This window comes from Nyctibius grandis, chromosome 2 (genome assembly GCF_013368605.1).
Source record: "Nyctibius grandis isolate bNycGra1 chromosome 2, bNycGra1.pri, whole genome shotgun sequence".
Taxonomy (NCBI): domain Eukaryota; kingdom Metazoa; phylum Chordata; class Aves; order Nyctibiiformes; family Nyctibiidae; genus Nyctibius; species Nyctibius grandis.
In genome coordinates this window covers 96,558,452-96,846,809 of record NC_090659.1, presented here as the reverse complement: position 1 = coordinate 96,846,809, position 288,358 = coordinate 96,558,452, and the positions used below count along the sequence as shown (strand labels likewise).

The following is a 288,358-nucleotide window of genomic DNA, read 5'->3' as shown; positions in this document are numbered from 1 at the left end:
TGGCGCAACTTCAGGCCATTTCCTCTCATCCTGTCATTTGTTACTTGGGAGAAGAGACCAACACCTGCCTCACTACAAACTCCTTTCAGGTAGTTGTAAAGAGCGATAAGGTCTCCCCCGAGCCTCCTTTTTTCCAAACTAAACAACCCCGGTTCCCTCAGCTGCTCCTCATAAGATTCATTCTCCAGACCCTTGACCAGCTTTGTTGCCCTTCTTTGGGCTTGCTCCAGCACCTCAATATGGATGTATACTGTAGTATGTGTGCTGACTGCAGAGAAGAGCTGTGGGATAAAACCGCTGGATGTTCACTAGTAGAAAGTGCTTGTGATGGGAGCTGAATCACAAATGTATGTGAGAGAGGAGATTCAAGGAGAGCAGCTGATGGGAATATGCATGCAGAGGTGTTGTAGGTACCTCCTTGCCTGCAGTCCTGCAGTCAAATCTGTTTGCCCTTCTAGAAGATAGCATCTGCCTGGAGTAGGCTATAAATCCTGTTCTGTGAGATTCTTGAGTTGGATGCTAATAATAGCAGGTGATCATAAAGACCCATTTCTGGCATGAAAATCTGGGATTGGACCATCCCATCTGTTTATATAGACTCCTGGATAAGGCTCGTTCAGCTTGTGCATGCCAATGTGAGACCCCATGCCAGTGGCAGTGTAGTGCTGCCCACAGATGGGGTCCTCCACCATCCTTGATGAGTGCACCAGGGCTGTGGACCTGTGACTTCCCATGCACGGTGACATGTATTGCACCCAACACTGGTCTTTGTACAGGGCAGATAAGGCTTAATTAATGACGGGATTGGAAGCTGGTGGTTGCATGGAGACTTGTGAACCCAAGATGACTGTACTCAACATGGGAAAATGTAGGACATTTCCAGCCAGTACATAGTTGGGAGCAGATTAATTGCAGGGGCTGAGGTCTTGAAATGACAATTAAGTTCACCTGGAAGAGAACCCAAAAGGTAGGTAGTAAAATCCTCGTATGTTCTGTGAGGCCAGTTAGGTGTGGAGACCTGAGACAAAGCACTAGGAGCTGCTCCCCGCCACCCCAAACACATCCAGCCAAGGATGCACACGAAACCCCATGGTCCTCTCCAGAGCTGGGGCTGCAGAATGAAAGTGTCTTCACTCACTCAGGATCAAAAGAGCCATTCCCTGGAAAGCAGGACTCTCCAGAGGACTCCTTAAGGAAAGCCACCGTCTATGACTCTGGTGCAGCTGAAGTTAGCTGTCACCCTTGGATTGGCAAGAGAAAACTCCAGATGTTGAAAAATTGATTCAGTCTTGTTAAAAAGCTGTATCTTGAATCAGTGGCTAGAAATTGGCCTGTTTAAATGGAAAATGAGGATATGATGTAATTAATGGTGTAAACATGGTACTAAGGAGGTAGATCATATTCACCTGTGATATACCATAAGATCCCAATTGATAAATGTCTGCTAACAGGGTGGGACAAAAGTAAAAAGCACCAGATTTTTATGTATCACAGAGATATATATGCCAGGAGCCATAAGAGACAGTGGTATGGATTAGGATGCCCAGCTGACACCATGCTTTTTGAAAGATATCACCTGTGGGTGTTTTAAGTCCTGCTGGCAGGCTAGTGTCATGGATGGGGTGGAGATCTGGTAGGAGGAAGTTATATTTCCTGGACTTGCCACAAAATCCTTTTTCAGCCTTAATCTCTCAGCCCCTCTTTGTATCCTCTTTTTTAAACTGGGAATAATGTCCTCTGCACAGCTCTTGAGAGAGCTGCAGGGTAAATTGCACTAACAGCATGGCATGCTCTGAGACCTCGGAACGGGAAGTACCATATACCATATAAGTACCATATAAGTGCAAAGTACGCTGCTGCTGCTTTTCAGTAGGCTGGTGCAGGGCTGATGGACCCCTGCCGAGGGATCTCAGCAGACTTTGTTATTTATGCCTTCATTAGAAAGATCAGTTTACACAAGCTCCCATCCTTGGGTGTTTCAAGCGATATCCATCCACCCTGTTAATGAGTTCCCCCTCTATCAGCCCTCGATTGCATCTGCTCTCGGGGAAGTGCCACTCCTCAGGTGATCAGTGCGGAAGGTCAGGTTGTGGATTCATTTCTTCGTATCTCAATTATTTCACAGTATTAATGACTTTCCATCAGGCTGCTATTTGGGCTGGCTTTCTAAATTAAACATTGCTGCTAATGGCAAAGATGCAAACCTGAGTGCCACTGAGAAGAAGAAAATGCTGTATGTCTTGGTATGATGTAAAGCTAATATAGGCCACTTTAAAAATTAAGTGCATATATGACAGGTATGAAGCAACAGAGGGATGTATAGCTCTCTCTTCAGTGGACTTCGTGTGTTTGGGCTACAGCTTGAAATTGTCATGGAGTTTGCAGGGAAAGCTGCTTTTTTTGTGAGTCAGCAGAGAGAGGGCATGCTCACAAAAGTGGCACCCGCTGTGCTCCCAGCGAGACTTTACTTTGGTTCACGCGTCTTTCCTCCCCCGGCCTGCGGAACGACAGTCAGGCTGCAAATACGTGGGGCGATCTCGAACCAAAACACGAGTTGGAAATTTACTGGCAGGGTGAGCAGCCAAATAGCAGCTTTTCAACCCAATTTCTATTTCAGCGTTCTCAGGCTAGCTAAGCAGAGCTCTGGAAATGTGGCATTCACATGAAGAAGAGTAATAATAACAGTAATTCTGCTTGAAAATCTCCCACGCCAAAACGCTCAGAAAGCTGCTCTGCGGGATAACAAAATCATGACGCTATAACTCACATTAAAAATGTGGAGGGTGGACAGTCGTGTTTCCATTCGGACCAAAGAAATACAATCCTTAACTAATTTTTACATACTGTTCTCGAGCAGCGTGGCAAGGCACGGGATGCTAATGAAGGCGATGGCATGAAAGGCACATTGTCACGGTCCCGCGCTGAGGTCACCTGCTTCCACAGCGTTAATGCTGGGATTTGGTAAGTCAGCAGCAGCACATCTCCTGCTGTGAGTAACTGAAGCAACATTTCTAATAGTAATAGCAACAGCAATAGCAATAGTAATAGCAATAGCAATAGCAATAGCAATAGCAATAGTAATAGGCAGTGCAGGGGGATGACTAGGGCGGGGGCACAGTGTTTTGCCTGTGCTGCACACACTGACTGGTTCCCAACCACTTTTTCTCTCTCAGTATGTGTCTATGTGTACACACACACCAGTGCACACCCAAAAATCACAGATAAGAAGAGGACAACTTGCAGCTGAGGGAAGCTGGTTGCTTGCTCGGTGGTTCTGTATCATTTATAACATACTGCCAACCTGAAGGTCCAAGATCCAAGCTGCGTTTACCTTTACAACGCCAGGGCTGCCACCATGGTTTCTGAAGATACCAGGTACAAATCTGAGTTGGTTTTGATTTTGATAAAAGCCCACCTCACCTAATCGTGTGTGCTTGTGCTTAAATCCCCCACCGCCTGTGAGCGCTCCACTTGCTCATTTCTCACACCACCTGAGACCCAGCAATAGCAGAATCCCAATTTTAATTCTGAGTGTGGATTTATATGGGACTTTGGAACATTTCAAGTACTCTGAGGGACCGCACAGGCTGAGTGAATTGCTGGATGAGGACCAAAAGCTTCCCAAAAATCCCCAAACATCAAGAATCTGGAATTCCCTCCATCTCTGCAGATCATGCTCCTAGTTCAATCAATCAATACAAGAAGGGATAGACAAAGAGATGAAGGGAGAAACAGAGAGATTTTCAGCATTATATAATTGTTTTTAAAATACAGTTTCTTCATGGTTCCTCTCTTCTTTAGCCCATATTAGATGTTAAATTCTGGAGGGTGAAAGTGTGGTTATTTTTTTCCCCATCTGATATTTTCAGCCACAGTATTCTATCTCCTCCTTCAATTTCCATGTCACTCTCTGCACTGACTTTTCAACAACTCAGCCAGACTTTCTGGCAGAACGGCAGCAGGATTTATATTTGTGGCTGGGTGCTCTCTATACCTCCAATTTCCCTTGAGTCACAGGCCTGCCTCCCAGCTTTTTTACATTCCTCCTATGCAATGACTGACAGGCAGCGTTGGAAATTATAGCTATAAATACACACACACATATATACCCATACATATACTGAATAAATTTAATCTTCTTCTGTCTTACCACTCTGGTTTATGACACATGTAGACATGTCAGTTGACTTAAATGACTCTTTGCCATTGTCCATGTTCTGCCTCTCCCAGGAGTTAGCTCCACAGATGCGTCAGGAATGCTTTCTGATGACAATGCTGCATTTTAAGTACGTGTAGGTGAGCTCAGGAGACATTTCATTCTCCCATTCAAATATTTATGCTGATTTGGCACTAATGACTCAATCTCTTTATTGCTCTGTGCATGAGTTGTTGTCATCCCTGTGTAAGACACTTCAGGCTTTGAGATGTTCTGCATTTTTGGAGGTACAAAGCTGCAGTCCGTAACTTCCACCTTTGTTGTGGCCCTGAGCAGAAACTAGCCTGCTGTGAATCGCTTGAGCAGAAACTTTGAAAGAAAAAATTCGAGTATAACCTAGAAATACAAATTTCAGGTTTATCAGCATCTTCACTGGCTTGTGGCTGAGGCCAGGGCTGCCTTTCAGTGTGGATAAAGTGGCACCTTTCTGCCTCAGCATATTTTTTCTGTAATATTTTCCATAGTATGTCCACATTTTTGTCTAGCTTACCAAGGAAAGAGAGCAAGAAGTGCATTGCCTGCACCAGAAAGCAGATGAGCTCCAAACATGCAGCCCAGCCAATCTATCAGATTTCTGCATCCCATTGTCAGATCGCTCTGTGCAGGACTTGCTAAGCCTTCAAAACTTTCCTGAGTGCACACAGCTCATTGACTTTAAATTAATTGCACTGCCAACATATAATGCTTGTTTGGGTTCACCATGTTTCTCTGTATTTGGGTTTTATCTCTGTGTTTACTCTGAAATTACATTAATTGTTCTGCTTTTATCTTTAATACCTCTTTATTTGAACAGCAACCCCAGGAAGTTTGATTATGGCCTAAAGTTACATTGGTGCCTGTTCTGCCTGACTCTGTGCCACTAAGTCCCAGATTTGCTCTCCATTCACATGGGGCTGAGACAGCCCGGAGCGCAGGACAGGGCTTGTTGCAGTGCAGAAGGATCCACCAGCACCAGTGCAGCTCAGCAGTGATGTTTGGTGTCTGAAGGGCTCAGCTGCGTCACTCCTCGTTGAATCTCTTCTGCAAAACAAGCACTGTGACCTGGACTATCGTCATCTTCAGGGATTGTATCTGGATGCTGCAAATTATCTTGATTTTTTTCTTCTTTTGGAGGGAGGGCCAGAAGCCTTCCAGATGTCTAAAGCACTTGGTCAGTGAAGGAGGCCAGAAGGAGCTGGGGTGGGTTAGTCTAGGCAGATGTGGGTAGAGAAGACAATACTGGGCTTCAGACAGATAAATACAAGGCAAATGGAAGGGCTGTTCCCCATGTCCACTGTGGGTAGGACTACAGATAAGAAATCAAAGCTGCAATTAGGGAGATTCACCTCAGACACCACAAAAAAATTAAATCAGTAAAGTCCTAGAGGATAGGTGATGGTTGTGCAACACCAGTGCCGGGAATTAAACAAGCAAAACAGCTTAGACAAGTGTTTGCACAGAGCATTACAGTTTTAGATGCTTTTGAGGCACAGATGGACTTGGCAGTTTCTTTAGGTCCTTCCACCCTACTTCAGATGAGTCCATGCTTCACATAACTTCAGTTCCTCAGACACACCCAATTCTCTCCTGATCCCAAGAGCCAACTGGTTGCTAGATCAGCAGACTTGCTGTTCCAAGGGAGGTGTATTTATGTATTTTTTCACTTGGAATTTCACTGCTCAAAAGCCTCTGTGTGCATGTTTTAGGGTGATAAATGCAACTGAGCTTTTCCTTATAGTAGTTATTTCATTTGTTCCCCTCATTACTTTACCACTCCAGAGAGTTAGCAGAGACTGGCTTTGTGACTGAAGTTCATTCTCACTCCAGAGCTGCTGGACACAGAGCAGGTGCCCTCTAATTTCCCACTTCAAACACCCAGCCCCAGTAAGCCTTTTGCATGTGGTCTCTCTCTCCAGCAATGCCACCCAAGGAGGGGCCACTCTGAAACTACCAGGTGGATGGAGTATTTTCAGGGGAGCTACCAGCACTTTAAAACCGTATTGGTACATGCTTTTCTCTGGCTAAACTTCTGGCTCCTCTGTGCTGCATTGTGTAATGCCTTCAATTTCAAAACCATTGTATTATACTGAGAGCACTCTCACCAGAGAAACATTGTTCTGCTCTCCTGTGAAAGAAGCAATGCTTAGGAGCTCTCCTAAGAGCATTTCATGAGCTTCAAGTTCTTTGCAAGAGAAAGCATACCTAATTTTAGTTTAAATGTATGTTAATTTGACGTGTGGATTTGAATAACAGAGATAAATTCTTGGCTTTTTGACATTAAAATATATTAAATGACAAGTGTTTTTTGCATACTGTTATTTTCTGAAAGGTTCTTTCTCTCTATAGCATCTAGTGATAAAGCTCTAATGCATGAGTCCTGAATTTGCACTGACTGGTATAATAGGTCATTTTCATCTCTGGCTTACATGATACTAATAGAATAATAATAGAATAATAATAACAAAAATTGCAAAACATTCCTACCCTGGCTGAATCAGCTGGCTTTTTTTTTATGGGCTTTTTCATTGAGCAATACATATTCATGGATTTTTCAGGAAAGACATAGTGCATGATTTGTCTTGGGCACAATTAAACAGGACAGGCAGCCTTATCCTGCAGCAGATCACAAAGGACTGAACTTGAGTGATGGGCTTGAGTGACAGCCTAAGTATGCCTGACAGTTGCAGAAGTCATCAGATTCTTCAACAGCAATTGTAAAGGCTTCTTACATTGTGTCCTTGAGCCTTTTCAGTGTAAAATCCCCTATCGAAGGGAAATGAATTACTAACGCTACCATACCAGAGAAAAATTCAATGCCTGGTTTGAGTCAGATGAATGCTTTTCAGTGTTGCTCTTGTCCCTGATGTTCCTGGATGTACTGTGGGTCAAACGTACATTTGCCCCTAGATCAGCCTTTACAGCTCAGCCTTCAAAAATGTGAAGCATCTGAGTTCAGCTCCTCAAGAGGCAAGAAAAACTGTAATTCCTGTGCCACGGCTCAGCAGAAGGCACTGGCTCTGTACCCAACATCACATAAAATATTGCTAAATACTGACCACATGTTGCACCGCGGTTATCAAGGATTTTCTGTTAGAGGCTCCTGTACCTGCTGTGGCAACAGGAGGTCACCAGGTGAATAATAATAATCCCAGTCCCTGTGTGCACCCTCTCCTGTTCTGACACACAGACACACATACCCACGCTGCTAAATTTATTTCCCCCTTGCTGAAAGACTCACTGCCAACTTTCCCTCTGGCTTGCATCTTTTCCCACATGCTGCTGACTTCTGTAATCCCTCCAACATCCCTCCCAGTCTTCTGCCCACGTCAGCAAGGCTGATGCCAAAGCTGCTCTCAGCCACACAGTGGATTCAGGGGGCTCACCAGGGTGGATAAATATTCCCATCATGCTCCTGAGAGCAGTGGGAAGTTAAATGGGAAATCAAAGCCCAAACGTGGTGGAACAGCATCAGTTGTCTCATTAAGACTCAGGGGTGTTAACTGTGACTCTTAAATATGGGGGATCTGAAGGTTATTATTTATCGGTGCCTTATTTTGTCACTGACTCAGCTGATACAAACTGCGCTGAGTCAGCTGAGATATTGCAAGCTTCAGAAGATGATCTCAGCCATTAAGCCCTCAGCTTCTGGTGGCTTTACCCACCCACACTCCTCCACCTGGTGACAGGCCAGGAAAACAGAGATTTACCCCATTCCTCAGGCTACAGGACCTCACAAGAATAAATAATGTCCTGAAAACATAAGCGCAATGGCTTTAAAGCAAATCACATTTAAAAAACCCTACTCTGATTTACTCCTAGAACTCGAGATGCTATTTCAGAGAACCAGTTGAAGCACAGCACTGCTCAAATAAAGTATTCACGTCAGTATACATGGCTTTCCACATATTTCTGAGCCTAGCAGAACAATTTATTCTTTTTCCCTGTGGCAGTAGCATCCCTGGAGATAGCCTCTCTCTCAGGACCAAAGGCCTCCTCCCAGCTGAACATTTCATCTCCTTGAGGGTTTTTTTTTGTCTTCCTGGAGAGCATCCTCATCTTCCCAGAGAGCTCTCTCCTCTTCCAGGAAAGCTGTTCCATCTGCCCACAGAGTTTCTTCTTCTGCCCATAGGACCCTGTCCTCATCCAGAAGGACTCTGTCTTTCTCCCAGAGGAGCTGTTCTTCTTTCCAGAAATCCTTATCCTTCTTCCAGAAGGCATTATAGTCCTTCAGAAGTCATAATACACTCTCCAGAAGGCTTCTCCTTCCTCCTGAATAGCCTTTTCTTCCTCATGAAAGGCAGCCCAGATTGACTTTTCCTCCTCCCAGACGGCTTGGATGGTCATCTTGAAATCTCTAATTTTTTTCCTGATAGCCCTTGATCTTCTCCCAAAAGCTTCATTGTCTCCTGAAAACTCTGAATCTCCTCCCGAAAGGCTTTCTCAGCCTGCAGCTTCTTGATGAGCTTCTGCTGGCAGGAGGTGCAGCAGGGAGAGCAGGACACCAGCTGGCAACGGCAGCTCTGGTTCACCTGCTCGTCACTGATGGAGGGGGCAGAGACCCAGCCCGGACCCCCGCCTCTCAGACTGTGGCCCAACAGAGAGGGAAGCGATGGGTGTCAGTGATGATATCACCCAAACCTATGTCATAGCTGGCTTGAAACAACATTATACCGCAAGTGAAGATGTTTATCCTGAGTGAAAAAGAAATCCCTGCCCAGGACTCAGCCAGCACAAACTGCAGTGGGGCACGTGAAAGTCAACCTGTGCCATGCAGGGCAAAGGCCAGGATTTCTCCAAGTCATTTCCCACTGTGACTCCAGGTACTGCTGGTTTGGAGAGGGGTGAGGGGCTGTGCCAGGACCAGCCTTTGGCACTGCACTGCCTGCCCTGGCCCTGATCAGCAGGTCCCAATCTAAAGGAAAGACACATCTGCCCTTTTCCCTCCGGTGCTCGAGGCACTCTCATCAACCTGACCCTTGGCTATGTCTCCTGATCCTTCACAGACTCCTCCCAAAACTGTACAGCTTCCAGAATCATGAGAAACTTGAACAATGAAGAGAAAACAAAGATCTAATTTTCCGTTTGCTAATCTGCCTAATAATTCTACAGCAAGGATTAAAGCTGGTTACTTATTCATGCTGTTTCATTAGATTTATTACAATTTATTGCACAGTGACTCCAGCTCCCTAGCAGGGAGCAGGTTGCCTTATAAATAAAAAACTCTTGCTTATTAATGTATTATAAGCTTGCCTATCCCTTGCTGTACCGTCAGGAAAGGCCCCAGGGGCAGCAGATGCAATGCAGCTAATGGCAATATGCACCTCTTCTGCATGAGGATCGAGAAGATGGGGAGGGCCCCGTGCCTGTGTGATGGCTCCAGGGAACGGTGACAGGACGGACAGACAGCCCAAGCTGCAAGACCTCCCATGCACCCTAGCAAACATGTTGCCCTTTAAGCCCCTGTGCCCACCAGCATGTGACACCCCTGTCACATCTTTGCTGTGCTAGAGACATAGACCCTCCTCATCCCAGGCTTCCACCCCCTCCAAAAGATGAGCTGGGCACTGGCAGGGAGATGCCCCATCCTCTTCCCCAGCATTTTGGGTACGGCCAAGGAATCTTCTAGTGACATCTGCAAGGTCCTGCCTCTCCCCACCTCCACAATCACTGAACAGGCCAGAGGGTCGACGGCTCCTTCACAGCAGCTGGGATGAGCTCTTGTGGGTGGCAAGCTGTGAGGGACCTGCTGGGGCATTTTGGGTGAATACATGAGAATTTAGGTTCTGCTGTTTCCTCCTCATGCTCCTTCCTGGCTCCTGAACCCTCCTCCTATAGCTGGTGCTTCCCTGGGTGGTCGGTGGGGTTAAAAGAGGAAGGCAGGCATCTTCAGCTTCACTCTCATGGAGCTCCTGGGCCCACCCGTCCCTGCTTGGTGAGAGAAGGATCCCAGCAACAAGTGGTGTGCCCACCCAGCTGGGCTGTTGCATCTCGGGGGTTTAGTGGTACCACACCACATGCCTAGAAGGCCAGAAAAAATAGGTGAGTAAATGTGCCAAAAACTAATTGCCAGGATCCTGTTATTACTTGAGTTTCAGAAGAGCTGCTGAAGCCTCCGCTAAAGGGGTTCCTGGCATGGCTTCACTCTCCCTGTGCTTTCTGTGGAGTCCTGGGTTGGCAGTTCCTCTTCATTCACAGCAGAGGTGTCAGTAAATAGGACATGCTGCATTTCTGCTCCCTGGCATTGTGGTTGGCAGCAATTAGGGCAGCAGCAGTTCAGTTCCAGCCATCCCTGTAAGCCCCAGCAGCAGCTGCCAGCCAATTAATAACCTCAAATACACTGTCTCCTCTTTAAAATTAAGGTAGTGTTGCTTCCACTTAGCTAATTTTGCCATGCTCACTAGCCTGCAACATATTACTGATATTTTAGGTGATATCCTCTGTAGCTTAGATAAATTGTGCACATATCCAGTGTCCCACTGCACTGCGTGGGCTCTGACATAGCCCTTGCAGACTGCCCTGCACAGCAATTTCAGACTGGTTTCTTTGCAAAAGCAGAGCAGACTTGCTCCTGAAATCATGGCAGGTGGAGGAGCAGCAACGCAGAGCAGGGAGAAACAAGGAGTCATTTCCTCATATATCATATTTTAGGGACATGGTTTAGTGGGAATTGGCAGTGTTAGGTTTATGGTTGGACTCAATGATCTCAAAGGCCTTTTCCAACCTAAATGATTCTGTCATTCTATGATTCTGTGATTCCTCTTCCCTTCTGCTCTTCCAGGGTTCAGCTGGATAACTCCTTAGGAAAACAATTTCACTGTAATGTGGAGGAAGCAACCCAGGTGCCTAAACACAGGCATCCAGTGCCATTTTAGACACTCGGGAATATATAACCTATCTGCAGATGGACTGGCAGAAGATAACACATAGGAGACCTGTATCCTTTGGGAGCTGCAGGTGGAAGCCAGGGGAGATATCCCAATGCATACCAGGGCATGGGGCACCCATGGGTATGCGTGAGTCCCACCTTTAGGTCTGTCTCTGATTTATGTGGCTAAAGTTTCCTTTGGATCCTGCCCCAAGAGGTTATCAGACCAAATCAGGAAACCATTACTATGAGGCTTCTACCTCTTGAACATGCATCAAGTGACACAAACATAACTTTGAGAGCTTTTTCTCACACGGTACAGTAAAAATATTCCCATTTGTTCTTTTACTGCGCTCTTGAGTCAGGCTTATAAAGATGTAGGATAAAAATATCAGAGTACATTTTTCAATTAGAACATCATTATTATCTCACAGAAAATTGCTAAATTATATCATTTTGTTCCACAAGTCTGCAAACACTCTTTCAATTGTCATCAAAATGATAGTCATTTGGTTTCTGCAGACATCTCTAAGAGCGCAGAACTAATGGCTAACAAGTCTGATGCTAATTTAGATCTGTTCTCTTACTAGAGTAAGGTCTGATGGATAGACATAAAATGAAATTGATAAAATTATCTCTTTACTTGGTATGACTTCTGTTGTTCTTCTCACTCTTGCCATCTCCTACCATCAAAAAAATAAAGTCCCAAAGATATCTAGTAATTGTGGTCATGCTACTGGAAAACTTCGCATCTGTAAAACTCTGTAACAGGGACATGCAATACTTACAGAGTGCAGTCCTTATGGCAGCTGGGTATCTGATGCCCACTTGTAATCTTTTTGGATTTCAGTAAAGCTTTCGATACTGTCTCTCACAGTATCCTCCTGGGCAAATTGTCCAGCATACAGCTGGATAAACACAGAATGCAATGGGTGAACAATTGGCTGATGGGTAGGTCTCAAAGATTTATAGTAAATGGGGTTACATCGGGCTGGTGACTGATCACTAGTGGGGTTCCTCAGGGATCCATCTTGGCACCACTGCTCTTCAATATCTTTATTAAAGATTTGGATGCAGGACTTGATGGACTACTACCCAAGTTCACTGATGACACAAAATTGGGAGGAGCTGTTGACACTTCCGAGGGCAGAGAGGCCCTGCAGAGAGACCTACATAAATTAGAAAGGTGGGCGGTCACCAACTGCATGAAGTTTAACAGGGAAACTGCCGCATTTTGCACCTGAGACATGGCAACCCTAGATGTACATACAGACTGGGGAACGAGAGGATGGAGAGCAACCTCGCAGAAAGGAATCTGGGGGTTCTGGTTGACGGCAAGTTGAACATGAGACAACAGTGTGCCCTGGCAGCCAAGAGGGCCAACCGTGTCTGGGGTGCATCAAGCATAGTATTGCTAGCCAGTCAAGGGAGGCGATTCTGCCACTCTGCTCTGCACTGGTGTGGTCTCACCTTGAGTACTGTGTGCAGTTTTGGGTGCCACAGTATAAAAAGGATATGAAGATACTAGAGAGCGTCCAGAAGAGAGCCACAAAGATGGTGAAGGGTTTAGAGGGGAAGCCGTACAAGAAGCAGCTGAAGTCACTGGGTCTGTTCAGCTTGGAGAAGAGAAGACTGAGGGGAGACTTCATTGCAGTCTACAACTTCCTCACAAGGGGAAGTGGAGGAGTAGGCGTTGACCTCTTCACCCCTGTGACCAGTGACAGAACTCGAGGGAATGGCAGGAAGATATGCCAGGGGAGGTTTAGGTGGGATATTAGGAAAAGGTTCTTCACCCAGAGGGTGGTGGAGCACTGGAACCGGCTCCCCAGGGAAGCAGTCACGGCACCAAGCCTGACAGCATTCAAGACACATTTGGACAATGCCCTCAGACACATGGTGTGAACTCTGGGGTTGTCCTGTGCTGGGACAGGAGTTGGACTTGATGATCCTTGTGGGTCCCTTCCAACTCAGGACATTCTATGATTCTATGACTGGTGACTGTGACCCATTGGTCACCTACAGCGATGTATTTTCATGAAGTTTCAAACCATTGATTCGAAGTCAAGTTATACTGGGTGGAGCCAGAAGAAGTCACTGGGCTCCTGGCACAGTCTGAGCCACAACTGGTGCTTTGCTTCATTTTCAGGCTGGTTGTTTCTGAAGAACACCCATCCGTGGGTTATATTACCCTCGCTGGCTCCCCTCTTGGTTTAGGGAAACTGTCTGGAAGACATGAAGAACACTTACGCTAAATGTTAGACACATTTAAATTATGTCACTACAGTTGTGTGTTTAAATTTGGCACCCAAGGTAAGTGCCACAGTATCTTGTGTAATTTGAACAAAACCAAGTGATGGAGCTAAAGCTGAGCACAGATACAGATGAATCCAAGTGGTTTTCAAGAGTAAATCTGTGATCCTAAATCTACCTGGAAGCTTGCTTTAAAAAAGCGTAGCCTGACTTTTAAATTGGTTGCTCCTACTAAAGTCATTGGGAAGAAGTGGTGGATGAGTGGGTTTGAAAATCAGGCCTGTCTTTATAGTAGGTATACCTGGGTAGTAGGTACCCAGGTATACCTATATAGTAGGTAACCTGGATTTATGTTCCCAGTCCTTGAAATTTTGGTGGGTTGAACTCCTCTGTGAAAGTGTGCAATGTTTTAATTATATGCACTGTAAATGCATTTAATGCAACTCAGCCCCTGATGCTGCAGGATGTGAAAGAGGCGCTTTACTGGCAGAAGAAATTGTCTCTATTTTTCTGTTGAAATGGTATTAAAATTTAGAGAAGGCTGTTTAGTTTCTGTTTGGTTGTAGAGTGATCTCTCTGTTCCTGAGACCTTGAGCCAAATTCATCTCAGTAATCCAGCTTGTTTGATGATAAAAACAGCTATCCAGCTAGCAACTGAGGACAGGCAGAAAGAATGAGATGCATTGAGAGGACTGTAGGACAAACCAAGGTTAAAAAGTGTCATGATTGCTAGGAGATAACCCTTGGAAATCTGTTCCAGTTTTTTAGGTTTCAAGGCCTCTTCAGACCTTCAAAGGTCATGGTACTTTAGCTAGAAACAGCTTCTACCAAAACACTTTTTTCTTGTGTGGTGGCTCTGATTTTCCTTGTCTGAAGTTCAGAAAATTTTTTTTTTTTATATGGGAGTAGTTCAGATACAATCCTGTTCATTAAGAAAGTCTTGCTGTCCTGGCAAGCCTCTTGTTAGTCTTCCCAGATGAGGTATTTCCCTCTGCAAATGGGTTGCCTTGGGTTGTGTTTTCCATCTTTTCTCAGTTTGCTTCATCCCTTCTTCCAGAGGCTGTTTCTTCTTTCCAGAATGTTTTCATGCAGTGTGTGTTTGTTCCTGCTATAGCTCCTCATTTGACACTATAGATGGAAAACACTGATGGTGGAAAGAATACTATTTAGTCAAATACTTTCTGAATTTTAAGGAAAACTTGGTTTTTCTAGACAAGAGGTTTTGGTGACGCAAGTGCTGCAAACAGCACAATAAACACTGTGTGCTGCAGTGATGTGGTGAAACCTTTGGGTATAAATTTTTGACCTTCCAGCTCTTGCCATTAATCCATGGAGTTGCAGCAGCATGACATATTATTTCTTCCTCTTTTGATTTTCTTCAGTAGCCTGTTTCCTCCTCACAAAGTAAATTCTGTTGCCAAAGAGGACAAAGAGTGTCTTTCAGCTTTCAACTCCTCCTGTGTTGCCATTTCAACACAAATTTCCTGGTAAAATGGGGAGATGGATTTCACTCAAAAGTGTTTTCAACATCACTGCTACCAGTAACAACCTTCCTGGGAAGGACTGGATGGATAAAACTTTGGTCTCTGGCTCACCAGTAAAAAACCCTGTGCTTTTCCTTTCAAGGACAAAGAGTGGGAGGCTCTCACTGCCCTTTTTGGGGAGAAAAGCACAAGCTATTCTTGAGACTTGGGACATTTGGCTGGATTCTATGTATGGATGGGGATTTCCAGGACATTTTGCCCTGTGCAGGGATGACAGGTGGCTGCTGCCATAGCAGCAACACCTGAAAAATAAAGAGGTTCTGGGAGACAAAGAGCCACCTAGCAACTTTGGCCAAAGCCCCACGCAGTCCTGGCACCCTCCTGCTCTCTTGGGTCAGTTCAGATTATGGCCCCAGTGTTGCTGGTGGGCAGGCAATGTGTGGGGAGAGGAAGCCTCTGCTCTGAGCATCACCCATGCTTCACAAACAGGAACCCACAGGGGATGCGTTACTGTATGTTGGTGTGACACCCATCCAAAGCCATGAGATGGGGGGAACAGTTCAGATCCAGACTGCATGTAGGTGTCCAAGTACTGGTATCTATGTGCCAGTGGCATCTGGAGAGTGATTCAGCTGGCCAAAGGCATGTGCTGACTCACAGTGACTTGAATCCCACCACAGACCCCACTGGCTGTACTGAGCAGCTCTCCACTTGCCTTAACAAGAGCTGGGACATCTTGACAGCAACATTTTGATGGTTGAAATTTGGAGCTGATTCCCAGCCAAGGAGTCCAGCAGAAGTGGGACTTGAGTCCATGCCCTTTCTGGGTCATCAGATGCCACTGATTAGATGGCAACAGCTAAATTTGCATGTGCGCACATTTGTGTGTGTCTTCACCCATTTGCTGCTGTCCCATCGAGAGCTCTGTGCAGTGAGGAAAGGCTTTGCTCTTTGGTGACACTGTCATTTCCACTATGTACCAATGGGCAGGGTCCTCGAAGTGGGTGGGTGACTGCTTTGCCTTAGTGGTCCTTCATCCATCACTATAATAGAAGCAATCACTTTCTGACCAACTTTTGTAGCTGCCTGGCCAGATTTCCTCACTGTCCAGAGGCTTTAATTTCTGCTCATGTGGAGCCAAAGAATTCAAGGGAGCATCAGTGTTCCTGGAAATGTTACTGTGCACTGGAGGGACCATCTGTTGTTGCTGCAAGTGTTCAGGTATCTTTGGACTTGGGAAGTAGGTGTTTTTAGAGAGAAAATGCGATGGCAGGCGTTATAGAATGACAAAACATCTTAAGCGACTTTAAGCAAAGCCCTGTATATGCCATATATGCCATATGTTTTGTGGAAGGATCTTTGGGAACCTTCCAGTGGTGAATCAAAGCCAAGGTTTGGTTACAACCCCATTTTCTAAGACTCACCTTTAGCAAAAAAAAAAAGCCCTCTGGAGTTCTCAAGTTCAGCGTCCTTCTCTCACAGACGCTCCATCACATCATCATCTTACAAAAGCAGTAATATGACAGAGAGGCCTTTCCATGGCAGACTTATGACCACTGCACACAACCTTGTGTACACTGTACAGTTACGCATCTCCACAAATACTGAGAAATCATCTGAACAAATCTATCCCAAACACATCAATGCCAGTAAAAAGACCCCAAACAACCAACAACCCTCCATTACAGGCTTTCAGTTAGTTAATTTAATGAATTTAAACTCAGAGCAATTGTGCATGGTCTGGAGTTTCAGGTGAGATGAAGAGCTTGTGTGCCTGACAGTCCTCTCATTTACCCTTAAAAGACATTTCCTATAGGCACTAAGAAGCTGTTCCTGACTCTTGCTGCTCTGATGGTTCAAAATCAGGTTCTATTTCGTGGCCCATTTATACTCATTTATTCTAAATCCATTTTTTAAATTTTGTATAAGCAGTTCTTTTCTTTATCCCACACATATTTATAGAGATTAAATATATGCCCTTAGCCTTTGTCTTAGTAGGCTAAGCTAGCTGAACCCTGTAGATTCATCTAAAAAAAAAACCAGATTCCTCACACCTCTGTCTTTTCTAATGGTTATTCTCTGTTTTTCCACTTTCTTCTTCTTTGCTGTTCCTGTATGTCAGGGGGTCTCACAAGTAGGTCAATCTGCTGTAATTTTTAGCAAATATCAATATTTATGTTTTCCTAATACTGAATAAAGTCAACTCAGCAGTGTCGATTAAAAAGACTCACTGTATGTTTTCATTATTAGTCATGACAGTAACCCACAGAGGTCCCACCAGCCTTGGTGCTCAGACTGCACGTTGCTTGTACAAAACAGGACAGTGACTGCCCCGGAGAATTTAGTCAAAACAGGCTAAACAGACATTCAATGGAGGGAAAAAGGTGTGTCATTACCTCTATTTCATAGCTCAAAAATAGAGATCAGATAAGAAGTGCCTTCACAGCTACTAAATGGCCAATATCTCCCCGTGCAAGACTTACCAGCAAAGCCTTATGTGCATTAAGGAAAATCTCAGAGCATATTATAATTCATGTGGATCTGATGTTCTTGAAGAGTAGATTTGCCACATGTATGATGGAAAACTTGGAGCCCGATCAGGTGTTCAGTGAAACAAAGGGAAAAGGCTCTTCACATTCTTCCCCGTCAGCGTAAAGCCCTTGGTTTGTTCCAGTTTGCAAAAGTGGCGAGTGTTTTCAAATGTTATCATCATGTTCTCTTCTGCTGGCAAGTGTTAAATACGTGTGGAAGAGACACTAAGTGGAGAGAGTTGTCTCGTCCCACTCAGCGCACGACTGTTGTGACCTCTGTCTTGAGCTCTTCTGTAGCTGGCAGCAAGTGGCACCTTGCATGGCTTAATGAACCAGGAACACATAAAAGAACAGCATCGGCAATCAGTATCTCCTGTGGAAGAAATTAATGGCCAAAAGGTCAGGTAAAGCATGGGCAAACTTTCCTGGAAATAAAGTATTAAATGTCAGGCTGTCAGTAACCTGAGGTAATAAGTGAACTGAGGGAAGAGATCACTAAAATGACCTCAGGCTGCAGACAGTGACCCACCAGAAGGGACTGTCATTGTGAACATCTTCCAAAGCAGTTGCTCCACTGTAACAACTGAAAGGTGAACACACAGTATGACAAGATTTAAAAAAAAACAAACCTCATTTTTCTATATTTTAGGCTGAGGTCAGACAGGTACCTGTTACACACAGGCAGGATTTGACCCAAGCAGACTCCAAAAAGGACAAAGACCTTTTCTTTCAATTACTGCTTACATCTCCCTACTACACAGAGCTAAGTACAGCCAATAAAGGTGTTATGCTCTGTCTTTGGTGCACCTTTCCTTACCCCCAGAGAAGGTGCAGGACAGGTGATCTCCTGATGGTGCCTACAACAGAGGGGCAAGAACTGTCTCCAGCGCAGAGACCTCTGTCCAGGCCTTTCCATACCCGTTAACTCCATGGGGCATGGCCATGAGCAGTGTTCTGTGACAGGCCCTGCTCTGACAGCACTAAGCCACTGCTCCTCACATGCTAACCTGTGTGAGTTTTACTGCTCATTTCAGCCAAAGAGGACTTCTAGAAGTGCCACCCCAATGAGACAGTATGAAAACACAAGACACCTTGTGAATGGGGTTGCCATCTGGTGTGCTCAATGCACAGGACATGGTGCTTCCTGCAAGGGCTGTGCTGGAAGCACTTGGAGCCCACCCCACGTGCAAGCGAACATGACTTAGTTTCAACATCTTCCCCCACTTTTGAGTGGAGTCTCATTTTGGGGCACGCTACGGTTGTGCACCAGGAGCTGCAGCTTGCCAGCCAGGTACTGGGAACTTGCTTGTGTATCTACACTCCATATGAGCACTTCTACACCTCCTGCTTGGACACCTTGTCCTCCCCTGTGCCATCCAGAGTCAACCTTTGAGCATAGTGCCATCTGGTGAGACTTGAGATACTCGTGCAGCCCAAACAAATAACGTCACATCTCACTCACATACCTCTTGGGACAGTAAAATTTAAAACTGGGCCTAAATGCCAGCACACATCTGAAACAGATTTTCAGCAGGAGAAGCAACGATAGGCCTAGCATTTCACCAAAAATGGATCATTTCCACGAGTGAGTCTGCTTGCTCAGATATCAGCCAGAGGCCAAATTTACTACAGCTCCAAGATGAGTTGGCTTCTAACTCAGCTTTCATCCACTGCAACTAGGTCTAAAATTGTATCTTTTGGCACCCAAAGTCCAGGATACAGAGAATTCTTGAACAGATCCAAAGGGAGCCCAAAATATTGGGTTGTTATGCCATGCCAATACTGCATCAGCTGCCTGGAGAGCTGCTATCACCTCCTCTTTGTAGAGGAAGATCTCAGGTCCCCAGGGAATCCCCTTGGGCTCTTGCTCAAATAGAAACTGGCCTGAAAGGAAACATAGTTGTTGAACAAGGCATTTTCTTTACAAAGGGCTTAGGCCCTGCTCTAGATGCCTTCTTCTCCAGCCATGAGACGATGCTGTGTGCATGGGAACACACGGCTGCAACAGGCCATGGGGCTGGCTGCCATTGAAGCACCTTTCTCACAAACATCCCATGAGCCCAGGCTCCCACCTCGAACCTCTCGGCTGCATGCTGGGACTGAGCCCTGTGGGTGGGTGATGGGGATCAGGAGCTGGTGGGGTGAATCCTAGTTTCTGGGACTTGGAGGGACGGCGTAAGGCAAGATTTCATCTCCCAAAGCAAAGATTTGAATGCGTCACCTAAATACACATATCTACAGATGCGTAGAGGGGAGGGTTATTTCCTGTTGCATTGGGGGTTCCAGCTTCCCTTCCCTGGCCCTACAGAAGAAAGAAACACAAATTTAACCAACTCCTGCCTTTCCTGCTTGGGCAGACTAGAGGGGTGGCACAGGGATCCAGACTGCAGATACCTAAATGAGGCTGTCAGCGATACAGGTGCATACACACAACGTAGATACCCACATCACAGTGCAGACCTAGCCAATGTAAGAGCTGTTCAGACAGATATAGGCTTCTAGAGCTCTTTGAGGTGTTCTCCATTACCCAGGACACCTATCCAGGGCTGGCAGATATGAGACGGGACCTACACGAGACCCACACCCTTCTTGTCTGGTGGGTGCGGGCCAGGCAGGATACCTAGAGCATCCCAGCTGGGACTAAATGCCTGCATTTAGGGAACTAAATCAAGCCATCACTCTCCCCAGACCCTAACGGAAGCTCTTGGGTAGACAAGTCCACTGGAGACTCCTAACTCCACATATCTCAATACTGCACTGAACTCCATCCTAACCCGTTTGCAGTCACTTAACTGTTCTGTGGTATTCTTGCTTTGAAACCCCCTCAGCAACTTTTCTCGTTATTGTTCACCATAATTACTCTACACTAAACATATGGTTCTGTTCCCCGTGAGTTAAGGCTACAAATAGGGATTTTGTCCCTTGCTTCGGAAGCTTAGCGTTTTCAGTTCTGATGAGCATATACCATGTCAACAACTGAGGAGGATAAATGCACTGACAGGTGGCAAAAGGCATATTTTATGAGTGAGAAAATGAAATAAAACAAATGAAAACACCTAATGTTTCCTTCTGTTGTCAGTGGAACAGTATGTTTTATTATGGCTGCATGCAATGGGAACGTTAGGTCTGATCTGCAGAAGTGCAAATTAAACAGCTGATTTAGATTATGGTATTTCATGCACAGCAACTTTACAGGCTTTGGCTTTTTTTTCTTCATTGTATGTAAAACCTTTATGAGTTATGAGCCTTTTTTTGTCAACTATGTTTTAGAAGTGAGAGGTTTACTCCTGCTATTACATTAAAGAAGGCATTTTGCTGCTAGGAGAGTTTAGCATTTTATTCAGCTGTGATAACTTTCCCCTATACTCCATCACGAAGCACAATTAGGACAGAAATGTTCAGCAGTTTTATGATGCCTTTGTGTGAGGAGCTAATCTTTTTTTTCCCCACTTCATTTTTCAGGGATTCCCAAAGGATTTTACAAACTCTACACATTTGTCTAGCACACTCTGTAGTGGCATAAACAAAGAATACATGGACCTCAATGTGGGCTTTGGTTTTTACACTTTTAGTAATTCCAATTTCTCTTATTGCAAGTTTCAAGAGGACTGGAATTTCCTGGTTAATATTCTGGGCTTATGGGTAAATTTTGCAAACATTAATTTGGGCAACTCGTTACTTTGATAGTTAAGCAGGGGAACAGAGGACTGGGGTCTTTAAATCAAGGTATTTATTATTTCAAGGAAAATTTTCTTTACACAGAACAACGCATAGGTTCACCTCCTGAATTATCCCTGGGAGACAATCTCTGACGAATGCCATTCAATACAAATGAAAGAAAGCTTTTTTTTTTTTTTTCCCTATAGCAAACCAGCAAACACTCCTAAGGAAGTAATTTCATTCATAACTTGTCAAACACCAGTCTTTCGTTTTAGCCTGGCTTCTTATGGAAACACACTGAGTGCATTCATAGCCTTGGGTCTTGTCTGCTTGTTCCCTCTAATAACTTTTGAATCCACTTCCTGATTTCGATTGAACTTGATAGAATAATTGAAGACTCAGAGATACAAGCGAGTGATGTCAGGACACCTAGCCCATCACCCTGCCTTGGACAGTGGCTACGGACCCAGGGAATCTCTCCTGTTTCTTTCCCAGGATTATCCCCCCAGCATCCAGGTCTGGAGGCTCGCAGACGTCCTCAGCGACAGCTTGTACCTTTGTGTCTCGTAATCTCCTTTGCTACAGAAACAAGACAAATCTCATCCTACTCTGCTTGTGTGTTGCGTATTTAAAGTAGAAAAAAGAGACCCTCTAAGTAACCCAACTGAGGGAAAGCTGTGGCACAAGCAGTTATCCCTCACTAGACTTCAATAAAATTACTCTCCCCATAGGTTATCTGGCACATTTTGTCCTTTGTATCTCTGTTTCTTAGGCCTAGATTGCATTATGATAATTTGTCCTAAGTAAGGAGAAGCGTGAAGCAGACAGTCTGATATTTCCTCATTTTCTGCCTTGTCTCTTGGGCATTGGCCAAGTAAACTGCTGTGGAGACCAGCTCATAAACCTCGCTCCCCCAAGACAGTCTTGTAGGAAGAAGCTGAGGAACTGAAATATCCACACCGGCGGCTCTGTAATTTATGGTGACAGGCACACAAAAACATCTCCTCGGTGATGCGGGTGAGAAGAATGAGCCTGGTCTGATCTTGTATGTGTTGGCAGGCTAAAGACTTTCACAGCGCCTGTCCTGCGCTGAGTTCTGCACCTTCGAGAGCATCCCAGGAGATGGTCACCTCCTGGCTCTCACAGCCCAGGGGACTTTGGGCTGGGCACGCGGTGACTTTCTGCACCGACAGCACTTCTAGGCCCAGTATCTTCCTAAGGCTGCCTAAAATTTTCCTTTAGAATCACCAGAATCAAGCAGTTTAATGGTATCCCAAAGTGTCACTGTCAGCACCAGCTACACTTGCCACAGGGACCCTTGGTCTCCGTTATTTTTTGCCATGATCTTCTTGTGATGATTGAATGTTATAATTTCTGGGATACCTACAGGCAGTCATTAAAATGCTGGTAAGCTGATATTGATGATTGGTTTCTCCTGCAAAAGCAGAGTATTTCTCAGCAGAAAAGTACACTACTTTTGCCTTGAACAATGGAAGAAATTAAATGTAGACTGAATTTCTTTCCCATGGGCTGTTTCTATTTCAAAATGCAAGGATAATTTATACAAGAAAATGTAACATTCCTGATTACGTGCAGCATTTAAGAAAACAGTCAGACTCTTCCAATTGGAAAAGAACAAAATAACATAGGAGATGGGGGACTATTTTTATGTTGATTTTGACTTCTGAGTCATCAGCTTAGGAGAAAGCCCTGTGGCAAAAGTACTCACCTTATATGGAGGGTGAAAATAAACTGAAAATCAATGCAAACTGAAAAGGAAAGACAGCATCTCTACAGGGCCCTTTCTCTCTCCACACTAAACATTAAGTAGCCAGGAAAATCCATGTTGAGGTGCAAATTCTTCCAAAAAGGCACTTGGTAAAGGAATCCCAAATGCATATTATGGGCGGATGTAAAAGTCCTTCCTTGTCTGAGAGGGGGCGTGTGTTTGAGGAACCTGTGCTCTGGCTTGTGCTTTTAGTGACAGCGTCACAGAGTTGCTTTGCTCAGCTCAGTGACTCCAGCAGCACAAGGAGATCAGCACACAAGCTAGAAAGCCATAGGTTAGAACGTGTGGCCACTGTGGCATGACCTCAGCAGTCACAGGCAACCCAAAACTTGCCTCAGAGCTTTGTGAAGGGCGAGAAAAAGCACCCCAAAGAGGCAGTCACATTGGAAATAACTGAAATCCTTTTTGATGTTTCACACCAGGCACCAGACTGGGAACAACTTTGGGAAAAGCAGCTTTCTCCACGGGAAGAAGGAGCTTTATTAGATTGTAGCAAAGAAGAACTAGGACCACAGAAAGTCAAGGTGTCCGGTTTGGCCACTCAGTCGGCATGTCTTAGTCTCTTCTTGCTCTGTCTCTTCCAGCACCAGTGGAGAGCATCAGAGTCTTCCAGACGTGTCTCCCTGCTCTCTTCATTGCCTATACAGAGGAGCCAGGTTCTCTGTTTAAGTGCTCAAATAAGCCTCTGCTTAAGTGCAATGAATAAAAGCCGTAGTCTCACCCTTTGCTTTGCTACTGAACTTTCTCAACAAAAACTTCCCAGGCTTCCAGCCTTGGATCTGAAGACACACTAGCAAAATTCCTTTCTCTCTGAAATTGTCTTGCTTTATAGCTGCAGAATCAGCTCTGGTTGGGATTTTACCTTGTCCTGCATTTGCTGCCACTCCACGTTCTGTGTCTAACTCCTTCCCTAAGAGTTGCTGCTACCTCTTCACATGGAGCTTATGGCTCATGGAAGTGCTAAACCACTGCTGTGGGAGGCTGGACCTCTCTTTTGATCCATTGCTTTCAGTGCTGGTATTTCTTATCATTTTATCAAAAAGATCTAATAATATTTGGTGGTCTTCCCACAGTGTCATGCCCTGCAGGGGTTCTCCTTGAGACACACAGCCCCCTCTGAGGCCTCACGTTTTATGTGAAAAATGTGACACAAAGAGACAAACCAGAAAAGTAAAGGCTTTGATTACATTGTGTTTTATACATTAAAACCTTCGTTTGAACTGAGCAGGGGCAGGCAGCGCTACAGGCATGGTACAAGCTTCTCTGCTGCCCAGCGTTACCTGTGCTCAGAATAGGAGCATCCAGAGGATGAAGCAGCAGGGAAGAGCTCAGTATTTCACCTCTGTCACTCTGCTAGGCTACGGAAAACAGGCAGTCACATACCCATGTGGTCAGCACTTTTTCCAGCGCCCATGGCCATGCAGCAGGGAAAAGCATGAAGAGTATAAAAACCAGCACATGCTTGTGTTTGTGCACATGCACGTCTATTTTGCTGACCCAGTGGCACGCAAAGTTAGCCGTCAAACACCATCCTTCTCCTTCCCTTGGCTCACCCCAGAGTGGATGCCCTTTTCTTAATGTAAGACCTTTAGCACTGGGAAATATATTGGTGATGAACTGTGCAAACCTGACAGCTGAAGGCAAAACTGTTCCTCCTGAGCTGGAGTGGACACTTCACCAGCTCCCTGCTGACGACTGACGCAGCAGGTAACCTTTTCTTTGTGGGGCCTTTCTGAAAAGATTTGAAATATGTGTCCATCTTTATTAATGCTGTCACTCCTCCCGCAGAGGTGCTCTCCTCAAACGCACATTCTCTCATACAGAAACAAGGGCTTTCCAGAAAATGATGCCACACTTATAATTAGACCTGAGGCACCAGATTGTCACCTGCTGATGGGAAGGTGACCTAGCAAGTAACCACCTAACAAATAGACCTCTGCCAGGGTGACACAAGACATATAAACTAGCCAATGGTTAAGGTTATATATGTGGCACTTTGCACAGAGCTCTATCAACTGCATGGATAGGAAGGGGGGGGAAATTATATGAAGAACGAACCAAGTACTTACCACTCACTACTGATTGCTGAAAAAATTATTTTTTTTTCTGATAAAAGACTTCGCACAAGAAATTTCTTTTTTTATCTCCAGTACAGTCACAGATGTGTGGGGTCCTTTGCTTCCCCCTGCTGACACCCTGAAACGGCGCAGGGTGGGCTGTGGCTCCAGCCAACCGTGGGAGTGGGGAAACTAATGAGGATGGGCTCTGCCGGCAAGCGCTCCTGCATCCCACAGCTCCCACCGTGCGGCCGCCGAGAGGTGTGCGAGCGGGTGGCCAGAAGGAATAAAAGCAACTGAGCCCCCACTGCGCCTCACTGCCCACGGGCAGGGTCCTGGTGAGCTGAGCGCGGCTCTGGGGTCCCACCGGAGAGGAGTCTCCCAGCCGGCTTTCACTGAAGGCTGGATTTTGCGGTACCTCTGCCTGGTCTTCCACGCACGCAAGTGAATATATTCAGCACCCACAGCACTCTCAGGTAAGAGGGATTTGCTGGGAAGTGGACGAAGTACTGGGATAACAGCCAGTGTGGGGCTTTGTGGTTTGTTAGGAAGAAATCAGCTCTGGAAGAGGACTTTGCTCTGAATATTTTAGAAAAATAAAAAGAAACCGTTCCCTCTAGCAGTCTTTAGAGAAGAGACCTTGCTCCGGAGGGGCTTGCTGGCCCATGTGCACCTACTGTGTCCCAGCAGGACCCCCCAGCAGCTGGGAGCCGTTGAGTGGGAACCGGGGTCTTAGGAAGCCCCAGCGGCTCTGCCTGCTATGTTCATCATTGCAGAGTGGGGCACCTGAAGCTGGGAGAGGGCAGAGCTTAGTTTGAGAAGACTGAACACTGTAGGACAAGCGTGGAGGTGGCTCTTGTTTGGGCTGATGTATGGTGGAGCCAGCATGAAGCTGCCTTTCGGCTTTGCCATGGGTCAGGAATGCGCCAGTTGGTCAGTGCGCCTCTTCTTTTGACTCACATTACCCAAACATTAGGGTGAGAATAATGACCAGAAAAGTAGTTCAAAGCTAAAACTGGATGAAATAACAAAGGAACTGGGATGGGGAGGTCGGGGGGTCTGTGCTACAGAGACTTATCACTGCTGCTTGTCAGGGACAAGGAACTGAGTTACAACAGAAGGCAGCAATGTGGGGACACAGCATGAGTGCCAGGTGGGCAGCAGCCAGCGCTCTGGGGCAAACCTGGCCACTGGCCACCGGCAAAGAGGGAACTGAATGGGGAAGTGCTGGGCAGGCTGGGGGAGGCACAGGGATGCTGTGGTTCTGCTGTGGCTGGGTTGCAACCTGCCACCCCGAAAAGGAGAGGCTCCAGCCTCCTGCAAGGGGCTCAGAAACTTGACCCCCCCATACCCACCCTCCCCTTGCTGACCCTTGTAACACAAGAACAGGTCCCTTCACCTCAGGGAAATGACCTCAGGGAAGGACTAATAGGAGGAGGTCCAGAAGTTGGCTTTGGTCTTCAACTTTTTTTTCTAGTTGTGGCTGAGCTTTCTGTTTTGCATGTGACTTTCCCAACTCACCAGCAAACCAGGAGCGGGCACTGTGTGGCAGGACATCTGCCCTGCCTTTGCATGCTACTAGTCTTCATGCTGCACCACTTGCAGTTTCCTGCGAGTTTCACCAATTGTTTCCCCATTTCAGCTGGGGAACAAAACTGTTCCCCAGCTGCCTGGCTGCTGAATTGCACTTTAGCACCCTCATGAATTGGCACACAGGAAAATATTCATCTTTAACACGCACAGCAGTTTCTGCAGAATCACTGAACGGCTGGGGGAAAGGGGCAACACCTATTTATCCAGCAAACATAATGACTTCTCTGAGGGATTTGTCAGTCCTGTAGGAGTCAAAGCCAATGTTTGAGGAAGGACTAAAACCATCGCCTGGTGGTTATGTGTGTTGTGTCCTTGTGTGAACACGTTTTGTATGCAGCCATCATGAATTTGCTTTTTCTCACCTGTTAAAACTGCACACACAGAGCTCTGATTCATAGTCACTTCTGGGCTCCATCACTAGATGGTGACATGCTCCCACATACTGAGCTCTCCTTCAATTTGTCTTTTTTCCTTTAGTGTAAAATAACAGTAAATTTAGACAAAACATGTTTTACCCTCTGCTTATGGAAATACAGCATTCCCAGCCACACGCAATTCTGCTCAAGCTAATTTGGTATTCAACCAATTTTTAATATGGCATTGGTTTTGTTAACATGGTTTCTGTAAGAATTACTGCTATAAAAGTAATTCTAGCCATGAACATTTATATAAAGACTAATATTACTGATCTCTGCATAGTTTTGAACATATGTGTCACCAGCCAACGGCATGTTCAAAACGAATGACTGTGCACTTTCTAGGAATAAATCTGCATTAAAAGTTTTAAAGTTTAAAATTAATGTGTCATTTCATTGTGGAAGCTACCACTTTCCCTTCCTCTTTCCTGTTTTCTCTGAGCATGCAACAGTGCTCATTTTCTTCCTTAAAATATTTGTCAATATGTTGCAGCCCCAAAGCATAGTATTTGCTCTTCTGAAGAAGGTTTGGTGGCTGGGACAAGGAGTATGCACTCCCCCAAGGTCAGGCACTCATATGTAAACTCCATTCCAGTCCACCATTCAGTATTGATGGAGATGTCCACTGGGATTTGCAAGGCTCATTACAGCAATTACACCCATCAGATGAGGCTTGTGGCATAGTATGAAGACGAGGGCTGGAGAAGGAGAGTTTAAATTCATGAGACACCTGACGTGATGATGCACACTAGAAATCTGGATATATATATGTTGATGGTTGGCTGCTACACACAAGTGTCTCAGCATGGGTTACTGACCCGGTGGAATGTCCTCTAAAGCCTCAGTCCCTGCTACTTGCTTGGCTGCTCACCAACAGGTAAAGCCAGACCTGCATCTATTACTGCCGTCACTGCCAGGAAATAGAAACTGCAATGCCAACGTGCAAGGAGCAAACCCCATCTCATTCCCCATGGCAGCACAGGGTCCTGTGCTGCTGCAGCTCATGGGTCTCTGGGCTTGCAGGAGAAAGCAGGCTCCCAGAAGACAGCCAGCTCTGCTCAGCCACGTCTGGTAGGGCTTGGATAGTCTACAGAGGTGGGTATGGCCACATATTGTCTGGGTGGTACAAGTCTGTCTTTATCTTCAACACACGTCTGGGGCCCTGTGGTCCCTAGTAGGCTCTGGGCCAGGTTGAGCTCAGCATTGCATGATGAGAAATCCCACCAGGGTGGATTTCATGTCAGTTTAGAACAGGATGAGGCTAAGCTTAAAATATTGCTCTTTAATCATTAGGAAATTTAAAAAGGCTGATTTGAGGTACATGCAGAAAAGTGGCTTCTCCCAGCCCGGCCTCCTCCACACAGACCTTCATCTATAATGCTGTTGGTGTTGGTGGTAGACCTGTGGTGACCCTGAGCAGAGGCTGAGGCTTGGAGCGTGTGTGACTGTGTGTCAGATTTCCACATTCCCATTGACGCTGGATGCCACTTAACCGTCTGGTGCTGTCTGACACCCAGGCCGTGGATGCCTAGCTGCTTCCTCTTCCCTCACCCCACCTCGTAAAAATTCTTCTTTACAAAGAGCTACTTTCTAATCCAGCTACTTTTTTATCAAAGGCATCTTGTTCTGGGCTCCCTGTGGTTTGCAGTTTTTATTCTATATTCCTTTTCAGAAGCCTCCTCAATCTTAAAACTATTTTCATCTTCTCTCATTTTCTTCATTTCATTTTTGCTCACTAAATAATTTTTGCAGAGGTTTGTGTAGTGAAGCTTACCTTTTTCACTGGGTTTTCTCATAACAGTTAAATACACTTTGTCCTACCCCAACCCCAATCAAAGTCAAGACAGAACCTTTTATAGTTTTCAAGAAGATAGCATTAATACTTCTCCCCCAGTCTTCCTGTGACCCCAAAGCTTGAGCATCGCCAGTGGGCAAGCCCAAAGCTGCTAGAAGGCATACCTGACTCTGGGTATGCCACACCGATGGCTGCTGTCTGGATTTGTGGATGCTTTGAGTTTTTTGAGGGTAGCGAAAGCCTGCCAAAGTGTGAGAGTGACTCTGAGTCAAGATATTTAGTAAGTTAAAGACACTTTTCATAACCATATTCATTTCTGTATCCTCACAGACACCCCAAAAGGCTCTTCACAATGACTGCCGGCCTGGAGAAAGCCTGCCACCGGTGCATATCTAAAATTGCCAGCAATGGTAAGGCAGTTCTGGTAGTAATAATGTTCTGTATTTAAGCAGCCCTGTCTCTAAGCCAGGTATATAAAGGAATTAAAATGATACCAAGTCCCACCTGATTCTTCCACTGAAGTTTCCTTTTCTTCCCTCCTTTTTGAGGTATTTCCTTTCCTAGGCAATTTTGGATGCTGATGGAGCACACAATAGTAACTCTGCCCATAGTAACTATCCCAACAGCACCTGCCTGCCACGGCATTTGGATTATAGCAGACCGGTATAAAATTTCAAATAAATACAAACACCACCAAGTACCTAAATATGGTCTGCAGCAGACAACCTAAGCAGTATAAATTGTTTGTCTCTTGTTCCAAGTGTTACCCTACACGTAGTCCAGCAGAAGTATCTGCAGGGAAAACCACCAGGCAAAGAGCAGCGCAGCCAGCCTGGGAACAAACTCCCCCAGGTGCAATTCCTGCAAGGCAAAACTACTGCCAGCCTGTGTGCTGACACAGGGACATGAGGTCAGGGACAGAGTATGGTCAGGAATAGCCCTCCTTTCACCCAAAGACATGTGGAGCAGGGTCTTCTTCCCTCCACTTGCCTGGCCCCTGGCACAACAGCCACTGCAGGCACAGGTAGACCTCATAAGTGGCCACATGTTGTGGGTAAGAAGCATCAGTTATCTGAATGGAGGTCTTTCACACAACAGCCCAGGCTCACCCAGCAACTGGTCCATCCCACCCAGGGTGGAGGACACAGAGGGATCTAACAAGACGACAGCTCCTGTGCTGGGTGAACAGCTGGTTCTTGCTCTCCGAGGAGCGATGCAGCAGAAAGCTGACCTGGGCTGGGGGCCGTGCAAGCTGCGTGGAGAGGCACAGGAGAAATAAGCTTCAGGGGTGGGTTTTTTTAAGACCAGGGAAGCAGTGTCGTTGGCAGAAGGTTAAAATCCAAGGGTTTTAAAGCAGCTTACTTCTGCTGACTGCATCTCCTTTTCACTCTGAGTTGCAAGTGCCTTTTGCTTTCACTTCTAGGCAGTAGCAACTTCTAATTCCACTTAAATGTGAGAAGAAGAAAACCGCTTGACCACTTACCATAACTGATACTTCACCCACACTAATTGCTGTGTTTACCAGTCTAGGGCTGTTACCTTGGAGTCTTTTATATTCCTGCTTTTGGCTTCACTTGAAAGGCTCTCAAAGTTCAGAATGGATTTTTATTAATGATTAAGCCCCTTAACTCTGTGCTACAACCCTTCAGAGAACACCAAGGCAGGAGGACAGACAGCCCTGGCCTGGGTTCAAACCAGGCCCACCCGGAGGAACCTGGCACAGGCAGGGAAGGAGAGGACATTTTCTGGCCCAATTGTTTGTGCTCATCATTGCCCCAGGGGAAAGGAGGGCTGGCGAGGGTGCAGAGCACGTGGCACTCTCATTACACTCCGAAGAGCCCCTGGGAGCGGGACTGGGCTGGCGTGGGCTCCCTCGCACCCCACAGAAAGGACATGCAGGGGGGATCTGGGCCCGTTGGTGAATATCCCAAAAAAAACCCGCAAAAATGTTATTTTCTCTGATTTTTGTTTCTACCGGTTACAAGCAAAATGTCACTGTTCCCTGTTGGTATTACATTGCCACTGGGACTTTAATGATGACAAAGAAAATAAATGAACTTTCTGACATTTTTTTTGAAAGACTGGGATTAGTTCTGATCTCATCTACGCTCTCTCACACCAGGAGCAGCCTCTCGGGTATCCTCACCCACAAAGTTACCCATGAGTAAGGCAACTCAGAGTTATCATTCCAGGAAACCCATTATCTTTAGGTTTTCATTACATTTAAGTTCAAAATCAGCTCAGCTTTAGCTATGGATCAGCTAGCACATCCAAAATTGATTTTCTGTTCATTAAAATGCAAACCCTCCTGAAGTGCAGTGACACTTAATTTTACTTTTTCTCATCATCCTGTGTATATTTTTCAAAGAGTGTTTCAACACATCCCCACATTTGTACCTATGGTCTCCTGATATTTAAATGACTCTGAAGAGTCAACCTACCTGTGCAGTATCATTTAAATTCTTTTCATTCTTGGTACAGCAATTTAAGTTCAGAATATCAGGGCAGACTTTAATTAACAGAAAAAAAAAAAAAAAGGCTACTATTGCAAAGCAAACTGGTGTCTGTTTATGTAATGCCTAAATCTTGTCTAAGAAGAACATCTGAAAATTAATCATAAGGGGACAAATCCAGAACCTAGACCATGGCATAATTGTAGTCCAGTAGCTAGAGGCATGGCATAATGTTCAGACAAACCACTCTGCAATATTGCCTAACCCCCAAAGTACCTACATCTACATCAACACCTACATCTGCATCTCCATCTACATCTACATCTTCCCGTATCTTGAAGTTCCCAGATTACTGGCACCTCCTTGTTCTACACCATTTCTGATGGGAGCAGCATTGCTGGTGTCAGTGATAGAACCTGGAACTTAAATTTTAGGTGTTGTGATGCTGGCATAGCTTGTTTGGGTACCAAGTGCTATTTCACAGTAACACAACCTTGTCTAAGCAACTAGTGATGGCAGGCAGCAAACAGCTGGTGGCCCTGAGCTTGGATTTGGCCTGCAAGTCAGTTTTATCACACTTTCCCTGCCTCCTACAGTGGCTTTGCCCTGGGACTGGAGACCTCCATGCGAATGGCTGTTCCTTACACTGAGCCTTCTAGCTGTTGAGTATCTATTTTGGTCAAGGGATTAAATCATTAATTAATTAATGAATTAATTCCTGCCATTCATCCCAAGAGACTATGCCATCAATATACCTCCTTGCTACGGCACCTAGCCTCATGGACAGAGCAATCTTTGTTTCTGCTCAAGTTCACCTCATGTGTCTACCTTCACAGCTCTTTGGATCACTCTCAGGTCCTTTTTTGAGTGCTCAAACCTTGTTGTTATTTTCTCCCATTTGGCCATTGGCTATCCAAGCTGAACAGATTTATTTCTTTTCCTTCAAAGTTAGTTCATTCAAGTCTTTTCTGCATATCCCATCTGATGTAGTGACATTTTCCTGTAGTGACATTTTCCTGTCACTCAAAAGCCCAGAAAGATGCACAATATCCACAGCTACCAAAGCCATGGACAGTCCCTGGTCTGGAAAACATATGACATTTTTGGGGCTGGCTCCCTGAGACATCCATTGAGACTTGCTCTGCCACCGCAGCACCCACACACACTGCATTCTTTCTTTTCTCCAAGTCCCTGTCAATACTGCAGGGCATGCCTGAAGATACTGTGAAAGAATAAAACATGGATGAAAATATCCACTACCCGTCTGCCCTCCAGCCTGTTACACCGCCGGTGTCCGTGCTGCTGTACAGCACACCGTGACACTGCTTGCTAAGCTAGTGCACTACAATCTGCATCTGCCTCAGGGCATGATCTGTCCTGGGGCTGGGCCAACTGACCCAAATTTGCTTACATCCAGGCTGCTGAGAGTCAGGTCCCTTCAGATCAGCATTCCCATGGGGCATCCGAAGGGAGTATGGTGAGTTTACAGTCAGGATTTTGCTCCTCAGCTTGTCTGTGCAGATAAATCCATGGGCAGCTGCAGAATTTGTTTGGAAGCGGGTAGCATCTCATTTAAAAAAATATTTTCTTTTTTACCAGGACATAGACTCATGGCAAAAACCTGCCAGGCTATAGAACAAACAGCATTTGGGAATGACGGCTAATGTACACAACACTTCATTTATTACTGTATTTATTATCAGAGAGCTTGTCACACACTCTACTGAGTAGTTTGCACTACAGCCACATTAGCATACTACCTAAGAAGAGTGAGTAGGTTGAGATTTATACTCATAAATCACTTCTGAAAATCCCATGAGGACTGTTCTTACCTGAAAAGAAAGAAACTTTTCTCTATCTTCAAAGTAAATAGGGATGGCCTGAGCTGATTTGAAACTTCCAAGTGCTTGGGAAAAATCATGGCAGCAAAACAAAGTCTGAGGAGCTCATAGGTGAACTGGTGTCATGTGCAATACTGCCTTGTCCTGGTTTGGCCTAAAACAGACCAATTTTCCTTTCAGTGTTTTTTACTTTCAGCTAAGTCTCTTCTAAGTAACTGCACTCTCTGAAACTAACTGCATCTTTTGCAGACAGTGTCTGCTTCCAGAACAGATAACGCTCGAAGTTTATAGTTATCACTGAGGCACCGGTAGGGATGTTATGCAGAAAGGCTCTTGCTGTACTTAGTCTTAGAGAAACCAAGGTCACTGCTGAATTCCTCACTGCTTACGAGTGAAGAGCCGAAGGGGGGTCGCACCTGCAGGGAGGAGCAGACAGGGCAGGTGACCCAAGATTGACCAACGAGGGTATTCCATCCCATACACGTCATTCTCGGTATAAAGCGGGGGGATCTCGAGGGTCCCTTCCCCCTTCTGCTATGGCCAGCATCCGAAGAGGACTCTGTCCGTTTTCCTGCTGCCCCCGATCCCGATCCGAGCATCCCTGAATCCAGTTCCCGTCCGTCGCTAGGCCCAGCCTGGGCCTTCCCGGAGCCTGCCCTGCAGTGCTGGTGGTGACTTGGCCGACATTGGGGGAGCTCGATCTTGGTTTTGCATATATTTGTATATATTTAATTATTTCCATTATTATTATTATACTCTTTTTCATTATTATAGTTCATTAAAACTGTTTTAACTTTGCAACCTGTAAGTCTCTCTCCCTTTTCTCGTTTCCTTCCCCATCTGCCGGCGGGGGGAGGGTTAACAGAGAGCGTCTGCCACAGGTTTAATAGCCGGCCCAGCTTTAAACTGTGACAGATTTATTGGTGCCCAACACGGGGCTCAAGAGAAGATCTGACAGGTTGCTCTGATAAGTCAAATCCCAGCTCCGGCGGGAGGAGACCCGGAGAGCGTAGCCAAGAGAGTATCAGGTTTATTTCTTTGAGATTTTTGAGGGGTTGGAAATTAAAACAGACAGCTCACATCATGTAGTTTTTTAACAGAGCGCTACCTCGTATCTTTATAGAGTTTCTTTCACAGTTGAGTATTGCAATGCTGTCTTACCTGCCATATGTACTGTGTTACTGCTTGCTTCTTATTAATGTTTATGTGCGGTTTAGCAGTGGGCGCTGGTTGAAATGCATCGTTTTGCTATGGGTTTTGATACCGATTTATGCCATGATAAACTGGGCCATTAACTATTCCAGCCTCTTATCTCTACGACACAATGATCCGCAGCTTTAACCGTGAATCAGTAGCAGCGACTTCATCTGCTTACTCTGGGTGTCTTTTAGCTGATTCTGTTAATAATTACACTTTGAATTTTACTTTGGGAAATAGCACTCTTCCCTTTTCTGTCAAGATGATTCCGGTAGCTTTTGAAAATGATTGGGGCTATCTAAATAGCATGTTCCTATTTTTGATTTTTATGAATGTGTTTCAGGTGGGGTGTGGTTAGCAGGTCAAGAGAGGTTCTCCTCCCCCTCTACTCTGCCCTGCTGAGGCCGCATCTGGAATATTGTGTCCAGTTCTGGGCCCCTCAGTTCAAGAAGGACAGGGAACTGCTAGAGAGAGTCCAGCGCACAGCCACGAAGATGATTAAGGGAGTGGAACATCTCCCTTATGAGGAGAGGCTGAGGGAGCTGGGTCTCTTTAGCTTAGAGAAGAGGAGACTGAGGGGTGACCTCATTAATGTTTATAAATATGTAAAGGGCAAGTGTCATGAGGATGGAGCCAGGCTCTTCTCAGTGACATCCCTTGACAGGACAAGGGGCAATGGGTGCAAGCTGGAACACAGGAGGTTCCACATAAATATGAGGAAAAACTTCTTTACGGTGAGGGTGACTGAACACTGGAACAGGCTGCCCAGAGAAGTTGTGGAGTCTCCTTCTCTGGAGACATTCAAAACCCACCTGGACGCGTTCCTGTGTGATATGGTCTAGGCAATCCTGCTCCGGCAGGGGGATTGGACTAGATGATCTTTCGAGGTCTCTTCCAATCCCTAACATTCTGTGATTCTGTGATTCTGTGATATAATTAAATATCGGTGTAGGTGTAGGTGTTCTTTAGGCATCTCCACAACGGCCACTGTACCTACTCAAACCCCGGCAAGGACGAGGGCTAGGCCCTCGTCCCCCTCAGCGAGCCTCAGCACTCCCATGACAACCACCGCACCCCCCACAACAGCCGCTGCATCCACTGGTCTCAGTGCAGATGCAAGTGCTCTACGGCTACTTCAGGACCAGAGGTCCAATCCATGCCGGTATCAATCGCCCCTGTAATCAGGAAGAAATAACAAAAGAAATCAGCTCATGAAGTGACGGATGATGATGCAGAGCCTTCTCAGGCAGAGCCATCACCTGACACAGGTGAGGGTCCTTCCCAGTCAGAGTCAGGGCCTGACGCAGATGAGGGCCACCTTGGTCTTCTTCTTAAAGCAGACCCATCAAAGAAGAAAGGTCCTTCTAAAGCGGAACCATCACAGGAGGAAGACTTGGATGCAGAAGTAACCTACCATTCCCTAACGCTGAAGGACCTGCAAAATATAAGGAAAGACCTCAGCTGCTATGAAGGTGAACCAATTATTACCTGGTTGCTCTGATGCTGGGATAATGGGGCAGATAGGAGAGTTGCAGTGCAGGAGCATTGCTATGGAAGATGTAGCAGCTCAGGCATCAGATAGAAGAAAGAGAGACCATGGCATACAGCCATAATGTTAATGGTGATTTCAAGTTCATTTACTTTTGTGCTGTTGAGACCCTGGCAGGAGTAACTCAGCTAGTTAGCAGTTTTATATCAGCTAACCATCCTGTTGGGCAGGAGACACATCCACACCCGCCAATCTGTTTTTCATGCCCACAGATTTCAAGGAACATGCAAGATATACATCCACTTCCTTCCCTCTTCCTCTGTTGTGATACCAGACATGAGCTCTTCCATTCACCCCTTTCCCAGCATGTTAGGATTTGCTCACTAATGCCTCCCAAAGCAGGACTTCACCAGTACCAAACGCAGAATAGCTGCCCCACTACGCCTGCCCCGGAGGGTACAGAGCAGGAGGCTCTCCTGCCTGATGCCTTGACACCAGCTTCACAGAGCAGAGGTCCTTCTGAGCCATGCCTGGAAACATTTCCCTCCCCCCACTGTGTTTTTAGAGACTACCAGTCCTTTTTTACTACTTTATGTAGGGCTGGGTCCAGGGGATTCTCTGACCAGCCTGTGAGGCGGTATCACTGACTTGAAAATATCACAAGCCGCACATGTGAAACTGCAGAGATAGCAGTGTCCTCTCCGCAGAGCTGTGCAACCCTGCAGCAAATACCATTTTCTTGAGCAATGTATCTTCGGACCAGAGCGGGGCAGCACAATCCAGACAAATCCAGGCAGAGAGTGTGTGTGTCCCCAGCGAGCAGCATTTCTGTGAAAACCCCACACGTTTCACGGAAAACAGTCTTTAGTGCTGCTAGCAGCATTGAGAGTGGCTGCGGAGCCCTGCCAGTTGTGTAGTCAATTGTTGAGAGTCTCACTTTGTTAACCATGGATCTGGAAGCCTTCCCAGACTATGCATCTGCCCCTCCAATTCGAGACCTAAGAGGCTGTAGCTGAATGGGGAGATAATGAGTAAATATATTCCCAGCAACTGCTTTGGGAGGGGAATTAATGAACCATTATCTTTTTCTCTTGAGCTCCAAATGGTCCCTACCTCCCATTTCTCCCCTCCAAAATCAAGCTGTCGGGTAGATGGTAGACACAAGCAAACATGGACACCTGTGTGCCAGATGCGCAGCCCCACATATACATGGGCCCCCTCGAGTTTTTTACAGAGCTTACCACAGCGTCCCTCCCCGGGGGTCAGACAGACCACATGCTGCACGATTAAGAAATGACATGATGCCTCCTCATACCGGGCTCCTGAGTACTTGCCCGTGCAGCAAGGGCAGAAACAGGAGGCGGCTGTGAAACCGGAGGCAGAGGGGTGACGGTGCTTGGAGAGCTGCGCGACGATGACAGGACTTCTGGCAACACCAGGCAGTTGATGCAACTCCTGCACAGCTGAACTGTGCTCATTTGGACACCAGATACATGAGTTGCCCAGGCTGTGGGCACTATTTTCAGGTGATGTTCATGGGTGTGTTGGAAGCCCAACTCAGCTACAATACCATCGCTTCCGAATATGAAAATAATAGTCTAGAAAATGCAACAGCAAGAGTACCTAGCATGAAAATGTGACATGTGGTGAAAAGGGAGGCTCGAGGCTGAGTTGTTCTAATGAGAGGCTGTCAGCGTTTGAAAGAGCTTAGTCAAGTGTAAGACACTATTCAAGCAGAGGAAGAATTTCTGTACTGTGCAGCATTCAAGAGACAGGAGAGCCTGAGCAAAAATGTGTGTGTGAGAGACCAGTCGATGAGGAGCGGAGGAGGGGGTGGCACAAAGGAACAGAAGTGCTTTCTTCAGCTCAAAATATCTTCAGTCTCTACCAATTCATAGAGATAACAAACATGCTACTTCTGAGAAAGAAAGATGTCTCTCAAGCGCTGAAGTGCAAGATCCTCGCTCTCTTGGAGAAAACACGAGCAGTGTGTGGGGGGTGGTATATTCCCATGAAAAGGGTCTGTGAGTCAGAAAGCCTGGTGGATCTGCCCTGAATTTTGATGCTGCTCCTATGTCCTCTGTCTCAGTTTCTCCTTCCATAAAATGGAGGCAATGATGTTTTCCTTTTTCTCTAAGGCACCCTGAGGGTGATGTTTTGGCAGTGCTGCAGAGTTTCCCAGTGGCACTGTACGCAGGGTACTGGCAGTGTCCCCGCTCCTGCGTGGCGAGGAGGACGTCGTTCTTCTTGCAGAGGTTGCAGTTCTCTGGCATGGGGAACCACATGACATAGTTTGCCTGGGGAAGGGCTGGTCCCAAACCAGCCCTGAATGCTTGCTCCAAGATTTTTTTCAGAAGCCTCCAAGGAGACATCCTACTACTTTTCTTATCCATGCCCTTCTCAGCCCCTCTGCAATCTATGCCCACCTCCACTTACCACCCTTTTGCCTCCTTAGGCATCTACTTGCAGACTGAGCCATTTGCAGAAGTGCTCTGCAGGGATGCTCGCCACAGAATGTTCTCATTACGTTTTACTCTCATTTTGCAGGGCAGCTTTTCACTTTAATATTGCCAAGTGTTCATGACTAGGCACAGAGGTGACAGCTCTTGTAAGACAGGCTGCTCACACCGCTCTTGACTCTGTTGTTTCTCACTTTCTGCAAAGGTAAGCATTCATCCTCTGCAGCATCAGGCTGTACTGGGAAAATACCAGGGCTCAGATACACTAGCAGCTCTCTGGGGAGTAACTAAGCACCTCAAATCCACTCACTGTGGGAACAGTCTATGTGCATCCCCAAGAGCATCCTTCCACACAGATTAAGCTGATCAGTGACAAGTCCCACTCCTTGCAGCAGGGCTGCTGCCTTTTTGTTCATGATCTGAGCTGGGTCAGGGAGTTAGAGCAGCCAGAAACTGTTCACATCTGCAGTAAAGACAGTTTGTTTAGCTATCAGTGAAAACTGAGTGGAATGGCATTAAAGCTGCTTTTTCCTTAGCAAACAGATATGGCTCACCAGTTGCCATGGATTAGCTGATGCAAAGTTCCTTGCTACTGCGCAGTCACCTGGCAGTGCCTCTGAAACTGATGCAGGCTATGGCAGCAGTGGCCAAGTCCTTGCCCTTGCAATAAGACAGCTAGAAGTAGTAACAACAAAAGCATTTTGTGTCTCATTGCTTTTCCACTGATACAAGGACTAACAACAAAGTATGAGTTAAAAAACGGAGGCTTGAGCTCTGGGAGAGTGATAAACCACTTGCTGGTCCCATCATCTCAAACGCTGCACCATAAACACAATATTCCCACCCCACCAAGTGCACTACATTTCTTGCTACACAGCTTTATGGATAAAGAGCATCTGTAAAGCATTGGATGGAACTGCAGGTCTCTCAACTTCAACCACCGCCAATAACGCTGTCTTTCTTTTCTCATTCACAGCATGCTTTATATTTGGGCTCCTCGCTTTCCTTGCCTTACCACTGTCCATGACTTTTACAGGTAAGCTGGCTACTAAAGCAATTTAAAAACACAAACTTCCCAGTACTGTGTGGCAGGTTAATGCATCTTGTGGGAGAAAGGAGCTGGAAACCTTACAGTTTCCAACTGTTAAACACGTGTGTTGGTATTTTAGCTTTAGACAGAATCCCAGCCCACACTGCATGGTGGGGAGGAAGCAGTGCTTGAATTCTGACCCTGTTTGTCTTAAATACCCCTCCAGCGTGCCTCACCTCAATACAGGGCAGGAGTCAGGGTACTTGGAGGCCTTACCAATACATTTTTGTGCCTCACAAGGTTTGGGTTTCTTTAAATTTAACCATAACTCTGAATTTTCTGGTTGTGCGTTGCTTATTTTGGGTGCACTTCCCATTATTTTTTTTTACCATGAAGCTGCTGGCATGTTCTGAGCCTCAGACCAATTTTAACTCACTTTTTTACTGGTGTATGTACTTCAGCTCAATTGCTGCTTAGGCTACCAGGACCTGCCAAAAGGCTGTGGGTGTTTTGGCTCTGTCTGTGGGAGGAAGCTCAGAATCTGACACGAGAAGAGTTCATGAATCAGGATCCCTCTGTATTAACTGCACTGCAAAAATCTTAGAAGCGTAGGGATGGAAGGGAAGAAGAGATCATCTAGGCTGCTATTTCTCCACCTTTTTGAAAGTGAGACCTGCTTTTTAGCTGATCTATCTCTGTATAAACCCCAAAGGCTGGATTTGAGAGTAGCATTTCAAGATCAAATATTTAAGAAAGGAAAGGAAAATCCTTTGAGCTGCAGAATTTTATACATTTTTAAACTGCATAAAGCTCTTCTTTTCTTCCTTAAGCATCATCTTTTCCTTACCATTAACATAGATTTTTTTTGTTTTAAAAAACTGAGGATTTTCTAACGCTTCATTTCTCCCTTTGGGCCTTTCACATCCTCCACAAGGGTTGTGACCCCCACTTGAGAAACATCGGTAGAGACACCAGTCCACCTCCGCTTTCAGACAGGCTTGCATGCTCACGGCATCCTTGACAGATGTCTGACTCGCCCTCGCTCAAGGAAATTCCACGGCTTCCCAAGGAGCCTATTTCAGCATTTTATTGCTCTCACAGACAAAATATTTTTCCCCATATCCAACCTAAGTCTTCCCTGTGGCAAATTAAACAGATTACAGCCTGTCCTACACACCATGGTCATAAAGATAGATTGGTCACCGTCCTACTCAACAGAACCTTTGAACTGTTTGAAGGTTGCTACTATAACCCCATTTCATCTTCTTTTTTTCCTGAGATCTCAAAAAGCCTACTTCTTTCATCCTGACCTCACAGGTCACTGTTTCTGTAGCGCTTTTTTTTTCATTTTTTCCTCCCTCCTTTGGCCTCTGGCCAATGAAACCATTTTTTTTCCCCCTCAAAAAAAAAAAGAGAACACAGGACTCCAGCTGAGACCTGAGGAATGAGCAGTGCAGAATAATTAGCTCCTCTGTTTAACATGCAGGATTCCTGTAAACACACCTCAGAATGAAAGTTGCTCTCTCTGCACCAACTCATTGGCTCCAATTTACTTTATGGTGCATTGTAAGCCCAGATGGTTTTTGGCAGTGCTGCTCCCTATCAGACATTTCTCATTTTTTATTTACATTGAAGTTTTCTCTCCTATACGCAGTGTTCAGCTTTATCAGCTGTCATCTTGTAGATTTTGAATGTCTTTTTCCAGTATATCCAGATCACTTTTAATTTTAAGTCTTGTCCTCAAGAGCCCTTGCAATCATTCCAGATGGGTGTCCTTGAGAAGTTGTTCACCTTCTGCCTCATTATTCATGAAAGATGGTGCTAATGAACTCTACATGCAGATGCTGTGGGCAAGATGCATCCCACTGAGATGGGGGACTGTACGCATCTGTAACCAAGCTAAGTCCTGTGTGTTGCCCTGGGAGCCAGTTAAGAGAAATGGGCGTTTCTGACAGTGAAAGTCCCGTGCCCTCCTTTAGGTGTCTGCATTATGATGAGATGACTTTTAAGGGAGCCAGGACACCTAACCTGTTGAAATCTATAGTTGGCCAAACCCACAAAACCCTTGTTGAGCTAAAGGTTGGTGCTGTTTCCTTTATGTGGGCCTTCCAAGTACCAGTGATGACTGTGGTAGGATTCTGATTAGGACACCCTAATTAGGAATTAGGGAGTTCTAATGTGGGATTAAAGAGCCATGAGGCAGTAGGGAGATGGACTGAACTGTTACATCTCAACACTTAGGCTCTTATGCTGATCCATGACTTAAAATTGTTATTTATCCCATAAGAGGATTTTAGCTTTAGCTTTTCCCCAGGCTGAATATGCCCGAGCTGTGGAATAGGGGTGGGAAGGTATAATTCAAAGTGTGCTACAACTTGCATGCATATCGACAGCCAGCCTTCTGGAAATGAATCCAGGACTGGAATGTGACCACTTATAAATATAATTTCCTAGGAATATTTCACAATATCTTTAAGATCAGTGAGAAGGGGAAAGTGCATGGTAAGATATTAGCCTGGAGCTCTGGGTATCATCTCCTGCATCAGATATAGAGCCCTTTTTTTTTTTTTCCACAACTTACCGAAATTAAGCGATAATGTCACCGTAATATAGTGTTGTCAGAGGATATTGGTTTCCTGCAGCTACATATCTGCAAAGGCATTTTTAGGAAAATGAAATGTCAAGGAAAATGCAGATATTTATTATCCAAGCAAAAGCCTCTGATTTTCTCATAACATTCTGCTACCACGATCTTGGAGAGTAACTTGCTGATGTGCCTCCAGTCATTTTGGCTCTTGCTTTCCGCAGAGGAAAACTGTGAAATATTTTCAAATGTTAACCAATAAATTATAATAACACTTGTTAAAACTCAGAGATTAATAACTGGTAGCCCCAGTAATAATTACACACTAACATTATACACTTTTAAAATTTGGTGGTACCGTCAATCACTGTATAAGTCAAGATACATGAAAAAGACTCAGCAAATTTTCCAAGCTCCAGACTTGTGACATCACTTAAGCCACAGACTGTTTAGCAGCTTTTTAACTTTTACTGCTAGCAATGATACTTTTTTTCACGAAACACTCCAAAAATAAAGAGAGCTATGGAAAGACCTCATAGACTTTTTTTTTGAGGACTTTTTTTAGTTTCTGGGACAGTGAAGGATTGCTCCCAATAACACATTCTTGTACGTTGTCCAGAATACCTTTATACACAGTGTTCCCCAGGCGTAGCTAAATCACATTTGAAAGCTGATGACATCGTTTTCTCAACAGGCAGCCTAAATTTTCCCCTGTTCAAATTTAACCCAGTACTACTCCTCGTGCTCATATCTACACCAAACAATTCGTCAACTCTCAAGTGCTCCTAATAGTTGTCTGAAGTCTATTCTCATACTCCTTTACGTGGCAGCCAGTCTTGTTCTTTAACAGTTGTTCTTAACATAATCTTTCCTTGCATTTCAGTCCTTCAGCCACTCACTGTTTCTGTGGGTTTCCTCTGATTTGCTGATATGCTTTCTGATAAAATGGCGCCCAGAAGCGATTACTTTGAGATAAATTCTCTGCAGCACCTAGATCCTAGTGTAAAGCCCACTGTCCAGGGTCCAGCTGAGGTCTGTGCTAAGTGACGGCAGCTGCAGTCATCCACTAGGAACAACTGAAAATGGCCTGGCATGTTGTGTCCTCTGCCTCCCATTAGAAGAGAAGGTAGGGAGCGGGCACCAGACGCCAGATTACCCTTGCAATACAGCAGCCCTCCTTTACTATGGGATGCACTTCAGCCATTTCCAGCTGCCTGAGAAGAGCAAAGAAGCTAAAATGAGGCCAGTGCTGTATTGGCTTTCATTCATCCTGACCCCTCATCTCATGGATAATCATGAGTCACAAGGACACTCAGTTAGCAGTGATCTGTTGTGGGCCATGCCACAACACTGCCCAAACCTGTGTCCTTGGAGAAGCTCATATCCTGATCGCTCACCAGTGCTCTGTCCACTTGGCTGGACTTTGTGTCCTGGACCCCAGTGCAGTGTTGTTCTGTGGTAGCCAAGAGATAAAATGTGCAAGTACCTCTGCTTCCCCAAGCCTCCTGTCTCTTTTTCTCCTTTGGACACTATGCAAGCTGTTGGATGTCCTTGCTGTGTCTGATCTTGCAAAGGTTGCTGGTTTATTCATTTGGACTCACGCGCTGGTCTGTGTAGTGATCAGGTTCAATTGCTCTTCACCCTAAACCACAGATAGCTCTGGCTTGCAGGCAGCATTGGACTAGAAGCAGAGCTTTGATCTCTCATGGTCCATATATCCCATCATTAACAGTCAAAGGAAAACATATCTGGTGCTCATGGGAAAGAAGAGCTAGCACTGATGCTCTCCTACTAGTTTTGGTGTTCCCACATAGATCAGGCGAATGCTGTGTGCGAATTGACTGGCACATGATGTGTGTGCCTAGATTTCACTGTAACAAATATCAGGGCCCATCTGTCAACAGTAGTTCCATATTTCCTATTCACCCATAGTGCTGTATTTTTTAAATTACTACTGTATTACCCCCTTTCACCCCCTCTTCTACTATCATATCTATCTGCCTACAATATTCTCCCCAAAACCACAGAGTACCACTGCCTGTCATTCAAATCCTTCCCAAGGCTGACTGCTGTCATGTTACACATATGACAGGACTCCATAATAGATTTATCAGGGAAATAGAATCATAGCTCCATGAAAAAGAATTGGCATTTTTTCTGATTATTTTTTTTTGGCCTCAAATCAAAATCTCAGTAATACACTGGAAACAGCAATTGCCTAGGTTCCTAAACCGAAATATATTCCCTGAGATCCCTGGCCAGCTGCTTTTGTGGCAGGCTATTACAGGGCCAAGGACTCTGGAAACCCTGTCAGCTGCTTTCTGAAAATGATATAATTCTTGATGATTTCCCTGCTGCCCACCCCTGTAAAGTTGAGACTCTGAGCAGGTCTCAGTGTTACATAGTGGCAAAATGCACAAAAAACTACAGCCTTGCAATAGGGGACAAAAAGGGAGAGAGTCCAAATCCATCTATGTCCAGCCCTTTTAAATTATGAGAAGGCTGGTAATAAACACTTAGTGTAGAAGAGTCCACTGGACTCCATAGCCCTTAGACACAGCAGGTCACAAAACACTGCCCTGTGTTCTATGACTAATATAAGATCAATAGCAAGCATCCACAATCCAGAACACCTGTATTATGCTATGCAGAGTGCAGGAGAGGTTCAGGGGTGCTTCTTTCCTGATCCTTCCTGTTCAGTGTAGTTCTGAACATGGAGGCAAGACATTCCACCTGAGAGATATTTAGCACCAAGACCAGCACATTATTTTCAGTACCCTGCATCTAGATAACCCAAATTATTCAGAGAAAAGTCAAAATTTCTCCTTGAAAACAACTTATACAACAAGAAGAAAACAGAAAATCCTTTCTGTCCTCTGCAACTGATCAGTAGAAGCCCTGAAACATGGGATCAATAACAATAAAATTATAGGATAATGAACAGTTTAAAATTGACTAAAGATGCCACTGGGTAGGAGACTTGGGCAGGGGATTCATCTCAGCTAACTTTAGATACCTACAGCTGGCTGTCTAGATTCCTTGTATAGCAATGGAGAGAAAAAGGTACTTTCAGGGCCCAACTCATCTGACCTATTTTAAATGCCTATCTTAGCATGAGATGAATTGAATTTTACAAGTGTCTATTTCTCCCTATTGACTATAAAGAGAGTCTAGGAAGCCAGTTCAGATATGGATGCCTGCATTGCAGACATCTATATTTGGACGGATGAGTCTCACTGCCACAGACCTGTATCACAAGCTTCAGTGTCTACTGCCAGCAACATCCTTATACTGCCATACAATCCTTTCCCTAAAACTTACCCAGCTTTCTCTTTCTAGCAGTAGATTTGAGGGTTGCCAGGATCCCTGGCTCCATAACAACCAATGCTTTTATCCTCCAGCAACCCAAACAGCCTGGAAACTTCAGCTTCTGTGGTTCCCTGTCAGCTGCTTGGGAAGATAAAATGGTTCCAGGAGCTCCCACGGGCGCTGGCTCCCAAGCCTCGAGGCATCTGACTCGGGAACATGCCACACGCAGGTGCCAATGAGCAGGAAAGGCCTGAGAGAAGCTTATCAGAATTCCTTCTTTTCACAAATGGTTTTCCTTTTCAATGAATTTTGTACTGCTGATGAAAATTTCCTGTCCAGTTCAGTCAATCGTTCATTTAACAAAGATGCAGTGGCTGAAGCTAATGACCTGTGTACGTGGCTCAGTCAGTAACGGCAGAAACAACAGTAACGCTGTTGTTACCTTTGCTCTCCCTTCCTTCTCCTGCCTTTTGCTTGTTCATGGCCCTCACTCCTGGAGTGGGAGATGCAAACCCCATTTAATTTGGCCCCCATCTCAACAGACGCTGGACGCTGGACACAAGTCTTGGGTCTAAGCACTGCATTTCACTTACAGCATCTTTAGTTTTCACTGTACAGCTTGTTGCACTATTTGATCACTATTTGAGATAACAAATGTTGTTAATTTTTGCTGTTCAGGAATGAAGTTTTTGGAAGATTGCCCAGTTCAGCCACTAATTCCATTATATCTGTTGGTGGGTGGTGTGATTGGCAGCTTAAAGGTAATGTGCCTTCTATGTGTGAAAAATATTTTGTGTGACTAGACTTTGACTTGCTAGTTAAGACATAATGATGGCTCCAGACAGCTATGTGCATGCAGGACTGAAGAGAGCTATCTGGATTGAACGGTGCTTGTTCCAGCACCTAAAGCACCTGTCAGTCAAGTGAGACGCTAATGAGTTCAGCATTCAGCATTGTCCCACACACTGTGTTGTGACTTTTTCCTACATCACAGCATCTGTGCTACCATCCCTACTGAGGGAAATGACTACATAACATGGATGCCTGTGGTAAATGGGTTCCTATTTCCACAAGCAGTCCTCCAAGCCTGCCATACCTTTCTCCTTCATTTTCAGACAGACAGGCTGGACAAAAAGTGAAGTTACTCTCCTAGCTTTGTGAACACTATAAAACTACAGGTGTTTGTACATAGTCCTTCACAAGTTCAGTTTAATCCCACTCTGACCTGGCCAGAAGCAATGACTATGCAGCAGCACAGCTTCCTTCCAGAATAAATATATCCTTGCCTCACAGCAGGGCTTATTAATCTAGGCACAGCATTTTCTAACCACAGCTACCTGTCTTCTAGTGGACTCTGCTCACTTATATCTTTGCTGAGCCAGAGCCCGGCTGCTTGACAAGAAGAGACACCCCCCTATATCCATGTTACAGCCTGGTCACTATAAAGCTATAACTCTGCATTGACTCTAGGGTAAAGGATCGCCCCATTCTGACAGTCTCTGTCTGACAGGCTGCTAGAGGGCATGAAGAGGCTTGTCACAACAGACTGCAGAGCTACTTTAAGGCTTCTCAGTAGGATTAAGCAAAACTGTTTTTTGCAGTCCCAACGATGTTCCTGCCAAATGAAGGAAAAGGGGCAGAGTTAAAGGAAAAGCTTTGGAACCGCACCGCTGGGGCATGAACGGCTGAGAACAGCAAGTGCTGCCGCTGGTGGGAACATCTGTACTGGCAGCACTGGCTGCCCGGCATAGCTAACGGGGGCAGCAGCAACCTGGCACCCAGCCTGCCTTCCCAGGAGCACAGCACCAGCAGAGCAGACAGGATAGACCTGACGGGTTGTGGCCTAATGTTTCAGTACAGGCAGCCTGTCCCTTGAAAGGGAACCTGCTAGTCTCCCACTTGACAGCATTGCATATTGCAGCCAGCAGCCACTGCAGACAGGAGCCAGCTACGTTCCTCTCTGATAATGTTTTTAGCCCTTTTTATTTGCCAGGATCAAAAAAAGGGAAAAAGAATATTCCTCTGCAGGTCTCTGCATCCCCTGCACTCTTTCACGGTGGCAAACAAACCACAGTACATCACTGGGATATGAATCATCCCCTCAAGGACCTTTGGTCAGTAGATAAGTAAATGGAGGAAAAAAGAAAGTGCTTAATCTTGTTATAAGGAATTTGCTATGCTATGAGTTCTACTGGCTAATGCTTAGTCATTCGATCACACCAGGGGACTCATCTGTATAATCAAAGGTTCATTTAATAATAGTTTAGAAAAGATTAGAGCAGAATTGAAAGGAAATTTTCGTGCTAATGAATTAAAACATCCAGCAAAAATGTTGACTGTTTCTTAGCTATTTCTGGTTTAAAGTCAGTTTTTCTCACCCTAAACAAGACGGTAAGCGGGTCAGTTAATATTCCTGCTGACTTCAAATACTGGCTTGAATTTGGCTTCAGTTGACAGCAGGACTGCCTATTTTGCAGTCTGGTAATACATTTGGTTAGAATTTGATTGGCCTAACTCATGTGTCATCTCATAGTGCTTGATCTGTAGCTGAATTCCACCTGTCTCAACTCTGCTCTCTGTTATGTTCATCAGACTGCACCTACTTCACCTGACCTCTGAGAGTTAAAAGGTCAGAGAATAGGTATAGGAAGAAGTCTGAATGAACGCTGTCCTGTGATGGACATCATTTAATGGCAAGTCATTCTGGCCCAGATCTGTACCTATCTGTAGGCTCCTCGTCTGTTTCTTTACCACCTCTAGTATTTTAAAAGGCAATTGTAACCTACAGTTGTTCACCAAGGCAACCGAACCATTCTACAGCATCTGGAGAGGCCTGCTGAATTCATGTCATGCTGTGCCATAAATGTATATTCAGCAGTTATTAACGTGAGCAACTGCCAGAATTTGCTTCAATCACAGCTTGGCAAGACAATATCCATAAGAATTAAATGCACTTTTCATGAACTGCTTAGATGCAATTGAGGTCCATAAATCCATCTGGGAGGTGTCTCTGACTTCCTCAAAACCAATGCTCATCTGCCATTTAACCCCATTCCCATTGCTGAGCTTGGTGAATCTTGAGTACAGGCAGCTGCCCATGTGCTGAGCTCACCTCAAAGCTAATGAGCTGCACAGAGCTTCAGGTCCCCATGCAGAAACCTCAGACACACTGGTCAGGTAGGTTTATCCCTCCTGTGTGTCATGAGCCTGCCTAAAATAAATGGTCACTTGAGAAGAAGATGCTTTGCTGGTTTGAACAGGCCTACCAGTTTGAGTGCTCAGCTGGATGTGACACATCCAGTGGAAACACCATTTTTTTGCTTATGTTGATGCTGGGACTTCAGTCTCTGTTTCTCACAAACTGGTACCAACGTCTGGGCTAGAAAAACAGCTGGTTTTGAGAACAAATATTTGATCATTTATACATAATTGATCATGTTTATACATATTGATTATGTTTATACATATCATTTATACATATTGATTATGTTTATACATAACATTTATACATGCTCTTCCTGTTTTACAGGGAAGAGCAATAGAATCCTCTTCCAGGATATCCTGGATCCTCTTGCTAAGCCTTGCCTCTAGAAAATGGGGCACATGGACTAAAATCTGAACCAGGCAGAACATATACCCAAATGGGTTATCCTTAGCCAGTGTTTTCACCATTAATCACTGATTAATGAAGAAGGGAGAGTGTAAAATGAGGAGTGCTCTTCTCTCTCTCTCATTTCAAGCAGAAAAATGAGCACAGAATATAACTCCGGGAAAGAGAATATGGCTGAGAACCCCTGCTTGGACAGTACGTCGCTCCCCATAGCCACTTATAATTCCACATCTTTTACCTGTCCCTCTGATTTTAATTCCTGGTTGGCCAAGGCAGCTTACTGCTCAGTTGGTTTCTTAGAGTCCCTTTCCCAAAGACACAGCTCACTGCAGGGAGGCTTGCACAGGAACCTGAGTACCTAAAAAGGGGAGCTGCAATTACAGTAGCTAGTGCCTTGAGGACTGAGCCAAGTGTTTCAGGTGTAGCAAGATAACACAGGTTTCACGATGTTTGGCCCAAATCCTTGTTGGGCTCTGTATATACTTCTTCTATAAACCTACCAAAATTAAGAAAGTCATTTAGAAGACAGATATTTGAAAGCTTCTCTACACTGCAGTCAACCTACCTACATACTTTGTATTGCCAAGACTAAACTAGAAATCTTCTAAGCATTGCTGATGAGTTCTACTGCATTTCCCTGTAGACTAGACCTTCCTAACCTCGTGGTATTACGGTATTCCACCTATTTCTCTGCTGGTTCTGACTGAAGGCAGGAATGGAGCAATCTGAGAAAATTACGCATAATTGAAGAAAACGTAACAGAATCATTCCAAGCATCTGAAGCAATTTATTTGGGGTTTAGGTCAAAGTCTAGATCCTTCATAATTTTATTTAAGCTGATTCGCCTATATAGCCATGGAAAATAGAGTTAGGAGAGACAAATCCACCCACTACAAGGCAGGAACTACTCTACTTAAGTCATTTAGCAGTTACTCTAATCTGTTCTTAAAAGTCTCCAGTGTGGGAGCTGCTGCCATCTCCCTATACAGTCTGTTCTCATGCCTTTCCATCCTTACCATTGACAAGTTTTTTTCCAATGTCTAGCCTAAATCTCACTGGTGAATAAACTGTAGGGAAAAAATGCATTATTTTCCAGTAAGATCTGCCTCATTTGAGGCTCCTCATCTTTCTCTTGCATGATTTTCCCCCACCCAATTTTAATTTGGCCCAAAGGCTAGCAGCGGCCAGAAGGTGTTCAGACTTTCCACAGCCAATTTGCTTATAACCCTTTTCTCCCCCAATGCCTCCAGGTGACTCTACTGCTGTACGACTCAACCAGGATGAGGCAGCTGCTTTCCAAGTCTGTTGTGATTGATGATGATGACGACGACGAATATCCCTGGAGGCAGAATGCTCACAAGTACTACATCCATCTAACTCTCAGCCTTTTCCTCTTTCTCTGGTTCATTCTTGGGAACTACTGGGTTTTTTCTGTGTACCTGCCAAATTTCATCCCACCTTTCCATCAGCCTCAGGATTACTGTGACAAAACCCTGTACATTTTTGCTGTTGGTGTTCTCATTATTAGCCATACTGTTCTCTTTCTCCTTATCTTTTGTAGCTGCTGCATGTATTGTTTTTCCAGGCAAAGATACTCTTCTGAAGAAGACTAAATACCACATAAATAAAGCCCCAGATGTTTGGGAAAAAGTGTACAACAAAGAACAGGCAATAATTCACCCTTGTGTACATCTTTGTTGTACTATATATATGTATGACAGCAGTCAACTGCAAGAGGAAATTGTAAAATACAGTGCCATCTGGAAATAGCTAAGCTGGAATACAGCACAGTCAATGTAAAATTGCTGCTACAGATGCCAGGGTGCACTCTTGCTAACTTCTACATCCCTTTTTTAACTCTTGGATATTCTATCTGGAGTAAGCTCTTGCAGATGGCAAACTCCTCTAAAATCAGGTCCCCTTATGTTGTTTCAGTCTAGTACATCTTTGCCTATAAAAGTAGCCATGTTGTCCTCTTTGCTGGGATCCGAACATCTCCATAGCCTTGCTGAGGTATGTTACTGTCCCTGCATTACAGATGAAGGAGCTGAGACAAAGAGATAAAGGGCTGTATTCAGACCACCTTGAAAGGTGCATGGACTTTGACTTGATGATCTTAAAGGTCCTTTCCAACCAAAATGATTCTATGATTCTATGACAGTAACTTAGATGCTCACTAGAGAGCTGTTCAGGCCACTGTTAGACCAGCCAGTAAGTAGCTACGATAGTAATACCAGCATGTATAAAAGGCAGCCTGAATATTGCCCCCAGGTCTCTTCTGAATGTGGATTGGGAAGCATCTATATCTAACTTTGGTGCTAAAAGAGATAGTCTGAATATATCCATATATATCCAATACATCCAAACTGAGCCAAGGCCACTTTGCAAGTCTTTGGCAGAACAAGGAACTGAGCTACTGAGTATCAGATCAGTGCTTTAACCAGGGCTCAGCATTCCCCAATCTGGGGAGACTCCTCCACTTTTTGTATAACAGTAATTTGTCAGTAGAACATCAACACAAATATGGTTGTCAAACCATCGTGATCAAGTTCATCGAAAAACTGATGATGTTATGTTGGTATTTTAAATATAAAACACGATACTAAGACAGGGGCAGGGACGTGAGAATTTCAGGCAGATGTGTTCACTACAGCAGTTCTCTGGTTGTGGTGTGAGTGTACATTTGATTTGTTCACCTTGGTGCTGTACATATGGAAATCTATACTTAATGGACAGACGTAATGCAAACAGCTTTTAAGTCAACAGCAGTGTCAGCTTTAAAAGCATCAGCATGCACAGAGACAATTGTTTTGTGACATGTAATGGAACAAGCCCATAACTGGTCCTGGTAGATTGTTTTTTCATGTGTTGATGAATGTAGTGTAAAGTGCTCCTTCTGCTTTTGCTTTTATGTACTTCTGTTAATATGGTCAAAACTGGGGGGCTCCCCTCTATACAAGCATGAGGGTGGCCCCAGGCACAGAAAAGGATGTGTGTTTTGGGTACTTTTTCTGTCAAAACCCACACAGTTGAAACATGTGTTTTAGAGAAACCTAAAGGAGTTATACAATGCTTGTGGAAAGGAGAGATCTGTAAAAGAACCTCAACAATATGCCACAGCTGAACAGGGTCTGCTCAACCACCCTTCCTGGGACTGGGGCTGAACACAGTGTAACATCTGTGGGAACCACCCATCTTCAACCATGAACATTTATCTCAGGGGCTATTGTATGTTTAACCAGGGGTGCATTTGGTCCACAAGGATTTTTATCCAGGATCTGGCTTTAAGAATTATTTACTTCCAGAAAACTAATCTTAGAAAGATGGTAGGATAAAGGGTGAAAGAATCTGAAAAGAGGGCAGCATCAGTGTAGCATTCCCCTGCTCTGCAACAGCCACTCAGGAGAAGTCACATTCAGGCTGTTCCTGCTCAGAAATCCACAGGATGGGAATTACTAACACTGCTGGCCTACTTAGGCCATGCGTGGTTGTATGTAGGGAGATATGACCAATGGAAATCTTTCTTTTTATTCATGGGCCTCAGATTGTGTCTGGGAGAAATCACGGGCTGTGTTTTCCCAAGAGCTGCTCCACCCCATGCTCTCCACTGTCTCTCTAAAGGTCCTACACATTTCTGAAATATTAAGTGCTGCCAATGGTGGAATGCTAGAATTCCTCCTTCCCACCCCAAATACTTCACTGGCTCAGCACTTGGGCTTCTGGATTTCAGTGTTCAGTTCTGAACTGATCTAAGTTATTTCACCTTCAGTGGAGAGCATCTTTCATTCATTAAGATGCCAAAGTGTTTAAGAAATTGCCTATCAGCAGGCATAACTCCATCTATCACTCGAATGCAACAAAGCAGCTGTTTATCATTACACATGAACTTTACCCAAAAGCTTGGAACAGGCATAAAAAAGAAAGTTATACTCAGTTGATAATGCAAAAGAAATTTATAAGAAAGTAGCTACACACACTCCACCCATATGACTCCAGTACAAACTTCCCTGTTCTTGCAAAATGCTGCTAGAATAATTCTTGATCACAAAGAACTAGGGGCTCATACTCCTGATTAAGTCTGAATTGTTTCCCATGGCACTGCACATCCAGTGACCTTGCAGCAAGTGATGATGTGTGCGCTCCTATCTGAGCAAATATGAGGTGAATTTAGTTCAGCCCGGAGAAGAGGTGTAAGCTAATTCACATTGCTGCATGTTTTCTGTGTGCCTGTGTGAGCACAGTTACAGCAGCTCAGCAGATGTGCAATGATTTATCAAACTTCAGCCACACAACAGTAAGCCTGAGGCCTATGTCTCATTCAGGGGTGGCTAAGACTGACTGATTCCCTACAGCCTACCATGGAGGCTTAATTCTTTAGGTATGAGAACCCAGCACATTCATTGACGTCTTGGGAAAGTGCTGCCAAATCACAGTGCTGGTGTTCAGTACCTGATTGGCACAAATGCAAAGACAGAGGAGGTATTAATGAAGCAAAAGGCATTTGTGAAATACTTTGAAGTTATATAGAGTAAACAAAAAGCTTTGTTAGGACTAGGAGAGGAAAATTCTGAATTGATTCTGTGATAGTATTTGCCCTTACTTGTGTACATCAATAAGCTATGGCACATGCAAGTGTGAACATCAACACCTCCAAAATCGTTGGAGCCATCAGTTCTGTATCCAGAGAGATCTGAGCATGCCTTCTGCACTTTCACTGCTGCTGCCTCCTTCAGCAGGCTGGAATCATGCAGGTGTGGAGCAAGGACAGATGGTTTTGGGCATATGATTGAATAGAACTGATTTACAGTGACTTACTAAGTTACCACTCTTCTCCTGACCCACCATCAGCAGCATAGTTTCTCTTGGGTTACTCCAGTGTCTAAATAAAACACTCAGCTTAAACCCAAATGAAAGTAGCTTGATTGAAGGCACTTTATCTCACTTTGGGGTAAGCTAGGAAGATGTGCATGGTCCACAGCACCTTAACGTGCAAGCAGCAACGTTTTAAATTGCCACAAACTGATGGTGTCCCAGACATATACTCTTGTCTCTGGAGAAGCAGGCACATTTCCTCAGCAAACGGCTGTGGGGAAGTTAAGTCATTACAGCCCAAAGGTCAAATGGCTGAAAATACAATCTCCACCTTGGTATGAAAACATTTAATACTTTGCCACTAGACTAAAATTACAAATTGAAAATGTTCATTTTTTTTCACAGTAATCAAAATGGCTTCTGGAAATTGGACAAAATACACCCTTAAACTAATCATTATGAACTCAGAAATGTGTTGACTACAATGCAGGAAATCAGCTGTAACTGTTTCAGTTAAATCATCTCCCCTTCTTGAGAAACAAAGGTCTATTTCTAGCTTTTAAAGGAAAAAAAATACACATGACTTCAATGGATTAGATAGCCTGCTCACTGCTAGTTGTGGGTACTACAGAAATCTAATCATGTAAAGACACAAAGACATTTCTGCAAGCACACAGAGGCTGTAGACATATACATATGATAAATGCAATGGTAGCAACCATGAAATAAATCACGCTTATTGCAGTTTATTGCCCACAGTATATTTGTCCTCCCACTACTCTACCTTCTTTAGCAATGGGCATAACACTGCAAAGCTTTAAGGAGGAGCTTCCCGCAGCTATTTTAAAAGCTGCAGCCAGACAGGCAAATGTTTTGTTCTTTTCATTTGAAATGTTGAACACAGACAGCTCCTACCTGCTGACCCAAAGAAGAGAGGAAAGATGAGCATCAGACCTATCACAGACCTCATCTCCTCAGGAGCAGAAACAGGAACGTTGTGCTGTTGGAGAAGAGAAGTAGATCTCTCACACACAGCACTTGCTCTGAGCTTTATGAGGTCCCAAGATATCCGACTTCAAATCTACAAGGTGACTGTGCAGAAAAAAAATAAAGAAGCAAAAGCTATTCTAGGTTATGTCAAGAACCATTTTGAATGCCTCAGATCCTGAAATGTGAACAGTTGGTGTAAATGAGCCTAAATGCTTTGACTTTACAGGCAAAGACGAAGATTAAACTGGTGATAACTTGTATACATTGTACAACATTCTAAACCAGATCAGTTTCTGTAAGTTATCTTGAATCTTATCTCTGATTATTCATCTTCCCCAGATTCTAGTTTATATGGACTTTGCATCATGATGAAGACCAATGTATGTTCTACATACAATATAGAAAGGATTGTTACATCAGGACTGCAATTTGAAATTTTTGCTTCTTAGCTTATGTTGCTTCAGGTTCCTGTTCACTAGTGGAGTACATGAAAGTCCCACAGGTGCTAGCCATAAGAGGAAAAAGAAAACAGTTTTAGAAAGTATAATATTTGAGGGAAAATGAAAAAGGGTGACAAGTGCAATCTGATATCGCATAGTACAAGAAAATGAAGTACAAGAAAGCTCCTAAAAAGAAAAATATTGTATTGCAAGAACAGGTTTCTGAGAAAATTGTATGAAGTTCTGAGAAATCATATCGACATGTTTGTAACAGTGAATTTCTATCAAATGTCTCATTTGAATAAAAATGCAGGGAGGAAGATATTGACCAGTGTAAGTGCATGAGCCTATGTGATCGGAACTTAAAAGCCCTGCAGGCTCTCAGAGACCAGGGCCCTCAACAGTTGATGGAGCAAACCTATACTTCTGACAAAGCAAAGTAAGAGATTCCTTTTACTGGCCCCTGCATAAAAAGGAGTGATTGAGCTGAGCTGAAGACATACTGCCACATTTGTTTCTCGAGAACAAAAGGCTATTTGGTCTGTGGAAAGCCTGACTGTTCATTGGAAACAACACTGCTGATGACAGTAGCTGGCAAACTTAGTGATGACTTGGTTGTAAGAGCACACAACAAAGAAAATACCCTACAGTTCATAAAAACACTACACATGCCAGAACTTTGACCCCTCCCTGCATTCAGGATGAGAAGCTTTTGCTTCTCTCACCCTGCTAATAGCATAAGCACTTCAGACATGTCCCTGAGACCTCAGGGCCTGGATGTTCCTCATCAACCACTCACCAAACCCCCTGCTTCAGCCAGGGAAAAGGAAGAGCGCTGACTGGCTCTCCCTAGGCTGCTGACAACTCTTAATTGCTATTACACTCACTGGGGCAGTGCTAGTTTCTAAAGCTGGAGTTTTCAAGTGTTCTGCATCCAGAGCTGAGGCCAGCCTGGCAAATGCAGGGTTGGGAGTGGCTCCCAGAGCAACATTGGCTTGCACATGATTGCCGTTTCCTTTGAAAACCTGGCCCCATTATAGGTGCCGAGCTTTTCTGCAAATCTGCCCCTTAAAGCCTGCTCCTGTTCCCATTGCAATCAGTGGCAAAGTTCTGATTGATTTAATGGGGGCAGGCACAGACACTTTTTAGAAAATTGGTAACTGCAAGGAAAGGAGAGACTGCGCAACAGCCTGCCAGATCTCTGGTAGGAAGCAAGCAAAGGAGTCAGTTGCTCTTAAGACAGAATTTAGCCTGTCCAAAAAAAAATATATAATAAAAGAGATTGGCAAGATGGCCTTGAAGCTGCTCTTAAACATCTTGTATAATATATAATTGCTTTTCAGCTCTTGAGTACTCTACCTTTTAGATCTGTCCCCTGGAAAGAAAATACGAAACATGCTGAAACACACAGCCCTTAACAGCAATTGGCATTTTCAACTTTTCTTTTGTGTTGGGAGGCAATTAAAACTTTGCTTAACACTCCTTGCTTGTTGACAGGTACAAAGATGGATCAAGTCTAAGATGTGTTTTTCATATGAGTTCAGCTGGGGGCCAGAGAGGCATGTATGAAAAGCCCTAATATCTGGAGGCTCACAGTCACAACACTCCAGAGTTTTTATTTGCTTTGAGGATTATCTGCATTTATGGAGGGCCTGCATAACAGACTATTTCTACACTGGTAAATACAGTGGTGAATGCAGGATCATCAGTGCCAGGCCAGGCTGTGCAGTGTTAACTCTGGTGCAGTCTCATCCGTAGTGCTTGAGAACTAATTATCCCTTGAGCAAACTATACCCCCGACAATGTGTGAGCTTGTTTTGGACAGAAGTATCAGTTTACTACTTAAAGAGATCCTGGGCATCAACAACCATTTGCCTAGTATGGACAATAAGATGATCAGGACCTAGGAATATGCTATGAGTTATTTCATAGTATAGGTATACCTGAAGTGTTGTAGTCCTCAAAGGGAACAGTTAATGTGGGTATGTTTTATCAGGGCTAAACACTGCGTTGTGTTTAGCCAGGGTGAAGCCATTTTGTTCTGTGCTCAAATGAGGGAAATGTCGGGAGCTCAACAGACTTGTGGCTCTCTTGATCCCCCCACTTCCCGTGGGGGAGCCAGGTTACACATATATATCAGTTTCTGGCTCTGATAACTATCTATCTGAGATGCTGGCTGCCAGTCCATGAGAATTCCTTATCTACAAAATCCCTCACATTCAGAACAGTGTCCTATCGGAGTTTAATGCTAAGCTAGTAGCAATCATGAAAGAAACCAAAAGCTGTAACATTCCAAATTTCCAAAGCTCCAGAATGGATTCTTATTCAGCTAACAAGGTGTGTCAACCTAGAATTCAGTACAAAAGGAAACACGCAGCCAAAACTCGATGTGAGCATAAGTTTTGCCTGTGAGAGTACTGCGAGGCAGGCCCTTCATTATCACCAGCCAACTCTTGGCAAAACTATATCTTACCTTTCTCCTGCACACAACCCATTCTGCCTCACCACTGTGGTGGCTGGGTTAGCAGAGAACACTCATACAATCTCTACAGCCTCCTGCCTCTAGAACAAAAATACAAAAGCAAAACATCACAGGGGGTGAAATGAGGGAGCAGAAACATCTAGGTGTTAGGACAGTGTGCAACAGCTTGCTTCTGATGTGAAGCTGTTCAGACAGAGAGATTTCACGGCTGAAATATTTATTCATGGTGCATCAACACCATGCTGTGATAATTCCTTTCCGGGTGCAAGCTTAGGCCCTCACTATGGAAAAAGCAAGTGTTTCTAAGCAGAAATCTCTTAGCTGAATGTGCTCAGGGATTGTTGCACTCTAGCAAGGGCACCATTTCTCAGTGTTTACAAAATCTCCTGAAAATGGCATTTGTTAGAAGGTTATGGCTAACATCACAGTAGTGGTGCTACAGTATTTATATAATATCCTCAGAGAATGTTGTGTGTTTACCAGGGTGACACTAGTTCCCAATCCTACATTTAAATGTCTTCCTAACAATCTCATCTTCTCTAATGTTAATAAGAGTAATATGCTGCAATTGCTCATTACTGCTTAAACCCCAAAATATTATGAGCTACTCCCATTGCCCGGATACTGTAATATATTTGTGTGTTTGACTCATGGACAGCTTCTGCCATGTATACTCACATTGGATAGTACCTCAGGGCTGCACCATCCAGCATCTCGCTGATTACAGTCCAAACGGTTTAGCCTGCAAGGAATCCTGTGTATCTGCACACTCCCCATTTACTTTCAGAGGTCAGCAGACTGCAGGGACGTACCCCTCAGTCTATGAGAACACAGACTGAAGCTACAAATAAAACACATCAGAGCCATCATCCCATTTTGCTTGTACTAAGCCATAGTCTGAGTGCTTAAGAAATAAACAGGGTAAACAAGGAAATGACAAGGGAATAAAGCACAACCTGGCTTATTGCATTTACTCACAGAAACTTCCACAGGGTTTTTGTTCTGTTTGGGGTTTGCTAATGTTTTTCAAACTGAAACCATATTTCCTGTGAAGAACGTAGCTAATTCTGTGGGGTAAGCAACCTTGGAACATTATTGTTCTCCTAACACTGAGATGCACCGAGGGTTACAAAGCCCAAGGTCAGACTAACTACCATAAAAATGTGGGGCAGCATTGCAGTTTTCTGCCTGGACATTCATAACAGCAGGCATGCCCACATAATTCTCTGATTTTCCCCTGCTGTGTATTTTCCCTGAGCCAGGGTTTGAGGAGAGTAACCAGGCAGACTTGTACAGGCTGTGAGGGAAAGGGAGAAGCTGAAGGGCAAGGAATTGAAAGTAGGAAGAGGGGACATTATCTCAGCCTGTATGCAGCATGCGCACAAGCCTAACATCTGCTCTGTTCACACCGAGTGTGATTATCTAACATCATTATAGCAGTCTAGGCTGTACAGTTTTGGTTGCTAATTGCACGTTGTAGGTGATGATCACAAAACTATTTCCATATAGCTCACAATTATATACTTACAGACATCATAGTATGTATCACAGAATCACAGAATCACAGAATGTTAGGGATTGGAAGGGACCTCGAAAGATCATCTAGTCCAATCCCCCTGCCGGAGCAGGATTGCCTAGACCATATCACACAGGAACGCGTCCAGGCGGGTTTTGAATGTCTCCAGAGAAGGAGACTCCACAACCTCTCTGGGCAGCCTGTTCCAGTGTTCGGTCACCCTCACCGTAAAGAAGTTTTTTCTCAAATTTAAGTGGAACCTCCTCTGTTCCAGCTTGCACCCATTGCCCCTTGTCCTGTCAAGGGATGTCACTGAGAAGAGCCTGGCTCCATCCTCTTGACACTTGCCCTTTACATATTTATAAACATTAATGAGGTCACCCCTCAGTCTCCTCTTCTCCAAGCTAAAGAGACCCAGCTCCCTCAGCCTCTCCTCATAAGGGAGATGTTCCACTCCCTTAATCATCTTCGTGGCTGTGCGCTGGACTCTCTCTAGCAGTTCCCTGTCCTTCTTGAACTGAGGGGCCCAGAACTGGACACAATATTCCAGATGCGGCCTCACCAGGGCAGAGTAGAGGGGGAGGAGAACCTCTCGTGACCTGCTAACCACACCCCTTCTAATACACCCCAGGATGCCATTGGCCTTCTTGGCCACAAGGGCACATTGCTGGCTCATGGTCACCCTGCTGTCCACTAGGACCCCCAGGTCCCTTTCCCCTACGCTGGTCTCCAACAGCTCTGCCCCCAACTTGTACTGGTACATGGGGTTGTTCTTGCCCAGATGCAGGACTCTACACTTGCCCTTGTTATATTTCATTAAATTTCTCCCCGCCCAACTCTCCAGCCTGTCCAGATCTCTCTGAATGGCTGCGCAGCCTTCCGTTGTGTCAGCCACTCCTCCCAGTTTTGTGTCATCAGCGAACTTGCTGACAGTGCACTCTAATCCCTCATCCAAGTCATTAATGAATATATTGAATAGAACTGGTCCCAGAACCGACCCTTGTGGGACTCCGCTAGACACAGACCTCCAACTGGACTCTGTCCCACTGACCACTACTCTCTGGCTTCTTTCCTTCAGCCACTTCACAATCCACCTCACTACCCGATCATCCAGACCACACTTCCCCAGTTTAGCTGCGAGGATGCTGTGGGAGACCGTGTCAAACGCTTTACTGAAATCAAGATAGACCACATCCACAGCTTTACCATCATCTATCCACCGGGTAACATCCTCATAAAAGGCTATCAAGTTGGTTGAGCATGACTTCCCCTTGGTGAAGCCATGCTGAGTGCCCCTAATGATCCCCCTATCCTTCATGTGCCTAGAGACAGCACCAAGAACAAGTTGCTCCATCACCTTTCCGGGGATGGAGGTGAGGCTGACCGGTCTATAGTTACCCGGGTCCTCCTTCTTGCCCTTTTTGAAGACTGGAGTGACATTCGCTTTCCTCCAGTCCTCAGGCACCTCTCCCGTTGCCCACGACTTAGCAAAGATGATGGAGAGTGGCCTAGCAATGACTTCCGCCAGCTCCCTCAGCACCCGCGGGTGCATCCCATCAGGGCCCATGGATTTATGGACGTCCAGGTTGCTTAATTGGTCCCTGACCCAGCCCTCATCTACCAAGACAGATTCCTCCTCTATCCTGACTTCTTCTGGGGCCTCAGGGGTCTGGGGCTCCTCAGGACAGCCTCCAACAGTATAGACAGAGGCAAAGAAGGCATTCAGTAACTCCGCCTTCTTTTTATCCTCTGTCTCCAGGACCCCCACCTCATTCATCACTGGGCCTACATTGCCTCTAGTGTTGGCTTTACCTGCAATGTATTTGAAGAAGCCTTTTCTGTTGTCCATGACCTCTCTTGCAAGGTTTAATTCCAAGGAGGCCTTAGCTTTCCTAGTTGCCTCCCTACATCCTCTGACAACAGACTTATATTCCTCCCAAGTGGCCAGCCCCTCCTTCCACGATCTGTACACCCTCTTCTTCCACTTGAGTTTGCCCAGCAGTTCCCTGTTCAACAATGCAGGTCTCCTGGTACCCTTCCTTGACTTCCTACCTGTTGGGATGCTCTGATCTTGAGCACGGAAGAAGCAGTCCTTGAATGCTAACCAACTATCTTGGGCCCCCTTACCTTCTAGTACCCTGTCCCATGGGATTTCGCCTAGCAATTGCTTGAAAAGGCCAAAGTTGGCCCTCCTGAAGTTCAGGGTTGTGATTCTGCTAGCTATTCTGTTCCTGCCACATGAGATCCTGAACTCTACCATCTCATGGTCACTACAACCAAGGCTGCCCTCAACCTTCACCTCTTCAACCAGACCCTCCTTGTTAGTGAGGATCAGATCCAGCAGCGCTCCTCTCCTAGTTGGCTCATCCACCATTTGCATCAGAAAGTTATCATCAATGCACTGGAGGACCCTCCTGGACTGAGGATGGCTGGCTGAGTAGGCCGCCCAGCAAATATCAGGGTAGTTGAAATCCCCCACAACAACCAGGCGCTGTAATTGAGAGACTGCTCTCAGCTGCCTGTAGAAGGTCTCATCACCCTCCTCATCCTGATCCGGTGGCCTGTAATAGACACCCACAACAGTATCACCCCTGCCAGCCTGCCCCTTAATTCGCACCCACAAACTCTCAACTCGCTCCTGATCCGCCCCTGTATCTGTAGTTCAGGCTGCCATTCATTTTCCATTACACGAAATAATGTTCTGCCACTCACAGTATTGCCAAGCTGTTCCTTTCTGGGCCAGAAATCTCCATTTCGAGCATCAGAATCAGGAGTAATTGTTTAGGAACACTTAGTCAAAAACTCCCAGCCATTTCCAAGAACAAAATCAGTTAAAACTGACTCAGGCAGCTGGTTTTAAATAAATTCTTTCGACTTTAATAAGAACACGCATTTTCAGATTTCATGCAAAGGTATGACATTTAGCTAGACGGTCTCTGAAGGGAAGAAAATATCACTGTGAAAATGTGTCTTTTTGCCCTCTCAAAACTCATATCTCACATACAATACCTTGTACAAGCGGACAGTGCTGAGTTCAAAAGTTTTAACTTCATGGTGGGAAGTACCTTTTGTGAGCCTAATGCTCACACAACGTGCTGAGAAAGTGGAAGACTTCAGTACGAGGCCTTTGCCAGAGTGAAGAGATTTAGAAAAAGAAGTACCAGGCTATCATAGAGGGTCAAAAAAGACAGAATATTCCCATTCCTCCCCTATCTCTGCTATTGAAACCAGGTAACTTAAGTGCATGAAAACCTGAATAGGGTTCCCAAAGTAGCTTCTCTGCGTGTGGCCCTGCATACCACGTAAAATATATGAATTTATCTAACTTGCACACTGAACTTTTTAAGTGCACAGTCCTTTAATGTACTTAAAAACATAATTATACCTATAATGACAACTTCCTTATGGCTAACACAGGCTGTCCAGATGTGCAACTCCAAGTGATTCTCTTGGGCCTCATAGCTCCAAGGCACATACCAGAGGAACTGAAAACACATTTTAAATTTCACTCCCTCTACTGCAATGGCCATTTGTGCACCCTTTCCTACTGGTATGCTTTACCACATTAGTAGGAGCCGGGAATTTCATGGGCTTATTTGTTACAGAAACTGCTACTTGGTGTGGCACAACACGGTTGTTTATGTTTCTGCAAGAGCGTCCCTTTGACAGCGTTCCAGAGAAGAGGATGCAGGCCCAGGCCCTGGAGCACTGCTCCCCGTTCCCAAAACATGACACCCCATTTCCAGCTCCAGTTCGGCTGACAGCAGCATTTGTCCCGAGCAGCTGCCCTGGGAAACTCTCCTTCCTTCCTCGGCTACCGCCTTCGCCAACACAGCCATCTCCAGAGCCGCAGGGGCTAACTGCGGCACTTGCCAAAAGGCCCGGTTGGCCGGAGGCACCGAGGTCGAGTGGCTAAGAGCAGACCCTTTTCCGTGCTGGCTAATGAAGAAGGGAGGAAAATGGGATAAGAAAAAACAACCCACAAACCACTGTGGAGGAAGAGGAGGGGACACAAACCGCCCCCCGCCCCCCCAGGCACCCGCTCCCCTCCCTGGCACCCCTCACCCCTGCCTGCCCGCAATGGCAGCGGCAGCCGCGGGCACGGCAGGGCGGGGCCGCCCCTCGGCCCGTACCTAACGGGGGCGGGCAGGGCAGGGCCGGGTGCCTTATGCAAGGGCAGGGGCGGGGCGGGTCCAGCACTGCCGTGGCGGCAGCAGCACCATGTCCTGGTACCGCAACGCCGCGTGGTTCGTGAAGGGGCTGGGGGAATACACGAGGTACGGGCGGCGGCCGGCCCCGGGCTCCGCGGCGGGGCTGGCGCTGCGCTGCGGGCAGGCTGGGGGCGTTTCTGTGCGGCCGCGGGGCCTTTAACCATTTCGAGGTGATTTTTTGTTGTTTTTTTTTTTTTTTAATACTTTTTATCGAAGCGCCCCCACCCCGCCAGAGCGGACAAATTTAAACGCTTTATTTTTTTTTAATATTTTTTATCGAAGCGTCCCCACCCCGCCAGAGCGGACAAATTTAAACGCTTTATCCGTGAGACCTGTCCGGGCGCGCTGCCTGGGCCTGCCCTGCCCCGGGCCCTCTCAGGCACCTCCCTGGGGCTGCGGCTGGGCCACCTCCCAGGTGTCACAGTTTGGGCCGTGTGGCGGGCAAACGGGCCGTGTGGCGGGCAAAAATGAGTTGTTGCTTCATCGCTCGTTGCAGTGTCGCTGGCACTGTATGTGGCTTGTCTCACGAGTACAGAGAGCAACGGGGAGGGGGGGGCGTTTAGCACATGCTGAGCTGTGAGGGGACAGTGCTTTTCAACCCTCCCCTGTGTTTTTTAGAAGTACTCGCTTCTAGTTTCTCACAGGTGTCTCTGATTTATTCAGGAGCGGCTATGAGTCTGCCTCCAAGCACTTCAACCCAGCCGATGTGGAGGTGAACGTGGCTGGAAGATCCTTTCTGGTCACTGGCGCGAACAGTGGCATTGGCAGGGCCACAGCCAAAGAGATTGCGAGGAGAGGTGAGCCGGGCTGCAACGAGGAGCTCTGAGGGGTCGTTACAGGAAAGATGGAAGGAAGCAGGTTTGGCCTTCCAGTGCAAACACAAACACGCATCTCCCTGGAGTGAGGGGTCAGGTGTGTTATTTTACAGGGCTGTTAGTGTGGATTAGAGGTTTAAGCATGATCAGTGCTGTGAAAACTGGAATAATGAAACAGAATTAGTGGAGAGGATCTGCAAAGTGTTTCTCAAGTGCATGTTTACCGAAACTGTGTTATAGTGGCATCTAAGGATGTTGGTGATGGATCAAGGTCTGTTTAAGGCTGATTCAGTACAAGTAGCAGCCTGGCTGAGTTTGAACTGTTTTGAAGAACTGACAAATGTATCATATGATGAAAGAAAACAATTAGCTTTGATAAGCTGTGGTGGGAGAGTATAAAAGAAGCCACGTAGTTGTGCTTAATCTTAATGATAATAACCTCGAGTTTGTGCCCTGTAGCTGATGACATGCAACCATTTTTTCTGTTGCTCTCTGTAAGCAAGGAGATGGTATGAACTGGAACTAGCTACTGTTGAAGGATAAACCTAATCCCTTTCAGAGTTGACAAAATAATTCCTGTTGTGCAAGAGTGCTAGGAGTTTTGGCATGTAGAATAAAAGGGAGGAGCTTGCGGCTCTTTGCTGTCTCTTTGCCTGCTTAGGTTTCATAACTATCTTATGAAGAAAAGTGGTGACTCAGTTAAATTAAACTAATTCAAAATTATTATCATCAAAGAGCGTTTGGGTTAGTGATCCCCATCAATGCCAGTATGTGATTGATTCCAAGTTCCCCCTACTGCCATTATGTATAATAGCCTTATGTAAGTATTGCTTCGTCTGGTGACTGTTTTGCTCACAAATGGATATGCCTGCCAGGTTTCGCAAGCTGTCAGGCTGACCGGATCTGTGAAGGATTTGGTCACCACGTCTAGTATTCAGAGTGCAAAGAACAACCTTGGGCTCAGACTGCTTGTCTGATACCTTGTGTGGGTGTTGCTATGCATATGAAGTTAAAATGACTTAACAGTGTCTTCCTGATCCTATCCTTACACATGTTGCTCTGAAACTCAATGTCAGCTGTTGGGGCTGTTGCTCCTAGTTGAATCTCTTCAACTACACCATGACAAGAAAATATGGAATTCAGACTCAGCAAAAGAATAACCAAACTACATTGGCTTTATCTTCAAGCGCTTCAGATTTTTGTAAATAATGACGGTCTTGATGACAATTTCTTTAGCCTGAGTTCAGCTTTTCTCTGAATCAGTGTCTTAGGGGTATTGCAGATTTGGGCTTTCCTATATGTCTTGTGAACTGCACTTCCAGTTTGATGCAGTCTTCTCCCAACCACTCTGACAATTCCCATGTGTTGTTTAAGTTCAAATAATTTCAATCTTTACAATGGAAAATATATTTAAAACCCTTTCCTAGCCCATAGGTCACACCAAAACTCCCCTCTGTCCTTAACAGCAAGAAAAAAGTTCATATTCAAAGCCCTTAGAACCCACCTCTGTTTTCATTGAATGTTTTTCCACTGTAGACTACGAGAATGTTCCTGATCAGCTTGAAGGCCAGCTACTACTTCCATGTGTTTAATTTGTACCTGCACGCATTACTTGTGCCGTACCCCATGTTTTGGGAAGAGCTCCTTAAACATCTGCAAATGCACATCCTTAACTGTCTTAAGCTCTGTAATTAAAACCCTCCTTTACAGTGAAGCCTGCAGTTACTGTGAGAAAGGCCAAAGAGGTGAGCATTGGACACTGCCCCTTCTGATTGCCTTTTCTCTCAGTCATGAGATCTGCTCTCCCTGGGAGTTTCATTCTGATCTGTATATGTTCAGTGCCTGCCTGTGCATGGTCCCTTCCGTGCATGGCATATGTGTAACACAAACTGAAGATGAAACTGTATTAAGCATTGGATAGCGTCATTTGTATTATTATCCTAGATTCCCACTGTTGCCTGCAGTTGCACACTTGGTAAAAGTAACCCAGCCAACTCTGGCAGCGCAGTGGGGGAATCAGACCCTGTTAGAAAACTTCAGAAGAACCTTGAGGCTTGTTGCCTGCATCAGCTGCATGCCAAATATACTTGCTGTAGTGGTGCTCAGTTGGAAAAACCTCTCTCATATAGACAGAAAAATTCATTATCAGACCCCACAGTGGGCTGAGCAGTATGTGACTGCTCTATCCCTACAGTAGACCTGGTGTCTTGCATTTGGGTTCTGGGCACTAGAAGAGTGACCTGGCACTGTTGTTGCTATTATCAATCCTTTGTGATTCCATTGCTTGAGCCTTCTAGCGGTGGACTGCTTAGCAACCCCTAAAGCACCTTTAACAACAGGTAAAAGTAAAGAGTGCAGGTACTCCTGTGACTGAGATTAACACATTACTTGTAATGATCAGAGAATACAAAGCATAAAAATAGAATTATGCCTACTTGTACTTTAGTCCTCTTTTTGAAGGCTCTCTTTAATGTGGCTAAGTTACGAGGTCATGCTAAGTATCCAGGCCTTTGAGCGGAGCCTTGCCCTGTGTATTCCTTCTGTAGAAAAGTTGGTTGGAAGGGACGTCTAGAAGTCATCATGTCCAGCATCCCACTTGAAGCAAGGCCGTTGCCAACACTAGATCAAACCAGCCATTGCTTTGTCTTGCTGCATCTTGAAACCCCCAAGGATGGAAATTCTGCAGCCTCTTGGGACAGCCTGATCTATTTAGAAGAAAAACAGTGAAAACTTTTTTCTTAATGCCTGACCTGAGCCTCCCAGGCTGTGGCTATGGTCCTTGTCATTTCTCCCACTGCTGAGAAGAATTCTGATATCTGGCATTTTTATTTCCTTTTCACAGAGCAATTCCAGTTACTTGTGTTGTTCAGGCCCTTTCCTGAGCGTTCTAAGGCATGTGCCAAAAGATGCATTTATGACACAGATGCCTTAGCTTCCATTTCCAGTGTAGCCCTGGTATTTTATCAACACTAAACACGATGTGCAAACTTGACAGAAAAGGGTTTGTACAGACAGTGCCTAGACTGCAGCAACCTTTTCTATGCACAGAACCTTGCTTGGGGGCCCTATTACAGCATGACACATTCTCTCCCTCCTGGCTTCATAGTGACCAGAGCCAAGCAGAAATCTTCCAGCTTTCTTAGTACATCTACTCATTCTGTCCTGAACATTTTGTTTGCCTCGGCCCTTTGGTAGATGCTGTTGGGATTCTTGGTGTGTCTGGTCTGCCTGATGGTACTGCTGGCTCTGTGCCTTTTGGGGGGAATTTGTCCCTAGGAATGGCCCAAAGCTGGTGGACCTGGGACTGCTGTGGAGTGCTGTGGCCCTAACCTGCTCCCAGCTCATCAGCAAGTGTCACGGGAGCCCTGAGAGCTCCACAGACCTGAGCTTCAGCAGCACTGATGAAAAATCACCTGCTCAGCTCTTGGCAGCAGAGAAGTGGGACTGTTGGCTGTGCACAGCTCAGGAACATTCTGCCTGCTGGGAAGCTCCCGTGATATTTTGGTGACCATCTGACCAGTATTGCCACTGCTGCTAGCAGGCTATACGTTTCCCACAAACTGGAATGCAATCACAAAAGGTTTTTTGTTTCAGTTGGATTGTATCAAAAACTAACCCCAAAATAGAACTGCACGTCTCTTCCTGGCCCTCCCTCTTTGCTGATGCCTCCCCCAAACACAGTTAGTAATTAATTATCAAATGTGTTTCTTGTTGAACTCCACCAGGTGGCACGGTTCATCTGGTTTGCCGAAACAAGGAACGAGCTGAGGTCGCCAGAGGAGAAATAGTGACAGAAACGGGGAATCAGGTGAGTTGTTTTTCAGTCTTTTGTTTACTCTTAGAAAGATTGTTAATATTAAAGACCTCAGAGGCCTCGAGATATTCTGTTTTGTCACTTTGCTGTTGCGTTTTTAATAGTATTTTCATACGGACGTGTAAGCATCTAGTAGTTTATCATCCATATGGTTTGAAGAGATTTAATTTAGCTAGGTGATGTTTTCTGTGGTTAATAACATCACCAACAGCATGCTGTTTTATTTAATGTTTGTTGTCGATGTGTTTTGTGATGTCCTACTTACTATTCCTAACTATGTGGCCGAGGCTTTTAAAAGTTAATGCATTGCAACACTCTTGCAACAATGTTTATGAGTTTACAGCATTGGAGCTGAAGGTTTTATGTGTCTGAATAACATACTCTTGATTTGCTAAGGCTGGCTAGTCTGTGAAGTCCTGTGTGTGGTCCTAGTTCCATGCTTTACAGACTTTTCCTTCTCCTTTTCTTGTGTTATCTCTTCCTTACCTCCTCCCTTCTGTTACAGATTATTTTTGCTTCTGCATATATCACTCTGCAGTATACCCCTGTAGCTGTCACTGTTGCTTTTGCTAGTTATTCAGGAGGGTGTGCTCATGGAGAAGTACAGTCGTTGTCTTTCTATCTTGGTGTGCTGGTTTTGGCTGGGATAGAGTTAATTTTCTTCATAGCAGCTCCTATGGTGCTATTTTTTGGATTTGTGACCAAAACAGTGTTGACAACCCATGTTTTAGTTATTGCTGAACAGTGCTCATGCAGTATCAAGGCCTTTTCTGGTTTTCACGCTGCCCCAGCAGTGAGCAGGCTGAGGGAGCACAAGAAGTTGGGAGAGGACACACTGGGACAGCTGACCCCAGCTGACCAAAGGGGTATCCCATACCATATGATGTCGTGCTCAGCAATAAAAGCTGGGGAAAGAGGGAGGAAGGGGGGACATTTGCAGTTATGGTGTTTGTCGTTCCGAATCACCGTTGCACATGATGAAGCCCTGCTTTCCTGGGGATCGCTAAACGCCTGCCTGACAATGGGAAGTAGTGAATGAATTCCTTATTTTCCTTTGTTTGCACACATAGCTCTGCTTCACTTATTAAACTGCCTTTATCTCAACTCACAAGTTTTGTCTGTTTTACTCTTCTGATTCTCTCCCCCATCCCACTGGGAGGGGAGTGAGCGAGTAGTTGTGTGGGGCTTAACTGCCTAATGGGGTTAACCCAAGACACTTGGATGGAGAGCTATCTTCATTTTAAATAGTGACTTCGCTCTTGAACACAGTATTTTGATTCCAGTAATAGTTTTTTAATGTGGATAAAAAATTCCGAAGACTTTTTATGGTAAGAGATACCATATTGACTAAATTTCTGCTCTCTGGTTTCAGCTCCCTGATGTGACACAACAAGCATTACACTTTAGTTCTTTAATGGAGGTGAATTAGATCAGTCCTCATGTAGAAATAAATACCTTCCAGCTGTCTATAACTGTGTAATCCCATGGCTATAGTAAGACTGGTGATTATCTATGTTACCTCCTTTTCTAACTGCAGTCAGACAGCCTGGGAAGAGGGGTGAGTTTAATGACCTCTGAAGGTTCCTTCATGTTCTGTTCTTTGTCATTTGGTGAAACAAAACTTGAGGCAAATAATGTTCTTCCTCTAAAAGCAGCACAATCACTGCCTTCCCACTTTTTGGTAGGCTGCAAACCTGTAGTTTCTCTAGTCATGGAAGAGTAAAAGGGCACTGCGGAACTTGTTCGTGACCCTGGGGACAGGACACTTGTATAGAAAACAACATTCAGTGAAGTGTTAGACAAGCTGTACGGGAGGCCCTGTGCGACATGTGACTGCACTGGGAAGAGTAATTTTAATAAGGAGTGCACAAGAACATCCTTCTTTATAAGTGCTCACTCAGAAGCAATCCAGGGAGATAATAAAATGCTTTCTCTGCAACTTGACAAGCTGTATCCAGACTTAACTTGCTCTTCCTGATCATCTGGATGGAGATCCTATTGTAGTATATGCCAAAGATTTTTTTTCCATCTTCCACAGCAACACATGCCAGAGTTCAGTGCTGAAATGGAGTTATGATTTGGCAGGCACCTGCACCTAGACCTGGGAACTGGGAAGTTCTCCTAATCGGTTAAAGTAGATCTAGTCACGGAGATTAGGTCTCACTTTTGAAAATTACTTTGCTACCATCGAGGACTTTTATAGGGAACAGGTCTGCGGGTGCTTTTCTGAGCCAATATGACAGCCTTCAGCAGAAAAGTGTTGATTTAGATCTTTTTCAGTCTCTGAAATCACTTGTAATATTGAACATCTAGCCCAAAAACTTCAGCTGTTCTGTTCCAGTAGATAATGGTAGTAGCTTTAAAAGTAGAAATCTTTTAGAGCGGTATCCAGTTAGAAACAGTTGAGCAGTGTCAAGTTTTTGGTCAGAAATGAATATTACGATGAGAAAATTCCAACCTAACTCAACTAATGAACGGAAATCCAATGGCTAGCGAGAAAAAGTCATGTGTTTTTTATTTTCAGGGAAGGAGAATTATAAGCAGGGAATAATGCCTTATAATTTTCACAGCTTCTTCACTTATGTCATTTGCTTGTATAATGAGTATTTAAAGAAACAACTTGGAAAGAGAGGAGGTCTTTTAATGATTTTTTGTTGTTTTGCATGAGAACACATCCTCTGCATAATTATTTTAAAACTGCCTTTTCCTGGGATATGTCATAAGACTATCTGTGGTGTGTCTTTGAGACTAAGTGCTGTCTAGGAGAAGAGTAGGAGTTGACATGCCTTTTGTATGCTGATAAATGCCACTGTGCTTGTACTAGAACACACATTTGCAAAAAGCAAGAGAATTGCCTGTAACAAACAGTAAAAAGTTTTTGATGTTTTGGAGAGGTGAGATATTTCTAGCTTTAGTGGTTTAGAAAATTATAACTCTGCTCTCATGTCAAGCTTTTCCTTTTTTTAAAATTCTATTGCATCCACATCCCTGGCCGTAGTATTTCCAAACGTTGCAAGACTGTTGTGACATGGGGTGGCTAACAGGGATTTAGCTGTTTATGCAGCTGTTAGCATGGAAGGGGGTGCAGAAGGCACCAGACACTGAGACATCTGGAGTGGGTGCAGTGATGCACCTGAAAGTGTGCTCTCCTGCCCTGGTTGGAGTGACTGTGCCTGGCACGTGGGAGGCTGGCCCAGACCAGAGCTCCAGAGGAATGGTGTGGCGGATGTCGGACAGGGCTCTGAGCAACCTGATCTAGTTGAAGATGTCGCTGCTCATTGCAGGGGGCTGGGACTAGATGACCTTTAAAGGTCCCTTCCAGCATAACCTATTCTATGATTCTGTGTCGGGCTGCAGGGAGTGACTGGTACTTTTCCCTGAGCCTGGGGCAGAGCCTGATGGTGGCCTTATCTGTTGGGTTCTGCTGTGGTCAAGGTGCTGGGCTGTCAGGTGAAGCAACTGCAGGAGGTGAGCGGGCTGCATAACCATAGGGAACAGAAACAGGAGACTGACAGTCTTTGCAGAGAGTAGAAGAGCAGAAACTCTACATTGCATGGAAGGAGGGACAGCTAGAAGCTGTGCTCAAATAAGCAGTGGCTAGAGACTCCTAAGATGGGGAAGACTGGAAGCTTGTGACTGCTGGCAACAGAAGGCAGGCTCGTTCTCTGCCTGCAGGTGAGCATTTATAGGATAGGTGTAGTGCCATGGTAGTGGATGAGGAAGAACAACCTGTGTCAGGGGACGCATTGGATCCAGATGACCCTGAACTGTTATTGGCACTGGGAGGAAGTGGTGGATGATAATGGCGGGAGGCTCCCTCCTGTGAGGGATGGGAGTCTTGTCTTGATGTCTTGAGAAGTTTGTCACTTGCTGGGGACTCAGATCTAGGGAGTTGTGGAAAGTCTGCTGAGGCTCATCTGGACCTTGGACTAATACCTCTTGTTGCCCAAGCACATGGGCACCTCTGACATTGTGAGGGGTGACACTGAGCTCGTCAAGCATGCTTACAGAGGGTGAAGGGCAGAGGGCCCCAGGTAGTGCTCTCCTAAATCCTTCCAGTAAAAGGGAAGGGCTTAGGTAGGAGCATATGCACCCTCCAGGACAACACCTGCATGTGCAGCTGGTGTCACTGTCTTTGGCCTTTGTAATTTTGTCTTTGGCCTTTATGACCTCTTTGACTTTCTCTGCGAAACCAGCATTGCTGAGCAGGAATGACAAAGTGGAGCAAGAATATCTTTGCCAACAGGTTTGCTAAGCTAATGAGGGCTTTCAGCGGGTTTCATTGGGGGATGGGGACCAAACCTCAAAGAACAGTGGAGTCATGGGGACAGTGAATACATGTCTAGGAGACAGCAGAACAGAGGAGGCTCTCACAGTTTCCTTGTGAAAGCCACATGGCTGGGAGCCAGTCTCAGATGCCAGTAAGTAGCATAGGAAACAAACAGGAATCCATGCATGGTTGCACAGCTGTGATCTCCCTGGGATTATAGAGACAAGGTTGGCATGATTAGAGTGCTGCAGAGGATGTATACAGGCCCTTTTAGAGGGGCAAGCTGGGAAGACAAGAAGGAGGAGTTGCGCTTTATGTAAAGGAGTGGCTTAAATGCATGGAGCTTTGCTCTGAAATGGGTAGCTTAGAGGTAAGGTGCAGAGATCAGATCAGTATGGATGACATCATGGTGGGTGTCTGCTACAGACTGCCTGATGAAATAGAGGAAGTAGATAGAGCCTTTTATAGAGGGCTGGGGAAGGCACATGATCACAGGTCCTGGTGCTCGTTGAGCACTTGAACCACCCTGATATCTGCTGGCAACAGGGCAGGGCATGAACAATCCAGGAGCTTTCTGGAGAGCATCGAGGACAATTTTTTGATATGAGTGTTGCACAAGCCAGTTAAGGGTGATCTCTGCAGGACCTGCTGTGAATAGTAGCCTTGAATGGCTCTAGTAGCCATTGGTGGAAGTGGCCATGATATGGTGGAGTTTAAGATCAAGACAGGTGAGAAGGATGAATAGTAGAGTTACAATCTTTGGTTTTAGGAAAGCACATTTTGTCTTTTTTATGGACCTAGTTGGCAGGATCCCAAGGAAGACAGCCATGGAGAGCAAAAGGCCTTGAGAAAGCTGGTCAGTCTTCAAGGAGAACCTCCTCAACACAGGAGGTGCTTTCTGTTAACTGAAAAAAGGCAAACCACTTGTCTTCCAAAAAGGCAAGCAGGATCTGGGGAACTACAGGCCTCTCAGACTCACCTTGCTCGCCAGGAAAACTATGGAGCAAATCCTCACAGAAGCTGTGAAAGACAGGAAGGTGATAGAGAAAAAACAGTGTGGATTTATCAAGGGCAAACCTGGCCTGACCATCTTGATCACTGCCTTTGGTGAGATGACTCTGTGTATGGACAAGAGGAGAGCAGTGCTTGCCACTTTCCTGAACAGCGCCAAGGCTTTTTACATGGTCTGCCATAGCATCCTTGTAGGCAGTTTGGAGAGATGTGGTTTGAACTGGTGGATGACAAGCTGGGTGGAAAACTGTCTGGAATATTTGTCTCGGAAAGCAGCAATCAACAGTACAAAGCTGATCTGTTAACCATTTTTTAGTGCCACCCCCAATGGGGCAAAAACTGTTTAATGTCTCTTTTAACCACTTGGACAACAAAGTGAAGTGCCATCTTTGTCAGACTGCAGATAATCTCAAATGGTGGGGAGGGTAGCTAGAGAGCAGGGCTGCTGTTCAGAGTGATTTAACAGGTGAGGAAATGGGCTGACATGAACCTCATGACGTTCCTGGAATGGAGTAACCCCATGGAGCAGTACAGGCTGAGACTAGCTGGCTGGAAAGCAGCTTTGCAGAAACCGACCTGGAGATGACAAGTTGTCCCTGAGTGAGCAGTGTGCCCTGGGGCAAGGAAGGCCAACCACACCCCAGGCTGTATGAACCTGTGTGTAGCCAGCAGGCTGAGAGAAGCGCATCTTCCTCTCTATTAAGCCTTTGTGAACCCACAGCAGGAGTCCTGTGCTCAGATTTGGGCAAGGATATCAAGTCATTGATATCCTGGAGTGAGTCCAGTGGAGGGCTGCCGAGGTGACTAGGGACATGGAACACGTGATGTGCAAGGAGAGGCTGAGGGCTGGTTTTGCTCAGTGTTAAGAAGAGAAGGTGGAGATGGGTCTTACTGTAGTCTACAGCTACGTGATGGGAGGGTGTAGGGAAGGCAGTGCCGTGCTTCTCTTGGAGGTCTGCAGTGAAAGGACAAGAGGCAGCAGACATAGATTGTAGCAGGGAAAAATTCTGACTGCATAGTAGAATTTTTTTTTTCACTATGAGGGTGGTCGAACACTGAGCAGAGTGCTCAGAGAGGCTGGTGAATCTCCATCTTTGGAAATAAAACTTCCCTGGACAACCTGATCTCAGTTACCTGCCTTGAGATGGCAGTAGGACCCAGCAGCCCCCAGAGGTCCCTTCTGACCTAAATTATTCTCTAATGCTGTGACCCTGAGCATTGCTTTGGAAAGTTGCTTTCAGCTCAAGAGGAAGCTGCTGTATGAATTGTTGAAACAGTTTCGCAAGCTTTGCGATATTTTTCTAGTTCTCTGCTGTGCCTGACTGTCTGTCACGTGTACTTATCTAAGTAGGGCTCTCTTTTAATAAATTTGGCATTAAAAAGCTATGGCTCAAAAGCAACTGAATCAAGTGACTAAACATGTTTTAAGGACTAGAATTAGATTTCCCAGTTGTGCCTATTGACTGTAAGTGTTTCGCTTGTGTTCTGGAGATAATATTTTCTCCATGCTGCTTAAATACATTTTCACCTACACAGATCTTAGCAGTGAACAGGGTCTCTTCACTCTCCATGTTGATTGTAACTTTTTTTATTCTTTTAGAATATCTTCTTGCATATTGTGGATATATCTAATCCCAAGGAAATCTGGAAGTTTGCTGAAAAATTCAAAAATGAACATAAATTAAATGTGTTGGTAAGCTTGCATACTTAAATCATGTGTCTGTCTTTGGAGTGTGTAGCCTCTGAACTTGTCCAACAGGTAGTCTAGATTTTACAATTTGACCTGCAGTTCTCTGCTTAATTTTCTCTAGCTGTTGCTGCAGTAGTCTCCATGGTCTGTTTGCCCTTGTCTATTCTCAGTTCACATACACAGATATGACATAAAATAGAGAAAGGCAGTAATTTTTTAGCTGCATCTTTTGCTTTTCTCACCGTGCAAACATTGTGGCCTTTAGGTTGTATATCAGGCTATGTATATTCTGCTAAACAGAATATGGCAGGGACTGATGCCTCCTCCAAGGGCAGATTACACTTGCTTCAAGCTAGTCCCTCTTAAAGATTAAACTTTCATAGAAAGTCTAGTTAGAGCAGTCTAAAACTGAGCCAGGGAGGGAGCTAACAGTTAAGCAGCATGGATGGTAAGGGGCTCAGTACTCTCTCCTCTTATTTAGCAGTGAAAATTTGCTCTAGGGGCTGTACTAAAACTAAGGCACCTGGAGCAGTTGTTTTGGTGCTTACAGGTGAGGAAATTCTGATGGAAATGTGAAAATAGCTTATGGGGAGCAGCAGGGAAGGAGCAGGGAGGTATGTAGGAGCAGAGAAGCTTGAGCTTCCTCTGGAAGGTAAGGCAGAGAAAGAAGTGTGCCTGAGAATATGCTGGCTACACACAGCAAGCTGCTTAACATTCATGAGGTTTTACCTTACTATCCATGCTGGTACAGTGCTGTTTTAGCAATGCACGAGTTGGGCGGGGTATCTGTGCAGGATTGCCAGGCAGAGAAAAGCTGGAGTCCCTACAATCAGGGCACCAAGTCAGTATGATGCAGCTCTGCTGGTTAGCTCTGCTCTTCTCAGGGCTAACCTGCTGACCTGGCTAAACTGCTGGCAAGTTTGGAGCTAATTCATTTAATTTGCTGAGGGTGGGGGTGCCTGCAGACTATTCTACCGCATGTTGTACAGCTTCCCTTAGTGAATTTTCCCTGATACAGAAATCTCTAACAGAGAATACATCCCTACGTAGCACAGATGGTGTGGGCTCAGTGTGATCTCTCAGATGAGTCTAACAAACTACACTGCATATATATGTTCTAATATCTGCTTTATAATTTGCATATTATTTTCTGTGAGAAGAGTTTAAAACCATGGAAGAAGGCACTAAGAGGACCATTGGCTCTTAGTGTAATAAATCTGTGGTGAGCAATTTCTCTGAAAATCCATTCTTCTGTGGAAGACCTTTATGATCAGTGCAGGGCAGTGTGACTTGGAATGGCATGGTTTATCGAAACAGTTTGTAGCTTTGTGTTGCAGTGTCAGAAAACAGCAAACTGGCATGGACTACTTGTATGTGTGGTTTTGTTTGTAGGTGTTTGTGTGGATTATTTTTGTTTACAGGAGTTGTCTTACAGATCAACAATGCAGGATGTATGGTGAATAACAGAGAATTAACTGAAGATGGACTTGAAAAAAACTTTGCAACAAACACGTTGGGTGAGTATTGAAGGCTTGGCTTAGTTCTGAAATACACTGATTTGGTTACAGAAGTGTGTTTTTACAGCTGGGTTCATGAGATGTGTATTCCTGCTCAAAGAGGGATCATACCATTTCTATGTCAGGGAAGGAGAGGGGAAAGGAAAAGAAGAAATATTACAGCTTATTTGGAGTGTAATTTTTAAATTTCTCCATTTTTCAGTTGTTCTAATATCAGTGCCTTTATTGATCATAGCAGCAGTGGACAAATGCAGATAAGATTTAATTAAATTGATTCTGAAATTTGCTAGGAAACTTTGTTCCAAGCAGTGCTGCTAATGATATTCTCTTTGTAAGAAGTGTGCTCCTGTGGCTTGGATAGAGCTTGGAGCATGTTCAGATATTTAAAAAGACATTCAAATGTTTCAGTAGGCTTGAACAGCCCTGTTTGATGTGTAGGAAGGCTGTGCCTTATATAGTGCCCTGGACACTCTCAAACACATGCAACATCTAGTCAAGTGATTGAGCAGTACTGGGTAAGTCTTAGGCACTCCATATATAAGGGGCATATCCCATGAATTGTGTGGTGGAGGTATAAGAGCGACAAATTAAGGGAAGCAAATAAAAGGGGAAAGGGGAGATGTGGATCAGCAGGGAAGACAGTGAGCGAAGTGTAAAGTTCCCCCATAAAAGCCATGGAAAAGATGTGAGCAAACAGCCAGCCATCAGAGAGAAGAGCTGTCTTCCGCCACTGATAGCTGTCGGGCTGAAAGCTGCCCATCTCTCAGAGGTGTGGTGCTTGCATCAACAAACAGTCCTGACACTCTCTTTTCCCTCTGCCTCCGTGCAGGGTAGGTGGCTTTCTCAAGATACAGTCTTTAATATATTCAGAAGTGACACATTAAGGAGGAGCTGTGGTGCTTTGTTTCTGTGTTTTCCTCCTGTTCATCAGTATCTGGGATGAGGAAGGGGGAAGCTTAGGCTATAAAGATCAGGCATTTATAGAACTAACACAGCCTGGAAACCATTGTTGGGTTTTATTCTTAGTATTCTTAGCCTTTTTCCTGTGTTGCTTCCTTAACTCATATTTACTTTTGAAAACTAACATTTTAGGTATAAATGTCTTGTGCTTACCTGATGTGGTGCATACAGCTTGTTTTTTTCTGCAAATCTGACTACATTAAACTGACAATTAGTTCAGGTGTAAAGGCACAGATTCATTTTCTTTAAGTTAATCTTCTCCTAACATTCTTCTGTTTCTCATGGTCAAACTTCAAAATGAATTTTATTTTGCTATCAAATTTCCTCTGACTGCACAAGTACAGGAGCTTCTACCTTGAGAAATTTATTCACCTTAAATTAGTTTAACCCTCTTGAGATCTTTCAAACAAAAATCCAGCAATGTGCAAAGGTTTCTCTCTTCTTCCAGAGAGAAGCAGGGTGAAACAAATACAACAGTTTGAACATGAAAGCATGTTTTGTTTAGTTTTAAACATTGAGGAAATTAATTGCTGAGGAACTGTACTAGTGCATCACTTGAATTAGATTTTATCACCCAAGTAGAAGCAGCAAGTTCTTCTTTCCCAGCTGTAAATCAGCCTCACTAGAGATATACAACTGCACAGAGCAAGCTGAATTACAATTGTAGTGAACTAGGAAAATACCTGTATTATCTTTTATGGATATTACATATAGATCTCCTTTATTCGTGTATCACTTGCTGCATGACTGTATAAGAAGGTCAAGGAGGTGACTGCACATTTGAGCAGATAAGGTAAAACAGGTAAGTCCTTCTCTGTTGTCCAACTTGTGCGGAGTTCAGACAAGGACTGGGTTGTTTGCTTAGACTGGTTCTCTCTGGGCAACAACAAGGATTAAATTTTGAAGCTTTTAGAACAGAGCGGGACTTGGTTGAGCTGGAAGAGGCTATCTGCAAGAGAAAGCTTCTGTGCTTGCAGGTCAGACATACACGAAGGACCGATACTATCAACAGTGCAGGTTTTTTTCTTCAAAGTCAGAGATGGGGTAATAAATCATATCTTCTGGAGTCATAGCAGGAGAAAGCTGTATGGAGAAATGTATGTCAGAGTAGATGCTGTGTTAAGTCATTCCCTAAGCACGAGGTACCTTTGGGCATGCTTTACTTTGGAGAAATTATTTCTGTATAAGTAACTATCTGTGGTTATAGGATCCCAGAGAAAAACTTGGCTAAATTAGATATGGCTGGTATATAGGTTGGCTGTAAACTAGATTGTGGTCTGAGAGAACAAACTAAATTCCCCTTTCTGCCCCTTTCCTCAGAAAAACTAAAGCCTGAATGGTGACATGGGCTCAGGGCCCCTGTTTTGAAAAACTGCAGTTGTCCCCCTCATCAGCAGCATGGAAACAACAACTCATGACTACCTGATTTCTGCAGAAATAAGATGGAATAATATTAATATTTTTTTTCAGATCTTCACATGCAGGGTGTTCATTCCATCTTTCTTTCACTGTTTGTTTCTACCCTGGATCTTAACTCTTGTCCGTAAAGGAGTGTGTAGGTTGTAACTATCTAAGAATGCAAGACTATGAACTATAACATGCTTTAAATGCAGGACAGAGTCTTTGAATTCTGTATCCGATATCTGATTAACATTTGTATAAGCTGTAGAATTGCTCATTTAGGTGTCTAAAATGCTGTGGAGCTCTTAAATCCAGTCTAGGAATACTTTACTCTTGACTGACTTGTTAGTCTGTTTTCGAGCATAAAGGATGTTAGAGTTCAGTTCTAATTGATCATCTGACTTGTGAAATGTACTTTATATCCTGATCTTTGCTTGGACATTAATGGGACAAAAATGAATGCGTAAGTCCTCTGGTAGATAAGATGAATATGTACAAAAATAATACTGGTTAGAACAGAAAGTAAACTTCCCTTCATGTGAAACACCACTGACTGGCTAATTGAGGACAGCTCACTGAAATGGGAGGTGCAGAGTCCTCTTTAGTGTCAGAATATAGAGGTGGGTGAAGGTCAGGAAATGCAAAATGCAGGTTGATAGTTCAGGCTTTATATGGTTTGTCTAATATTCAAGTTCAAACTGTAAACTGCTTTGAGCAGTCAGCGACAGCCATATCTGTGCTGAAGCCTAGCACCCTTAAAATGGGGCTCAGGCACAAATGTCACGTGGCTTGTTGTGGTTCTGTTGTTGCTGTCACATGAAATATCTTGCCATTTTTTCCCCTTCTACATCCCCAAGAATTGTTGCTCTGATAGCTGGAGCTCAGTGAAGGTGTAGAGAGCAGAATAGCTGTGGAGCACTTAGACTGTGATGTGAGAGCGCTAGCCAGCCATGGATCTGTAGTGGCACGTGGCCGATTGAATCGTACCTTCAGTATGAAATTGAGCGACTGGCATGGGTAAACGTGGGCAGATTTCCTGGGGAGCTGCCGATCCCAATGAGCAGATTTTATTTGTGTATCCTTTAGTTTGTGTGTTGTTGCCCTTACATTTCCTCCCGTGGGCTGGCCTTGTACTCAGGGTTGTATCCAGGAGCTGGGCAGCGATGAGCAATCATTTCTTCTGATGAGACTTGCAGACTTCTGAGTCAACACTTCTTCTTTTTTTTTTTTTTTTAATTTAATTTTACTTTTTTTTTAGTAAAACTAAAAGCACATAGCAAAGACTATTCAAGCTGACAGAATTCAGTCATTTCGGGGGAAAAAAATAAACCTGTCAGCATTGGTAGGCAAGTAGAGGCAACACAAGCATGTTCTTATTGAAGCACTAGACATTTAGCTGAAACAATCTTTGTTCATCTGTTTTATAGCCTGCCTCACTTTACTTTTGCTCAACACATCTTCTTGCTTGACATGGAGAAATGGTATATGTGCTACATTTTTATTGCTACTTACCAGCCAAGGGGATGCTAAAACACACTCAGAGATAAATAAACGATGCTCCCAGTATGCATCTTCAGTCTAATGTGCTCTCATGTTTTAATAATATAGCCATATACATTTACTCTGTGTGCAAGAAGGGGTAGGGCCAGAGGACAGAAAATGCTTTTCTACCACAGTAGCAGTACGGCCCATCTATGGCATTGCCTGACCTGTATGGATATTTGTCAGTCTCTTCCCTACACATAAACCATATCTAACTGGTGTTTCACACAAGCCAGTGTGGCCTGGTGGACTGTGTTCTGAACTACTTGGAAGTCAGGCAACTGGGATACCAACTGTCAGTCTATGGTGAGGTCAGTGCCTGATCTTTGGCAAGACAACCTTACCTGTGATAAGAAGACTGATACCAATTTTCTTTCTAAAGAGCGTTGAGACTTACAAATGAGAGGTGCTACGTGAAAGGATAAGGTTGAATATAATTGTGCATCCGCTAGCTATACTGAAGCCTGGGTTCCCAGGACACAGAGGAACCCTTACTGAGCTGAGCTTTGTAATTCAAGGGAAATGTGAACCTTTGGTTTGTTTTTCGTCTTCATTAGTTCTTCCCATACACTCTCAGTTATTATTGCTAGTGTGGTGGAATTGGCCCACAGAGACAGCACACTAAAATCTTCATTCCTGATCTTGTACTCAGGAAACAGACTCAGGGATGTCTTACTTGGAACTGCATAAACTGAAGACTTAAAAACATAACCAGGTCAAGGAAGAATGTCAGTTTGTTGGGGTTTTTTTGTTTGTTTGTTTTTTTAAAGACTTGGACCTAAGAAAAGCAAACCAATTTAACTGATTGTTACCAGATGAATGAGCCATTGAAATCTGTACAATAAAAGAGTTTTTTTGTTGTTGTTCCCACTTTTTTCACAGTTGAAATAACACTGTTCCTAATAATACTGCAAAGCTCAGGCAGATGGAAAACTTCACTGAGTGTGGTGCTGGCTGCCTGCCCTTATCTGAATGTTAGCAGATTAAAAGCCTCACTGACAATTTACCACTAATTGCCAGATAGAACATCAAACAAAAACTATTCCAGAATCCACCAAGACACTTGGGTCTGCAATAATTGCATCATCAGTTAATTTGATGTTATAAACAGGTAGTGGCTTTACAATATTACTTCTGCTGAAACCATGATTTTCTTTATAAATCAATTTTAAAGTACAGGTTTTGGGGTGACTTTAAATCTGTAAAGTAGATAGGAGTATGTGTTCATGTACTATTATTATACGTGATATCCTGTTGATTTCCAAGTCTGAAATATATGAATCCTAGGGAGTCTTCCAGGTTTTAGCAGGCTAAACCTGAGTTACACCAGCATTTTGGAAATCTGCCTTTGGAGTGTTTGTTTATATTTTCTCTTAGGGCTGTTCTATGTTTTGCTTAGTTTCATGCTTTAGTACAGAAAGCCTTCTGTGGGAAAGACCGGTGTCTAATACACTGTAGACTTCTGTCCTTTGCACGGGGATAGCTTTCACTTTGGTTATGTTGTGGTAGAGATGGTGAGATCCCCAGTGAACTAAAACTGTTGCAAGAACGTGCAGGGCTACCTTCCCACAAGACCTAACGATAGTGTTTTCCATAGAGTCCCCTCAGCTTCTACTTCAGGTCATGCAAAATGTAGCATAACTTTATTTAGGAGTTTATGAAGCCGACAGGCTGATTTTTGTAGGTTTTTTTGCTTTTTTTTTTTTTTTTAAACAACTTAGTGTACGAATTGAATGTCTATCTCCATATTTTCTACACTTACATCATTAAAGTTTCACTCTGTGATTGTGAAACCACTGAATTACTGCTCATACAGGTTGACAGAGGAGTTCCCTGTATGGAGTTAAAAGCAGGAGTTGTTAATTAAAGCACAATATCAGATTACTCAACTAAATTGAGGACATCTCAGAGCAAGTGAAGCAATTACAAAACAGGCCACAAGGGAATGCATGGTGATTCCAAAAAAATTTTTTTTTTGAGCAAGTGCACATGAAGCTTAAATAAACATTAATGTGATTAGCACTTGCGAGGGAGCGTGTATGAACAAAGTGTGTTCTCATTAAGTGCCATGCTCGTTGCTTTTACTGGAATTACCATGTGTAATGCACAGACTGACACCCCACACTGTCTAATCTACAGTGTGATAGAGTTGGTTGAATGGTGTGTAATGGTGGAGTTGCTGTATCCGTATAGGAAGGTTTTAATTACACTGTATTATACATGATTTCCTATTATGTGAGCTCAGCTTCAAGACATAAAACTCACAGGAATTTTTCCAAAGAAAAGCAAATGTTGAGAGGATGTTTATCTTTAAAAGAAATTGTGCATCAGTCCCAGGAGCCTCTTTAACTGGAGAAAACATAGCCAGCAAGTACCGTGTCAAACTTCATTACACAGAACAGGGCTGTAGCGTGTCCAGTAGGTTTCTCTGGTCAGCTCTTCACCTCAGCAGAGTTCAGCGAGGGCAAGATGAAATCCTGTATGTGGGGGTGATAGACTGGATGGTTACTCACCCCCTTCCACATTCCTGCTGCTTCTGAGCAAGCTCCCAAATTCATCTTGCTGGACTCCTTTGTGGCACAGCAAATAACTCCTTTTCAAAGGGAGGTGTTGTATAACGTTTCACTGCAATTTATTTTTTTTTCCCACTGTTACACCAGTGGGAGTCCAGCTTTCAGGCCATGTAGACAATATACCTTCCAATGGCAAGAAAAGGTGATGTATAAGAGTCTGGCTTCTGTCACGCAAAGATGCAGGTAGTACAGCCGTATGTCCAGCACTGCCTTGTAGGTGTACTCATAGCTCTCTACCTGCTGGGTCTGAGATGCATGTGAGAGAGAGGCTACTGCTCGAGCTTCTGCCGTGTGAGTAATTCAAAGTAGCCTGCTCTTTTCCACAGGCACTCAGACCTGTGCAAGAAATGGGCCATAGTCCAGGAGAACTCTTCAGACAGAAACATCCTGCTCCCAATTGCCACGTGTCCCAGAGGGCTCTCAGTTCCTCCTCTGTCTTGGATACAACTTCTGGGGAACAGGCACTGGGAAACATGGTGACCGCAAGGGCTGAGCATCCCCATTTACAGAGTATCTGCTTGAGACAAGGACACGCTTTCTCCAGAATCCCCCAGGAGCAGTGGCAGTTCTTGTTTTCTGGGAAAAAATATCTTCTTTTTTTTCTGGCAGAATTCTGAAGGTCCTCTCAGAGGAGGGGCAGGATCACCAAGATACCCAATGCTTAATGCTCTCAGTGCGAGGCATGTCACTGTTGATCATCGCCTTTCCCTCCATGCACCTTTGTGTTCTCTCTTGGTCTTTTTAAACAATTAAAAAAAAAGAAACCTCAAAAAAATCTGTACAGTTTGAACACAGTGATAATTAAGCATTAATCACATTTGATAAGCTTTACCATTTTTAACTAAGCTCTGTGGGAGGAGGTTTCTCCTTTAACAGGCAAAAATTATTTTTGTGTTAAGGAAACGTACTAGAATGCTGACATGTTCATTTTGGAAAGGCAGTTGTCCAGTACATTGATATTAATAATCAATTATTAGCAAAAGGGCATACATTTTGGATGTTGTCTTGATTTCCTTAAGTGGGGGAAGAGGGGAATGTAGTTTCTTATACCAAATCAGTTTTGGTTTTCCTTGCAAAATTTTTTTTCCTAAAAATAAGAAAATTTTCCGTTTTTGTTTTAATACTGTTAATGCAATTCATGTTTTTATAAGAATTGTGGCAGGCAACGCATTCATTTGTGGCTTCCCCTTTTACTTAGAAATTCATTTTTGTATTACTGCGTGTTGCAATACGGCTGTGCTTGGCAAAATACATGCCATGAGGTGCATGGCTGCGCCTCTGCACTGGCTGTACTTAGCAGCCTTCCTGCCAGCTTTTACATGAATAAAAATGTGGAGGTTTCAGTTAATGATGATATATTCCAACCAACAATATACCTTATTAATAAGGTATATCTGTTCTACTATTATTGTACTAAATTTCTTGTCCGGATTGTTTTGCCTGACAGACCAGCCCATACAAATAAGAACGTATAATATCCAAGTATCTTTGTTAAAGTACTAATGAGTTTGTGTTCAAACACTTAAAATGGTGACAATAGTTGGTGAAATATTTAGGAGAAATGAAACGCTTCAGTCTTAATGCCTGATGCGTCGCATCTGTGTGTGTTTTGAGATACTGGTGCTTACCATAGGAAGCTGGGATCGAAACAGATCATTTTGCGCTCTGTCTCAAAGCAAATGAGCAAGTGGTTTTGTGGGGCAAAAAGATGGAATGCTCTGGCTTTGTGGGATTTACTGAATTCTTAATAAACTTTAAGAAGAGAGGAGTCACTGGCTTTGCAGTTTGTGGTTTTAAATAAGCACATAAACTTCTGACAAGCTGTAGTTGCTATAAGCAGGATTTTTGGCATTGAACATTTCTCTCATTCAGCCAGAAAACAAAACAAAAGTCAGTTGTTAATGAGGCGATGTTAATGCATTCATCTTTGCATCCCTTTAGAATTAACAAATCAACATGAAGCCCCTTAAAAGTGTAAATTAATCTGTGGGACAGTAAAATCAAGCATCGTCATAGCTGGTGCATTGCAGCTCTGCCTTTAGGAGATGCAGCTTATTTAACCAAGACATGATGTTACTTTGCATTTGAAGAATCCATAGCAAATCAAAATGTAATCCAGGCTCTCAGCTTGTACTAAAGTGATTTTTTTTTTTTACGTCGCGGCACGGTCTCCCATGACAATCAGCGGCAGTTCTTGTCCTAATGATGTCATCGTTCAGCCTCCCCGCCGCTACCAGGGGAGACGTACGGGCTCTCATTATTCACTGGCAACTGCCTTTGCTTGCATTTTCTGCTGAAGACAGGCTGCATTTACTCATCTGCTGTGCATTCACTTTGTTCGATCTGCTGGGGTTTTAAATATATTGTGTGCATATGGGTGTCCCTCTGGTTATATAGAGAAAATTAAGACTGTTGTGACTGATGGGGGAACCAAACAGTTTGTTCACCAAGCATATAACACGTTTGGCTTTGGTAGCATATTTATAAACATGCTGTGTTTTAACTGGGTGATCTCATTGCCTCTGTGGAAAAGAGGTTGTAAAGATACATGCTGAAGTCTTCATGTCTGGTGAAAAACATGGCCTTGGTAGCTCATGGAAAAAAAATACGTTTATCGCTGACATAGAATTGTTGAACTGGAGCCATTTGTGAAGAGACGAGAGAGAGGTATTATACTTAGCGCAAAAACACTAGACTAAATGGGGCTAGATTAATTTTGAATTAAACACAATTTTTAAAAAAATAGTTTAAAAGGAAAATTTAAAAAATATCTCTGAAGAGATAAAAACAAACAAAGATCCCTGTGTTGCACTTGAGCGGATGAAACATCTCTAGGTGTGTCTGAATCAAACACACTAGCTGTTGAACAATGTTTTGGATAACAAACTGCTGCTCATGGTAACAGCTGCAATGGAATATATTTGTGTGGTGTGTGCAAATCTGTGCTAAATGAACACGATTAAAGTGGAGAAGGACACAGTTACGTTTCTGCAAGTAATCTTAGCTCAGCCTTGGGCATGTGATGTGAGAAGGCAAAAATGGGTAAGTCGTAAGTGCATATGCAAGGGCCTAAGAAACAAAAGTGTGAAGCGTAGTTTCCTTGTCTTGTCCATGACCCGGCATAGATATGTGTATACATGCCACACATGGAGGGGAACTGGATTCCCTATTTCTTCACTGGCATCACCTTACCCACAAGGAAATCCATACCTGAGCCATTTTGCTTTTACAGTCACGGCTGGAACGCAGTGATCAGTTTGCTCTAGAGGTACAATAAAAACAGAAGTCCATAAAATAACTGATGTGCCTTTTGAGAAGTATGCAGCATTGCAGACCACTACAAGTTGAATAGGCATATTGCAGGCAAAGCAACAAGAAAATCTTTAAATTCAGATGAAGTTTCAGAAATAAAGAGGTGGTGTTGTAGGGGGGATGGAGAGGGAAGAAAGCTTTTTTTAAAAAGAAAAGTTAATGTTGGTGTCTGTCTGTCTCGTAGGTACATACATTCTGACAACTGCCCTGTTGCCCCTCCTGGAAAAAGAAGCTGATGCCAGAGTGGTGAGTCTGTGATGCTGTTGAAAAGTGGTGTTTTACTGTTCTTACCTTCTGGTTTGTGACAGGATTTCTTTGATTGTGTTAGCATTGTAGGATTAGTTATAATGCTGTAAGCATCTCTAGAATCTTTTGGATTTGTGACCAGAAGTGTGACCAGCAGGTCGAGGGAGGTGATTCTGCCCCTCTACTCTGCTCTTATGCGACCCCGCCTGGAGTACTGCGTCCAGCTCTGGGGCCCCCAACATAAGAAGGACATGGAGCTGTTGGAGCGAGTCCAGAGGAGGGCCACAAAGATGATCAGAGGGCTGGAGCACCTCTCCTGTGAAGACAGGCTGAGAGAGTTGGAGTTGTTCAGCCTGGAGAAGAGAAGGCTCCGGGGAGACCTTCTAGCAGCCTTCCAGTACCTGAAGGGGGCCTGCAGGAAAGCGGGAGAGGGACTTTATACAAGGACGTATAGTGATAGGACAAGGGGTAACAGTTTTAAACTGAAAGAGGGTAGATTTAGATGAGAGATTAGGAAGAAATTCTTTACTGTGAGGGTGGTGAGACACTGGCACAGGTTGCCCAGAGAAGCTGTGGATGCCCCCTCCCTGGAAGTGTTCAAGGCCAGGTTGGATGAGGCTTTGAGCAACCTGGTCTAGAGAAAGGTGTCCCTGCCCATGGCAGGGGGGTTGGAACTAGATGATCTTTAAGGTCCCTTCCAACCCAAACCATTCTATGGTTCTATGATTTTGCTAACAGCAACACCCTTCTCCAAGGCAAAGCTCCTGCCTGCTACTCTCAACCCTTCATTGGAAAGCAGATTAAAACACTTCCTTTGGAAACTTCCCCTTTTCCTTTCCCTGGGGCAAGTTATCTCTTGCAGCATTGTGCAAAATACCTGTAACAGGAGTATAGGCTTAAAAGACCCTTACAGGTCTTGGTGTAAAACAGGGCAGCAGGTACGTTTTTTAAATTAAATTTCCCAAGTTTTTTACAGTGCCTCTTGTTTTGTAATTAGCTTCTATAAGTGCTAAACATATAAACTACAAATAGTGCTATTCTGCTGTTTTCTTTCTCCCAATTACTTTTCAAAAGGAAGAAGCACAAAGTTACCTGATGGAGTCGACACCACTTTGAATGAAAATCACTTTCTTAAAAAAATTCTATTTCTTCCAACTCATCTCCAGGTACGCTCCACACATGAGCACAAGCATAGTGAAAGCGCATGCAGAGGCATCCTGCTCCTAGGGACTTCAAATGTGGCCTGAAGACCACATTCCATGCATGAGTGCGATTGTGGGGAGTTCCTGGTTTTATTTTTCATTTCTTTGCTTTTCATTCATTTGTTTTTTGTTCATTTAATTACAGATAACTGTCTCTTCTGGGGGCATGCTAGTTCAAAAATTAAACATATCTGACTTGCAGTCGGGAAATGGGACGTTTGATGGAACTATGGTGTATGCACAAAACAAGGTACAGTCCATGCTTTTGAAAACAAAACCCAGCACTTGTTTGCTAGGTGGCTTATACCATCTGCTTTGCAAAAAGTTCACTGTTGCTTTCTCATTGCATCCAACCTGTACAGAGCTGTAATCTTCAGGAGTATGATGGCACGCTCTTATGAGTGCATACCATCTTGTGCAGAGAGCATGGCTAGACTTTCATTTGGTTTGGTTTAGGTCTCAAGGCGGAAAACTGTGTTTAGCTGACAAACCCTTTCTGCCTGGTCAGTAAAAGCAGTGTAACCACTTCAAAAGTAAGCTCGTGGCCGGGATATAGATTGCAGTGACCATGGTGGTGTCTGACAAAATTATCCAACAAATCCAATCAGGATGAGCAAGGGTATATATCTGCTATACATAAATGCCCTGGCATTTACAGCATATTTGGTGTAGTTTATCTTCCTGGGAACTAACTTGGTGGACAGGCTGTTGATCTTGATGCTAGTCTGGCTCTTTTTGCTCTATCCTAGAGACAGCAAGTTGTCTTGACAGAACAATGGGCAAAAGCTCACAGAAACATCCATTTCTCTGTTATGCACCCTGGCTGGGCAGACACTCCAGGTAACATCTGCCTGACACTCTGACTATATTTTTTTATTTTCAGGATTAGTCTAAAAGCAAAGAGAAATGAGACTTTCTGGTAGAATTCTCCAACAGCAGTGATTTCTTGGCTCCAAACTGGTGCTTGAAGTAGTTTTGTACCCCCTTGGTAGCTCTGTTATGCACAGTGTCTGCTATCTGTATGTAATAGAGAATAATAATGGGCAACTAATGGTTCCAGCCCTGCGCAAATGTGCAGCAGAGCCATAGTGCATTAAGGTAACCTTTAAGTTACATTTGTAGTGGGACTGTTAAACACACAGATAGATCTGCCTCTGTAAGTACCAACATGCAGACGTTGGGAATTTGCGAGGGTGCATAGGAAGAAGGAGCATGCACCATTGTGCAAGCCCTGTTCCTCTGCTCTTCCTCTAAATATTTATTGCCGTCGAGAAGCAGCGTGTTTGGCCAGACAGCCCTTTGAGCTGCAGATGTTCTTCAGTGACTGTGTCTCAGCAGGCAGGCCAGCATCAGTTATCCAGTATGCATGTTGCATTCCGCGATATGTTACCAGCCCCTAACCCCCAAGCCTGAGATGCAGACTAGCAATCTGATCTCTAGGTCTTTTCTAGGGACACAGTTTCCCAAATTTGCTTCTGGTGACAGAAGCATTTACCCTGCTTACTTTATGCTTGAAAACTGCCCTTTCCAACTAAATATCCTAGTATTTCTTTTTCTTCAAAATACATTTATTTTTGCACATCCTTTGTGGATTTCAAACCTAATGAACCATTAAGTTATGCCACTTTAAAGTTCAAGGACTCTCCAACCCCCCAAAATAAACAGCTGCAAGGGATGGGCCTTCAGTCATCACCTGTTGGACAAAATAAAAAGAAACCAGAGTTTAAACATGAATTATGTCATTGGTTTAGGTACTGTTCCCCATACAGTTTTTAAATACAATGCTGCAACTTGTTTCCTAAAACTGGTGAGAAAATAAGAGCTAAAAATCCTGTTAGAATACCTGGGTTCTGGTATTTCTGTTTCCCCCATGTCTTACTTCTTTGCAGTTCAGAATGGAATTGGCTCAGGAACCTCTTGCTGATCCCGTTCTCAGCTCCTACTAGTTTTGTCCCTGTAATCTGACTCAAAGAAACAACTGGTGGATCATCTGGCAGTTTAGCAGTATTCCACCACAAGTCATCATCCTCCTAGCTATGGGGAAATACTTGTTTTCTTTCATAAACTCTAAGATGCCTTCTCCCTACACTCACAGTGGTGATTTTAAGCTGTTCTTTTTTTTTTAATCAAAAAAGCCTTGCATGGCCGACCCCCATTCCATTGTTGTACTTTTTAGCTGTGAGATCGTCAATGCCAGATTTCTATCAGAAAATGAAGAATACTCTGCGCACAGAGGCCCAGGGAGCTGATACTGTTGTATGGTTGGCAGTGTCATCTGAAGCAACGAAGTTACCGAGCGGCTTGTTCTTCCAAGGTAAGGCGGCAGTGTCATACATTGCATAGCAGTGGAGATCCATAAGCTGCCTGAACTGTAGGATCTCCATCTGGCCTGGAAGGGGATGAAGGCTCGACCAGGCAACCAATGTTCAAAGGACAAAGTATTTCTCAAAATTGTTCCAAGACGAAAGGTTCAAGTGAGCATTGTGCAAACAGAGAACGACCGTGTTGTTATGTTCCCGCTTTTGTCCTCTAAAGTAGCTGATAGAGACTTCAAAGCATTTCTTTAGGGAGGGTTGGAGGTTTTTTTAATGAAAATGGCTGTATGCAGGACTGTGCCAAGGTGAATCACAGCAGGCAAACAGCATCTTTTATGATGCTGGGAAACTAGCATCCTTCTCACAGAGCACTGGGGGTTGGCTTTGCTTTGACAGTCTCTTCCTCCTACTGTTCCATGCTAGTTAAAACTGCCAATTTACCCCTTCTCTAACGCTGGGCAGAGACTTGAGCACAGTGGCATTTTTGGCAGTGTAAGCACAGGGAATGGAAAGATAGGGCAGAGCCTTTCTTTTCTCCCAGGCAAATGACAGGCATCTTAGTAGGAGCAGCTGGAAGCATAGATGTCTTAATGGTGATGCAGGTCAGTCCAGGAGGAGAAAGGAAAAGCTCAGGGTAATTGCTTACAGGAACCCAGTACTTTTGTTGGATGTGGCACTCAAGTCCTGATCCACTGAATTTCTGGCACAGCATGCTGGAAGTTCAGACTTTTCTGTAGCTGGGTTGACTTTGTCCCTTCTGTCCCCTCTCAGACAGTCACACAGGGTTGGTTGACAGATATTTAACCAGCCCTTTTTCATGTCATCATGTGGTGCCTGCAGAAATCCCACATCCCAGCTGGTCAGTCATCTTTGTAGAACCAGGCTTTGTCTTTTTCATACTCCTATCACTTTCTTCTGGTCCTAATGCTTCCGCTTAGTTGTTCTTGCTCTAGATCCTAATTCCACCAGGCTCTTGCCTTTGGCCTTTGTCTACCCCCAGCTTTAGTAAACAGGGAACGCACCTTGGCTCTTTAGCTGTAGATAATGACTTTTGAGAGCTTTGGGCTTGGCATGACTGCTCTTGAGGCTGCAAGAGAAGTCCTGTGTCCGTGTTTCATGCTTATCAAATAGTGATGAAGTCGGTTATTTCTCTCTCCTACTGCCCTTGGGAACCCACAGCTTAGTATGGGCCCCTTCAGGCCCTTTCAATAAAGGTCTTTGCAGGAGTACTTTACCACAAACCCTGCTCTTCTGGTCCTAGAGGGCCATTTCCTGAGTCAGTCACACCTTCCCTCCATTTCCTTCATTCTCTTTTATTCTGTTCCCTTCGAGTGCAAACCAAAGCCAGACTTTTTTTTTCCTTAGGAAAAAAAATGGGAAATGAGAACATGGCTTGTACAACCAGAATTCTCTGCATCTGCCAAAACAGATAAAAAATGTTTGACAGAGTCCTGCTTTCCAAAGACTAGAAGCGTCTTCTCCGTGATGCTGAACTTGGCTTTCACACATAGTTCCCAAACTTTAGCACAGGCTACTAGAAGCACTGTGGTTAGGTAGGAAGCAGTTCATATTCAGTGATGGAGAAGGGAACGTTCCTCTGCATGTTCTTCTCTCTACAGTTTTCCATAAGCAGAGGTTATGTGGTGTGTGCAGCCAGTTACATTTGCTGTTAAGAGAGCAAACATCTCTGCTTCCCTGGGAAGCCTGATGGCAGCCTGATAGGTTTGCAGAGAAATCTGCTGCCCAGTGTTGCAACGGCGTGTTCTTTTAGCCTCAGCTGGCTACTGCGGAAGTTGGACGTATTAAAATAGACTAACAGTGCTGCACCAGCGCTCTGATGGTTGCTTCATAGACACCTGAGAGCACTGTCATAAGGCTCCCAGGCTCTAGATACCATGTTTTTGGAGAGAAAAATCCCTTGGAATGGCTGATGGTATAGCTATATTTACACAGAGTGAGCGAGGAGTATGAGATTTGGAAAACCAATCAAAGCATCAAATTAAGCAAATTCAGTCAACCATCTTTATGTTGGATATGTGTTACTTATGGCGATTGAGCAATTAGCAGAAGTTCTTTAGCAATTAGAATTTAACCATTTATTTTTAAGGATGAAAGTAGCATTTTAAGATATAATCCAAACTACAGGGTCCCAGCTGGGGAATTTGTGTAACTCAACATTATCCAGGAGGCAAGGAAAAACCCTGTCTCATGCTGAAAAAGCAACCTCTGCCTCAGCCTCAGCCATAATCTCAAGTTATTGGTCTTTGTCTGCAGGAGTTACACTACTGACAGGGAGCAGGTGTAAACCCCCCCAATAGGGCCTTCCTTTATGTACCCTGTCCCTAGCTGCAAGTGAGGTCTTGTTCCCCAGTCTAAGTCATATCATGCTAAAGGACAATATCAGTCTAGTTCCAGAATATAAATGAAATTAGCTTAATTTCTGGTTTGGAAGATACACTTAACTAATGTTGTTTACAGATACCTAGAAGGTAAGTTTCCTGGCTTCAAGACCATGAGGTATGTTTGGGCAAGACAGCCTAGCAGAAAAAAATCTCCTTTGTGCTACAAGAGGTAGTTAAATGTACCATAAGGATTTTTTAATTTTTTGTCTTCCAGACAGGCAACCAGTCCCTACACACTTACCCCTGGCAAGCACGCACAGTCCACCAGAGGATGAGGAGAAGCTAATGGAGGTGCTGGAAGAGTTCTCCCAGAAGTTTAAATCCACTTCTCCAGGAACTTAGTGTCACTGCTGACACAGAGTAATCACAAAGCTACTAATTACACAGTAACAGTGCTGTAGTGTGCCTGCTGTTGAGGGAAAGGAGGATGCCATAGGCCTGTTAAAAAGAGTGTTCAGGTGTTCTCATCATGGAGGAGAGTGGTGCCTGCAACTTTTTTTTTGCTGCTGCAGAGAGTCTCTCCCACTGTGAATATGCACCTGCTGTCTCAAGACACCGGTTGTGTTCTTTGAATTGGAAAAAAAATTGGGAGGCAATAAAATAAACCCCAAGGCTTTGTGAAGTTACCCAAAATCTTTTAAAACACTCTGCACAGAGAAATGCAGAGGAGTGTACCTTCAGTAGCCCTCATGAAAGACTTCAGGAAAGAAGTAGTAAATGTTTTAAACAATGTTTAACTATGGTATTTGACAGGTTGGTGGCTTCCTTCACTGAATGAGGGTGACTGGGCTCAAACCTATAACTGGGAATGCAGAAACTCTCTTGCATTGCCTCCTTAGTTTAAATGGAAGGATTCCTCACAGCCTTCAGTCTCTATAAATCAATGCTGGCATACAGAAGGGATCTGCTTCCTCATGTTTAAACAGCAAGAATTTAGGAATGCTGCCAAATGCCTTCCACATTACTTTATGGAGCCAGGGCTGAATATTACCCTATGTCAGGACACCCTGAAGTAGGAGGTTTCAACACACACCACACCCAGACGTGGTTGGATCCGGTGTAGAAATGGCTGCATGACTCTAGGCATGAAAAGAAATAACATGCTAAACTGTACATGCTTGCCATTTCTGTGCAAGATCAAAGGGAATTGCTTTATCATTATGAATGGATTAAGAGGGGGAAGGGAACACTGGGGGGCACAGGTTTTAGAGGAGAAGTCCACCTCCTGATGAGAGGGTTGTATTTTGCCTGCAACTGTTCATTTGCAGACACACAGGATGGGATTCGTCTTACCTGACCTGTGGACATTTGAATTACTTGTTGGGATTCTCACTCTAAATCAGTAGAGAGGAAACAGGCTTTTTCACAGTGATTTACTGGATCTAGTTTAAGAAACAACCCCTACATTCCTATATCTTTCTCCTGATGGTGAAGACAACTAGCTCAGACTAAGATATTCAGGTGGGATTCATTTTGTCTTACGTATTTCAGATTTACTGCAAAGCCAAAACTATTAATAACGACAGTGGTAACACATTTTTCCCCTGAACTGAGTGTGTTTGATGGCAAACTGCATACAGAACCCAAGAAAATCGCACTAGTGTTTTACACATGGCTGTAGACCAGTGTGGTAGCACAAAAGACCTAGACACAAATATAACACAGGCGTTCTTGAGCTCTCTATAGTGACTGGTAGCTAAAGGCCACGCTGATGGGCAGAGGAGAACTCGTTATGTCCGCTTTACATAATTTAGTTTCCCAGAAGATATCCTCCTGGGTGCTGGCATTTACTCATTGTTCAGAGACATCCTATTAAGTATCAATTTAGAAAAAGCTTCTCTTTTCAGCCTATTGTCAGTCTCCTTGGAAATAAAGGCTTTACTGTCAGAGGCCCTGAAATAAGTGTTCCCATGATAAGCAGTGCTGAGACACTTCAGGCTGTTACAGCTCTTCCTGAAGAGGCTGGATCAGCATTCAAACTTTATTTTAGAAACTTAACTCCTTCTCACACTACAGGGAAAGAAAACAACAGCAAGGCTTGTACAGATGTTTATTTCCTAGAAGTCTGATATTGATATTTGACATGGTTCACACTGTTAAATATAGTTACTGAAAACGAGCATGGCTGGAAGAATATATAGTAACTACATTTCTCAATCCAGTAGCTGCAAGGCTAATAAAAATATTTGTATATTTGAGTATTTAAGTCAAGTTGCTTCTCAGCTCTGCAGTACAGAAGAAAACTTTAATGACTGGTATTTAAATAGTTCATAAAAATAACCAAAAGTCCACTATATATATAAAACCCCCCATATATTTTAGTCCCCATTCTGTTCAAATGTAGTTGAATAACCTATAGTTTTCTTTTTAGTCACAGCTTAAAAATGAAGCCAAAAGTATGAAAATAGCTTTAATCAAAGTTTGGTCACAGCGTAAAAGAGCCAGATACTATGATTTTAAGAGCACTTACGATTTAAAAAGAATTAAGACACAGGACAGCGATTAGAAACAAAATTTGCAGCCTTCACACTTTGGTATTCTGGTCGCGATGATGTTTTATTCCAGTCCTTTTCCCCAAGAGCAAATGCAGCGTGTGGCTGTAAAGCCAGCGAGATGCTTTGTGTTAATGCAGTCCAGAATGGCTTGTACCTGCATATAAGCAAATACATTTAGTGCCACCTATAAGATTTTAGGGGCAAGACAAAAACGACATCCAGTGACAGATTACCAGAAATACAAGGTGGCGCAAATCCTTGCTAAGCAGTGCACGCTGGGGGCTTTGGTACACACCTGGTTCATAGGAGCTGGATGACAAGTACAGCTCTTACTGCCCTTCCCTTGCCACACTCAGCCCAACACTTCTTGTGTCAGCTTTCTGGTTTCTATGACTCTGACCTCAGTTGTTTTTTCACTTTCTGAAGGCTTTTGGATTTGTCTTCACTTTGTGAAGTCACCTAGTCAGAAGGTTTTTGCTCGTGGGGATTTTGCACAGAGAGGAATGCAGCACCACAGACCACGGGTGGAGTTATTTCCCCATGTCCTAATGGAAGGGCACGGCCCATCAACAGTGCAGCGGGACTGACTGCAGTGATGCAGGGGCCACTGAAATGTTTCTCTGTCTTGGGTGAAAATTTTAGGAGCTCAATGTAACAGATACCAGACGATATTGTAAACTGCGTTTCCCCTTTTGCTAAGTTTCATTTCTGGGCCATATTTATTCTTTGTAAAAAAAAAAAAAAAAAAGAAACCACAAAATAAAACCACCTGTGATTGATTTTCTATAAATTGTTTGTTGTCTGCCTTTGAGTAACTGGGCATTCCCATATATGTCTCATTATTTTGGAGTAAACTGCAAATACCATTTGCATTTGCACCAAGAACAAGATGCAAGCAGGGACACCCTGTTAAACGGGACTCGGGTGGGATGTTGAACATGCCCTGCCTGGGCTCAAAGAGCGGGGGGGTTTACTATAGACTTAAATGTAAACAGACTTAAGTCAGTGCTGAAAACCTCAACGTAAACAATTTATTTGGTGGAATGCAGCCCTGGGCCAGACATTTCGATTTTCAGTTCAATCACTGATTGTATTTTTGGAATAACAGAGCATTTTTTAAAGCCACAGCAGTAGACGCAGTTCTAGTTTTCATTAACCAGTGTTTAACTTGGTGAGCAGAGAGTGAAGCTGGAGTTACTCCTTCAGAGAACAACCTGGTGGTCATTGGCTCCAGGGGTGAAGGGCAGCTAAAAACTAATTTAATCCCTGAGTTCCTTCTGCCTGTGTCCTTCTTCCATTCCCTTTGTGTGTTGCTCTCCCACACTCCCTGCAAAAATAAAGCTTCCCTTCTCATGACACCAGATTCTACTTGTCTAAAATTAGTGCTGGCCAACATCCACCCACTGTCCTTTTAAACGAGCTGTTACCACTCTGAGTGGCAGCAGGAAGCTTCAGATCTCTCCTGGCTCAGCTCAGAGTATTTCTCTCTTTGACCACCAGGCTCACATCTCTGGTTTTGTTGGGATAGGTAGTTCTGGGTGCATTTGGGCAGACCCAGTGACTGATAACAGGAGATAATTTTGAAATGCAAATAAAACGACTTGAAAATTCCTAACAGCACTGATCTAGACAATGAGAGAAAGAAGGTACTGAAAAGGCGAGGAGTCTAAGGGGAGCAAGTGTAAGAAACACACTGCTGGGACTAAAAGTGACCAAATCCAAGAACTTCAGTTTGTGAAGTAGGTCAGCATTTATGTTCCTCTCTCTAGAGGGAGACATCAGATAGACATTAGGAAAAACGATATATTCCTGTGAAGGAAACTAGTTCTCTCTCAGAGTAGAATCTAACGCACAGCCTTACAAGGAGACACAGTACCAGCCTGGCCAAAGGTCCTCCTCAGCAGGCCAGGTTCTCAGCCTGCCATTGCAAGGAACACCTCAAACCTTTGCTGTGCCAGCAGTGACAGGGGTATTTCACAGATAAAAATGCTGCTAGAACAGCGGAAAAGGGGGAAAAACCTGCATTTGTGCAAACTTTAGGGAGCTCCCAGGAAGTGGCTTTTTCCTTGATGGTTAAAAATCTTCATAGGCATCTTCCCTTTACTTTCCAGCTGAGAATCCACAATCAGCAGGAAGCCTTGGGGCGATGCAGAAAATTGTGCAGCTTCTTTGCTGCCCAAATGCTTGCTTCCTTTGTCTGTTTGCCTGCTGCCAGGTGGTCAGAGTGAGAATTCAGGTTGGAGTGAAAAATCATCGTGGCGAAGGAATGACCCCGCGTGCCCATACAATAGTTGTCACTTTTATGCCAACTCACAGAACAGGTAGATCAGCGGGTCCAGTGAAAACTCAATAACCCAAATTCCTCATTACAAATCAACAGACAGAGAAGGAAAAGTAACATCCAGAAGCTGACAGAAATTGATTTAGTGGGGTTAAACTAGCACAGTTTATTCAGTTATGCTGGAGACGCTTATTTACATCATGGTACAGAACTGGAAAGTGTTACAATATAATTAGTGCAAAAGACAGTCCCATTGCTGAGCGGTATTCCTAGAAAACACTGACCTGAACAAAAGCCTGAAAGATTTTTTTCATGTAAAATCCCTCTATTCTGAAAGACAACGAAGCCCACAAGATATTGGTCAGTATGGTCAACTTAACTTACCAAGTAGAGAGTCAGAAGCAATGCTCAGACGTTGGAAAACTAAGCCACATCTTTTAACTAGTTAATAAAAATCAGCTTTTCTGAAGTAACGATGTCATGGAGCAGATGTGTAATAGGGAGTTTTTATCAAGCTGTGGCTTTTGTTCAGTCACCCTGGTTTTAAAGTGTAACTGCAGCTGCACATCTCCCTTTGCTACAGCACTGCCTGGGCACAGAGCAAGTAACTTCAGTCTCCAAAGCAGAGATAATTAAGTTCACCCCAACCTGTAAACCAGGGAACTATGGTCATGGCTCCAGGCAGGGCAGGAAGAAAAGAAATAGATTTTACTCAACATCAGACAGCATGGTGAAGTCTTCAAGAAACTAGTTTGAAACTAGTGGTAATGACAAAGATGAATCAAGTTCGTGTACTTTTTTTTTTCTGAAACTTTCTTGAGTATTCGGTGGTGGCAGCCCCACATAATTTTCTGTAGAGGTAGAGGTGTTAATGAACAGGTCTTCCAAATCCGAGACAAGCCCTGAGCTGTTATAAAATGTTTGTAGTTTGTTGGTATCTGCAAAGGTGCTGCATTCAGTGAACAGGGATGAACAAATTGTGTAAACAAGCCTGAAAAGTACAAAGGTGGTAAAACATTTAATAAATAGAGATTATTTAATGTCTAGAGAACAAGTAACTGGAGAGAGGTAAAACTTTTATCTCCATAAGGCATGACATGTCTCAAAACACCTCAATAGTGATGTGTCTCTTCCCCATCATTTAAATATCAAAGTGCTTCCGCACTTAATGCCTTTCTCACAGTGCTATTTGAGGTAGATAAATACTATTGGGCAATTAAACCAAAGAACAAGAAACTGAAGTCAGATCTTCACAGACTCAATCTACCACCCTGTCACTAGAACAACTCTATACTCCTTGTGGCTTCTGGATCCTGACACGGGCTGCTGGTCAGCTTACAGTGCTGGGACAGGAGATGGTTTGGCTTTGCACAGTTCTGATGAATATTTATTTCTACACTACTGGCTTTTTTTGTACGCTGATAACATGCGCTCTTGGCATCTCTTCTTTGCAATGACTTTGCCAGTAGACTCTGCTCTCTTGTTTTCATTTTTTTTTGAGTTCAAAGTCCCCACATGGCACCAATTTCAATGCCTTTGAACTCAACCTCTTCCTGTTCTTAGCAGCACAATGTTGTCCTGCAGCAAACAAAATTTCAGAGATGGCCGAAGACTGGTTGGTCACAAAGGAAAATCCCCCAAACTGGGAAAATGCAATGAAAAAGTACACGCGACCACATACAGTCAAGCTCAAACTTAAATTCCAGGTTATTGTCAAAGCAGGGACCACTTTTTCTTCTGAGGCGCAAAGATTCCCTGCCAAATTTTGCATGCAATTTTGAAGAGAAAGATCTGTTTTTTCCTCAATATTATACAAGAGGTCGACACTGAAGGGACTTAGCACACTAATCCATCCTGAAAAAAAGGATCAAATTTGTTGCATGCTATTGTCACATACAGAAACAAAGACGTCTAAATCCTAATTGAAAACATCCCATGTGCTCAATATGGTCTCCTGGAAAGGACATGGCCCTGTAAAACCACACACTGCAGGCCTATTTCCTATGTGCTACGAAACAGGATTTTGGTTGTTCTTACCCAGATCCTATTGGGAACAGCAAGGACAGACATTTGTAGTATTTGCTAATTTTGCAATAGCCCTAGGATTGTGGATTTAAAGAAAGAATGGAAGAAACCTCCTGTGTTTCAGTCTGTGCTCACTGCCTCTGGTCCTGTCACTGGGCCCCACTGGAAAGAGCCTTGCTCCGTCCTCTTTGTACCTTCCCCTCAGTTATTTATACACATTGATGAGACCCTCCACGAGTCTTCTCTTCCCTAGGCTTGACAGTCCCAGCTCTCTCAGCCTTTCCTCACAGGGGAGATGCTCCACTCCCTTCATCATCTTTGTGGCCATTCGCTGGACTCTATCCAGTAGCTTCATCTCTCTCTTGTACTGGGGAGCCCAGAACTGGACACAACTGGGAAAAAAGTTGCATATTTCTCTCTAACAGTGATTTCCCCAGCAGGCATAAAGTAAACTTTTTTTCCCTACATCTTTTTTGGATCATGAACAATCCTTTTTGTGCATCCAGCTATCCACCTTCTTATCAGCAACCAACCCCACACAGAGGAAAAACATCCCTTCTTTTCCAGTACTGGAGATACTCATGCCACCCTCTCAGGCAGTAATCACTCCTGCTGTGCTGAGTCAACATGCTGACATTCAGGTGACAGCCTCAAGTTCAAGAGGACAAGGTGGGGAGGTCACTTGGGCATCACTGTGAGGAGCAGCTGTAGACAAGAGTGCTAACAGCTGAGCACACTAATGTCACCATTCAGGATTCTGTTACGCTGGCTGACTTTTAGCCCTATGTGCTACCCTGCTTCAGTCATGTCTAACCATGATGTTAGTCTCCTGTAAATGGAAGGACCATCAGTGCTATCGTTGCAAGCAGTTGCCCACATGCTTTTCCCTTTCCTAAGTATTTTCATGTTAAAAAAACTGAAGTTTGGGGCTCAGGTTGATCTTCCTTCAGCCACCTGGAACACAAGTAGCTCAAGTCAGCTGCTCAGGCACTGTGTATGTGACCAGTGCCTGCCCCATCACCTGCCTAAGTGCTACAGACACTGTTCATTTTAAAACCAGGAATGGCAGGTAGGCGCTCTGAAGAACACTGCTTCTTCCCCCAGGAAACACCAGTGAAGAGAGAAATGAAACCAATTACTCTAAAGTGAAGAGCAGAGGAAGGCCAGCATTGTTTGCACACCCCTTGGCACCACAGGAGATGTCACTAAAAGCCTGCTGCAGCACTTCAGCCACCCTCGGGGAAAAGCGTGTGTGGGTGTGTGTGTGGGGTGCTGCATAGTTTACATCTGTACCAAAAGACACCCTACCCCCCCCCCCCAATAATGCAATTCATAAAAATAGCTCAATTTGTTACTCAGCAACTAAAATGGAAATAAAAGGACCAGGCAATAGGGATCCCTTTTTGTGTGGACCTAGAAGAAAGAAGAAATTGAGACTGTTACGCTAACATGTCAGAAACGGAAGGCAGGCATTTTAACTCGCCCAACAGCAAATCCTTCATTTGGGAGGAAAAGGAATTATTGTTTGAATTAGAGACATCTATTTTCCCTTCATATCTCTACATTACAGCTCTTAAGGTCATAGCAAAGGGACACACTTCCCCTTCTCTGCCAGCTTCACTTTCAGCTTATATCACTTTCTAAGTCAAGACCAGTCTGTCCTGAGACTGCAAGATAAGGGAATGTTCAGGTTCAATTCAGATAACCCTGCAGGTAGTTTAATCAGGAAGTACAGTAAGGGGAACTTTGCAACATGAATTTGTATACCCAACATCCACCCATAGGCAACACTGAACCCACAACTGCTTGGAAGAGAAGCGGGGGTGGCCAAGAGTTTACTGCAGAGCAGCCCAAACACACCTCGCTCCCAAATTTAGTCTCCTTTGGAGTCGATTCCCTGCCTGAACGTTACATGTTCAAAAGGACTAGGTGTTGACCCAGGGGCTGATTCCCAGCTTCCTGACTCCACCGCTCCATCAGTGTAAGCACAATTCACGCTGGAGTCCCAGGCTCGTTACAACTGCTACATCTCCTCAGGAACAGAGCGCTGAACAGTGATTTAAGTTCACTTCAGTGCTCCTATCTTTGTGTCACTGTGAGAGATACACTCTGCACAGCAAAGCAAGTCAGGTCTTCAGCCAAAAGGCTCTAAGCCTGAAGTAACGTGGAACAGTGTAGTCCAGTAAAGTTTCACACATCTTCTCCAGCTGGAATGAAATATTGGCAGGCGACTGGCTCATCTTGCATAGCTTCGTCAGCCAAGAACACTTCAGCCATCAGAAAACATGCACAAGGTGTAGTGAAAAGCCTTCCAAGAGGAAACAAGCATCTAGCTTCCAGGAGAGAAAGTGGGAGGACTTAGAAAACAATTAACATTCAAGCTGCAAAAAGAATCTTTTTAGTACCGTGTGAATTATGTTTGAAGATATGCTTTAAAATATGCTGCCTAGAGAGGCACCAACAACAGGCTGTATGACCAGTGTCCTGGTTTGGCCCAAACCAGACCAATTAGTCTTAGAGAAACCAAGGTCACTGCTAAATTCCTCACTGCTTACGAGTGAAGAGCCGAAGGGGGGTCACACCTGCAGGGAGGAGCAGACAGGGCAGGTGACCCAAGATTGACCAACAAGGTATTCCATCCCATACATGTCATTCTCACTTTCCTATTTATCACTAACCCACTGCCTCCTGGAGGTGGGGCCCAGGAGGGAGGGGCCCTCCTGTCTCCCACTGATTGGTACCAGCTTTGCCAATTCTCCAGTTAAAAGCCTGCAGGTGTGATGGCAGGGGGAGCTACTGCATTTTCCCCTCTGCCTGTGTTGGGGGGAGCAACTCTGCCTGAGGAGGATTTCCAAGCTCTCAATCTTGGTTTTGTGTATATTTGTATATATTTGATTATTTCTATTATTACTATTATACTCTTTTTCATTACTATAGTTTATTAAAACTGTTTTAACTTTCCAACCCGTAAGTCTCTCTCCCTTTTCCCTTTCCCTTAGGGTGGGGGGGGGAAGAGGGTTAACAGAGAGCATCTGCCACTGGGTTAATAGCTGGCCCAGCTTTAAACCGTGACAGATTTATTGGTGCCCAATGTGGGGCTCGAGAGAAGCTCCAACAGGTTGCTCTGATAAGTTGAATCCTGGCTCTGGTGGGAGGAGACCCGTAGAGTTCAGCTGAGAGAGTATTAGATTTCTTCCTTTGAGATTTATGAGGGGTCAGAAAGTTAAAACAGATAGTGAAGATGGTGATGTCATTTTTGAATGCTGTGTTATCTCATCTTTTTATAGAGTTTCTTTCACAATTGAGTATTGCAATGATGCCTTACCTGCCGTGGGCACTGTGTTATGGCTTGCTTCTTATGAATGTTTACATGCAGTTTAGCAGTGGGCGCTGGTCGAAATGTATTGTTTTGGTATGGGGTTTGATACTGATTTATGCTGTGATAAACTGGGCAGTTAATATTCCGATCTCTTATCTCTATGACACAATGATGGGCAGCTTTAATCGCGAATCAGTAGCAGCGACTTCATCTGTACGCTCCAGGCGTCCTTTAGCTGATTCTGTTAATGATTACACTTCCAGTTTTACTTCGGGAAATAGCACCTTCTCCTTTTCTGTCAAGCTGATTCCACTAGATTTTGCAAAATTAGGATGGTGCTGTCTAGGTGGCATGTTTTTATTTTCGGTTGTCCTGAATGTGTTTCTGATGTGGGATAAGATTAAATATTGGTGCAGGGACAGTTGTAGGTGTTATGCAGCCACCTCAGATCCTACAGCGTGTGCTGCCGCTACAGCCACTAAATCCACTGAAACCTTGGCAGCTTGCACCACAGCTGCTACACCCCCCAAGATGGCCACTACAGCTACTCAGACTCTCAGCACTCCCACGACAGCCACTGCATCTACTCAGACCCCAGCATCTATTGAATCTGTGCCAATTGCTCCTGTAACCAGGAAGAAATACCAAAAGAAATCAGCTTGTGAAGTGAAGGATGATGACTCAGAGCCTTCTAAGGCAGAGCCATCATATGACCCAGGTGAGGGCCCTTCTCAGGCAGAGTTAGGGCCTGACACAGATGGGGGTTTCCTCGATCGTCCTTTTAAAGCAGACCCATCACAGAAGAAAGGTCCTTCTAAAGCAGAACTATCACAAGAGGAGGACTTGGACATAGAGATAACCTACCACTCCTTATCCCTGAAGGACCTGAGAAATATAAGGAAAGACTTCAGCCGTTATGACGGTGAGCCTATTATTACCTGGTTGCTCCGATGCTGGGATAATGGGGCAGACAGCATGCAATTAGATGGCAGAGAAGCCAGACAGTTGGCATCCCTGTCCAGAGATGGTGGTATTGATAAGGCGCTTGCAAGAAAGTCAAACACTGTCAGTCTCTGGAGGCGACTCTTGTCAGCTGTAAAGAGCAGGTATCCCTATAAAGATGATGTTGTGAGTCACCTAAGCAAATGGACCACTATAGAAAAAGGTATTAACTACCTTAGAGAACTGGCTGTGCAAGAGATCATTTATAGACACCCACGGGACATTGTAGATCCTGTAGATCCTGATGAAGTGGAATGCAACCGATCCATGTTCCGGAAGGTTGTGAAGAATGCTCCACCGACATATACCCATACATTGTCAATGTTAGTATGGGGAGAAGATGATATGGCACGTTCTACTGTGGGCGAAATGGCTAACTGTATGCGACAGTATGAAGATAGTATTTCTTCCCCACTGCAGGCCCGTGTCTCGGCTGTGGAAAAACTGACTAAGGAAAACAAGGACTCATTTAAACAACTGTCAGACAAACTGTCCAGGATCGAGAATAAACTTGACTCTCTACCTACACAGGCGCGCGTTGCAGCTGTTAAGAGAAAACGTTCTCCTACAGGACCAGCTCAAAGGAAACGGAACACATCACGAGGTATCCTGTGGTTTGCCCTGCGTGGTTATGGGGAGGACATGAGCAGATGGCATGGACAACCTACCAGTACCCTACAGGCACGAGTACGTGAGTTGCAAGCTAACAGAAATACCAGAGAGAATTTTTCTAGGAGGATGGCTGCTCCAGTTACCAGTGAGCAGGACCCCAGTCAGGGTAGATGGGCCTCAAATCACTTTTTCCCAAGTGTGAATAGGAGAAATGAAGGTCCAGTCCCTGTGAGCAGCACGAATCCATTTCTTAATTAGGGGGGCCCTGCCTCCAGCCAGGTGGAGGAGAGGGACAACCGAGTTTATTGGACTGTGTGGATTCGATGGCCTGGCACATCGAAACAACCAACAAGCGGATCAAGCTGCTAAAGTGTTCCAAATAGATTTGGACTGGGAACATAAAGGTGAACTATTTTTAGCTCGGTGGGCTCATGACACTTCAGGTCATCAAGGGAGAGATGCAACATACAGATGGGCTCGTGACCGAGGGGTGGACTTAACCATGGACTCTATTGCACAGGTTATCCATGATTGTGAAACATGCGCCGCAATTAAGCAAGCCAAACGGTTAAAACCTCTGTGGTATGGGGGGCAGTGGTTGAAATATAAATATGGGGAGGCCTGGCAAATTGACTATATCACACTCCCTCAAACCCGCCAGGGTAAACGCTATGTGCTTACCATGGTGGAGGCGACCACCAGATGGTTGGAAACATACTCTGTGCCCCATGCCACTGCCCGGAACACTATTCTGGGCCTTGAAAAGCAAATCTTGTGGCGACACGGCACGCCAGAGAGAATTGAGTCGGACAATGGGACTCATTTCAAAAACAGTCTCATAGACAACTGGGCCAAAGAGCATGGCATCAAATGGGTATATCACATCCCCTATCATGCACCAGCCTCTGGGAAAATTGAACGGTATAATGGGCTGTTAAAAACTACCCTGAAAGCAATGGGGGGTGGAACCTTTAAAAACTGGGATAAGCATCTGGCACAAGCTACCTGGTTAGTTAACACCAGGGGATCTATCAATCGAGCTGGCCCTGCTCAGTCAGACCTTCTACATACAGTAGAAGGAGATAAAGTCCCTGTGGTGCATGAAAGGAATCTGTTGGGAAAAACTGTCTGGGTTCTTCCTGCAACGGGCAAAGGTAAACCCATTCGTGGGATTGCTTTTGCTCAGGGACCTGGATGTACTTGGTGGGTGATGTTGCAAGATGGTGAGTCCGATGTGTCCCTGAAGGTGATCTGATTCTGGGTGAGACTACTTAATTCTGAACTGTATGTTGTTGCTGCATAAGTGTCTTTCAGGTTAAGACAGTGGTGATGAGACCGGAGCTAGCTTCATCAAGTGGCGTCCAGTAACCTCCTCAAGTCTGACATCTTTAACCTGCAACCGGTGGGCACGAACTGTGACAAAAGAGAGACTGCTAGCCAGAGAGACTGCTGAGGGACTGCTAGCCAGATGGAAACCCACAATCCTGAACCAAATGAACTTAATGAACTTTTTGTATAGAGATGAATCATAAACTAGTGATATGTATATATATATTTGAAAATGAAAAGGTAGTGGTGATCTGAGTATGACGTGAATGGTATGGAATAAGGGGTGGAATGTCCTGGTTTGGCCCAAACCAGGCCAATTAGTCTCAGAGAAACCAAGGTCACTGCTAAATTCCTCACTGCTTACGAGTGAAGAGCCGAAGGGGGGTTGCACCTGCAGGGAGGAGCAGACAGGGCAGGTGACCCAAGATTGACCAACAAGGTATTCCATCCCATACATGTCATTCTCACTTTCCTATTTATCACTAACCCACTGCCTCCTGGAGGTGGGGGCCAGGAGGGAGGGGCCCTCCTGTCTCCCACTGATTGGTACCAGCTTTGCCAATTCTCCAGTTAAAAGCCTGCAGGTGTGATGGCAGGGGGAGCTACTGCATTTTCCCCTCTGCCTGTGTTGGGGGGAGCAACTCTGCCTGAGGAGGATTTCCAAGCTCTCGATCTTGGTTTTGTGTATATTTGTATATATTTGATTATTTCTATTATTACTATTATACTCTTTTTCATTACTATAGTTTATTAAAACTGTTTTAACTTTCCAACCCGTAAGTCTCTCTCCCTTTTCCCTTTCCCTTAGGGTGGGGGGGGGAAGAGGGTTAACAGAGAGCATCTGCCACTGGGTTAATAGCTGGCCCAGCTTTAAACTGTGACAACCAGGAAAGACAAGATGGCATCATTTCAGAGAACACAACTGTAAAATGTTTAAGCACAGTTTATAGGATGTTTAAAAAGATAATTTTCCCTGAAAATACGTAGCAGTCCTGCGACATGCACACGAAAGTCCACTCACCCTTTACTGCAGCAGCTCACCGGTCTAGAATTACTGCCATGGATTGTGTTAACCTTTTTGTTTCCTCAAAAGTGAATTACTGCTGGGCAAACAAAGGAGAAGCTTTATTTTCTTTTGGCGTTATCACCCAAGGGAAAACACAAGGCTTCTCTAGGTAGCAACGTGCTCTGAGTGGTAAACATCCCCACTTTAGAGGGAAAAAGTAAAAGTCCAAAACGTGGCAAGACAGCACCACTGGCATGCTGTGTCGCAGCAGCTACAGACCACAAGGTCTGCTTAAATAGGAGATACAGGAAAGCCCTAGGTCTGGTCTGCAGTTCTGTTCTCTACACCAGTTTCTTTGAAGCGCATCAGTAACAGCATGCTAAAAAGTGAAATGGATTCAAGGAACAGACAGTTGACTCTTCAGATAAGATCCCTTTGGAAAAAAGGGTTTTGTTTATTCATCTTGACAATGTCCTTCTAAAAAGGTAACTTTGGCCAATCCAGGATTTTTAAATACTTTTTATTTTTAAAAGAAACTGTAAAATATGACAACAGGACAATGGGCGTCATTCAGCAATATCAGTTTGTGGTCTATAGAGGAAATTAAGAAAAACCATCAGCATTTAAAAAAATAAATATGACTAACCACATGGAAGACAGGAAAAACAAATTCATCTTCAACAACACAGACAGGTATAAATGCTGAAATGTTGCTGTGCAAGGTAGAGGTAGAGGTAAACCAGACATTTCAGACGTAGACCAGTTTTAGATCTGCGCCCCCCCCTCCATGCACACACTCCCAAAAGTTCCTGTTGCCAATAATTTAATTTGAATCAGCTTGCCAGCCTCATCAAACTCAAATGGGTCTGCGTGCTCCTTGTAATGCTCTGAGACAGAAAACTATTTCAGTTTCCATAGAAATTAGTTGCTAAGCAACCTGCCCCCCTGGTTTTGCAACTTGTACAGCAAGGAAAGAGGCAGGAAGATGGATTTTAGCTACTAAAAACCAATAAAACGCTCTCTGGATGATGTCTGCTAGGACAAGTAGATGGTAGAGCCCTTTTAGGAATTGCAATAGTCCATCAGCTTGTCGGTGATGCACCTGGAGAACAGGCAACACCATGCCTGGAGTTCCTCCACTGAAGAGAGCGTGGTCAGCAGAAACATCCCAAATCAATGGGTACTCACTGCAGGGAAAGCCGATTGCCTTCTATAGTACGCTGATACCGAAAACTCACGTGGTAAGACACAACCCAAGAACCATCTGTACAAAGCAGCAAGTATCTTGACATAGTGAAACATAAAAACTGAAAACTGCACCACACATGGATTTTCCAAACAAACTCAAGACAACCAAAGTCAGATCGTACAAACCATTAGTTAAAAAAATACCTTCTTGTATATTTTGAGAGTAAGTGGAAAGAGTCTTCGTGCAAATGTTCAGCCTTGATCAAGCAGAGGACGTAAAATCGTTGTAAACGCATTAGTTCCTTTCTCATCTGCCATGTGCACCCAGCGTTATCTATCTTCTGCAGTATGATTAGGTTTAGGAAATCCGTTTCTTCTGTAAATATCACCTTCCAAGCTCCACTGATGTACCATCAAGACACTACTGGTGTCATATCCCACAGCTGTTAATACAATAAAATATAACAACATAGTGAATAATGGTAAAATAAAATATACAATGTCATCTCTAAATAATTTGCACCTTTTTTTTTTTGCTTGAGAGGCTACATGGTTAGAGATGGATGCAGCAAGTCTGAAGGAGTTTGATTTCGTTTTCCAGCACTCATGTCAGTCTGGTGGAGGCTGACCAAATGACATTCTATATGTCACTATGCTTTACCCTTATGAGCCAGGTTCATAGCTGGCCTTAAGAGAAACCAAAAAACCCACGCTGTATTGTTAACTTGAATGATGAGCATAGTCATAACACATTGTGAGGGTTTTTTAAAATTATTCAAGCTTTGTTATAAAGTCATTCATTATTTTAGCTATTTCTTTACCTAGCCACACAAAGCTTTGCCATGTTGAAATACAGTTTGTCTTCCCAGAGGAAAAGCTACAGTGAGCACTTGTCCCAGCCCCTTCAGGCAATAACTTCATAGACCAAGACCTCCTTGGTTCTTACTGGGCAGAAGTCCATCAGTGAAGGGTCTCTGGGTGGAAAAAAGCAGGTAGGACATACCTGCAACCACATGGGAGAGGAAGGAGAAATTAAATACAGGAGCTAGAGCAACCTCCTTGCTCCTACCTTAATAACCTTGTCTGTCCCCGAGGTCAACAGCCATCCCCTGGTGGCATCAAAGTGTACGTGAACGATGTTGTGCTTACTGTCATGGAAAGTAGCTGTGGGTGCCCGCCTGAAGAAAGAAATCCAAAAATCAGCAATGACTGCAACTGCAGGATTTTCCCCCAAAACATTCTCTATCAAGGCAGTAAGTATTTGAATGTTGCTGTAAGTCATTAATTCAGCAACCTCTCTGTAAACTCCACTTTGAAACCTTTCTGGCACGAGAGGAGCAGGGGTGGAAGCCCCTCTATCCCTCCCGGTTTGGTAGGCACCGCAGAGGCTGATCTTCCTGAAAGAGCCCAGGGACCACCTTGCCAGGGTGCTCCCTCCCAGAGCCTCGCATCTGCTCAGGCCCTCCCAGGTGCAGGAATTTTGCCCCACTCCAGCACAAGCCAGCTCAGTGTCCACACTTACTCTTCATCTGTTATGGACTCATGACAGCTATCGCAAACCCTCACTTCGAACTCGAACCCCATCAGCGGGATGGAGGAGCGCTTGGAGCTGCATTTGCCACACACGGCTTTCCCACACTTCCGGCAGTGATGCTGTAAGAGACAACATGCAAAAGACAACTTCAGAAACAAACCCAGATCACTGCTCAGGTCCCGCTGGCTCTGCCATCTCACTCCAGCAAGACCCAGCCAAGGCTGCAGCAAACAGGAAAATGACTTCCAGGGAAAATGAAGGAAAACAGGCAAGGACTTCAGAATAAATGAGGGGTGAAAAAAAAAAAATCTTACTTTTTTTTCCCCTCCTCCACTACCTGGGGCAAGCAGCGGTTGATCACCAGCATGGACACTGGGAAGTGGCAGATAAAACACTACCCAGGCTAGGTGGACTCTACCTCTCTCCCAAGCTCCAGGGTGACACCATACACCACCCAGTAAATCATCGCTGCCTCCACCACTTGGCATCTGTGGATGTAGCTGCCGGTCAGGGCTTCTACACTGAGTGTGACTGGTGTTACAGGGGGTTTTCAACAGGGTAGAAGGCAGAAGAAGGAAGTCCAAGCTCTCCTCTTTTCGTTAGCACAGCTAGAGATGGGAGGACAGGACAAAGAGTCCCGCTGTGCACCCAGGAGATGTGTCGCAGCCAGCTGGGCATCTGCTGCAGGGCTGGAAGCTGTAATTAACCCTGTCCCTGGGAGTCTCACTTTGGGGGTGTAGGGGATGACACCACCACTCAGCAGCATGTGACACATTTAGACATCTCCAGGTCGAGGTAGGACAGGGCTACATTAGTGCAGCGTCATTCTGGAGTCCCATCCCAGCCTCTAAGTATAAACACCTACCACCTATTCATCTCGGTCAACTCCTTTGGCCATTTTCAGCCCCAGAAGCACTAGTGTTTCCGCATTTTGATGCTACCTGCTTCGTGTTTTCTCGTGCACTTGCTGTGTAGGACTGCAAGGCTGCCTCGCCGGCCGCAGGACAGCCAGGCTCTGCGATGATGAGCGTTACATAAAGAGAAGATGCAGCTCAGCTCTGCCCCAGACACCTGACTTCTCCAAGCTCCATGAGAACATCCCTTTCGGCATTTTTACACCCCTCTCCCAAAGCCTGCGATCCACAGCCCTCTCCTGCTGGGCAGGAAAACACAGTGGTACGTTCCAAGCAGACCAATAAGCCTTTCCCAACACACCCTGAGCAGTTACAGATGTTTACCCAAGCTTATTGAAAACAGCTTTGATTCCAGCACAATTTCCAAAAGTCAGCTGCAAATTTCTTTCTACAACATATTCAAGTAACAATAAGCAAAATCCCACATGGCTAAAGTCATGGAAGGCCTAAAACCAATTTACCCAGCCCAGGGCATATTACATATATTTGCTATCGGGACTGGGTGCAAAGAAGAAAAAAATAGAGGAAAAAAGAAGTGTGTTCCTCCCGACCACAAAATCAAGCCTCATCAGAGGGAAGCCCACTGTCCCGCTATCAAGCACTCAGTGAAAGAACAAAGTGCAAGTTCTGAAGGCTTTAGGTGAAAAAAAGTTACCATGATCTATTATAAGAGAAAAGCCTAATTGCACCATGTGAACACACCAAAGGACGCATACAAACCTGCCTGAGGCCTATTTTCTTACTGTCCCACATTTGCTTGAAGTTCCAGAAGAAAGGCTGGTCACATTTTTGACAGGAGTCACTATCCAGCCACTCGGGGGTCTGCAACACACACACACATAAACACAAAGTGGGAGTAAGCAACAAACAGAAAAGCTTCCAATGGAGCCTAGAGATAGGACAAGAAAGATGTATTGGGGTACAGTAATGTGGCCAACTAAATCAAAAATCCTCATTTTCATAAGATGCCATTTTGACTGTTCACTGGGATGTGTTTTTTGGCTCAGCTCTGAGCCTTGAAGGACATAGGAGGAACACTTCTCACTCATACTTCAACTCTGCTTCATGGTTTAAGACCATAAAAATAACCCATGAACAAACAAGCCTCTCCCACCTCTCCAAGTCTGGAATTAAGCATATAAAAATATTCTGTCCTGTCCTGTCTGGACAGCATTTACCACCTGCTAATGCCTCTCGTAGGAATGGGGGGGAATTAGTATTTCCAATAGCCAAGCTACTCGTGTGGATGGAAGGGGAAAGATATCTGAAATGCTGATGTGATTTTTTTTTTCAATTATTATTATTTCTTTAATAGTGTAAGAGGCGTTCCTGCTGTCAGAGGTATCTGTGCCACAAATCACACATAGGGGTGAGAAAGATGAGATTCACCCAAACCAGCCTAAAACCCAAACCACCTCTTTTCCCTGCTTTTAAACAAAGACAATGGAAAGTTGGTCTTCTATTTCCTAACACAACGTGTAGCTTTGCACTCACGCTGTGGATGAAGAGGGTAAGAAGATTTAAAGAAAAGAAAGAAAATAAGAAAGGCACTTCTCTCTCCTGCAGCTAGGTTTTGCTGTGCAGATTAGCACAGACCAGATGCCCTGTAGGGAAGCAAGTCTTGCCAGATCCTGAAAAAGCTCAGGAAACACCTGAAGTAGAAGGTGAGCACATGGAGGGGGCGGTCGATCTCCTCCCCTACATTTGGGTCCCCTGACACTTGCCTTGCATTGAACTGCTGGGGGACACACAGTGCGTCTTTCCACAATGTTTAGGAAACCCTCTGGGGGATGTGAGACTCGGGAAGAGTCTTGGTTCTTGATCCCTCTCCAGCTGGCTGTCCATCTGTCTATCCTAACCTGACCTGCAAAAGCAATGGTCCTTCCCAGCAGATGACTTCTGGTCCTCTCTCCTCTCCCTCCCCAAGAGCTCAGCCCAAAGCTGGTGCTAGCAAGTAGGTCTGTCCCATCCCTCCAGCAAGGCAGCCCCGGCCAGCCCTGCCACCACTGCCTCGGCACCACTGCAACACGTTCCCACCAGCCCCACCAACCCAACAAGATGGAATAAACACTAAAAAATGTTTAATACTTTGTAAGAAAGTGCTATTAGCAAACTGCAGTTGGCTTAACAGAGCCACTGGCTTCTCACATGCTGCAATTTAAAATGTCAAGAAACACAGCTGAGATTAAGAATTAAAAGTAACACAAAAGCCAGGCAAAGATAAGGTAAGGCTGATGGAGACACTCAGCTCCCAGTATAGCTCTGACCCCTCGCAATAAAGCAATCGCCTGCTTCAGCTTCTTCTGCCAGTTACTTTGAAGGCAGTTCATTCCACTGGGGCAAATCCTTGTCTTTTCCACAACAGTCTTTCTGTTTAACGCCTACAGATTTGCATCTGCATGTATAAGTTTTCATCTGTTAAGCCTCTGAAGACTACAGATGAAGAAAACATTTTGCTTGTGACAAGCAACCGCTTTGTAGTCAAACAGAAACACAGCTTCTAGCATCTTTCAGATGTTGTCTTCTTACAGCTTTTTAAAAACAGAGATTAAAATAAAGAATCAAGGGCTAAAATGGCTTAATTCACTCTAATGCAACCTCAGATATGTGGGAAAATCTGATAACATCAAAGTGAGTACTGAGCACGCATCACATGGAGAAAACCCTTAAATAAGAGAAAAAAATACCAAAGCCAAAATCCAGAAGAAAATGCCCTAGGACTCCAAACCAAGGTTTGGTATTAAAATATCAAAGGTTCATGTTTTGGGGGTGGTTTAGCACCATGAACACTCTGTTGCGCTACCAATAACATGAACAAGCCCACATAGCCATAGTCAGAGAGAGCAGCGCACCCGTTAGCACCTGCTGCTAAGCCCTCATTTAGCTAATTATATTTCACTTCCACTTTTTAAACCAGCCTTCTCACAGCATTGTCGCCTGTTTTGCAACAAGCCAGTCTTAATCCTTACTGTAGCCTTTCCAGGGCAGCAAATAAATGAAGGTTTTCATTTCTGGATGTTTGAGTCGCAGCAAAAAGGAAACATCTGTTGGGAAGGAGGAAACTGCTCCGCTTTCGTTTCACTTTTGGAGCTGATGACATAATTGGCCATTAGATTAGCAATTAAAGAGAGCCAACTGGAATGCTAATTCACATAGAAAAGGGAGCTCAGTTCCTGCCTAGGCCTATTTCAGTAGGTTTTTTAAATCCAATTTTCCACTTAGCCTTCCTCCTTGCTCATGGGAGACGCACATAACCCAGGGAGGCTGAAACCCCTGAGGAGAACCAGCAAAGCTGGTGAAAGCCCATGCTGCCAAAAGCCTTTCTCAAACCCACCCCACTGCGGATTCGGGGTGCCTGCGTCCCCCACCAGAGGAACAGGGCAGAGGTTTGCCATGACTCGCGTTACCAGGATTTGCCACGCTGCTGAGCAGGGCTGGCACCTGACTCACTCAGCACAGCGCTCGCCCCTCCTCTCTGAGTCAGGTCTCAGAAATTGCCAAGCAGAGGCTGCTCCCACAGCACCAAAGACCTGGGGTGCGTTTTTGCACCCGCTTACATTCGTTGGCTGCACAGCACAGAAGTAATTAGGAGAGCGTGGGTGAAACAGAATCACAGAATTATAGAATCTTACTGTCTGGATTGGCAAAGTCATCGCTTACCCCACTTCTATGTGGTTATGCGAGAGGGAAGCGAGACCGAGTAGCGGGTGAGATTGAAGCCCTAGTTAAATGTCTTTTTAGCAAGAACAGGAAAAAAAAATGGGTTGCAGGTTTTCAGAGATGACAAAGAGCTTTCTTGTTTCCTTTTCTTAAAAACCTCTAATAATTATCAATCCATCCATTTACCTCTGAACTTATAATATTTCTCATGATATCCTGAAAAACAAAGCAGAACATCTCACAACACTGTCCTTAGAGGATGTCTTTCGGAGCAGTACTGTAAAGGGTAAGAGCCATTTAGCAGCCTACTTAATATGCATTTTCTGCCAGACAATTTCCCCTGTACCATATTATCAAAGGCATGGTATAATTGCTGTATAACAACTGGAGCGTGTCCAAAAACATTTTTAAAGCCTGGAATTATCTTGTTCAGGTTGAAAGTTACACATTTTAGAAAGGCCCCTTCTTCCCAAGACTGTTTCAGACCAAATTGACAAGAACAGAGTATTTACCTCCTGCCTCTCAACATCCATGTTCCAGACGACGATTCCCCCATCTGCACCACAGGAGATGAGCTGCCGAGTGTGGTGAGCATAGGAGAGAGACTGAACTTTATCGCTGAAAAAGAAACAAGACAGTTACTAATCAACCATTTATGGCAAGCACACAAGTAAGCGTAGCATATACAATAAAGCAGTATAAACCACTTGTTTACCCATGTGTCTCCCTTTCCCCCTCACTGTATGTGGCATCCATCAGATGCAAATCAGTCTTTGCTGTCCAGCTGAGACCAGAACCAGAGTGTTACTCATCTGGGCAGCATCCACAAAAGCAAAGACCTGTTCTGATAACTGCTTTTGCTGGTCCTGAGATGTGAGGTCCCAGCTGCACTGGGAAGCCTGAACAGAGCTCCAGCTCCAGGCCTCTCCAAAGACACATCTGGATGCATAAACGCAGCCCCGGTAAGGTACCTTCTTGTCAGAAAGTCAGTAACAACTTGGTTTTCGTAAATCTCTGCAACATCTAGGAATGAAGCACTGAGGAACTACTGAAAATTTTCTTTTCGCACTAACAAGCATAGAGAGTTTCAAAAATAATACAGGAATCACTAAATTGTTCCTAAGCCTCCCCAAGGTAAGGTGGAAGATTTAGGTGCTTTTGCTTCTTCTTTTAAAGAAAAAGCAACATGGGAGAAATAATGCAGTTTAAAACCCCAAAGCTCTGCTCATTCCATCATAAAAGAAAGAAAACCAGGCCTCATCTCAAGCTATTTACAATCTGGGAAACAAAGACCGTACAACACTGTTATGGAAAAAACAAGATTAAGAAGAATCAGTAACTGAACATACAGCGACTGGAACTATCCCATAACATTTGGTTTTCTTTGCTACCACCACTGGTCTCACCTACCCAACGGACTTCCATGCTAACGCATTCGCTTGTGCATATGGCTGCTCCTCCAGAGGGGAATGCATTTACGGGAGAGTTTGGTACAACACAGCCTGCCTTCACAGCGCCCGCCTGCAGATGCCAGTGGCACCATCAGGTGAAACGTTTCTTAGTCCCTGTTGTCCTTAGGAACAGGTCTCAATGCTGTACGGTGCCAGCCAACAGCCCTGCCACAGATCTAGTTGAAGATGTCCCTGTTTATTGCAGAGGCTCGGACTAGATGACGTTTAAAGGTCCCTTCCAGCCAAACTATTGATTCTATGATTAAGATCCAGGTTAACTTTGTATTAGGAGAACTAGTCTCCACGGCAATAAATCTAGCAGCGATGCATTAGCAAGCACCACTGGTAAGGTACGAGGGTGCTCTGGGAATTTCAGCAAGAGCTCTGCAGTGCTCTGAAACCTCAGCGGCATCCAAATCTCTCAGCAGAGTGCAGCATCACTCAAAAGAAATGAATGAATATGTAAGAAACTGTTAGACCAAAACCACCATGGGATTTTGCCTCTCTAGACCTGAGCCTGGCACACAAGTCCCATATATGCACTCCCAATACACTGAAACAAACTCATTGCATTGCCAGTGTTAAAAGGCTAGAGCCATTCTGATCTCTACTAAACGCCCAGCACAGGCTTACTCTTCTTCAAAGACATCTGTTATGCTACGCAAATGTGAGGTCTGTAGATGCAAAGATGAAGCCTCTTTGCATTGAGGAGATGGTGAAGGCCCCTATGGGTAAAGCACACTACTTAGAATTCAGGCTGTAAATAAAGTGGCATGGAAAAAGTTAGCATGGGAGAAAAAGGGACTAATTGTCCAAGCCTGATGCTCCCTCTAGGGGAAGGAAAGACCTTGACACCTAAAAAGCATGGATTTCCCTGCAGCTATTCTCATTTGAGGACCCTCCTCTTTCCAACAAAGGTGCAGGCTCTGGCATAACACATTCAGGACTATAGATGTTGTGGTTTTTTTCACCACCCTTTGCAAACTCTCAAACCAGCCTGTGGGCTTAACACTGAAAAACTTACTATAAGTAACTTATTCCAGTTGTATATGGACCACAGAGAGTCACACATACAAGCTTGAGGCATGTGAAGATGTAACATTTGGGCTGTTTCCAAATGTGGCTTCTGCCTTTAGCTTTTCTCCCAAAAAGCAGGAGGAAGGGCTTTGAACGTACTTATGTCCTTGCAGCTCGATGGCTGTTCCTTTTCTTCCTCCAATATCCCACATTATAATGGAATGATCAGAACTGCCTGAGAATAAAACTCGCTGTATTGGGTCCCAACAGAGAGCAGTGACACCACCTGAAACAGGAGATGCACACAACAGTCATTTCATTACAGAAAGTGGAAGATGGGAATGTAGCTAAATATATACATAAAAATACAACAGAAAATATGGAGAGTGATTAAAATGCAGGTCTCTTTAGCAAAGGCCATGCAATCACTGTGCTTGTCAGTTGAAAACCAACAGCCTAGAAAATCTACTGAAGCCCCATCCCACTCTTCTGCGGGCAGAAGGCTCTGCTGCCACTCGCATGGATGAATCCAGTGAGCAGTAAAGTGTGGTAGAAGGATGGTCACGGTCTGACTACACAGCTTTTCATCTCCATCATTCCAGGAGATAGATTTTATTAAAAAAAAAAAGAGAAACAAGTGTGGAATATTATGGGCATCTTCGCAGTATCCTAGCATGAGGATTGAACTACCTTGTGCTACCTCGTGACTGAGCTATTAGTGCTCAATCAGAGAGGAGGGACATGGAGAGAAAAAGCTGAGAAATGACCACCTTTTCTTCTGTTCAATGGCAGGATCACGTCCCAGGGTTGCTGGTTTTAAAGTCTGATGGGGCACAAGTCCCAGCAGTGAAACAAGCAGTTAGTGCCTCCAAGATGTGCTTATTCCACTTGGGCAAAAGTGTCTAGCAACATGGGTCTTTCCTCAAGGAGCATCTTTTTCCTGCCAGAATTACCAGAACTCGTTCTACTCACACTCTGCTTTAATTAGCAGCTACTGATCGTGGCATTTTCTGCCATAGAAGTTTTCTGATCAGAAGTCTGATCACTCTCATTTTTACCAATAAAGAATAAACTTCCCTGAGCTGCAGTGACAGTTTAGTGTTACGCACTGACATAAGCCATCCTAGTGTTTCACAGGAGTCAAACCACCGTGACGCTGAGCACAGATGAAGAACCAAATAGAGTCTCCTCCTGAGGCCTTACCTGTGTGTCCCTTAAATGTCGTAACAAGGCTGCAGGACTCTTGCTCTAGTTTGAGTATGGTCACTTGCCCAGAATGATCACCAACAAACACGTGTCGGGTTTCCACATCAAATCTGATGGATAAATGCTGAGGAAAATACATTGCTTATACAAGCTTTGCATTCCTTTCATGACTTGTTAATTCTTTTAACATGAGCATACTGCAACCTTGTGAATAGTACTTCAGTCTCAAGGAGGTATTCAGAGTGTACTTTTAGGCATCAAGCTCATGCCTGTTCATATTAACAAGTGCAGTCTCCCTGAGTAAACCAGAGAGTAAGAAAAAATGAGACTATTCCAGAGGATGCAATTTGTATTTTTATTATGAAACACCTCGAAGTAGCCCTTCACCATGAACAGAGGAGTCATCTCCCCAGGCTCTCTAATTTAGGTGCTAGAGTTGGATGGTGTCCACTCTCTCTTTCCCTTCCCAAACTTGTATAAGTATTACTAGTTTTCTGCTCCTTCATTATGGTTACATTTACAAATACAACAAAAGAGTATTGTTTTATGTCGTATTTGGGGAAGTGTCAGCTACATCAGGTGCATCACACATCATATTCTAAACTGAATAAAATCTGGACCCAGTCAACCACCTACTGGAACCACCTATCTGGACAGATTCTGACCTCTTCATCCAGTTTAATTCCACATTCAGAGCCCATACTGGATATTTAAGGAGCAACTGCTTAGCACTGGTTTTATGCACACAGGACATTGGGGAATAAAACCCACGATCCTGGTTCTGCCAAGCTTTTTTGCAATATTTGTCAATGATTCTCCCTTCCCCTGCCCTCCACCAGCACGATCTGATGACCCAAATTGAAAAGTTCTCCAAAATTTTGAATCACTCGAAACAGTCCATTCTCTACAGAGGTTTAGGAAATACAGGACAAATTCCTGCATCACACTTTCAAATGTATTTATCATTCAGTTAAAAATTAAGTTCAGTCTTTACGCCATTTAGATTGGCTGAATGACCAGATGATATAATGCAAGTCCATGTTCAGATGGTAATTTAGAGTCAGTCTCACTTCCCATGAACTAGCAGAACACACATCATCTATACCACGTACACTACGGGGCACTAAAAAGTCTGTTTATGCTAACCCTTGGTTTCAGCCTAAGAGCTCATACTTTTCCACTTCCTTTTTCATTTGCAATAAAGGTGAATGAATATTTCTTTTATTGTCAGGCAGCTGGGGCAGCTCTAGGTGAATAAGCCACTTGAGTGCCATTTCTGGAGCAATTTACTCCTTAGTTAACCCAAATTCCCTATACATACTGGGCTGTTCCAGAGTGAAGGACAAGTACTCATTATTTTATATTAAAGTAATTTAATTTTTTACAATGCATACACACAGGCATGCTGACCTGATCACCGACCTACTTTACTACTGTTAATTCTCAGAAGAAAGCATGCACTGCATGTTTAAATGAAGGCCCTGTCCATATTTATTACAATATCAGGCCACAATAGGTTGCAAATTGCCCATTGTTTTGCTCAAAAATGCTCAGACCTAAATATGCCACCACGCATTAAGGAACAAAGCAAGGAGAACAGACAGTTTTTAAAATTGGCTTTAAATAACGGTTTCTCTCACAAAGCACCGAACCTATACAGGCCACAGAATTTGTAGAACAACTAGAAAAATAAAGCAAAAAGGCTGTTTAAGTGCCAAAAAGCAGAAATAAAACTGAGAGATCAGCAAAGGATACTGCAGGCCACAGGCGCCCGCGCTGGTGCGGTACCCTCCCAGACGCTGGCCGCTCTCCGAGCAGTGCCACGTGAAGTTTTTGTCTTGTCCGGTGCTTAACACCCACTCCATCTCCAGGACAAACAGAATCATCATGACCCTGCTTTGATGAGCTGAAAATTAAGCAGACAGACATATAATCGCATTGTGGAGAAGGACACCCGGGGCAGAAGACCACTGCAAATACCAACTGCACCCAGTTCCTCCACTCCCTACTCACCCGTTCACCTTTCCCTACAGAAGAAGCTGGTGTTTAATAATCCCGTTGACATTAGCTACCATGCAAGCTTGTAAGGTCCCTGCTGTGCATGTTCAGCGTTTGCATGAGAAAGAGCAGAAGCAAGACTTAATTCCTTCCATGCCTACTGCAGCCATTTATCTTCTACAGTAGCACGTCTTCCTTCCATCATTGTATCATCACCAACAAAGCTGCCATTGTGGAAAGCACTGGGCTCTACTTAAACTTCTTTTGAGATAGTTTTATGACAGCAGTGCAGATGGCTACACTGCCGCTCCTCCCACTGTGAGGTCTGGTGGATCTGGGCTGCGGATTGCAGCACCCCAGCAGAACGACGAGTTACAGCACAGGCACGACCCTGCACTAATGGGAAGTTTTAGCATTGTATGTAAACCAGATAAAAAGGAAATTGGAATAAAATAAAATAACCCCCTCCACTAAAAAGATCACAGCTGGGCAAGATGAATAAAACAGCTGAAGAAATAAATTTCTACTGCTACCTAAATAAAGCCATCAAAAGCTTTTCATTAAAGCAAGGGAACCCAGGCTTGTAGAGATGAATATTTTTTTTGGTTTTGTTTTTTAATGAATGACCAGTGGGCTTGGTTGTGAAGTGCTGACTGAGCTGACTTTTTAATAAAACAAGTGGCTGGAAAGACACGCAGAATTATTCCCAGCTGTAACTTAGCAGTCAATGCCATACTCCTCAATCTACAGCTCTACTGGTTTATTACTGTTCTGAGACCCAGCAACATGTGTCGCACAAAGCAGGCTGCTTGTATTTGTTTGTGTAAAAGCTGACACACTGGAAAGTTTAAATATCTTTGGGAGATTAAAATCCAGCCTAAAACCTTCGTTTGAAATGCAGAGAAGTTCCTCAGGACACTACGGGAAGATTGCTGCTTACCCTATACAAATACACAGCACAGATGAAAGCTGTGATCAAACCCTACGAGGGGGAACCAGTTGTAGCAAAGAACAGGAGGCTTGCCCAAGCCAACATCTGCCCCTGACCCACACTACTTTTTAGACCCAGATTCCCAGAGGAGAAAAGTCAATAGATGCATTGACACAGGTTGCCATAACTGTGATTGGCAGCTGGACTAGTTTACAGCATCAGACTTGAACTGTGCTCAGATACTTTAACCTGCATCCATAGAAGAGCTCAGATCACAGAACAGAACATTAGGGATTGGAAGGGACCTCGAAAGATCATCTAGTCCAATCCCCCTGCCGGAGCAGGACTGCCTAGACCATATCACACAGGAACGTGTCCAGGCGGGTTTTGAATGTCTCCAGAGAAGGAGACTCCACAACCTCTCTGGGCAGCCTGTTCCAGTGTTCAGTCACCCTCACCGTAAAGAAGTTTTTTCCTCAAATTTAAGTGGAACCTCCTGTGTTCCAGCTTGCACCCATTGCCCCTTGTCCTGTCAAGGGATGTCACTGAGAAGAGCCTGGCTCCATCCTCTTGACACTTGCCCTTTACATATTTATAAACATTAATGAGGTCACCCCTCAGTCTCCTCTTCTCTAAGCTAAAGAGACCCAGCTCCCTCAGCCTCTCCTCATAAGGGAGATGTTCCACCCCCTTAATCATCTTCGTGGCTCTGCGCTGGCCTCTCTCTAGCAGTTCCCTGTCCTTCTTGAACTGAGGGGCCCAGAACTGGACACAATATTCCAGATGCGGCCTCACCAGGGCAGAGTAGAGGGGGAGGAGAACCTCTCGTGACCTGCTAACCACACCCCTTCTAATACACCCCAGGATGCCATTGGCCTTCTTGGCCACAAGGGCACATTGCTGGCTCATGGTCATCCTGCTGTCCACTAGGACCCCCAGGTCCCTTTCCCCTACGCTGCTCTCCAACAGCTCTGTCCCCAACTTGTACTCATGCATGGGGTTGTTCTTGCCCAGATGCAGGACTCTACACTTGCCCTTGTTATATTTCATTAAATTTCTCCCCGCCCAACTCTCCAGCCTGTCCAGGTCTCTCTGAATGGCTGCGCAGCCTTCCGGCGCATCAGCCACTCCTCCCAGTTTTGTGTCATCAGCGAACTTGCTGACAGTGCACTCTATTCCCTCATCCAAGTCATTAATGAATATATTGAATAGAACTGGTCCCAGTACCAACCCTTGAGGGACTCCACTAGATACAGGCCTCCAACTGGACTCTGTCCCATTGACCACCACTCTCTGGCTTCTTTTCTTCAGCCAGTTCACAATCCACCTCACTACCCGATCATCCAGACCACACTTCCTCAGTTTAGCTGCGAGGATGCTGTGGGAGACCGTGTCAAACGCTTTACTGAAATCGAGATAGACCACATCCACAGCTTTACCATCATCTATCCACCGGGTTACGTCCTCATAAAAGGCTATCAAGTTGGTTGAGCATGACTTCCCCTTGGTGAAGCCATGCTGAGTGCCCCTAATGATCCCCCTATCCTTCATGTGCCTAGAGACAGCACCAAGGACAAGTTGTTCCATCACCTTTCCGGGGATGGAGGTGAGGCTGACCGGTCTATAGTTACCCGGGTCCTCCTTCTTGCCCTTTTTGAAGACTGGAGTGACATTCGCTTTCCTCCAGTCCTCAGGCACCTCTCCCGTTGCCCACGACTTAGCAAAGATGATGGAGAGTGGCCTAGCAATGACTTCCGCCAGCTCCCTCAGCACCCGCGGGTGCATCCCATCAGGGCCCATGGATTTATGGACGTCCAGGTTACTTAATTGGTCCCTGACCCAGCCCTCATCAACCAAGACAGATTCCTCCTCTATCCTGACTTCTTCTGGGGCCTCAGGGGTCCAGGGATCCTCAGGACAGCCTCCAGCAGTATAGACAGAGGCAAAGAAGGCATTCAGTAACTCTGCCTTCTTTTTATCCTCTGTCTCCAGGGCCCCCACCTCATTCATCAGTGGGCCTACATTGCCTCTAGTGTTGGCTTTACCTGCAATGTATTTGAAGAAGCCCTTTCTGTTGTCCTTGACCTCTCTTGCAAGGTTTAATTCCAAGGAGGCCTTAGCTTTCCTAGTTGCCTCCCTACATCCTCTGACAACAGACTTATATTCCTCCCAAGTGGCCAGCCCCTCCTTCCATGATCTGTACACCCTCTTCTTCCACTTGAGTTTGCCCAGCAGTTCCCTGTTTAACCATGCAGGTCTCCTGGTACCCTTCCTTGACTTCCTACCTGCTGGGATGCTCTGATCTTGAGCTCGGAAGAAGCAGTCCTTGAATGCTAACCAACTATCTTGGGCCCCCTTACCTTCTAGTACCCTGTCCCATGGGATTTCGCCTAGCAATTGCTTGAAAAGGCCAAAGTTGGCCCTACTGAAGTCCAGGGTTGTGATTCTGCTAGCTATTCTGTTCCTGCCACATGAGATCCTGAACTCTACCATCTCATGGTCACTACAACCAAGGCTGCCCTCAACCTTTACCGCTTCAACCAGACCCTCCTTGTTAGTGAGGATAAGATCCAGCAGCGCTCCTCTCCTAGTTGGCTCATCCACCATTTGCATCAGAAAGTTATCATCAATGCACTGGAGGACCCTCCTGGACTGAGGATGGCTGGCTGAGTAGGCCGCCCAGCAAATATCAGGGTAGTTGAAAGCCCCCATGACAACCAGGCCCTGTAATTGCGAGACTGCTCTCAGCTGCCTGTAGAAGGCCTCATCACCCTCCTCATCCTGATCCGGTGGCCTGTAATAGACACCCACAACAGTATCACCCCTGCCAGCCTGCCCCTTAATTCGCACCCACAAACTCTCAACTCGCTCCTGATCCGCCCCTGGATAGAACTCAATACATTCTAGCTGCTCACTCACATAAAGAGCAACTCCACCACCTCTCCTTAGTGGCCTGTCTATCCTGAACAGGACATAGCCGTCCATGACCACATTCCAGTCATGCGAGGCTTCCCACCAAGTCTCTGTAATTGCCACTAGATCATAGCCCCCCGACCGAACACGGATTTCCAACTCCTCCTGTTTATTCCCCATGCTGCCTGCATTGGTGTACAGGCATTTCAGGGAGCGAGCTGAGCACACCGATTTCACCCCAGGGGGATGGGAGGCCTCCTGGTCTACCTCAACACTAGAGCATTGCCCCAGTGGTGCAAGTCCAGCTACTACCCCATCCCCCTTCGAATCTAGTTTAAAGCTCTCCGAATGAGCCCTGCTAATTCCTGTCCCAGAACCCTTTTGCCCCTACGACATAAACCTTTCCCATGTATTACCGTCACGCCTGGTGTCTTATAAAACCAGCCATTATCAAAGAACCCAAAGCCCTGCCTGTAGCACCAGTCTCGTAGCCAGGCATTTATAGAGAGAATCCTACTATTCCATCCCACGTCATCACCTGAAAATGGAAGGAGGGAGGAGAAAACAACTTGTGCCCCAGACTCTTTCACCAACCGTCCTAGGGCCTTGTAGTCTTTCTTTATCCCCCTCAGACTACAGGATGCAGCTTCTTCCCCACCTGTCTGGAAGATCAGCAGGGGGTAGTAGTCTGTGGCCTTCACCAGGTTGGGGAGTTTCCTGGTGATATCCCTGATTCGGGCTCCAGGCAGGCTGCAGACCTCCCTGTGATGGGGGTCAGCTCTGCATGTTGGGCCCTCAGATCCCTTTAGGAAGGAGTCTCCAACCACTAAAACTCTTCTCTTCTTCCTTGTGGAGGAGGTAGCTATACGCCTGTCAGGTTTTTCTGACTGTGGTGGGACCTCTGATATAGGTTGCCTCTCCACCACATCCCCATTGGACCGGCTGTATTCCACTAGGGCTTCATATCTATTTCTCAGAGGCACCTGTGGAGGCAAGGTAGGCAAGGAGGGCACTCGCCTTTTGCCATGGCCATAGACCTTCCTCCACTCACTCCTTTCCTCTAGGTTATTGTTTTCCACCTGAGAGGGGCAGAGTACAGGGGTCCCTCGATCCTGGGAGCTCTCCGGCAGAGATTTTGGCTCTTGTTTCCATATGCTTTTAAACTCCAGGTCTGTAATCAGGATAGAGGGATGGGGACCACCCAGGAGTCACTTGAGCTCTTTTAAACAGATCCTCACTTCTCTCCACCCTTCAGATTTCTTCTCTGGGCAGAAATTCAGTGACCCCATGGGTGGCTAATGCTTGTCTTTACCTACCTGTGTTCTCCCTGGGAGCACCTGCACTAGCTGGTGGAGTGGTGCCCTGCAGAAAGGGCCATGATGGGATGCATGCTGCTACAAACACCTGATGGGCTCCTATACATGTCTCCCGGGGGCTTGTGTGCACCAGCAGTGCCATAGACAGACCCATGCACTTCTGCAGGACGTGCAAAGCTGGCTGAGATCAGGCTGATCAAGGCCTGACCAGGGAAGTTGCCTCAGCACATGGCAACTGCTACTGCTAGTGTCAGCTTCCCATGGTTTGAACCGGCTGTGGAGACAGCTGGTACCATCCAAATCTCCTCCTATCTCCTCCGAAAATTTCTTCTAAGAGGCAGGGCTTGTGGCTTTTGCTAAAAGTACTGCCTGTGGATGGTGAGGCAGCTCTCTGGCAAGTAAGGAGTAGCCATTAAAGAAATGTGTACATGCCAAGAGGTGGAAGGGGTGTACATGATAGCTTTGCTTATCCTCCCTCCCCCAAAAGAGTTTTCAGTTCAGCACTCTGTTGCCCACCTGCAACTGCTGCACATATTAGCTGGTGCCACCACACACATGTTAATGGCAGAAATATCTGAACTAAGCAAAAGAGCACAGTGGAGGTCATCTAAGTAAACGAGGAAAGAGAGGACAAATATAAGTAGAAAGTCACTTGCCATTCAGAGGGAATTTGACCCATGTAAGGCTTAAAGAAGCAAAACGTCAGAAGGCTGGGAGATGATAGCAGAGCAAGGAAGAGGTACGGGCCCAAGGATTTACACAGGTTCAGGGTCATGAAGCAACAAACAAAAAGCTGGTCCTTCATCCACAGAAGGTTTAATCACCATTTGTGTGCAGAAAAAAGTGGAGCAAATGCTTCCAAAGCTGCTCACTGCAACAACAGCAGGATGGAGAAGGGGGGATGGAGGGTGTATGTGGTCACAGCACAGAAAAAGCCACAGCAAGCACCAGGCAAGAGCAGATCTCCATAAACCAGCATGAGAAGAGAGCCCATGTGCGGGAGAAGATTATGTGCTGTACAGCGGGTAGAGAAGCAGCAGACAGGAGAAGGGAGCAGGTTCATCTGCAGCAGGAGGATGGGAAGGAGCAGGGGTGTTGAATTCCTGCTATGAGAAAGCAGCAGTGAACACCGTGCAAAGAGCAGGTTGGAGAGAGGACGGAAGGGCTATGCCTAGAGAAAAGCAGCTGAAGCCAGGAGGTGCACACTGAGATGTCAGCAGCCAGAATGCCAGGGAAAGGAGGGTCTGCACTGTGTGTAAAGGGAAAGGTCCAAGCAGCACAGCCAGCACACGGCCATGCACAGTGCAGGGCAAGAGTCTGTGCTGGGTGAAAGGGAAGTTAAAACAGTGAAAAGCAGCAGCAAACCCTAAAAGAGAGGTGGAAGTTAGTAGTAAGAAGGAAAAGCTTAGCATGTGCAAGAAAAGCACAAAAGAAAAGACTGTGCATAGGGGAAAGCAGATCTAAGGGCATGGCGTGAGCTGGCCCGAAATCAAGGAGGCAGGGGGACACCCCTGAAATGGGCAGGCTGTGGACAGCATGAGGCAGAAGCAGGACTACAAATCCTGCTTGGCAGAACAAACACGTGTTAAATAAATTTTAAATTTTTTTTTTAAAAAGTAGGAGCTGTTATACCATCCAGAGGGAGCACAGACTGGAAATGTGGCCCCCAGGAAGAAGGTACAGTTGCAAGGAGCAGGGTGGAGAAGGAAGGAAGCAGCAACAGCCATGCAGCAGGACCAGCCTGGGAGGGGCTGGAGGGCGCTGGCAGGGGCTGGAAATGGCACCATTCAAACGCTTGCACCACCCCTCCTCATGCAAGAGGAGTCAGTGCCTGTAGGAGGCCAATGCCCTGTGACCCACCCCGGAGTCCTGACTAACAGTGTGTCACATCCCCAATCTCTGTGTTTTGATACCTTTCGAGAAAAGGAAGATCTCACAACTCCAGACACAGCATCACAGCAAAATCTCCACAAAGCATGGCATGCTACCTCCACTGCCCGTGCTCGGCTGCCATACCACACCAGTCCTGGCCGCAGACCAAAGTGCAGCCTATGCATGTGCTGTCATCCTCTGTCACTAGCAGACCATTTGGCAGGCATATTCATGGCCTTTCAAGATGCAGTTAGTGTCCTTTAATCACTAGAGCAGCTTCAGCTACTTACAACACCACCTTCTTGTGGGACATGATCAATAGCCAGCCAGTCACTGGGCAAGGTGCTACTTTTAAGAGCATTGCTCAACATGTACAAACAAAGATAGCACTGGCAAAACCAGCCAGCATGGCTAAGCTAAAGCTCCTTGGTAGACTAAAAAATTATTTTCTCCTCCTAAAATATCTTTAAATAATATAAAGGCCTTACTTGAAAACTTTAAACAAAACCAAACACCCAACACTTTTTAAATAAGGCTTTTAACAAATGAACCCCTAGAAGGCCACCATACTCAACAAAACTTTTTAATTATGTTTTTCCTTTCCCGAAGGAAATCGGCTTGGCTTTGCCAAGATTCTTATGCCAACCCCTATACCTTGGCATAGCCATGTGAGGAAGGGGTACTACAAGGATGGGATTGTGGAGTGGAGTCACCCTGGACCAGGTGAGGAAGGTTCTTCTGTGTTGGTTAATGACATGCCTACCCAAAGGACTAAGTGGCCCTTCCTTGCATGTTCTCCCAGAGAGCATGGTGAACATGGGGCCCTTCGCACCTTGCTGTGTCCCAGCACTGCTGTTGGACTCTGGTCCCAGTGACATCCCCAGTAAGCCCAGATCCTGTGTCCTGGATGGAGGAAACTGTGAGAAGCACAGAAGAACCTCCTGGTGCATGGTCCAATGGAGCTGTAGGAGCCTGTGACTGACAGCAGCTCCCAGAGCATCTCACTTTTGCGATGCTTCCCCAGCACCCCAGACCTCCAGTACTGGTGCAGCCAAGCCCAGGGAAGTGGCTGAGGGGGCACTGCGCTCCTCTACCAACACACACGGTGAGGAGCAGAGAATCAAGGAGCAAATCTCTATGGATGGGGGTGGTGGGAGGCACTGTGCTGTGGAGCAGCGGGCAGCCTCAGTTCATCAGTGCGCTACAAACAGTACGGAATTTCTGCTTTGTTTTCCTCCCTTGCACCATCAAAAGCCTGCCAGCTGCAATTGCCCCTTGGGACTTTAAGTGACACTTTCCAGTGGAGCTGAGGTAAGCCGAGATTGTCCCTGGGTTGCTGTAACCTACTCAGTGCCATGTCATTGCTGGTCTGGACAGAGCAGTGGCCCAGAGGGGTATGTGTAGCTCAGCGTGGGTTGCCAGCACTGCTGGTGAGCTGTGCAGAGCACGTCTTCAAGCAGAAGCGCTCTTCCATCCCCATGTCCTGCCTGGCTGCGTTATGGCAGCTGTTGACCGCTGTTCCAGGGAGTTTCCTACCGAATCTGGATGGCCCTTCACTGAGTCTTGTCCCTCCTGTAGCAATGAATTGGGACCCGTCTTTCCCCCTCTCTGGTCGCCATCTCCATTTGCAGCACTAACAGTGGTCTGGCCTTCTTAAGCCAGCAGTAGGGGGAGAAAAAAGAAAAGAAAAAAAAAGCATCTCCAACAGTACCTGAGGGCGTATTTTTCCAAAACTAAACTTTTGCCCACGTGGCCAGCAATGTGCAGAAAGCAGAAAACCAGCCCTAATGCTTCTTTAACCCTTGCACAGAAGAGGTTACTACACAGACACCCCCACACACATGAATTTGGGGGAACCCAGCAGCCTGGGATCACCACACTTTCTTTCGGCTCCCAAAACTAGGTCACTCACACACTGCCACTATTTTTCAAATTAGAAGAATACAGTTTTCATCAGCTTAAACAAGGAAAAGACCAAACATCAAACTCTGGAAGCGAGGGAGGAAAGCGGGGCAGGGGCTCTGTGCCCCCGAGGGACACATCAGGTAAAGTGTCCCACGCACTGCCTTAAGCAGCTTGACGGCAGACACTGTCCGCTGTCAGCGATCACCATGGTTTGGGCTAGAACTGAAATGATGCCTATTCTGGGCACAAGTATTGCTTCACTTGCCCTAAAATAAGTCCACAGCTTTCAGATAAAATCTTCTATCGCATCGTCTGAGAGTCCTGGCACAAAATGACCAGTACTGATCAAAAACTTTCCCATGCTGAGACAAGCAGTCTAGGCAGGAGGCAACTCCAGTTGGGACTATGGTCAGTTGTACTGCCTCTCTACTGATGTTAATGGACCCTCATTAGAGTCCTCTGTTCTCCAGCATTTGGGGGATGCCATCTGAAATCTTAAAGTTCTCCCACAGGACAACCCATGGTCGTGTCCAACCCATGGAGGTTTGGACACGACCCTGTCAACATGCTCTAGGGGAACCTGCTTTGGCAGGGGGTTGGAGTAGATGATCTCCAGAGGTCCCTTCCAACCCTAACCATTCTGTGATTCTCCATGGCATCTTTCTATGCAAAGGTCTCCTCCAATGCTCTGCAGCAGCAGCACATCTAGCGCACTGCAGCAGAAGGCCATGAGATCAGCTTTCATTTTCTTTCTTTTTTTTTTTTTTTAAATTTTGAGGGGTGCTCCCCAGGCCTTGGGTGGGCTGCCACAGTCAACTGACTATTCTGCCATACTGCCAAGATATATGTTCCCCCCTTCCAAATTTTTCAGCCTTTTACCTGAAGAGCTCGGCAGGAAAGGTTGTCTCATGCATATGTTGTTCTGCATATGTAGAAGAAAAGACTTCAGCTCACCCTCCCTAGGCTGTGATTAGCCTGCAAGATTGAATCCAAGCATGCAAATGGATGAGCTAATAACAAAGCAGGCTACAGAACAGCCAGCGGGACTCTTCAGTGCAATAACCCTTAAATATGAAACCTAGGTTGGTCAAACTTTGGTGATTGTGGAGCAATCGCAGATTTGGATATCAAAGACTTGTACAGTCAGACTGCAGTAATCTTATTTAATATTCACATATATATTTTATCATCATTGGATATTTTTCTTCAGTTTTTACAAGCTAAGAAAAAATGCAGGCATACTAGCTTAATTTTACAACACACCAGGCATTCATGAAAGAGCTGAAGTAAAACACTCAAAAGCCAATGCATGCTAGCCACGCTCTGCAAAAATCAAGATTCTCTTTATACCTTAAAATCTAAATGTTACAAAGTGATCCCCAGAGCTTCCATTTAGAGATTTAAATTATCCTCTCAACGTTTCAAGCTATAAAACTCAAAATATATGAGTAAATACATATTTTAAAACGTATGTGAGTGTGCTGGTTTGGGCTGTGAGAGAGTTAATTTTCTTCATAGTAGCTAGTATGGGGTTATGTTTTGGATTTGTGCTGAAAACAGTGTTGATAATGCAGAGGTGTTTTAGTTACTGCTGAGCAGCGCTTGCACAGAGTAAAGGCCTTTTCTGCTTCTCACATCACCCCACCAGCGAGTGGGCTGAGGGTGCACAAGAGGTTGGGAGGGAACACAGCTGGGACAGCTGACCCCAACTGACCAGAGGGATATTCCACACCATATGATGTCATGCTCAGCATGTAAAGCTGGGGGAAGAATAAGGAAGGGGGGACATTCGGAGTGATGGCGTTTGTCTTCCCAAGTCACTGTTTACGTGTGATGGAGCCCTGCTTTCCTGGGGATGGCTGAACACCTGCCTGCCCATGGGAAGCAGTGAATGAATTCCTTGTTTTGCTTTGCTTGTGTGCACGGATTTTGCTTTACCTATTAAACTGTCTTTATCTCAACCCACGAGTTTTCTCACTTTTACTCTTCCGATTCTCTCCCCCATCCCAGTGCTGGGGAGTGAGTGATCGGCCGTGTGGTGCTTAGCTGCGGGCTGGGGTTAAACCATGACAGTGAGAAATCTCAGGCCAACATGTCAGAGGCTTCTATAGAGAAACATAATGCTTAGCATATGATACCATATAATACCAAACCATCTCTTAGTCTAACAGCAAAAGAGAGATAAAAATAAATTGTTGCATCTATTTGTTACTTTTATAAGAATACCTGTCCCAAGCAGATTGTCTTTTAGATGTTTGACAAGGATAAATAGCTTGGTTTCTTGAAACATCACATTAGTGAATACCAGAACATCATTAGAAAAGGTATGGATTAGCATTTCTTGACCTTTTACTCTGACAGGTATTCACTGTTAAAATCTTGAGATTACTGAAGCTGACGGTTATTGAAATATAACCAGACTAACCCCAAAAGCTACAGTCCTAAATGCCTCAGCACTAAAAGATGGGTTAGTTTCCTAACTTGTTTCATTAGATACACTGGATTACTAAAGATTAAAAATGAATAGTCCTCCTCCCCAAACGTGGTCTGGATTTTGGACAGTTTGCTGTCTAGAATGATATTCCAAAGGAACATTTAAAAGGAAAACCAGAACATGAGCAGCTCTTTAAAAGTCTTGTAATCTCAGAAGAAAGCACATTATTGATCTATTGATAAAACTAGCATTTACATTAGTTTGGGGGGGGGGGGGGGGGGGGGGGGGGGGGGGCGGGGGGGGCGGGGCGGGAAATGGATCACTGTAAAGGAGACTTCTCTCCATTCACACTCCTTAAGAGAACATTAACAAAAATTAATGACAATACAAACCAATTAACACTGATCATGGTTCTTACCTTGGTAACTTTTCACTAGTGTCATCTTGTTGTAATCTTCCGATAAAATGAATTCCTGAGGGAGGGGAAAGAAAAAAACAAACGAAACACTGCTTAGAGATGTAAAGTGCTTGTGAGTGTTTACATTTGAATTCGTTACCAAGCTAAGCTCTCCTTTCTTTGCAACCACAGCCCTGTCCATACTTTTGCTAATTTTGAGTACCTCCATCTAAAAACCTAAATTATTTCACTTTTTAAAGCTGCCTAAGAAAAAACACCACGAGTGCTTCTGAACAGAATGGTGAAGATAAAAGAGGAACTATTAAAAAAGAAGTCAAAAAAGCTGACAGAAATGGCTGGCTATGAGCCGTGGTACCACAAAATGGGAGACCTGAGATCCGGCACGTAGCAAACACCTATTGCTCAGGACTGCCTGGGCAGAAACCTGCATGGGTACACAGCTACGTGTGCGCACGCATGCATGTGTGTGTGTGTACACATGTATCCATGCGTGTGCATACACTACACCCCAACCTGAACACTCGGGAAACTCAATATAAATATGTAAGAGCCCCTTGAAGTTGCTCAGTCCAAACTAGGTACCAATAATCCATGATGGGAATGCATTTCAGGTTTCTGTTCAAAAGTCACTCAGTGCTTCAGACAAATAGAAACCCAGACTTTTTGCCCCCTTGATTTTATCCCACTATTGGTTAATATTTATTCTGGTATCTCAGAAGCAGACTTTCTTGCTTTGCCACTGCTTCGTTGTGGCTAACAAGCAGTTGTGTGTGGGATGGAGGGTGACTTAGCACAGGCTGTGGCTGCCTGGGAAAAGATCTGTCGTGTGACCCAGCTGGGCTCGCTCCTGTGGCCAGGGAACAGCACACCCATGGGCACTGGCTCTGCGGTCCTGCTGCCTTGGTGCTGCTGTTTAACTGCCGAGACATTTTTTGCACGAGGAAACGATGAAAACAGCAGCTAAGAATCAGCATGGCAGCTTCGGCTCCTGGAAAAACATATGTGGTTAAACTGTCTGAGCACCTGGATGTCCCTGCCGCTTGCTTTGAAGAGGAGAGGTTGCTCAAAGCAGGGGAAATTAAGTGGCCACAACAAAACTCCTGCAACATCTCTCTGGAGGAAACACCCAGGCAAAGGGTAGGCTCTGCAGCCCCACCGCATAAATTAGCTTTCAAACTGCTGTCAGGTATCTACACGCATACACCACGTACTCAGAGAAACACAAAGCAAAAACAAGGAGGGTAAAAACACATCATATTAATAATTAATAGTAAACTACACAGAAACTCCCTGGGCTAATCTACCTTGGGGACAGAAGTAGTAAAACCTAACTCATTTAATCTGAAAATAGGTTGAAAATAAGAGAAGCATTATAAACAAAACATACACTAAATTTTAAAACATACAGTTGTGAAATATTCATGTATAAGCACTGTCAAAAGCACTGTGCAACATGCAGGTGGAAAGGACCGGACTTCAGGAGCCTACAGACTATATTTAAGGCAAACCAAACATTTAGGGCAAAAAAGCACAAGAAGACATTTAACCACCAAAAAGCTGGTATTTACCCACAGTTTCCAAACCGGATTTAAAAAAAAAAAAAATCATTCTGCATTTTCTGTGGAGTCACTGTAGGTAATCTGCACAGTTTTCCAGCACCAGGATTACCCTAACACTTCACATCTACTGCTTGGCACCAAGGTGGAAAGGCTACAATACTCATCTGTGGTACATCTACAGATCCTAGCTTCCAGGAAAACAACTGTGAGCGAGTTGAGGCAGCTATGTATTTTGCTGTTTCTAGGTTTCTGCTCGTAAGTTAGTTATAAATATGTTCTCATGAATTGCTCTACTTCACCTTCCTTTCCTTAATCTGCTCCACCTCCCATTAGCTTTCCCCTGGCAGCTGAGGACTACAGTGGGGAGTGTGGGGAATACAGTGGGGGAATAACTACTGCTGTTATTTAAACAGCAGTAACAAATCAATTAAGTCAGCTGGATTTCTATAGCAGGGTCACCTTAACTCTACAAACCACAGAACATTAAAAATCTGCTATACCTCCCCAGCTACTTACAGGGGAAGTGGTTTTCATTAACCACTGCCTGAAGAATGCTAAACCACCACATGAAATGCTTTACTGCAAAGCCTACTTGAAGCAAGACCCTTTGCTATGAACGCTAACTTTCTGCTGTCGTTACCTAAGGGGAAACGACTTCAGTTGCTGCAACACGTGGTGGGAGAATATGTCTGCCTCTCCCACCAATTTGGCTGTCCTGGTGCTCACCCCAACTTTCACTGTGGTGGCACACAGATGCTGGTGACTTCAGGCAGGATGAAGAGCGTGGTTTGCATTCTCATTTTTCTTTGCATTTTTCCCTTGATAAATTAGACATGGCCATTCTGTTCTGTGATCCAAACGGTCTCACAGTTTCAGTGGAAGACTGAAAAGGCTTTTGAGTCTCTCCATAAAATACAGGGATTCAAACACAACTGCAGTTTGTAAGGTTTACCCAAGTATTGATTAGCTCTATATGCTTTAATACAAATCACAGCTATGTACTATTAATATACTGCTCCATCCAAAGAGATAAACAAACACAGTACAAAATAAACACAATTCCATTAACCTGAATACTGGATATAATTTTTTTCTTTTTTTTTTTTTTCCCCCCTGAAGACTTCTTGCTTCTCATTTTCTCCTTTGAAAGCACATGATAATTTGCAATGCATTTTCTTGTTTTTCATTTTCTAATCTTTCTCCAGCTCTTTCACTCCCTGCTCCTCTTTACACTATCACATGTTCTTCCACTGCACTCATTCCTTCTCCCTCTCAAGGGAGATGTATTAGGCCAAATGTATTAGTTGTGTCAATAGACAGGTATTTTAACATAGAGCACCTTGCTCAAGAAATTCATGCCCTACTGCACATACATTGTGTCATCTGCACTACAAAAGCACCGACTACATCCTTTAACATTGTACCAGCAGAAACTGGTTTTTTACTTTTCCATATGTAGATGTTTTGCTCCTCTCAGAGCTGCTGATGCTCAGTTCTCATTAGGCAGCTTTCTGGCTCTTCTTAATGAGCTAGAAAGGCTGGGGTCACCCACACAGCTCAGTCAGTCCTTGTTAGCAGAACAGAGAAAGATTTCAAAGTCCTCTGTGAGCCCTTTTGCGCAGGAGGGTCTGGGATATATCAGAACACTCAAGATGGCAAAACCAAAACCCCTCCTTGCAGGGATTAAATTTTTTTTTTCTGGCAAGATTGCTCTTTGCCCTTCAGAGGATTTTTTTGGAGCTACGTTACCACATTTTTTGCCATACTGAAAATGTTAGTGATCAGTCTTGGCTGTTTCAGGTAAGCTTATTATTACAACAGTGCCTTATTACCACGAAAGCCTACATAAAGCAGAAAGGATAAGTCTTGAGTATCTGAAAAGACTGTCCAACCCAGTGCTCACTGTTGTACAAAGACTCAACTATACCTTCATGGAGCACACCTCCCTCACACTGAAACATATACACCCATCACAAACTTCTCTGGAGTGTAAGACCTCTGTAAGTCCTCATCCTGGAAATATTATCAGCATCTTGTTTCAAATTACTTTTGTTAAGGAAAACAAAACCCATACTCAGGTGTGTGCCATTTCAGAGTCCTTGGCCATGGGGCTGGCTGACATGGCCTAAGGTCTAAGGAAGACCCATGCCTTTCCAGAGCTGCAGGTGGATGCCAACTGATGTATCCCAAAATAGCACTAGAGACCTCTGCTTAGGCAACTGAATCAATTTCTGAGAGTTAATAATCTTTATATATTAGTTGTGTGTTACCCATTCACAACCTAGTTCCTACCCCAGGGAATTTACAGTTTGTACTCTGATAGACAATGCCATCTTGACAGCACATTGTGGATGTCCTTAAAGGCTTGACTTTGTCCTGTTAACACAAGTGACCGACAGCACTCTCACCACGCCTTCCAGAGAACAACAAACCCGCTTCAGAAATGGAAGAGAATGAAGACTCTTAAATCTATTGTCAGACCCTACAACTGTGTCTGTTTCAAAGAAAGCTCTATAAAATGATTTCAATGTTTTCACTTTATAAAGTACAAAAACTGGGAGAGGACAGAAATTATAATGTAGTTTTCTTGAAGGAAAAAACAGTAAACTTCCCACAGTGGTAGAGGGGAAAGGTGCACATCAGCAGGTAGAACCTGACTCAGTCTCAGGTATTCAAAGTGCTGTTTACAGCCAAACCTGTAGACACCTGCAAGATTAAATGATGTAGAAGATGAATCTATCTTAAGTACCATCCCCAAGGAAGAATTCTGAAAGGGTTATTCTGGTGTCCGTGGCCCCGCTTGAAGTCCGTAACAGCTTCATCTAGACACAAGCATGGTCAGCAAAAAAGATAATTTAATTCAGCTTCAGCTACCTAAAAACTAAATCCCTCATTTAAATCTTCCCAGAAATGGGGAGAGAGATTTATGCCTTTCTAAAACAGTTTTTAGAGTAAGTAACATGTATTTCCAAAGGCAATTCACCTCTCCTCTACTGGCTGCAGAACCTAATGATTAACTTTATCTAGGAAGTTAACTTTCAGATGGATGAAATTAGGTGAGGAGTCTCATCTTGGCTGTGAAGTCTCCTGTCTCTTGCAAGTAATAGACCTTTCCTCTGTTTCTTCTTGTTGTGGAGTCTCCTTCTCTGGAGACATTCAAAACCCGCCTGGATGCATTCCTGTGTGATGTGATCTAGGTAATCCTGCTCTGGCAGGGGGATTGGACTAGATGATCTTTCGAGGTCCCTTCCAATCCCTAACATTCTGTGATATCTTGAGAGACTTGCACCCCTTAAAGCCTGTTTTTCTCCACTTTAGAGCAAGGAATTTATGACCGTGATAAGGTCTTTTAGCTTCCAAAAGGGATCTCAGGCAGTTCCTAAGACATAAAGTAGCAGAAATGCCAATTCTTCTCAAAAAAAGCTTGCAAAGTGTAAAAAAAAGACATAGACACTTTTTTTTTTTTAACTTTAGGTATCACTGCTCTTCAAACAAGATGCTAGACAACCTTTTGTTCAAGAGAATGGTCTACTGTGCTGCACAAATGTTTGTGCAGCCTTCATGTTGAAAAGTTACAAAAGGTTGAAAACAATCTCTTCATCTTTGCAGAAGCAAAAATTGTCACCCTGTTTCACAAGGAAGGTGGCCATACAAGCTCACCTTATGGTGGCTTTGCTGGAACATTTTTCTTTGACAATAGCATTGCTGCCCATCCTTCTCAAAACACATCATACACATTTCTGAGGTGCCAGGCTTATAACCAAAATCCATACAGTTTACAAAAATTTCATGCAAAAGAAAAAAGGCAGTTCCACTTTCTTATCCCCATTTACATCTGAAAGTAATAGCAGTACTTCCTTATACTGCAAAAAGATTAGTTTGAGATTATGTGGCACTCATGAGAATTATATCAGTTCACAGTCCTTGCCAGGAGTCCTTTCCTTCTACACAGTTGAAATGAAGATGCAGAATTATTTTCAGCTTTTTTTTTTTCTGTTTTGCATCCATCATACACAAGGGTGCCAGCTGTTACCAGAAGTGCTAACAGTGAACAGCTGACTAATTCCCAAATATTTCAAGCTGCTCAAGTAAATTGTCTCTACTTTCCCTTTGAGGGGCACACAGTTAAAAGCAAGGGCACTAAGGTCACCTTGTTGCAGTAAGTTCTCTTATTTTGTGGTCAGTGTGCCCTGCTTGTATACTCCTGTGCTAAACTGATCATCATAGCTGTGCCCAGGAAGGAAAATTTATCCTTTCCTCCAGAGGGTGGTTGTAACCCACTTTCAAGTGTCCGAGGATTTTCTCTAACACCTCAGTATTGCTGGGACTTGAATATGGGGATACCCTTGCTCTTCTTCCATTCCCACTTCCACCACTTCTTGTAGCACATTATGGTTGTGGCTTCTCTTACAAGCCTTAGGTTGCTACAGAGGGAAACATTTCATCCCTTGTGGAAGTTTGTGGAGCACATTTTCTGCACAATCCTCTACCACACAGCTGCCTGCAGCCACAGGGAACTAAATCAAGCACACAGACAAACCCTTCCCCCCTCCTATGTACTTGTATCTAGAAGACTGGGAAAAGCCCAGCTTAGCAACAAATAGAATCTGCCTTAGACATGGCAGTATATACCTCTAAGTACTCAAAGTCACATGTTGGTTTAGCACCTGCATATCTCATTTACCTTCTTTAGCTTCAGAATAGAAAATATTTGACTCCATTCAGACTCAAGCACCCTCTGACTCTTCAAGTCAAAATGCCCCGAAGACAAAGGACACATCTCTTCCATCATGCCAGAGTATTTAAATACCTTATTTACAATCACCTTCACATTCTTCAAAGGCCTTTTGAAAACAAAAGTGTCTAGTAGGACTGGCAAATTACAGCTATTTCAGAGAGTGGGAAGGAGGGAATTTCAGAGGTTCAGGGAATTCTTTGGCAGCTGTCCCATCTCCCAGATACAAAAGGAGAAAATTCCTACAGGCACAAAAAAATATCTGCTCCCAGCCATTGATAGCTTTATGGGTCAAAACCTTCACATCTTTGATACAGCTCACATGCAACAAGTAAAAGGGTCACACAGCCTTTCCCAAATACCATCTTGGCTTTAGTGCAGACAGCTGCCCTTATGTCAACCTGCAAACCCTCATTCAGTTATAAAGCCCATAAGGCAGAGACAACAGCAGTAAAAATCTGAAATGATGGTAAAATGATCTTAAACTGGAAGAGAAGTCTATTGATGAGGCACAGGTGAAAAATAGCACTGACCCATGACCCCCTCACAAAGTGATATAGCTCTCTACTCCTCATCCCACAAGAAAAATCCAATGAATAAGGTCAACTGCTACCCTCTGTCCCAGATCTAAAAGACAGACTCTTGTTATAATACCCTGTTTCCTTTCCATGAACACAGATCCATCTTAGATATTAATGAACCAAATGTTTCAGCAACAGCACTGCCAGTTAGGAGCAACTCCTTTGAAGGAAGTGAGAGGAAAACAAAATCTGAACCCTGAAGTCTGGAAAAGCAGCTAGATATGGAACAGAGATCCACCTTCTGCCTCTCAGTTGACTTTTCCCCTCTTAATTGTTGCTTTCAGAAACTTTAGTATGGTATGATTCACAAGGCACTCAAATTTAATAAAACAACAGCTGTTTTTCTGCATTGTTATTTTTTAAGAGATATGCAAATTAAGGCAGTTTGTTGAGTTGCCTAATAAATATTGTAAATCCCACTCAATCTCTTTGTGGCAGTTGGAATGAAATTTGTAATAATCTGCCATTTTCTATACTACAGCTTCAGTTCCATCACTAGCAAAAAGTCTCTCCCAAACACTAGCAAAAATATCCTCACCACAACATCACACATATATTTCTCAAAAGGGAAGCATTTCAACTCGAAATCTTTGGATGTACTTACTGAGATTGTACCATTGTCTAGACCTATGGACAGCCTCCTGGTTTCCGGGTTAAAAGACATGCATGAACATGGAGCTGAAAAAAATGAACATGTTGATGAAGTTAACAAAACTGCGATTCTCATTTTCTTGAAGTTCTGGAAAGCCTAAAACTAGCTAACATGCTTTATGATGCATTTTAGACAAGGACTAAAAAAAAAAAAAAGTGTTCTTGCAATTCATTCAACCCTATCCTATTAGGACATGGAACAACAGCTATTTCTTGCTCCAGCTCCTTCATTTTTTCTTACTAGTTATCTGAAAACAGGCATGTCATGCAAGAGCAGTGTTGGTGTTTTGATATAAGAGGCACCTGACATTTCAGTATAAATCTGAGAGATTACTTAGCTGAATAATTTAGTTTTTTACATTTCCCTGAACTTTACTAACAATAAAAACACTGTATTATGTCAGAGGCTTGCATCCTATACCTGTAGTAAGAAAGTTAACCTGTAGGAATCAACGTATCAGCCAATATTAAGGACTGTGAGTCCAACTGTCCCCTACTCTAGTTTCACCACAGATGCTATGACAGTATCACAGACTATGGCCAAAATAATATATTGTATTGAAAATTAGCCATCATTTTATTATATCAATATTACTCTAATAAACATCAGAATATACTCTTAAATTGCACACAAGTTTCATTCTACGCTCCCTTGAGGATCTGGCAGGGTTCACATCAAGGGTAACCCCAGAATTTTCTTGCAAGAATTCAAGAGCTATGCTTGGTTTAATTAAGAAACTGTGAAGTTGCATTCAGAAGGCAGGGATCGTTTTTACTGCTCAACACAGCAGTATGCAGCTGGGAGTTCTGCTGTCCCAACAGAAACCTTCAGGAATCATTTTCAAGCAGCAATTGCCAACTGCAGCTAGGGGCAGGCATTCTTGATCCTTCAATAGTGATAAGAGTGGTTTTTAAACCATTTCCTTGTGATAAATATAGAGTACAGTCAGATGTGCTTTTAGTTCTGCTTTTCCCCCCCTGCTTGGTTTCTACTCTCCATTGCGATTACCTGCAGTGTTTTTGTTACTAACAAGCTTGGAGTTCTCTTTTTTGCAGTACTGTATATCTGGTATATTCTCAATTTGTATAATGTCTCACCTAGGATTAAACAGTCCATAGCTCAGCAAATCTTCCTTGATAGTTTAGTTGGCAGCAAAGCTATATGAAGAAGAGGAGAGTCTATGTTGACCGTTTAACAAAACTTGTTCTACCTTCAGAATTGACTCCCCCTTGAAACATTCTCTGAAGAACAACCAGCCGCAAGCAGAAAGCCTACCAGATCCACATCCAGGCAGGCACCTCTATTTATTTCTTTCCTGGAAGGGCTGACTGAATTAAATCAAAGAAAAGGCTTCAGTTCAAGGGAACTGCCAGAAGGGAAACATTTAAATTAGGGCTACTAACAGTGACAAAATTGCTCCTTCCTATACCTCTTCCTCAGAAAAGCCAAACTCAAATCATGCTTTCAGATGGTGGTGCATTACTATTATATTGAGGCTTCTAGGGTTATAGCAGAATGAGACAATTGTAGGAAAAACATACAGGGGAAAAAAAAAAAAAGCAATTCTAAGGAAAATAAACATCAAATCCTTTTAAAGGCACTTAATGCCAGAACAGGCATATTCTACATATCAGCTTTCAAACGCTAGACACCATGCATACATTGAAAGAGCTACTAGTAACTCTGAAGGCAATAAACAGCTTGCACAGAAAAAGTCTCAGGGCAACGGGAGAGCTGCCTGAGGACTGGAGGAAAGCGAATGTCACTCCAGTCTTCAAAAAGGGCAAGAAGGAGGACCCGGGTAACTATAGACCGGTCAGCCTCACCTCCATCCCCGGAAAGGTGATGGAGCAACTTGTTCTTGGTGCTGTCTCTAGGCACATGAAGGATAGGGGGATCATTAGGGGCACTCAGCATGGCTTCACCAAGGGGAAGTCATGCTCAACCAACTTGATAGCCTTTTATGAGGACGTAACCCGGTGGATAGATGATGGTAAAGCTGTGGATGTGGTCTATCTCGATTTCAGTAAAGCGTTTGACACGGTCTCCCACAGCATCCTCGCAGCTAAACTGAGGAAGTGTGGTCTGGATGATCGGGTAGTGAGGTGGATTGTGAACTGGCTGAAGAAAAGAAGCCAGAGAGTGGTGGTCAATGGGACAGAGTCCAGTTGGAGGTCTGTGTCTAGCGGAGTCCCTCAAGGGTCGGTACTGGGACCAGTTCTATTCAATATATTCATTAATGACTTGGATGAGGGATTAGAGTGCGCTGTCAGCAAGTTCGCTGATGACACAAAACTGGGAGGAGTGGCTGACAGAACGGAAGGCTGCACAGCCATTCAGAGAGACCTGGACAGGCTGGAGAGTTGGGCGGGGAGAAATTTAATGAAATATAACAAGGGCAAGTGTAGAGTCCTGCATCTGGGCAAGAACAACCCCATGTACCAGTACAAGTTGGGGGCAGACCTGTTGGAGACCAGCGTAGGGGAAAGGGACCTGGGGGTCCTAGTGGACAACAGGATGACCATGAGCCAGCAGTGTGCCCTTGTGGCCAAGAAGGCCAATGGCATCCTGGGGTGTATTAGAAGGGGTGTGGTCAGTAGGTCGAGAGAGGTTCTCCTCCCCCTCTACTCTGCCCTGGTGAGGCCGCATCTGGAGTATTGTGTCCAGTTCTGGGCCCCTCAGTTCAAGAAGGACAGGGAACTGCTAGAGAGAGTCCAGCACAGAGCCACGAAGATGATTAAGGGAGTGGAACATCTGCCTTATGAGGAGAGGCTGAGGGAGCTGGGTCTCTTTAGCTTAGAGAAGAGGAGACTGAGGGGTGACCTCATTAATGTTTATAAATATGTAAAGGGCAAGTGTCAAGAGGATGGAGCCAGGCTCTTCTCAGTGACATCCCTTGACAGGACAAGGGGCAATGGGTGCAAGCTGGAACACAGGAGGTTCCACTTAAATTTGAGGAAAAACTTCTTTACGGTGAGGGTGACTGAACACTGGAACAGGCTGCCCAGAGAGGTTGTGGAGTCTCCTTCTCTGGAGACATTCAAAACCCGCCTGGACGCGTTCCTGTGTGATATGGTCTAGGCAATCCTGCCCCGGCAGGGGGATTGGACTAGATGATCTTTCGAGGTCCCTTCCAATCCCTAACATTCTGTGATTCTGTGTGAAATTAGTTATTTGAAGTATGCTTTTCCCAAATAGCCTGAAACACTTCAGACACAAAAGGTGCAAGCAACTGCTTGACACAGGCTGATTGCAAAAAAATTACTTCTAAATTCCAGACCTGTGTGTACACAGTCACAGCAGTGTAAAGATACTTATTTTGCTATAATCGTTTTCCTGAGGGAATTCTTCAGTAACACGTGCTCTTGGAAAAATCATTCTGTCAGCACTAAAATTATGTCCATGCTAGCCAGACTAATGTAGTTAAAGTGATGCCAGTTGTAACAAGCCTGCAGCATCTCACGCTTTAGTGAAAATAAGATGACATTCAGATACTTAAGCACTTCGACTCATTAAGAAGAGGGCAAGGAAAAAAAAACAAACCCAACAAAACCACCTCAAACCCCAAGCTTCTGAGATTTTTAAGATCCTTTTAAAATAATAGCTAGGAAAAATAACAGCACTCTGAAGGCCCTCTACTTCAGTACCTAGCTACGATTTACATTTCAGACTGGAAAAAGATTGATCTGAACTACTACAGAGGACAGGCAGGATACTACCGATGCAGAAGTCTGGCTGTAGTCTTTATCTTAAATACAGGGCAAACACACACTGTATTTAGCCTTTGGAAAATGAATTAGGGAGGAAAAGCCCAATTACATACTCCGTGTTCTCAACAGTGCGTCACCTCTATTAGAGGCTGACAGAAGTAGAAGAGAAATGCAAACTTTTTACCTGCAGTTTCAGGGACCCCTTTGAAGTGCCTTAAAAGTGGCACAGTTTAAGACCGAAGGAGCGTTTTTTGCTTTGCAGTTTTTTTACCCTCCTGTTCAAAGCAAAGTGTTAGCTATGAAAACCATCATAAGACACACAGTGTATTATCTGCCTCAAAGACTGGATACTCCACTGTTCCTCATGACAATAAATACTTTACTCTGTTCCACATCTGTGAGAGGTTTTTGTTTGGTTGGGTTTGGGTCTTTTTGGGTGGCTTTTTTTTGGGGGGGAAAGCTTACATTTCTTGACTACAATTCCTTTCTCTTTCATAAATTCATGTCTACTAAGTTGTTTTTTTTCCTCCTGTACAGACACTGCCCAAAAGTCACACATCTAACCGTGGTTACACATCTATAATCTGTGTTGCACATGTGTAACCAAGGGTACACATCTAACCATGAGGAGGGTTAACCTGCTCGTCAGAGGTCTGTTGTTAATACAGTTGTTGCGACAATGCTGGCATGAAGGAGACACGTTAGCCAGGTTTCCAGCTTACCTAGTTTGCCTTACTGACGATATAACAGTGTGTATAACACCCCCAGCTCTTTCTTTCTCATGGGCTAGAGAAGACAATAAAAAATGTGGCCACCATGTTGTCCAGAATTTTCCAACCACAGAAATACTCATAGACAGGGCATAAAACTTGGTAATTGGGAAATCCCACCTCTAAGCAGCAGCAAGTGTCCCTGCTCAGAAGGGATCTACAATCTTGATCTTTTTTCCAGGTACTTAATGGGTTTCACATTCAGAATGCACTGATGGCCCCATCTGGGTGCAGAGCTTGACTAAAGCACATGGCTGACTTGGGCAAACTCCTCATCCTCCTCATCTCCCAGAGTACCCAGGGTGCAAAGTCAGTTATTAAGGCTACATGATATCAAATCATAAAAGGGTGTGGGTCATGCACCACTGTAACCGAAGTCAGGAGTCATGCTAATGATGTATCTATAGGTGGGACCGCCACTTACAGCTTGTTAAGCTGCACAAAGGCACCATCGCACCTACTACATTTTTACACAGAGAACCTCTGGGCACTCGCTGTTCTCCAGACAACAAAAACCAATGTGAATCTAAAGCAGAGGACCATCAAAAAGATGATCCACACAGAAACAGACAAAATGATCATTTCCAGTCAAGTGCAGACTTGTGCAGAGGCTGACTCAGAGCCCTTCCTACTATTTCCAAGCTTAAAGCCATGGCTGATAACAATGTAATTGGCACTGCTCCAGTTGTTAATCATACCTGACCATTCTTGAAATTGGTGAATAACAGTATAATTTTAATATCTCATGGCTCAAAAGTCACCAGACTTCTAAGTGAAGGAGCAGTGTTAGGTGCTCAAACTTATGAAGGAGCTTTAAAACAGCGCCCTTTGAGTGGATCTGGATCTACTCCATCGTTCCCAGTGAAGCTGTTATTACTGGCAATAATGAAGCCTTGCTAAGACCAGAGGAGGACCTAACAAGATTTTAAAATGCAAATGCATGCAAAAATATCACATGTTAAAAGAGAAGTATCATTGCCAAACATCTAAAATAGCCATTTTGTAACAGTTTGACTGGGGAAAGCAAAACCCTTACGACAGGTCAAGGGAACTCAGGCCACTGCTAGTGATCGTGACAGAGCTCCACAGACTGCCACATCATTAGCTGGTTTTCCAATACCTTTTTGTGTAAAATCTTGAGCAGAAAGTACCTTTGAGGCTTGACATATTCTTATGAGCTAATCCATCACCAAAGGAAGAAGAGAGATCCTCTTCTCTACCGAAGAGAGATCCTCTTCTCTACCAAATGAACACTTAGAGCAGGCAAACACCATGGCCACTCTAGGGTCCCAAGCTGATGTTGTTGTGGTACTAAAAGTTGTGTCAATTAAATATTTTACATATCATGGGAGACAGATGTCTCTTCCAAATCTAGCTATCTTAGCATAAAATAATTTTCTCCAGACAGTAAGAACGCCTCAATGGGACTTTATAAATGCTCCCCAATCTGTGGATTTAAGGTCAGCTTCATAAGTTTTCCAAAGACAAGCTAACCTAGCACATCTGAAGCTGACCGAGGAGCATCAACATACGCCTGCTGCTGGTGACCTGCAGAGTTATGCTCCTGAACTCAACCACAGGGGTTATGACAAACTTGGTGCTGTCTCTAGGCACATCAAGGACAGGGGGATCATTAGGGGCACTCAGCATGGCTTCACCAAGGGGAAGTCATGCTCAACCAACTTGATAGCCTTTTATGAGGATGTTACCCGGTGGATAGATGATGGTAAAGCTGTGGATGTGGTCTATCTCGATTTCAGTAAAGCGTTTGACACGGTCTCCCACAGCATCCTCGCAGCTAAACTGAGGAAGTGTGGTCTGGATGATCGGGTAGTGAGGTGGATTGTGAACTGGCTGAAGGAAAGAAGCCAGAGAGTAGTGGTCAGTGGGACAGAGTCCAGTTGGAGGTCTGTGTCTAGCGGAGTCCCTCAAGGATCGGTTCTGGGACCAGTTCTATTCAATATATTCATTAATGACTTGGATGAGGGATTAGAGTGCGCTGTCAGCAAGTTCGCTGATGACACAAAACTGGGAGGAGTGGCTGACAGAACGGAAGGCTGCGCAGCCATTCAGAGAGACCTGGACAGGCTGGAGAGTTGGGCGGGGAGAAATTTAATGAAATATAACAAGGGCAAGTGTAGAGTCCTGCATCTGGGCAAGAACAACGCCATGTACCAGTACAAGTTGGGGGCAGACCTGTTGGAGAGCAGCGTAGGGGAAAGGGACCTGGGGGTCCTAGTGGACAGCAGGATGACCATGAGCCAGCAATGTGCCCTTGTGGCCAAGAAGGCCAATGGCATCCTGGGGTGTATTAGAAGGGGTGTGGTCAGTAGGTCGAGAGAGGTTCTCCTCCCCCTCTACTCTGCCCTGGTGAGGCCGCATCTGGAGTATTGTGTCCAGTTCTGGGCCCCTCAGTTCAAGAAGGACAGGGAACTGCTAGAGAGAGTCCAGCGCAGAGCCACGAAGATGATTAAGGGAGTGGAACATCTGCCTTATGAGGAGAGGCTGAGGGAGCTGGGTCTCTTTAGCTTAGAGAAGAGGAGACTGAGGGGTGACCTCATTAATGTTTATAAATATGTAAAGGGCAAGTGTCAAGAGGATGGAGCCAGGCTCTTCTCAGTGACATCCCTTGACAGGACAAGGGGCAATGGGTGCAAGCTGGAACACAGGAGGTTCCACTTAAATTTGAGGAAAAACTTCTTTACGGTGAGGGTGACTGAACACTGGAACAGGCTGCCCAGAGAGGTTGTGGAGTCTCCTTCTCTGGAGACATTCAAAACCCGCCTGGACGCGTTCCTGTGTGATATGGTCTAGGCAATCCTGCCCCGGCAGGGGGATTGGACTAGATGATCTTTCGAGGTCCCTTCCAATCCCTAACATTCTGTGATTCTGTGATTTCTTCAACTGTCTCTTGGAAAAATGGGCATCGATCTGCAATTTCTTTTAGAGCATGAACACTGTCTTTGGGAGAGGAGACATACAGCAGCTCATACTGGAGGGAACCATCGGGGAGACTTGGTTTTCCACATTTAATTGCAGGGGTAAAATGATTCTGTTTCTTCACTGCAAGAGCTGCCTTCCCAGTCTAGTATCCTCTCTATGATATTAGCTGCTGCAGGATATTAAGTTCTTATCAAATAACACCATTTACCATTGCACTCTAATGGACTGAGCACATGCAGTAGGAAGGGTAGAATGATTTATACTGGAGACTTACAAAGCTTTATGGACTCCATTAGTGGCAGAATGCAATACTACATTTTGAGCTCCCGCATTATTTAATCTATGTTTGCATTAAATGCTCATCCCTTGCTAGCATACCTGTATCCTTTTGCTGCTGTAATCCCTGAAGCCTCTCAGAAGCATTAGCATGCAACTTGGTAAAGCTTCACAGAAGCCAAGAGGATTCAAGAAGAATATTTAATACAGAGTGGTAAGCTTGCAAATGGTTATAAACATGAAGCATCATCAAACCCAGAAAAGCCATTTAGTAAATACACAATAGAGAGCGAACATCTCCTTATACTTACATGGCATTGCATGGTATATGCTGGGCCAGTACTGCCCACTGTCTCTCTTCAACCAGACACGAACTGTTCTACAAAACATAAAAAACCAACACACACGTGAGGAAGAATGAAAAAAGTAACCATGAATGAAAACAAAGTGTTGATGATGAATGCACAAGACCTTCTTCAAAATTAAATTATTTTGCAGAGAAGGAAAATAAACATGCAAACTCCTACAGCAGTCTTATATATCAACCTCAGATTAACCTCTGTAAGGTGATGAGGGTAGCCTATCCCTTGTTTCCATGTAGTACTCAACATCTCAGCTGAACACATCACAACAGGATTTGGAAACTGCTATGGCTTTTTGTTCTTTGCCTTTCCCAAGGACTGGAACACCACTGTTCATTCAACGCTCAGATGAGGATTTGGGGCACCCTTGGTAGCCCAGGAAAGCACACCTGTATCAGCCCATCCAGTTCCCTGCAGAAGCCTTCCCCCTGCTCTCAAGGTAGGCCTTGGTCCATCTGCTGCCTGTTGTTTCATTATTCTGCTTCAGGAAAACCTCTAAGCAAAGGAATGAGGTTCTGAGATTTTCAGCTTCTGTTAACTAAGATTATGTCCATTTGTACCAACAAGGAGCTCTTCAGCTTCAGGACCTTCCCCCTCTCCTCGGTGTCCTCAGAGTGCTGTTAGATGCTCATTGAGCATCAGGTTGAAGAAGCCAAACTCTTATTCTTCTCTGAAGAGGACGATCAAGGCGACAGGCAGCCTGGCAGTCCTCCTCTGTCCCATCACTTTGGAGTTGCTGTCCTCGAATAGAGGCACCTAGAGCCACACAGTGCTCCAGGCCTCTCCACAAACAAGAGTGGTTTCTTCTCTGATAGAAGACCTTCCCAATGTATCTCAGGATTACTTTTGCTTTCTCATAATCATATCGTACTGGCAGCTCCCTGTCACTCAATCCATGCCCTTCACACACTCGAGATGCTTGTTGCTTGTCTCCTGAGCAGAGGATCTGGACTGATGTACCATCTGGGTTCTTAAACATTTATTATTTCAGTCCTCAGTGTCATCCACTTGTTTTGGTCCAATCTCTGAAGCCTCTTTCTAATTGAAGCTCTCTCTTACCTTTAGTCCATCAACTAATTTAATCAAAACATGCCTAGGAACAGTGTCACCAGTTAAAGCAGCAGGCAACCAGTAATCTCGTGCTTGTTCCTGCGTAGCCCACTATCAACTACAGCCAACTGTTACCTGCCTTACTGTTCCTCAAATCCTTATCATCTCCAATTTTAACTAGTAAACTCTCCATATAATACTGTATTCCATGTGTTACTGATTTACACCAAGTGTATTAACCTTCCCTAGAAAATTTAGTTATCCAAAACAGCATCGTGCTAGTGTAGCACAATAGATTTTAACCTGTCACCCACTTCTACTTAGTCTTTTCTACCAAAGTTAGAATGCAATAGTAGCTACAAGAGGGATCTAAAAAACTATTATTAAACATAAGCCTTATTTTCCTGTAGCAAATCTGTAACTTGCACTTGATAGTATTAAGGAAAAAAAACCTAAGCAAGAATGGCTCTTTCCAGCTCATGAAACATGTGGAAATATAGCTTAAGGAGAAGACTACATGGTCATTCCTACTGTTACCTCATTTTCATGGAAAAGCAGATTTCTTCCCTTTTTAGCCAGTAAAAGTTTAGAGCAATACAATACAATTATATTATATTATATTATATTAATTGATCTAAGACACTACATACACAAATTGAGTCTGAACAGAGATACCATGCAATATAATATAATATGCCTGTTCTCTTTGATATCTTTATCAATGATCTGGATGAGGGGATCGAGTGCTCCCTCAGTCAGTTTGCAGATGACACCAAGTTGGGCGGGAGTGTTGATCTCCTTGAGGGTAGGAAGGTTCTCCAGAGTGATCTGGACAGGCTGGATCGATGGGCCGAGGTCAACTGTATGAGGTTCAACAAGGCCAAGTGTCGGGTCCTGCACTTGGGGCACAACAACCCCATGCAACACTACAGGCTTGGGGAAGTGTGGCTGGAAAGCTGCCTGGCAGAAAAGGACCTGAGGGTGTTGATCGATGGCTGGATGAATATGAGCCAGCAGTGTGCGCAGGTGGCCAAGAAGGCCAGCAGCATCCTGGCTTGTATCACAAATAGTGTGGCCAGCAGGACTATGGAAGAGATCGTCCCCCTGTACTCGGCACTGGTGAGGCCGCACCTTGAATACTGTGTTCAGTTTTGGGCCCCTCACTACAAGAAAGACATTGAGGTGCTGGAGCGAGTCCAAAGAAGGGCAACGAAGCCGGTGAAGGGTCTAGAGCACAACTCTTATGAGGAGTGGCTGAGGGAACTGGGGTTGTTTAGTCTGGAGCAAAGGAGGCTCAGGGGAGACCTTATCGCTCTCTACAACTACCTGAAAGGAAGCTGTAGCAAGGAGCGTGTCGGTCTCTTCTCCCAGGTAACAACTGACAGGATGAGAGGAAATGGCCTCAAGTTGTGCCAGGGGATGTTTAGACTGGATATCAGGAAAAATTTCTTCATGGAAAGGGTTGTCAAACATTGGAACAGGCTGCCCAGGGAAGTGGTGGAGTCACCATCCCTGGAGGTATTTAAGAGACGTGTAGATGTGGTGCATCATTTTAGAAATGTCTCAGGCGTACACTTTGACACAGCATGCAGCTCTAAAAGCTAGTATTTCACCAGGTCACCAAGTCCCATGGTTAGAAAGCTCTCACAAATTAATCAAAACATACAAAATTCAGTATAATTACCTCCAAAGTCTAATGGCCTTTTTGCAATGAACACATCAGCAGCTCTTCAGTACATCTGAAGCAAAATCACCAATACTTTTTCAGGGGTGAATTCATCAGCTGATAACAACGCTATCGTATTGTGGATAATGATAGGGCAGGGCCAAATCCTTCTGTAATTTCTTGCTGTAGCTAACCATAGCTATTGTCAGAGCAGCGCTCTGCATCCGGACATTAGCACACAGGTCTGGGAAGATGCCCACAGCCACAGGGCTGTATACCAGATTTCAGACAGGGTCCAAAACCTTTGGGTCCACCCCAGGGGGTCCACCTTTGATAACAAGGTGGTCACTGCAATTCTGGAAGAAGATCAGCCGCTCTGTTTCCCAAACAGGCGAGCTCTTACTAATGTGTTTATCCTCGATAAGTGAAGTCATTGTGGGAATGAATTAGTGTGCACAAAAAAATAATGGGATGAATCACAGGGAGCTGAAATAACTCAATAGGAAACAGCCCTGAGGAGGTGCATCAATATCCTGCGAGAGATTTGTCTTTCTTGACCATCCCAATCCATATATTTAGTGCTACCTGTTTCAAAACTCCCAGGCTTTGACAAAGTTGCCTCTTCTCTCCACTTTAAGGTTCTGGCAAATAATAAATTCAGTACAACATAGTACAGATTATTTAGCTTGTTAAAAAAACAACTAAGTACAAGAAAAGATTTTTCAAAAGCTAGAGGCAATAAAAAGAAATTTACTTTGCAAAAATGGCAATAATTTGGATGCTTTGGGTTGTTTCTGTTGTTGTTTTTTAAAACTGTACTCACTACAGACTTACTCATTAATTTGACAATTATGTCCACGTTAAGACCGTTAGCTGAATGATATTGCAACAAAAATATTTTCTGTTTAAGTTTAAAAACAAAACAAAAAAAATGGTAGTGTTCCTAGTTAAGAGAGAAACTACTTTTACTAGTGTAGGCCTCTTCTGTAGGCACATAGTATTTCCATTCAATGACTAATTCATGCAAAATGAGAAACAAAGCATTCTAAGAATAAAAAGAGTATGAAAGGATGTTATTTAACTCTAAGGTGTGTGAAAGGGAAGACAACCAGCAAGTCAGTTCATGTAACTCATTATAGAAATACTTATCTCCCCAGTAAATAATTTTAAATACAGGAGAACAAAAGATCTTGTGAACAATTTCTTTTAAAATTAAGGATGATTACTATGCATATCTTTAACATAACTTTTAAATGCTTGTTTTAAACATTATAATGGAATTCCAGTATCTATGTATAAGCTGATGTCAAAGCATAAAAATTCTTCCTTATGTCAGAAAATGATGGTTTATTATTTTCTTCTCTTCAGATCACTGGATTAGATAAGGCATTTTATTGAAAGAAGAAAAACTGACCTCAGTTCATTAAACTTTTCTGGGTAAATTTTTCTCAAAGTAGATTCGGGCTAAAGAACAAACTGTGCCAACAGCTGAACTCTGGAGAAGCCAAATGCTTTTGGAAGAGAGTGGCTTTTTTTCAGCTGCAGTTCTGCACATTTTTGTATACTTTTTAACACAATACTACCCACGAGATGTGAAACCCAGAGCTTCTGAAGCTTCTAAAGAATGCAAAGGGAAAAAAAAAACCAAGCATGAATGAAAATAAGCTTTTTTTATGGATATATAGCACGAAGAGTTGCTGGTTGCATGGTTACTGGACTTAAACACAGCGCCCACCCAGGTCAGGATCCATTCAACTGCTCTAGAGTGATTCAGTCGGCATCACCATGGAAATGAGTTGTCCCTTTATTTCATTGCCAGTGAATTGGCTTGGAAAGATTTTTAGAACCTGTCAAATCGATGGATACTCTTCTAGTCTTTTCATAACTGAGATGATTTATTTTAAAATGAGACAGGCTATACAGAAACAATTCTGCCATGCAAAAGACAGGCTACATCTTCATATATTAAGGGGATGTGAAAAATGTGTATTTTAAAAGAAAAATTGCTCCTCTCTGTTATGCTCAAGAGTACGTGTCTGAAGTCCAGGTGGCTGTGGTTATACCAGCAGTTTTCAAACACACTGCTAGGCTGTGCACATGAGCAGGAGGTAGGCTTCATCTGAGCACCTGCTACTCATAGAGGTGCCTATGTCAACGGCAGCACACCCACCTCAGCACAGCAGCTCTGCACTTCATCATCTCCAGAAACTTACTCAATCAGTGGTACATGCATGGTATCTTCCTTCTGATAAAGACATTTTGCTCATACAAATCCTAGTTTATGCATTTAGGTTGCAGTGTGCTCCATGAAAGTCTGCACAATGCTGCCAGGCAGGATGCAAGATTCTCTACTCGGTCCCTACTCTGGCCTGAGCTTCTTGTCATCTCACTGCTGGAAAACTGGCTGTCACTTTGAGTTGTAGAGTTGAGTCTCTAGGACTGACTCAAAGGCAGGGCTCTTTTCTCCTTGGTGCCTTGCATAAAATTAAAGGAAAAGACAAATATTGGTGTTGCATACAGTACAGACATATTAGACATGTCGAAGCACTCTCCCAAGATGTTTGCACGTTGCAATACCGTGAACTCTGTTGTAGGGACATCCACCACCACCATTACCTCAAGACACAAGTTATCCCTATTCCGCTCCATTTCTCCAGAACATCCATAAAACCACTAGTTCTAGACGTACAGTGTGAGTAAAGAAAACTGATATATCAGTTACCCATAACAGATCCCTCCTCTCCTGTTTGTGAATGTTTTCCTTCCTCACTTCTGCCTTTTTAAACACTCCTCTTCACTGAGATTCACTTGTGTAATGTGCTATCACCTTCATGCCCCAGGCATACGTCAGATGTATAACAGAGCAGAGGTAACCCTCAACACATATAATTTGCTACAATATTTTGTAGGTATTCTTGGGCTTCAGGAAACTGTCTTAAATGGCATTTTAATATACTCATTATTGTTCACACCTTGGACCATATACTGTGGGTTTTTTTGATCTCCTGTCTTGCTGAGGGACCAAGAGGGTAAGCATCAAACCCAGCACAAGGTGTGATATGAGTTTTATTCCTATTTGTAGCGAGCACCTGGTACAGAAATTTTCATCTTTCCCTTTCTAAAGTCGCATCAGGCTCATCCAGAGATCAGCGCCTGCCCTGTGCGCATTACTGCTCCTTGGGAAAGGGAGGTAGGTCATCAGCACAAATGACATTACATGGTTAAAAATTAAGACTTCCCCTTCTGTCAGCTGTTCTAACCACAGAACTGATTTAACACAGCTACAGAACAGTTTCCAAACAGGTAAAGGAAGACACTAAACTATTCTGGAAAATTCCCTAAAATGCTCATCTAGCTATTTAATTGGCAGAAGAAAGGAAAAGATATTATGATAATACTATATCCAGGGTTAGCTCAGTCTGAAGTTTTCTGCATACCTAATGGAGTATTAGCACATATTCTCACCATCAATATACAGAAGTTTTCTTTAGTGTTGAAAAAAAGTTTTAAAACTCCACCTGTTCCAAAGTATACAATAATAGACAATTCAGAAGTATTCAAAAGCCACGTCTCTCTGGAAACCAAATATCTGCATTGGAAACAGCAAAAGCTTTATCTGCCGTCATTAAATAAACATGACAATAGTAGTATTTAAAATCCAAGTACACCACTGACAGTCTTACTGCCTTCAAAAGAGAGACATTGTCATTAAAAGTGGGATAAGGAAAAATATTTAACAACTGCATTAAAGATACTACAGTACTATAAACTCCCCAACTTCTCCAGTGACTTTTGTGGGCAAGAGATGTGAAGAGATTCTGGCTCCCATCAATTAATGAGACAAGCTGCTACTGGGATTTTCTGAAAGAATAAAAGATCTTCCATGTTTACTGAAAGATCATGAACCAATGCCAGTGTGCTGCAAACCACGACAGAGTTTAGTTTCTCTGATAGATTTTTGAAAGAAAATATATGAAAGCAAAAGTCAAAACCAGAACTGATTTCTGAGCCAGCCTGTGCTTCAGGAAAAACAAAAAGAAATTTAATAGCAGAGTGCCAAAACCTCAAGCACTAAGAAGAGTATATCTAACAGGTCGTCATCCTATGCCCCCTGCCAAAAAAAAAACCAAACCAAACCAAAACAAAACACCAACCCAAAACCCTGACACTTCCACCCCGCAAAAAAATCCAACCCCAAACACCTAGGGAAGTGCATGACTGTCTCTCAGGCTCACCTATGCTAGCCCCCATGAAGCCCAACCCACAACTCTGATGGAGGGTTCTGCACAAACCCTACGAGTTTGAGGCACGTTACAAGTTCTACCTGGTTTTAACTGGTTTTGTTAAGCAAACATATAATTTAAACTGAACTAATCAAGGGTTTACTAACTGGACTCTTCCTAAGACTATGAGATGGTGTACAGCTATTCATCACTCTAGATCTGTTCTAGGTTCCTTTATACAATAAAAGGGCAAGTTCTGTTTCTAAAATGAAACGTGAGAACAACTAGTTCAGGAACCGGGGACAATGTGTGGGGAAAAGATTAAAGAATTTTGAAGAATGGGCTTTATTTCAGTGCTGTTTTAGAGAGAGGTTCCCTCTTAGCAGCAATTACATAAGGGAATTTCTAGAAGATACAATATCTTCGTTGTAAACTAGGTCTGTAGCTCAAGCATCGGCTTCCTACAAAATAAAAGCCTTTCGAGCTATAATAATTGCTCTCTTTGCTCTGTATGCCTCACACCCTGCAACAAACCCATAGGAGTGGTAAGATCTGGTTTCAAGAGGAAGCTGGGTCAGCTCCCAAAAGCCAACAGAAAATGTTTTAGGTGAGGTTCATCACTACAGCAATCTCCATGATAATGATCTACACAGCATTTGTCAGACAGGGGTCAATAAAAGTCCAGGCTTCTCATTTCTCTTCCTGCCACAAAACAACGATGCCAGATACAGAATTTACAATGCAAGCACCCATCTGATGCGGAACAGGGACCTTAGGAGCAACTCTATGGCCTGGTGCAAAGAGCAGGATAGGGGGGAAACATACAAAAGGTTCACTCATGGACTTTCTTTAACCATCAGCTGGTGGCAATGAATCTGATTTTTGCTACCTTTGATGATTACCCTTATTAAATCTAAATAGTCTCATTTGCTCTCCTTCATAATCCTCCCCTGTGAATGTCTCTTGACTCACCCATTGTCAAGAGTCACCAGTATAGTTTCTTGCCATGGACCCCAGCAAGACCTGTATTCTACAAAAATTAAAATATACACGTTGTATAAAACTTTTGATCATGAATAATCTCATTTTGAGCCAACATCTCCAGTGAAGACAGGGAATGAGCTACTAAAGAATTGTACAAACTAAGCACAGAGGTTAACAATCTTGAAGAGCACTTCGCTAGTTCCTTTCCGCTTAGGAGGAATGCAGTGGAAAAGTCTTGGAATGAAGCTCAGTGCAAAGGTACACTAGAGAAGAAACTGCAAACTTAAAGTACTGTACATTTACCACCTATCTTCAGAAAAAACGTTGCACAAAACAGTATGCCAAGCAAGCAGGCAGACAGACTGAAAGGCAGGAATTTTTCACACAAAGCTTACACAACATCCTAACTCAAACCATGCTTTATAAGATATTTCCCCATTTAATTCATGCTGCTGTAAACTAAATACAAATGCATATTGCATAATAGGAAAATGTCAAAGTTTTGGTAGGTTATATGCAGCTATAGAATTGCATGGGTTTGTCAGGGAAAAACTGTTATAATCATCAGTGGTCCTTAGACCTAAGAGAAAGAGACACCACTTTATTTAACACAGTTTTGGTTTTCACGGAGGAGTTTTTCGGTATTTTGTGGGAAGTGACTAGAAAACAAAGATTCATAGGAGACATTCTCAGGAGAAATGGATTTTTATGACTCAAAAAAGATTACAGTGATATGACAATTTTACTACTCAGCTGTGAAACAGTTTCCACCCATTTTTCAGTTTTCTGGACAATGAGAAATGCAGTTCAGTAATTTTTCCAGCTACCCGAGCACAAATGCCTGGAAGCAGTGCATGCTCTGCTCTTCAGGCACTGGACCAAAATCAGATTCTGACCAGTTTCCACTGCAGAAACTTTGGACAAGTAAAGAGAGACCAAAAAAATGAACCAGAAGTCACAACCACAGAAAAAAATACTGTGTTACCTTGAGGTTACGAGCACAAGGTTCAGAGCGCCGAGATGCCTCAGGTCTTCAGCAGCTCCACAAAAGCACTGCTCATCATGTATCATATGAAGCACTGCAGTGACTATACCACATTCCAGCATAAATGCTGTAGGGAAGCTAATTTTATCTGCAAATGCAGGTAAATGCAGGGCTGGAGTTCTCAGTGAGCATCAACCTACAGCTTTGGGAACTATTAAACAATGAGTATTATATCACAGTAGGATTTTTTTCAAGCAAAGTTTCAAAATCAGCTCCCTCATTAAGACCTGTGCATCAGCCTTCCTTACAGAGCTTTGGGGTAATAAAATGATCTTCATCCCTCCCTCTAACCCACAGACTCCCAGCACCCCACCAAATGATTTCCTTCCAGAACAGATGCAGCTTTGGTGCTTCTTGTACTTATCGATTCCCGTTTGCATTCAGGAAGCATAAACACACAACCTTTTGAAGGTAATCGCATTGGATGATTTAATTATTGCAATCCAATTACTTTTACCTCCTTCCCACATTCAAATGTTTCAGTAATGGAAGTTATTAGAAAGATCCTCATTAGATTAAAATACAGGCCTGCTATGCAATAAGTGACTCAGTGGAACCATGCTAAAAATACCTAGCGGATCAACGACTTGCAAGAGAGCAACCCTCCAGCTCTTCTCTAAACTGTCCGTGTAGCAGAGGCAAAGAATAAGAACCTACCAGGTCACCAGCTCACTTCCAGCTGCCCCGTAGGAACATCTGTCCAGAAGAACACAACAGCTGGGGTTTTCTTCTAAATCTGCTATGGGCTATCAACTAAGTTAATGATCGTTTTTAAGTTATGCATGCTTCACTCTGCATAAAAATGAATTCATTACTCAACAGACAAAAAAGTAAGCTTACGCTTTTGAATCTACGAAGTGAAAGCTGGACATACCCATACCACCAGCATCACATTTCTATGAAATTATATTCACATGTAGGTTAATTTAGAGGAAAATATTGATATTTGATCCCAAGCACTAAATTAAGTCCCTAGCTGGAATTTATGACGTAAATGGTAGTATGCTGGAGCAGAAAGAATTTCCTCAGTTTTACTCTTCTTTCCCATTCTGCTCTGAAATGATATCACTGCATCAGTAAGAAAATAACACAACACCTGCAAGGAGATGAATGCAGACGAAAAAAGTTTGCAAGTAATAAAGGGATATGGAGGAAGACAAGAGATCCTGGCTTAAACAGTCATACCCTTAGGCTTCCATTTTTTTTTCATATAAATGCTTTCCTTGCTTAACTATATACTGCAGCATCTGGTAAATTATGCCTTTACTGCGGAGGAAGGAACCACATTTCCACCTCCATAGGATGATGTTCTCTCTCATCATTTGAATTTCTGGATGTAAGTCATCTGCATCATCCATTGCAAAAGACCATGGCAAATTAAATCATTAACTACTTCACTGCTTCTTGGAGGACATTTGATGTATTAAACAGAGTATAACCATTCATTGCAGACATTTGAGAATCCTAGTGTAAGGAAAATAGGGTTCTAGCTGCAAAAAGACAAGAGTATGCACAACCTATAGAAGTGGTATTTTCTACTGAAGGTATCCTTACCACACTCAGTCAGAAAGCACCTAACATTTAATTCATGCAACACAAAGTTGTAGGGGAAAACCTGTGTTTCTTGGATTTTGAGAAGAGCATCAATCATATCCCGATGAAAATGAAGCCCTTTCCAAGCAATGTTAAGTCCTAATGTTCACATAGTTCCCAGAAAGTCGTTACCTCTCAATTTACGCATTTATTTCTGTCGCTATATGAACTTTCACATTAATTAATTATTTCTTTAGTTTCGTTCTTTGTGTTAAAAAAGAAAAAAAAACCCACAACACAAAAAACCCCCCAAAAACCAAACCCAAACCAAAACCCAATCCAACCCTCATACCCATATGGTATAGGCAAGTTCCTTAGCCAACAGATAGGACAATCAGCTGGTCACATGCAGCTGTAGATGCTGAAGGCTCATTGAAACACCCTCTCCAAGAACAGACAGGCTTTTGTATTTCAAATATTGATGAACAATTATGGCGCTGTTTTTCCAGAGACAGCAAACATATCTACTTGGAATGTATTTGTGTGCTCTGCGCCACAGTGAGACAGCTCTGGAAATGCTCTCCTTTAGCAAGGACTTTCTGCAGAGGAATCCCATTTCCAGTTCCTCCAGTTTACCATTGAACAATGATTCATGGGTGATAAAATGTTCCCTCAGCTTTTCTGCTCATTGCTATTTTCCTCTCAGGGCAGCCTGACTCAGAGATATTTTCACTGTCCTCGCACATACCCATCTCCTACCTGCTTTGCTCTACTAGAGGAGGCAAGAAGCCACTCTGTTGGCTCTGACCCAGCAGGACAACTTTGGATGGGGAGTCACAGTACTCCCTGGGTAGGAAAGCAGCAAGCACAGCAGCTTTAGTGCCAGCAAAAAGGGACGGAGAAAGCAGGGCAATGAAATGCAAACCCAACCTCGTCCTGAAAAGTTTGTTCTTCAGCTGCAGAGGAACTGCAGCCCTGAAGTGCCTTGCCAGGGGTTCTCAGATTTCTTCTTATCACACATACGGAGGAGTGCCTTGTGAGGTGCCAGCAAAGCCCAAACCTCGGATTCTGTAATTTAGAGGTGATCTGACACCTCAAGGGCTTACAAGACAGTCACAGTTTGTCATCTCTGTGTTCCCATGCGGGTTGCATGGGGAGATGGAAGTCAACACAAGTGAACAGAAACTATCTTCAAACTTGTATCGCAAGATTGAACATCACATCCTAAACTTTAGGTTTCATTATTAAAAAAAATCCATCTCAAACATGCAGTGCCTTTTCACATCCAGCTACTTCTTTCATATAACCTCGTTACAGCTTTCCCATTCTTCATCATTCAACTTCATACTGTGCTAATTTTATTCTATCATCTTTAAGGTAGTTAATTGCTAATTTCAATGAACATCATCTTGCTTTTGTGTTACAAGATTAGAAGTTTCTGTTGTCTCTCCTTTCTCCACTGGTCAGTTGCTGTGTATACTCCTGTCATTTCTTACATGCTTCCTCTTTAAGGTAATCAATCTTTCTAGTCTCTTGGGAAAGCTGTTCTTGTGTCTTGTTCTCCTTACCTGTCTTCCAGTCCCTCTAATGAGGCGATATCCTGTCTGAACTGGCATCTTCTGTACTAAACACAGCAATCCAGACACAGACAAACCTGCTGATTTATAAGAGCACTATCATTCTTTTCTTTATCCATCTTCTCCCCGTACATACCCTAGCAATGTTTGCTTAATTGGAAGCAGTTGTACCTGCTTTTCATTCACATTGGCATGATTTAGGAACTTACAAAATATGGATGAGAGAAAAATGTATATTTATCAATATTAGATTCTCTCTGCAATACACTGCTATCCACTTACTATGTCCTCCTGCAGTTCTTCACATCTCTCCAGACACAATCAGCTTATCTGCTAATTTGGGAGGCAGATGACTGGCACAGACTGCACTGGTAGGGGAGGCAACAGAGGATTTGCCAGCTACAGCTCCTAGGGGCAATCCCAGAACCACACGTTCCTGGCAAAGAGAGGCAGAAAGAAAATCCAAGGAGAGCAAGAGGCAGAAGCAATCACAGGCCAGGGCAAACCTTGACAGTATACATCACACTTTCTCCTTGTGAAGATGGGGCAGGAAAGCATAGGGAGGGATACAAGACCAACTCCCTCCTCAGGTATGGAAAGATACATTATTTGAATATGTGAAATGGTGCAATATATTACAGTGCAGTTTTGTAAAGACATCTGGTAGAATTGTGTATGACAAGAGGCCACTTCTTAGGTGACTGCTACCCATCCACCAAACCACTAAAGCCTGTATCCACCAAACCACTAAAGCCTGTAGCAGCTCCTGTTCATTTATCTAGTCACTGCCTAGATAACTTCTGCTTTGCAATAAGGGACAGCTTCCAGTTCACAGCAAAAGCATCAAACATTATTAGAAACCCTCTGCTGGCACCTTGTCACTAGCTTATTTCATGGACTTATTTTTCTCTAGAGGGTTACAAGAAGAGTGCTCTGCAATTCCTGTCCAGATGCTGTCTCAGCTTGCATTCTGCAGATCTTTATTGCTGCCATTCGTGGGGGAAGTATCAGTCTTATCTTGGAAGAAACAGATTTGAGGTCTTAAGAAAAATCAGCTCTAAAGATCTGCCTCTTTGTTTTGCAACCCCTCACATTTAAATCCTATACCAAGCTAATACAAAAGACAACATCGTGAAGTTCAAAAGTAGTAAGTTCTTACTAGGTCATGCTGTTAGGCATGGTGATCACAATAAAGGTTTTAGTATTTATATATTCACAGAAATCAGGGATTTGAGGCAGAGTACTTTCAAAGCAAGGACTTTACGTCATTGCTGATTTAACTACTGAGCAACTGTACATGTTCATTGGAAAAAGCTGATCAGCTTTCCCCATCCTGAATAAAGACATGGTTCCTTAGCAGAGACCTTCCTTTCAGTGAGCTCCTGCACCAGCCTGCCCTAATTCAGATGGGTAAGGACTCTTGAACTCATATAAAAGAACACTGACAGATATGGAGATTACAACAGATGCAAACCATTTTATAACACATACCACAGAGCTGGCCTATAACAGCAGCACAGTGCACATGCAGGTATGAAGAGCACATCATCCACTGTGCTACACCATCAGAGACAGCGTATGCTGCATGTAAGAGCTGTACCACCCATGCCTATCATGGTCAGGTTGGTGCCGTGCCTGTTACTACTATTAGCAAATCAGGCCATCCTCGTTAAAATAAAGTAAAGATTTGGAAAGTAAAGAGGTGGAGAGACTAAGCTATTCTATTAGCAACAAGAGGATGATTTGTATGGTTTCTTTTCAGGAAAGGATGACTTGGTGTTAACCAAGACAACTACACATCACTGATCTCTGAGTTAACTAATATTTTCACAGTGGCCTGAGTTACGTGCAGAGGGGTTGCATGCACAGGAACACAGCTTGTTCCACACCACTTCATTCAGAGATGTTGCCTTCCAGCAGAAGGCTATTAGTTAGCATAGGCACAGACAGGGCAAGAAAGGTGTCTGAAGTAATGACTTCAGGCTATTTGAGGGCTCTTGAAAGCAAAGGATGGCAGCAGATTGAAGCAGACTACATCTACCACTGATCTTGGAAGAGGACACCAGATTTTAAGTGGTAATACAAGGTAGAAGACAGCTAGAGACCACCTATTGGGCAAGTAAATCCTTGTGCTATTAAAGCATAAAATCAGCTCACAGCATCTGCCAGGGAAAAAGATGAGCTGAGAAGGGGTAAAGGCAGTAAATAAGGGAAGGGTCCTTCATGATCGCACTGCCTTGCAGGCTCAGCACTGCCTGAAAAATTAAATCAGGTTTGTAATTCTGGCTCAGCTATTCACAAGTCAGACAGGATTGCTTCTTACATGGAAGGCAGGGAGGCGAGGAACAGCTCTCCTTGCAGACAGATAAGCTGTTATGCAAAAAAGATGAGATGATATGTCCAGTTACCTCCAGCCATGAGATACGCTTCCCACAAACTAAAACCCACTCTTTTGGTTTCAAAATCCATGTGTGTTCTGCTGTGTCAAGCAGTTCCTCCTCCCACTCTCCTGTTCTGGTATCTGAGACATGCTGAAAACATCCAGGTGGAATGACCTGACAGTCCAGTAAGTCTCTTCCACATGTCCTGTCTAATACAAGTGAATTGTGTCTTCTTCTCAAACACACACAGTGAGCTTTGGGGGGATATATGCAATTTGTGAGCAGCTTTCAGGAAAAGTAAATCATTAACAATCTGCAGCAGATTAAGCAGTTTACTTAATTCAGATATGTCCCAACTACTGCGCATCTGGAGGGAGGCAGCACACATGGAGGGCAGTATTTTGATAATTTACTGAGAGGCCAGTGGCAGGTAACAATTTTTATAATCAATTTTTATTCCAGTTGGAGGAGAGGAGAGTGAAGAGATGAGACAGAGCTGTTCTGTGGATAGGATCTGGCCCCTAAAACAGATCAGCTGGACAGCTTGCTCTAAATAATACCAATAAACAGCAACAGCAAGTTTACAAGAAGACTCAGAACTGTTATGGCCTTGAACACTGCAGTGAACAAATGGGTTGTTTTGGAAATATACACAAATTTTCATCATCTGCGCTGCACAGTATGCAAGCTAACAAAGGCTCTTAGAAATGCAACAACCAGATCATTTCACAAATGCATCTTTTCCCCCCTGGCACTGCATCTTGTAAAATACTTGCTTCATTCACGTAAGACTGAAAGACCAAAGTTTGCCTTTGCTTTTCCCACTGACCCAAAGCATTTAATAGCTTGTTTGATCAAATTTTTGAAAGGAAAATATTTCTGTAGAAGGAAACAAAAGCTCATGGTATAGCAGCTACATGCTAATTAGATGCCACTGAACACGGGGGATCTACTTCCTAGCTTTTCCAGTGGTCAACCAGTAACCCCTACTTAAGATATAGGAACCAAAGAAGATAGCCCAGTAGTCTACTTCCAAATCATGCACTTAGAAGCTTAGAGACGTTTTTCTGTACTCCCATCAGTTCTCCCAGTCATCCCACGCTGTCTGCTCCTCTGGCACTCTCATTTTTATGCACATTTCAACCATGCTATTTCTCTCCCCAGACTTTTCGCTCCAGCACGCTGGTTCAGCAAGGGCTGACAGTGATTTACAAGTCCTGCTAGACTTGGCCTCTTAAAAATACTCACAGTATTGGCAAGAACATAAGCTTCAGATGTGTATGTATGTGTGGGAAAGGTGCAGATACTCCCTCCGCATCCCAGTCCTCCTGTTTTCAGAAACACCCATTAACCAGTATGAACCAGACTACCAAGGTCACCTCTCCTTGGCAGTAGCAAGCCTTCAGCATTTGTGCACCCTCAAGCAACTGCAGAGGTAGCCCACATACCTGCTCAAGCAGCTGTTGTCCCCTTCCTCACCAAGTCAAACATGGCTTTGAATCGATGAGGCAAAGGTAAATATTGCCATTCCCTCCACCTCACTGCAAAGGAAAGAATTTCTTCCCATTTGATTTCCATTTCTCTAGTGCTTGTAGCATCCCAGTCCATTCCCCCTTGCCTGAGAGGCATCACACATTCACTATCCCTCAATTACTCAAAACAATTGAATGCATTTTAATAATATTTAAACAAGTTTAAAAAAATCCATTAATAAACCGGGAATTACTATTAACTGTTGATGGGAAAGGAGCTGCTGGAACACAAGGATACAGTGGGTACTTCAGGTTTTTAGAAGGCAACATCTGCCAGATAAAAACTGTTAAATACGTCAAACACCTTTCACATCACCAATGGACAAGGTGCTTTTTATCAGATTTCTGGTGCCAGTGTATTCTTCCCGATCCAAGACACCCCATTTGACTTTCACATCAGATGACTGCTGGATATTGGTATTTAACAGCAGTCAGCATTAGCAAGGATGTACGGCTGCTCCAAGAGTTCATGCAGGAAGGAGGCAGCTGTCCTTTTTTTTAATTTCAAATTGATAAGATGCTGCCACCTAAAGAATGAATAAACAGGAAGGTGAGGAAAGGAGAGAGTGAGTTGAGAGGAGCTGTGTTAGAGATAAAACATGAATGGAAAGAACAAGCAGCAGGGAGCAAGTTATAAAGTACAAATTACACAAAGCCTGCGGTAAGGACAGCAGCGAGCAGCTGGTTCAGTAACCCCTAGACGAGAAAACTGAAACAGCACAGTATTTTGCTAATAATCTATCCAAATTAAGGCAACAGGCTGAAGACAAACCCTTCAAACCACAAGACTCTCCCTGTATCCCAGTTGCTGGGCTATCAAGAAGTGCATGAGGTCAGCCCAAAGCCAGAAGGAAGGGAGAAGTCCAGGTTCACCCTTTGCAGTTATGAAGCACTGAGGTGGTGACAGACATGGTAATGAAACCCTTCCAGCTGCACTTGACAACGGAGTATTTCCCTGCATGTAACCTCCAAATATCTATCATGGAAAGTATTTCCTACATTAAGGCTTCTCCAGATAGTGCACTTGCACTTACCTTGGTAACTCACAGATAGGACGTTCTTGCTCTGCGACTTGGGGCACTAAATCCATTAGGCTGTATCAGCTTCCTGTTAACAGGATTTTTTTTTTGTCATTTAAGGCAAACAAAGGTTCATTATCTATAATTGTGAAATAAGCATAGAGGAAAATAAACAATAGTTTGAAAAAGGAAGACATGACCAACACAGACTATCCGAATTCAATTTCAAATGATCTTTTCCCAACTGCACACTACAAAATTTGTACTTGAAATAAAATGTTTTCCCTGTACATTTTTTCAGGGAGAGAAAAAGCTTCACTTCAATTGGCTTCTTATGCAGTGCTTGTGGAAAGTTTCAAGTCTCAGCACTGGCTCTTAGCAAGTTCCCTCCTCAATTTGAGTCAAGTTACTAGAAGCTTAGCCTTTGAATAAGTAAACAGACACCATGGATTCAAACTTGGTCCTGTTCACGGAATATTTACAAAATGATAATATTATTCAAAAATAAAAAACAGATGTTTGAGATGCTTTCAAATCAATCCTGGACAGGTAGAGAAAGCAGCGCCATGACCCAGCTCCACAAGAGAACTTAATTAAGGACAGGGATACCAAACACCAGCAGGTCTAAGGAAAGCGCTCAGGTCTGGGAGCATCACTCCCACTATAGAGGTAGGTACTCAAAAATAGGACTCTCATTAAACATGGCAGTTCCAGCCAACCAATGCAAAATGCCAAAAAGATGTGTGAAACTCCACATCCTCCACAGATCCGGACACACTCCTGCAATCCTAATTTAGACTGTGTAAGCACTTGGATCCCAAACCCTTGCATCATGACACCCATTTTTACTCCATTATAGCTTAGGTGTAAGAACACTCAACTAGGAGAACAGGGCAAGCTATAAGATCTCCTGAGCATGGGGGAATTGACACCATTCTCCTCAGAATCAAATCTCAGACACAAGTCGGGGCAGGGGGGCGGAAATAATTCAATAAACAGTTGATGCTAGGTCACCTGGTAGGATGGACATTAGCCTGCCCATTCTCTCCCCAGGAGACTCACAAATCACCTGTACCTGCTAAGTTCTTACAACAGCAACCAACCACTATACAAACTTAGCAAAGATGCACCAGTTAGCTCCAATAGGAGTTAAAAACATACCATCAAGACTGGATACGCACCAATTGAATGAGAATGAAACTTCTCTGCAAGGCAGGATGGATAAATCATACGTTCCCCCCCTCTACAAAGAAACTTTCAATTTCTACTTTCAGCTACAGCAATTTTTTTTCTCTCCAATTGCCTAATTTTTTTCAGATAACACATAACCATAATACATTGCAAAATGGCAACACCAGTGTCACTCTGATCTGTGACGTCAGGAAACAATATCAATTTAGTTACATAGAAGGAAGCGGAGCCAAGTTAGACATCTTGTTCTGTTTATCTTCATGTTACTTCTGCATAATTGATAGCTATTCATAATTTAAGTTCATTTGACTCCAGATCTGCCCCTCTCTTAGAATCTGGTTAAAATTGTTGTTTCAGTAAGATTTAATGCAATAGAGACCACGCAGAATTTCTGTTTGGGTCCAGAGCAAGAAAGTGCAACCTTGTGCTATAGCAGAAGTAGCAGATTTTGTAGAAAAATACTATAAAGACTGTTGTAAAACCTTTATGTCCCGGGTATTCAAGGTACACATAACTCTAAGGAAATCTTGTTGCTTTCTTGATCCTCTGATCTTGGACCTTAAAAAGGCAATCACAATCTTGTAACAACTTACAGCTGGGCTAAAATAACTTGACACAATTTCCTTAGTATCAGAGGACCCATACCAGAGGATAATTTCAGTCCAACCATCCTGAGAACAGTTAAAGTGATATTCAAAACTAAACAAGAAACTTTTCACAGAAAAGGAGTAAACACAAAAGGCTCCTACAACCAGACACCTCACAAAAGAAACCTAAACTAAAATGGATAAATTCCCTCTCAGTCCAGGAGGGAACAGCAACATACTGTGAAAGATGAGGAAAGCCCAACACTCCTCGCCACTGGAGAGCCTGGCTCCGAGACACAAAACCCAGCTTAGCAACTTGGGCCAAGCTCAGGAGCAGAAGGAGAATGCAACTGCCATGGGGCAGCACCATGCCAGAGAGTTTCAGAACAACAATGCTACATCCAACATGTATTTTCTGGCTCCACCACTGCCCCACACCAATTACTATGGCAGTGAAAGCTAAGGGATGCCTATCATCCTTCTGCCTACCACAGCAGCTGTAGATGCACTTCTCCAGCAATGCAAATACCAGCTGCACTTCTGAAGCGCTCATCTGATCCTGCTCACAATGTGGTCAGCAGCAAAACTTTCAAGTGACACTGGAGCAGGATGAAACCAACCGTGATAATTTTAGTGTTTGTTTATATATTGAAGCAAAAGAAAATTACTGCTTCTTCCTAAGGGGAGACATCATTGTCCCCACATCAGTGGGTAAACAAAAAACAATCAAAAAAGAAAAAAAAAGGACTGAAATAAATATCATGTGAATCCTCAGATACTCCAATGGAAACAGCTTGTACAAAAATAAGCTATGTAAGACTATGGAGGAGAGACTTTCTCTCCGCAAGCCTTTGTCCCAACAATGTAACTCTGTTACTTTATCAGTGGCAGGTAAACTGGACAAGGCAGAAAGATCTGCACAATAGTTACAGAACAGCGTCTCTAACTGCACAGTACTTTCTATTGCAAACGTGCTTTGAGAGTTAATTATTGTACCTGAAGTTTCCTATGCTTTTCTCAGGTAGAGAAGCTCACAAGCTATTGAAGTAGCACACTTCCTCTTAGTTCTTTTGTGGCATCTCCAGTTTTACTAGGAAATTAAAGTTTCTTATCTTCTGTCCACCTTGAAATTTTAATACAACCTATGTATCCAATCAGTTTTCTACAGTCGTTTGGCAGCAACACCAAAGATCGTATTGAAGCCTTGGTTACATGAAAAGATGCAGGGGTGGAAAACAATGCTCGGAGTAAGGTCTGTGGCACCTCTATGCCCAACTTAGGTATTTTAGGGATTGAAAGGCACAAAAATGTCATTTTTATGACTGAAGGTCAAATATTTCAAATATGAAAAGCTTAGGCAAAGCCTCCCTGCAGAGGGTCTCTGGACTTCCTTGATCTTTTTGAAGCTTTTCTCTACATTTGGATCACCTCAATGAAGAATTCTCTCTTCAGCACATAACACCCAACTGTATATGTGTTTCAAAAGGGTAGATGATTAGTGGGTTGTATTTCAAAACTGGTCATTACTACAGCTTAGCACTGTTCTATGACTTCAAAAATATAGGACCAAAGTTTTCACTTGGCCTGAAACAGTGGAGGGACTATCACACTTATCAGAAGTGAGGCTGGGGCTCTTCTACTGGCAGCACATGGAGCAGCCCCAGCGCAGCTGCAATGACACCAAGCTCGCTGGAAGGATGCCATCCCAAGACAGTGTAAGCAGGGAACAAGCTGGCATGTAAAGAAGCATTCATGTCCTGTCTCCCAGAGGTACAGCACATAATGAAGCAATGCTCTGCTCACACCAGTCAAAGATACTTCCCTGGGTGTCAGAAGTAAAAGCTTGTGGAGACAAATTGTCTTGACCGCTGTTGAGAAATGTGAGGAGACGCACTCACACAGGTGACAAGTCCAATGCTTGGGCCTCTGGTGGTGCAGCAACACACACAGGGGTCTGACCGGAGGACTTGGCCACAGAGGCCATGAGTGCCACCTCAGTGCTCCAGCTGGGCTCCAGCCCTGGCTGCGGCCCCGCGGGTCACTGACCGATGTTGCACGCAGGAATTTGGCAGCGCGTGCACTTCTGCTCAGCGTCACAGCCCCGGGAGACCTGCCCTCCCCCAGATATCTGGTTGACGTTAGTTTTAAGAATCTCAAACTATTTTTGGTCTCAAATTCAGGCTTTTTAAACTTACTGTTACAGATCTCAAATCAGCAGAAATATTTACACGCAGACCAGTTTTAAGGGCTGTGTCTTATTTAAACCTGCAGCTTAGTTTGGGTTTTTTGTTTTTTGGTTTTTTTGGTTTTTTTAAACCACAGAACCAATTTCCTATAGGCAAACTGACACCCCACCAGCAGGGATGGCCACATGATCCGGGTGCCCCAGAGATGTGAAACACACCTAAATTAATAAATGACACAGGCCTGGGACCAGTCTCTGGCAGCGAGGCCAGCCGGCATCGAAACCAGCAGCTCCATCCAAGCTGTGTACTGGGAACAGTCCCTGGTCCAAGCTGACTCCCAGACCCTGTCTGGGGATTGTTTGACATGGTACGAATTGGCTCATGGCAAGAACAGTGCCTGATACCAACAACCATATGGTACAGCCAGCCAGATCCCTGTGCCCAAATACATACCCTCATGCTATTTAATTTATTAGAAATACAGTCATTACAGCAACTGGCCCTGGGTTCAGCTGCCCGTTTCTCCCAGCTGGTTCACGCAGTTGTTGAAAAGAGGAACAGTACCGATCCCGCTGAAGTCTGCCCTACGTACACCACCCTGTGCAATACTGGGCTTATTTAGAAGAATTGGAAAGTTAGAAAAACAAGCAGTTTGCTGTCTCTGCTCACAAGAGCCCTCCTTTCTTGTTACCTTGTACACCGCAATAATATCTCAAGGTGGTCCATATTTTCCCACCTTCCCTCCTTCATTTTTATTAGCCTGAGGTCAGTGTAAAGGTATTGGCCAGCAACTGAATAAACAGCAATTTCTGGCTTAGAGTCATCACACACAGCCATACAGGGAAATCAAACTAGAAACAAAAAGATGACCATTGCCAGGATAATGCTTCAGAGTATCACAACAGCTGGATTTCAAATTAGGAGCCTGCCTGCAAACACAGCCAGTATCATTTAATTCTGGAAGAATACCATTGAGTCTGAGGTGTCAATACATGCACACACACCACTTTTTGAAACCACCATTCACACTTTTTAATCCACATGCAAAACGCTTGAACACAGATCACTAAGCAATTATCCATGTCATTTGATTTTCCAACATCCAGAATTTTTGTCAAAATGGTTATTATCTACTTCTCCCACATCACTTTGCATACAGAACACTTGCCTACATAGTTAATAGTCCTGGTTTTGTGATCAAAGAGCTAAATAACAATTATACTTGTTTCTAAAAGAATCTGGCTCTTTAAACCATGTAAAAATGTCTGTTCACGTCAAAAAGTACACGTGAACACACTCTCAGTTTTGGAGCAAAGGAAAGACCACAGGAGACACTGACAGAGGCAGACCAAGCCATTTGTTAGGTTTATTCAAGCTTCCTGCTGGTGACCTCAACATTTGCAGTCCTTGGGCCGTTCATGCAGACGTGTTCACACCTCGTAAAAAGCAGACAAGGATGTTCATTCCTGATTCCTCAAAAAAGAGTTTTTAAGTCATCAGGTTTTTAGAAGGATGAGTATAAGCTGTGACCAAAAGGATGCTGTGGATGAAACTAGTCAGGGATGGAGACTTCTTGGCTTGGTTTCCTGTTAATGAAAACTTATTAAGGAAATCCTCACCAAGCTTATCTCTTATCTACCCGCTACTGGGAAGGAGGGAAAGAAGGAGTAAAAGCATCCTAAATCACAGAGGAGCTTTCAGAATCCAGATAAAGTTCACTCATTTTCAGGCACTACAGCATGTAAATTTGTTTTAAACAATCAGCACATTTGTAACTCCCTTTCCCTGCTGCTCTCTCTGTTATCTAATATGGGTTAGCCGCAGCATTTGAGGAAAAGTTAACTGCTGGAAACCTGAGGACCATGACCACCAGCATTTATAGCATTTCTTGTTTAACAAAAAAAAAATCCTGCTTTTGCTTTTAATCTTCCACTCCAAAACCAACACTTTGGAACTGAATTAGTGGTACAAGCTACTGTGGGATTTCCTACGTTCCCACTGGTCACATGCTTCCCCACCATACAAGCAACATAAAGAGCGTACAAACGAGAAGATGAGGTGCCAAACAACAGAGGTTCCAAATGTCCCCCAGAGCAACGTCCACAGCTGTGCAGCCTGTAGAAACCCTGCATGCAGCGGGACTGAGAGCACGCCTCTGCAACAGCCCACCACACTCAACGGGGCTCCTCATCTGCCGGTGCTTCACAGCTCAGGCTGCCATGGGACTCCAAGCACCACAGTAAGCTCTCCAAAATTTTATGTGTTTTTGCTTTTTGGCTACAAAGAAATCCAGGAACAACAGGAATCAGGGTATGAACCTGAAGGTTCAGTAAGTGTTCGTATGATGCTGAACTGGTGTGCCTGCTGAAGTCAAGTGGGATCATGTATTAGTTGATATTTTGAAAGCATGATGGTGGATTCATCTATACCCATTCATTTACTGGCAGTTGCAGAAGTTAGCGAGAAGAGATTTGTTTATGAAGTCTGATTCATTTTCTGAAGGGAAGAGTGTGTGCTCTTCTTCGGAAATGGATTAGTGCCTATATGTTGCATAACCAGCCCCTGTTACATAACACGCTGTGCCAAGTACAGTGGTCTACCACTCATCGGAGTTGATATGCTTAAGCTAACGCCTTCCCCTGCTTCCTCCTGCCTGAAGAAATCCAGCGCACGTCCACTCTTAGCCGATAATGGCAGCTAATACAGTCTCAAAAACTCCTATTACTCCTGACTTCAGATGCAACACAACCTAGAAAACATGAGGTATTATCAACAGGGCTTCACTCACCAGACAGCGCTAAAAGCCTCGGCTACTAAAGCAGCACACAGATTGTCCCAGGCAAGGCTCTGGTAGACATAAGACGCACTTCTGGAGTTTAATTATAGTTATTCTGATTTAATGGGACTTAAAATAGGGCTCAGTGGAACAGAATAAAATGCATCATTTCACTGCAGCAAGAAGTATCAACTCTTTAATTCCAGCTATTAAGTAACTTTAATCCAGGCTTAGGGTACAATATATCCAAAGGTGTCAATTTTGACTTGACAGATACATTATCTTCCCACCCCTCTCCCTCAGCACAATTAATGTTGGGCCAGGTTTAGTCCTCTTTTCCCCCTGTTAGCACCTACCACACTGCTCTACTTCGATCTCTAGATTTTAGCACAGGCAGAAGCAGGTACCGGCGAAGAAAACCACCACCACAGCACATTAAAAGCAATCCTTCAGCTCTGGAAGCCAAATTCAGGGCTCTTCAACAAAGGCCCTTCCACCTCTCCTTAAGCTCCTGGACAGCAGAAAGCAGGCTACACTGAGGCCACTGTCTGATCAAGGACTCCTGTGTCACAGGACTTTGAAGAAATAGGACCAACAGGACAAGAGCAGGCACAAGGGCTCTATGCCCAACGTTGGAGAACAGCACAGACATGAGATTTCCTACTGGACTTCCAGTAACTGCAGAAGTGCAACTGGCCTTTGACAGCAGCTTATTGCTGGTGAAGCTGCTGAAACGGCCGGTGAAGCTGCTGAAACCACCAGTGAAGCAAAGGCATGATTTGTAAGTCCAGCCAAGACACTATGTAGAGGTGTCTCCCCTGCCATCAAAATGCTGCAGCTGTCTTTAGTCAACCCTGCATGCAGTAACAGCTAGGTTGGACCACAGGCTATGTCCTTACCATCAAAGCAGGAGGCATCTCCTCAGAAATTTTACTTTCATCCTATGCCATGCACGGGCTGCTGTAAAACACGAGGCCTTCGCAATGTCAATTTGAACCAGTTGTTAGTTGACGCCATATCCCATGTCTGCTCTAGCAAAACACAGAGCTCAGAGGGGGAACAGAATTGCCTTATATCAAACAGGAAAACAGGTATGGAGTAGGGAAGTGAGAAGATACAGCTTAATAACACTAAGGATCGAGAGGAAAATATTTAAAGCTAGGACAATTCAGCACATAAGCAAAATGGGTGCAAACTAGTCACAAATAAAATGTAAGCCATCATTTCCAGTTTCCAACACATGTAAAGGAGGCAAAATACTTAATGAGGACCTGTCTCTTAAGAGAGATAAGGGTCAATGGTTATAAATGAAAATACAATCCCTTCCAGATCTTTGTGTAATAAACTGGCTCAGAAACACACATACAGGCAAACATCTTACAGAATATCGAGTTCAACACTATATTCAGCCAATATCTGCAAGGGAAGAAACCTCAGTGTATATGTTCTTGGAGAAGCATCCAAATCAGAGGAGACATGTATGAGAAGCTTTGCTGTACTGTTTCAAAAATGCTAAACAGCAACAGGAAGGAAAGCATCAGAATGGACTAATTTTCAGTGCTCTCCTGCTTCATCTTACCTTGCTTCACAATAAACCTACTGGATTTCCTCTTTCAGTCACTGCTGCTATCTTTTTTATTCCAAGCCATGGATAAGCTAAATAGCGTGGAAGCCAGAGGCTGTTGGTACCTATATATCTACATCTTGAAACCATTGTACCAGAGGATATGTACCACTTATCTGAACCAACACCAAAACCCTCTCTCATCCTCTAGCATGCATTAGCTTGCATAAATGTAATGATGTTTTCGTTATACCTTATTACCTTTTAAGCTAAAGTAAAAGCTTTAGCACCAACTCATGATTAGACCTTCCTAGAGCTTTAAAAAAACCAAAAAAAGCTGTTTACTTTAAGACCCTAAAGTACTCCACAGAGCAGATGCACCACCTGCTTAAGAATACAATTAAGCCTTTATTTGCTATTATAATTGGATTTGAATCTGAAGGTAAATTTATCAAATTTGCACTCACTGCTGGAGGTGCAAAATCTCATTATCTGTCATGTTCTAAACACACGCAGGGATCTTCTCTCCATATCCCTTCAAAACAGTGCACTGTATTTGCTCTATCACCCGAATCCAGATAATTCTAATCCACATAATTCAACCTGGTGGCAAAATTGGCCAATTCACATTAGGACAGCCTTTTCTCAGATTTCTCTCCGCAGGACTCAACTCCTATGGGAACCGCTACTACAGACTTGTAAAGGTCAAAAGCATTGCCTTCTGGGGCTGATCGATCACTACTGTTATTTCAAAAATCTGCTAAGAACATCGATCTCTTACCTCGCAGTAGGAAGGAACGGTACAGGATTTGGAGAATAAAAGACAACTTTAGATCAAACTTCTCAGTAAACTTGGCAGCAGAACAGCAGTGCTCTTCCACCCAGAACTGTGCTTTGGCATCGCCTTCGATCCACTGCTCAGAACCTTAAGAGTTCCCTGAAAAACTTAATTTAAGTGGTGAATACACATGGTACGACAAGCAAAGCCCGTATGTTCAAAGTCTGGCCAAGGTTAGTTACGCAATGCTATTTCCTGCAGCCCAGCTAAGAGAAAAATTAAAACACCACTTTTTTTTAACCCAGCCTCAACTGTTGAGGATGAAGGCTGTATTTTATCTATTTAATATTTCAGCACAGTCTAATTTGCAAAATTTATTACCTGCTTTCTGAAAGCCAAATATCCATTCTGACAGTTATTTATGTGCAGTTTCAAGCCATCAGGCATGCAGACTGTGACATATGAAGAACCCTGAGAGATGCATATAGTTTTGTGATTATGTAAAGCTCCCTCCCTGGAGGGCTGCCTGGTAAACTTGCCCTCTCCTGCTTCTCCTTTTACAAAATTGTCCTTTTCCTTCTCCAGGCTTGCTCCAGCTACTCGCCCAACCCGCCTGCTGGGGTACTTGCCGTTCCTGTGCAGAGGTTTTATAGTTTTCCCACTTACTGCATTTTATACTTCACCTCACAGAAGTACAAAGAAGGAAGCTTTATTTTCTCATTCCTAAAACGCGCCATGCAGGACAAGGCTCTGCTGAACAGGATGCGTCCCGCTGCGTGTGGCTATTCTCAGCACCCCACGGCCGCCGCTCCCATCCCCTCGCACGGTGCCCCATCACAGCCTGTTGCAGCCTGCGGCACCACGGCTGCCTCCATCACTCCGTCACACCACACACAGAAGAGAAACAGCTGTGGTTTTTCTTGCTCCTGTCTTTGCAACAGACTATGCTAGGGACTACTGCAATTCTCATCAAATCCCTGGGCAAATACATGCAGATACCGGCAGAGTTGTATATAAAACCACTCGTATTTGACAGATGCGTGATGGAAGCACCATGGGCAAGGCAATTAAACATGGCTTCTGGGGTGCTTTTATGCAAATGGCATTCCAACATCCAAGAGGTTACAGAGAACACAGTGATGTACAGTAAGATACTTGTGCAAAAGCCAGTTGCTCTCCGTAGGGCATTGCACATAATTTACAAAGTTTTTAGAGCTCCTGAGCACAGGATCAGTGCACTCCTGCATTACGTCCTCCCATTTTCTCCTTCCCATTTGTTCCCTGAGCAGCCAAGTATATTCTGACTTCTCTTAAGCCTGTTATAAACAATGTTTTATAAAACTTGTGCCACTTCCGAGCAGTTCTCTTGCATGTATTATCACATAGTTGAAAGATGTTCCTGGGAAACCTGTCCACAGATCACTGTCTGCAGATACCGTGCAGGAACCAGTGGAGCTGGAGAAAGGGAAAGGAAAAACAAGGCATCTGCCTCAACGACCAGAATCCTATAAGGTAGGGCAAACAAGTTACTGACGTATTTCTATCGTGCTACAACTTCACGTGCGATTTGAGACCTCCAGTCCACTAAGTGACACTCAATGAAAAGCCAGCCTTACTGAACTAGCCTGGTAGCTTCAAAACTGTTGCAATTCCTTTATTTTAAGGTATTGCAGCCACTTAATGCTGTAGCATCACTGCCTCCTCTAGCCACCTTTAGCTTTAGGAGGAAAACCAACAAGTTTCCTGCAACAGTACATTTTCAGTTATATGCCGGCTCAGTACTGCACTTACTCCATCATGAGCATTTGTTTTTCTTCCAGGGGCCGCAGGGCACACACAGAGGTGGCATTGTGCAGTCCCCTCTCAGCAAGCAGCGTTGTTCAGCTGCAGAACTGGAGAGACTGCAGGGGAAGGTCACCAAGCCTGACATATACAAGAAATGCTGATGAGAGATCGAGTCTCTGTGCAAGCAGATGCCAGTGAAATTAAGACGGGGTCAGGGAAGACAAGAAGAAAAATGAGAACTGGTTAATATGGGAGGCAGACGCACCATCCTGAAACTTGCAGCAACTCAAGAGCATTGTTCAGCAACTGGTGGAAAAAGAGGCTACCATAAAGCAAACGGAAGGTGTAGTAAGTAGTTCTTATTCCAAATAAAGCTTATAAGGTAAGATACATGCATCTACACCTTTTATATAAAAAATAATCTCTAAAACAGAGAGGTGAGCAAAAACCACTCCATCTCCGACTCTGAATGCTCAAGTACCTAATGTTCTGCTCTATTTTGATGCCTAATTCAGATGCTGAAACTGGGTCTGTACAAGTCGTGGTCCAAGCTACATCATATCACATTTTTGCAGCTGCCACCTTGCAGTTAAGACATGAACTTAATACAATTGCAGGAGTTGCAGCAATTTGTGCCCAGACCTACATGGGCTAGCAGTTGCAGGATAGCTCAAATCAGAAAGACAAGACTAAATGCTCATGCTTTAAATATTTAACTGACACTAAGTACTTGGGGGAGAGCATGGTAAGGCAAGGGACATAGAAGCTTTGGCAAACTTCAACAAGTCATCACCTGGTGGCACAAAGTGCCACAGGGGCTTACAAAAAATAGGTTGCAGGTCTCCCACAAGTTACTAAGTAGAGTTTAGCATCCCCAGCAAGTACTCAGCAAAACATTTTACGTGCCAGTCCCAGGATTTTGGCATCTCAACAGGACACGTTAGTCAAATCAGGGACAGTTACTTTTCAACATCTGCAACAATTTCTGATTCCAAGAGCTTTTGGATCTCCCGTCTTCTCTTAAACTTCTTGCCAGCATCCACTTCTTTCACTCAAACAGCCAGCACTAACCTCCGCCCTGAGCTTTATTCCAAACACAGAACACAGTCATCAAGTTGCAATGCATCCAATTAGTTTAAAAAAATTCAGAGCAACCAAGTTGCGTCGACAGCAATAGGTCCCTTACGAACCTTAGAACTGTTAATGTCAAGTTCCTTCATTTCCTCTCAACAATTTTATCAGTGACTGACATTTTTATCAAAATGTAAAGAACCACCAGGCAGGGACAAGTCTTTTTACACCTGTGAAGAACATTCACACCTTCTGCGCTGCTTAAACTAATGCTCATGCTGCAATAACCTGGGTGTGAAACCTACGGGCTTGGACTGATAAACATACACAAATAGCCAGCATCAAAATCAATTCTCACACCACCTGCACTTCTGCTGGGAACCAACAGCCCCACACAAAGCAAAGCAGCCGTCAGTGACATAACCCTGTGTTTAGGTGAGAATTACAAACCTGTACTGCAACCACAGCTCTGCAAAGCAATCACCCTCCACCACTCCACCACAGGAGAAAGAAAACCCAGAGAGTTTACCCAGGGTCTGCAGTTCCTCGTGTCCTGACTGGGTGCAGCACCAAGCGAAGAGTCCAACCTTTCCATTAGAGGTATTTCACAGGCATGAACTATAATGCTATACGTTTTACGCCCTGGATCTGGACAAGAAAACCACAAGAAGCAAAAGACTGCTTTTGATATATTTAAGGGTGGAACGATCACACTTCTCCATGCTAGAAGGCATGTCAGCAGGACGTCAAAGACAACCCCCACATTTCTTGTCAGATATGCATATTCCCATTCCTCGTTCACCATTAGTTTAGCAAAGTCGAGATTTCATCTACACAAGATGGTCATTCATTTTTGCACCCCCTGAAAACCCTGCTAGCTGGCATACCCAGAAGACAAGCTTTAAGTGTACACCTGCATTTAAAAACCTCTTAAGTATCCATCTGCATTTAAAAACCTCAAGTTGTAAACCAAACCTAGCAATACAAGTTCTGCACAGTTTTCTCTACGTGAGATGAAGACACTAACACGAACGTACATGACAAACAGTCTGGCATCACTGTTTATACAGTGATCCATACAAAGAACCTGAGACATCTCAGTTCAAAAGGAACTTAATAAGATACAGGATAGTGGAGAAGACAAAGGTCTCTGTTCCCTTATGTTAAAAAAAAAAAAAAAAATCCTATGGCATAAATATTTTTCTCCTAGGTTTTGTCACCTTCTAGAAGACTAGAATGCCTGTTTTTTAAAAATAAAGGATTTTGACAATTTTCAGTTAACTATGAAAGCTTTTACCTCCCATGAATGCTTTAAGAAGAACCGTTCTTGACCGCCACACCTACATTTCCAAGTGAGCACAGAACTCTCTCCCAAAAAGAGGGCACAAACCAGAGTTCATAATTATCAGGAAAGTTGCCTACACCAGCACATCTAAGATTTCCTTACCTACAACATAGCTAGTGGAAATGAAGATGGCTAGTGGTACAGTGCAGGTTTGCCACGATGACACCCAGCCCCCTCCTGCCAGTCTTGCACAGTGACACATGATCAGCACATCGGACACCCAGCTGAATCAGCACTCACATCACTGACAGGCTCCTGAGAAACACAGAAGTGTGACAACACCAAGCAGAACTGTTTGCACCGAAAGCTGGGCGAGTCAGTGCACTTCTCCCACCATATCCCCATGCTCAGGTAAGATTAATGACACTAAATCTTCTCTGGAGCACAGTTAGATATGTCTGAACTTGACATGCCAGTGACCTACTTTTTAGACATGCCCAACACCCACATCTCCCTCTGAAGTCAACGAAAGACAAGAAAGCTCAGCAATTTTGAAATGGTAGCACATGCTTTAAACACACAGGAATCTGATGACAACTTAGGGTCAGCTGTGCACATTAGGAAAATCCCACTTTAGCCCCACCTGTAGCACCTAGGGCATTCAATGCTATGGATCACTCAAAGACTCTACACGTTTAGATATATGTGTCTGTTAATTCCACCCGTTTGCTGGCAGGTGAAAGAGCATGGATGAAAGCTAATAATTTATTTCTTATAGCCCTCCTGCATCAGATTTATACATAATAAATGCTACCACTCCTTTAACTCTCACCTGCCTAGACAGGTGCACCCCTTTTCCTTAGAACAAAAACACAAAATAAAACTACATCTTATCCCTCCCAATGCACATCAGCTGTACTGTAAGGAGATACACGTTCAGTCTATTTTGCCCTAGTAAGGAATCAGCCAAATTAACTAAGATTAGGACACAATGCACATCGTTCAACTAACATGACTGACTAGGATTCAGAAGATAAAATATGTAGAGTATAGAGGTGATGCCCACTGAAAAGAAAACTCCAACCTTGCAGGTTATGTAAAGTTTAGATCATATAGTTAAATATGTAACCCCCCCTTCTTTCACATCTATGCCATTCTTTATGAAGAATAACCACACTCTCTATTATTACTTAGTTGTCTGCAAGCTATAGCTGAAACCACTTCCATGTCTTTTAAAACCAAATAAAGCCACTGATGCCATACAAAATAGAGACTAGAGACCAAGCTCCTGCTTTGAAGCGTTTACAGGTATAGAGCCACATCATGCACTAGAGGAAACCTTTAAAGCGGTACCTAGTCGTTGTGTATGTTAAGACCAATAGCAACTTCAACAATGATATGTTCAGCCATTAACCAGCGAACCAACGGAGAACTCCCTCCTCTTTGTCTCCAGAAGACCCATCCTCCCCAGCCTGAAGCAGGTGCTGGAGATAGCAAGTCCTTCTGGCTGAAGTTCTCTGCAGAAGTTTCAGAATATTTCTCTCATATGAGCAGTACATACGACAGGCTGGGAAACACGGCCAAAACTCACTTGTTTGGCTAACAAGAGGCAGATAACATCTCCATAACTGTCCTTTACAGTTTCCAGGAATCTCTAAAAGCCCTCCACATTCCAAAGCCATTAAACAACCACATCAACACTAAGGCTAGAAGGCAGGTCCAAACAGGAAAAGCTACCTTAAGGATCTGCACAAGCCTAATCATAAGCCACAGGTATTGAAAGTCCAGTAAACTATGCTTCCACCCCAGGTACCCTGGAACCTCCAAGTTTGACTCCTAACCTGCTATTCTTTCCAAATAAGTTTTAGACTCTGAAATTTTAATTGCAATAAAAATGCTAATGCAGGTGGAAAATGAAAGAAAAAGCCATCAATCAACATCTTCATGCCTAAAGAAATAAAAGGCACGACCATAGCCTATAGCATCTCAAAGACAATGCAAACCAGCCCCACAAGCAGGCAAATTACGTGGTTAGTGCCTTTAGACAGAAAATACCCCGGGAACCTCCAGACTTACTATAGTGTATTAATGTCCATAGAGCTATCCTGTATCATGAGCAAAACTTCAGATATCTATCAGCACATCTAGCAGCAGATTTCTCTACATGGTTTCATCAGCAGTCAGGACCTAACTGACCTACACCTGGGGTTTGCTCTGGCATGGGAAGGAAGAGGGATGGTTGCTCATGAACTAGCAAGTTTCTCAGTGTGAAACCCCTGGTTTCTGCTTCACCACTTGTTTCTTGAACCTGACATCTCAGCTATTAGTGAAACAAAGATCTTTGATCAATCCCTTTCTCTACACAAATATCAACTTGGAGCATCAACCTGTTCTCAACAATTCGTATGTGCTAAAACAGCAGAAACTACTTATTTTTTCTAAGGTGTGGGGAGAGGCAGAGATTAAGAGACACCAATATGAGAGCAAATGAATTTCAGGAATACTTTCTTACAGATAAAAAGAATTGGCTGAGTACGCGTAACAAGCTACAATGAGCCAAAACACTCTCAAGCGTTATTCAGCTTCACAACAAATACATAAAAAATGTAAAGACAATAAAATTGTGAGCATGTAGCAATGTAAAACTCTACTTAAAGTCCCTTTGACAGTGTACTTATTTTATGTAGCTCAGTTCCTCTTGCTATGAGGCATGAGAGTTCGCTTGGAGCCCACAGATTACATGAACTTAAATGATCTTAAATGTGCACATATTTGACAACTAGCTGAAAACTAACTCACAGTGAGGACAAAGACAAGATGAAAGAAATACTGACAGTTTTCCAGAAAGCTAGCAGAGACATAAAAGCAGACATCAACAGGATAATAGGCATCCAAGAGAAACAGTCCACCAAAAAAAACCTTGAGAATCAAAACATATTCACACACTGGTCAACATTTGTCTTTCAAGCTGAGGACACAGGTTACACCACGTACCGGAGTTGCAAAGAAACTCTGCTTAAAATAATTATTTATGGACTCCGCAAGAAAAATAAGCTCTTGCAAGGAAGTCACCTTCAGGAGGGAGTTTTGAAGCTCCAGCTGCAGGGCTGAATTAAGTTTGAGCTCCTTCAGCAGAGACAGAGCTGCCTCTGGGCAGCCTCAGACCCCGCAAAGCCCGACTAAACGGCCTGAAAACATCCTCCTCTTTGGCAGCTTTACAACACGGGATTTAACTCCAAGATCTTATCACCGATACATGGTATTTTTAAACAATTACCAAGAAAAGCTTGGAGAGGGCAAACGGGAACCAAAACTACTGTTTTAGCCAATGCCACCGCAATCCTTAGGCAAGGTCAAAGATCTCCACAAGATCTCCACAGCCTCCCCGGCAATCCTTGCGATGAAGGCGATCTCAGATCCCATTTTACCCACTCAAGTCCTGCAAGTTTCAGCAGCGCCCCAGCCCCCTCCCTGCCCTGACCCACACGGCGGCGGGGGAGGAGGTGGACACCAAGCTGGAGACCCCCAGCCCCAAGCTCCTTCTCCTCCAGGACCTGCGGCTGCGTAAAGCAATGTCCTTATGCTGGAGCACCGCGACCCGCTAAGGCTTGCCTGGACTCCGGTGGTGGAGCCTACAGTCACACCAGTGATGGTACTGGTCCATCACCACCATCACTCACCGGTAATGGTGCTGGACCATCACCGCAGGACCCGTCACCTCCACCATCACTCGTCGGTGGTGGACCACTCGTCGGTGGTGGGTGGTGGTGGTAGTCCACCACCGACGAGTGATGGTGGAGGTGACAGACCACAGCCCCGGCCCCACAGGACCTGTGGACGCCCGCTCCCGGTACCTGTCCTCGGAGACGCTGATGACCCCGTCCTCCTTGGGCACTATCGCTGCCATGTTCACTACTTCCTGCGAGCCCTCCACTTTGTTGAGCAGGAGGGGCTTGCGAGTCAGCGCCTTGGGCTGAGGCTCCGCCGCCATGCGCGCCGCGGGGCCGACGGGCACCGCCGCTGGGGCCGGGTGAGGCTGCGGCCGGGGGAGGCGGCCCGCACTGCCGAGCCGGAGGAGGGACTTGCCAGAGCCGGGCGCCGCCGCGGGCTCCCTGGGAAGCAGGAACCAACGCGGCGGCGGCACCGCCCCCGAGCCGGGCTGGGCCGGGCGGGGCGGGGCGCGGTGGGCTGAAGTGGGGGGAAATGGCGGCTGTCCGTCGCTCTGTTGCGGTGGTGGGCTGTTGCGCCGCGCCTTTGCGAAGGAAAACCTATGGCTAGGCGGCGGTTTAAGCACACATCTCCGTCCGGGCTGTCCGGGCCGAGCGCGGGTGCCCCTCAGGGGGCAGCCAGGGAAACGCGTCCCGCTGCTGACAAGCGCCTAGTGCTGCTCCGTTGGCAGGGTTAGGCTGCTCTGCTGGCCGCCCCGTAGTCACACGGCTGTGAACCCTTTTGCGAAAGAAAGGGGAGTAAAGATTAAACGGGGCGATTTCTCCCCTCTGTTTACGTTACTTTTTCCTATGTGAGTTTACCTTGGGACTGAAGGTCAGCACGTGAGGTAAAGACGGGATTTCTGCTGCTACGTTAGACAGTAGGACCTCGTATTAAACCTTACATAGTATTTTCTGCATCACACAACGTTTACATAACTGAACAATTTCTATGTGAATTTCAGTGTTCGGTGTTGAAAATGGGTGCAATAAAACGCAGGGCCAGCCCGGACGGAGGTAGCGGTCAGTACAAGCCTTGCGGCAGGCCGGGGCTGGTAGCAGGTTTGCAGCGTGGCAGGGCTGCTTGCGCCATGGCAGTAGAAATTCGGCATCGGAGGGCTTATTCCTAAGGGAAACGCAATAGACTCGCAGTAGCTCATTTTCGGCAAGATGCTACTTTTCACTCACTTTTCCTGATGGACTCGTTGAGGTCCAAGAAGGTCAGATAATTTACGCAAAGCTCTGTGTTAAAGCCAGTGAAAAAAGCACTTCTTCCGGAGGTATATGCCAAACTTTCAGAATGTCTCAAAAGATTCTGGAAAATCATGCTCAATCTCTGAACTGTTGTCCTACTTCGCAGAAGTTGTCAGCAGATTGGCAAGCGTTATTTCAGCTGTAACTTTAAATTTGCCCACGCTAAGCTGACGAGTAGCAGTTCTCCGTGAAAGAATTCAGTGCTTCTGCTCATCAGCAGAAAAACTGAGGAGACTTGTAAAAGTTCAGGTATGAAAAACTTGAAGATCAGGAGTTTACTTTTTCTCTGGAAGTAAGATACAGCAGCGTCAGCAGCAGAACAAATCCTGATTGCCCAGTCAGCACTTACGTTGCCTGTGTAGTAGATATAGGCAACAGAGGAAAGATATAGTAAATTCTTTGGGGCAGAAACTACATTTTCACAATGGTTAACAATCTGTGTTATGCTAGACACACAGGCAGTATCTGCAGGACCACAGCAGGACATTTGAGCTTTACTCAACTAAACTATTTGAGGTTCACAAGTGTACCGTGGAGGGAAAGGTCCAGTCAGCAACAGCCAATGGCTGTATAATGGCTTATAGGAAATGAATCTGCTGTCTCAAACTGTTTCCCAGAGGATGTGTGATCACATTAGATAACATCTCTTTCTCACAATTCTTAGAAAAGAACTGTTACTAAAGAGGCAAAGACCAATCCTCTTACTGCTATGGGTGATCCTGCAGTCCTAGTCTAGACCTACAGCTAGAAATGATTGACTCGCTACTTGATGAGACGTGTGAGATATTCTTTGAAGATGTCAATATACTTGACAGTTTTCAGAATGGATGTGTATCTAAAAATGTCTTTTAAAAGTGAAGTCTGACAAAGTCTGCTGTCTTTGCAGTTGTTTGCATTCAAGACCTGGCACTGTGCATCGCTGACAGATAAACGGGCTGAGAGTATGCTGGAGACAACAGACTGATGGCTCTTGGGAGACCCAGAATACTTTTTGCTGAACAGGCCTTTAAGGAAGCAAGTAATGGAGAAAATTAATGTCTTGATAGGAAAAGGCGTAGTTCACAGGAGTGGAAGTAGGTCCTACATATCCCCTAAATTAGCTGGATTTTCTTCAATTGCCTATTGAGACATATTACATTTCCCTATTAACCTTGTCTCTCCTATATCCTTAACCGGTTTCAGGTCGAACACTATTTCTTCAAGGTTTAAGACACTGTTTGGAGGAAAATGCTGAAAGAGGAGCATGCATTTTGGACCAAAGCCAAATAATAATATGCTGAAATCAAAAATGTGCTTTATATGAATGTTTGATCTTTGGAAATAAGTAACCCTTTGGGGAAAACAAACAAAGAAACAAAAAACCCACAATGCAAGAGAGGCTCCAGCAGCCAGTCAAGACAAAAATCCTAAGGGCATGTTTTAAAGCTTATCTTGTAATAATGTTGTAATAGTGACTTCCTCCGCAAGACCAGGAAGGCACTTTAATAATAGAAAGGTGTCCTGAGGTCTAGTACATCACTTTACCAGGTGTCCAAACTTGAGGTCAGTGCTCTGTTCTCCCTTATCAGATGGGGAAATATGGTTGGGAAATTATTGCACACCAAAGCAATTTTGCTATGACTGAGGGAAGAAAAAGTAATGCATAGAAAACTGGGGAGAGGAGGAAGAAAAGCAGAGAAGAAATAGATTTCAAAGTGAGACGGGAACCTGGAGCTTCCTCCTGCATTCCACCCAACAAGCTAAAAGAATATTGTCATAATGGTGGAAAAGGCATTGAAATTACCAACAAGACCTGAGTGTTCTCCCAGATCTACCATTGTCACACGTAATTCAATCAAAAACTTTTAAAAAACAATTTTCCCATAATGACAAAAACTAATGAACAAAAAGACTTCAAGTTAGAATCGCTGCAGACATCAAGTTTAATGAGTACCTACAGAAGCAAAATTAGGGTAGTTTGGAAAAGTGTTTCCCCATATAATTGAAAAAAAATCAAGAAAATAAATCTTATAAGTACTTTTTAGCAGTTTTTCTTCATTTTCTGTCATAGCTTTCAGGTCAAATTGCATGGATTAAAAATATTGCTAGGACCGAAAGCAAGATGACGTGGTAACTGAATTTGAAGACAAGAAAAGCAAGATTATTCCATTCTTTTTCTACATTAAAAAAAATGTAGGGTTAAGAATTATATGATGCTCCTCTGGTATGTGCTTTTTGCAGGTAATAATAAAAATTACATGGAAGGTAATTTATAGGACTACTTAATTTAGAGGTTCTTTTTCTTGTTAACATAAATTCTGAATGGGTAGAAAGTGTGGTTACTAGTATGGTGTGCTTGGATTATTTGACCTTTCTTGGAAGAGTATCTCCGTCACTAACACAGAGAGAAAAACAAGCTGAAAAAATGCAGCTTACTTTATATTGAATTAATATTACCTCATCTTTCTTTCTTAGTGTCATTCCTCTTACCATGCCACCATGGTAAATGAAACACCCTTCCCTCTGTTAGTTTTGGCCTTTATTTTCTTGATGCAGGTTGACTTTCACTCCTTTGGTTTGGATAGAGCAGAGCTAAGCTGCCTGTGTATGAGCAGCAATAGTGGCTCATGTATTCGTGTACAGGATGACGACAGAGGACCTCTGGGAAGCAGTGCTGGTTTAAACTGATGCGTTCACACACAGTGCAGCCACTTTCCATGCCCTCCTACCGCACCGGAGTCTTGGAGGACTTTCTCCAATTCCTCATCTGCAGTCTTGTTTGAAGCTTGGGAGTTGGAGCGAATTGAATTCCCCATCTTCTCTAACAATTTGCTTTAAAAGCTACTCTCTGGCTCCATCTTCTGTTTTGTTTGTTGGTTGGTTCGGGGTTGATTTTAAAATTTTTTTTATTTTGGTTTATCGGGGTGAGATTCTTCTGAGTTTTACAAACTAAATTTGTTTAAAAAAAACAGGTAATCACGTCTTCTGTGACAGTTCAGACAAGCAGGAGAGAATCCCGACCCGCAGGTGAGAGGGTGGCCCAGAGAGGAGGAAGCTGGAGGGCCTCCAGCCTTGCTGGCTGTCAGCCCTGTGTTTGGATACTCCTGTCTGCAAAGTTGTTACTTCTGGTACAAGAGGAGGGGAAATCCCTTGGCCAAAGAGCACAGCAACGTGTTCTGTTTTGGCGTAATTGTAACTTTCTGGCAAAATTATTATCATTACATGATCTGGCAACATAGTGACATCTCACACTGGTTTCAGCAAAAGCCAGCAAGCACTGGTGTCACAGAGTAGGAGTAGGACAATGTAATAAACAGGTTGGCCTCTTTGAGGATACAAAGATAAAACAGTCCATTTATAAAGTGCTCAACAATACTAAGAGTAATATTAATAATCCCAAGAACAGGCCTTTAATAAAGAAAAACTATTTTATGGCCATTAAATTTTAGGTCCAAACTATTCAACACATGCCCCTTTGAGCCCTTAAGTAATCTGATTCCAGTTGCTCTCAGTCTGCAAGAGGAAGACTAGTGTGGGAGCGAAACTGCACTTTGACTGATTCAGTGCTTAAATTTAAAACTGCTCCATTGACAGCGAGCCGGATTTCGGCTTCTGAGGCCTCTTCCTCAATCACCCATGTAAAAGCAGAGAACTTATATACACAAAAGATAACCACATAAAAAAGGTAAACCCACTTGTCAACAAGTAGAGCTGCCTCTCAATGGCTGTCAAACGTTGCAGTGTTTTATTCTCTCCCATGCTTTTCTTCTCTGCCTCTCTGTAAACTAATGTTTTCCAGCTTTACACTATATGGGATTTACAATTTATTCACAATTAGCACTTCTATGCAACTGCAAAAATGCACGCTTAAAATTCTCTCCTCCTGTTTTGTCAGCAGTGATAGCCTTCATAAAATAGTTACTGAAAAATATTTATAATTTCAGATGCTACATCATTCTTGGAAGCATGTGGGAAACAAATATAGATGAGCTCTTTATATAGAAAGGCAAACTTCACAGAGCACCAAAATGTTCTGTGGAAAATTCGCTTGTCCATCTTGCTTAAAAATACAAAACTTGTTATAAAAATGCACCCTCAAATTTAGTCATTGCTCCTTATCTTCCTCCAGGTATTTATCAGTCACACAATGAATAGTACTGCCTATCACATTTCTTTTAATAAGCCCTACATGCTCATTATGACAGTTTTCTTCTACATTTCATTAGTTTCATTTTATGCAGGCATTCAGAAAATGAGGACCTATCAGAAACACAGCTTGAATCTGCTGTAGGTCAAAGTTATGGAGAAAAAGATCAGCTTTAAAAAATATGCATGGCAGTATCACTGTATAGCACCTTATCGAGAAGAAATACCTTCATTTTTAGCTGCCATGCAAGTGCTGTTGGCTTTGTAACTGACTGTGAACATGTGAGAACAAAAAAAAAAGTGATGCTGTGTCAGTGTGTGGGCTGCAAATGAGAACTCCTGGCTCATACATTTTGCCCCATAAGCAGTTCTGGCATTGTATGCAGTCTTATTGCTGTTTCCTTTGTCCTCATTCATCCTGCTATAGTATTACTCACATTTTGGGCTCCAGACTTGCTGTAAAAAAACTATGTAATTTAATTCACTGCCTTTTTGGTGGAACTTTCTGACCACTAATTCTTCTAAGCTCATTATTCTTGTATTTTTCTAGGCCTCAGGACTTCAGAACTCTTTTTTTTTTCCATAAAGCTTCCTTCCCTCTGTGATATTGAAGAATCATGGAGTATCGTCAATAAATACGTTTTCTATTTGGAAAATGCATTAAAATCACCTATGTAACCTGCTTGAAAGGTAAATAAATTTCTCTTACATAATGCATGAAGTATACGAAAGCTTTGAAGTATTTCCTTTTCTTTCATCTGAAGTATACAATTAAGAACATGTCCAGGGAATATCAAGGGACTTTTTTTTACAACAACTTTTGTCTTTTAGCTATTTTAAAAAAAAATTTCTCACCTTTACTACACGTGGGCCTACAGTGGATGTTGTATGGTTGACAAAATGCTTTCAACCATCTGAAACCTCATGAAGTTCAACAAGGCCAAGTACAAGGTCCTGCACATGGGTCGGGGCAATCCCCAGTATTAATACAGGCTGGGTAATGAATGGATTGAGAGCAGCCCTGAGGAGAAGGACTTGGGGGTGATGGTTGGTGAGAAGCTCAACATGAGCTGGCAATGTGTACTTGCAGCCCAGAAAGCCAACCGTATCCTGGGCTGCATCAAAAGAAGCGTGGCCAGCAGGCTGAGGGAGGTGATTTTGCTCCTCTACCCCACTCTCCTGAGACCCCACCTGGAGTACTGCGTCCAGCTCTGGAGTCCTCAGGACAGGAAAGACATGGACCTGTTGGAGAGGGTCCAGAGAAGGGCCACAAAAATGGTCAGAGGGATGAAGCACCTCTGCTACAAGGAAAGGCTGAGAGAGTTGGGGTTGTTGAGCATGGAGAAGAGAAGGCTCTGGGGAGACCTTATTGCAACCTTTCGGTACGTAAAGGGGGCTTATAAGAAAGACGGAGGGAATCTTTTTACCAAGGCCTGTAGTGACAGGACAAGGTGCAATGGTTTTAAACTGAAAGAGGGTAGGTTTAGATTAGATATTAGGAAGAACTTCTTACTGTGAGGGTGGTGAGACACTGGCACAGGTTGGTCAGGTAAGTTGTGGCTCCCCCCTCCCTGGAAGAGTTCAAGGCCAGGTTGGATGGGGCTTTGAGCAACCTAATCTAGTTGAAGATGCCCCTGCCCAGGGCAGGGGCATTGGACTAGATGATCTTTAAATGTCACTTCCAACCCAAACCATCCTATGAATCTGTGACCATCCTATGAACTCTATATGAGTATATAAACAGAAAATCAAACAAGAAAACTACTATTAAACTATTAAACACTGGTTTTTGCTTGCTAATATTGAAAGTACCTTAGAAGTAGGAATGAAGGAATATTTTACAAAAAAAAAAAAAGCCTGATACAACTTATGGCCAAAAAGATCATAACAGTGCTACTGCTAACAAAGCTCTAGTGTCATTTTAATATGCATTTTGAAGTAGAAAGTTTTTGGAGCTGGGCAATTTTCTTGAAGTCAAGCCATTTAGTAGATTACCCCTTACAGCAATTACATGGAAAGCTTCATATTGTACAGAACAAGCATCTGAGTCTTTAAAAAAATAGGTAGACTCTCACTAAAGCTACCAATTTTTGTCAACTCACACCTGTGACAAAAGATTGCTTTAAAAGCTTATGGCTTCTGAAGCGGTGTGGCTGAACTCATCCTTTCTGTGGAAAACAACTCCTGCAAAGAAGTCCCGAGAAGCAGTTTGAGAGCAAAATGGCAGAAGTTTCAGTGTATACAGGAACTTATGACTCAGTACCATAGGGCTGTTCGAGGAGTTAAAAAAGAATCCCAGATTGTCTAATCAAACTTTTTCATGGCTTACTCTGTGCAAATGTTATGAGTCACCTTCACTTTAGCAGGTAAGCCAGCATTTCTGGCCATCACTGCAGGAAGGGGTTCCTCAGCCTGTGAACACATATATATGTCCCAGTGATGCCACATTTAGATGGGCACTATCGCAGATGGTGGTGTGGAGCATTTGGTTCCCCAGTTACCTCATGGCCATTCCTGATAAGCATAATTTTTATTCTAGATAGATTACAGCCAGAATGTCTGATTGCTTTGAACATCTTGCACAGTAGTAGGCCCATATGTCTATAGTCAGAATCTACAGAGTGCCCTTTGATTTTGAAGAAAGAACTGTATCTGAGTCAGGTTTAGCTGCTTTGGGGAGACATCCTTTGGGACAAGAGTGGGTGTGGAAGCACTGGCCCATTCCAGGACAGCCATCAAATGAGAAAATTCATGAAAGTGGGAGAAACCCTTTATTTGTAAAATACTAAATGCTCTAGAGACAAAAGGCCACACATGTTTCGAGGGGAACACCAATTATTCAGTCATGTCTTCATCTGTAACTTGGTGACCTCCTTGTATAAAAATATCATCTGACAAGACAGTAGAAATACCTCTGTGAAGACTGAGGAACTGGTGAATGTACATCTTGTACCTCTGAAAGTGGATGAGGAAACTCCAAATGGGAAAATAAAGAAAACCCCCAAGTGATCCCATCTGGGACTGAGTGAAAAAAAAGAAGTCTGACATTCTCAGTAGTTTTGGTTAGCGCCTGATGTTCAGGCTAAATGGCCTCTGAATAGCCTCTGTATTGTATGCTTAATATGAGCACAGGACAGAGGCTCTAAATCAGGTATCAGTGTCAGTAAGAAAAGTGCTCAAAAGGCTCCATATGAGGCCAAGTAATGCTCTTGAAGTCAAAAGAACTTGTCTGGTGTGTTAGATCAGTTCCCAGTAATAGGAGGGAACTAGGGCAATAGTTATTTTTCACCGAACCACGGCAAGAAACACCGTAAGAACTGGACATGTTAGTGCTCCCAAAGTGTTCAAGTGAGAAGACACTGGAGAAAAGACAGGCAGTAATTAAGAGCATGTAAAGACCCTCAAATTGTAACGAATGAGTGCTGGAAATAGGTTTCTCCATCTGAAAAGCCACATGGTGGGTATGCATGTATGCACATACTTAAACACATTAAAAAAAAAAAAAACACGCACAAAAACAAAGTAAAAAGAAACCTTCCACTAAAGCTAGAGAGCCCAAGGCCAAAACTGTAGCAAGAAATTCTGGTACCTGCTCCAGGATGGGTCCAGCTCTATTAGCTCATTAACCAGACCAGAGATCGTTCTTTTGGTTCTGAGGCCAAACAGTGTGTCCCAGCTTGCATCACACAACTACGTTGACTTCTTCCCCCAAGAAAGAGTGATGATGTAAAACTGCCTTTGGGGAAACGCTTCCTGCTCCATGCTGTCCTCCAAGCCATGTCCAGGTACCATCTGAGAGGTTGCTAAGAATTGTGTGCTAAAACTGCCAGGTAATGTGCTTGCAATTCAGTTGTAAGAGCTCTGCATAGGAGTCCCTGAGCGTTGGCCTCTGAACCTTACCAGTGTAGATCCAGCTGATGAATCTTTCTCCAGGGTTTTCATACCTTCCAATCCACCATTCTGGCCACAATGACGCTTCCACTGTAGGAGAAGGTACCAACAAGGCATCTAGCACACTTCTTGGCATTCAGGAGCTACGTGGTGGGAGTCCCAGGCAGCTGCCGGGAGCCTGACAGCTACAGGAGCACTTGCGTGCAGGCAGTTCAGCTTCTCTCCTTCACAGTGGCACACAGCAAAGTATGAGCCATCCTCTCAAGCACTTTGCTGTGCAGATTCATGTTCTGGGGACTTTGGCATCTGGCTTGCAGAATCCCTCCATAGGGATATCTGACTGGACCTGTATCAATCAGCATTAAATTCCTTGACTTCCTCCCCTGCAAAAGGAGTGCCAGATGTTAGGGACTCTCTTACCTCCTCTTTGATACAATCCTGCCTGATAATTTTCTTCTCTCAAGTGCTGGTAACTGAAAAGAGAGAAGAAACAGAAGAGAAAGTAGGACAACTTTCCTATGGATGGATGGGCTCAATCCTGATCTGAATGGGGAGGAGAAAAGAGGGAATGGTTGTGCAGCTGCAGCGTGATTTTACAGTGTGAACACATCACTAGCTGGGGCTAATGATCTGGCTCCAGTGCCTCCAAATCCTCTTGTAATACTACATTTGCCATATGTGTAAAAGGGACATTTGAGTCCTTCCTATGATGGACTTTTCTGGGCATCTACCCCTTCTCCAGCTTGAGGGCTGACAGTGTCAGTTCTGACTTGTATTTATGGAATTACTTTTTCTTTGAAATCATATTTTGATTAATTTCATGGGGTTTTATTCACGTCCTTTGTTTTTGGACAGAAAAATATGGAACTATGCGCATTTATGTATGCACACATTCATGAACATAAAGATTCAAAAGAGAATGAGGGAGAAATACCACTTCTGACTAGGTATAACAATTCTGAAGGGAGAATTTATATACATTTTATGCTTTTGTTTTTTAATAAGAGGTGACATGCTGCCCTAGTGCTGACTTGTAGCAGAAGAGATTAAAAATTCTTGGACCATCAGTAGCAAGAAATCACAGGGCTGTACTTACAGAGGTCATTAACTGTCCAGACATCTGTTGGGTAACAAATGCTGCTAAACATAGATCACGAAACGGCTCTTGAATTATGCAGAGGATAATTTCACAATCCAGAAAATAGAGAATTCAAGCAGAGAAAAAGCCGTGTAAGACCTTCTTATTGCCAGTTGGGGAGGAATTCACTACGATGTCAGAATTAAAGGAAAGGTTGGTGCTAGTGGCAGTGGTCTGCTGGATTGCTACCAGTGCGATAAGGAACAGATTTAGACAATGGTCACAATTACAGTTACATACTCCACAAAGTAACTGACATTACAGCAAAATTGGCTGTATTAACTAGGGGGACACTGTGAGAAGAGTGTCCAGCTAACTAGACAAAAGTAAAAACTCCAAACGTCTCAGTGAAAATTACTGTAAAACATGTTAACACACAAGATTTCAGTATAAAAAAGGGAGTTACGAAACAATGAGCAGATGCAGAAATGGAAAAATTGGTGTTATGGTGGAAACAGGCCGGAGCATTCCAAACAATGTATAAAGTAAAGCATAACAGACCCTAATTCCCCTTGAAAAAGGAATACTGTCCCATTCCCCATAAGTTAACTGTAGTAGATGGTTGGTAGAAGATTAAAAGTGAGTCCAATTACGCTGCACTGGACTATAATTGGGTTAAAGGGCTGTCACTTAGCTCTGAAACAAGAGCTCAAGTGACATCTGTCAACCTTTGGAATCAGGAGTTACTCTGGAATCAGGAGTTACTTATTAGCTGCTGCAGAAGTCAAGCTCACAGCACAACCAAACATCGAAAACATGGAGAGTGAAAACAATTGTCAGGGCAAATGAGTAGTTTTGGTTTTTTTACCTCAGCCAGCTGAGGAGACCCATACTGAACATGTAAGTAGAAATGAACTTAGTAATGAACATGTAAGAAAGAAGAACATATTGTTACTTTTTCCAAAGGAAAAGACAAGATAAAGAGAACCTGAAATGGAAGACATGAAGAAAAATATGAACTGATCAAGAAAAAGAAAATAAAAAAAACCCCTGCAATACCTTGGAAGTAAATGGAATGGATAGAAGAGTGAAAAGCCTGATATTTTGTCTCCTTTGCATGGTTAAGTTTCATCTTCCTTCAAGTCCCCAGTTATATAAATCACTGTTAGCTGTGTATTCACAACTCACATAAACCAGCCAACATGAATGCATATAACAGTGTCAAGGCTCGAGAAAACCAGAAATAACAGAAAATAGAAATACCTCAAAGGAGGGAAGGAGCGCGAGAATCTCAGAGAAAACGTTACATTCATCACAGAACCAGTGTACACAACACACTCTGCCAAGCCTGGAGAAGCGTACGCTTAGTGTCAGCCTGAATTATGGGATGGGCTTTCGTGGACATTTTATTTTGGACCCATGTTTGGAAAATAACCATAAACCGTACATTGCCTTAAAAATGGCTTACCAACAGGAAAATATTAGAACTGTTCCCGAAACGTTCGAGGCTTTCCAATTGCAACATCATGAAACTGAAAACCATCTCCAACAACAAAAGAACTCATCGCTGACCAAAACAGCACTGCTTGGTGAAGACTGTTGTTATGAAAAAAGGTTACACTTGTAATTCAAGTTTCGTTATAAGCCGGTCTCAAGTCGGTTCTAAAATTTTCCTAATGAGAAATGCTTTTGTAATCTCAACTCAGTAAGAATTATCCTTTTGTGCTTTTCAAAGCCATGTTTTAAGTGTCCTTCCTTCCCATTTGAAATATTTCTAAAACAAGACACTATTTTCCTGCAAGTTGGTGTAAGATAGATTTGCTCACTGTGCCATCCATTCAAGTTTTCTGTAACAAATAGGCCTTATATCAGGGCTTCAATGTGTGCATAAAAGTAGAAAAAAACCCTCTCACTTCATTTTAACTGTATCTTTTGAATAACATGCTCAGCAAACAGTCCCAAAACACCTAGCCAAAGGTGCTTAAAGTCAGGGAATACAGATGAACAGATTTGACAGTGGGACTGAGTGCGCCCTCAACAAGTTTGCCAACGACACCAAGCTGTGCGGTGTGGTCGACATGCTAGAGGGAAGGGGTGCCATCCAGAGGGACCTGGACAGGCTTGAGAGCTGGGCCTGTGCGAACCACATGAAGTTCAACAAGGCCAAGTGCAAGCTTGGGGCAATCCCAAGCACAAATACAGGCTGGGTGGAGAACGGATTGAGAGCAGCCCTGAGGAGAAGGACTTGGGGGTGTTGGTTGATAAGAAGCTCAACATGAGCTGGCAATGTGTGCTTGCAGCCCAGAAAACCAACCATATCCAAGGCTGCATCAAAAGCAGCGTGGCCAGCAGGTCGAGGGAGGTGATTCTGCCCCTCTACTCTGCTCTCGTGAGACCCCACTGCATCCAGCTCTGGCGGGTCCAACATAAGAAGGACAGGGAGCTGTTGGAGCAAGTCCAGAGGAGGGCCACGAAGATGATGAGAGGGCTGGAGCACCTCTCCTATGAAGACAGGCTGAGAGAGTTGGGGCTCTTCAGCCTGGAGAAGAGAAGAGAAGAGAAGAGAAGAGAAGAGAAGAGAAGAGAAGAGAAGAGAAGAGAAGAGAAGAGAAGAGAAGAGAAGGCTCCAGAGGGACCTTCTAGCAGCCTTCCAGTACCTGAAGGGGGCCTACAGGAAAGCGGGAGAGGGACTTTTTACAAGGGCATGTAGTGATAGGACGAGGAGTAACATTTTTAGACTGAAAGAGGGGAGATTTAGATTAGATATTAGGAAGAACTTCTTTACTGTGAGGGTGGTGAGACACTGGAACAGGTTGCCCAGAGAAGCTGTGGATGCCCCCTCCCTGGAAGTCTTTAAGGTCAGATTGGATGGGGCTTTGAGCAATCTGGTCTAGTGGAAGGTGTCCCTGCCTGTGGCAGGGTGGTTGGAACTAGATGATCTTTAGGAAGAAGGTCCCTTCCAACCCAAACCTTTCTGTGATTCTGTGATTTCTTCCCTGGATAAGAACAGGTTTTATCAGGTTTGTTTTACTCTGGAAGACCTATGTCTGTGCTTTATAGATGGCTTTTGTAAAGATTTCCAATTAGCTACTACTTGAGATTTGGTAAGTTTTCATTAACTGCTAAGTGGCAAAAGACAGACCAATTGGTCTGTATTCCATTTGACGCCAGTCATACCAGCTGCTTTGTAGAGAGCAACCAAGTGCATCTTTCTTTTAGAGTGTATTTTTATTTTGGGCAAAAGATGGCAATGCATAATTATAACATTTAGAGTAAAAGCTGGATAATAAACGTCTACAGCTTGGCAATATTTTAAAGAAAGAGCTCCCAGCTCTCGAATACCACATGAAGGTGTGATACCTCAGTGGGAAGCAATTTAGGGATGAATGAATAATTCTGTCCTCTTGTTTACCAAGACTATACCCATTACATTGGCCATTAAAAAAGAAAAAAAAAGAAAGAAAAATACAGCTCGTTGTTTTGCCTCCCTGGGAAGTGCTTGTAGAGTATCTTTTAGTTGTAACTGCTTTATACTCCAAGCTGACTGTAGCTGGAATTGGTGTCCCTTAGCCACTCGATTAGTCAGATAAATTCTGCACGCCTGTGTCTGGGATCCATGGTAATGGAGTTACGTTGCTATGCTGTGAAATGTGCAGGAGGGTCCAGCGCTTTGGGAAGGATATGATTTCTGGGGCTACTGAAACTTGGTAGTGTAGGCAAGAAGGAATGCTTGGAGGAAGGAACAAAAGAAATCGCTGGAACAGTAACAGGGGATCGCTCTGGTCAGCGGGTACGGGCAGGGCACTGACACCCCAGGAAAGCTTCCCTGGGACGGATGTAACAACCATCTGTAAGATTGTTTAAAAGTGGTGTTGTGGGGGAAGAATATCCTAGTGCTGTTCCTGTCATCCTGAGGAGAGCCGGCATGGCAACTTTGTGTGTTGCAGGTATTTGTGTGAAGGACTGCATTAACCCCGTACCACGCACGCAGGAGCTTTTAACCAGGGCTACAAGAAAACTAAACAAAACCAGGACCGACTGCTACAAATGATCTCTCTCAAACTATCTGATAGAAAAATTATCTCTGGCCATACTGACAAGTAAGGATTACTTTTTTTTCCCCTGGCATAATAAGCAAAGGTCTCCTCAGACCTGTTGTTTTAGTGAATGCAGAGGACTCCTCCTGCCTTCACGGCCTGGGGGGCTGGAGGGAAGCTGAGAAGTCTGTAGCAGTATTTCCCTGGGCACTCCAGTGTTACCAGGAATCGAGTGGACTGCTGCTGCATGCTGCTACCAGCATCTCAAGGATGGAAAACAAGTTCAAGACGAAAGAAAGAAAAAAAAAAAGACAGGTAAAATACCTTAGCTTTTGTATGCTAGAGGGTGTTTTCTGTGCTCTTTGCATCTTGACATGCCAGCTGAGATACCCAAGAGACGGAATAAATTTAAAGGCCTGGAGCTGAGACAAGTTTTTGGTTTGACTAGAATCCTACCTTAAGTGAAAGGAGCAATGCAGCACATCAGGAAGAATATATAAGAACCATAAATCTGTTTGAATTCTCATATGTACTACCTTATTACAACTGTAATTTTGAAATGTTTGTTTTAAGCAGCTTTCCCCATGTTAGATTTTATATTCCCCGATGGTACCAAATAGGAGAGGTCCTGCTCTGTTAAACACTGTCAAATACATATGAAGACAACTCATTGCCTAGAAGTCCTTTCAATCTAAGGCCAGTAATACTAAAGGAAAGGCATGTATCAAATATACAGTTTAATATGATTTTAATGACAAAAGCCTCCTTATCTTCTATTCAGGTGTCTTGCAACCTCTCCATCATTAATCAACTAGCTTCCACTGTCACAGCACAGATGGTCCTCAAAGAGATCAGTTTTTCCTCTGAAAATAATCTTACTGTCCACTTCTATCACAACTTTCTTTGGAAAAACCGACTTCACAAATATTCATGCACTTAGTCTCGCAGTACCCACATTCAGTCTGTACAGTTAGAAAACACACTATATCAAACTACTATAATACCCATTTCCTTGCGATTCCTTATTAACTATTCTCCCCCTGGATGGTACACTGCTGTTCACTGCAGTTCCAACTCTGGAGCCAGGAAACAGCAAGGGATTTGGACAACTGGAGGGGTGGTGGGGAATACAAAAATCCCTAGGAAGCTTCAAAGGCTGTCCTCTGGGTTTCCCGATGGACGGACAAGGAAAAGGAGGCTGTCTTTGAAGATGGGCCAAGAGAAGCCAGAACGCAAGTTCTTTTAGAGGTCATCGTTCTGCAAAGGGTTGTAGTTTCACTGTGTCCTGGCGCTGGAGAAGCCAAAGTACAGAGTTCTAAAAGGTGACAGACAGTTTCAAAGGAAGGCAGCTGCCTCTGCAAATTTTCGAAAAATAGGTATCGTCAGTCCAAGTTCTAGAATACACATAAAAACCTGAGATCCAGTTTTCTTAATGTCACTTTTCTGAAAAATTTTTGGGGTTACATATTATCTGATCCCTGCCTCCTCAGTAATTACTCAGTCTAGGATGAGTTTTATGTTTAACTAAACTACCTGAATTATAAGATTAAATCAGTTTCTCTTTGGTAACAATCACAGGAAGATTGAAAAAAGTAGGGTCAAAACCCACTGAAAAACAACCAAAAAAACCCAACAGTATAAGCGTCCATGTTTGCAAGACAAGTGAAAAATACAATTTTGTCTATAAAAAAAGCAAGTAAGTTGAATGCACAGAACTTGGCTAAAGGAAGACTAAAAGGAATAGGACAGAAGTATTAAAAGATAATAAATTGAAACTCAGAATGCTGTATAAAGATACATATTGTAATGATAAGCAGTAACATAAAATTAGGCAGTGGAAAATATAAGACTTCTAAACAGGAAAAAATGTTTAATGGTGACAATCTACAAGGCTATGGAATGGTATTGTAAAGTAAGCTCTGAAAAATTGACCTGTGTCATTAAAACCTGGACGGACCAAGACCTTGAAATATTCTTTGCGAAACAATTCTGTATTGAGGAGGAGAAAGACAATTAAAAAAAAAAAAGGAAAAAAAGTTATACCGTCAATTTTAATTCTCAGATTGCTTGAAGGTCTTTAGCATAACATCTTCCATTCAAGCTTGCAGTTTAGGACAAAATAAAGCTAACACTATGTGATCATACAACAGAAATCTCCCAAATACCAACTGGGAGAAGAAGCTGTTTAAGGAAAAAAACACAATGACAGCAAATGATACCAAAGCTTTTTTGGGATCAATTTTTTTTCAATTTTTTTCAGGTATATTTGCATACTCAAATATGAGTTTTGGTTTATTGACTTAGCATTCAAATTTAAAGTGAAATTTGCACTTTTAATACTGTCTTATTTGTCCCCAATGGACAACGGCCATTCTGAAGGACAGAAAATGAGTATTCTTAGACATACATATTACGTTCATGCTTCCTCATGGATGCATGACATGACAAATAACAAACAAAAACTGTAAGAAAGCAGCTGGAATCTTTTGCATTATCAAGACAGCAAGAGCATTCCTCCAGACAGAAACGTGCTGAAATCATTCATCTAGATTTAGGAGAAAAGGTAGAACTGTCTCATTTAGACTACGCATAGGGTATAACTTTGCCCACCATGTAAAAAAGCTGAAACCAAAGAAAGATGCATCTGTTTTCAGTGACAGTCTCAAGCTCTCTCCCTGCTCAGCTGTGTCAGCTCTACCAGTAATGAGCATAAGCACTAATATCACTGGGTTTTGTTCCTTTGCAGCAAATCTCCCATACGGATTTATAAATGTGACTCTGATGGCAGTACCAGCCATTACGACTCTCACGTCAAGAGGCTGATACACACTTAAGGCTTGGGTTGATTATCTGTCTTTGAAAGAATCTTTCTCAGTATTAATCAAATTGGCCTGCTCCCAGCAGAAAAGTACTAATGCCTATCTCAGACAACACACACCCAGCCTCGATTCTGCCCTATAGGGGATCTAATATGGATCTTATATCAAGATGCGCAGGAGCGGGAAGAACTGAATGTTCCAAATGGCTTCAAAGATAACAGCAAAAAGCAAGTAGGTACAGAAAAGTACAGTAAAGTGGTTTTGCTTGTATAAATCCCATTGGGATTGTGTGTAGGTTTTGTCTGTGGAATTCTCCTGTCAGTGATAATCACCAGGGCTGAGGGGACTAGGGGTAGAGCAGCTTCGGTCCCATCTTCCTCTTGTGTTGGTTGAGAAAATTACAGTGTGCCTACAGCTTGCAATTTTCAAAGCTGATTCAGAATTCATGCTGGTTTATGACTGATTCTACCACTACGACTTAACATGGATTTTTTTCCCCCTCTCTCTTCATTTACTGGCAACAAAACTTAAAAATTCCAAATGATCCTCCAGGATTTATGCAAAGTCTCCATGGCCCAGGCTGCCTTTCACTTTTCACATGACATTTTCCTGGTATGGCAAGGACTCTAAAATGCCTTTTTTCCTGCAATTGTGAGAAGGAACCATTCCAGACGTTTCCCATTTTTAGGATGCTCTCCAAGAAGATGCATGATGCTTGACATGTAAAAGTGACACTGGTTTTATTAGGACGGTCAATGAAACATCAGCAACATACAAATAGGAGAGCAAGTGGCATGTCTGAAGAATGTGCCTATATCTCAGAGATTTAAAAGGAAGCCAATTAGATGCCAATATCATACACTCACTCAACATTACTCCCAAATGAAGTCACTAATCCCAAGACATGATTTGTTAAAGCAGCACTGCAGCCTTTACTTAGCAACTTGAATCCCACCACCTCAGGGAGACAATTACTACTCTAGCAGCAGCCAGTCTTGCTGACCTTAGGAGCTGCAGAAGATACCTGCAACTTTCTGGGAGGAGCTGAGGGGAAAAAAGGTGTCCCAAAACACCTCTGTAGAGAGAAAATGTCTGTGAACCAAGTCTCTCTGATAGTCCAAATGTTTTGCTGTGTAACGAGGGCTGGCATGCAGCTGGATTCCAGGGCAACCCAGCAATATGGCCTCTGCAACATCCACTGGTTTGCTTCCTCTGACAGCAGGGATTCAGATTAACCAGTAGAACCTGGACCAGAACAACCTTGCTACTGGTCACGAGACACAGTACCACTGCTGGAGCTCTAATATGGAACTGCTGGGAAGATACAAGCAGCTCAGGAGCCACGGGGTACACACAAGCTTGGCCACTCTTACCACCACCAGCAGGATCTACACTGAGAAATACTCATAGTAAAAGATGTTGCTTCCAAAGAAACCCAGTTGCCGTATTTTGGTTTCTACCGACTCTGAAGATTCCTTCCTAGCTCTCACAGGGTCCTTGAGATTGGAGATTCCTTAATGGCCTTGAATGGTCAACTGGGCTGAAAGGAAGCACCCCTGACTTCATCCCAGTGCCTGAAGATGGATGGCACAGGTCACGGATGCAGCACCACCAGGAAAGCCAATATTACCTGCTCACAGGCATAAGAATGCATACCAATCTGTAATGGAAATATGATTCTATCCCTCTTTCTTCCTAGAAACTAAATGCTAATCTTCCATTATTCTTTAAAAAAAAAAAAAAAAGAAAAAGCCCAAACCAGCTCTTGCCTAACAAAACAGAAATCTTGTCTGGATGAGCAAGATGAATCAAACCAGGACACTGCCAATTTTATCTTGAGAGAAGGAACGAGCACAGTGGCTTCATACCTTCTAGAGCAGTGGCTGTGGGAGCACATCAGCTGGATCAGGGAAAAAAAATATCAGTCAGATATAGGAAGCAGAGCAATCTCCTGAACAGATTATGCTAAGAAATGGCTCTGGAGTTACTGCTCCAAGACTACGAAAGCAGAAACAGCAGAGACTCAATTGCTGGCAGAAAAGAAACCAAACTACCAAACAACTGAGAACAGAGATTGTCATTAATTGGTTGGAAACAGTCCACAATTATATGATTTATAGGAAGTAAATTTGGAGTCCCTCAGCGTGCATCAAAGAAACATTAGTGTTAACGTCTGCCTGTATGTAGGGGAAAAGGTCACAGCCAGGGCTAGTCAATTTTTTTTCTCTTTTTTTCCTTTATTTTTTTTCCCCCTAAGCATCCAGTGAAAGGCCAGACCATATCTCTGGGGATTCACCATCAAAATGGTACCGAACACTGTTTTCCACAGCCTAAACCCGGTGCATGTGACACACGACGCAAGTACCGCCTGCCAGGAGCCGAACCAGGGAGACCCCGGCTCCCCCGGCACCACGGCCGGTGGGTTTCAGCCTGACCTCAGGCTCCCTGGCCGCCTAAGGGGCTGCGTTGGCCTCTGAGCGCTGTACAGCCCCCTCCCAAAAGGGGTTCCTTTCCTCCGGGTGAGGGGGAACGACCCGCCGGGGCAGGTGGGGGACTCCCCACGGCCCGTCCCGGCCCCGGGACCTTCCCGCAGCCTCAAGGAAAGCCGCGGCGCCCGCCCCCTGCCCCCCGTGACTCACCCGCCCGCTCCCGGCGGTGACAAACCGCCAGCGCGGGAGCCACCACCCCGGCGGCCCGCACTCCCCCGGGGCCTCCCCCGCCACCCTCCCCGGGCGGCCGGCCGGCTCCCGCCCGCCGCCGCGCCTCACAACAGGGCGGGTCGTGCAGGGCGCTACCCCCGCGGGAGGCGCCACCCCAGAGCCCTCGAAATAGCACAGCGAGGGCGGCGGCGGGGCTCTCCCGCCCGCGCTGCCGTGACCCCCCTCAGCCCACACGCCCCCCGCCATTTCTTCTGCCCCAAGAGCGCTCCTCAGAAGAACGCCACCCCCCCCCCCCGCCACTGCGCATGCGCAGCGCCGCCGCTCAGCCTCCCGCTCCCCCGCCACCCTCTCCTTCAGCAGCTCCAGCCGCCCCCCTCCTCCGCCCTCCCCCCCGCTATTTGAATATGCTAATAAGCGGTTACCGAGAGCCCTATGGTGGGGCTGGGAGGCGGTCACGTGGGGCGGAGACGTGTCCTTCAGAGGCGGGGCCCGACCTGCCCAGGCTGCCTTAAAAGCGGGCGGCGAGCGAGGAAGCGCCTCAGTCAGAGAGAGAAAGTGCCGGGGCAGGGGGCGTGCGGCTGCTCCGCCCGAAACTTCTGAGTAACATCAACAGGGGGAGGGGAGGGCAGGGCGGGCGGCGGCGGTGGTGGAGAAGGAGGAGGAAGAAGAAGAAGGTGGTGGTGGGGGGGGAAGGTTAGCAGCAGCGCAGCCCTCTCCGCCTCTCCCTCATAAACCAGCCTGTGTTGGGCTGAGCAGGCCCCTCACACAAAGGAGGGCAGGGCAGGCAGGGCTGCCCCCCCTTCCCCCCCCGCCTCGGCAGAGGGGCAGCGGGGAGGCGCCCTTCCCCGTGCACAGCACTCACAGCCATTTACTCCTCTTCTGTCCCCCGTCTTCTCCCCCCCCGCCCCGCGGTTCTCCCCTCAACCCCCCGCCCGCTGTCCATGTAGCCGCCCGGCCGCCGGCCCCTCCGCACTATGCCCATCTTACTCTTCCTGATAGACACGTCCGCCTCCATGAACCAGCGCACCCATCTGGGCACCACCTATCTGGACATAGCCAAAGGCGCTGTAGAGACTTTCATGAAGGTACCGGCTCTGCCTTGCGAGAGGAGGCGAGAGAGAGCGAGAGTGACTGCGCGGGGAGGGGAGGGGGAGGCAGGGCGCGGGGGCTGCCTGGGCCGGGGGCGCGGGGCGAGGGCGCGTGTGTGTGCGGGCAGGGAGGGAGGGGAAGGGCCGGGCTGTGCCGAGCCGAGCCGGGGGGGCTCTGGCGGCGCCGCCGCCTCTCGGCTCACCCTCTGCTTTGTCCCCCGCGCCGCAGCTCCGAGCCCGGGACCCGGCCAGCAGAGGAGACAGGTACATGCTGGTCACTTTCGAGGAGCCTCCCTACGCTATCAAGGTAACCCCCGCTCACCCCCCTCCCTCCCGCTGCTCTCCCCCCGGCCTCCTTCCGGCCCCTCCGCGCCGCCGCGGGCCGCTGCCGGCGGCCGCCCCCCCGCCCGCTTCTCCCGGGCTGCCGGCGGTCCGGGGGAGCTCGGCGCACACAGGCTCCGGCGGCGGCGGCAGCGCTGACATCAACATGGCCGACATTTTTTCCCTGTGTGGTGTGTGTGAGCAGCAATGAACTGTGGGGGATATTTATTCAAGTTGGGAGAAGTGACAGCAACTCCAAGGAGAGTTAAGCATGGCAGGGGCGAACAGGGGAAGGACCGACTTCAGCCCGGAGAGTCCCGACTCGGAAGGGGACGGGACTTCCCTCACCCCTGCCAGGGCGGGGAAGGGGGGCGGGGGGAGGCGTAGCCCGGGGGAGGGGGGCGGTGGGTCCACATGACACGGGACGGTGAACGTGTTGGAGGTCGCTTGGGAGCGCAGTCGGCTTCCATCTAGAAAGGGCTGCGGGAGAGTCGTGGAAATAGCTGTAAGGTTTTTGTGTCGGTGACTTCACAGAAATTTGTCCCGTGGAACAAATCAAAAATCATTTGATAGATGGGAAGCTCTAAGGTTTAAGAGAAGCACATCTTTTCAGTCTGTATAGAACACCATTAAATCTTAGTAACTTCTGAGGTGTTTTGTTAGCATTTGTAGTGAGCTGTGTGCAGCAAGGCAGGCACCTTGTAGCCTAACAGAAAAGCAAAGCTTGTATCTGGAGAATAAGTCTTCTCACGTTTCTCTTTTCAGGCTGGCTGGAAGGAAAACCATGCAACGTTTATGAATGAACTGAAAAACCTTCAAGCTGAAGGACTTACGACTCTTGGCCAGTCCCTAAGGACAGCTTTTGATTTATTAAACTTAAATAGATTAGTAACTGGCATAGACAACTATGGGCAGGTAGGTTGACTGTTAATAGGCAGAAAAATCGTAAAACACAAACTTCCCAGAGACAACCATTAGCTATTTGTCCAAAGTGGCATCTTCATGAAATACTCAATATGGGAGCTTCTTCAAAAGTAAGCAGAGCTCAGATAGTTTGAAGAAATGCAGTTGCTGACTGTAGTTTGGTACTTAACTTTTTTTTTTAAAAACTTCAGTTATTCCTCAGTTTTTAAACTGTGATGTAGCCTCCAAGTTGACATTTTGACTGAAACTTTTTTTTTGGTATCACATCTATGTTTCAGAACCTTAGCTGAGAGCCTGGTGGGGTCAAGAAAACTTTCCTTTCTCTATACAGTGCTGTGTAATTGATTAGAACAGTTTGGGGGATGAGGTGTTTTTCTAACAACACTACGTGTCCAAAAGTACTGAATGGAGCACTTTTTCAAAACCCTTTCTTTCCAACAAGTTTACTACATTAACTTTTCTACATTTACTGTCCTCTACATACCTGTATTTTTATAAACCTGCCTGTTGTGTCAGAGCCTTGAGAAGCTGTGCTCTTCCAATGTCTATATTGCAGCTATCCCTTTAAAGAAGGACTTCTTTTTCGGGTGGGCCAGCATTCTCTTGCTCAGTAGCATGAGTTGCTAAAAGACAGTAACTCTAGGTTGAACACGTGCTTTAGGAAGCGTACCCAGTTCTTTCTAGCACTGGACCAAATCCTGGATTTGTTTTGCGTAAAGGACATCATTAGTGTTGGGCAAAGTATATTGTATATTTTTCACATGGGACGTACTAACTTGATTCTCCCCTTCTCGTTTGTTGTTCTCATGTAATGCTCCCTCTACTATCTGAGGATTAGCTACTGCTCTTGGTATTTAACATGGGAATGTGGTTGTGAAAATAAGTCCCATTTCTCCCCCTCCCCTTTCCAATCTAAGCAGATCCTATATGATAACATGCCATGTTTGTTTGGGGAGGAAATTCCTCTCTCTGATGTTGCGTTGTATGGCTTTGCCACTAGGTGACCAAGTGAGCCTAAACATTTTTAAAATGCCAGTTTACTGATGAAACTTAAAAAAAGAAAAAGCGCTATTTCCACACATGGTTATTTTTTTGTCTATTACCATTTGCTGTCCCCTTATACATCTGTGTGCTAATCTTTCCCATTTTCTGATGTTTTTGTTTAATTACATGAAATATATGAAGCTTTTTTGAACACTTACCACTCTAGGCACACACACGAAATACTTGCTCTTTCCCATTGCTACTGATAAGTATAACATTCTAATTAAACCCATGTCAAATAATTTGCTCTAAGTGAACCAGCTGTGCTCAACTACTCAATCAAGTGAGTAGTTGAGTTGTCATGACTGTTTTGACTTGCGAGTAGTGTTCATTACTGGAAGTGGCTGCTCTTTTGTCTGTGAAGAAATGACTTTTTCTTTGATCTCTTTTGGTTACAAGTCTCTATGTGGGCTTGAACCCACCCTTGCTTCTGCATGTTTTTTTGCTCTGTTCCACATATGGAGCTGACTGTTGAACAGGTGTTCACATGTGCAGTCAGGTGACTAAACAGAAATTCTAGCTGTTTTTAAGTATCTGCAAAAATATAATATATATATATAATATATATATAATATAATGAATATATTGCAAGTGCTGGATCATCTGCTGCTGAAGTCACAAGTTCCCATTTTGGCTCTACTAATCAAAGTAGCACTTTTTCATAAATCAGATCAAATTCTGGAGCACTTGACTTGTCCTTCATCACTCGCAGGATGAGATCCAGCGCAGTTAATTTACCTTAACTTCACATTGGCCTTTGAGCACTATGTCATGTTATCCTGTCAATCTCATATCGTTCACATCTACTACCTAAAATTTGCTGAAGATAAATGGGTATTTAAACGTATGTGGTATGAGAAACTTACAAATTCAGGATAATAAAATGATCAGAATGCTCAGTTGCATTTGAAATAGTTTTCTCTCAGAACATAAAGTGCTGATTCATTTTTTTTATAAAGCAGCGACAAATATTAAGACTATAAAATAGTAGTTTACTTAAGTAAAATATAGCAGACAGATGTTTGAAGAGTGATTATCTTAGAGTGGGAGGAGAAGATAATTCTACAAAAATGCGACATTTAGATCATCTTAGGTGTGGTATTACGTGAAGTAATAAATCCAAACTTATTAAGCTTTTCTGTGGGAAATTTCTCTGGCTTAACATCTTTTCACTATCGTACTTGGTTTTTGGTGTATTGACAAGCTTCTAAGATAATTTGCTAAGATCCACTTGTTTCACATGAATTGTAAAGCAGATTTTTGTTATATGTACAAATGACAAGACATGATACAAGCTTGATGGGATTGTCTGGTTATGTCATCCAATGGCATGATGTCTCGTCCCCATGCTGAGTATGAACTGTTTTTTAAATGGCAGCGTGACTCACTATACTTGATTTCTTTCAAAGTAGAACAGAGTTCTCCATCAGCTGACTGCCTGAACAAGAGTGATGGCTGAATGGTCATTCTGAAACTGAGGAAAATCTCCTGCTTCATATTTTCTTGCAACATTAATGTTCGGATTTTTGATATGAGTATTTATCATATTACTTTTTCAGTAAATAAGTACTGACTCAGTTGTGTATGAAGATTGAGTTACCAAGTCTACAGCTGTATTAGCTGATCACAGTATCTCACATTCAGATCTTAAAGGGACATTGTCAACACAGTTTATCAAGAATCAAAGATTTTTTCATAAGCTGTTTCTGATATTAATACTATGGTATGGCTTTATAAACCCTTTGTCTTACCTAGCGTTGTTAGAGCCACGTTTTTGTGAAGGTTTTTGTCAACAAGGAAAGATCTTAGAAAGTACACATATTTTAAGGTGACTATTTAAATTTTTACAGCACTTTAAAATTTCTAAGTTCTGTGTTATATTGCTTGAGTGCAATAATAGTTACAGTTTTTTCCCTCCATATATGCTTTGTGCTGATTATGATAGCAGAAGAATGAACCTTCAAATAGGGTGTCAGCTTTTAGTGTTCACTAGAAGTAGTGGTCTTTTTCACCACCTGCATTTTTATAGAAAGCTTAGAAAAAAATACAGGATTTGGATGTCTTCAGGAAGAAAGCAATTTAAACACATTAAGTTCAGTAAGGGCTCACTGTCATATCACACAAAACATCGTACTTCATTAGCCTGGTTTGTACTTAGCTAACTGACTTCTCTTTGTCATATTTTCTCCAGTTCAGCTTCTCCATTGTTTCAGGTAGTCTGAAATACCAAGCCTTTTACTAGCAGATTTTCTGTCCTCTTGGAATACACTTCTAAATCTTATAGGTATGGCTTGTTCAGCAGTACATATGTAGTCACAATTTAACTGAGTCACAATTTAAATGAGTGAGGCAAACAAGCAGCTTGGTTACAGTTGATGGAAGGGTTAAATACTAGTAGATGTGTTTCTGTTTCTGTGCAAACAGAAATACGAGATGTGTATCTATTATAATACAGCAAAAATGTAAGCAAATGATTGAACTGAACCATCTATGTACTTAAATTATTTGCAGTTTGTAGTGAATTTTCTAAGACTGAGCTCTGAATCTAAGGTAGGTAAAATATGTACCAATGGTGTTTTGATACTCACGTGCAAAGGACCAACACAGCACTACCAAAACTTGACTCTGATGGATGTTTGAAATTGCCAAAGCTCTGATTCTCTGATACTCTGTGCGTTCCACCTTGCCTATTATTTGCGTAATGAAGGTCTCTTAATATTTTTTTTTTTTTCACCAGTATTGCATAGGATGAGGTTTGAGAGGATAAAATGTACTTACCTCAGTGGATTTCAAAGTGGTTGAGTTGATGTATCACAAGGTATTTTTCCAAATTTTTCCAGGGTGAAATTTTGTTTTAATATTACAGCTAGAAACAGTGCTTTTCAATAGCATAAGCTTTTTGTGATCTTTGTATCTCACTAGAGTATCTTTCACATATTCTTCAGCATGGTAATTATTATCGATATGATAAAACTGGCTTAGAGTTGAGTTTAACTTTTAAACAAATTTGATGTAACTTAGTTGTTTTCAAACAGAAAAGCCAACTATAATGCTTCTGTAATCCAAGTGGATTTGGGATAGGTTTTTTCATTCACACTGATAAATAAGGCGCTGTCTGGATTTAGATAATAGAAGAAACACTGTTTTGATGACTTACCAGGCTGTGTGCAGTCTTGGCAAAAGCCTTTTTTTCTGCAGTGCATTTCACATACGTAGAAAAGCGTAATTAAGAAATCCTGAAACAAACTAAAATCCAAATGGAATTCAACTGATTAAGAATATTTTTGGAACTTAAAAATATGCTAAGGGCTGGAAAGGCCTATTTCTGACCTGGAAGTTGGAAGGTGTCCTCCATATAATGGCATTGTTTTTAAACACCACAGGTTTTTTTTACCAAGGGTTTTATTCATACAGTGTATGACCATCAAACAATCCAATCTTAGGTTAACTGCTACTTTATAGTTCTCTCTAAATATATGGTTAGACCCATTCGTAGCTACAGTAGTAGTATTGCTGATGTGTTCACACAGTAAAACTTAGTGTTGATCTGTAGAAATCAGCGTGTTTTGCCATAATGGCTTAAATACTATAGTATTCCAAATATGTGTAAATAGCATACCTAGGAGATCGAGTCTAATTGTGCTTGTAGGCACACGACAGCTTTGTTTTTAAGTCACACATTGTAGACTGACTCCTTCCTTATGTGCTTATCTGTGTCTAAGATCTGCTGAGCTTAAAAGGAAAACAGCAATCATACACCTGAAATACTGTCCCCTAACATGGCATACATTATGCTTTTGCAGTGATATGTTCTGTTTTCTTTAAATTGTTGAGCAGTTTTATTTTCCAGTTGGTTTTTGAGGATCGTTACTGGATTTCCTTGCTTTCAAAAGTCAAAATCCTTCAAGCATGACTTTTTTTTTGGCATTCTGGAGTCATGAACACTGTACTGGAATGGCCCGTATTGAGTGTGCATCCAAATTTGGAACCAAAGTTTAGGTTAGCATTTCCTGCTTTGTCATGCTGGCACGGTTGCACAGGCAGTTTGCTTCTGTTGGTGGAGGCAACGGTTTGCACTTGTAGAGCAGCTCTCCCATTCTTTTTTTTCCCCCTGTTCCCCAAAAAAAACAAATGGGAGAATTTCAGACAGTAGAAAACAGCATAGCAAGCTTAAGCATGGTAATGGCAGAAATAAGTGTTAAAAAGGATTTCGCATAGTCTCCTGTTTTCTGTGGAATAGAAACGGCTTTAATGTAAACCTATATGCCTGTTAATGTCAAAGATCTGTATGTGAAGTACTGGTGAAAGTCAATCTTTCTCACCTCCTACATGATGAAATTAAGTATATTGCTTCCAATTTATACTTTTTAGTCTGTAACCTTTAAGCATGCCATCTTGCCCACTCTGGAAATGTTTGTAATTTTTAGCTAATTTTGTTTTATAGTATCCTTTAATGAGAGCTGTGGCAGGCATTGTTGCAAGTGTTTTTTCACATTATGAGGTGAAACTGCGTGCCTTTCAGCCTTCCCAGAGCAACAAAGTTCACTGAAAGTCTCAATAATAATAATATCAGACTTAAGTGTTCTTAAAAATCACTTGTCAAGTTCTAATCCAGTATATTTTTGAAGAAGAATTTAAAAGTTAAAACAAGCTTACACGAAGTATTTTTCCTGATGAAAGTGATCTCATCAATCTGTTTCACTAGCACAAAGATGTGAGATACTTCGTCGTGTTCTGAATATCAGATATACTTTGATCACTTTGAATCTTTAAGTGCTCAGTATTTCAAGAAATTTGATTTGGATGAGGCAGTGCTATAACGTGTTCATTGTGGCTTTGATTTTTAGAGGTCAGGTGAGTGCAGTCATGCTGCCAAAGCTTAAGCAGATAATGCAGATGTCTGTCTCTGGCTGATATTCTTGGATTCACTAAAAAGTGATCGGAGAAGGTCTGAGGACAGTTAGGAGTACCAAAATGTTATCTTTTGGCTTGACTTTCTGTCTGGAACAGTTTATGTGAACAGGTCATTAGAGAACTCTTGGATATACTAGCTTTCTTATTTGGGTGTGTGAAGGTACATGTCCCATAGTTGAAGTATTCCTGTCTTTTTGAAATACATTTGCACTTCATAACAGCCAGTTGTCAGGGAGGCAAAGCAAATACATATAGAGCCAGGAGTCTGGTTATCTTGTGAAGCACAAGTATTTATTTTTTTTCCCCCAGTGTCTGGTTGTTATGTTTATTCTCTTTAAGCTTGTTTTCACTTTTCTTACTGAATAGTTACATTCAGTCTTGGATTTCTGTTGTAGACAGTCCGTATCTCTGAAGCTTGAATGGAAGAACTGTTATTTGTGTATATGTCTGAATTTTAATTCAGCTGAGGCTCAGTTGAAACTATGATTGTGTTGCTTGAGAGTCTTGCTTGCTGTTGCTTTTTTCTTGTAGTACATTCTGTACCTTTAACAACATAGTGAGTCTTTTAGTTCATAGGTTATTCCCATATCTGCATCTCGCACTTAAAGAACTCATGTTTCCACTTCACGTTGTGACTTTTAGCATCATATTGTCTGGCTCTTTTTTAAGTTGTTTTCACCTGTTGTTTATGCAACAGATTGGAATTTCATGTAATTTGTGAGTGTTAGTATCTAGCTAGTGCAGAACTCTTTACCAAACGTCCAGTTTACATTGTGTGATTATGGTGCTAATTTTAGTTGTCCAAAGTGTAGACCAGACTCATTTAAAGAAAAACTTAATACTGCAGATAGGACATAATGGTTATATGTGTATTTAGGGTAAATCTTTCATGTGTATTAAAAGAGCCTTGATTTTTTTTTTTAAGTGGACTGGCCTGTGAGCTGTAAGAGATTTCTGATGATCCTGTAGTATTTCTGTGATGTCTACAAAGGATATCACTTGTTCTTGAAGTATTTTCTATGTATCAGCATTTTTTTACTATTGTAATTCAGAATATTGACAGCAAACAGGATTTCAGGTTCTTTATTATTGCCTGTATGTTTTATTAAAAAAAAAAAAAAGCTGGAAGGGATGTGTTTAATCACTGGTACCATGAAGTTGGCCCCTAATGGACTAGATTTTTCAAAAATGTATTTTATAGGCAATTTCAGTCTTACGTTAATGAGAAATCAAGTATCTGTTATCTAAGCACCTGTTGTTTTCATTCTAGAGAGAGTGTCTCTGCCTCAGTTAATTGATTTGCCCTAGCTTACATAAATCTACAGTCCACTATAGATTTAAGCCTAAATTTTTTCAGTGGGGAAACTAGGTTAGTGCATACAGCCGAATTAAAATAGACAGGTTAGAAGTTGCTGGCTGCAAGATACGATAGTAACCTTAGTCAGGAACCTTGAATGACTATGATTGGGACACTGAACAGATAAAACTTCTGGTTATATGAGAGGACAAGAGGATTTGTCAAATCTGATCCTGCTCTTGTTACTCTAATATGGATGGTAGATGTGTCTCTTGCAGCATTGCAGTGATATATAATGAGAACAGCAGATAAGTAAGCGTTGATTGTGTCTAACATAGTTCCATGGCTTTAACATCGGAGGTCTTTTAGAAGACTGATCTAGCAGAAGCTGCGGTGCAGATGAGGTGTCTGGTATGGGGTTTTGACAGTGATTCAGGGACATACGTATTGAAAATAATGCTTAATGTCTTGTTGACTTGGCCAGGAAACTTTTACATGAATAATCACATTTGGTGTCTGCTCAGTGTAGCCACTCCCATTTCCTTTAATTTCCAGGTTTGTTTTTTTTTTCTATCTACATGTAACTGCTACTGCTTGTGTAGGGCAGAGTGTTAAATCTTATTTCATCCAATAATAACATTTGAGGATAAATTACCTGAATACACTATGCATTTTGTCAATGTCTCCTTGAGCCAAAAAGCTCCATTGAACAAATCCAGAATGTTTGTCATTGGAATCAATTTAGGGCACTGACATTCTTTTTTGGTGCTCAGCATATAGAATATGAGTGAAAAGTGGCCATCTCTTTCTTACATCAATACGCCCTCCCTCCACACACCCCCACCCCAGGGCTTTGAATCCCAGAATGCTGACTTGATTGTATGCATCACTATATCTAAGACATATCCAGCCTAGCTGCCTGCTCTGCTCTTGAACTTACATCCTCTCATGTGCTCATAGTTGTGCCAAACTTGCTTCAAGTTGTGAGCGTGACTTCATGTAGTAAAATAAATCAGTGATTGATTCAGATCCTTAATAAGCTGGACTGTGAACTGTAGTGATTGAGAATCTGTTTCAAAACAGCTAAGTTGCTCCTGCTGTAGTGGTGAGAAACTCTGGGAGAGAGTTGTAGGGGAGTCTTCAGGCAGATATTCGGAAGAATTTCTTATGTTCATGAGTTTATAAGCTACTTTCAGTCAGCTTGACAGTACTCTGGATTGATAACCCCCAAAAAGGTAGGGAGAATTTTGTATACAACTCTCTCTTTGACTTTTCCCTTTGGGATTTGTTGGGTTTTTTTGGTGTTTTCCTTACTCAGTATGTTGGCAGCTGTGAAATTCATTACCCTTCTCCAGTATGTGGAGAACAGAGGCCTGGCTTAGCACTGTGAATTGCTCTGACTGAGCCAGGACCAGCTATGTAGAGTCATTGCTGTGAAGCAGAAAGGCTGCAGTAATTAGGGACTTGATCCAGGGCTTGACAAGGTCAGTTATTTTTGGAATAAAACATTCAGAAATATTTTTAGGAAATATGACCAAAATCATCTTTAAACGCAGATTCTTTGGGCCTGACTTTAAAGTTATGTTAGGTATGGATGATTATTTTAGCTTTTTTTTTTTTGAAGTTTATGAAAGCTCAAATATAACCTATTTTTAGCAACTTGCATTTACTATATTCAGTCAAATACCTTTGGAAACCACCAGGATTTGTTGGTTGATTTATCCAATTTCAGATTATTCCAGTAGCGATTCATTTACTAATCTGTAACTAACTGATAAGGTACATCTTTTTTTAAGGGACAGTTTCCATTACCTTAAAAATAAGGTACAAGTTGTGATCACAGTTGCTTTGCTGCTTGTATATTTCAATGAATTTAATGTAAGGAAAAGTTAAAATTCTTCCCTTTTTGGGATTATCGTATATCTGTCACATCAGTGCTTACATGTTTCAGATGTTAGTGGCTTTTTGTTCTTCATTTCAATGCTGTTCTTCACTGTTTAGTTACTTGCTGGAATTCATGATATATGAAGTCCATTCTATGGGCTGGCGTTTTTTGTTTTTTTGTTGTTTTTTTGTTTTTTTTGAGAATTTTATGTAGTAAGTAATTGTCATAAATTGTGAAAGATTCAAGGACTGAAATGTTTTTGAAACTTACCAAGGACCTCATCTAAACTGGAGCACTTAGAAGTTAATCAAGAAGTTATCACTTATATAATACGTTATTTAGAACTCAATTAAATTTGTTCTTAGATGAAAGAAACAGGACAAACTTTATACTAAACTGGCATTTTTGAAACTCTGTCACTTAGTGTTGTTGGGAACTCTGTAATTTAGGCACATGAAGACATCAGTGTATCCTGGGATTTTAAGTTTGATGTCTTAGTAAATCCCACCATGTATTCATCATTCCTCTATTGTTCAGTATGACCATAGTCTAAAAATGCTTTCCTGGCACATATCCCTTCTGTTTTCATGTGTGCACTATTCAATATGGAGTTTTTCTATTCCAAAATGATCATCTCTTGCATTGAATCTCCTTTTCAGGCTGCTTTGGGTTGCTTTTTTGGTTTTCTTGCTGTTAGTTTTAGTTTTGTTCTTAACACAAATTTTTCAAGTAGAATTCCAAAATGACTGAAGTTGCACAATTAAATAGTCTTTAAACAGCACATTCAGCGCCAGACTTGGGAAACCAGAATGTGTAAAGTTATAAGCGTCTATAAAAACGATACTAAGCACAGAGAACTTTTTTGTTGCATGTTTCAAGATGGATATGCAATGAAATCATTGCCTATAGAACTCAAACTCTCAAGCTCAGGCAAAGCAAGCAGCTGATATGCTTACATATATTTCTATGTTTTTTTGTTTGGGTTTTTTTTTTTTTGCACAAAGGGTTTGGTGTATCTTTTCTTACACAATACAGATAGCTGTTTTGTCTCTGTAATATTTTTAATTAGAGTAAGTGATATCTGCTGGGATCTTTGATTTTTGCTGTAGGACTTCCAGACTGGGCAGGAAAAGTGTAAGATGACATATGTTTGGAGCTTCAATAGTTAACTGAAGCCATACATGGTTATTTTTTTTCTAAAGATTTAAAAAAAAAATGCTTGGGAGCAAATACTGAGGAGCAAATGACTTTTTCTTCCCATTTATTTTCCTAGATACCTTAAATTTCCTTTTCTTAAGTGGAACTTACGTAGCCTGTGTTATGGAGGTAGCAGTTTTTTCAAGAATGCACCCTTCATTCGTATGTTCTGTAACTGGTGTGCTGAGGAGTTTAACTTCTGGCTTAGCTTTAGGGAAAGTCTTCCACTTTGAAAACCTTTTGCTAACTGTTTTTTTTTGTTGTTGTTGTTTAAACCTGAAACTCATTTGTTCCAGTCACCTGAAATATAGAAAACTTCAGTTGTGCCACTAATCGGTGTCCTAACTGCATGTGCAAAAATCATTTTATCTACTGCTAATCTGTAATGCCATTAAGGGATGAAGGAAAAACCATGTTAACTACCTTGTAATCCTCCATAGACATTCCAAATAAGAAACTGTGATTAGTGCATGTCTTGGGCATTGGAATAACTCTTAAGTATTTGTGATGTAGTTAACTCAAGAATTGTCTAGGACATGAAAAATTACTGTGCCTGTATAACCTTGCAGTAGCCTATAGGGAAGGACAGCTGTACATAGCTGAATTTAGGTTTCTTCACCTCGTGAAGGAAAGGTCTTTTGTGGTAGCCGTTCTTACTGCAAAATCATTGCCACTGATACCCTGACTTCCAGAGTGTGAATGAGTGCAGGAGAAATCATGACTGCTTGAACAGCATTTTCCATTTCCTTGGGAGAAAAGATGGAGAGTTAATGGAAGCATGAGTTCAGACCTTGATAAATTCTAGCAGACTTTCTTAAAACTCTGTTTTTTAAGGTCTACTCCAAAAGATAAAATCGTTTGAGATAGTATTCTCTCTTTTAGCTTCAAAAGAAAAGAGTTTGTGTGGAATACAGTTGAATGTTTGTGGCTGAGCCTACCAAAAATGGGCAATCAGCAGCAAAAAAGGGGAGAAGTGGAATGATAGTATGTATTGTGCCTGATGTCAGAAACCATGAACTAACTGTTGGATTAAATGTAGAGTTAGATCAAGAGATTAGAGTTCAGTGACTGATTACTTCTGATTTGTACTTATACAATCATTTAGGGTTTTTTAGGTATACAGAGATTTAGAAAAGAAGTATTTACCTGTTTGTATGTATTTTGAGATAGTATTCAAACAGAGCATGCCTCACGTTTAACTCCTTGTTACTCAATCACCTTGTACAAGGCTAGATTTTATTAACTTGTGCCCCCTCTGCTGGCTAGTTTTCCAATTACAAAGTAAAAACACAAGTTTACGTAGGTGGGATACTCTCTGATATGCTATTTTGGCCAAACATCAATTTATAAAAGTCCCTTTTATGGTGGTAAAACTAAAACGAAAATCATGTGAGTCCTGATTTGTGAGAGTCAGTGGTGGTGTTGAGAGTTGGTGTTTTCGTAGTGCATAGTTATTGTCATGGGCTCAGTCAAGACTCCTTCAGCATTTGTCAGACCTGTTTCTTTCCCTCATCCCTCAGTCGAAGAGATTTGGTGTTTTTACCCATCCCGTGTGTGTATATTGTTTCATATACAGAAGAACTAGATCTTTATGGTTCTTGAGACTATGGAGGACTACACTTTGAGCTTCTAACACCTGCTACTATCATCTACATTTCTGATAGTAGTCACTTTCCCTTCAAGATGTGGAGCTCTCTTCTTTTGAGCGTAGTAAGGGGCTCTTTCAAATTGCCTTTAACAGGTGATTAGTTTACCTCTGTTCTTCCTAAAACGTGTCTTTGAGGGTGAGGTGGTATTCCCAGCTGCCTAGCATGAAGGGGATGTAGAGCATCAGTCCTCCCATCTTGCATACTGCTAAAAGGTTGCAGTGTTATGACAGAGAATGTATGTCCGTACTGCAGATGTTTGTGGACTAGAGTTAATGGTAAGAATCCTCCTGCTGTCCTGCAGCCCTTTCAGAAAAACACTGAGCATTTTTTCTTGGTGGTAGTGCTATTTCTGGAATAGTGTTTCATTAGATTGTTTCATAAGATTCCAATCTGTGACCGATCTGGCGTCTATCTTTGCCATTAATCAGGCACCAAGGGAGATTTCTGTTTTATATTAAAATTTCTTTTATGACTTGAAAACTTCATAACAGACTTCAAAACACTTACATCCTGTGTAGAACTCCTACTGGTTAGTGTAGCTTTCATTGAACTTTCTCCTGAGGCTTCTGAAAGTGATCTTGAAATACATCTGCTGTACAAATATCTGATCATCTACTAGTAAGACAGAATTGCTACTGCTGCAAAACTGCATTATCTATTGAATGATCAACAGCATCAAGGGAATATATCAAAACCTTACAGACAGCAAAACAGAGACGAGTTAGCAACTGTCTTTGTGCATGAAGCCTGGCTTGTCAGAGTTCTTAATCCTGTACAGAATTCCAGTATGTTCTTCAGCTCTTCCTCATTCAGCCTGAAATCACAGAAGTCTCTGACACTGAAATGATTCCTGTTCGTGGGGTCAGTTTCTATTCTAAAACAGCCATAACAGATAAACTTAAATGTGGTTTCAAAGCTGGTTTTGTCCTGCAAGTTCAGTCACTTCGATAACACCATGATGCAGTTCAGAGGTGCTGTGCTTTTCAGTCTGGCCCGCAGAATCATGGAGCTCCTCTGGCATATCCTGTGAGAAGGCAGATTTATCAGTTAATCTTGTGATAGAACCCGACTGCCCTTCCTGCTTTTTTCCCCCAGCATACTCTTCCTTGCATTCTGATAGATCACGGAATTTCGTAGTGTGTTTGTGCTAAAAATTAATTGGGTGATATGCAGCATAGCTTCATCTGGGAAAGCTTCCATTTAAAGCCGTTTTGCTTCTTATCAAGTAGTAGGAAAGAATTTACTAATCTACTGAAGCAGAAAGCTTATTCATTCCTGACTTTAGTGTGTATGTATATATACATGGTTATGGTACATGTCTACGTGTTTGAAAAAAATCCTGAGGGTGAAGTAGTTTTTGTGAAGAGTTACATTGCCGATTATGAATTCACTAAAATACCGCTGTGATGCCAGTGTCTTCAGCTGTGTTTGTGACTTGGGAAACAGTTGTCTGAATGCATAAAATAGAATTGATTCTATAGGTCTTCACAACTATATTGATTGGTTCTGCAGAGATAATAGAAAATAGTCAAAGTTGCTGAAAATGTAAGTGAGACAAGTAAGAAGTTGCACAAGATACTACAGTTCCTATGTAGCTGACTATCAGAGCACAGGGCAGCTGTTAAATACCTCTGTGTGCTTGACTGATCATGTTCTGCCTTGAGCAATGAAGGGGAAAGTCTCTAATAAATGTTAAATTAATATTTTAGACATTTCATGATTTTGCTAAAGCGTAACTGAAGTTCCTCAGATACAAAAAGTGAAAACTGTGATGGATTTGGACCATCTGTTTTAGTTTGTTGAAATTCAAGCTGTGTTTTGGTATTTTTTAAGCTGTTATCAGTTAAAAAAAATAGCTTTAAAGCTAATAATTTTGCTGTCATTCTGTCTTTTAGATTTCATTTTAAACTATTGTTTTTGAACAATGGTTGCTCACAGATTCTCATGAGCATTTATAAGAATCTTGACCTTTTAAATTCTAAAAAACCCGATTGAATTGAAAAAAACTGATAGGGCACTTTTGTATTTCCTGGTCAGATGACTAAATTTACTGGCAGTTAGGGCTGATACTTCTGAAAATGAAAAGGCTCTGCTGAGATAATGTATGATGGATATGCAATACAACTTCTGTTAAATTTAGTGATTTACTGAAATGAAAGCGTACCTTTTAGACTTTTGATCGTGATCTGAAAATTATTTTTTCCCGTGATTAGTAATGTTCTTTGTTAAAAATACGTGCTTAATTTCATTTTACATTTATTTTCAACTTCTAGTCTTTCTTGGGCATGAAGCTTTTATATCACTAAATACTTATTTCTTTTTATAGTAGTTGCTTGTTGAACATGTCATTTTTAGTCTCTGACTTGGCCTTTTTTTGGTCATGTTTCTACCTCAGCTATTTCTTAAATTTTTCAACACTTCTGACTCTGAAGTTAATATTTAAATGTGTGCATTGAGATAAGAGCAGTCTTAAATCAATTTTCTCTTACTGCATGTATAATATTGTATACTTGCATATCTAAAGGTCACAATAGCTCTTGAATTGCTTTACCTGTACACTTTGAAGAAGAAAAAAACAATCCATGAATGTATTAATCAGCCATGCTGAAACTGGTTGCTAAGCCTACTTGCCTTTGAAAGGGAATTCTTAGTTTTGAGAGTCTTAACCAGACAATAATGTGTCTTCACAATTTGATACACTTCTGGCTCGATCTGAGGCGGGTTCCCTCTCAGAACATCACGCAAGCTGGAGTGGGCTGGCTGTGCCTCTTACTGTGACCCCATGTGAGCAGCGCAGAGTTCAGTGGTGCTCACAGCTCTGTATTTGTTTTGTATTATCTGAGCACAGAGCTACTTCAGCTGGAGACTGAAGAAATGGCAACCAATGTAGCTGGGTCGCTTTGTGATTTGGAACAAATAGTCATGAAGCTGTCAGATTGCTCAAAAGAATGGATGTTGTGCAACAGATAAGTTTTAAGGCTTTGAATCTGTTGCTTATTCCATTTTAGCCTAGCAAGCTTGCAAGATTGCCCTGGTATTGATGCCGATTTTTAAGTAACTTTCTTCCAAAAAGAGGTGTGTGGGGTTTTTTGTCTCCTTGGTGCATATCTGCCCTTGAAAATGCAGATTGTAGGTGAATGAAAAAAACCCTCTCGTACCATATTACAATACTTGGTGGTTGAACAGGCTGATCAGCCATTAAAACCTTAGGTGCTTCTTCCTTAGTACTTTTTTTTCACCACTGCTAGAAACCTTCAGAGAGAAAAGTGTATTATTGAAAAGAATTTGCAGTCAGATGACTCTAGCAGCTATTTGGACTGAAAAGGATACCAAATGAGCCAATTTGCCTACAGGATGCAGTTAGCTGAAGTCCCCATGGGAGCTAGTTGCCACTGAATTTTCAGCTAGAAAAATAAGTAATATTTAGTTTTTTCAAAATACTTGTTTATAAGCAGATCTATTTAAAAATAGGAGTTTAAAATAAAACTTGAAAATACTTTTCAGTTTTTTGTAGCCTGAGCAGTAAACTGGGATTCAGACTGCCACAGTTTAAATATAGCAGTTGAGTTTGTGGACTCTAAAATGTTTATCCACTATCAGTGGTTATAACCTGTCTGAAAACAGGTAGCACAAGAACAGAAGTATCTTTGCGTTTATACTTGTTAGAATAGGCCCATATAATGTTACCTTAAATTGTGAGTGGTGCCCTTATGTTTCCCAAGGTATGGGTACTGAGGCCGAGTCGATCTTTACCCTGCTTACTTTAAGAACTCGGGGTTTCACACTCTTTGTCTTTGACTTTCCTGTGTGGGAAAGTCAAAGATGATACTAAAATTATCTGCTGGATTATTTTTCTTTTGAAATGAACAAAACCTCGTGGTGATTAGTTAGTTGTCAGAGTAAGTTGTAAACAGGCTTCTGATTTGTGCCTTGGTATGCTGAGCTGATTTCCAGTGCATTTCAGCATACCTGTAAGCTGCCAAAGAGCTGGTAATGTATGCTGTGTCACTCGCTGTTTCACTGCGTAAAAAAAATAACTGAACTGTACTTAACTGATTTCATATGCATTCACAGTCAATGATGTTGCTGTGTATTTTGAAGAATAAGATATTTCTAAGATGTGTAAATTCGTAGTGTTTTGTTTTAATAGTATATTTCTAACGGAAGAGCAATAGAAAATAATTTGATTAGATTGAAATAAAGTTCCAAAATGGTAATTGACAGAAGTGCTGCAGTTTATTGAAAAAAAATTTGCAAGTGTAAGTCTTCTGAAATTTCATTTTGCCAAATTTACTAATAAGTCTCTGAGTTTTGAGAGCTTATATAAATAAGAGGGGTTTTTTTTTAACAATACCTGACTTAATACTGGTTTTGTATGCCTTCATATAGCTAAGGTGAGGAGTAGGGTCAGAAGAGTCAGTGGTGTTCTTTAAGAATTAATGACATGGAAACTTTTAGTCGAAAATAGTAAACCTCAATAATAGACATTTTATCTGAAATTCTTCCCTGATATATTCTAATTACGTTTCTCCTCCTTTAGGTGGAACATAAATACTAATTTCATATTTCTAAATTGCATGGAGCTGTGAAGCTAATTGCAGCTAAGTGAACTCAGCTCTGTTCACTTGTCTTTAAATAATTCAGTGGTCAATTGTGTACTCTGACTTGACTTCATAAGTTCTTCCTAGAAAGGACAATATTTATAGCTGTATCGATGAGTTGATGAACTCGAGATTACTGTATTTTCACATCTGGTTAGTGAAGAAGAGATTTCAAGGGGAAACTTTCCCTTGTTACTTAAACAGGTGTGAAATATTCTGCAACAGTGCCCTGCTAGTGTTTCCACAGTTATCCTGTAGATGATACATGTGGAAACATGAGTAACTTTGTCTTTGGGATCAGAGCTTCTAAAATCAGTTGTTACTCTGGCTACAAATGAATGTTGTTCTGGTAAAAAGATTCTTGCTTTTGTAAATATGTTGCTATATGAGTTGACTCGTGACTTGGTATGTCAGTGATCATCCATTGTACAAGTAAAATGCTTGTGAAATTATGACAGATAGACTGAGGATGAAGTAATTTCTCCCTCAGACATTTTTCCTGGGGGGGCTCAAGCTTAGAATCTCTTGGTTTCTTCCTTATAATTTCATAATCATTCTGAGCCCAAAGTGTTTAAATTTAAGGCTTAAATTTTAGATGGGTAAAATTGAGGAAGATTATAGTTGAGGTACACAAAAGTGTTTAAGATAATGAGGATATCTGGATAATAGAGGTTGTCAGAGACTGAATTTTTAATACTTATATTTCAAATTGGACCAGAATATTGACCTAAAGAGCATTGCTTATGACATTCTAAATCTAAAATCTTGCTATTTTTGTCAATTGTCAATTTATTTTTACAATCATTTGTTAGGAATAGGATTAAAGTATTTTTATGTTCAGTATTCATGAGAACAATGTCCTTTTCCTCTAGTTAGAAACCGTGCTTTCAATATTATTTCAGTGCAACGTAATTAGCTTCCAGCTGATGTTTTGCAGTTGTGGCGAACTACTAGTTGGCAGAATAACATACCATAACTGTTCTTCAGAATTAAATAAAGCTAAATATTCTTAGGAAATTATTTTAATTAAAATTGAGTGTATTTTGAGAGTCCTTAAGTTCTTTTGAGTAATTGTTTAAATTGGATTATGAACTAGCTTAGCATTTGTGGGAGAGACTGACCTTCACTGTTTAATTTTATTTTTGCTTTTTTTTTTATGTATGCTATCTTAAGAGAAAATTTTAGGATTTTCACTGAGGTTTGAGAAAATATTAAACAAATAACTTTTACATTTTTCTCTTGGCATATAGTAAATTGATCACTGTAAATGTGGTGTTGCCACTTCAAACTGGACACCCCTCACCAAATATATTTGAGATTGTTGGGTGATATTTCTGTTCTAAGCACACAACCAGTAGATGATTCTTTATATTAAATGGGTTCTAAAAAATGGATTTAAAAGGTCTTTTTCTTAAAACCTATTAGTTCTCTCTCCATATTTTCAGAGTAAATTATAAGCATTCTTGAGATAGTTTGTTTTTTTAGGCAGAACTCGGTTGTGGGTCTAGTTTTATTTTTCTTTATTGTTTTCTGAAGAAGAAAAATGAGGCCTTAAGCTTGGCAATAGAAGGAGGTGGGATGCACTAAACAAAAGCTTTTTTTGGTGGCTTTTATCCAGTCAGTCTTTAGCCCTAGCTAGAGTGGAATGTGCTGCCTGGGCTTGGAGTTGACATGTGCATGGATTACTTTGGGATCCTTTTTTTCAGGAGGGACAGAAGGCTCCTAGCATATTGGCAGTAGGAAACGGGAGTGCCAATAGCAAACCAAGTTTTTTTTGTTACAGCTAAACTAGTTGAATGTCTTGGTGGGATCACAGAATGTCTTACCTTGTATATGTTTCTGTCTTAAATGATTCATATAGAAAATTTACCTATATTTCAAGTATTTGTTTCTGAAGTAAGTCTTATGTGCCTGGTTGAACCACCTTGGTCAAAACGTAACTGGTATTATTCATGTCAGAATTTTCCTTAATATATAGAGTATTAGTTCTTATCCTTAATCATGATCACAAAGTACTATGCAAATGCTTTAACTAGTCACACAGTAATTAAAAAACATGTAAAATCAACCCTGTAGTAGGGGGAATTGGAAGCATCTCTGCCTGGAAGAGACAGTTGCTCCTCTAAACAGCTGCTAGTTTGTCAGAATACTGCAGTACACATTGTTCTTGAAGTCCTATGTTAACCATTTTTGCCATATTTTTTAATGCGTTTATTGACTACAAATATATTAAGTGTGTAGCTTTACATGGCCTAACTACAAAAAGACTCAAAACCCCATAGTACTGTGCTATATAGCACGTGAGAATAAATACGTCAGGCCTCATTGTTTTGTCAGTGGGTATCAGTGGCCATTTAATGACTGAACAGAAGCTTATGAATTTGTTACAGCATTTTAAATGAAATTCCTTTTTTTCCCTTAGGGACGAAACCCCTTTTTTCTGGAGCCAGCAATAATTATAACAGTTACTGATGGAAGTAAATTAACTACTACCAGTGGGATACAGGAAGAGGTAAGATCTGACCTCTGTTTACAATGATGTGTACTAAACATTGTGTTAGAATACTGTTTACAGTAGGAGCATAAATGACTCCTCAAAGTGTGCTCATTAGTATCTTAAACTTGAATGTTTTTTTCCTTTTAATTTGAGGTAATTTTTGCAATAGTACTGCAAAAATATGAACAGCTTTTTCCTTATCATATGTGACAAGCATATACTACAAATGTTGGTCTGTTTAGTAGACTCAGTTCGCTGTTTCTGTCCAGGGAGTTCATGGCTTTTTGAAATATGTTAGCAGAAGAAATTGATTTCTGTAAAGCATGTATGTGTTTAACTGGTCTAGATATAAATTTTTTCTGTATAGACCCAAATTAATGTAGTGATTTCTCAAAGGATGTGGCCACTAGGGAGTATGTAAAATACGTACTTCTTTCACAATGGGCTCTTAAAGTGATTATAATCAAATCAGTAGTGTCCTTATAATCCAAGATACAAGCTGAAGAAATGTATTTCAAATTAAATCTGTAGAGTAGTTTAAAACACTCAGATCTTAATATACAGGAGTACCTGCTCAGACATCTGGCAGACTTGGAGCTATAGCAAATGCTGAGGCACTGAACTATTTTATCTTACTGGCCGTTTTGAATTCTTTCCTTAAAAAGATGGAAGAGGTCACTTGGGAGAGGGTTGGTCTGACCAGCTCAGTGCCCATTCCATGCAGTAGTAAAAAAAACAAACAACAACAACAACAAATCCCTAAGCTCATTCCCTTTTCAGGGAAAAGGTTAATATCCAAAGGTCTGTCCTAAAGCTTAAGGGGAGGATTCAGACTTTTCCATGTGGTACACCACATTTGACTATACAGATTAACTTGTTATACATCACTGTTCATTAGTTACTTGAATTTCTCCTAATACTCTATTATATCGCATTCTTACAGCACTTACAGAAGTTATTTGTATGGAAAGTGCTGTTTGAGTGGTTTTGTAATGTATCTGACTTAGAGGAAGAAAGTTGAATGACCTCATAATTCTATGTGGATTAGTAACAAATAGCTGTAGCCAGTAACTGAAAGGGAATGCCTGGATCCAGGATAACAAGTAGGTTGTCTGTATGAAACCTCACTTTTATAATGTGTTTTACCCAATAAGATATTTTCAACTTAATCCAGTGATTTATTGTGTGTGGTCCAAAATACTGAGTAGAACAGCAGCTTCATATTTACAGTGATTGTCAGTGAGCAAGTGTTAATTGAACAGAGGGTAGTGTGACACTTTTAGAGCCTTCTACAACATTTAGTGCTGTTAGCAGCAGCAGAATGCTGGTTTGTTTTTTTTAAGAGCTAATTGGGTAATCACTTAGCTGTGCAAGTCCTTTCTTGAGGAGAAACAACTACCTGAAGGGAGGTTGTAGTGAAGTGGGAGTCGGCCTCTTCTAGGCAACTATCGATAGGACAAGAGGACATAGCCTCAAGCTTCGCCAGGGGAGGTTCAGGTTGGACATTAGGAAGAATTTCTTTACAGAAAGGGTTATTAGACATTGGAATGGGCTACCCAGGGAGGTGGTGGAGTCACCATCTCTGGATGTGTTTAAGAAAAGACTGGACATGGCACTTAGTACCATGGTCTAGTTGACATGGTGGTGTCAGGGCAACGGTTGGACTCGATGATCCCAGAGGTCTTTTCCAACCTGGTTGATTCTGTGATTCTGTGAACTTCTTTGCTGTCAGATGACTAAGTTGTAAAATCTGACATTGATATCGTGGAGTGAGGAACATCAAGATCTTCAGGGGGTGAAGCAAACGACATCTAGGTAGAGGCTGAGAACTGTTTTTTTCAGCCTTTAGAAGAAAAGCCTGTGGGCGTCAGGGGTGTCTTACCACTGCCTGCAGCAACTTAATGCGGGAGGGATCTTGCCTTTTCTGGGAGGTGCACAGGGCTGAGACAACAGGCAACAGCTGCAAAGTGTACCTTGGGAAATTCTAGCTGGATATCAAGAAAAATTTTAACTGTGTGGGTGATTGAGCACTAGCATAGGTTGTCCAGTGATTGTGAGATCTCCATTATTGGAGACACTCAAAACTGAGTTGGACAAGGCCCTGAGCAATCAGAAGGCCCTGGATTGTATAACCTTTGTGTCCTTTCTAATATACACAGCTCTATGAGTCTACATTACGTTTCCTTTCGTCTTGTTCATTTATCCAAAATGATTTAGATAAGAAAGCTCTGTTGGCTGTCATGAGCTCTTTTTCTTACAGCAAGAGTCAGAATTTTTTTATAGCCAGCAAGTTTTTTGTGTTCAAATGTGGGTGCAACTTTTTCACCTTAGTCTTCACAAGAGGACATCTTCTTACAGTCAGGTAACCATTGGGTCACACATTCACATCTTTAAATTGTTGTAACTTATGTTGAGAAAATGGGTTTTCGGGTGGCAGCTTTAATCTACTAAATTTAGGCTTGGCTCATGAGTGGTGCTGACTGATAAGCGTGCGCTACGCCCAGAACTTTACTGTCATGATCATGACATTGGGCCAAATTTGACACTTACATGATTTGATGATTGTTAAACTATATTCTAGAGATGTAGAATCTGCTCTCCTAATGATAGTGAACTAATGGTTTCTTGGTAAATGAGCAAATTGAAAGGCATTGCCTTCTGGAGGAACTGAAAGTGACCACCGCTCTTACTTCCTGCAAGACAAAATGCAAGTTTCTTTGAGTGCTCTTCTGTATGTATTTACAGGGTATATATTTCATACGCAGCAGTGGATGTGATTTTTTTTCTCTTTTGCCATAGCTGTACAGGTAGCAACATCCTTAACACTATCAAAGAGCAGGGGAACAAAGCATCCAAGGGTGCTTCTGTCTTTCAGGGATGATCTTTTGCTTTTGTCAACACGTATCCTATTAATCAGAATTTTTTTTTTAGTGTAGCTTGAGCGCCCTTTACAGTTGTGTCTCAGGTTGGACATGCAGAAATGAAGCAGAGTTAATACAGTAACAGCACCCTGGAGATATGGAAGTCCATTGTTGCTCTTCTGTTCAATAACAAAGCTTTTTGGTCACTTTCAGATGTCTTTTTTGTTCTTTGGGTTTGACTTTGGAGAGGCTTTTCAGAGCTTGCGTTGGAAGTGATCGTATCCCACTGGCTATGACAACAGTGTTTTTACTTCCCGTGTAAAGTTCTTATGGACTAAGGCAGTATATTTTTAGTTCTTTTAAAACTTATGTACAAGAGAACTGACAGAACATTGTGCTTGGAAAGCCTGTGAAGCCAGCATGGAACCTGGAGGCAAGTTTTCACAAACCTTTGTCATTCAGATGAACATTTGCATTCATTCAGATGAACATTTGCATTCTTACCAGTGAAATCAGCTTTCTCACTATGGGAACGCTGTCATTTGCCCTAGTGTGAAGTAGTCAAGCTTAAACCCTGTTTCAGAGTTCTTGCTGAATTCCTCAGATGTCCTGTTCCTTTGTGGAATTCAATATGGGTTTTGCAGATAAAGAACCTTACCCAATCAGCACTACCTTGTCTCTGATGGATGTGGTTCCTCAGACTGAAGACAGAAATGATGCAGTCTATGCAATTATCATCTCCACCAGCAGAAGTTAATAGGATTTTCAGTCCTGTCCGTTCTGGCACTGACTTTAATGCACCAGTGCCAATGTACTGAAGAGTGCCAGCATCAGTTCTACATTCAGCATGGCATGTTGACCAGATTCTTCCCTGGATTCACTTGCCCTAGTCATAACTTGAGGAAGGGATGGGCTCAAACTGTTGGAATACCATTATTAATTATTGGTCTCATGCTATGGATTCCTCTTGGGGTGGCTTTCACTTCTGGCCTGATCCCTCAGATTTGGTCTTAGCCCTTTCCTGATCTTTCCTATAAGTGTGTAATTGCTTGAGGGGATTTCTCTTATTCCTCTTTATATTATGAAATAAAATGTCATACTTCTCCAGTTTTGCAGCTGCTATCTTCCCTTGTCTTCCTTCTACATACCCTCTGTTTTAAGAGGAAACGTTTGCAAGACTGAAACTGGGTTATCGACCAATTGATACATTCTGATGAATGATTATGCAAACAAAACGAATAAGAAATGCTTCTTGGCTTCTGTACATTGTTGTTCTTCTGATCTTCCAGTTATAAGACACTATTACAGGAGGAATCAGTCATTTTTTTGGCTTTTCATCCCAGAACTGTTCTGCATTGTCACATTGATCCCTTCCCAGGGCTGATCATCTTGCATCCCTGCTGTAATAACTAACAAGTAGCAATGTCCTCCTTACTTTCAAGAGTAATCAGGAACTGTAAATGCTCCATAATATTTTTAATCATAGTTCCTCCAACTAAAAATCTTGATTTCTTAACAAATTCTCCAAGAAATATAGGGCAGATCTCAGTAGATGTATGTTCCTGTCCTTCCTTGTCCATGTTATTCCTGTTAGCAGCAGTTGCCAGGTTCACAGCATTTGGCACTGAGCCCCAGAGCTCTTGACATGCAAATTCTGTGTAACTATCAGCTGAGTGTGCACTTGCTCATGGTTAACACTAGCATCAGAATGGCCAAGTATATCATGTCGTTGACATGGTGTGTCAGTTGACCTGGTGTCTCTCTGTGATCTTAAATTATTTCCTATGGAAGAACAATTTGTGGCTTTCTGTCTCTGTCATAACTGCGTATGATTGGATGGAAAAAGATAAGAAAACATAACGCTGTTGTTAACTCTTAAGTAGAGTTTCTCAGTCTATCAAGGGCTTGTTTTCTCAGCTGGGCTTGAATCTTGTTGCCCATCCTTAGTCCTTTAGTCCTCTAAGGATGAAATGCTACATTTGCTTGAAATGTTAGATGTGTGTTGTCTTTTTATGGGTATCAGAAAAGCCTGTAAGGAAGGTTACTTGCAGATAGGGTTTTTTTTTTAAAAGTTTTATTTTAGATAAAAAAAGACAAAGAAGTCAACTGTCTCTGGATATTTTTATTGAGCACTTAATTGTGTAACAACCTTCTATGAGGTTTCACAACATGGAGCTGCCTCTAATTACCTGGGTACTAAAGCTTAAGCAGTGCTAGTGCTGCTCATTGTAGTGTGTGATCCTGTATGTGCAGTCTTTTCCAGAAGTGCATTGCACTCTTTCACCAACTACCATGCCACTGCAGAGTTCTCTAATGCTGATTTAGCTTTTATACAGCCTAAGGTCTCTAGAATCCTCTGATGTTTTTTCAGGATTTCGGACTGTGTTGCTTCTTGAAATGTATGCAGAACCAAGGACTCAGAAAAAAACCCAGAAGATCTGCTCGCCGATAACAGGGTTCTTTAAGATCTCTTCAGTAAAAGGTTATCGTCCAACCCCTCTAGGTTCTTGAACATTTCAGTGGATTTAAAGGCAGGGAAGAGGGGCATAAGGAACACACTGCTATTTTATTGTAGCATTATGGCATTTGGGAACGGTGGGGTTTGTGTGTGCTTCTACAAACTAGTGTTGGGACAAAACAGCTGTTTTTTTTAGTACTAAGCTGGGAGGACACTTGTGTGTGATTATATATAGACAACATGTTGAAGACCATTGCTGGTGAATAGCCTCACTTTAAATTGTTCAGTCTATCTTTTTGTCAACAACTAATATGAAAGACAAAGAGGAAAAGATGTGCATGCCTTCATATTGAAAGATGCATGGGGAAAGAGAAATGAAATGCAAGATGTACATTTCTAGGCCTGTCTTATTTTCTACTAGGTACGCAGTTGCTATGGTAATACAGTACCAGTTAAAAAAAAAAAGTAACTGGAGGTGAGAAGACCAAGTTACTAATGCCTGTGGAGAATGAGGCCTGGTTTGAATCTGTAACTTCTCCAGTAACCTGGATGTTAAATTTAGCTGGAGTTAAAGTGTGGGAAAGAAAGGGAGGACATTTGATTGATGCTGATGGCTTTGTATGCCATCTTATGCTTTGAAAATGTTTTTGATAGTAATATGTATAATGCAATGGCCTGCTCCTGAGTACTGTTTGGTTTTGGGGTTCTCTCAAGCAGCTGAGCCAAAGAAAGGTTTTGTAGTTTGAGATAAACTGAACTCAAGATAGTGTTGGTGCAGGGTCAAATGGGATACTTATACATATAAATATATACATTAAAAAAATGTATATATGCTGCCTGAAGAAAACCAGTGCTGTTACTTAGGTATGTTTTGCATATGAAATGTACTCTTCAGAGCTAGTAAATCTTCTGTTCAGTCTGATCTAAGTAGGAAAGTTTGATGAATGGCGTTCTTTAGTAATAGCCCCAGGTGAGGACAGTGTAATGCTTGCAATTGAGTCCTCTTACAGTCAAGATTCTAGGCTGTTTACAAAGAATGTGGCCATTCTTTTAACTGAGTGTCCTTTGCCAGGCAGGCATTGCTGCTGACTGTTTGTGTGAAAAGGAGAAAGACATGCATGTGAATCAGTAATAAACCAGGTATATAGCTGAGTGCCCTTTGACCAATTTCACGTGAAACATTTGGGGGAAATAGTGCTCTCCTCACACATGCTCTCTGCTTGCATCAGCAAAAGCAGAAATTCAGGAGGAAGTGTCAGGTGCGCTGAAAAGTCCAGTGTTCTGATTCTGCTCACATGTTATGAGAGTGGGTTTGTCATGTTTGTTCCTGCCTTTGAGATTGTATCAATAAATTGTTTATTTTTCAAACACAAAGACATGTATTTTTCCCAATATGAAATGCTTGCAATTATGTGAGTAGAACTAGCAGAGGTTTCCAGTTTGGAAATCAGATTTAATGTTTTCAAGTTCATTTCTTCAAAACAAGCAAACAAAAAAACCTTTTTCAACAGCTTGTTCCAAACTCTTTAACTAACCATTATGAACAATTTGTTATGGGTGCTTTTGTGGACTTGCATCAAGTTTTGGCACAGACTGGTAGTTTCCTTTGCTAATGTAGAGTTGAGATTGAGAATTGGGATTTTTTGAATGCTGCATGAGAAGGAAAGTGTTTGAGAAACTGTTGCATTTGCTTCAGTTTTTGGGTTAACCCTTGTATTTGGCCAGGTAATGGAGCTGTTTGTGCCACTTGAGTGCTTTGGGGATTTTTTTTTCCCCTTTATGGCTGCAGTGCTCCAGATAAAATAAGAATTTTACTTGTAGTAAGTGGTATAATCAGCCAGTGATCTATCAAATTATTCTGAAATGTGTAGTTACTTGTTATAAGTCTAGTCTATCCGTTCAGGGCTTCTGTAGTTGAATGTTTTGATAAGCTTTTTTCCCAATAACGTCTGTGTGAGGTATCTGGATGCAAAAAGAGAGGCTAGAGTCTTCTGAATGCCTTGTGCTGCCCCATAGAAGCCAAAGCATTGATTTTTATTTTTTTTTTCTTGTTTCAGTTAACTGGTTATAAAACTGTTGCTAACCCTGGTAATTTTAGATGTTCTGTTAGTCTCTCTGGCTGTTGATATTAGTGGTTAATAAATAATGTCCTGAGCATTGCTGTATCTTTAGTGCAGCACGCTTGAAGCCTGAAACTTGATACTCTTTACTGTCTTTTCTGGGAATTAAAGCAAGAAGAAATTCTCCCATGTATTGTATGTCCCTGGATGGTATCTTCAATATTTTGAACTAAAACTTTTGTGTAGTTCTTCCCGACAGAGGCAACACAATGGCACACGGCAAGCAGTTCATCCTTGTACGGGTAGTTGTGGCTGTTGTTATCTATTACCTAAAAGTGAGAACTCATTTTGCATTTCAGTGTTGATTTTAATCTCTGCTTTTCACTTAAAGCACAGGCTTGGGTTTAGTTGTGGGATATACCCAAGTTATACAAAATCTCTGCCTTCTGATTCTATAGCAACTACCACATTAGTTCACTTGTTGAAGCTCAGTTATTTGGAGTAGGTGATCCTGGCAGCTAGATATTTTTGAGCAACTATACTCAAGTTATATTTCTTCTGCAGGAGTCTTAGGTTAACATTATCTTTTAATTTAGTTGTGCTTTTTATCTTGAAGAATTGAGGAAAAGACTGAGCTGAGAATGGGTCTGTTCTGCAGAAAATTATTTGAACAAAAGAACTCTGCAGTGAAGCAGTTCTTACTGCTGAAGGTCTAAAGAAAATATTCTGTTGATTCTGAAGTTTAGATCAGTTTTAAAAAGTGGTTGTTCCCACTTGGTTTGTAACTCTCAACTTTGTGCATCATGTTTGAAGTGTTGATTAGATTATGGGTGTCTTGCTTGTAATGTACAGTACCTGAATCAAATTATAAATATCTGTGGAGAGGCTATAAGTGTGTTTATATAGAGTGAATTGCCATCACTATGTAACCTGAATTTTTTTTAAGAAGCAGTGTGTTCACAGATTTAAATTCCTTTTCAGCTCCATTTACCCCTCAATTCCCCTCTGCCTGGAAGTGAGTTGACTAAGGAACCCTTTCGATGGGATCAGAGGTTATTTGCTTTGGTTCTCCGTTTGCCTGGTATTGCAGCACTGGAATCGGAGCAGATGACAGGGGTACCAGTGGATGACTCTGCAATCACACCTATGTGCGAAGTCACGGGAGGTGAGTGCCCTGGTTTCCTTTGACAAGTCAATACTTTTGAAAATGAAATTAGTTTAGCTCTATTAATCATGGATGTGTCGTGGAATAAGTATTTCTAAGTTCTTATATTACTTGTAAAAACTCAGAACTCCAGTATAATAAAACTAAAGACACTGCATTAAAGCTACAGACAATTTAATGTAACCTGTCTTAGAAGAGCGTGAATCTACTTTCTTTAGCAGTTGTTTAGAAGAGAAAACCTTACTTTTTTCTAATGCACCTTGGTATTGCAATTAGAAATTGTAAGAATTGAGTCTGTTCTGCAGTACAATTTTGCTAAATTCCTGTCATACTCTGATCTAAAGAAGCCAAAAGTGAAGGAGATGTTTTGGGTTGGTTTGGGTTTTTTTCCCTCCAGAGCATGCAGAATTTCTGCAATGCAGCGTGCATAATAATTCTGCAAAATTGATATTTTTCTCTCCGTCATAACTCGTATTCTTAATCTCTTAGAAATTTTATTGCAGATCAAACTCTGGCATTAATATTGTAACTTGTGTATAAAAGTTTTTTGATTACATCACATATTAAAAACATAATGATTCTTCTGATGCATCGGAGGGGATGTGACAGAAAACAAACAAAGGGATTTAAAAAGTGTTCCAAAAGGATTTGGTTCCACTCCTTTCTGACTGTAAAGTAGGCTATACTAACAGTGCTTTGACTGAAATTTGTGGACAGTTAAATGTTGATGTCTGTCACAAGGGGGAGCCCATTTTCCATGAATGCAACTGAGAATTTGAGTTAAAAGTCATTAAGGGGCTAAAACCCAAACATTTCCAGTGAGGTGCATGTAACACTATCACTGCTTCAATAGGCTGCCTTACTGCTTAAACAAAGAGGGAGTGTTCAGGAGAAGTTTTAAATCAGTGATCCATACATAAATCAATGTGTGTGGTGGGTAAATAGTTTTAAATGATGCAAGTTAAAATAAGGGCAGTAACACTGAACAACTTTAACCTCGACTGTTTCGTTCTAGGTCGATCATATTGTGTGTGCTCCCCAAGAATGCTGAATCAGTGTCTTGAGTCATTGGTGCAAAAGGTGCAAAGTGGAGTGGTAATAAATTTTGAAAAAGCTGGACCGGATCCCTCACCAATTGATGGTATGTGAGATTTTTTACACTGTGATATCAAATGGCAGGGATGACCATCAATATAATTTAGTGAACTTAGTGCCAAAACACTGTTGCAATTTAAAAGACATTACTACAAAAAGGACCTGCTACATCTGAAATTCTGCCGTACTTTTTCAAAATACTGGCTATAACTGCTAGACACTATGTAAAACCTCTACGTTTGGTCATATTACTCAGGTAGTCTTAAATGCAATTATTCACGTCATCCTGAGCATTCAATGCTTATTTGGTTTCTCATAGTTTCTGGGTTTTTGCAGAAATGCTTACTGACAACTATCTGCTGTTCTTAGAAATAATATTAATGGCAGGAAGAGCTTCCCTGGGGGTATAGTTCTTAAACTCTTCACAGAAATTGTTTAATAATCTTTTTGAGTTTTAACACTATTTTGACTCATAAAGCCTTTTTCTTCTGTAGATGGGCAAGTGGATATATCTAGACCCTTTGGACCCCAACCTTGGCACAGCTGTCACAAACTTATTTATGTCAGACCAAACCCTAAAACTGGGGTTCCTATAGGTCATTGGCCTGTTCCTGAATCCTTTTGGCCAGATCAAAATTCTCCAACGCTGGTACGTACCAAACGTAGATAAAGCAAAGGGTTTGTGCGTGGGTGAATGTTCTAGGATTTCCTATTCACTGATTTTTTAAAATCTTGAGAGATGTTCTTCATTGTAGCAACCGTAAAAGCAGTGTGACCCAAGAAGGAATGGCACGTGTAAAACTGTGTTGCAGTTATCTCGGATAAATTACCGATGAGCAAGTAATACTATGGGGTTTGCTTTTTAGTAACTTTGAAGCATTAAGAAACCACCTGTAACAGATTTATTTGTCAACCTAGTACCTGCATGTAGTGTTTCTGTTTGAACTATTAAACTATTAAAATATCAAACCAGAAATAAGGTGGCGCTTTGATAATAGACTATCAAATTCTACAGCCTCACAGATGGTATTATCAGAAGCTGGTATGATCTTCACAGTTTTGAATCTGTGTGATAGTTCTGTCTTCATTCTAGCAGGTGCCTCTAATTTCATCTGCTGTTGTTCAGTGTAGCCATACCTTCAATTTATCCCAAGTAGAGAAACTCACCTTGTTTTTTTAAATACTACCCACAGAATTAATTTTATTTGTTCTTTTTCATAAAAGAATGTATGCCACTGCCTTTTGTTTTGTCTGAGAACTAATCATTAGTATACTATAATGTATTTTTGTATTTCTGCTAATCTTTGAAAATCATTAAAGTAGAAATTATGCAGTTGTATAATTGTTCCCTACATTTCATGATGATTTGTATTGAATTTTTGTGGTTTTTTTTTAATCTGAAACTAGTGTGCTGACTAGCAGACTCATTGAACTTTTCATAAATTTTATCTCCTTTGTTTGAAAAATACATAAGGTCCTTTGAAATACAGGTTGTTGAGGAGTGATACAAGTATGAAATTTTAGTCATATTTACAGGTTTGATACTGCTGGTGTCTGTGGCCACATTCACTGAAGGATGTGGGTGCCCTTCTGAACTACAAAGCAAGCTAGCATGTGTGAATAAAAGTAAATCTTCTATAGTCGTTTAAAAAACAAAACATCATTGCCTACTGGATATTAAAAAGCTGCTCTGTAGGAAAACTGTCCTGTGTACTCCTTGTAACCACTATCAATGGCATATCTGCCTCCATTCACTGCATGGAGTCAGTACAGTTTGTCTGCTAGTGCAGATCTTGATTAAGATTGCCAAAACAGATCTTGCCAAGTGAAGAGTTGTTGATCTAAATCTGCAAAAAACATGAGGTTGACTTACCCAAATGGTGAGAAGATGAGAAAAAATTCTTCTCTCAGTTGTAGCCTGTATAGCTCTCATAACTGCATAAAGCAATGGATTATTGCATGTGCAGTTAAATTCCTGTTGACATCAATTGGAATTCCACATTGAACCTTCCTTATGCAATGTTGGGGAGCTAAGTTTGCTGATAGTGTTTCAAGACTTGTATTTCCTTACTGTTCTGAAAATATAGTGTTAAAACTTAGCATATGCTGTAACTCTTGTCTACTTAAGAGTCCATAGTTAGATATTTTTCTTTTCCTCCCTGTCACCTGATCCACAGTGGAGTTGTCTCAAACAGTCCTACCCCAACAACTGTTTCAGGTATTGTAGGTAATGATACTATCAAGGCTTTCTTAAATGTATATGAGTCTGCTAATAATTAATGTTGGCAGATCAACATGTGAATGGCTGCTTCCACTGCTCTGAGGTAAAAATAGTTCTGCTGTCCAGCCAAGGGTTATTGGACTTCTCAAGTCTTAGCATTCAACTTCTTTTGCAGCCTTTTTATTCCTAGTATAACTGCTTCATGGCTTGATCAAAAACTCCACTACAGCTGTTTATTGGAGGCATCTTCTTTGAAGAGAATTGCAGTCTCTTCAGTTGGTTGGGCCTCCTGTTTTGTGTGCGCTTGGACAGTACACCTTACTCAGAGTGGAGACACTCAAGGCAAGACCAGTTCTGTGGGCAGATAACGTTTGGGTGGTTCATCCTAAAAGGAAGAGGCTAGAGCTTGTAGATGTAGAAAAATTACTTTCAAGGTGAGGTGGTAGTAAAGTCCGAGAAACCTTGTGTTTCCCTAGTTCATCTTATGTATTTATTAGTTCCCTTCTTGTAAAGAGAGTAAATGGAAGGAGGCTTCCCAATTGAGCTCTTCCCCAGATTCTAGTGGCCTTGGAGGAGGCTCAGGGTAAGTATAAGAGCTTACGTTCCTCTCCTGAAAACCCTTCAGTGGAAAGCTTACAGCTCTGATTTTCATCACACACAAAAAATCAGCTTTCCCTTTCAGCAAAAGAAATTTCAAATATGTTGTTAACTTATACTTGAAAGTTGTGGCACAAAGGCCTTTTCCATGTGATTAATAAAATGATTAGAATCCAAACACTTAAATTGCTTGAATTGAAATAATTTTTTACAGGCTTACTTAAAATGTGAGTTCTTCTAAAGCTTCTTTTTTTCTGAATTCATGCTGCTCTTGGTCATTTTAATTCAGTTTGAATTTTGTAACTGTTAGATTTGCCAAGAAGGAAAAGTGCTGGAGGAAGTCAGCAAGTGCTAAAGTACAGAGCCTGCTTCTGTAAGGAATAAAAATGGGCATGCCTTAGAGCAGCACTGAAGATTTTTTTTTTTTGTCCACACTGGGATTTACTTCCATTTGCAGAGTTTTTGTGAATATGCAAGAAATTTTACTTGCATACCGTTCTAGACTTAATAGGTAAAATAATTTGCATTTATTTAGAAAGTGAGATTCCTTCAGATTTTAAGGCAGTGCTAATATCATAAATTAATTGTTTAGGTCTTATTAACAATAAATATGAATCCTGTATTGAATAGGCTCCTTAAATATGTCTGTTTTCAAAGAACCTGTATTACTTTACTTGTCATGCCACAATTGCATTTTAATCGTTGTGCAGACTTATTAACCGTGGAATGCTTATGTTTAGCCACCTCGCACATCTCATCCGGTGGTGAAATTCTCCTGTACTGACTGTGAACCGATGGTCATTGACAAACTGCCTTTTGATAAATACGAGTTAGAACCTTCACCACTGACCCAGTTTATCCTGGAAAGAAAATCTCCTCAGACCTGCTGGCCGGCAAGTAGAGTGCATGCTGAATTGAAGTTATTTCTAGAATGCTGTTTTTCGTAAACTTTATTCTATAATCAAAATAGGATGTAAAATTTCAGCACACAATATTTTGGATTTACATACAATATAATGTGTTTTATTGCAGGTATATGTGAGCAATAGTGCAAAATACAGTGAACTTGGTCATCCTTTTGGTTACTTGAAAGCTAGTACAGCGCTGAATTGTGTGAATTTATTTGTGATGCCTTACAATTATCCAGTTCTCCTTCCACTGCTAGGTAAATACCACTTCATAAACATTTTCTTAGGTGGTAGGCATTGAAAAATTGATCTCATCTAAATAGATTACTGCAATTAATGCCAGTATTAATCACACACCTGTAGAAAGGTAGAATGTTGAGCAATGTATTTGTCATCAGTAACTTGTTTCACTTGTCACCAATTGGCTGACCTTCAGGACTCAGACTCAATGTGTAAGATGATTTACTTAATCATCATTCATTCAGATATGTTTCGGTCTCACTTCTTTCGTTATTTTAGGAGCCATTTTTCCCAATCTGTTGTTTCAATTACCAATTCAATTTGATAAATAATTTATCAGGTTCCATCTTTTGGCTGCAGCATTAATCTTGTGTGTGTGTATTTAGTTTAGTTTGTATATATGTTAAAATACGTATATTAATTTAAGCATTGAGGAATTGGTATTTCTTAGTTTCTTTTATTAGAAAACAAGATGCAATGCTGTCTAGACATGCCTTTAATTTTGTCTCTTGTCTTTTTATAACCATCAGATGACTTTTTTAAAGTACACAAGGCAAAGCCTACATTGAAATGGCGACAGGCATTTGAAAACTATTTGAAGACAATGCCTCCTTATTATCTTGGGGTAAGTCGGTTTACTGTGTTAAAATTTCCATTTTATTATGTAACTATAGTTATCTTTCCACTATGAGTGTATTCACTATTTCAAGTAGAATATGTATTAATTTAAGAGAGAATAGCTAAACTTCATGCATAATGATACTTACTGTTTTCACTGGAGTCTTGTAGAAGGCTTGAGACCTGAACGTTATGAAAATTTCTTGAGCTGTGACTCATATATGAATGATATCTCTGTTAATAATTGATTCTGTATGAATGTAACAATGCTTTAAAACAACAAAAAATGTTGCCATGAAAGTCTGTTTTTCTTCTTTTCTAACTTTGAGGACCTCAGGTTCTATTTGAAATGGATATAGTTAGTTGAAGTATGTGTACAACACTTATAATGTTTAATATGACTATACAATATATTCCCTGTTTCAGCCTTTGAAGAAAGCTGTGAGAATGATGGGAGCACCAAACCTTATAGCTGACAATGTGGAATATGGACTTAGTTACAGTGTCATTTCATATCTCAAAAAGTTGAGTCAGCAGGTAATGTTAAAGCAAAAGAGCAGTAAAAACTTATTCTAATATCAGGATAATCTTAAAACACTCAAGTTCAATGGCTTTGAAGGAAAAAAGCAGTAAGATCAAGTTAATACCTTCCTATAAGCAATTAGCAAAAAAGCATTTTGGTTTTTTGAATTGAAGGAAAACGTGACACTTAAATATAGACTTTATAGACTGGACTATAAAGATAGATATGGAGGTACAAATTGAGATTATTTTTTTTAATTTAAGGAGCATTTTTGCTTGTACAGACAGTAACATACTTTTGTCCAAAAGAAAACATGTTGTCTTACATTAGATATTAAAGATGTTCTAGCATTTTTTCAGAAAATAGATATTTGTAGTTTTGTGCATCTGAATCAGAAAGTGTTGTTTCTTTGGCTTGTGAAATGAAATGGAAAGTGTTCAGTAAATATAAAGTAAACTGACATAATTCAGAATCTCAAATAAGGGTACAGGCATAGAAGTGGCAAGTGACCTTTTGAAATTGTTAACTATGTTCAGAATAGTGACTGTGTCTTTGACTAGTCTCCTGCACCAGCTAAAGCATTTCTGCCCTGCTACCTCCGTTTTTATTTTGTTGAACAGTGCATGTTAAGATTACTTGTTCAAGATAATAAAATAATGCAGTAGGCTTGAAACTTCAAGAAACAGTAGAGCAGGTACTTGTAACTTAGCTAATGAGTTCTTAGTGACCAGATTTTTCTTAAAAACATTAATATAAATGATTATTTGATGAAGCAAACCTCTTGAAGTTTACAGTATATCCTATTAAATCATAGTCATATTGCTCAGTATTCTGTGAACTAATCTCTCAACCTAGACATCTTAGACTCCTAAAATGTAATGTCATGCACTGCAAATTGTACTTAAAGCTTTTCTAACTTCTGAAAGGCTCTGCCAGTAGAGACTCAGTATTCTTAATAAGTATGTATTCAGATTTTGAATAGTCTACAAATCTATGTGAAACTGCAAAAACAACATTGGGAGGTGTATTACTAAATTACTTTCAGCTCTTTGTTCAATTGTATTCTGCCAAAAAGCTGGTGTTTCTGAACATGTTTAGTTTTGGTACAAATCTAACATAGTATTAGGTGTTAGGGCTGTCTAGTCAAACAGAATCAGGTATTATCATGTATTTCATATTTATTAACATTATGACTATTTGTATTGAGCTTTTAAAAAGTTGATACCATTGTGTGACTGATCACAACTATAGTTGTGGGAGAATCAGTCTTTTGAGAGTTATAGTGTTTAGCTGTTATCGTAGAAAACAGTCTATATGAGTATAGGTAGATTTGCAGAGAATTACTAGTCAAATTATGGCATTTTATGAAAATAAAAGCATTGCATGCATATTGGTGCTTAGATACCATAATGGGCAGCTGAGGAGAAATATGCAGAAGACCTAGGCACAAACTGTTCACTATATTTAAAATTGTAGTAAGCATTAAGTGATTATGTATTAAGCACTCCTTAAGCACTCATCCTGGTTATGGTCGTCATGGTGTATTAGCACATTGTTGAATCTTCTAGATAGGAATTTAAAATGAATAAGTCTGACTAATCCTTTTAAGAGCATATTGTCAATTTTATTTATTTATTTATTTCAAATTAAGGCCAAAATAGAGTCCGATAGAGTCATTGGCTCTGTAGGCAAAAAGGTAGCGCAAGAGACTGGAATTAAGGTCAGAAGCAGATCACACAACCTGTCTATGGCACATAGGAACGATTTTCAACATCTGCTACAGGGGATTACTGGGGAAATTCCTCATAGACCTCTAGACCTCAATATGAAGGAGTATGCTGGGTTCCAAATAGCTTTGCTGAATAAGGTAAGCACCACTGTGTGTAATGTTGTTATTTTCAATATACTTCCATTGAAATGCTAGATATTGTTTCATATGTGGTATTAATTGGAACTTTATTTACTGGAACCATAGGATTTGAAACCTCAGACTTTTAGAAATGCTTATGACATACCCAGAAGAAATCTTTTGGATCAGTTAACACGAATGAGATCTAATTTACTGAAGAGTACTCGCAAGTTCCTCAAAGGACAAGATGAAGGTTAGATAACAGTTTATTTTTTGCCTACCGTGATATGATAGGTACTAAAAAAGTGAAGACTGTAACAAATAGTGTAGTCCTTTAAAACTTAGTGGATGTTTGATACTGCTGTTAAACTGCATGTTTTGTTAGATTTTTTTCCTTAAGTAACTTACTGGAAGAAAAAACAGTGAGGATAGAGAAGATGCAGATTCACTGCTCTGTCCTTTAGCCCATATGAGGAGACTTGGGCTTTCGCATAAGATTCTTTGTTCACTGTTCCCAACTTTTGTGATATATCTGAGAGAAAAATCACAGGGCAGTTCTGAACATTACGATCTGTCTCCATAGAAGTGGATTGTGAGCAGTGGAAAAGTAAGCTTGCGCACTGGCTGCTGCCAGTGTGATACTTTTGCCCTTTAGACCAACAGCAAATAGTTGAGTAGTGTGCTAATTTATTCCTTTACCTTTCTGCTGTGTCTTCTGGCACTGCTTTATGGCATCCAACAAGCCAGAAGATGATGAAATAAGTGGAGAAAATGAGAAGGGCAATGCAAGTGAAAGTGCATGTTACGTTAGTCCTGCCACTACTTAGGTGAGATTAACATCTGTGATCAAGTGATAATGTAATGTGGAATGTAGAGAAGTTGTTCTTTGGGGAGTGGGTTAAACCATGTAAAAACTAATGTTAGGGTTTTTTTCTGCTATTTCTGCTAGCATATGTTTTGCTTGATCAAAGGCTTGGCAACTTTTAACAAGTCTAGAATCACGTCCTATGGATTTTAAGAATTTGTTTGTTCCAGTGGTCAAAAATCACCATTGCTTTGGGAGAATGCTAGTCTCAACAATTAAATTTTGAGTGGCTAAAATTGGATAGAGTTATGTCAAAGCTGTATGCAGCATGGCATTACTACTTAGCATTAATGCAGCTTTTATTTGTAGTAATGTTTTAGTTACACTTTGTTCCCAATCTCAGTTTTTTCACCCATCTACTCTGTTGAAATATTATGGGACACATTGGAAAACTGACATGCATGCATGACAACTATTGCTTTTTTCCCTGTCGTAATGATAAATACACAAGACACATACTGATTCATTTAAGCAAGTTTCCTGTACTCAGAACACGATGTTAAAAATACCAGTTAGGCAAGAATAATGGTGAGTTTTGCACATCTGTTTTGTTAATGCATTTGATAAAAGAACTGAAAACTGGAGGTGTGAAGTGGGTATAGACTAAATTCTCATAAGGTGAGCAGTATCATATATTAATAAACCCTTCTGTTATGATAGATCAAGTTCACAGTGTACCTATATCACAAATGGGAAACTACCAGGAGTATCTAAAACAAATACCTTCTCCACTCCGAGAACTTGATCCTGATCAACCACGAAGGCTTCATACATTTGGCAATCCATTCAAATTGGACAAAAAGGTGACTTTTCTGTAAAGCTTTTTAAAAAATGTACTGTTGTGAGTGTGTGCACTGCTGATTAGACCATTCAAAGAGCAATGTATTGGAGAAACACTTTCAAGTATTTGGAAAAGTACTGCTTACAAGAAAGTGTCTGAGATGTTTTTCCATCAGTAGTATCCTATGGAGGGCATTTGTTATTGGAAAACCAGTATTATGCCTCTGAATTGTATTGTAAATGAAATGCATTTGTCACTGTAGTATAGCTAATACCTAATCATGCTTCCATTACCAAACTTGCCCTGTAAAAAGCTTCCTGTAACTTTGAGAGCATGGACTCTCCCTTTTGTCCAAATCTGTCTTGGACTTGACCAAATTACTAATGTCATTTAGAGCTCTTCTAAAATGTTTCGGTCACTTTGCAATTACTGAAAAGGAAGTTTGACAGCCCACTCAGTTGTCTTACTTGGCAGACTGTTGGATAAGTGCCTTAATCACATGTATTTAGTCTAGGAAGGATTTGATATGGTTTTCCCGTATTAGTTTGGTCGACATTTGAGAATTCAGTACATAATGGCATGTTGTATATAGTTGCCTTATACGTGGTAAACATCATCATAACCTCAAAGCATTCATTGTATTTTATATTATGTGTTTTGGGTTTAAAGTTTAAGAATTCTTCCCATTAAATTAATTACAGGGAATGATGATAGATGAAGCAGATGAATTTGTATCAGGACCTCAAAATAAACATAAAAGACCTGGAGAACCAAATATGCAAGGGGTTCCAAAAAGACGACGTTGTATGTCCCCCCTGCTCAGAGGTCGACCGCAAACTCCTCCAGTTGTGAATAACCACATTGGAGGAAAAGGGCCACCAACACCAATCACACAAGCACAGCCTGATCTTGTTAAACCTATCCCTATTCACAAAAGTAAGTGAATCTTCATCATCTTTAGAGAGTTTGCTTTTTAATTTATGCAAAAAACTTGTTTATGTAGAAACACCATTGGCTGATTTCCCAAATATGGCAATTTTATCCCTCATTTTTGAAAATGAAATATTTCAGTGTACATCTGGGGTTAGTTACAGAAAGAGTTAACATAATCCTTCAGATGGAAGTCTCTTTCATATGAACTTCCCAGTATAAACACTGTATTTCCTGTATTAAATGAGGAGACAATGTAAACAGTCAGAAGGATGTTTTTCCTTGGGAATTCAGATGCTCCAAAAGTATCACAACGTGAAGTTAATTTGAATTTTGCTGTAGTGCAGTGAATTCACTTCCCTTAGTGTGGAGCTGAGGTGCTGTGTAACAGTCTTGCTCACTGTTCAGCACTACAGTAAACTTTGTAAGTTCAATTTAATGGGAAAAGACAACCATGTCATAAAAGCACATTTTACAGGTGCTTTTTCTTTTGTTGGTGGTCTATATAGCAATTTCCCTTTTCATATAAAGAATATACCTGTGACGTTTTTTAAGCCACTAATTGCCAGGAGATATAGTAATGTGCTCAGCGTTACAACCCACAAACATGTTTTCTTATGCCTGGCATGTACAGGACTGGAGCATAGCGTTACCAGAGTTTAATACTGAGCTGACTCATTGACTTGTATCAAATGATAAAGAATGTGAAACTGGTGTAACTGTAATCTTTGCTTTTTTCAGCATCAGAAACAAATAATGAGGTTACAATGGATGATGTGGTTGAGAATCATGTTACAGACCCACTTTCATCAGATGTTTTCCCAAATACTGTGGATTCAGAGTTTTCAATGTCCTCTTCTCCATTCAATTTATTGGATCGACCAGCAGCTCATACAGAGGGTGTAGACCATGAACATTTAGGGAATAACTTGAATGTTGATGGGTTTTTGGAGAATCATGAGGAATCAGGCAGTAAAGAACAAAGTACCGAAGAGAACTTGCCAATGTCTTCACCCAGCAAAGGGAAAAAAACAGTGCATTGCAGAAGTTCCAGAGAGATTAATATAGAGCTAAGAGCACAAATTATGAAAGAGATCCGAAAACCAGGAAGAAGTAAGTATACCAGAACTCTCTTTCAGATGATTGGCGTGAGAGCTAGACAAAGAATTCATTTTAGATTGCTATTTTAGAAACATACTGAACTATGAGACTGAAGCAAAATATATTTAAAGCTGAAAAAAATTGTTTTAAAACTTCTGCTAAGAACTTCCTGGATGAGTGATTAAAACATCGCTATACCTATCAATGTTCATGAAAGTAATGGTTTTTATATTATCAGTATTAGAATTAGCTTTTTAGGTATTCTAGTAATATCCTAAACTGCAGTATCCTGTGTTTTTTTAATGTTAGTCTTCATTATACAGTATGTTATTGCTACAGGCCTGGTTGATGGAGATATATCCTAAAAGCTTACAAAAATGGAATGAAATTTGTTGCATTTCGCTCAGATTTCGCTCAGATTTCGCTCAGATTTCGCTCAGATTTCGCTCAGATTTCGCTCAGATTTCGCTCAGATTTCGCTCAGATTTCGCTCAGATTTCGCTCAGATTTCGCTCAGATTTCGCTCAGATTTCGCTCAGATTTCGCTCAGATTTCACTCAGATTTCACTCAGATCTATTATAACAGATATCTGGATAGGCATTTCTTAAGTAACTGTGATTTTGCTCTTTTCTTTATCTTTAAGAATATGAAAGAATCTTCTTTTTACTGAAGCATGTACAAGGAAGCTTACAAACCCGACTGGTATTTTTACAAAATGTTATTAAAGAAGCTTCAAGGTAGGTAACAGAATTGTATTAGTCTTATAAAACTACACCATGCACTGCCGTACATAACTGCTTGACAACCATGCAAGTCTTTGTTTGAAACTTGCCACACGTTACTTTTCACTGCAAGTAAACAATTCCCTGGAAAAAAACAGAAACGCATAAACTTCTGATGATGTGTGTTGTTTGCACAAGCTTACCTTTTTGCCTCACGTTTTGTCTTTAAAATCTTAGCAGCTGTAACTGCCAAATCACCATAAATGTAGATGGGCAATGGTACAGGAAGAGAAGGTAACTTTAGAAAGTCATCCAAGTTCCAAAGTTCAAGTGTGAGTGTACTGGTAACTTGAAAAACTGATGGAACTGCGTATTACTGTGAATTAGGCTTTCAGAAACAGTTGAAATTCATTATTCTGCATCAACTCAAAATCTTATCCTAAAAATAGTACTGAGATCCAGGTATGCTCCATAAGGATATGTCTCTGCTCTTGACTTTTATTTCTTTCAGAGATATTGTAGTCCTGTCTGAGGCTGTGGAAATAAGAGGTAGTTTGTCACTGGAGTAGAGAGAATTTCTGAGGATTTAAACCCCATATAGTTAATCCAGGTAGAAACTGTTCCTTACAGCATCCTTAGACTGGCCATACTTGCTTAGCCTTCTACAAGTTTACGAAGAGGAAAGAAAGCAGAAACATGTAATTATGATTGGAACCAACAGTGTTTGAGTTGAAGTGAACTACCAATTCCAGCATCTTGCTTGGTTCACAAATATAACTTTGAGGCTTATTTCAGAAGCCTCAAAGAATAGTTCATTTTTTGCTCTAATCTGTTTTTGTAGTAGTCAACTTTTTTCCTGTGGCATTATTAAACAAATTTTATGATTAAATAAAAATCAAAGTAATTTTTGGATAAAACCATGCTGAGATTTTAAGGTACACTGAACATTGGACATTCATACAGCTCCTCTAGCCTTCTACTGCCAGCACAGTGGGGCATGTGGTTTTATATAGATCATGTTTTTCTATAGCAACAATTACTTTATCATGCTTTTGCTTGATCTGTCTTTATTGTTATATCACCTGTAAGAGTTGTTGCGTAGCCTGTAGATTATACATGCTTCCTCACTGCCTCAGCACACCAAAACAATATTGTTGCTCCTGGAGTCCATGGCAGCCCTTAGTGGGCTTGGAATAGTTGGGCCTCTAAAATTAGGCTCTTTAGATCATCTGTAATTCTCTTTTCTGTTGGACAGCCTCTCTATTCCAGTTATCTTGAGTTGAGTCCCTACAAAATTTGGCAGTAGTTGAGTGTTGCTGTTGGAAGCATCTGAATTAAATCCTGTCTCTCACCATAGCCAACAGTTTTCTGTATCTGCTGGTGGGGCAAGTTGGCAATTTCGTTTTTCTTGACTGTTGTTAAAGTTTAATTTTTATTGGTTTGAGTGTAGGAACAACTTAATCTCTCTCCTTCCTCTCTCTCCTAGGACAGATATTTATATTATGGTGATTTTATCCACCTGGATAGCACTGCCTGCAATCCCTGTGCAGTTCTCTGCTTCTTTCCTTATCCAGGCAAGCTATCACATTTAACCAAGGTTCCCTGCTCCCTTCAGAAACATCTCTAGGCTCTCCAGAGTTGTCAAGATAGTATTGTTTTGTTAACTAATAGCTGACCTTTGCAATGCTATGGAATGCAATTCAAATTTGGGATCCCTCCAAGGAGCTCTGACTCTGAACACAGACTTAAGAAAGATCTTGAGCATTTCAGCAAGAAAGTATGTGTTTGAAAACAGTCCCCATTCAATTCCAGAGGTTAATCCACTAGGCAGTTGTGAGGGGAGAGGAAGATTTCTAAAACAATCTACAGTTTTCAGCTTCCTTTGGAAACCAACTGCCCCACCGCTCCTCTTCTGATAGCAGAAATCTATCACTTTTGAGAGGCAGAAATCAAGATGAGGTAGATAATGGATTTTTTTTTCTTCCAGTCAATCATAAAAATATTAAGGACAAGGAGACACCACACCTTAATTTCAAATTCTTGGCTGTTTCTATTCTGACAGAGACTTTTCTTATGCTTAGTGATACACATTTGGCTCAGCCTGGGTGGGGGTAGTATTAGTGCTTACAAGGAGTCCTTAATGAACACCAGATATGACTTCCGAATAGATGTCTATAACTTTGGATGCACAAAATGAAGAGTTATTTAGGAAAGGGCTAAAAGAAATTAGCCTATGTAGTGGAGAGGTCTTCAGTATTTCTGGACTTGGCATAGCAATCCATTTATGGTCCTAGAACTTAACTATAAGTGTTTTTTTTTGTTCTCTACTAAATAGTCTAAAGCAAAAGCTGACAAAACACAGATCAACATTATCCAAATCAACCAACTTCTCAGTATGAGAAATTCCCTTTTATTTTTTTTCCAAATTAAGAGCTTTAAGCTACTAATACACATAGCAAAGCCCAAAGTGTGTACCTAGACAACATGCTGAGCAATACTCACTTGTGATAGAAGTGCTGGCAAGAATTAATACAACCAATTTAAAAATAATAATGATGCTTTATGCTCAATAGCTGGAACTACTCCAGGAAGTTTTATTATTAAGGGTGCTAAGAGTGAACAGTTGAATTAGAGTCAATGCTTAATTCTGTTACGTAAAATATTAGTTAATGTGGTAAATTGTTCCTGTTGCCTTGAAAAAAATTGTTAGCTGTAGGGTTCATCATTTGGAAAAGAACTTTGTGAGATGCGCTGAAGGGCTTGACATAGTGCTTTGTAAACCTGAATTCTTGTGCCGATAGTAATGTGAAAATAGTTAGCAGTGTGTTTTTTCCCCACCTTCCACCAGGTTTTAAGTTTCTAGGAAATGTCTGGTGTTAACTTGTACAGCTGCTTCAGAGGGGCTTGAAGGTATTCTGGAAAGTAACATTGCCCAGTCACTTGCACAGAATATGAACATGTTGAATTTTCACTATGATTGTATTTAGTTAAGCATTTTGCTGTTAGCTTAAATAATTTGAATTTTACCAGAGGGAATGAGAAGGAATAATTATCTATTTCCCAGGTTAATACTTTTCGACAAGCAGGGTTGTTGTGAAAGCAATGAGGAAGAATGGAGGGGAAGCAGTACTTGAAGTGTGGGGGTCAGGTTAGACGTTAGGAAGCATTTCTTCTCAGAAAGGGTCATTAGACATTGGAACGGGCTGCCCAGGGAGGTGGTGGAATCACCATCTCTGGATGTGTTTAAGAAAAGACTGGACATGGCACTTAGTGCCATGGTCTAGTTGACATGGTGGTGTCAGGGCAATGGTTGGACTCGATGAGCCCAGAGGTCTCTTCCAACCTGATTGATTCTGTGGGGTTACTGAGGAGAACTGTGATGAGAAGGACGAGTAAGGGCCCAGAGCATGGGTATTCAACAAGGCAGTAAGTGGTTGGGAATGGGTGCTTGTTTCCTCATAGTCAAGCTGGGATTGTGGGGAAAGTCTGTGGTCTGGGAATTAGGGCAGATGCCATGTTTCTGTGAGCCAAGAACACGGACCGGGAGTCCAGGCTGAGACTAGAGGCTTTTCCAGGGTTTAATAAGGTCATAGGACTGAACTTGATGTATAGTTCAGAGTAGTACTGAGTTGAGAAAGCGTGTGATCTTTTCATTGCTGCTTATCTTTGAGTATGCATACGGCTGCCAAAGTACCAATCAGAAGTGGCTTATCAGATGCAGAAATGTCGTAAGGGGGAGGGCTATCTGGAAACAGCAAGGAGCTCTGTGCGCCAAGGCAGGGGTGTAAGCAAAGGTGACAAAATGGTCTACTGTTCAAATTTATGTAATCAATATGAAATAGAACTGCAGAGACTCCAGGTATGGATTACGTCTGTATTTTCTTTAATTTCTTTCTCAAACTTTTAATTTGTATTTTTCTTGTCAGAAAATCTGCACTGTGTAATGGCTATTCTTTCACCAGTACCAACTTCACTAAACTTTTGTGAATGCACCATGAAGGCATGCATATAATCCCTAAAAGCTGTTGCCAGCTTTAGGATTATAGTTCTTTCAGTGTATATTTTGTTTCTGTACTTCAGAACTTTACTTCTGGAAGCAGCAACTCTCTTTTTCCTTGCTTTTTGAGGGCCGAGTGACGTCCAGCAACATGCTAGAATAGACTTCAGTAAGCATAGTTTTGTATTCTCTCATTAAATGGAAAAGCAAGTTAGTAGTTTACCAGGACTTTAGGAGATGGCGTATATAAATATGAGGTATATATAACCTCATCATGCACTGGACCTAAAATAATAACTGAAGTTTCCAGGGTACAGTAAAAGTTTTGTGAACGACAGTTCATGTATTACTGTGTGCATCCATTATTATGCTTTCTTTTAAATACAGGTTTAAAAAACGAATGCTGATAGAACAGCTTGAGAGTTTTCTGGAAGAAATCCATCGCAGATCCAATCAGGTCAACCATATCAACAGCATCTAAGAAACACTGCACACAAGAGAAAGCCACAGCAGGGTACTGCTGTCCTTACTTGCATTCATTTTTGACATGCACTCTTATCTCAAGTTCCTATACCTGAAAAAAATGAGAAGCTGCTCTGTAAAATGATGAGAAAAGTATCCATCATCTTTTTTTTTTCTTCACTTCTGTTATTTTTGTAATGTGAAAAATATCACAGAAACATTTTTATTTAACTGAATGGAGAACTTCTTGCTTGTAATGGACTTAAGTGTCACTTTCCCTCAGGTTCTATTTTTCTTAATCCAACCTTCAAAACTATCACCTCTTAAGGTTGAACTTTGCCAAAAAGTTGCTTTGTAATTTTCAAAAAAAAAAAAAAAAAGCACATACATTAAACAAGGTAATGTTTTGTATATACAGTTATTTTGGATATATTATTGTAAGTTGTATAAATGTATTTTGAAAAATATTTAAGAGAAGCACTTTTGTTATTCCATCAATAAAAACTCTATTTTAATCTTTGTGTAGGATTGACTACAGTTTTTATTGGAATGGTTCATTTTGCCTTCCCTTTCCAGAGCTGCTGTGTTCTAGTATGAGTGTTAAAGAGCGAAGAGCAGTTTTGTATCACTGGATATTCTGTTCTTAGAGAAAGAGTGAAAGGAAGCTAACGCTGAATCGCAACTACGGTAGGATGATACCCTGTGCCCTTGTGTACTTTGCACTGCACTATTTGGTGACTACCATAACAAACTGATGTACTGTATGCACATCCACAGCAATGACAAAACCCACAGTTTCATGAGGATACAATGTAGGAAAGTGGGGGTCAGTAGCCTTTGAGGAATGCTGCACAGAGTTTTTCTGTCTCAGAGGTTTTTACATGTTTACAAGTGCGGGAACAGCCAGAAGGTGCTGCTGCTTGGACACAAAATATCACTGAATGCTTTATTCGCTGTATTTTTTATCTGTGCTAGATGCTCCTAACTTCTGGAAAGCTTTGTTTGATTCAGTGGGAGCAGCTCCCCTCTGATGCTTTTCCTAGGTGTCAGTGGTTCGCAATATTCACCCAAAATCTTTATGGGCATGGGTTTCAGGTGCTTGTGCTATGAGCTGCTGAATCTTGTACTAAAACATTCACTGTATCCCAACTTTTGTCAGGATGCTGAAAAAAGCATTTTTCTAGATGCTTGTAGCCTCATTCGGTGTTCTTCAGGAATGTCCATTCTATGCTATGTTCATTTAAAAAAAAGAAAAATAAAAGGTAGTAAAGGTAGTACTACTACCTTTTTTGGCCATAATATTTGTTTGGTCACTGATTGAGTGGGTATTTCTGCTTCCTACTTGTCCTGTCAGTTTTGAAACAGCTTCTCAACTTGGTTTCCTTTTCACAGCATTTTGATGCTTGCTTGTTACCTTACTCTCTCAGCTGGATTATATCCACATCTGGAACCAGACTGAACTTCAATTTTGTTCTTAAGTTTTTGATTTCAGGACAGGGAAATAAAGTTGTGCTTGAAAAATAACATATATCACAAAGTTTTCTTCTGGGATGCTTTCTTTCAGGTGTTCTGCATGCTCAGCAACAGTCAGGCTGACATTAGCCTTGGTGAAGAAGTTAAACAGAAGCTGTTGGCCCATATTCTTGAACATTTATGTGACAAAATATGTTCAATTTTTCCTCAAATGGTTATATGCTTACTATCTTTGCTGTAGTTGTGGTGCTAATGATTCCTAGACAGCTGTAAGTTTCCAATAGTGTGTAGAAAGTAATAAGGTAGTGGAGGATTTTCTCACTCTTACTCTTGCAAAAGTGATATTGTTTAAAACAGTGTTTTAATAAATACATATAATGTAGCCTTTAATTTCATTGAAGGAGAGCTCATCATGGGAGGAACAGAAGACTGTATTTGTCTAGTGTTTGTTATGAAGGATTTGTAACTCTTCCTATAAAGAGTACTGAACCTGTAAATGAAAACAATATTAACGTTATTTCAGTTTGGGACCCCATTTTCGAAGTGTAGTACAATTTAAATACATAAATTAAGCACGGAACTAGCAGATTTGTGATCATTCATTGCTTGTATGGAAAAGCCGACTGCAATTGCATGCTTGCCTTAGAATAATTTGAACATTTCTGTATTAAAAACAAAAAGGCCTTCCCAAATAGTTGGTAACCCAAACCAGAAATTTGCCAAAACCTGAAGCTTACCCAAGCCATTGGCTAAAGAATCACTTCTGAACTGAGCAAAACAGCCTAAATTCATTCCTTTGTGTTGATATTGTAGTTACAGAAGAAATTATTACAATCCTTTCGATTGCCTCAGGTGAATCAAATTTGTGGTTCAGTTTGTATTGCTATTAGCTTGCCTGCCCTTCAGAAGGAATGTGTTCAAACCTGAACTTCAGAATAAAAACCCCAAACTTTTTCAATAATTTCAAGCAGAATTATGCTATTTGAAGTCTTGGAAAATACATTTCTGCTATTACTAGAAGACTGATGCAATGAAGATGTTTAGTTTACATAAAGATTCATTGTGAACTTTATGAGGATAGCAAGTTTTAAGTACCTCTAGTAAGGTTAATAAAATGTATTAAAAGCAGATCTTGTTTACCCTTTCCCCTTTTCATACCTGAACAACTTCAGTCACTAAGTCTGAACAAGCAAAATGACTGAATGTTTTCAGTTTTCACTTTTTGCATTAAAAAGCTTAAATTACAGAAGTGTACTTCTGATTTTGAGCTGATTAGAAGGTACATATTTTGTTATGCTTCATATAAAAATCCTGTTTTACAATCTGATTTCCTTCCTATTTATATAATTTATCATATACTGTAAACTGAGCAATTTTATTCACCAAAATCAGTTTGTTCTTAAGCTTGAAGAATCTGTGGCTCAGGTGTCATAGATCGGCTTTTAGTGCCTTTTTTTTTTTCTTAATTCTGCATTTGCCAAGTAAAAATACTTTTATTCACTTGAATGGTAATGATTGCCAAAGCATATTTAAAACAAAATCCCCACCAAGGTAGTGCTTTTTTCTTTAGAAATATGTGTTTGCATTTTGGTCAAAACACAACATGTGAGGAGGATGTTAGTTTCTTCTCCCAGGTAACAAGCAATAGGATGAGAGGAAACGGCTTCAAGTTGCGCCAGGGGAGGTTTAGATTGGATATCAGGAAAAATTTCTTCACCGAATGGGTTATCAAGCATTGGAATAGACTGCCTAGGGAAGTAGTGGAGCCACCATCCCTGGAGGTGTTTAAAAGTTGTGTAGATGTGGTGCTTAGGGACATGGTTTAGTGGTGGACTTGGTAGTGTTAGGTTAATGGTTGGGACTCGATGATCTTAAAGGTCCTTTCCAACCAAAACAGTTCTATGATTCTATAAGCAGTGTTACGTGCACAGGTATTCACCCACTAAGAGAAGAGAGTGTCTTGCTTGGAAGCAGATAAGGAAAATTATTCTCCTCAGTTTTCTTGCCAGGCCCCAGTGTTTTACTGAACACTATAAATGGCTATATGTTCCCAGGAAATCTAAACGGATGTGACCCCAGTTATGAGGAAACTTGGTGGTTTGAAGGATTTTTAGGAAAATACTTAAGGTGCAAATTTACTGCATTGCTAAGAATGGTAAGAGTTGTTGGAGGTGGCCTGATGCTTCGGAGGAGCAAACACCTGCTAAATGGTGCGTAATGCAGTTCTTCTTTATTATTGCCAATGAGGTATATGGTGTTTTCCTTTGGCAGAGATTCTGGAGTAACTTACATGATTGGACATCTGAAATGAGACATACAGTCTAATACTGAAGCCAGAGGAGCACCGTAATGCTTCACTCTTTCAGATATGCTCTGCAGTTTTGTTTGTTTTGGGGGCTGGGGGACTTCATTAGCAAGAAAAAGAGTTACCACTTGCAAAAGAAACATGTATTTTTTGGCCATTCCTTGCAAAAGTGAAGGTAAAAGTCAGGCTTTTTGCAGAGCTAAGTTACCTGGTTACATACAGTGAATATCCATGGCTTCTGATAACCTGAATATCTCGAGGATACTAAGTAGTGAAGAGTCCAGATGTGTAAAACTGTCTCCTCAAAGGTGTTGCTATTCAAGATGGGAGGGAAGAGAAACTTGCTTCTGCATGTTCTGAGCTGTAGCTGGGCAAAAGATTGTTGGTCTTCAGAATTTCTGAGATATGCCCTTAGAAACTGCTGAGGTAGGAATCGATACAGGGAATTTCAGGCCCTGGAGTCCTGGTGCCTACAGGCAGAAGTCTGTTTACTGTGTGCCATCTGTGTAGGCACGAATAAGTTTCATTTATAGGGAAAGATTTATATTTTAACTTCTTCAGATATTAATCTAGCTGATCCAGCCCATTTGTAATTGAATTGCCATGTGGAGGTCAGTTCTTAATCCTGGGGCATTTAAGATCTCTAAGGTCTTTCTAGTGCTTGTAATTATGGTAGAAATCTTTTTGAGCACATACTGCATATATATAGAAGAGGCTAATCTGGCTTCCCTCCCTTCTATGACTATCATGCATTATTTTTAAATAAATTAAACTGTATTCTTTATGCTTGAAAACGCCTAAACCCACTGCTTCCATGTGTTGAAATTTTCTGGACTGAAGAATGACATGCTATTTACAAACAACTTCTTATTGATTTCAGTGCTGCTTGTCAAGGATTTTGCTGCTGAAACGAAGAGGATGTGTACCTGTGTTAGCTTGTCTCAGGAAAAACGTGAATGGTCTGTCTGCTTTGAAAATACGCGCTCGAGATCTTTTTAGTAACACCATTGCTGTAATGCAACAAAGAAAACGTTAGTAAAATGTGTCCATTTTCATTCCATCTTCTGTACCGTGCCCTCGAGCTCTTATGTTTAGTACTATGAGCTTTGAGTTGCTTCTCTGCTTGAAGAATAAAACAATGATTTTGTCTAACATTGAAATCAGTCTAGGTGAATGAACAAGTCAATGTTGTGAGACTACATGCAGATGATACCTGTCTACTTTGTTGCTGAAATGAGTCTGTCAGGCTTTGGATTTCAAAGGTAATACAATTTTTGTTGTTGCCACAGCCCTAACTCTGCTGAAGTCATACCACGCTATTGCCTAACCCGTTAGCCAATTCCTAGCTATGCTGTTCTGGTAAAAAAAGATAAGCAAGGCACAAATGTAGTCCCTTTTTAAATGGGAGACAAACACCAGAGAAATACCTACGTCGTCCTGGAATTTCTCTGTCAGAGCTCTCAACAAAACCTAAGTATCCTCAAATCTCAATTTATGACTATCCTTCCCCTCTCTGGTTGTGGGTTAATTATTAGATTAAATAAAGAGTCCTGAAGAGTTATGGTGGCTCAACAATTATTCAAATACATCTTGTTTAAATAAATTCTTCCTTATGGCTATATAGTATTAAGAATACATTGTCAAAAACACAACAATACTAAAAAAACCCAGATTTGGGTTACTCAATTGAAAATTCAGTAAGACTCAGTAAAACTAGTTTGAGTGGCACTATTACAGTGGCCTTAAAAAAAGTGCCTACTTCAGCGTTCAAGCCACTGTGTGACTAGATCCAGAGCTTTTAAAGTAAACGGTAAACATAATTATACCTTTTAAAATCAGCTTCTTAGCTTGGTCTGACTGGAGTTAAGGGAAGTTTTGGCATTGGTTTCAATGGGATAAACATCTGATGTCTGATTGCTCTTACCCGTAAGTCTTTGGTATGTAATTGAAGGCACCTAAAAGCTTTTATTTTGTATGGGAATTACCAGAAAAAGTATAAAAATATTCATGCCCCAGTAGAGATGAAAATTGTCATAAAATTTTAAACTGTACAGCTCTGCTGTAAGCTTAACTTAGTTATGTCAGATTTCACTGTACACCTACACATGCATAGCATGTGTCTTATGCAGAGTTGCTGCTAGGGGAATACTACACCAAATCAGGTACGCTCAGGTTCCTTTTGGCATTGTGACCGTGGGATGTCTGCAGTGCACTTCACAGAGCAGCCCAGCATCGGGGGCACTGCAGTAAGATGCGCTCCAGTGCTCTCCCTACGTGCCTCTTGGATTCCTTTCTGAAAGAAAGGAGGACAAGGGGGAGAAATGGGAGAGACACAGATCTTGCCCTGATCTGCAGTCAAGGACCACCAGTGTTTGCAATGTGCACGTGGAGCACATCAACAGTCAGCACAGCTCAGGGAAGCAGAAAGGCAAAATGTGGTTAACGAGCCTTCTGCTGTGCTGATGTTTGAGCAGCGTAAGCACATGTTCCACTTCTGAAGAGAAGCAAGTGGCAGTAATGCCTACATAATCCCTGCAGGGCTCTAGGGCTGCCGCTGCCTTTCACGCTGACTTGTAGCATCTCTGGAGCATCTGAGGCTTCCAAAAGGGAAGCAAAAAAGCAGGGGCTGCCTTTGGTAAAGCTTATGTGACAAAAGAAAAAAACATGTGTATTGCACAGCTCAGTAATTTCAGTTCCCTTGGTTTATGTCACTTGTGATGAAGGATTCCTATTGAAATATCATTCAGCTTATGAAAGTCATTTACTGACTCTGTAGTCCCTACCTGAGATTTTGCTCTCAATCTCCCCACTCAGCCAGCCCCAGCTGCTCACATGGAAGTAATTTGTTAGCAGAAACTACTGCACACGAAGTTCACACCTCAAAGTACATAAGAAACAAGCCTGTCTTCATTGTCATGAAGTCAAAACTTCCCTGTCATGACCTTCAATGCTACCAAAGAGATCACCTTCAAAAAACAAACCCCATGATGGTTCAGGAGCTATGGACAAATCATTAGTAACCTTTTTTCATTCTTTGCTTTTCTGATCTTAGCAAACAGATTTGACCAACAGAAAAAGAAGCTGTTTATTTTCTTAAATTGGACTTTCACTGGGCTGGTAAAGCTGGTTTTCATTTGAGTCTTTGTATATTAGTCTAAGATCAAACATGGGAAGGGGAGAGTTTTAAGAGTTCTTATGAACAATTAAAAAGGTAAAAGGAAGTGGGTTAAACATAAAAGTTTAAATTTAAGTTAAGCATACATTTAAAAGCTACCATGCTTTTTTTTTTTAAATGAAAGACTAGTAGTTGTTTCTGCAGTGATAACCGTCAGAAGTGAAAAGTGAAGTTTGTATATTTGATTTACCTGTAGCGCCTGATGCTTTCGTACCATCTTCTGTTACTTCAATCTCTGCTTTGTGAATAGCTTCTGAAATATAAAGACTACCTTGCTCTGCAAAAAAAACCAGAAATGAATGCTAATAGTTATTTTCTGAATTCCATTGTGAACACCATTTTTTTTTCTTAATTCAGAATGCTTTTACCTCTTTTCTGCAGAATCTAAGGTATTTCACCTGGGCAACTAATTCAATGACAGCATACTGAATACAATACATGTCACATTATTAGCTTTTCTTCTGTTGCAAATTCCTTCAACTGATTCCTTTACTACATCATGTTTGGAAAGACAGCACAGTATAAACCTGCCTTTCAATTGCTTTTTCTGTATCTGGCTTTCACATTAGAAGATCTTCGGTTCTAATTTTGACTCAGTTCCTGATTTTCCGTACGTGTGCCTAATATGGGTGAGCATAGACCGTCTGAACAGGTAAGCTAGCTTGATATTAAGGACTTCTTAGCTCAGCGTGTAGCTGAGACAGTATGACTACATGGCTTTTGGACCAGCATCACCTTATGTGCAGGCAACTTGGAGCATAAGCTAAAACGCTCATGTGTGTCTTGAATCTATCTGCCTTTGAACACGTCCTTTGTCAGAGTGCAGCTTGCTTGATGACCTCAGTGCCTCTGACTTCTATGTGAAACATGGATCCCACTTTCAGACAAGCAGTGAAGTTCTTAGGAAAGAATCACTACTGTGAACACAAAGTTGGAATATTTTTCTGCTTAAAGGCATTTCTGCTATTGACTCCCCATCATTCAGACCTGCTTTCTAATCTAGGGGAGGGGGAACAACAAGATTTTAACTGTGTTTGTATTGGTGTAAACCTGGAATTGTTGTGAGGTGTCCTCACGTTTCTGCTGGTGGAGCCAGCTGCAATCTCACCCTCTTCCACCGATGTCCAGTGGTGGGAGCTGGGCTCAGGCTACAGAACTCCTCTTTGACACAATATAGGAACACCTTTAAAGTGAGATAACACACGAGGAAGGCGACATAGGTTACTTTAGGGAAGACAGTGTGTCTCAGATCTCTCTCTTGCTGACAGAGGGAGGCAGGTCCCTTGCCATTGTGAGTAGGAATGGACATATTTGACTGCCTCTTTGACTACAGAGGGCCTTTTCAGGGAGCCTTAAGTCACCGTTGTGAATATCCTCTTCTCCCTCATTTCTACCCATGTTCACCTGTTCTTTCATCTTTATGACTTTTTTCCCACTATGTGGACAACAGTGGACTGAATGCTAAATGTGAATTACTAGTCTGAGACGTCTCCCAGGTTGTGGTGGAAAGCAAGGTTACATGGTGAGAGTAGAAACTAGTTACAGTGCGGACAGTGAATGAATACTGAGTCAAGGAACTATTGGAAGAGAAACTGCAGAAAAACTGCTCTTCAGGAAGAAGCAATGGGACTGTGACATAAAGTGGAGTTTGGAAAAAAAATTAATTTCAGAAGAGTACCAAGGAGAGTGTGACAAGTCTGCTTCTCCCAGGCTGACCGCAGAGGGTAGAAAGCAGGGAAGGTTGTGAGGTTTTTTCTTGTCTGAATATGAGGATCGAGTCTGACATGTAAGTGAAAACAGGGAAATACTGAAAGAGCATTTTTTCTGTTTATATCTGAATTTTGTTCAGTCAGAAATCTGGGATGGAAACAAGCAAGACAAAACTGGGGAGAGACAGAATTTTTAAAATTAGATAAATCTAACGTATTTTGGAGGGAAAAAATAGAAGCTTTCAGGCATAAAGAAGTTATCCCAGGTCTGAAATGAAGTAATACATTTGTTTGCTAAATGTGATCTCAGAGTAAATATTCTGAAGATTATGGCTTCAGCTTCATATGGAAGAGGAACCGAAAAATTACTTGTTCTTTTTCCAACTGTATCTATTGGTTAAATAAAAGGTAAACCTTCCTTATAAACTCTGCCTCACATAACTCTTAGACCATCATAGCTATAACCCTACTATTAGGATACATAACTGAGTAGTGTAAGAGTAGAACTGCGAAGGGCCTCAACATACCCTTTAATCTATAACCCTGCCACAGGCTTTAACAAATACTTCTTACCCTGTATGATGTGAAGCAGAAAGCCACTAAGTTGCACAGGAAAGAAGCTGCTAAATGAGATCGTGTATGGTGGAGTTCATTTCCTCAAAGTATTTATCTTATTTAAATAGATGTTAACTTTATAAAATGCATCCTTGTGCACTTTATCACTATATTAACATTTGCTTGCAATAAACAAAGCAGCAGGCTTTAACAAATAAGAGGGCAGTAACAAATTATTTTTTATGCGCATCTCTTTGCAGTCTATGTACTGCAATAAAAAAATGCTATGTTCAATTTTAAAAGGGGTATAGAAACCCCGTAAGTAATGTGCCTTCTGAGGTTCATCCCAGAAAAGCAACTTTTCTGTAAAAGCAGGTTTGTCTAAATGAATTTCTTATTGTCATACCTCCATTTATTTACTCACATGCACAAGAATTGCATGAACTCTCTACATTTCTAGGAGCAGCTACCGCACTGAGTTTTTGCTATGAGCAGAAATGACTAAGTTGAAATAATTTGTGCTGCTGAGAGTAGTAAAAAAAAAAAGAAATAGATAATTTGGATTATTTTAGTACTTAATATTAAATAGGGATAAAAATTTTCCAAGGAGCGGGATAATTTCAGACTTCCAGAACCAAGACAATATACAATCGTGACACTAGTATTTTAGCAAAGAGAAAGTATAATTTAGTCCACTGGTCACTGGATTAGCAAGACAACACAGCACAGGCATATGCCAATATCGTTTGCACCAATATTGTTTGCGGTGTCAGGAGTTGGAATACCAACTTGTTGGACCAGCACATCCCTAACTGTTAAATGACTATTTAAAAACACAAATAGGAATGCAAGTTTTACTAGATTGTCCTAAATTTCTGAATAAATAACCATTTCCCAGGCCTACGCTGTCTTCACAGTTTTAATCATAAAGAAAGAAGGGGGGGAAAGGAAAAAAAAAAACCAAGACCCAAACCAGCCCTGTCCCTTTCAGATTCCTCTTTCCTACAAAACAACAGCTCAAAATACAGTTGCCAATAATAAAGTAGAACAATTGACTGTGAATTGCATTTGAGAGTTTCACAGAGGAAGAAGTGCAGCCAGTTCAGAAGGCCCAGGTCTACTGAATCATTCAAACATAAGAGTCTACAACTATTGGGTCAGTGGTCATTTTTTATTCAGTCAAACCTCTTACCTGAAATACCTTTAAAATTAGCAGTGATGGGATCAAATGCGTCTCTAATTCCCAAGGCAGAAAAAACTGTCTTTAGGTCAAAAAGGCTTTGAATACTGAACCTGAAATTAATATGATAGATTTTATTTAAATGTGGAATTTGCAGTTTCATAGAGCTAAAAGGTGGAACAAGTGCAATTTATTTCAAGCCTTTGTATTTCATCCATCTACTTCTGTATGAGCCAAATGCCTTCCGTCTGATTAAGTGTACTTTGCAGAAAAGCAACTCATCTTCACCTGAAGATGTTAACAGAAGGAATCCCTCGCCTCCATCTATTGCAATCAGACTGCCTCTCAGTCTTCTTGACCCATGAACTCTGCATTTCCCCAAGTCCCCTCTTTTTAATAATCTTTTTGGCTGTAGCAAAGGGCCCTTTGAAACATTTGCAAAAGATTAGCTTGGAGAAAAAGAATATTAATGTACAAATTGTTTTTCACTACTTGGTTAAGTTGGGGAATGTATTGTAAGAGATGTGTAATGAAGCGCTTCCCTGCTGATCCATACAATAGCTACAGCCACAAAAGGCCCTCCTGCACCTGATTCCTCCTGCTATGCAGTTTCATTTGAACAGCTGACAGAAAATACCACCAGGACATGTGCATTTGCTAGCAACAGCGAATAGCTAATGTGGAAAACGGATGGCTGAAACTTGCTTTGTGCACAGAAAGATGGGTAGGACGGGTGAGGGGCATCAAGTTCTTTGTAGAGTACTGTTGTAGTATACTAGCAAGTTGTAAAAATAAGCTATTGCATTCTTTTAGAGGTTATGTACTTAGTCTTCCTTAAGCAAGGAGAAAAACAGAGTGTGGGAAAGGGCCAGGAACATTACTCTCTTTTTAGATCTTTAAAGGATTGTTATACCCCAAACAAATTTTAAGTAAAAGCTGTACGATCAGTTGAAGTACTTGTTTTTTTTTAAAACAGTACAGAGCATACTGGAAAGTTTTGTCATTCCCAGCTCTCCTCTTCATGGCTTAAGAGAGAGTTAGAGCTTTTCTGATCATGTGTTGAACAACAAAACCAAAAGTATCTCCTCTGATGGTGTCTCACACATTGCTCACGTCAATGCTGTCACACAGAATTCTGACAACTGAAGTAGTGAAGACATTTGGAATAGTAACATTGCTTACCTAGGTAGAAAAATGTCCATCTTCATTCTCTTTAAGCTGTTGGCCCAGAGGGTTATAGTTTTGGCAGAAAAGTGAGACTCAATCTGGGACAAAGGTGTTCTTTTATGGCTGGGAAGCACTAGGAACATGCTGAGTTTCTCCCCCAGGTAGGGTAACTCAACCATGCTGAAAGCCTCCAGAGCTGTAGTATGGAACTGGCCTGTGGGTAGGCAAATATAGATCTTATTTTGTCATTCAAGTGGGGAAAAAACACCAAACCCACAACCCAAGCCTAGGTCAGCAGGTGCTTCAGAATAGCGGGGGTGGGATACAAGGGGTTGTCTCTAACACATGGGCTCTTGCAGCCAGTTCAGGTTGCTATTAACTCACAGCAGTGGCTCATCTGAACAGAGCTGACTGGGTGATATATCTCTCTTTCTCTCTATCTTGGCAGAAAAATGCCAATGACAGTAATAGCACCTGAAGCACTGTCTCAACAGAGCATGGATATTTTATTACTTTCTCATATAGTAGCTGTCCTCCTTGTTCAGAGTTTAAAAAACATTACCGAGGCAATGACAGTAGCTTTACAGTGACTGTTCCTGCAATGGTTGTTCTTTGAATTCTTACTGTTTTCTCTGTGATTTCCATCTAATACTTTTCACTAAAAATTCACTACTGAAAGAAATCACAAAAACAAAATGAGGAGTGTACTATTTAATTAACTGAAACCTACTTTGCCTCATGTTTCCATCTTTACTACCATTAAAAATAAGTTTTAACCTTATTTCAAGAAACAAAATAGCTACATTAGACAATAAAGTAGTTAGGCTTATACTTATTTAAGCATCACATTTCTTATTTTTTGAAAATCTAGGCACAAAGACCTATCAAAATCAGATGGAGGTTATAAAAACTAGTCTCAAAAGTAAAAGCTGGTTGGGCTTCCAAACTTGTAATTGGTTATGCAACAATTTGTAACAGCCATTTAAAAGCACCATTTTAATTCCTTATTTCGAAGAACAATTAATCCAAGCATTTCTTCTGTTATATAGAAGAACAGGTTCAATTATCACAATTTTACTTTGTTATTTTTTCATCTGTTAATCCAATAAATAGCATTTCCAGAACACTCAGCAATAGTTAGCAGGTCAGGAGTTAAATGCAAGTTGCAAGCAAATGGTTTATCATTGCCATTGCCACAGGCCACCCGAAATACTGAATCTACTCCCTCTTCACCCAGCTGTAGTAGTTGTATCTTCAGGGGTAGATACTCATGCTTATTGAGTCAGGGGTTATAAATAACAGAATATAGGTATCTCATGTTCATAATACCTAAATATTTACCAATAAATACATAGCTACAGGATGTCTCAAAGGTTTAGTGTACAACATTTGTTAGTTTTGCAGATCTGGATTAGATAGGATTCATTAAGTATCGATATTCTGCTAAATTAAATTTTAGTCTCTTAGATTAGCCTTCCCACCATGCAATGCAGAGAGGGAACTAGGCTGTGGAAACCACCTCCCAGCACATGGATCACTTTGCTGGGAAAAGACCTTCTGGTTTGTAACGTGCAAGCAGGGAAGATTTACGTTTGTAGTGCACTGGACATGAGTGATTTCATTTGTGGGCATGCTGATATTTTGAAGTCAGCACGTTGTGCACAAAGGTTATACAGTCCTTATTTGTTAATTAGAACGAAAAGCAAAGACTTGAGATTATTGAGTCAGAACATTTAGCCTTCTTTAACTGAGCTTATTTTGAGCATCCATAAGGATTACAGAGATGCTAAATCAGTATTCCAGTATCATTAACAAATTGCTTGGAAAAATGAATATGTAAAATAGCTGCAGTGTTTAAAAGGCATGTGTAAATAGTAATGTTGACATTTTCTTAGAGCAGTGTTAATTGTCCCCAGGCTAATTTTTTCTGCATGGCCATGTTAAAAGGATAAACAATGTTGTAAATGCTGTGATCGATAACAGGCTGCAGCTAATCTTTCTTGCTCTGGGTTTTGGATCCTGACGGAAGACAGCTGCTATCATTTAATGATGAAGGGGAGTTATCTCCTGCCTCTGTCTTGTACTGAAACAGTCTTTTTTATCAATTTCAAACTGACCTGTTAGAAATGTTTCTAGCATTTCTGGTGACAAGGACTGAATTGGCCCGATCAAATCGGACAATCAGCAAATTTTAAATGATCCCTTTCATTTTGACTTTCCTCCAAAGTCTCTCCAGCTGCAGAGAGCTCACACATTTCAGGCTGGTTGAAAATGTAATCCCAGTATTTTGGCTAACTTTCCTTTTCTGTGCAAATATTTAATGCTTCAGCTATCTACTTAATGATGACAGGATGGAGTTCTTGTGTTCAGGCAAATGGTCAGACAAGCACAACTAACTGTTAAACATCAAGTTTGAAAGGGCTCAGGAGCAAATATACGGTCAGTCAGTGCAACTCAGCTGCTGAATTTCTCGTCATTGGTCTTTACCCAAAATCTCCCTTTGTATAAGCACTGGCAGCCCCCTGCCTTTGGTTGTTTTAGACCTCTCATTTCTTTATCTCACTCTACTAAAAGAGAAAGTTCAGATAAAAGGTCTGTTCCTGACACACGGATGGAAGAAGAAACACCACAAAGAAAGATGTAACAGAAAGGACAAACTTGCAAAGAGCGGAAAAACTGATTCCTTAGCCAGGTGAATTATGATTCAGAGATCAAAAGGCATAGAAATAGCAAGCTGCCAACTGCCTGCCTGATGTGACTGTTGCACAGAAAAAGAAAATGTTTTAGCCAAATAAACAAGAGAAAAGGGAAGAAAGAATGGTGCTGCTGAACACTGTGAATTAATTTTTTTTTAGATTCATCCCAATTATTTTCTGGTACTGATGGGAAAGAAATAATCTAATGATATGGTAAAGGATAATGGTGAGGTTCCTAATGGAAATGAGGAAAGAACAGGAGGTATTACACCACCAGAGACAGGAACAAAGTTTAAACTACTTGAGAGAGACAAATAATAATCTGGGGCCTGAATGAGCACCACCCCAGAATATGAAAAGAACTTGGATGTGGAATTGCAAATAGGTCAGCAAAGATTTTTGATAGACTGTAGATTCAGTTGTTTCCCATGATGGGAAAACAGGAGTACATTTATCCAGAAAAAGAAAGTAATCTGGGAAATTTTAGGTCTTTGAGAAGTTTTAGAACATACTCTGGAGAAGAGAATAATCCAGTCACAGAGGAAATAGGAAGTGAGATAAACTGCAACATCAGGTAGACCGTAACAAAATAATCTATAAGCTTTTTTGACTTGATAACTAATCTGATAAAAAGGCATAGATCCAGCCATCTAGTTTTAAGTAAAGCATTAGACATCGTTTCACTGTGGCACTATATTTACAAGTAGAAGTGATGGCAATTAGAGCAAGAAATGAAAAGCTGCAAGCAGCCACTACAACGAGATAAGTTAAAAAAGAGGCTCCCTGGTTGAAAAGAGGTTACCGGTGGCTTTCCAAAGCATTGCCAACACTCAAGGCTTTCATCAAACAGTGAGGTTACCATGATGACTGGAGTGCTGGAAATCAAATGATGGTTCAAAAACACACACAAAAAAGGTATGTATCCATGGAGATTTCCCTCCCCTTGATTTACCTAGGACTCATCAGCTGGAAAAAAATGGAGAAAGAAAAAAGGCCCAGGTGGGGTCAACCTGACCTGATTCTGCGGTGTACTACACAAGGTATTTTTAGCAAGTCATAGAAATACTAAGAGCATTTTATTGATCATGTATATGGCCTCACTAAAAGTATTATGCACATTCCTGGTAATTTATTTTCAAGAAAGATTCATTTAATTTGGAAAAGTGCAGAAAAGGACTTAGTAGAGAATTGGAGTATCTGTTTTTTGAATAGTTTAGAAGAGCCTGGCATCTTCAGCTTAGCCAACAGGAAATTGAGAGGCAGCTTGGTGACTCACAAATACATTTGGGAGTAAATATCAAAGCTGAAGAGAAACTATTTAACTTCAAGGATAAAGCTGGCATGATGCTAAGAGATATAAATTAGCCTTAAAAAATTTAGACTTGGAATTAGGAAGGTTTTTACCCAAGTGCAGTTCTGAAATTCAGGGTAGAAGGGAAGGGAGCTTTTTATATTTTGAAAGAGATTGTAGAGCTAAATGGCAGAATTCCTGGTGATAGGAAATTAAGCCTACAGCATGAGTCCTTGTGCCAGCAACCCACATACTCCAAGCCTTTGAAAGGAGCATACGCTGTATTCATATTTTATACAAATAAAAATTTGACCTACATTTATACTGTTTTAAGCCCATGCTGAGACCATCCACTGATGTATAAGGGACAGAAAAATTTATCTTCCCTTTGTTGCAGAATTTGGCCCTGAAGATTTGCAGTTTTACCCTAAAGCCTTGGAGACAGGCCGTGACCGGAGACAGGCCGTGACCAGAGACAGGAGGAACGTGTGTGCAGTGCCGGTGCTCACAGTGTTACTATCGTCTCTCTGGTGCTCACACACTCAAGGGACAAACAATGGCTAGGCTGAGGGGACAAGAAGTTTCTTCCCCACCCCACAAATCAAATTGGTAGGGGGTTGACATAGTTTTAGTCTTAACTGCCCCTCTGTCATGAGTTCAGATGTGCTTCCTATGGTCCTCCCTTCCTAGGCAGCTTTATTTAACAAGCTCCATGCTATTGCAAAGGACTTTGCATACTGTGGTACCCTCAGTCTCTCCTGTTCCCTTCTCCTGGCACGTTATCTTGGTGCCCTTTGGTTGTGTGCTACAGCTGACAAGTTTGTTATTGATCTGTGAGGGATGGGGCATGGAAAGTAGATATTTTAGGAACCATTTTGAACCCAGGATCTGTTTCGTGATTGCCTGGGATTATAAGGAGTCAATTCAGTCACCAGGTCGTCTCTTCATCTGATGGAATTTCTTCTGAGACTTCTCCAAGCTGGGAAAATAACACATCTTAGTGCAGTAGCTGTGGAAATTAAATAAATAAAACTGTTCCATGTTGTACAATAGAGCAAATCTGTATCAAGGACAGTTACCGTAGTTAACTTCAGCTGTGTGATGCATTGTGGGCACTTTCAGGGCTGAGCCCTCCACCGTGGTAAAAGGTAACATCTGGGTATCCATAAAGGAAAACTTCTTTTGCCACGTGCTTTTGAAGTACATGGTGCTCACCAGGGCGACCTGGCTGAGCGGCGACCCAGCGCTCTCCAACGGCATGCCACGCACGTCTCCATCTGCAAGGAAAAGAGGTGGGGAGGAGGACACGTGCCATCCTACTTGCCCAGGCCTAAAGGCCAGGTCTGTGCAAGTAAATAAAGCAAGTCGGGACTGCTCTCTGTGCCTAAGAGCAAGAGGCACAACTCACAAGGCACTGTTAAAGCCTCTACCTTCCCCTCCCCACCTGTACAAGGACCTCATTGGAGTTGCCTGTTGGTCCATGCTCTCCCCAGAACCGAGCCTGAGTTGGTCTATGTTCAGCACCAGAGTTGTGACAGGACTATGCTACTTGCTGAACAGCGTGGATGCCAGCAGCCTGGTGCTCAGCACCATGCCCTGGCCCTAACTGTTTTCCCTCGCTTAAATGTGCCCACGTGTATCTTGGAGTGGGTTCATTGTTAGCACCAGAAATCCCTCATGAAATGGATTCATTATTACAGACCGCTTTATGAAGTAAATAAGTCAACTGAAGCTCATATCCTAATTCTCCCCCTCTCCTGTTTATTTGGCAGTTCAACTTGTCCTGCTTGGGGTATCTCAAAGATTTTTGAAAGTATGATCCACTTTTAATTCATCAATACGCATGTGAGCACCACAGTATGAACTCCCATTTTAGTACCTGCTTCTAGAGCAATATCTTCCTATCAGGAAGCTGGATCACTTATCACAGTTCGTTTGAGAAGGATAGAAGTTTTTTTCAATAGTAGCTTTAATGTGTGTGTTACATAACCTCACATGTTGATGGCCAAATTAACACTCACGTAACTTAAGCTGATGGGGCAAATCATGGATTGATTTGCTCTGCTGCTTCTGAAGACTTGCTTTTTCAATTATTTTTTCATTAACGCAGAATTTAATTTCATTACTTTTCTTGCTTGTGTGGAAAGTAAATTCTTTTTATTTCCCACTTTGACTTTTTAAACTCAGAATGTGACTGCTGGGCTTACAACCCTGTGTGTTCCCCACAACAGCATGAAAGCATTCAACGCAGAAACTCACTCCCTGGGGAATTTGGCTGCTCCTCATTAAAACTGAAAACACTGCAAAGGATTGCCATTTTAAAAATTAGAGGAACAAGGCCAAGTGGTTACCAACTGGATACTGCAAACTTACACTCACAGATTCAGACCTATTCCAGCTCTTTCCTCACATTAGAAATGAGCATCAGCACAAAAATTAGACTTCCTGGCTCTCAGCCTTGGTTTGGGCAACACGAGATGTGGCAAAAAACTTTATACTTGGTTAAATGCCATTTCTCTCATTCTTATTTTACATTTTATTCATGTGCAATCATTCTCATGGGTTGTTACGTTACCTCCAAGGTTACTGGTGATCCATTCCTGTATTTGGGCTGCAGTTCTATTGGGGTTGGTGAAGTTGTTTTGCTGCAGGCTGCTGTTTGCCCAGAGCGCAGCACGTGCAGCGAAGTGGGGCAAGAGCTGCACGCCAGCATCCACGAAGAAGGAACATACCAGCTGAACCACCGTGCCTTGGCTGGAGTCGGTCGCTCCTTCATACACCGTGTGCAAGAAATCCTGCACGCCTTGATCTGCCAGGCAAGAGAGAGGGGAAAACTGCAATTATCATGTTGAGGCTAAGGACAGCGGAGATTGCACCAAGGCTCAGCAGCTCTCAACTCCAGTGCTGACACTGGTGTCCTCTGAAAGTTAAAGCACTATAACAACTGAAGCACCCTTGACTTTATGGGGTATTACTGTCAAGGACAGTGATGCACTGGGGCATAGGACAGCCCTCCTCATGTTGCTGCAGAAATCACTCTAGTGCAGATACCACAAGCAGCTGATTTCACATCAGGGTCATGCCTCTATGCAAACACAGCTCCTAGAGTCCATAAAGAACTTTTTATTTTCTTTTAGGAACTCTCTGGGTTCCCATTAGTGAGACCTAGTGCCTCTGGCCGTGACTGGCTGAGCTGCTGATGCTGCAGTACTGCCGTCTCCTTCTATTATCGATGCCACCCACCCCAGGAAAGGCATCTCCCTGTCTGCCCCAGGTCTGTCTCTGCTACCCTTGGCCCTCATCTGTTGTCTGTTCCTTGAAGGATGGTGCCCAAAACCAACCCAGAATTGCAGATGAGGCATGGCAATGCTAAAAGGAGCTGATATGTTGCTTCATGTGTACTACAATTTACAAGCAACTCTTCCTTTTATACAACCCACAACAGTGTCTGCTTTTTTTTTGAAGTACAATTATATTTCCCGTTCAATATTCATTTTTTTAATTCCCAAGAACCCTCGGATCCTTTCTTAAAAACACTATTCTTTGGCTCATTTTCCCCCTATTTGAATGATTATTCAAAGCGGGAATAAGGCTGATTATTCCTTCTAAATGTAGAATTTTGCACTTGTCCTTATTGAATTGTGTCCTATTCACTTCATACATTTCTCCAGTTTTCCAGGTTCCTTTTAAATTCTATTCTGGTCTTCCAAAGTGCTTGTAGCAATTACAAGCTCAGTGTCATTAAAAAAATTCAGTAATGTGTTCTCTAGTTTGTTGTCTACTAATGAAAGTAGTTGAATAGCGCCCTGGTCTGCTGTTCCTGGGGAGCTCATGGTAGTTAGCTGGTGGTGGCTTCTGTGATGGATACAGGATTGAGGTGTGGGCCCAACAGGAAAATGAGACCTGCAAACTTAGAGGATCTTGTGTTTTTAAAATCACAAAGTTTCTAGCAGGCTCCCCTGAAGGGTGATTTAGCAGCCATTTCTGGCTGACATTATTTTGCTCGCTCTAATGGTTTTTGATGGGATGGTTAATGCCGAGGTGACCTCCTGAGGCCTGGGACTTGCACCCAGTCTGAACAATGTTTGTGGGCTCTCTGTCAAATCTCCTCAAACCTCCAATGTTCCTGGTTCAGCCCCCTTCCCATATCCCTTGTGCTTTGGAGGAGACTTGCCTATGCCCAGCCAGTAAAAGTCTTGTTGAGATTGTTACTTGTCTTTAAGAGGTTTTCAGCAGGTTCCTCCTTCTATAAATAAGTTTTTTGTGACGACTGGGAAATGTCCAGAGTGCTGCTCTTCTTCAGCAAGACATCAGTGCCTCTTGGCTCTGCGGGACCACCAGGACCTTCCTGATTTCCCCACCAGTGTCCCAATTTCTGTGTGAAATCTCAGCAGCTCACTGTTGTATATGAATTGCTGGCCACCGTCTCCAAGGTCGGTCAGTATTGTTCCCCTTTCTTCTCCAGATTGCTGTACATGGCTCAGGCCTGAAACCCTGGGGTGCCCTGGGCAGCTTACATGTATGTGGCTCCCCATGGTCATGGCTGGGCTTGCTGCTATGGGCTGGCTAGAAATCTTTGTTTTGACTCAAGGGAGACCTTAGGCAAAGGGAAGAATCACCCAGTTTCTCCAGACACCTGTGGGTGTAGGCAGTGCTGGAGGGAAGTCAAGCTGGGCTGCTGCCTGGGACAAGGGTGGTTTGGGGCAGCTAACTGGGGAAGTTCATCCTGCCTGGACCGGCGTGTTCCAGGCTGAGTGTCAGGTCAAGGGCAGGATCGCCGTGAACCTTCAGCTGCCAGCCAGGTCATCAGGAGACTTTTACTATACTGGTTCAGATTCTTGATGGGCTAAAGGGAGAGTTTCACGTCTACCGATTTCTACTACCTGAGAATCCAGTGTGTGTTTGCTGACCTAATAGGGCTCCTTTAATAGGCTGCAGGAAGACTAATCACCTATGGGTAGTTTGGTATTAAAATTTAGATCTATTACTCTTTAAGGGATAAAATATTGAAGTCCTTGAACAGATGTCAAGAAAACTCACACAGTCTGAAGTGTAAAGTGCTTTTCTCGTGTGTTTTGCATTAGTGCGGGAGCATTTGTCAAGCTCTGTGGAGGATGTGAGAAATCAAAGATGGTAAATTTGAAGCAGATGTTAACGTGAGGTGTGGTATCCTGAGCTTATAACTTCAGTCATATCAAAGTGCTTAGCTAACCAAAGTCCTGAATTCTTACTCAGAAAACAGTTCAAAATTGCTTTAAAATACTCTATCATGGATAAAATAAAACAGCAAGGAGAAAGCATTTTAAAGCATGTCATTTCATCTGTGCTCTCTAGAGAGACATCCCTTTATACGTTGCTTTTCTTAGTACTAGAATAAAGGTGAACAAATCTTCCAAACATTAAAAAAAGATTACAAGTGCATGTAAGAGCAGATTCTCCATGAACAGTGAATGAACCATCAATGTTTTCATTGTTTTCAGCCTGCTAAGGTTTTAACCACATCCTTCATTATTGTTTAAGACAGACCAACAGAAACATTAATGCAAACATCTAATGGAAGACAGTAATTTTATCAAATATGCATATATACGTGATTTGGTTTTACTCATCTGATAGGAAATTTGATCTAAGTATTTGATTTATTTATTTGATTTAAACTATTTGAGGAAGTGGTCTCCTCCTCCGTCACTGGAAATGTGCTGTTATAACCAATAGCAATAGATCCCATCCTACTTTATTTTCACATTCATGCATTAATATTACTGAAAGCCAAAGCTCATGTTGCTTGTGCCACAGACAACTAAAATGGAGGTAAAATGTCTGCTTGATCTGATGTGCCACATGAGAAGAAGGCAGCACAAAAGAGCTAGGAGGCCATTAACAGCCTCTGCACTTCTCTTTATTACATTTTGTGTGGAGATCTGTGCCTGAATTTCACTGTGCAATATTATTCTTAAGGTTCTTTCTTAATAACTGGACCCCTAGTGACCAGAAGTGTCAAGCGAGGTATAATCTTTGTATGAATTAATGTTGTTTAAAATTACCCTACTGAATTTACGGAAACAGGAGTCTTGTAGGCAAGACTTCATCATATGAGCTGCTCATAATATAGATGCACTGTCCTTGTGTCAGTACCTGCAGCTGTATCTGTATATAGCAGCCAGAGTTCGCTCTTACTGCTGTGTTGGTTTTGAATATCAATGCTGTATGGAATGGGAATGGTGACTAAGGCAGGTTACAGCACAGGATGATGAAATTGCTGTAGGTTTTATCTTTAGTCTTCATAGAGTGAAAGTAAATTTTATGCTGAGAAATAGCAGTGTCATTGCTATACATAAGTCTTGTAAGCAAGCTGCAAATTTTGAAGATGAGGCAGTCATCTGCTTTTCATAAACATTGTGCCCATAATGTAAAATAGTTTTCGAAGTGCGATGTGAGATGGTAGGATAATCCAGAGCTAAAATGAAAACAACATCCTTAAATTCAGCTGACTTGATGCTGGATTTTGAGACATCTGCCTTTTCCACATCCCTTCCAGATTCCCAGTGAGTTTTATTTTAGCCGGCTTTCAGGGAAAGATAAGATGCAATTGCACCATCCATCTGTCAATGTATATCTCTCTCTGCCAGTCTCCTTCTAATAACTTTTCATCTTTTTGGCCAGTTGTAATAATGTTAGAAAAAGGTGCAAAGTCTTAAAGATAATTCAATTTCTATAGGTTTTGTAAAATTTGTTAATGGGATAGAAGAGAAAGCATAAGTGGGATAGGAAGAGAAAATGACTGTCGTCTGCCTGGCACCTCCTCACAGAGGACATAGGGGAGGCCAGGACACAATGGACACGACGAACTTCTGGGAAACCAGGAGCAGTTCTGTGGTTCATGGAAGTAGCTTCTCCAGATGTAGTTGTATTCAGTTGTATTTCAGTGCAGTAAAAGAGCAAGCACTGATCACGAAAAAAGAGGAATAATAACATGTGTATCAACTGCTCCCTTGAGTTTTCTTTGTCCAGCTGGTACCTGGCTATCAAAGATGGAGAAAACACTCCTAAACCACATCTTGCAGTGAGACAGAAGACAGAAGTTTAGTATTGTGTGCAATTGCTGTCTCCTTAGTAAAGCTGTGGATTTATTGCAAAATGTAAGACAAGAAGTATGTTTTTTAAGCAGTACGTTACCGTGAATGTTGTATCCTAGGGCATCCTGCAGCTCTGTAAGCGTATTTCCTTGAGCTCCGAACTGCAGCAGCTCCAAAGAAACAGCCACGCTTGCTGGAGAAACTACCAGATTGGTTCGGTTCTCTGCTTCAGATACATGCTGGTAGAGATTGATGGCAAATTCAGTCTTCAGCTCTTTCAGCTCATCATAGGAGATGCAGTTGCCTTTGGTTAAGCAGCAAGCAGACAGGATAAATACAGAGAAGAAAATGGCCAACATGAAGGCGAGCTGAGAACACTCTCCACCAGCTAATCATACCTGCAATTGATAATACATATACATTTAGAAAAGTAAGAGGCTGAGCTGACAGGAACTTTCTCTTTCCATCAGTGTTAAGATATCACTTGCAATAGTAATGATCACTGTTAAAATACTTGTCCAGGTCTACTCAGTAGCTATTGTCATAAAAAAGAAAGATGTAGGGACATGCTGATGACTCTGTTGACTAACAAGAACTGAGTTTTCCAGAATGCTGTACCATATAGGACGGTTGGCCATTACAGTGCGAGGAGACACAGAGCCCCATGGTTAAAAACTTATCTACCTGCACGTATGATGGGACACCTTAGTGCAGTCCCCATGCTGCTGAGTGCCCACAGCTCCTTTCTGTCCCCAGCAGAAAAGGGATCACATCCAGCACTCCCAGAAGGAAGGACACCCCTTGTGAGGTGCAGGTATCTAACTGAAGGCTCCAGGCTGGGCTTTAGATCCAAGTTTGCAAAAGGCTGGCTTCAAATTTCCCCCTTCCTCCACCCCAGATATTCCTTCTATGAAATTTATCCCAGTGAAAAAAGATTGTATTTGCAAAAGGCTCCAGAGCTTGCAGCACAAAATCACTGCTTCACATTTTTATGGGAATTCAAGCATTGGTCAAGGTTATATTAAGAGACAATTAGATTCATATTTAAAGGAATAATGCTAAAATGACAGAATAGCTTTCTTTACAGAATTTCACCTTTTGAACATAGTATGCAAGTATATTTTTAAAAATACTGCACCTTCTTTCACTTCAGGATTTCCTACAAATCTTTCTCCATGCCCTTTGCTCTAGAGAGCACCTCTAATGCCTTGTATTTACTCACAGTTAGCTCTGTTAAATTGTCTTGCCTTTCTGTGTCCTTCTGGGTGTCTGAATGGAAGCTGTCTATGTACGTCTTGTCTCCTTCTTTAATAGGTAGTGGAGTAAAGACTAAGTCATGAGACTGCATTTAAAGGGATAGTCAGTGATCAGAGTCTCTGTCGGCGATGTCTGTACCACTCTGTCCAAATTCCTGTAGGCTACAAGCTCTATGGAGAGCCAGGCAAAGCAGCATGCCACTGACCAGCAAATCCAAGGCAAGGAACAAAAAGGTACACATGGAGATACAGTCAGCAACTTCCTTGCAAGCCCTGCTTGAGCCTCATGAGACTTGTGACCTGCTGGTACCGAGCAAGGCATCTCCTATCTCTCTTCCCACCCCCCTCCTTCTTTTATATGAATTCCATTGATTCCTCCGCCACAAAGGGGAAGAGAAAGGGCTCTCTGTGTACCAGGCACACAGCTATTTTTTTCCCCCACTTTGAAACCTCATTCAGAAATCCCATGCAATTAAAATGTCTTTATTTGCCATTATTTTTTTTAATGCCATCCCAAATAGCAAGATTTTCATTCACTCTTTAGTTTCCAGAAGGAAAGAAACAACAAAGTGGTGCACTTGAAGGAGATCGAATGGGAAGGGGTCGCTTTGAATGAACCAGAAGCAGAGGAGCTGTGGTTATGACCGTTTTAAAAGCAGTTTCAGCTGTTTATGGCTTTCTTCATGTGACAGGATCAAATCCTGCCCATCATATTCACAGGTTCAGCCTCACATCTTCACAATGGCACCTAAGGCAAGTGAGGTTTTGGCTTAAAAATGTGGATAAAACGGCAGCTTACTGATCTCCATGGAGTTTGACATTATATATACACCTAGCTATTTTACAACATACGTTCCTGTTCCAACCGGGAAAGAAAATATGGGGAAAAAGGTCATCAAAAGTAAATAATAGTGTTTATGTGCTACTGTTTCATCCTTAGTGAGGAAGGAGCAGCCACGCAATTGAATTAGGGCTGAAACAATCATGAAGCAATGGGCCTCCCTTCATCTGCACTTGTGCTGTTCCTCTCTTTCTGCTCTTCTGAGAAGATAACAGAATCGACACTGATACTGAGGTCTGCCTCAGGATCCTGGGGTTTAGACCACATTCCTGCTAGGACGGATGAAAGGCAAGGGTTTGGCCAGTCCCAGTCTAGTACAACAGGCAGGGGTGTAGTTTTGCCATGGATTTCAATGGCAGCATCCTCATGCTGAGAATTACATTTGGGTTTAAGAGTTTTGCTGAATGAGGACCTCTGCTGAAGTTACTATTAATGGTAAGAGGACCCAGTATACATGTGATGTAGGACAGCATAGTTTCATGGGAAAGAGGGAAAAAAACATTCTAGCTCATACCTTATCACAGAGAGGATGTAGAAATTGGGGTGTGTGTTTGTTTCAAACCTTCCCTCTCTGCATCTGATTTAGGAAAGGAAAGCTGTGGAGGAATCTTAGCAGCAAAAACAGTTTTTGCAGACAAGGAGAGATGACTTGACTTAAGAAAACCAAAAATGAATCAATGCTGTTCAAAGCAGCCATGGGGAATAAAAATGAGCTTTACATATAAAGAATAAAAAAGAAGATCCATTAGTGAATGATAGAAGAATAAAAGGCAGTAGAGTAAGGAAGAAGGAAGAGTCAGTAAAACTAGCTGTGGCTAAAAAACAAGTGATGAAATACTGGGAGGAGGGTACGAACATTTATCATGACAAAGGCCAGATCCAAAAATCTCATGTCCCTTCAGTTTAGCAGCCTAAGTGTTAAGTTTATCTTCCCCAAAGTGGGATCCAAAGCCAAGAACTGTGTGTCCGAGGAGAAGCTGGTGCCGCAGGGGGGTGAGTCTGAAAACTGATCTTGCCAAGTGAGCCCAGGGAGCCAGGAGCTGAGCTGTCTATGTGAGGGTAGTTTGGGGCATAACCCTGGGGCTGCAAACCAAACAGGCCAATTACAGAAATTTCAGATCAAAAATAGAGGTGTCCTGGACCTACAGAAGTGTTAGGATTGGGCCGCTGGGAAAAAGGGAGTTTTTGACTCTTTTTTAGTTTTTTTTTAAGAGTCTTTAAACTTGTCTGTGTCCTACCTTAGGCATCACGTCCTTCTTTGAGTCTTAATCTGGATATGCATCACAAGGTACTGAGGAAAGTACTGATAAATTTAATGGCAATCATTTTATTTTTAAAATGCTGGAAAGGCTTTTAAAAAGGAATGCAATTGTTTAGTCCCCAAGATAACTCTTCAAAGACAGAAAGGGGCAGAGGTAGAATTTGTATTTTGAGAAATGCTTCTTGACAGTGACATAACTTAGACTGCCTGTGAGGGAAGTGAGGAACAGCACAAAATGAGGATGTCTGGGTGTGTGGGTAGGAGGCTGGAGCACACGGTGCTGTGCCTCTGTGGAGCTCCTCTGGGTGTCTACAGGAGCACCTCTGAGGGATTCAGAGGGAGCTCAACCTCTCTGTCCCCTCACTGAGCAGAGAAAACCACCACTGTTTGAGATAGAATACAGCAAAGAACTTCCTGATGTGTGAGCAAGCCCCCAAACAGGGAGCAGAACTGGTGGGAGGTGCTAGAGAGAAGCAGCAGATGGTGGCTGCTTTCACCGATAGATTAGATCCTGCCTGCATCTGCGTTCTGCCAGTGCTGTTACCATATGGGCCCTTGGTGTTCTCCTGTGTGACCATCATGGAGGGCAAAAGAAACATACTGCTGAAGCGTCCCCCATGGCTCAGCACTGACAGATGCCATCATGGGAAGCTCTGCAATGTCTGGTGTGAAAAACGTGTGAGAGCAGAAAGGAGAGACAAGGGAAAGTGAAATGGTCAGAGACAGCTGTTCTCCAGAACTTCATCTTCAGGGTCTTCACGGGCCAGATTCTGTTCTCAGGTACCGGAATGTGAATGCAAGCCATTGACATCAACTTGGGTCCTGGAGCAAATGGGGAGCTGCTGGGGGAGTAGGGGCTGGGAGGCTCCCCCGAGGGACAGGGTGCTCCCTGACTGTGGAAAACAGACTCAGGGTAGAGCCATCACGGCGGTGGCATTGGGGAGAAAGACGAGGAGCTTGTTCAGCCCTGGGAGCAGCTAGAAGCCACAGGACTAAAATGAGAAACCAGAGGGAAAGGGACAGCCTGCATGAGCACTGTGGGCAGAGGGAGATTTCTTTGGAAGGCTTTTTTCCACAAAAATGTTTCTCCCAGAAGACCAGGGTTTTCTCTGATTTATTAATATGTGTTCTAATAAAACCAAGGCCTGGTTTGGCATTGCTGCTGGGGGGAAAGGGGGAGCAGGTCTGCTTTTGGGCTCCGGCTAGCTTGGGTTCCTGTTGTGTGGACTTTACACAGAAATCTGGAGCAGAATTTAGCCCAGGGAAAGGCTGGAAGAGAAAAAGGTGAGAGAACCCTCTTGTTTAATTTCCTGTGTCACTTTGGTCTCCGGTAATCTTCCTTTTGCTCTAGCACAACCCTGTTATCAGCAGGATTACTGTACATTTACTCCTTCATAAATGAGAACAGAATTTAGCCTTCTATCTGCATCAGATTTTTGTGTGTTTGCACTCTTTAAGATATATATAATCCTGGGGAAATTAAAATGAATCCAAACCAGCTTCCTTCCTGCTTGCATCTCTCCTCCAGGAGAGAGCCCGCACTGCAAGATACCAACACATTTGCTCAGTCAGGAACAAGGTTCTGCTGAATTTCAGGATAAGAAAAATTTGCATCATCATTTCATACAGTGCTTATTCTGCAGGGAGGCGGCTGGCTGCAGAGCCATGAAACACCCGGCCGAACAAGTTCAAGTGAATTTGCTTATCCACATACCACGTAAAAATCACCACTGCCTCTGACTCCCGCTGAGGCATGAGGACAAAATCTGGCTCTTCAAAGGCTGACCACTGTAGAGGATTGCCTTCAAAGGAGAAGTCCCATGAAGTGAATAATTTCTGCACAGCTTTATTAAAAGACAAACCAGCCAGCTGACCCTGTGATGGCATCTCAGACCCAACTCCATGTGCTAGTGTGGCAACAAACTCCTCCACAGGGCATGGTCTTGATGAATAGATGGGCTTGGTGCCAGCGTCTGGCCAGGTGGGACCTGCTGGGGAGGACACAAAGTGCAGAGTCCCACAAAGGAGCTCCATCCTGCAGGAGCCCCCAGATCTCTTCCCTCACACCCTCCTGCCCATCTCCAGGTGGAAAAAAGTGCTGTTAGCAGCAATAAAGGCTTTTTGGCAGCTCTCTCAGCTGGAGATAGCATCCCTGCTCATGGCTGCAGGCTAAGTAGCAGAGGGGCAGTGGCACAGCCTGGCTGTGACCAAACTGCACAGCACTTGGCTCTTGGTCCCCTTCAGCCCCCGTGGCTCTAAAACATGAATATAACGTTTTTGTGGGTTCATTTTCCTGCATATCTAATACTGCAAGTGGAATAACAGAGCAGTGATTTTACAGCATCACACTGGGGATCAGTGTTTCCTGTCCTGTGATACGTCCAAGGGCACATGGGCACCCTTGGGGATGCAAGGGCTGATGGGCTGGTGTTGGAGGACTATGTGGGACCCAGGCTTGGGCCGGGCTCTGCCATGGGGGCTTTTGGGATGAGTCCTGGAATAAATGAGCCCTGAACAGTACCCAGGGGCAGTTTTGGAGACAGGTAGTGGGAGCAGCCTGAAACTTAGCCAGGCAGTAATTTACCAAGCGGTGTGAGCTATCAGTGCTGGTGTCAACTCCTTTTTCAAGTTGCAGGGTAGGTATTTCTAATGTGTTGTGTGATGTCTTCTGCAGTGGGCAGAATGGTGCCTTTCTCTGGTGGAAAGCAAAGCAAAGCAAACACGAGTTCCTCTTTCACTGAATGAGATTAACATCGTAACACTGATGAAGCGACACATGTTTGCATATGCAGAAGTGGAGGCTGAATAAGAGCCCAAATCAGGTCAGTCTTCTAACTGACGGTGACCATGCTTGTTATGTGGTTTTCAATAGACAGAATTCAAAAGGGCTGACAAACTACAAGGACAAGATCACTTCTTTTTTTAGGCTGATTAAATTTACCTGAATTTTTAAAAAAAGGAAGAAAAGCTGCTTGAGGAGAGAGTAAAGATTTATTATGATCCAAGTAGTTCTATGCATGTCTCATAAAGGAAGATGGCTTAAGAAACTTCAGGGAAAATGATGCATGAGCTCCAAAGAGATAATCTCAGCTGTGTATATATTTCCTGCAGTGTTATATGAAGATCTGAGCAGTAAAAGCTCTTCCCTGTGGACTCTGAATATATGGTAAGACCCTTCCTGAGTGCACAGCTGACCTGTGGCGGCTGCTGTCCCAGATCAGCTACTTTTCTGCCTGCAGTAGCTCAGAGGTGCTGCATCAGCACGTTCAGAGTTGACTTACTGGTCTGTGAAATGCCACCTCTGCCCCCAAAAGTCACCCTTTTGGTATCTGCAGATTTAAAATGCTTCTAGGGAAGAATCAGTACCCTGCATGGGGCCTGCTGGAAACTCACACTCAGACAAGACATGCTAGTGAGCCAAAAGCAGGAGTGGGGAGCAGCACTGTGGCAGCACATTTTCCTCCCAGATGACTAAATGAACTGACAATTTAAATGCATTTACTGTTGACAAGGAATATAAAGTATGTTAAAAGCCGATTTTAATTCAGATACTCCCCAAATGCTTATCTAACTGACTATCACAGTCTCCTACAGTGCCAAACGAATGATGCCAAGTAAATGACACTGGAAGAGGTCCTCATGTGAGCGTGTTGCCAACTGCAATTTCTGCTACTGATCTGGCTGAAATGACAGGGAACCAAACAGAAAATGAAAACATGAAGATATTTATGAAGTTGCAGAGCTGACTTCCCGTAAGAAGCCTGTTTTTTGGAAAAAGGGATTTGAGTGAGTAGGTGAGAGAGGTGAGATCAAATGGGAACTTACAGAATGAATAATGTGGAAGAAAGTTATTTACAGGGCAGCTCTGCATAGGCCAGTTCATCAGCTGTGGTTTTACCTCTCCTGTAGCTCGAACCAGGTAGATCCACGTTGAAAGCCACATTGCCAAACTGGCTTAGTACTGAGCCACAGCTTTCATATCCTGTCTGTCATGCCACAGGTACCCTCCCTTCAGCCTGGGCATCAGTTCAGAAAACCAACTGGACCCAAGTAAGCAACATTTGACCGACCTCTGGGGCTACTGGGCCCCTGCAGCAGGAACAGCACATCTGCAACGTGTCCCATTGTGGCTTTTGTGTGTGCCTCCCTGCAGTTTCGCAGTGACATGTTGTCCTACCCTCTCACCCCAGCTTGTGATGTACACCTGAGCTGAGCAGAGGAGCAAGTTCGTACGTATTTGTGCGTGTTGCACATATTTTCTCATGCACCCACTTTGGTGCACCAAAGTTCACCCAAGCTAACAAAACCCTCCTACCCAGCCAGCCCCAATCTTCCTCCCTGGCGGAGTTTCCTCCCTGTCATTCAATGCTTCTTCACCAGAGTGCCCCACACATTAACAGTTGTGGGAAAGCTCAGATGTAGTTCACAGATGTCCCTGTATGTCAGGCATTTCTCCTGACAATCTTGGCCCCCCCTCTCCTAAGCAAATTTCTGTATTTGTGCCATCCCAACATTGGCATGGCAGCACCAAAGAGAAGCAGTGCAGGTGAAGGTCCCAGCTCTGGCGGGCCTGATGCAGCTCCCTTGCCAGCCTTGCTCCAGTAGAGCTCACAGCAGAGCCTTGGTGGGTTTTGATGGCAGCAGCAAGGGATCCTTGCATGACCAGACAGCACTGTGTGGAAAAATCATAGAATTGTTTTGGTTGGAAAAGACCTTTAAGATCATCAAGTCCAAAATGGTACTGCTCCACCATGACAGAAAGAGGAGAAAGGGTGGGTGGGGTGCTTCTTTCTTCCTCTGCTAGCAGGGCAAAACAAAACCTTTATTCTTTAGGAGCTGATCTGCTCTTGCAGCTTACTCCCCACTTCAGGTCATAATCCCTTTTGGTGACATCACAGGTATTGCTGCAGCCGCCAAGGTGATGTCACAATGAGAAGCTTATGACTGTAAATGGGGAATAAGTCACAAGAACAGATGACCTCAAAAGGAGCTAATATCTTGTTATTATATAAATGTCCCTAATACTTATATAAATGTGCCAGTAACAAAAAATAAGAAAGAAAAAAGGCTCAATGGCCTATCAGCGTATGTGAAGATATGTGTAAATTTGACATTTTCTCACAGGCCTGTAAATCCTTTATTAGTTTGTCTTGCCTCTAAAAATATTTCTACTATTATCTCCTTTTATATAGCTGCTCAGCTTTTTTGATCAACCTCAGGATCCTTCCTCAAATGTTCTCCATATTTTGACATGTCCAATAACCACTTACATGCTTAGGGATAGCTAAGCATCTCAACAAAATATAATCTACATTTTAGTGTCAGGAATGTGTTAAATAATTCAAACATATACGAGCAAGGAAATGTGTCTTTTCTGTGAAGCCCCCTGGGCTCCATGGGGAGTGTCACAGACTGGGTGTAAACATGAAGCTATCTAATTATTAGCTTTGTTGTATTTTTATGATAAATAGGAACTAATAAAATGGAAAATTAGGTACAATTGTGTCCCAGACAAAGCTTTATTGCAGCTTTAAAAAATTATACTTCATCTACTGAACTATATTCTTAGAAGTTGGAAATAATGTTCCGAATCTCTAAGGTCTTTTTTATGTAGATGTCTTGTCTCCATTGTGCTGCTGGTTTATTATTTTCCATGGCCAAATATTTGTTACATTTCCTCCTGGGCAATTTTTAATTAATGGATTTTCTTTCTTTGGTTGGATAAGATGCATGTTTAAGTGTCTCTAGGGGTAAATAATTTCACATCAATACTTTCAAGCACGAAGTCTGGATCTTCAGTAGATTTTTACATTATGCAAGTAGACATTTAAGGTACTTAATACTTTCTAAACTCTAGTGCCCTTTTTACACAGAGACAGGCAGTCAGCAGGGATTAATCTGATCCTAATTAACCACAAACTTTTCTGATATTTGGTCACTGCACAGTAGCGTGCTGCCAGGTACACAGAGGTAAACTGATCTGGATTATCTGCCAGTGCATGTGTTTCATGGAGGGAGGTCTAGTGCTCCGTGTTGTGGGTGAGTTAGCTACAGGCAGATACAGCTTTAAACACAGAGTAGGGAGACTGCTGCACGAAGCTGGAGTTGTAAGGAAGGGGGAAAGCACTAATTAGAAGGCCTCCTCCTAATGGCTTTCTATCGAGGTTTCCTTTTTATAGATAGCATTTGTCAGTGTGGTACTGCAACAGGGCAGAAAGTGAAAAGCATGAAAATCCAAATACAAGATTGGTTTCTTCTTCTTTTTCAGCAGCAAAGGAACACGACTTTGTGGATACAAGTTCTCTCTCTTTTTCTTTCCTGTGTACAAGTACCATGTCCGATAGAGCCTCGGGAAGGCACGAGCGAGCACGTGTGTCTTTACTTGCACACTGCCCACTGTGGCTCTCTTCTTCCCTTACTGAGCAGCTGAGCTCTGTCCTTCTCATGAGACATGGAAAGCAGAGCACTGAAGGTCTTCCCCAGCCTCATGGTAGCCCATAAAGCAAAATCAACACGCAGCAAAGTGAGCAAGGCAGGTATGAGAAGAGTCTTATGCTGGTGGTGGGGAGAGGCAGCTGTGAGAGCCTTGCACTGCTGCAGCGCTGTGGGCAGCAAGAGTACCCAGGAGGAGAGGGATGTGCCTGCTCATGGCACATGAGGAGGAGGTACAACAGAGACCTGTGGGAAGCACAGAGACCACAGCAAAACTCTCAGGCTGCAGTGGTCCAGGTGTCCTGGTGCAACCCAAAAGCCCAAAACAGTCTTCCTGAGACCAGACTCCTGCTCTCCCCTCCCTCCCAATGTGGGATCAATCATAGCCCATGGTGTCCTGCACCAGGAAAGGCAAAGCCTTTGGCTTACTATCTCCATAGCAGAGGAACTGCTATGTCAAGTATTCCTATCTAGCAGTCCACGTAACAGGCTCATCCCATTCTTGTGACTGCTGTGAGTGACAGCTGAGGAGAACTGAAGGGACAGCCATGCACAGGGATGAAGAATCCTGCTGGAGAAAATGCAAGGTTAGTTTACAGCAGTGACAATAAGAGCAGGGGGAAGGGTGGAGATCCAAAGTTGGCTCAATAAATACATTCACAATGGCATTAGGATCTGGCAATTGAAGTTAGTCAAAGTCAGTGCAGAAGACAGCATTAAGGGGTTGATTTACAGCAGGGTGGATGGGTTGCACCTGCTGCTGGTGTCCAATTTAACATGGCCTGGCTTATTTGGCTCAGAAATGGACCACTTTGTGTGAACATGTTTCCCCCAGTTACACACCACTGTTTTTCTGCTGACAGTCTTCTGCAAAAATATGTGCATTTATAGCAGGTCTTTTTTTTCTTTTTCCAACAAGGAAACTGCCCTAGCACACATCCTTCACAGGCCTGAGCAGGTCTTCACCAACTCAGACCTGAGCCTGGCATTTGGTTCCTGAATGAGGAGATGTAGCAGCTGAGGCCAGATTGTCCTTTCTCTCCCGATGGAGATCTGAGGGTATCATTGGTCTCCTGGAAGGAAGTCTCCCGTCTCTCTCCGCTGTGCTTGAGCTAGCTGCTAAGAATAAGCCAGGGGCTTTTCTCACTAGGAGGCTTCTCAGTGCAGTGGTTGAGTCACCATCCCTGGAGGTATTGAAAAGACGAGTAGATGTGGTACTTAGGGACATGGTTTAGTGGTGGACTAACCACTAACCAGTGCTAGGTTAACAGTTGGACTTGATGATCTTAAAGGTCTTTTCCAACCAAAACCATTCTATGATTCTATGATTCATGGATTTCAGTCCCACAGGAACAAGTGGTAATTTGCAGTTGCACCTTCCTACCCACTGGTGTCAGGAGTTGATGGTGCTCAGCTCTACCAGGGTTGGTCCACTATCTGCTTAAGGCAACAGAGAAAACTGGGTACAGCAGGTGGCAGGAAAAGCTTGCTGCAGAGACAAAATAAGCCCTACCCAGTGTTAATGCTGGATGTTAGCAGCTCTGGCTCTTGATCTTTGTAACAGTGGCATGGCAAGACCAGCACTTAAATAGGGAGCCAGAGGTTAAAATAAAATTTTTCTCTGAAGGACACAGCAGGGCTTGCTGCCTGCAGGCACTTCGCAGACCTTCAGCCCTGCTGGACTGTTGCCTCTGTCATGTTGCCTTATTTGTGATGGTCACGCAGGACTTCTGCATCAGATCAAGGCAGGCTGATAGGATCACCCTTATGGCTCAGGGAAACAACTTTAAAATTGAATTTTTTTTTTTTCTGTATTGCTGCAAATGTTCCTACAGATGGAAAAAGGGAGGAAGCAGCAGAACAAAGGTCAGGGGAGAAGAATCTCCCAGAAATGGGACCCTGAAAATTAACTTGCTGATCCTGAAGTGGCTAATGTTAAGGCAAATTCACCAAGGAGCTACATGGGCTTTCTTCAGATACTGTAGTGACCAGGGCATCTACAATCCTCTGATCACAGTGTGATGCACTGCTTGGGTTTTGCCTTTGTTCAGACTGCTCCAAACAGGAGGGCCAAAAGCCAGCTCAGGCCATAGAAGTAGGCGAGCACGTACTCACATGAACAACTGCTGGTTTCCAGTGTAGTTTGTTTGCTTTCTATGCTCGTTCTTCTTTTTTTTTTTTTCCCCCCTTAACTCTGAAGTATTCCTCTCTGAGCCGCAGAGGTTCTTGGAATCAAGAGAGTTAAAATAATCCCCAGAGTGGCAGTAATTTTGGGAAGCTTCCCTCTCTCATATCAGTGTGCAGCCTGCTTCATACCCAGCCATGAGCTCTTTCTGACACAGCTGGAGTTTGACAGGAGAAGAGAGCTGGCTCCACACTGAGCTTTCAGGGTTCTAATGCAGGCCCAGCTCTTAGAGAAAACATGCACTGCCTTCTCCTCCTTCAAACTGAAGTCTGCTGGAATATGTATCTAACAAAATAATATTGTTTAGTTTTGGTGTCCTGGTTTCTCCTGGGACAGAGTTAATTTTCTTCCTAGTAGCTGGTATAATACTGTGTTTTGGATTTAGGACAAGAAGAATGTTGATAACACAGGGATGTTTTAGTTGTGGCCCAGCAGTGCTTACACTCAGTCAAGGCCTTTTCAGCTTCTCATACCGCCCTGCCAGTGAGGAGGCTGGGGATGCACAAGAGGCCAGAAGGGGACACAGCCAGGACAGCTGACCCAAGCTGGCCAAAGGGATATTCCACATCATATGACATCATGCTGAACATGATGGACAATAAAACTGGGGGGAGTTGGCTGGGGGGCAGCGGCGGCTGCTTGGGGACTGGCTGGGCATTGGTCAGTGGGTGGTGAGCAATTGCATTGTGCATCACTTGATTATTCTTTTCACTCTTATTATCTTCCCTTCATTTTCTGTCCTATTAAACTGTCTTTATCTCAACGCATGAGTTTTACCTTTTTTTCCAATTCTTTCCCCCATCCCAGTCTGGAGGAGTGAGCGGATGGCTGTGTGGTGTTCAACTGCCTGCAGGGTTAGACCACAACATGAGGTTTCTCTGTAGTAAGCAGCCCTACATTAGACCTAGGTTTGGTACACAATGTTATTCTCAATTTTTCTCCAGGAAGACCGGGGTGCCACATGGTTGAGGGTCCTGTGTGAAGCCATGCAGAAGGCATGTGCCATTCACTACAGGATGGCTGCTGGTGTTTCACCTGGAGTTGTTCTCTGTGCACTTTTGTCCTGAGATACCTTTCAAGCTAGGACCTTTGGCACTGTTATATTCCCAGCCCCTGAGGCTGTATGTTTGAAAATGGCAAATCTGTGTTCTGGAAGAAGACAAAATTAAACTGTTAAACTATCTTGAATCATCAGAAACGTTACTAGTAATAGAAAAGAAAAAGTGTTAAAAAGCTAATTGCTCTTTCCGAAGGTCACTCTTTCAAGGACACAATGATGTGCTGATTCTGCTTGAGATGTGGCATAGTACATATGCTCACTGCATGACTGTTGTAATTAAATGTAAAACATCTATTTCTCAATGGATTTTTTTCTCCTTCCTTAATGTGTCTCTGTTGCTGCTTTGTCTCATAACAAGTCTATTAATTAAGAAAAAGTGTCAAAGGACCAGCTGATGAATGAATGAATCATGAAATTAAGAAATTGTTGTTTTTCAATGTTTTCTTTCTTTTAGAGATAGAACAGCTACATCCATCTGTAAGTGCTCTTGTTAAATATAGGGACATTTAATACTGCAGTTCCTTGGAAAATAAGACTTTTCTTTTACTTCAGCATTTCAAGAAGAGAAAAAATATTCATAGTTTGTTTAGGGGAAAAAAGAAACAGCTAGCAGTTGTCACAGTGTCAAAATTAATTATTTTGGATTGATCCATTTGCCTTGATCTTTATGACCCTCAAGAATTCCAAATACTTATCAGTCAATCATTTAAATTCCTCAGCTAAACCCCATTCCTCATTAAATAAAGAAATAAGGAGGGTCTTGATATGCTCTTCTTTAGGCCTGTCACTCCACAGTCTGAAAATACAGATCATGGCATCTTGAAGTATTCTCAGGAGTTTCAATTTTAAATAGCAAAAAAGCCTCATGTTACTCTATACAGCTCATCACATTCTCATCAGTAACACTTTCTTGATGGTACTTTTTAGGACTTCAAGTACCACCTTCAGTGGTGGAAGACGACCTTGGTATATTAAATTTACTGGTGACTGTGCTCATGTCACCAAGCAACAAAAGATTGTTGGGTGTTGCAGTGGCCTAATGGAAGGCAAGGGGAAAGAGAGAAAGGGTTTACTTAGAAGACACATATATGGAAAAATTTAAGATATGTGTGAACATTTTTCTATGCGTACCGACTTCCTAAAGACATTGGGGTCTAATGGGAATATTGCAGAATGGAAAAAGTGACTCAAAATGTCACACTATAGGAGTGTTTGTCCCAGATTCTGTGCTTTCTTCAAAGCAAAACAGAGGTAGGAAATTCTGTAGCATGTACGTGCTGAGATACAAATCACACTGGAGAAAAGCAGAAAATGACTTTGAGCATTATGGGTGAGACAGGAAATGGCTTGAAGACCAAAAAAAGTGAAGATATTCCCCCAGAAACCTGGTAACTGGTGCTCAGTGTGGAACAACCTGTCCATCCCCCCATGTCCCAGCTGCTCTCTCAGTGCTCAGCATGACTCGTGGTCTCCTCAACACTGACCCCATGCAATGGCAGAACAAGGCTGGGATCCCTCTCACCCCCCTTCAATTGCTTCCAAGTTAGGTTTCCTGTGATACCTCAGTGATGGGACACCATAGGTGGGCTGTGAGGGACACACATGCCCATCCTCCCTGGTCCGATCTGCTGTGCAGTTGTAAAGCCTGGATCACCCCGGAGCTCCTCCTTCCCTGCCTACGACCACCTTCCCTGGGCAGCTGAGGCAAGCTGCTCTGAAGTCCTCCTGCTGAAACTTTCCGCTTTGTGTAAGACCAGCGAAGTCTGTAGGGAGGCAGGATATCTGTTAATGGATGCAGCCAAGCAAAGCTGCTGGGCACACAAGCCCTTTTCAGATTGGTGTGGCTGTAGTAATGAACAAACCATGTAAGAACTTTTTAACTGCTTCTTGGAGATCTGCATCCTGGAGCTGCCATATGAGTGTCTGGTTATACACCACAGCACGGAGAGGCATTTTGCTTTCTCTGTGGCTCAGGGAATATTTGTTACTGATGGAGAAGGAGCAGCCACTGCCGTGCAGGTGAGAAGCCATTGTCAGTTTGAAGGGGGAAGACATGATCGTTACTAACTTTCACACACCCTTGCTGAGCTGAACAAACACACATTTTATAGGGCTTCCAAAATCACACAAGTGCTCCTCTGAGAGACCAGCTAGGATCTTTCATTTGATTCTGGGCTCCCCTATATTTGTCATCTTTGCATTTCTTTGGGTTGAGACCCCAGTGCTTTGGTGAGCCACAGTAACGTGCATTACAGTATGCACAGGTAACATTATTTTCCTCTTTCCAAACCACAGTAACTTCAGAGCCAAAGTTCTGCTGATGTATCAGAACCAACACCCAAACTATGCCAATAGATGCATTTAATGTACATGATCCATTTCATTCCATCATATATCTCTATTGACACATGAAAGCCAGCTTTTGCCCTGATCTGTGTTTCTCATGTTAGATCATATCTCTTCTGAGCATTCAGCCTACTTTTGTTTCTGCTTCTTTAGGATGGCACAGGTGGTGTCTTTTCCACTTTCATTTTTACACCTTTCATCTGCTTTTCTCATTATTTCACTGTGTGACGAGCTACAAACCAGTATCTGGACCTGGACTGCTGCCAAAGGGGAAGCTGAAATCAGAGGCAAATCAGAGCCATTTATAAATCAAACCTGAACAGATTTTTGCTGCAATTTGGGTCTCACAGTATTGTGCACTGTTATAACTTGAAGGGGAAAGGCATCAAACACTCAGGTTGTAAAGAGGCTCAGAGTGCCAGCATTTAAACTTAGTCCCCCAGACAGAGTCCAGACTTCTCAAGTTTCTCTCCTCCTAGCAGGTAAGGCCTCATGCAGCGTGGTAGCCCTTGTCCAGACCTGATGAGTTGGCCCTGCCAACACCCCCATTTGCCCAAGACAGCAGAGCAACACTTAACTCCTTTCCTGGTGTGTGAGTGACTTCATATCATGTACCTTCATCTGTCAGGCCCTGTGGCCCTGGAGACGTCCCTGCCACATGCACATACAGCACGTATGGAGATGTGCTACACTGAAGTTACAAAATTTGCAGATTTGGTTTCTTGTCATCCTACTTGCCTCTCAGGGGGAACAGCAGCACCTCCCAAGCACTGGGATAAGAAGTGTCTCCTTGGTGAACATCAGAGGAGAAACGTAGCCCTCTCACATTAGTTACTGAACTCAGTGGAAGCAGCTGATGCCCTTCAGCAGGACCTGCGCTCTTGTACCTGTAGTTTTTGCCCTGTGTAAAATCCAGATTGCATGTGGCATCGTCAGTGAACCTTCACAGGAAAACAATGATTATTTTCATGGAAAAGTTGTTGCTCAATCCCTGAGAATGCAGTTCCCCAAAGAGTCTGGTTCTAAGAACCAGCAATAAGAAATAGGACTGACTTATTTCTATCACCTTTGGGAGAATTATTTTATGTAATTTAATTTAATTTAGTTTAATTTAATTTATGTACTTTTTTCTATATAGCATTCTTTTCATGTACCCAGAATCTTAACTCCTGTATCACAGATTGCAGTCCTCTGTCTATACTTCTTATCCATCGATATTTCAAGTTGTCTCTTTTTTCATGCCAGTCTTTACATGATTGCATATCATTTTCAGAAGATTTCACACTTCTGAAAGTCCATATGGTTGTCAAATTCTTTTCTTATGCCACTCGTTTATGGCTTCAAAATAATCAACATGGATTCACATATCTTCTTTTTTTTTCCCTCCCAGACTCTTTTGTACACCACTCCAATAAGATTAATTCACTTCTTCTCCAAATGATGCTGCCAAACTTAACACATCAGCAGAGAAGGCCCGAGGCAAAAATCTGTTCCATCTTGCTATGCTCTTCATTCATGTCAGGCTGCAAGCTAGCTGTCACTCCAGAGAGCAGCCAGGTTTTCTTTGGACCATCTACCAAAAAGCGCAGCATCAGAAATGAGCCTCCACATGCAGAGAAGAGCAGGGCACACCGGCAACTGCATCCTTGCGGTGTCACTGAATGATTCCCAATGATGCTGGGAATCATTCAGTGATGCAGGAATGATTCCCAGTGATACTGTAGATGTGGTACTTAGGGACATGGTTTAGTGGTGGACTTGGCAGTGCTACGTTGATGGTTGGACTTGATGATCTTAAAGGTCCTTTCCAACCAAAACAATTCTATGATTTTATGATTCTATGATGCTGAAAGCAGAGTTTTGTACCCTGCAGTGTGCTAGAGATAAGGTAAGTACCAAATCCCACTGATTTAGCAAGGAGATGCTCAGGAGAGGAGTGGGCAGGAGAAAAGGAGCCTGGGTCCTGTCCTGCTTCGTTCTGGACACAGAGCTGCAGATCCAGCCCCACACTTGGGTCCTAAAGAGATGAGACAGGGGATGTGTCAGAGAACTGGGGGAGTGGGCAGAGCAGGAGTACGTCCAGGCTCATGTTGTCCAAGGAAGGGTTAGTGCTGTACTGAGTGTGATTTTTATGGGCCTGCAGTTTTGTGAAGGGATGAGCTGGACGGGAAGAGAAAGAAAAGATAAGGGAAGATTAAGGGACGGAAGGGAAGGACAGGGAAGAGGAGTGTCTGTGGCAACAGGCAGCATGAATCCAAGGGAACTCATCTCCAAAGGAAGGGGTTGAAACAGCAAATCAGCCTGTCAGCTCAGAGTAAAGGTTATCCTGGAGACCTGGAAAACACTCTGTGTACTCGGGCTCTGTTGGCAACCTGGCAGCTTCAGCGTCCTTAGCCCCCGGGCTGATGGCTCCCCTCCACCATATCCATATCTCACCCCGAAGCCTTGAAGAGCAGGGTCTTGCATGGCACCGCATGCCTGGAGCTGATGCACCATCTGGGGCTAGAAAAAGGGAGGAAGGTCACAGCCAGATCCTATCTTTCTGCTCCTCTCCTGCCCTTTGGCTTGTCCCAGCACTCCCCTGACCTCATTGCCACCTCTCGCCTCCCCATCTCCTACCCAGATGGGTGGCAGTGGCAGCCCTGGCAGTGGTTGTTCCTATTGCTGCCATAGGCAGCCCCGAAGCTCCTTTCTTCAAAATTTCTGCACAGTCTTTACACACGTGGCAGGGTGGGAATGAGCATCCTTAACCCTCAAGAGCAATCAGCTCTTGAAAGAAACAAAGGCAGCAAAGTGCTGGGGAGAGAAAATTAAGGGCAGAGGCTGCATTTCTGTGGCTTTACGTGGCACAACAAGGGAACGCTAGCAACTAGTCAAATTCCATGAGCAGAGCCACAGAGTAATTAATTAAAGCTTTGCTTTCTTGTGACCAAAAAAACCCAGAGTAGGAAAAAGTGGGACTCATAGCCATATCGTGGCAAACCATGTGAAAAAAACACCAGCTCCTAATCACAGTCCAGTTTAAAAAAAAAAAAATAAATCTGTCCACAAAATAGCAGATGTGAACTGCAAAAAGACGCCTGTTAAGTCATCAAAGTAGGAGGAATTATAAAATTGGTATTACATGTTGCAT

At 42.8% G+C, this 288,358-nt stretch overlaps 6 protein-coding genes across 8 annotated transcripts; 3 read left to right on the top strand and 3 right to left on the bottom strand.

Moving 5' to 3' along the window:
- Positions 1-8,110: 8,110 nt before the first annotated feature.
- On the bottom strand, positions 8,111-10,329 carry CCDC70 (coiled-coil domain containing 70). Its single transcript, XM_068395318.1, is given in 5 exon segments — positions 8,111-8,206; positions 8,208-8,425; positions 8,428-8,589; positions 8,592-8,779; positions 10,280-10,329. Coding segments are annotated over 5 exon segments (714 nt in total).
- Positions 10,330-28,987: 18,658 nt separating this feature from the next.
- Positions 28,988-50,220, top strand: TMEM272 (transmembrane protein 272). Its single transcript, XM_068395568.1, has 4 exons — positions 28,988-29,045; positions 39,051-39,110; positions 45,676-45,758; positions 49,858-50,220. Exons 1-4 carry the CDS (start codon positions 28,988-28,990, stop codon positions 50,218-50,220), a joined length of 564 nt encoding a protein of 187 aa, XP_068251669.1.
- Positions 50,221-63,066: 12,846 nt separating this feature from the next.
- On the top strand, positions 63,067-92,728 carry DHRS12 (dehydrogenase/reductase 12). 2 transcript variants are annotated; one of them, XM_068425459.1, is made up of 10 exons: positions 63,067-63,124; positions 63,722-63,855; positions 67,599-67,681; positions 74,569-74,661; positions 76,094-76,175; positions 86,148-86,209; positions 87,557-87,661; positions 88,161-88,251; positions 89,588-89,725; positions 92,343-92,728. In XM_068425459.1, the coding sequence occupies exons 1-10, from the start codon at positions 63,069-63,071 to the stop codon at positions 92,468-92,470; spliced, it is 972 nt and encodes a 323-aa protein (XP_068281560.1). In that variant the 5' UTR covers positions 63,067-63,068; the 3' UTR covers positions 92,471-92,728. The 2 variants fall into 2 exon arrangements, with proteins under 2 accessions (XP_068281560.1, XP_068281561.1); XM_068425460.1 differs by having other exon boundaries at positions 87,557-87,672; positions 88,163-88,251.
- A 13,799-nt stretch (positions 92,729-106,527) lies between these two features.
- Positions 106,528-180,821, bottom strand: WDFY2 (WD repeat and FYVE domain containing 2). The gene is made up of 12 exons (XM_068425210.1): positions 180,630-180,821; positions 146,492-146,559; positions 138,434-138,507; positions 130,955-131,009; positions 118,923-119,073; positions 117,165-117,277; positions 116,121-116,247; positions 114,006-114,111; positions 110,554-110,655; positions 108,908-109,038; positions 108,455-108,563; positions 106,528-107,828 (listed from the first exon to the last, which is right to left on the bottom strand). Exons 1-12 carry the CDS (start codon positions 180,764-180,766, stop codon positions 107,799-107,801), a joined length of 1,203 nt encoding a protein of 400 aa, XP_068281311.1. The 5' UTR covers positions 180,767-180,821; the 3' UTR covers positions 106,528-107,798.
- A 20,237-nt stretch (positions 180,822-201,058) lies between these two features.
- On the top strand, positions 201,059-247,598 carry INTS6 (integrator complex subunit 6). 2 transcript variants are annotated; one of them, XM_068421163.1, is made up of 18 exons: positions 201,059-201,431; positions 201,664-201,741; positions 202,521-202,670; positions 221,689-221,778; positions 230,124-230,307; positions 231,323-231,448; positions 231,897-232,051; positions 234,961-235,113; positions 235,253-235,385; positions 235,899-235,993; positions 236,413-236,523; positions 238,161-238,376; positions 238,485-238,611; positions 239,884-240,026; positions 240,706-240,940; positions 241,676-242,047; positions 242,680-242,773; positions 247,143-247,598. In XM_068421163.1, the coding sequence occupies exons 1-18, from the start codon at positions 201,321-201,323 to the stop codon at positions 247,234-247,236; spliced, it is 2,667 nt and encodes an 888-aa protein (XP_068277264.1). In that variant the 5' UTR covers positions 201,059-201,320; the 3' UTR covers positions 247,237-247,598. The 2 variants fall into 2 exon arrangements, with proteins under 2 accessions (XP_068277264.1, XP_068277272.1); XM_068421171.1 differs by lacking the exon at positions 234,961-235,113.
- Positions 247,599-249,104: 1,506 nt separating this feature from the next.
- Positions 249,105-271,192, bottom strand: SERPINE3 (serpin family E member 3). Its single transcript, XM_068395464.1, is given in 9 exon segments — positions 249,105-249,180; positions 251,922-252,005; positions 254,361-254,447; positions 257,627-257,727; positions 258,797-258,995; positions 263,848-264,045; positions 265,344-265,577; positions 269,945-270,242; positions 271,067-271,192. Coding segments are annotated over 9 exon segments (1,368 nt in total). The 3' UTR covers positions 249,105-249,139.
- Between the last annotated feature and the right edge of the window lie 17,166 nt (positions 271,193-288,358).

Coding starts and splice junctions, on each gene's coding strand:
- INTS6 (XM_068421163.1), top strand. CDS start 201,321: ATGCCCATCTTACTCTTCCTGATAGACACGTCCGCCTCCATGAACCAG. Junction 221,779..230,123: donor CCAGTGGGATACAGGAAGAG/GTAAGATCTGAC, acceptor ATTCCTTTTCAG/CTCCATTTACCCCTCAATTC. Junction 240,941..241,675: donor ACCTATCCCTATTCACAAAA/GTAAGTGAATCT, acceptor TGCTTTTTTCAG/CATCAGAAACAAATAATGAG.
- DHRS12 (XM_068425460.1), top strand. CDS start 63,069: ATGTCCTGGTACCGCAACGCCGCGTGGTTCGTGAAGGGGCTGGGGGAA. Junction 63,856..67,598: donor CAAAGAGATTGCGAGGAGAG/GTGAGCCGGGCT, acceptor GAACTCCACCAG/GTGGCACGGTTCATCTGGTT. Junction 76,176..86,147: donor CTTTGCAACAAACACGTTGG/GTGAGTATTGAA, acceptor TCTGTCTCGTAG/GTACATACATTCTGACAACT.
- WDFY2 (XM_068425210.1), bottom strand. CDS start 180,766: ATGGCGGCGGAGCCTCAGCCCAAGGCGCTGACTCGCAAGCCCCTCCTG. Junction 110,656..114,005: donor TGGATGTTGAGAGGCAGGAG/GTAAATACTCTG, acceptor TGTGTGTTGCAG/ACCCCCGAGTGGCTGGATAG. Junction 108,564..108,907: donor GAGTCCATAACAGATGAAGA/GTAAGTGTGGAC, acceptor TTCTTTCTTCAG/GCGGGCACCCACAGCTACTT.
- TMEM272 (XM_068395568.1), top strand. CDS start 28,988: ATGACTGCCGGCCTGGAGAAAGCCTGCCACCGGTGCATATCTAAAATT. Junction 39,111..45,675: donor ACTGTCCATGACTTTTACAG/GTAAGCTGGCTA, acceptor TTTGCTGTTCAG/GAATGAAGTTTTTGGAAGAT. Junction 45,759..49,857: donor GTGTGATTGGCAGCTTAAAG/GTAATGTGCCTT, acceptor CAATGCCTCCAG/GTGACTCTACTGCTGTACGA.